Source organism: Cuculus canorus, chromosome 10 (assembly GCF_017976375.1).
Source record: "Cuculus canorus isolate bCucCan1 chromosome 10, bCucCan1.pri, whole genome shotgun sequence".
Classification (NCBI taxonomy): Eukaryota; Metazoa; Chordata; class Aves; order Cuculiformes; family Cuculidae; genus Cuculus; species Cuculus canorus.
In genome coordinates this window covers 1,998,378-2,273,763 of record NC_071410.1, presented here as the reverse complement: position 1 = coordinate 2,273,763, position 275,386 = coordinate 1,998,378, and the positions used below count along the sequence as shown (strand labels likewise).

At 43.9% G+C, this 275,386-nt stretch overlaps 5 protein-coding genes and 2 long non-coding RNA genes across 24 annotated transcripts; 3 read left to right on the top strand and 4 right to left on the bottom strand.

Moving 5' to 3' along the window:
• The first annotated feature begins 81,133 nt into the window (after positions 1-81,133).
• LOC128853181 (uncharacterized) lies at positions 81,134-119,597 on the top strand. The gene is made up of 8 exons (XR_008451515.1): positions 81,134-81,256; positions 111,326-111,543; positions 112,616-112,779; positions 113,124-113,246; positions 114,994-115,104; positions 116,349-116,851; positions 118,716-118,889; positions 119,459-119,597. It is a non-coding gene; the product is annotated as an uncharacterized LOC128853181 (long non-coding RNA).
• Positions 119,598-122,172: 2,575 nt separating this feature from the next.
• Positions 122,173-136,509, top strand: LOC128853180 (uncharacterized). Of its 7 annotated transcripts, none has more exons than XR_008451512.1 (11): positions 122,173-122,368; positions 122,743-122,814; positions 122,931-124,471; positions 125,820-125,919; positions 128,267-128,344; positions 129,283-129,414; positions 129,970-130,130; positions 131,247-131,422; positions 133,077-133,253; positions 133,892-134,086; positions 136,381-136,509. It is a non-coding gene; the product is annotated as an uncharacterized LOC128853180 (long non-coding RNA). The 7 variants fall into 7 exon arrangements; XR_008451514.1 differs by lacking the exon at positions 136,381-136,509 and having other exon boundaries at positions 122,931-123,004; positions 123,797-124,471; positions 133,892-135,752; XR_008451513.1 differs by lacking the exon at positions 136,381-136,509 and adding an exon at positions 132,499-132,661 and having other exon boundaries at positions 133,892-135,752.
• A 1,869-nt stretch (positions 136,510-138,378) lies between these two features.
• Positions 138,379-154,225, bottom strand: LOC104054284 (transmembrane protein 182). The gene is made up of 5 exons (XM_009555260.2): positions 153,974-154,225; positions 151,604-151,721; positions 149,480-149,578; positions 146,784-146,921; positions 138,379-138,765 (listed from the first exon to the last, which is right to left on the bottom strand). Exons 1-5 carry the CDS (start codon positions 154,124-154,126, stop codon positions 138,536-138,538), a joined length of 738 nt encoding a protein of 245 aa, XP_009553555.1. The 5' UTR covers positions 154,127-154,225; the 3' UTR covers positions 138,379-138,535.
• A 7,134-nt stretch (positions 154,226-161,359) lies between these two features.
• On the bottom strand, positions 161,360-192,332 carry LOC104054315 (sodium/hydrogen exchanger 2). Of its 3 annotated transcripts, XM_054076033.1 has the most exons (14): positions 192,197-192,313; positions 192,075-192,098; positions 189,792-191,921; positions 187,898-188,361; positions 187,292-187,542; positions 183,204-183,421; positions 179,140-179,336; positions 174,554-174,643; positions 172,220-172,290; positions 170,791-170,955; positions 169,982-170,093; positions 168,524-168,658; positions 164,037-164,091; positions 161,360-163,145 (listed from the first exon to the last, which is right to left on the bottom strand). In XM_054076033.1, exons 3-14 carry the CDS (start codon positions 190,066-190,068, stop codon positions 163,009-163,011), a joined length of 2,172 nt encoding a protein of 723 aa, XP_053932008.1. In that variant the 5' UTR covers positions 190,069-191,921; positions 192,075-192,098; positions 192,197-192,313; the 3' UTR covers positions 161,360-163,008. The 3 variants fall into 3 exon arrangements, with proteins under 3 accessions (XP_053932008.1, XP_053932006.1, XP_053932007.1); XM_054076031.1 differs by having other exon boundaries at positions 189,792-192,098; positions 192,197-192,332; XM_054076032.1 differs by having other exon boundaries at positions 189,792-192,261.
• Positions 192,333-198,983: 6,651 nt separating this feature from the next.
• Positions 198,984-204,700, bottom strand: LOC104054316 (TLR adapter interacting with SLC15A4 on the lysosome). 9 transcript variants are annotated; one of them, XM_054075590.1, is made up of 6 exons: positions 204,225-204,699; positions 202,929-203,396; positions 202,496-202,599; positions 201,662-201,757; positions 200,968-201,196; positions 198,984-200,642 (listed from the first exon to the last, which is right to left on the bottom strand). In XM_054075590.1, exon 6 carries the CDS (start codon positions 200,593-200,595, stop codon positions 199,672-199,674), a length of 924 nt encoding a protein of 307 aa, XP_053931565.1. In that variant the 5' UTR covers positions 200,596-200,642; positions 200,968-201,196; positions 201,662-201,757; positions 202,496-202,599; positions 202,929-203,396; positions 204,225-204,699; the 3' UTR covers positions 198,984-199,671. The 9 variants fall into 9 exon arrangements, with proteins under 9 accessions (XP_053931565.1, XP_053931568.1, XP_053931561.1 ...); XM_054075593.1 differs by having other exon boundaries at positions 200,968-201,022; positions 202,496-203,396; positions 204,225-204,700; XM_054075586.1 differs by having other exon boundaries at positions 202,496-203,396.
• Positions 204,701-210,250: 5,550 nt separating this feature from the next.
• SH3BGRL (SH3 domain binding glutamate rich protein like) lies at positions 210,251-241,164 on the bottom strand. Of its 2 annotated transcripts, none has more exons than XM_054075728.1 (4): positions 240,979-241,164; positions 218,144-218,329; positions 214,975-215,059; positions 210,251-210,832 (listed from the first exon to the last, which is right to left on the bottom strand). In XM_054075728.1, exons 1-4 carry the CDS (start codon positions 241,021-241,023, stop codon positions 210,804-210,806), a joined length of 345 nt encoding a protein of 114 aa, XP_053931703.1. In that variant the 5' UTR covers positions 241,024-241,164; the 3' UTR covers positions 210,251-210,803. The 2 variants fall into 2 exon arrangements, with proteins under 2 accessions (XP_053931703.1, XP_053931704.1); XM_054075729.1 differs by lacking the exon at positions 240,979-241,164 and adding an exon at positions 240,631-240,654.
• A 12,027-nt stretch (positions 241,165-253,191) lies between these two features.
• Positions 253,192-263,010, top strand: HMGN5 (high mobility group nucleosome binding domain 5). The gene is made up of 6 exons (XM_054075907.1): positions 253,192-253,433; positions 255,069-255,098; positions 255,576-255,605; positions 256,870-256,920; positions 260,892-261,035; positions 262,325-263,010. Exons 1-6 carry the CDS (start codon positions 253,419-253,421, stop codon positions 262,370-262,372), a joined length of 318 nt encoding a protein of 105 aa, XP_053931882.1. The 5' UTR covers positions 253,192-253,418; the 3' UTR covers positions 262,373-263,010.
• Positions 263,011-275,386: the final 12,376 nt, after the last annotated feature.

Below are 275,386 nucleotides of genomic sequence, written 5' to 3'. Positions count from 1 at the left end.
ATAAAACTCCCTGCAGTAAGAAGTGCGTTTACAGGATTTTACATAATTTACTCTTTTTGATGAAAAATAGCATCGAAGTGACACCCGAGGCACCACAATCCATTACCCTTTGATAAGAGATGGAAGTTGATCAGTCCTCTTCTTGTCATTTATTAGTACTGATTCATAGGGTGAAGGACCGGCAGCTCAGATGAGTTACGTACACAGTAACTTCTGGCGTAACTGGTATAAAAGACTCTCTGGTTTCCTTTAGGCTTCCTGCACATCAATACACAACCGTGGTGGGTCTCTTCATAAACTTGCAAGTGAAAACACTTTACTTCTTTTTGGTAGTTTCTTGAATGGTTTTTAAAATTCTTTTTCTTGAAGTAGCTCTTCAGAATGAGTGGTTATTATTAAATGTTTTTATTTGTACATCCGCTTCAAATTTTGGGGATACGTAGCACAATTCACAATAGTTCTTATTGTAGCTTTTAAAGACCTGCAGAATTACTCTTTGCTTTTCCCTCCTCTGGGCATATTATATATCACGCCCCGTTTAACTCCTTCAAGGCGCACGTGAAGAAATGTCACGTATACAGAGGTATTCAGGCTTCCTCCTGTCCTTGAGCCTTGACAGAAAGGATGTATGGGTTGGAATCTTCAGCTGCGTATTATGGAGTTTATTGCCAGTGGAATATGCATAGATCAATATTCAATATAGCTGTAAACATACATCCTTCAGACGCGTGTTAGACTCCTTTTGTTGCATGAGGTCTGGCCTCCAGCTCCCCCATATAGCAGCTTATAGCAGCCCAGCAATAACAACAGCTTTTGGGTTGCCCCAGCCCAGGTTTATCAAAGAAGATGGTCAGAGGTGAGATGTTGCACTTCTGAGCCATGAAGTTCCACTTGCTAATGGATTTTTTTTTTAGGGTAAAATATTTAGGGGAGGAGACGGTCTTTCTCCAACAATTTGTGGAGTTTTTACATCACTGGCATTTGTCAGCAGTTGGTGTTTTGATCTGTTTGCTGGTAGAGGCAGCGCATGGATCACCACCATGCGAGGTCAGCTGGGGGCACAGGCACCATTCTGTTAGATAGCACCTGCTAGGGGAATTAGCAGAAGTCTGAACTTTCTCTTTTAACAAACTACAATTAAATGATGCCAAATCTTTTGGAAAAGTGTTGTCCCAACTAAAAAAAAAAAAAATCTCTTGCCTCTAAGCTGAATCTTACAAATATCTTCCCTATAAAACTGGAGGGGAGGGAAATTGTGGCTGGTTATTAAAATTAAGTTTAAACTGCTGTATATGGGATTTTTTTATGTTGCTGTACGGTCTCTCATTCAGTTTAAGATCGCTTTAGACTGGGCAGGGAGTGTTTGTAGCAGTCTGAGGGCTGTCAGTGCTGTGAATGTTTTTCTTGTTACGGAGAAAAGGCTTTATCCAAGTGCTTATGTGCTCGGAGGGCTGTGTGCTAGAAATAATTGCCAGGGAATAAAACTGCTGGCAGTTCTCATTTAACCCACTTCCATGGCACATACTTCAAGTGCCATACAAGCCTAAACAAGACTCAAAATAAAACGGGGATTTGTTTCCTTCTGTGTGAATTTCCCGGTTTGAGATGTCTTGTCAGGCAGGCAGAAATAATTATTACTGGGAGAAGATGGGAATTCTTTCCTCAAAGATATTCATGCATTCATTCACCAGGAGAACAATTAATGACAACTCACTAATGGCTGCAACATTTTATTTTCTATTTCCAGTGGCATGCGCGGACCCAGGCTCCCGAGAGCTGGGTACTCCCTGCCTGGCCCCAATTACTTTGGCAGGGAGGCACGCTATGCTGCGGGGACCGACGCTTCCCCGGCAAGCTGATTCCCAGCCAAGAATAGGTTTGAGCTCTTGGCATTGGAGGAATGCATATGTGTAGCACTGGGTAGCAGAAATCGCTGATTGTTTCCAGCAAAGGAGTGGCAGTTTTAACTATGTAATTAATTACCACAGATTTGAGGAGGAGATGAGAGGGGAGAGTATTTTGGTTTTGAGGCTGAGCAGAAGTATGGGCAACTTCCTAATCGGGCAAATGTTTTCCTGCAAGATAAAACCGAGATGAAACAGAAGGATCTTAAAAACAAGTCTTCAAGAAAATAAAAATAAAACCTAAATTGCTCCGTCTGGTTTCCTTGCTGAGCCTTTTACCCCGAGCCTGTGGGTAGAACTTTGGCTGTTAGACAGTCAATCTCCCAGTACTTAGTGGTGTTGATTCTGCTTTTCTCCTGCCTCCTGTATTGCCTATACCAGTTTTGAAGTGACTTTACACGCAAGATGTTTGGTCAAGCAAAGGACAAGGAGGCTGTCTGAGGTAGGATGAAACCGGGGTCTACAGCTGTGTGTGTCGTGCCCGTGCAAGGCAAAAATTGCATACGCCATGTCTAGTACTTTAATACATGCCACCAGTCTATAACCTACAGCTGGGAGAGAGCAAGGTCCCTTCGTCTGTTTTACTGACCTGGTGGCCCAAGGAGGCTGCAGATCTGGGTTTGAAAGCAGCCACCTGGTCAGCCTGGAGCCTCATCTCCTGGGGCGTCCACCAACCACACCGCCAGGGAAAGGGGGAATGAGCAACATAACTTTGAGCCTGCTGCTCTGCTGCCGCTGCGGTGCAGCAGTGAGGAACCCAGTGACTCGGCTGGTGACAGCCCTAAATTTGTCCAAAACTTCCTGATCACTGAGCTATTGCAAAAGTGATTAAGAATCATGTCCAAGCTATTTTAAACAAACCCTGTTTAATAAATTCAGTACCTTAATAGGAGACATCAATGAGTGCTGGGAGCTTAAGTCTTTTGTGTCCATTGAAAATATTACTTTTAATGCATCACCTCTTTGGACTTGAAAGGAGAAAAACCCAGCGCTGGCTAAGGATGAAGTGATGAACTGTGACAGTATGCTGTGTATTTTGAAGTGAGCAGTGTAGATGCAGGCAAATGGGGAATTTATATATTAACGTATATACAAGAATGTATTCTATGACATAATGATGGCTTTAGAAACAGCAGCCTGGAGAAGGAACACAACACCCTGATGCTTTTTACCTTTACACAAGGGAACATCTGAATTTGGCTTGTAACCTACATTAATTAATGGCTTTTTTGTAATTCATTTTTTTATCCTGCCTTTTTGATTGTGCTGCTATGGCTGATCTTGGGAAGAGGGGGAAGAGAGTCTGAGTTCAGGAAGGAATTGCTTCTCATCCAAAAAGTGCTGCTGTAGCAGAAACAGCCTTTGATCCCAGAGAGATGGTTGTGAGATTTAGGACTTGCAATGTTCCCATTGCTGAATATGTAATTTAGGTCACTGAACTGTGTTTTAGTGGAAGATACTTATCTATTCCACTTCTTGCTGATGTCATGTGCTGGGAAATCAGATGTTAGAGTGCAAAAATACATGAGAGGCCAGACTTTAATGGCATGAAATATAAATGGCTGGGTGACTGCTTGCAGTTTGAGACAGTGGCTGTAGGATATGAGGGTCACATCACTTTTTCTGTACTTCATTGTCCTGATCTATCCAAATTCTGACAAAAATAAACCCTTCAGCTTATATCTGCCTTTCGATTTAGCATCTGTGTGTGCATAAGGCAAGCAGAGGACCTGGGAGAAATAATGTCTCTGAGTTGCTACATAGAACCCATTTCTGTTGTAACACCCCTTCTCAATTTAGGGAAGCTGAGGAGGTGTTGAATTCGGGTGTTTTCCCAGGTTTCCTACAGAGATGTTCCCTACCAGCGAGAAAGGTAAACTCACCCCAAAATAGTCCTTCTGAAGAGAATAGACTTCTAGATGTATGATAGTGGGACTGGTAAAGAAAGTGTTGGAAGAGCCTGTTGTTGCCCAGGTGGCTGCTTGCACGAGTGAGGTTTCTCTTGCTGCCTGCACACCTTCTTTTGGAAGTCATTTGTTAAATTATTTCATCATTTAATGCAGTCAGCGGCTGTTGGCAAGTGCTCAGCAGCGTGGGGAAGCGCCTCGCCGTACCGGGCTCTGGGTGAGCTCTCCTCTCCCAAGGGTCACCTACAAAGAAACCTGAGGCTGACTGACAACATGCGAGAAAAATCTACTTGGATTTATATAGCTTTCTGTGCTTTTTTCCTTCTCCCCCCTGTGGAACCTGTTCTTACTTAGGGGACATTGTTAACAGGGAGCAAACTTGCAGGAAGATACGTAGGTGCTTATCTTAGTTGCGAAAGCACTCTGAAGTTTGATAATAGCATTGCAAATTTAAATAAGTAATAGAAACCCCCTAACCCTCAGCCTTAGGTAATAAATGGAAAATATGCCTCCTAGATAATTCATCAGACAGCACTCGGAAAACAGCAAGAGAAAAATATTTTCTTTTTTTTCCTGTCTTTCATGCTACAAGGAAAAACCAAGCAGTTTTCCTCTTCTTTCCACAAAACTTTGACAAACAGGGAGCAGCAATGCATCTGCGAGAAACATCAACTGATTTTGCTACCTAGAGTTAGAAACCCCTAATTTACAGCAGCAGCCAATGCCAAGATAGCAATCTGGATTCTGTAAATCAGTCTTAGGGTTTGTGGTTGCTGGGATCTGAAGTACCTGAACTACTAAGCTCACGTTCTCTGGAGGGTTTCTTTTTTATCAGATTCCAACCTAGCTGTATCTATAAAAGCTTTCTAACACTGGCTTTGGATGACATTGGACAATATACTTCTGTATATCTACAAATCAAAAATAGTTCCAGTGAAACCTTGAGATTTTAACGAGATGGGGGCAGGATTTTCCTTCTGTGTGATCTCTGCCCCCCACCCAGAGAAGTACATACTGTAAGAATGTTTGTTTAAATAATATATGTATCTATAATTGTTATATACAGATGCACATATTCATATTTATTATTACTCAAATGTACTTATTTGTACTTCGTAGTCGCTAATTAATGTGGCAAAAGCTCACAAAGCTAATGATGTATATTGTGTTAAATTGCATGCTAAATCAAAGATATCATCCCAGAATTTACTGAGAGATGTTAATTGCTGAGGTTATTGTCAAGTAGAAAGTATATGCAGCTTGGCATAATTTGTCATTTATACAACTCTTCTCCTACTGAAGTTGCAGGATTTACAGATGAGTTGATCCAGATCACCTTTGTGCGGCAGTTAATTATTAGCTCCTGGGCTACCGGCTTTCACTTTAAAATTACCTTCTTGCTCATTCAGTCTTGCTTTTAAAAACATAAGATAATGGAATATATTTGTCACTGGGGCTGCTGCATTTACCTTGGGTATTGGTGGCTCTTAAACTCTAGGCTAAACGCTTTCAACAAACCTCAGAGTGAAGCTGTCGCTCTGAATTTCTCTCTCACGTGAAGTGATTAAAGTGATAATTCTTTAGTAGTTGTGGCATAAGTACTGCTGGTAACCTCCCTAATGGACAAAAGACACAAATAACCGCTGATTTCAAATAAGTTTTGCAGAGTTTCCCTTTTCTTCATTAGCTTGCCATGCTGAAGTAAAAAATCATGTCCAAAATAATTAACAACTGCCAGGAAGACTTCCCACATCCATCAGAGCACTGCAGAATTCAAACAGCAGTTCAAACCTTTCCTGCAACTCGAAACACTCTTCTGGCTGTGTGGAGCCCTTCTGCACAGACACCGGTACAGCAGGGTGGAAAATAAACACTGCAGATAATTCACCATAAAAAAAAATTAATCTCATATTCAATGAAACGAGGGTACAATTTTCCTGCCAGGGGAGAGAGAGCAGGCACATCCAAAGATTTTCTGTTTAGCAGTGCAACTGTATTTCCAGTTTGAACATATATCTCATATCTTGAAAAGAAAATCTATTCCGGAATACTTTATCTCGTGATCGTTTTTTGTTATTTTTCCTGGTTTACAGTAACTTTTTTTTTTTGCCAGTAGTTAGTTGCTTTAACAAGTAAGATATATTGAGACATAATTCAAAACGACAGGAAAGGAGTAACCAATATATGGTGCACAAATGACTCCCTGTTAACATGTCACGTATTACATCCTTTATTAAAACCAGCCCTTGCTCCGTGTCAGCAAACAGTGCTTACAACCATCTCCCTGCCTTGCCTTTATGACTGATTGTCCTAAAGCTTACCAGTGTGAGCAGTAAAATATCGGCATAAATGTACAATAGCGTTTGTTTTATTTTTTTCTTTATTTTGCCTTCATAGGGTTTTATCTTCAAACAATCTTTTTAACCCCAGCTCGTAGTTTTAAACAGGCTTCCCAAGGCAGCCTGGATTCCAAACCGTGGAGGCATTTCAGCATCCAGCCTCTGCAAAATGAATTAATTTGCTGAAGGTTAGGGCATACCTGACAAACCCGCATCTGCCTGCCTGGGGTCTGCCGCTTCCTTCCATTCCTCTGACTCCCCTAAGTTTTTCGTACAGCTTCCCTTGTACCTGTGATAGTAATTTTTAAACTGGTTTTTTTTATTATTCTTTATTATATGTTACTTCTCACTTTTTTTTTAAGCTGTGTAAATCCTGAATTAATAGATAAAGGATTCAGAATTCCCATATGCTCTGCTCAGTTTTACCCTCTGTACCCAACTCTACTTTTCTTTGTGTTGAAACTGGGAAATCCTGACTCTTTATTCCAGGGTTAGTGCAACAGATGCCTCAGAGTCCCATCCTCGGTGAACTTTTCTGAGGCAGCCAGTGAGCAGAGAGTTACTACTCGATAAGGGAGGATTAAGAAATAAACGGATTTTCTAACGTCGTGTATGTATTTCTGGTGTATTCATGCTTACAGAGAGGTGCCAGGAATCGTTTTAAAACTGGCTGCTAGTATACACAAGCAGCTGTGCTATTATTTATTGATAGTGATAATGCTTCTTATGCATCATGAAAGCTTTTAAGCAAAAAATAAAGTTTTGTCGGACGTAATCTTTACAAACATGCAACTCTCAGCCCCCCGGAGGGGTCTGTAAACGTGGGGAAGGGATAGGAGGGAAAGAGCAGACCCAGTGCCGCAGACTGGCCGCGGGCTGGGCTGCTGGCAGCGCCGGCGAGGGACCCCCACCCTTGGGTCTAGGGCTGGCAGGTTTCCATCGCACAGCGATGCCAGCACGCTGAAAAAAAATGCCACGTTCTCTTGGTGAGAAAGGTGATGGTATGTTTATCACACAGAGAAGAAATAAATGGTAGCCATTACAAAGGTGTATAATTCAGCAATTACAGTTATTTGTTTTTCCTGACACCCCCTGCAAACAGTTATCGCTTCAGTCAAACATAATTTGATTATCTTTTTTTTTTTTCCCCCCTTTCCTGGTACTGTATATTAACAGGGCAAATAAAAGGGAAAATAGTGCAGTCCCTTGTAATAAAGAAAACAGCAGCAAACTATTAATGCTCTTTGAAAAGAGTAGTTTTAACAAAGTAAGCAAGAATCATTTTCTTTGGTTGAGTGTTGATTCCCTAGTGTGCTCTCAGTAAGTAATTAGAATGGCCCAGTGAATGTCAGCATCAGCTTGTTTATTCTCATTATTTTATCATTTTAAAAACCCTCTAGGTGATGAGACATGCAGTATAGAACATAATTACCATTATTAGCATACTAATTGGACACAAAAATAGGCCAACTACAAGGTAGCCAACTGAATAATTTCACATTAATCAAACACCATAGTGAATAAGCCTATTGTTAAATTGACAGCCACAATTTTCGCTGCGAAATACAAGAAATTCCTTGTAATATCTCTGCTATGTTATATAATTTAGTAATTTCCCATATTTCCAGACTTAACTTTGTGCACCTAGTTCAAGTTCAAGAAAACATCATGATAAGATTATTAGTCTATTATCAAGTGGATGAAGTATATAAAGACCTGCTTGTTAGCATTGAGGAATAGATTTGTGCGATAAGAAAACAAAAAGGCTACCAATTTAGTTACTTGTTGCTTTACCATTGAATATGTATAAAGGTTCACGATAAGATTTTTTGACTGTATATTGAAGCCCAACTTCAAGAAGGACAGAAAATGGTAAAGATGTAAAAAAAGGAAAAAACCTCAGAGAAAAAAAACAGTGGGAACTGTGAATTTCATCCTTTAGGACAATCTTATGGCTGGGACTAGTTGGGTTTTCAGTTGTGCATTTGTCTGGTGCCGTCCCTGTCTTGTTTAACAGTGTGCTAGAAAGTTGCAAAGCCACCAGCAGAAGTGAGAATTCATGAAATGCTCAATTAATAGCAGGCAGGAAGGGAAAAGCAGCCCTAGCTGTGTTTCGCTTTGAAAACCTTGGGGGAAATAGGACAGGAAAGGAGTGAGTGGAAAGGCGAGGAGAGACAAAGACGGGAAGGTGCAAGCGGGGGGAAAATGAGGGCTGTGGCAGAGGGAAGGAGACTGATAAGGAGACCAGAACCAGATGGTGAAACAAGAGGAGCAGAGCTAGGAGAAGACGAGAAGAAAGAAAAACAGTGAGGAAGAAAGGAAATAGTCATCAAGCGAAGGGAGAAAGAGAAGGTAAGGTGAGAGTCGGGGAAGGGAGAGCAGATTTGGAAGAGTGTGAAACAATATTCTTCTTTTAAGAACTCAAAGGCTAGGGGAAACACAAGTATCTCACTGAAAGAAACGTTTCCTTCCCACTCCCCGGGCTTTCGGAGATGTGGAGACTGTGAGAAGAAAGGCAGAAAGGATTCACTTTTAAGTTTCTGTTTATTTTGATAAGAAAAATATTTCTGAAAATTTCATGTAGGAGCTATATTTCATAAGGTTGCTCATGTGGGCATTGGGCATTTGTTAAGGATGGGGCACGTGGCAAGAGGAATGGTCCTGAGCCCCCCACGTATTTCTGGCTTCTTCAGTGCATTGAGGAAAGCCGAAACCCTGAGGGTAATCCTGACTGATGGCATATAACTTTAAAGAGACGAAAGGCAAAGAGGGTCAGAAAGGCGAATAAAATGTTGTCATAGCTTTTACAAAGTGCCTGGTTTTGCAAAACCGGCTCTGGCACCCACCACGGTCACTGCAAGTCTTTATCGGCACCGGGTCTGGCCTTTCTTGCATCGTTTGGAGAAGGGAGACTGCACGGAGCACAGCCCAGCAACTGCTGAAATATTATTTCCATTAAATAATCAAATTTTTTCAATTTCAGTTGCCAAAGTGGCAATTTTGGTGAGAGGGCTGCAGAGACCCTTTGCTGGGGAGAGGCCAGGAATGGACTTGTAGCACGTACCCAACGAAGTGGTTCTGGTAGGGATGGCTCTTGAGATTCTCTGCTGATTTCATTAAAGGCAGAACTAGTTTTCTGTAAGAGGTGACCTCTAAGTTTATGTTGAAATTTGGCTGCTTTATTTTGACTGAAGCGGTAGGAAAAAACGCACTGCCTTACAGCGACAACAACCTATTTTCCCCAGTTGTTCTTTGCTTATTAATCTGATAATGGGTAATTCTCTGCTAACGATTGAGGATGCCTGCTAATATATCACAGATTGTCTTCAGTCCCAGTTTATTGATTACCTGTTTTATTTCCCTTTGTAGAGCCAGTCTCCTCAGTAGCAAACCCAGGGTAAAAAGTATGTAAGAGTACTTCTGATATGTTTTGGCATAGAGGAGAACAGCCATGAGAAATGTCAGAGGGTACTAAGTCAGCAAATATATGCAGTGTGTGCTCAGACTTTGTCTTAAGCATGAGTGTGCTTTGATTTACTCACCGAACTCGAGAAATACATCTCTGGGCACTCATTGCTGGGAAGCCTCTTGGCTAACTCCGTATCTATAAATGACTGTAGTATCTGGGTGAGGAGATCTTAAAAGATCTCTCAAAGTGTTGTAACCCACTTCTTACAGGGGGAAAACAGCAGGAAAAAGGAGATGTCCTGTGTCAGGTTTATGGCAGAGTTAAGGATAACAGCAAAGGCCATATTTTTACTAATATATTAGGATGGCTCCAAAACCTCTTAGCTTGGAATAAAGCAAACAACAAAACTGAATATACCCTTGACAAGACATCTCTCTTAACGCATTAAGAGGCTGTGCAAACTGCAAAAAAAAAATCCTCAGCAGTTCCTCTCCTTCTGTCATAGAGTCTGTGCTTTGGAGGTTGAAGTTACTCTGTGAAATGCTGTGTGTTAGATTCTATATGAGTAACAGCTCATGGCCAGTGTGTTTAACATACACCGGGTCTCACCTGCTCTTTTATATGCCGGCCACTGAGGGCTCGCAAAATCCCTGAAAACACCTTGGATAACTCATCAACTACTTCTGGGTAGGGTTTTTGCCACGGGCGCTCACATCCATCGCACATCACAAATGCATCTGTTACGAAGACATTACATATCTGATATTTCCTCTTCCCCTAAATGCACCTGGGTGATAAATAAAGCAATTCCTTCACTACCTACTCCCCCCCCAAAAAAAACCCAAACCAAACCCTACAGCTGAAAGCGAAAGAATGATGGTGTGCACATTCAAGCACAATAGACATAGAAGAAAAACAGTGCAAAGGATAGTTGTTGAATACATTTGAATAACAAATACATTTGAGGAAATCCAAGTCCGTTTGGGCACAGAGAAGAGGAAAATAAATTCATCACATTATTCATTGGAAATTATTTGTCCAGGTCTGCTCCTTAGTGTGTCAGCTAAAGATGATTTCGAAAAGTGAAGATTTTCTTTTCTTCCTTAAAATGACTCAAAGAGAAATGAATATTCCAGCCACCAAGTGAGGTTAATATACGAGTTTCATAGCCATTTACTCAATACTGCTGTTCCCTGCAGAGTAATGGCACTGAGATGCATTCTGGGATTGCCAGGGGTGAAACCATAGTAGATGTTCTTGAATAATTTAGCAATGTATGAAAGCTTATTTCATCATCATCAACACAGTAATACCTTGCACCAATGGAGTGCTTTACATTTCTTGTTTCCAAAGCTATGCAAGTATTCTCATTCCCGTTTTTCAGCTGTGGAAACTTGAGAACAGAGAGGCAAAAAAATCATTTTCCAAAACGGGTGAAGGTTGTGGGAGACCTGGGATAAAGATTCAGGACACCAGGAAGAGGCATCTGTGACAGTTGGGTTGAAATCTCTGTGGGTGAAGATGCTGCAGTTTAGACCTGTTTATGTTTGGTGAAAAAAGAGAAAGAGATCTAAAAAGAAGTATTTTCCTCTTCTCTTTCTGGTAAAGGGAGAATTAAATCAAGAATTAAATTTCCAGAGCAAATTAAAATTAAATATACTGTTAATATCAGTGCACTGGTCATCCTAACGTGGTGAAACAGATTCACATCCAGTTCTTGGAATGACAGGAGGCTGCTCTCACATTAGAGTGATTATTATCATTAGGCGAAGGCAGCAGAGAAACTCTTGTGCCTCTTTGGGCTGTTTGTACATGCATGTTGTTGGTAACTTTTTTTTTTTTGTTTAAAGAGTCTAACAACTCATCAATCTTATTCTTCCCTGAATGTAGATTGGTCTTTAATGAGATCAATGAATAGTGCTCGTACTTTGCCAGCCAAAATTGTAAATGTGCTGCTGCATTTCCTATTTACCCTGTAGCAGAGGGATTTCAACGCGTTACTGCTAATGTGTTTTGCATTCTATTGCTCTCCTACAAAATTTATGGCCAGAAAGAGACTGCAGAAATAGTATGGGCAGTCAGAACTAGAATGTATTCTCTGTACTGCACCCAGATATTTTTGAAATACATGGTTTTGAAATAGTTGAAGGAAGGGAAAGGGAAACGGAGAGCAAAGAGGGAGCTGGGAGTGCAAAAGGATTTCAGATTAGTTTCGTACAAACAAAACTTTGGTTTCTGAGACATGTCAGAGATGGGGAAAAAAATGAAGTTTATAACAGCTTAAGAAAAGCGATGCTAGCAGTGAGATGCAACGGCAGTGCCTTTGGTTAGCCCAGACAAAGGGCAGGTGGATAAAAGAGGCTGTTGGGCAGGGGAATTAGCACTGTAACACCACATGTTGCTTATTCTAGCTCTGAAGTAGCCCAAAATGACCAGTGCTCTTCCAGCCCGCTCCCTTCTCTTTGCTGTCCCCGTTAGCCCTGTACCTGGTCCTGTTTGAGCTGTGCATTAATCTCTGTAGCACTCTACATACTGTAGGATTTGTTTCTCTAATGTGGCTCCAATGGCAAGAGCTGTACGTGCGCCCCAGCGGGGTGACCTCGTGAGTTTTCCTTTCTGTGCATGGTGATGCATGATTCTGTACCGGTTGATGTTGAAGATGTGTATCTGATGCTTCAGCAAGTTGTGTATTTTATTTTCTTTTTCCGATGACCTGGCACCCTGGAACGGCTCCCAGGGAAGTTGTATGTCCTAAAGAGATAGACCTAGAAGATTTTGCCGTGCCAAGGAAAGGAGTCGTCATTGGGCATCTTTAAATATTAATATTTATTTTTTTTTAGTGCATGGTGGTCCTAAGCCAGGTAAAAGCTATATTCCAAGGCCTCTACTTGACTCTGTCTTATGTGGGAAATCGGTACAGAGAGTTGAGGCAAGCTTGATAAGCTTCTCTCAGCCCATTCATGTGAAATTTTGCACTGAATCTAAGTTCCTACTGACTGATGGCCTCCCCCCCCCCGGCTGAGTACAGGTGATCAGAAAGAGTAGAATCTGTAAATTATTGAATTCTGATAAATGAGTTGGACTCTTCCAAGGATATCTAAAAGGTCTGAAACAAGTTGTGGATAAGAGCCCCAAAATCCTGAAGGAAGTAGAAGCTATATGTGCACAAAAATCTTAGAAAGATGAGAGGTGTCCAATGGATAAGCAACGTGAATTGCAAGTGTCAAAAGAAGAGTTGGAGAGCTTACATGTAGATGTGTAGGTCAGCACTGCTTGTGCCACTGTGGGGTCTTCTCCTGAGCTTGCTCTTGGGGTGAGTGGTTCACCACCCTGTAGCTCTAGTATTTTCCACCTCTGTGCTGTTTCTAAACATCATTAGTGTCGGTGTTATTGTACTATTTCCAGCAATGCTGCCTGCAAAATAGTACCCAACAGGTGGTAGTGAGGTTGGGTCGGCTGTTTGATGAACCCTGTAAAACAATTTCCTGAGCTCCTGCCTCTCGGATGAAATGCAGGATGGCTCCTCAGGGACCCTGCAAATACCCAGGTGGCAAAGCATGGTATTGCTAACCCCGACCAAACATTGCAGTCCATGGCACGTTGTGTCTATTAAATCTGAAAGACTGTAAGACTTTCTGTCTTTGAAAGGCAGGGAAACGCTCCACCACATAAAAATGAAATTGGGAAATGTTAGAGAATGTTATTGTACATGTTATCTGTCAGAAAAAGTGATATTGTTCTGAAAAGGACAAAACCGCAGAGGAAAAATGACTGCACATCCCGAAGCCTGGACTGATTAGTTACGTGCAGCCACAAAAGTCAAAAAGCCTATTGAAATTGGACAATAGGAAAAATTTCTTCACAGAAGGGTTTCTCAAGCACTGGCAGAGGCTGCCCTGGGAGGTGGTGGAGTCTCCATCCCTGGAGGCGTTTTGAAAGACGGTAGGTGAAGTACTCAGGGATATGATTTAGTAGTTGACAGGTATGGTTGGGCTTGATGATCTCAAAGGTCATTTCAGCCTAGTGATTCTATGAAGTCCTTCATCTGTGCTCAATGATGCCAAGCCTCTATAAAACCAACGGAGCCGATTTTCAGAGAAAGCCCTTAGCAAAGGGGATCTCTCAGTAGCAAAGAGCAGACTGGTAACTGTTCCTGTCTCTGGCAAAGGGGGGGGGGGGATTGGATATAAAGGACAAACTACAGAACTGGAACATCAAATGAGATTCTGCATCCTTCTGCTTACTAAAAATGGTACAATGGCACATAGAGGTTACGTGTGGGAAGAACCAGCTTATGGGAGCTTTGACTTCTTCCCTTTCACCAGGGCCAAACTGTGGCCTAAGGGCAGTATTTCCTTTGCTTGATGCAAATTTGCCAGGTCAGCAAAGTTGTGTTCCAGCCTGTGTATTTTCATGAGTCAAATGGAATAACGTAGATGGTGGTAGAAGGCAGATGAAAATGTGAACAGCTTTTTGGGAGAGGTGACCCAAATCCCGTTCTTGGTTACTGTGTTATAAACATGGACTAACTCCCTCTGGATCAACGCTTTCTTCAGAGTCCACAGGAGTCTTCACTGATTGTAGTATTTAGCATTCACACTCTGAATAGTATGGTTTTCCATGCTCTTCTATGTTAGACCTTTAGGTTATGTCTTATGGTCTTATCCAAGTTCCCAGTGAAAAGAGCGAATTTTCTCTCTCCTTTATCCAGGATTTAAGTGCACTCCTCCCTTTAATTCCACTCGCTTCTTTATTTTTAACAGTCTGTCTTTCCATCCTTAAGTATCACTGAGTTGCCAGATAAAACAGTTATTGTTCCTATTACAAGAAGATTGTAATGGATTTATATAAAACTCAGACAGTGCCATTGTTCTTGAAGTCCATTTTATTGTAATGAAGTTCCACTCTTAATATTCCATGATCTTCAATGTCCTTTACAAGTAACTTTTTATAAATTAATCTATAATAATCTAATTCAAGTCAGTTAAAGTGGATAACTATACTCCAATTACGATATTGGGAAGAGTTTTTACATAATGGGGGCTTTTATATGGATGGTTAACGCTAATACTGTAGTTTACAACATACTGTATGAATCACTAATTAAATGCCTGAGTAGCAATAATGGAAGTGGAACTATCAATACAGAGAAGATATCAATGATGTAAGGCATTAATAAAACTTTATGGAACCATTTAATCTTTTTTTATAGGTACTCCATTATGTCAGTGAAAAGAAAAGGCAGAAAAACAAGAAAGTGAGAAAGAGTGAAACTTAAAGGGATCAAGAAATGGAAACTAAAATGTACTTTCCCTTCTGTCTTCCACAGAAAATTGGCCAGATAGAAGAGTAATGAGAAAACTGCCCAGTAGAAATAAATTTATCATATTTCTAAAAATACGACTGTTCATTGCAGCTAAATGGTTCGAATAACCTATATTCTATGACATAAGTGAAGGGCAGCATGAATAGCATCTTCAAAAGATGAATACAGATTTAGTAACGCGCTGACCGAAAAGGAACAGCGAAACCGTTGTTTTCTTGCTATTGGCCAGCAGAGATGACTAGCAGGGTAAATATATAAACATTTATACTGGAAGGAAAAATGATTAACAAAGGTATTTTATTTTTAAGCCAAAACACAAGCTTGGCTCTCGGTGCTGCCCAAGGACCGTTCGAGGCGGCTGGGCTGCTCTCCTGACAGGACATCTCCTCTGTGTTCCTTGGATGCTGTCCAGTGTCCCCTGCTAGAGAGCAAGCTTCCTATTTGCATATCAAAGCAGAGGAATAAGCCAACCCCAGAAGACCTCTAAGGGGAAGGGAGAGTATATGGGAATTTTTAGTTTTAACAACTCTCAATAAAAAAAAAAAGAAAAAAAAAAGAGACCACCTCAATTCCTGTCATCCAACAGTCACTTCAAATGCTTTTGTAACAAGTATTTAACCCTTCAAATCCCCTTGCAGCTCATTTTGGTCTTGGCTGCGTTTTGACAAATAAAGGGGAGATATTTCTTTTCCTGAAAAATGTGCTTAATCTCAGCCTTACACAGCACTTTGAGAATGATTGCGCTGAGACCTCCTACACACCTTGACATCTATTGGAAGCGTGCAGTAGTCAGGCTAGTGTTTCACGCTTGCTGTTGTTGAGTTGACATGTTTATTTAGTGCAAGATTTCTAGCCCTGTGTGTTTCTTTGCCTCGTAGGAGGCATTTAACAACATCTCTGTGGGGTACAATTGCCGAGTTGTGTCTGAACTGCCTTTCCTGGGTGTCCATCGCTGGGCAAACCAGAGCCAACAACCTGCCGCGCAGCTTCTTATAAAAATAAACCTTTCTGTATTATTTTAAAACTATGACTTCAATATGAGTAGATGAAGATGATGTGAAAATTCTTTGCCAATATCAGTGAAGATTAGATCTGAGAAAGACTGTCTCTGTGATAAGAAATTCATTATTCCCCTTGCCCGTCAAATACGGCTGTTGGCAACCCTCTGCTTTGAGTACACAGGAGCCGAGGACGTCCATAATCCTGCAAATCTGCAAGTGAAACCAAACCTTTGTGCAGGCTCCCCCTTCCTCCTGAGTATTGCTTCGTTTCACAGCCACCACGGCTGCTCTCTTTGAATGCCTTTGAAGAACTGCCACGATTTAACTTAACTATTACGTTTCTGGTGTTTAAAGCTAACCCTGTTTCCAGGGAATGAGGTTTGGTAAATTCGTTGTTCAATAAAATACAGTGGAAATGCATGAACGGATATAGCTTTGTCTATTTGTACTACCAAACAAATCCTAGGCATGTCATTGGTAATATGATCAAACCTAAACAGTAATTAAAAGGTACTTCCAAGAGAATGCAGCGTTTCCCTTAATGGATGCTCTTATAAGCGGTAAACCTTGCCCTGTGTCGCGGTTATCATGTGAGCGGAGCTCATCCGTGGTCACTTGCTTTTTTTTCTGATGCTTATTCTGATTTATCAGCAGTTAGTCTAGAGCAACCACAAACAACACAAAATAAATGTATTGTTTGAGATGTAATTTAAAAGCTTTGGCGTGACTGTAGGTTTTTCTAGACTTAGAGCTGTAAACCACAGGGGGCTGAGATTGTCCTCCTTGTTCAGGAGTTCAAGGAAGGAAGTTCTGCCACAAAGATTCAAGTCTTTCGATATTTTCCAGTCTTTCAATAACTCTTATTTTTTCACAGGTCTCTTGGTAGAACATAAAGAAAAAAGGAGAAAAGATCAATGAAGGTTTGCTGTGGTTTAATAGTTTTAGCTAATCCATGCTCTCTCTTCCTGGTGTTCTTGTCCCCTATGACTGCGCCGTGTAATGTGCCATAAACCCAGGACCCCATCGTAGTTGGTTTCAGAAACCTAGAAATGATGTTAATGGACAATTAAAAAAAGAAATCAATGAGAGGCATGGAGGCTCAGCCACGTCAGCAAGAATGGCTGGAGACCCGGAGCTGAGCGTAGCGTGCCGTGGCAGGTCCTCACCCCACTTTCCTCTGCACGAATTTGTGTAAATAAAATCATGGAGTGCAGGTCCACTGAGGGGAGATGACAGGCAAACTGAGGCTGTGACCTAACTTTTAGCTACAATTTTTGCATGAATTTCTCTTTTGGTATTGTGTGAGAACTGTCATCCTGTCTGGGAAGTTCTGCAGGCTTTACATAGGGTGAAAGTTTTATGAGAAACTGGGGGTTCAGCTGGGTCAGAGACCTTTTTGTTTATTTTTATATTAAAAGATGCTTGGATACACACGGAGGCTATCAGTGCTGCTTGTTATGCTGCATCTCCGTTTCCTTCAAACACACCTACCCATTCATCATCACCTCCATTTGGTTTATTGAGCAATAAGGTGTCAGGTTCAGTTTTATTTATGGACTTAATATTCAAGTTTTTTGCAAGTGATTTTTTCCCAAATGGACCTTTGGAAATATGTTAGGAAAATCATTAAGTACTGCTGTTAAGAGTAATGCATTAATAAACAGATTAACATCCTGCTTATGGGCAAAAATCCAGTGTTAGCAACATGTGAAGGCACTGTCCAAAATGAGCCACAACCAGAGTTCACGGGTTATGGGTGACTGGAACGTTATAATTCTTTGTGTGCTATCCAGTGCAGTGCGCTCTCCTGTTTTGAAATTAAAATATCCTCTTAAATGTATATTGTTGAGTCTCCCTGCCTCTGTTAATAGACTTTTGAGCCAAATTTCTCACCCCACAGAGGTCCTCTGCTCTTCAGGAGCCTCTGTGGTTTAAGAACTCCCTGATTTCGGCCTTGGGGTCGAAGCGGGAGCCTTCTGGGTTTTTGAACAATCCCTTTGCACGAGCACGAATGAGACTTTTCCTGTTAGTGGTATACGTTGCATAATTCATCAACAAGCAAATCTGGCACAAGCACCAAAGGTGATGACAAAAATCAGTTTTCAGTGCTGGTCCCTTCGGTGGCAGCCTGTGCTCTCTCTGCTGGCTGGTAGAGTTGGTGCTGTCCTTGAAGGGTGGTTGTTCAACTTCTCACATCGCTTCTTTGTGGCCGTGCGAGTAGAAAGCATCATTTTTGGAGCACTTTAGGCCTTTCCTAAATGAAACCTGTTGCAAGTTTGAGACTGGGATTGACAGGGTAAGGGCAACAGCTGTGATGTTCCTCTAAAGCTAAATGTTGCCGGTTTTGCATAATCTGCAAAAATATGTTGTTGGGATGAGAGATCCAGCTGGCACGCTGCCACCTTCCCCCTCCACAGCGTGTGCCGCAGGAGCGGGTGGAGCATCTGGGGAGCGGAGGGTTTATCTCTGACACTGAGATGTCAACCTAATACAGGAAAAAAAAAAAGATATATCTATATAGATGTAGGTATATTTTAGTAACTTGTAATTCTTCTTGCTTGCTGGCTGCTAAAAAAGAAACAAAGGGAGATGCAGTTTCCCGTTCTGCGACGCTGCAGGGTTAGATGAAGCCACGACAGGAAAAGAGAGGCTGCCTGCTCGCTGCGTGCCGTGGCGTTAGCATATGCACACCACAATCTTCTTAATACCCATGGTAAATCCCGCTGTCTGTTACAAGCTCTGTTTTGAATGTTAGGCTTGTTTGCCTTCTGTTTTTTAAGCTTATAAACACTTTGGGGCTAAAATTCCCATAGAAGGTAACAAGAGCTGTGTTAACCCTCCGCAATGGTCTGTTTAAATGAGATTATCTTGGGCAAGTGGGGCAAAAACACTGAGCGAGCGGGCAGGCAGCTCAGGAGAGCGCCAGGTTAGGAACTGCAGTTACTCCAGATTCACATTTCCACAGCATTGAATTTGGTGGGGGTTTATGGTAGTGTAGATGACAAGAGTTTTGGGTGATTGGTAGGTTGATATTGCTCATCTGCTTAGACCCAAGGGTCAAGAACTGTTGTTTACACCTCAGCTCTTATTTTAAGTGAGCTGCTTCTACTGCTTGAGGAGGCTGATAAAGGGTTTGATGTGAGTTTTCCAGGGTTATCTTTACCAGTGTCCTTATATAAGTTTTTATGGTGTTATAAAATGCTCTTATGCTCTGTAAAAATAAAATTCCGACGGAATTTGCATCCAAACAGGTGATTTTAAGTGGTTCTCTTTATTCCTGGTGTTGTACCAGAAATATTCTGATTTTGGTGGAATGAATAAGGACTTAAAAAAATCTGATTTCAAACCTTTGCGTCAGCTTTTAAACCGTCTGTGTGACGGTAGCACTTAATTAGCACAGAAAGAAAGATTATGCTAGTGTGTGCATCTAACTTACACCTTAGACCAAAATGATACTGTCTTCCAAAGATGGTAGGCTTAGGGGAGAATTGAGAAGACAGTGAGAGTAGGTATGCTGATCCAGCCGGGCTGGAGAGAAGGCAAATCTGGCTTTTGTTCTGAGATGAATGAAGAATAGTGAATATAAATCCTGTAGGAAAGACTTGGAGGTGGTCAAGCTTAATAAAAAGATTGGTCTAAAATTTCTTTTACCGCTGCAGATCTCTGTTAATAAAAAAAATCCAGAACTGGGTTAGGTTTGTGTGGTGGGTAGAAGCTGTGATTTTCTTTTTCACGTATGCTCATGTGCAAATGCTAGGTTTATGGTTTGAAAAAAGGTGGAGGAGAGTCATAACAGGTTCTTTCCCAGAACATGGCAGGAAAATGCCTCTCCCTGGTCCTTGAACTCCCCAGCAAGGTGTCCCCAGCTCTAAATTATCCCAGTCCATCCCATGGACACTTCCTTGCAGACGAAGCTGGGCTTCGCCTCCCTGCACACGCGCCTGCTCCCAGACCTCACAGCGAGAAAAGATGTTAAGTGCTAAAATACTATGAGACTATGTATGTAAGTACCAAAGAGTGGTGTCACTTTCTGATCTAAAATAATAGCAAATCCCTTCTCTTATTAATAGCTCCTTTTGTATAGAATGTGCACGTATATATCCTGGAGTCTATATAGCCCCATGTTGTGAGCAGACCAATAGCCAAATCACCCCCAAATTTGTGCATTCTTCTTTTGGTGATTCTTGCAGTCAATTTTATTAGCTACCAAAATATACACTTAACCTGATAGAAACCTGCATAGCTTTTTTTTCATCTGACTGATTTTCCTCCTTTGGGTTGTTTATCCTTCAAATGTGTATTGAAGGGATGAGGAAAATATTTACTGAGCTGTTAAAGAATGGGCCGTAATCAGGAAAAAGCAAATTCACCATCCTCCCTCGGCAAGCACATTTCAGTATATCTCCTAATAAATCACCTATATGAATTGAAGGTGTGAATAACACCTGCTTATGTACTACAGGATGATAAGAAAGTAATCCTGCCAGAAGAGGGGGTTGGGAGAACTGAGCTTTCACTTGTGCAGGTAGGGTTTGCAGGGTGATGCTTTATCAAGGTTTTTTCTATCCAGGCTTTTAGCTTGCAGTTATTATATTAATAATCAATTGTATATTTTAATATAATAATATTATATTTTACTTGCAATTATTATAATATTCCACCCAATGTAATAATGCACCAATGATTGTTTTATAGATTATTTTTAAATCCAAGAGCAAATGAGTATCAGAGTTTGAGAGAGAAGCGGATGCCTGAGTTGTATTGGAGGGCAGTCGTTTCCCTTACAGAGAGAAAGAAATAAGTAAAAGAAAGAAAGGTCTTCACACGGCAGCCCTAAATCCGTGCCAATGCCGTGATACAGAAAATAATTTAGAATCTGACTTTATGTAGCTTTTGTCCAAAATTCAGAGCTCAGGTATCTCATGTTTCAAATAGTAGGACTGTGTTTTGTTTTGTTTTGTTTTTTCCTTCCAGTGAGAAATTTAATTACATGCCTATGCTGAGCAATTTCTGTTAGGATTAGCAGTTTCTGTTCTGTCTTCTCTACAGTCTCTGAATGTGAAGATGATGATTCTCATTTGCAAATAATTTCAGTGTTTCTTCCTATCTGCAAGGCTGAGAAGGATGGATCAAAACAAAATGTGCTTTCAAATAGATGCACACAAAACAATCGGCTCGTAAACAAAATGACTCAGAAAATAGTTCTTTAAAACATTCTTGTTATCTGTATTCCTTACTAAATGTTTATTAGAAGCTGATAATGCAACTTTTAAAATGTGAAATACGACAGTATCTCGAAACACTTCTAGAATACCCCCCAATGCTTTAGTGTAATGATCTGAAACAAAAGATTTTACAAACAACCTCCATCATCTCCAAGTAAAACTGTACTTTTTCTGCGTTTTATTGATTCTTCTGCTTACCAAAGACATTGCCCACAAAGTTGTTATTAAATTAAATAATGGAATGAAATACTAGAGGAAGAAAAGTTTAAATCTGCTATTGTTCCCTCCAACGTAGCCAGCTTGGTTAAGAAACTTCTGCCTTTTCACGTATTTAATATCCCTCGGGTTGGTATCAGCCTAAGTCATACGAGCTCACCCCTGCCAACAGCCAAGCTCTGCAGAATTTACTGCAGTAAAATGCAGGCATGCTTCACGTAGCCTTAATTTGTTTTGAGATCCCATCTTTTATCTATGGAAACCTGCTCTCTCAGCAGGATGAACTTCCCTGCGAGAAAGTAAATTGGTTGTAACGTGGCGTGGGTCCCAGCATGCAATGCTGATTACGGCTCTCCCTTCTGATGCTTCGCCGAAACGGGTGGAAGAAAGAGTTAAGTCAGCCTTCAGCATCTCGTATAATTATTCCTGGCCAATTGTCTCCAACTGGAAACTCACAATTTGTTACCACTTAGTTGGTTTCGGTGAATGAAGAGGATTCATTGCTTTTTGCTGGCATTCAGATCTTTTGTTCACAGTTTTGAGAAAATTGCAATCTCTTTTCTTGTTACTGTTCCAGCTTTAGCCATGCTTGGTTAAGTCAACGCTCAGGTTTCTTGGGATTCCTGTGCAATAATCTGGTAGTGTGCAGGGATTTTTTTTTTTCTTTTCACTGCTTTTCCTTGAGGGTTTTGTTTCCCAAACTTCCCACTAGCAGAGCATTTATTTTTACAATCTTAATATTGTTATGGTGACTCTACTTTCTAAAAGTTCCCTGTCTTTATGGGGTGGCCATTTATCAGAATTGTATGTTAATGTTTTCCAAGCTTTGAAAGAGGCTAAATAAACAAAGAATAAACCACTAGTACAGGCAGACGGTAGTAAAATTGATATGGCAACGTTATATAAACCAGAATCTGTGTGCTTGTTTATAGGTTAGTTAACTTTTGTGAGTGGTGTCAGTGGCTCCTGTGGGATACACGTGCGTTGCATCTTCATGGAAAAGACCCCAGCAAAATTAGTAACTGAAGGGTTATTGTTTTAATAAAAAATGAATGAGTTGTAGTACACTGGTTCTGATAAACCAGATGTGACAGATGTGAATTCTTCTCCTTAAATGTGATTTGGAGATATTAAATTCAAGGTGGTTTAAGAACTCTTGAAATACTGTTGTAGCCGAGTTAAATGAAAAAAAAAATAAAACAAAACATGGCAGGGCAGGATACCTTTGAAGTTTGCTTTGTTTGCTCTTGCAGAGGTTTCTCTGAAGAGAAGAAGCTAGCGTCGTCCACAGGTCGTCACGGCGGCATTTCCACTCAAGTGTCAGTTCCAGGGTCTTTTTCAGTGTGCTGTGGTTTTGGCCCAGGATGTTTGTCTAGTCAAGGCAACCCTCTTTTTGCCTAAAGAATTCATTACCATCTTAGGAAATTATGCTATTCAAGATAAATGTTTTGGGGCCTGGGGAGTGAATTATTACATGTTTTGTAGGAGATCGGATAGCTGAGTTCTGCAAAACTCGTGCCATATGTCTTTTGAAGGCCTGTTTGTGGGGCTGGGATCGATACAGGAGGGCTGAGACCTTCCCATTGTAATTCTGAAATCATTGATTTTTATTCAAGATTTAAAGGGATCTCAATTTGCCAAGGCAAAACGAGCTGTGTTCATCTGGTTTTGTACTAACAGTCCGTGAACAGCGATAGATTCTTCCTCATCGAGTTAAATTATCACAAAGTATAAATACGTCACCTCAAAACTAGACTCAATTTCTCTCTAAAATTTGTATCTTGTTGTACTGCCCAATTAGGTGGCTTAAAAAAAGGGCGTGAAACCTCAAACTGAGCGAAGTTTGTTTGTTTTTCATAGTTATATGCTTGCTTGATTTACACGTGAAATCAAATAGCAAACCTCAAGGGCATTTTTGTTGTTAATGTTTCTGGAAATAGCACACAAATGACGTACTTCATAATTCTGATTTTTGAAATCATGAGAAAGCAGTCTGTAAGAGATGCAGCTGTTACCTGAACCTGGCTGGTAGGACGCTATTTCACTGATTGTCCCTAATAGATCAAATACAAGGACTTGCGCCTTAACGTCAAGTCTTGTACAAGGGGACGCATCCCAGTGGGATCCGAGCAGCGCATCCCCCATGCTGGAGCAGAACGAGTTTGAATCTTTGTGTGTATGGCTGTCCTCTAGCTGACGTGGCCGTGCAGAAGGAAGGGAACCAGCTGAAATAGTGTGACACTTGCATTTTTGACGGTCTCCCAGCTTTCTAGGATGGCTCCCTTCACTGTTACTCTTTATGCAGCTGAGCTATTCTAGTACAAACATAAATCTCTTTATTTATAAAACATAGTGTTTCATAGCATTTCAGCTATTTTGTGTTATCTTGGTGTCAGTGGTTTCAACGTGATCTCTGGAAATAGCTTTTGTCAGCTGCAGAGTAACTGTGAATTGGAATGCAGCTCTATTTGTGTGCATACCTTTGTATTTCACTCTATGCAAGCGCGTGCATGTATATTTATACCAGATACTGTTTTCAGTTAAGTTTTAGTCCAATTCTTGCACTGATTCTATTAATCATTAGAAAAATTATGCATTATGCAAAATTATCCGTGGCACAGATTTTCAGGTAATTTTTGGTCTTATTGCTAGCTGTGGAGTTCAAAGCACATGTTGCTTTTCTTGGGCACAAATGATGTGCTCGTTTTTCCTTGTCTAGTTGGATGAGTTTGTTCCTTTGGAGAGGTTTCTAGGGTACATGTTCACAGATATTAGTTGAAAATATTGAATTTCTGTGGGTATTCTGCAATATGCACCCACAATCTGCTGGTCCTTTGAACAATCTTGTCACTACCATCAGCCTTATCTGTAAGGAAAGAATTCTCTTCGTTTTATGATAGTGACTTGTTTCTGTAGGACTTGTGCTTATGCAGCCTTTCAGGATTATCCCAGACTGCCTTTCTTTGGACATACTTGCCTATGATGCCCAGGACTTAACTTGAGAGCAGTGACCCTTCAGCTTCTGCTTTCATAAAAAACATTTAAGAGTTTGAAATCGAACCAACTTGTTTAAAAATACGAAAAGACATTGCCAAGTTTTTGACATGTGTTATTAAATGCTTCTGTTAGCAGTAACGTTTTGTGGTTTGGACAGTACCTGGTAGCCAGGAACCTCAGAGACCCTGGCACGTATTGATTCAACCTCATTGTGTCTCAAAGTAAAAGGTAAAAATTATTGTGCTTGATATTAAAATGGGCAAGTGGAATCCTAGCACATAGTATGGTGTAAAGCTGGGGTGTGACATATACCCCTAGCTGGAGAGCAAGTGCTTAACCACAGATGCATCCGTTCCCTACTGCACCCATATGAGGGGGTTGCAGCATCTCCTGCTCTGCACGTGTTGGTGGAGATGGGGCATGGACCCACCTGCATCCTTCCTCATCTTTGTGTTTTAGGTCCCAGCATCACCTGTCGTGTTCCTCTAGTTTCTTCCTTCTTCCCTTGGCCAACTGCAAGGGCTACTCTGAGTCAAGGAGCCCAGTCCTGGGCTTGGGGGCATCCTCTTTTTGTCCAGCCATGGGTGGTCAACGTGCTCTGTCAGGCTTGAAGCAGTAGGCTCGGTTTGCTGTGTGGTTCAGGGTGGCATCCTGTAACCTAGTAACAGCAAAGCCGGGTGCCTTTCATGATTTTTAATGCTTGCAGAGTGACTTATTAAAATGTATTTTATATATATTCTAACATCTTGTGTGTGTCACAGAAGAGTATTACAACTGTTATCAGGCAAATCAAACAGCCAGTGCTGAGCTAATTTAAAGTAGTACAGCACAATGTAATGGTAGCATTAATGGCAAGTGATAGCATTTGTAGTCTGAGACTTAAATATATGACAATTTTTACAAAATCATTGCGTTCTGCATTTGGAGGTTTTAGGAAGAAATTACAGACTTAAATTAACAGTTGGTCATTATTCTTCTATCATGTGCTGTCATTACACCATGAGGATTAGTGAGATGATGATCATATATCTGTATTCATGTGTGCCAATTCACCATTATCAGTATTTACTCTGATTATCCTGCTGGAGAAGATACTTTACATTATCACAAAATGGTCTTAAGTGGGAAGATTTTTGCAACAAAGCCCAGCAGTGCTAGTCTGATGAGATGATGTGAGGGGTTAATACATTCAATAATCAATATTTAATAACAATTATGGAAATAGCTTTTCTCCGTGAAGGGTATTTAATTGATTGTGGTGGATTTTGATAATTGTTTGCTAAGTGCGTTGGATTATTTGTTTTCTCTTCTTCACTGAATTTGGTTTCCAGGGGAGAGTGAAACCCCTCCAAACCTCAAATCTTGACGAATAGTTCTTCTCTGCACTGAGTTAGCTCTGATAGGCTCTTCAAAAATATTCCCTCTATTCTTTGCACTTTATTTGCTGTAGAGAAAAGATGTTTGAAGTCATGTTTCTCACCTTTAGAGTGGCATTTATTGGTGACAAGTGACTAGAAGAGATGACTGTATAACAAAGTTCAGCTTTATTTGTCTTTTACCTGCAAAGCAAGTGATAAGTGCTACTGAGAGACAGAAAAGTTCATTCTCTTTAGCAAGGTTACTCTTCTTGATGAGCATTAAAAGATAGCTTTAAGCCATTCACAATTATGACCTTGACTAGGAAAATGTAAGTTAATAAGGCTTCAACAAATTATGGTCTTTTTGGTCGATTTGCCTAGTGAACTGTTAATTGTAAAACTGAAAGACATTATGTTCGGCTTTCTCTATCACATCTTTTGTGTTTTAACAGTGACACTTCATTGAGTGCAATTAACAAAGCCTAGGAGATTTATTAACACACTTCTTCATGGCCAATGATCCATTCCACTTAAGACATAACACTGTAAAATGCACATTATCTCCTTTTGGCACTTACAATAATGCTTCATGAACTAGGAAGGCATATGTTAAAGCAGATAAAATAGCATTATTAGCTGACAAATCTTACAATTTATTAGACAGTTAATTTATCAGCTTAAAAGACACTTAAAACAGCTGTGCATTTAATGTCTTTTTAATGTATCCAGTAAAACTTGCATAATTGCCTGTAGTGCAATTTATTTTTAGCTATGTTGCAAAATGTCTGCATTTACTGTTTACATCTTCTTTAATTTTTCCTGCAAGGCTCATCACATCGAGGCACAAGCCCTAACAATGAGGGCAGATAATCAGATAAAAAGGCTCCTTGTACAAATGGCTGCCCATGAATGAACTATTCAAAAGTACACGCTGAGCTGGACCAAAGAGTTCCTGCGTTTTATCTCCACCCCAAGGGCAAGAGGAATAAAAACCGAACCAGGGGTGCCTGGTAGGCAAGCGCGGTCATGGGCTGCTTGGCACGGCGCGGCAGAGCCTGGCGTGTCTGCCTTTACTGGCATTAGCATTTGGAGCCCATTCGGAGCCACATGTCTGGGGTGTAAACTAACAAGGCTCCAAGACTGCATTAGCAGAGGTGTTTCATTTTATAATTAAGGTAACTGCTCCCTGCGGATCAATTGTAGCAGACCTAAGTACTGTCTGTGAAGAAAGTGTTGGAGAGGATACACGTTTAATGACTCCGATGCATAAATTGGCTGTGTTTGTTTATTGCTCTGTAATTTAATGGAACCTTTTGTTAAATCTTTCCGCCTTTTTTTTTTTTTTAACATACTGCTAGTAATGATTTCTGTGGGAACAAAGGGTGTTGCTTATTAAAATAAAAAGTCAAACATTGCCGTTTCCATTAATTAAATGTCAGATTAGCTTAATCTTTTTATAAATATTGGATATAATCTATTTACAGAGTGAAATCAGATCTGCAGATGCCGGAGTAGAATTGTAGCAGTGCAATTCTCTGTGCTTTGCAGGAATGGGGCAGGGTGGGAGCTGAGGAAGGACAGACCTGTGCCTGCGGCTGAGCCAGGGGAAAAAAGCAGGTGGGCAGCTTGCGAAACGCCAGGAGTTACAGGGCTATGGGTAAGGGAGACTCCTCTCTTCTTTGAAATGAGCCAGGTTTCTCTCCACAGTATCTTCTTGTGTAAAGGTGGAACCGTTCCTCCGTAATAGGTGACTCCTGCTAAAGGGGAAATAAAGCACTTTTGGAGAGTTCAAACTCAGGTTTCCAGATTGAGGTGTCTGAGAGCAGCCAGATCTCCTAATGCCCAGAGACCGAAAACGTGTAGAATCCACCAGCACGAGCTATGCACCAAAAAACCCAAAGAGTTCTTGGAAGGGTGAAAGAGGGGAGAGGTGGTATTTTCATCATGGTCATAATGATAGCAGAATCAGAGAAGCCAGGGCTAAGTCCTCCCAAAATCCTTTCATCATGTCAAGGTGCTATTTGTTTCTCCTTCTAATGGTGGTTACCCATTCAGAATTGTTATATTTGATACAGGTCTACAAAAGAGTTGAATATCTGTCGTGACTGTACCACTCCCAGTCAGCCCCTAAATTACCATCAAAACTTTTCCCATAAATGCCTTGCAATAGGGATCTGGCAATATGATAAATTGTCCAAATGAGTAGATGCGAGAAAAATGGATGAATTATTGTAGTCAAGTACAATAGAGGCATATGGATACTTATATTCACTGCAAGAAAATTTTATGTATTACATTTAATTAAACCTAAACATGTAATAGTGCATTATTCATGTAGAGACAGACATCTAATGAGAGCTGCTTCACGGTTTGATTAGTGCAGCGTTGTTGACTATTTTATTGCTAGACAGTAAATTTGTGGAGAGTTGCCGTTGTCCAGATTACTGCTGAATTCTGATGACATCAGGTTTCTGGCGAGGAATTAGCTGATAGGCAGCTGCTCTTTCTTAAGTTAGAGATTTTGAAGGCTACCTTTGCAGAAGCAAGGTGCTCTTCAAGTCCTCCCTCATCTCTGGCTCTTAGTAGGGTATCATCATCCAATCCATAACCTCCCAATTTGTCATTAAAAATTTGATTTCCATTTATTTAAAGGTAAAATATATTGGGCAGGAAACAGAAATATCGGTTTTTATTTAAGCTAACACTAAAGTGGGGCAATGCTGTAGCTGAAGAACAGTTTCTTTTAAAGTAGTATTTTCTTACGAAGAGTAAAATCTAACCTTTGAAATATTGCTTAGGCATAATCCACCTCGTTACAGTAATAATTATTTTAGAGACTAGTGAAGTTACCTCATTTTGTGAGCAGCTTAAAAATAAGCTCATCTGTAACCACAAACACGTGAGAACCTTTTCATATTCCACTTTAGAAAGCTCTCAGACATGGAAAGAGGACGAAATCATTGGAATCATTGCAAAATGATGGGCTGAAAGTACAGTTTTGCTCATCTGGAATGTTTTCTGTTGTTTAGTAAACAGTGTGGTATGTAAAAAAAAAAATTACAAACCCCAGGAATCTAAAGAGGTAATTAATTTGTTGTCAAACCTTCGCTAGCCCTCTTCTCCAGACATTGTGGGTCCTTAGGATGACTGTTAATAAATAAGTCTGGCTGTGAGGTCTTAACTCCCCAGTTTCCCTACACAGAGTGCATGACTTGAGACGTAAACTCTCTTCAGTGCCTTTTTTCTGTCTCATGAACTACAAATATGTGTGGAAAAAAGCACATATTGGCTCTAAAATTCAGTCTTTCTACAGACCTGTGCACCCCCTGTCTTTTCATAGAATCATAGAATGGGTTGTGTTGGAAGGGACCTCAAAGCCCATACAGTTTCATCCCCTGCCATGGGCAGGGACACCTCCCACTGCTGCTCAAAGCCCCATCCAACCTGGCACTGAACACCTCCAGGGATGGGGTATCCATTTGGTTTCACTCTTTTTAATTTCATTTGAGATTACTTATTAGAAAAATACTGTTTAATTTCAAGGCTATTACGCCACTCCTCCCTGTCTTATTAGGTGGGATTTATCTTCCCTGATATGTGAAATACCTCTCCCTGATACTTCTCTCTTAGCAGTAATCTCTATAAAAGTCTGTTTAAAAAAAACCCCCAAACCCTGCACTTGAGCAGGCATTGCTAGTTTAATAAGAATCACATTTGGGGTTGTGGGGAATGGTCTGAGGGAAGTGGGAGTGTGTGTGAATCCCTGTTGGTGCTGGAGCCTTTCTGGGAAGGGATGGTGGGGGACTGGTGATGCTCTGAGCCCATCGCGTGGGATTCTTTAGTTACTTGTACAGCTCTGCTCGCACTTAAGACCTGAGGAAAGAAGAGGCAGCAGCTCTTCCCATGGGTTTCACAGGAAGCAATTAGAAAACCCTATTGAGTGAGCTTCCCTTACAAAAATCACTCAAAGAGTCTTAGACAGAAGAGTTTGTATCCCTTTCCATCCTCTAAAATAGTAAATAAACTTCTGTATTTTTTTTTTCTACTTATGAATTTAACCTGCCCTCATAGAAGATGAACCTGTAGTTAAATCTAATTTTGGATGATGTTGTTTTTCCCCCGAGCATCAGAAGCCAGATGTTTTCAGTGAAAAGGAAATTAATGGACTAAATAATGAATATATTGAAGTACTGTAGCCACAGTCCATCTGCTCCTTTAGGCACTGCTATTAATGACTCAGAATCAGACCCTTTGTAAATTTTTGGAGTATCTTTGTTGTATATTTTATAAGTGTAAATAAAGGAAAGCCTAATCTACTCTGTGGATAGCTGTTAGCTTCCATCTTTAGTAGGAGCAAGGAATGACTGAGGGGGTTGCAGCAGGTGGGAAGAGCTGAAGAAACCACACAAGACCCCAACCCTTGACAGAACCTCCTCAATGTCCTGACCCATCCCCCCAGCTGAGGAGGGGACCCACGGCAGGTCCGTCACCAGACCGTATCTGGCAGCCCATGTTCCAGCAGTGTCCACCCAAAGAACTCTGCGAGCCCTCAAACCTTATTTCTAAGAATGTTGTTTTTGTTATGACCCAACAGGAAGCTGTAATGACCATTTTTGAGCATTCCAACAATAATATTTTATATAGAAAGCTGCGTGGGCAGAGACCTAGGGAGGGAGAGACACTATAATAGAAAATGACCACAGAGTCTTAATTTACTTTCCTGGAAGCCTTTTTTTAAAAAAAGATTTTTTTTTTTTTAATTATTATATCTGCAAATTCCCACAGAAAGGAAGGACCTTTCCAAAGTTCAAAGATGGTGATGCCTTCACAAGTAATGGTCTTTCCATCTGGTCTTGCATTCTGGCATCTTGGGTGGTTCACTGAAGTCTGGTCCTTTCAGCTGTGCTACATCCATGGCTTGATTCAAATACTTTGACCTCACATCCAGTGAAGATTTGCACTTAAACCTTTGTATTCACTTCCTTACAATTCCTCTTCTATTCTTGATTTTCTAGTGCACCCAAATCCCTGCCACCAAAATAGCCGGTCTTGTAGGCTTCTCTCTAGCCACCACCTTTTTATAATATTGGATGTGTGACTTGTCTGGTCTTAGCTAACATCAGCTTAAGTAATGACCAGGTTTTGAGGGCATGCAGCGTGTTACAGGAGTACTTGGTTTCAAAACGAAAAGCCAACCGTGTCTACTGTTTCTTACAGTTATATTGCAGCTTCACTTTGCAATTAAGTTGCTGGAGGACTGACACAAATAGGGAGCTGGGTTCACTTCTCCAGGGGTAGGTTCAGCATCACAAGAGTGAAGGTACACATAGATCAGATTAAGAAGATACGGTATTTTCTGCTCTGAACACTTAATCACAACTGCATTCCAAAAACATGGACCTTCTCCGTCTAATTTGACAAAAGGCAGCAGAGACACTTGTCTAGCGAGGTCACCTTTGAGTTGAGGGTACCCTCTTCCCTACATCTTGCTCCATCACGGCACAAGGTCATTATCACAGACTTTTCGAGTTCGTGTCAGAGAGCTTTCTGAAGCGTCTCTGCTCATCCGATGGTCATTGTCCTTTCCAACCACAGTGACACCAGCCTGTGTGGTTTTGGTGAAGGTGCAACTCGCTGAATACCCTGAGCACAGCATGTTGGAAAAAAGCTTTTATTCAGGATCACTGTAGTCTTTTGCGAGGAATGATTTGCTTGTGCTTTCCAAACTAGTCACCTGCAGTATCTGGGAATCCATTGCAAGTTCTCAATGTAATTCTGTCTAATTTCATCCTTTTATGCTATTTCGTCGATGGCTTAATGCTTTACCATGGTAAACAATATCAAAGCATGGGAAAAAATACTACAGTGAAGGGTGAGGTTTGGACCAAGAAAAACATCTGAATGAAAAAATATCTCCTAAGAAAAACACTCGTTTGAAAATGCAATCTGTGCGGCAGATTATATTTTTGGCATTCGTTTTTGTATAACTTATTTAGCTTTTATATGTTGAGTTGTAAAGATACTTAAGAATATGAAGTTTGCAGCCTGTAGTTGGTGGGGTCAGGATTGATACAAGCGCACATCCCATATGGGATTTTGTGCCATTTAATTCTGACTATCCCGAACTTTCTTGGAAAAAATTAGGAAGAGTGTTTTGGGAAGTAACTAAACTATTTTTAGGATTAAAATAATATTCCTGATGCAGCTATTTGCCTCTGATGATGGATGGACTTGCATTTTGCCTTCTTTTTCAGCATATGTATATGACATCGAGGAAATAGCTTATTACATTGTATTGCGCCATTAATTTTCCCATCGTAATGAAATATCGCATCAAACTTGATGTCGATAGTACAGAATTTTGGACTGTCCACCTCTATACTAGTGTCTTAAATATCTGCATAATGATGTAAATGCCTTTCCAAGTTGCAGTACTGCAACAAAGCAGAGGTCAGAGCAGTCAGAAATTGACTCGCTGTCCTTCTGTGACACACCTAGAAAGGAGCCTTTATTTGCTGCGAGTACTTCACACAGATACAATACTAAAGAAACCACAGAATCAGGGATAAAACCCAATTTTTTGTTCATTTTATTCCTGTGAACTGAAGATTGTTGCTTATGGAGGTTGGCAAAAATAAATACTTTTAGTGGGCTGCCAGAGAAATCTGTAAAAAAAAAGACATAGGTATAAACGTCAATTGAGAATTTAAATGTATATACTGTTTATTTATATTTTGAGAACATTGGGGGTCTGCCTGGGTAAGGAACTGGGTGCTCCAGAGAGTGGGAAAAGATGTACTGTAATTCTTCAAAGTTTTGGTGGTTTGAAAATCGCAGGAAGGGAAGAGGTCTGCCTCCTACGGAGAGAAAATATTTTCTTGCACCAGGTCAGTGATCTTCAAATGAAAAAAAAAATCTTCAAGTAGGTTTAGAAATATTAGAGTACAACATCTCCTAAGAAGTGTTTCAGTGATCTGAGTCAACAACGTGCTTTTATACAGCCGTGGATGCAGCGATGATGCTGGAAGAGCCAGTTTGGATGGCTGGACAAGGCTGCTATCATGGAAATATTCATCCACAGACTTGTAATTTGGAATGGTTGCACAATCTGTAGAATACAGACAGGAAATCAAGGCGATGCACTGACATAAGGCAGCGGTGTGTTATAAAAAGTAGGAATTTAAGCTGGATAATTTAAGCTCTCGTTCATGCTCTTGTACCTTTCCCCTGACCCCAGTTTTGTTCAATTGGTACTAGTGTGTCAGCCTGGATTTTCAGTCCATTTAATCATCTGCGTCTACCTTTCCCCTTGTTTGTTTCTATCTCCACGCTAAAAAGACTGCTTCTAACGTGTTATTGAATAAGGCAGCGCTCTGTATGCTGCAGAGCACTTTCCCTTAGTGGTGATAAAATGGTGATAAAAACGAAAAGTGACACTTCAAACGCCAGGCTGCTTTTGGGCTTCGGTGCATATTGCTTTTTCTCTCCCAAACACAATTCTTTATTTTTTTTCCTCTCAACAACTGATCATTTTGAACAAGAATAAGGATGCACATATGGTACAGCAAGCCTTCCCAATATCTAGCACTTAGATCTGCGAAAATGATGTGACCCTTCAACATATTTGAGCCTATGGTACTGCAGCAGCTACTAATACTTAAAGAGCATTTTCTCTGTTAGAAAGGTTTCCATCTCTGCTGTTTCTGTGGGTTGGACTTGCCGGTATCCTACAGCTGCTTTGTGGGGATGCAGAGAAATGTTAAACTTCTTCAGAGTCGCCTCTTTATTGGATCTGTAGTGGTTTTGCATCACCAAAAGAGCCTGGTTTCAGGTGCATCTGCCCCCACCTCCCCTCCCGCCCTCTCTCTGACAGCCTAAGCCAGAATAAGAGTTGCTATGTTAATTATTCTCTCCTTTTAATTAATAGAGGCTCAGAACGTGGATGTGCTGAAGACTGGCCGCAGGGATGTTTGGGAGAAAAAATAGAGGCTGAGAGCGAGCCAGGGCTCCCCTGGGAGGCTGAGCAGAGCTGCCCTGCTGTAACTGCGCTGGAGCGGGCACAGCGCCGACAGCCCGTGGCTCTTTACACTCACTTTGACTCTGTTTTATGTGCAGAGCTTCTCCAATCCCAGATTTTAACCTCGCTCATCTCCCCTTTCCTTCTCTCTACATATTCAGCTTTTCGGTTATCTAATACTTTGTATTTGAAAGAAGAAAATGGGGTTTTTTTTTGCTGTTCACGCTCTTGCCTTCTGCTCCTAAACCGAAGGGTCTTCATAAAACAGTGGGGGAGCATGGAAAAAGCTCTGTCCCCTGTACCTTATTTTCAAACTATTCCTCTTATTCATTTCCATTTGTGCATAAAACATTTTTTCCAAGGTGCCTCTACTGTTTTTCTGAGGCTGGGGGGCAGGGCGGGCTCTTGGTGCTGCTGCGGGCTTGGCAGCATCCATTTTTAAACACAGTTCTTTAAGGATGCTGTGCAGGAATCACAGCTCTGAAAGAGGACCAAAAACGATGAAAGATTCAGAAACAGTGGGTTGGAGGCAGGGCTGAACGAGCTGGGTTTGTTCGGCAGAAAAGTCAATATCTCTTTCTCTCTGTTGGGCTTAGGAAAAGAAGAAATTACTTTACAGCAAAGGTTTTGGATAAAAAGGGTAGTTAAACATTAAGACAGCCCTGCTAGGAAGGTGAGCGATTCTCTTTTTGGTGAGTTTTTCTGAACAGCCTTGTCAAAGTCCTGCTGGGAATAACATAGGTGAACTCCATCCCCCTCGGAGAGCAGAGAAGTTAACTCAAGTTTCCTACCACCTTCTCTGCTTCTAACGCCTATATCAACACAGGAAGATAAAAATATTGCCTTTTTCCGCACAGGGCTGTGAAAAAAAAAATATGTATGATATGGTTAATATTTTATCACTGCTCTGAGCTATAAAAAAATTGGCACTGCTTCCAAAGTTGTTGCAGAAAGGATGGATAATTTATAAGGAAAATGTAAGGACCGTCCCATCTCCTCTTTTTAAAACCTGGCAGGTTGAAATTATGATACGCAGATAAAAAAATTTCTTTTTTTTATTTACAGAGGGGTAAAGTTGATGAGTACGTTTACAATTGTCACAATAGCCTTGAAGAAAACTTCATTAACGTGGAAATCCCCCAGAAATGTCCAAAGATTTCCTCCTTACGTATTTGTCACTTAATGCGATGGCAGCCCATGGCACGTAGAAATGAAAATAATTCTTTAGAGTGCTAAATGACATTTGCCAAGCATGGTGATCGATACCTAGCTACGTGGAGGTCTTCTGATAAATGCCCAGATGTTCTTTAAAAATTTAATATTTGGAGTGCTGGTTTTGCCATGGTTTATCGTAGTTGGCCTCTGTTCTGCTGGATGCCTCCGTAGGGTCCCCTCCTTGGCCCTGTGCTGCACCAGCCTTCCCCACTGTACCTACCTGAAAATCCCAGCAGCTTGAGGTGAGAAAAGAAGGAGCAATGATTTTTTTTTTGTTTCAGTTCTGTCATAACCTTAATGCAGATTTTTAAACTGAATTTTGCATTTCATGATTTGTTCTTCCCACACACACACGCACGTATTCCCACTCCCCCTCAATGAGGTAATTGCATGACAACTAGATTAATATCTTTTACATACTTATTAAACTCAATAAGTGGTCCTGCGCAAACAATTTATATTTAATTACTGTATTATCATCCTACTAAATTTTAATTACTATTCATTTAAAATACCTCATATGTTATCATTCAAGTTAATGCGGATTTGTTTCTCTGTAAATGTTTCTCTGTAAATCCTAACTTTAAGTTGAACTAACCTGCAAAATAACTGGGATTTTCTCAAGGTAACAGGATTCTTAATGTGTGTCTGAGGCATTGCAACACTCTACAGAAAGGCAAAATGCAACCGCCAGCCAGTGTTGGTCGTACTAAAGAGCATATGGTTTTGAACCAGAGTTCAGAAAAGGTTGAATAACTTACCTTTCAAACCACCTTGCGATGCAGTTTCACCCTAAAACATCTTAAGCCAGGAGAAATTAATATTTAGCAGCTGACAATAAGCCGATTGTTATGAACCAGAACAATACCAAACTTGACGAGGAACATGAAAAATGACTAAAATCACAATCCTACAGTAAACTTGCCTCTTCCACTGATCATTGTTTTTACCTCTGACAAGTATTGATTTTCTAGAACTCATCTATTAGTCACTTAATTATTCCTCAAAGAGAAGAAAACACATAATAATTTTTGTAGTGAAAAAACAACCGCCTCTGATGGGTAAAATCATCACACCTCATCAGCTCCTGCAGCAGGAGGCAGAGATCGGGGTCTCATGATCAGAGTTGATTAGATCTTTGGTTTTGTAATTTATTGATGACAGATATTTTAAATGAAAAGGGATTATTTTCTATATTTCTATTTATAAGTCCTGGTGCGGTTGTTGATGACTCTACCGAGGACGGTCATGTGCTCTGAATCAGAGCACTTTGCTCAGCTCTTTCTCGTTGTTGCGTTCATTGAAATTAAATCTCTTCAGATAGCTCTTCAAATCCATTGTGCTTTTCCTAACCAGGCATGTGAATCTATTAATATCTGTACTCTGGCAGCAAGATTTCCAAAATTTCTGCAGAATCTCTATTTTTCTCCTAATTTTTACAGTTTCTAAAGGCAGTATTTGATCCTATCAACTTCTTTTCATTGTGAAAACCTGAGATGCAGCTCTGTTCTTATTAAAATCATAAATTTACAAGGCCTTTTCCCACCTAAAACATAGATTATAAGAAGGAAGTTCAGTAACAGCTTGGAAAAATCTTCTTCCATGTGGTTTGGTAATTTGAGAAGATTCAGTTTTGTAGGCTTACTTTTGTTGTTTTGCATAGTTATCTTCCAGAAAAGTTCATGGAAAGGATCACTTTTCTTGTAATGATATCCTAAAAATATATTTTATTTACTGCAACCAGGAGATTTTTTTCTTAGGCAATTAATTGTGTGACCTGGTCCCGTAAGCTCCTGTAATGACTTTATAGCCTGTCAGTGATATATAACCTATTGACTTTCTTTTCGTTATAGGACTATTACTTTCCCGATTGATTTAATCATTCCAAGCTAACTTTATCTGTCTCCTTGCTTTTATGACACTATTGACTCGCCAATCTTTTAAGGACTGATCCAAGGGCAAGTGGAATCACAGGGAAGACGTGGTAGCCCTCGGACTTGTCTTTTGGGTCTTATTCCTGCATGAGGTGGACTTTACTCACGAATCAACTCCAGAATAGACCTCTCAGTGTGATAAAATAATAATTATATATGTTCCTTCTGGTATATTTATCATAGCGGAGAACAAGCAATTTTCCCTGTTCACAAAACACCAGAATTGAGTTCCTTTGGGAATTATTGCTTTATTAATTATTTTACTCAGGTAAATAGCCCTGTTCCCTTCAGGTGAGTTTATTTGCATAAATTGTGATGTCTCCAGATTGGCATTGCTGTAAATCAGTGAGAAATACTGAGTTTTTTCTAGCCTGTGTATAATGGGCCTATTAGAGCTCTAATTTTCTTAGAAATATTTAGTATGCAAACACTTTCATGAGCCCAATTTGCTTATTGGAATGAGATTTGTACAATATATTAGAGGTAGGAACTATTGAACTAAAACATTTAAACCAGTGCTGGACTTTAGAGGAAATTAATCATGGGCAATGAAGATATCTGCTGGGCAGAGCTTGGGAGGCGCAGTGAAATCCAAGCTGCGTTGCTGTTGAGTTCGTTTGGTCTGAATGACAGAAAAGACGAATTTACTGACCTGAGCTCCACCGCGCTTAGACCCCACATATTGTAATTTTTATAACGCACATTCGCTATAACACTTTAACTAAGAGAGTTTGTGTATTAAATGATGTTAGATTATGATATTTAATGGCTTATAGGATATAACTGGTACCCGGGAGGCTAATTTGTTTGCATTAGTTGGACGGGTCAACTGCTTCAAACATGCAGATTATAGAACTACTGGTAGATTGCATTACACAATTTAAATAAATAGTAGCAATTTGTCAATGTCATCTTAGCTTCAACATTTTCCTTTTAAACCCCAGGAAATGGTAGTTCCAATTAAATTGACCTTTTCTTTTCTGCATCTTCATGTTATTAGTAGATAATGCTTAGTCTTTTAGTGAGTGGAAAAAAAAAAGGGAAATAAAAATACTTCCAAAGCAATGATGTGCTTGTAGTAAACTTTCTGGACAATATTATCTTCTTTATAAACAAATGAATCAAATTTAGCCATCCGGGAAGTTTTACAAGTCAGATATACATATCAGGAATAGATGAAGACATGAGAATTGCTGTATCTCGGTGATTAGGTCTTTGGTTTCAGGGGACAATAGCAGATTTGTGTCACTGTAAAGCTTTAAGTTGTGCTGTTTGTTTTGGAGACAAAAATACGTGATGGTTGAATCGTTCATACGTGAGCTGCTCTCAGCAAAGCCTGGGCATCTGGAATGCTGACTTGTTTTTGGGAGTCGGGCTTTAGACATTTACTTGCTTAGTCTTGTAGCACTGTGTGAACTGGATTTGAAGCTGTGGCTGTCTTATAGTAGAATGGAAATGATGAAATACTGTAATTTAATTAGCTCCAAGCTTCTCTCATGAAGTAAGACTATGCGATGCATGTTTTCCTATGTTCATATGCAGAGCAAAGTGTTTTACTTCTTTGATGTCCTCTTGGCAAACATCAGCAGTAAGCCTGATAGCATCAGAATCTGAATTTGCTCCAGTTTTGGTAATGCAGATACTTTTGAAGACATGGCAGCTGAGGTTTTGGGGGAAAATTTGGCCAGAGGAAGATACTTAAATCTTTCTCAGTGCCTTAGGCCAAAATACTGGGACAGGAACTTGGCGTAGCTGTGCTCTGGTGTCCTTTAGCTGTGAAAAGGAATAGCTCGCTGTAAGTTAAAGCATCTCCAAACTTCAGATTTGGCTGGAAAGAGTTGGATTTTTTTTTCTTGTTAAGGCTGAAAAGAGTTTTTGAGCTGTTTTTCTTGCACGAGCAGTTTGTGACTAAGCAAGAACAACCAAAATGAGGAATCATAAAAAAAAACACCCAATATTTTTTTAAGGAAGGTGCCAATCATCTCGGATGGAATCCTAAAAAAAAAAAAAAAAAGTAAAACTCAACAAAATCAATCAGAAAAACAGTAACTCAGTGGCACTGTTGTTCACCCGCCAGCTCAATGCTGTGGACAGAGTGACAGTTGTCATAAGAAAGTCCACAGTCAAATTGATCTCAATTATCAATTGCTTTTGCTCATCTGCTTTTTTGGAAAATACATCTATTTTTTAACGCTTTCCTTTTGGGCGCTGTGCAAAGCACCTCTCACTTATTCTGTTGCTTTGCTTCAAGCTGCACGAGCTAACTCTGCATAATCTTAGCGTTTGGGTTGATAGGTTTCCATCCATTTCTCATTCCCCATAACAATAGATCTAGAAGCAGAAACGAGCCAATTTCTCGTGCTACCCTTTCTCACACCTTCTGTTTATGTGATACTTTCATTTCGTCGTGTCAGGAGCAGCCAGCGAAGTTCCTTCTTACCCATCAGCAGCTTTTCAAAGGTTACAATTGCATTGACTTTATATACTCACCTACTAATTAAAAGGACTTTTTTGTCTTCTGAACATGTAGAATTAGCACATTCCGAGGCTGAATGATGCAAATGCAGAGCACAGGATATTTAAAGTTTCACTTTATTTAGTATTCAGTGTATATCATTCAGCAACCACCATTTGAAAAGAGGCCAGAAAGCAATTTTAACAATATCACATGTGAGAAAATGATTCAAAGTTTTGGAGTGAGAGAATTCAGTAATCTCTGTGATCTAAAACTGAACAAAGGATGTGACCCACCGTATTAAATACAAGAAAAAACAATTCCTGTTCCTTTCATTTCCTACTCCTCAGAAAGCAGACACAGTAGGCATGGATCTAAACTTATCCTATTATAACGTCATTAAACTGTTATTCAAATGGACAGCAAGTGGGTGTGAGTAAGGGGGCTGACCTCCCCCTTTCCACTTTTGGCTTGAGGGACACCCCATTTGGCTGATCCCCAAGCAGGAGATAGCAGTGTAAGGACTGTTTAGGGTTCTGGTGTGTTCTCATGGCCCTGAGATATCCAAAGGACAGTTAGATTTTGCTGGGAGAAAAAATGAAGAGAGGTGAAGGACAATCAGATCTGGGTATTTTGCCGTCAAGGCAAATACAGCCAATTAGAAAAGTGCAAATTTGCAGTTTGAGAAGACAACTACTGACAAGTACTTTAAGGTTATTTGGAGAGTTTTGGCTTGCATGTTTTTGATGGTACTATTTAATATTGAAAATGATACTGCACCCCTTCTTAGCATCTTCACATTTTATTTCATTGAGTACATTCTTTTAGTTGAACCCAGATACTAAAATGCAGCAGAAAATAATTTTTTTTTTGTTTGCTTTTGCATTTGCTGTGAATTTCACGAAATTCTCATTTGTCATCAACCCAAGCTTTTTAAATGTCTTTCAGAGTGGTAGTCACATAGTCTTTTCCGGCAGACAAGGAGAGGGTAATAGCTCCTAGGAGGCCAATCCTGGCCGTTTCTGAGTATTGTCAGTCTTTGGCTGTTGAGTGTTTTGTAGGAAGATTCAAGGATCACAAACACAAGATGGCAAAAACATGCCTTGATGAAGAATTTTTATTCTTTTACTTTTTAATATTTTTTTTTTAACTAGTTGGTATGCCTTAAAAGAAAAGCTCATTCATTTCTGCTGTTATTGGAATAAAAGAAGTTGGGAGCTCACATGCTTCCCTGACAGATAATCACTGCCGGGTCCCTCTGAGTGGCTGCGGTGGCTGGTGGGTATCAGCAGCGGATTTTTAGGGTTGACACTTCCTTCATTTACATGTGCAGTGTGTGGACCTCATGAATTCCTAGGTACAACACAGTCTGTGTCGGTGCAAGCTCTGACTTCAGCAGAGACAGATCTGATTTGCAGTGGAATTAGTTAGCAGAGAATCAGGTCCTGCGCACACAGCAGCGGTTTTGTGCCGTGCCACTGCTGTCACTATCCATTGCCAAAGAACTATATCCTTTTATTACCAGCTGGCAACAAAATGAGAGATGCTTCTTACAGAGCAAAATAAGTCAGAACTAATTAACATGTGTATCATTTGCTGTTCTCTAAGAATCGTTTAAGGGTGATTCTGGAAGTACTGTGGTTGCAGGTTATCAGCAGTGCATTCTCCCTTATTAACCATATGCAACTGAGACTGCAGCCAAGACGTAACTGGAATGACATAGCAAATACACAAAGGTTAGTCAGCAAATTAAATAAATGTGTATTAATTACTCATTTTCCTCAAGTGAATCCACTTAGATAAAGAAATTCTCCTCTTCTCCCCATTTCTGTAGTTTCTCAAGGTCCAGATAAGTAGCACGGCATTGTAGTTGGTTACTGAGACCGATTCCACATAATCTGGAGGTTTTGATCTCTCTGACTCTGCTTGGAAGGGAATTACTTTGGTGCTTTTCTGAGTGTGCATGAATGTAAAGATTATAATTTCCTTTTAAAGTTCACCCCAGCTGCCGAATGGAAAGCTTCCCGCTGTAGGGAATGAGTAAACAGTAGCTTTTCGTTGCTACATCATTCCATATAAATGAACTGTTTTAATTGATTCTAAATGCAATTAAATAAAATTATCTATAAATTGGTAGACATATCCATGACTGCAAATAAAAATCGAGCCAGCTTGAGCAGGCTTTCTTCTTTCTGATAAACAACGTGATGTTACAGCCTTCGATTTGTGACTAATGTATGAAGTAATTCCTTCCAGATCAAGACAGATCTTCACTGAGGCACACCAGAGCTTTTTAACCCTCTGTTTCAGTGAACAATAATCACGCTGGAATACACGTAAGGATCTTTATGAAACTGCTATATGTGCATTCCTTAAATACCGTTGAGAAAATGAGTGCATCCACAATAGATCTGTGATATTTAATGGATGTAAAATCTGAATGGAAACGCAGGAAACTTTTTATGGGTTTGGACAAAGGATGGATCAGACAGTGCAGGGAGGGCTTATTGGGGAAAAAAAAAGCAGATTGAGGTAGTGTTTTTACCCAGTACGATCTAGTCAGAGCTCAAGTGAAAATGATCCCAGCCCTCTTGCACGCCTGCTGGGTTGAGTGCTGTATTCATGCGATTCATACTTTCGACATTTTCATGCTGACAGTCGTTGCCGAGGTTTGACTTTGGATCTACTGGTTATGTAGGTTTTTGTTACCGTCCTTGCTCAGTATTAAGCTGCACTGTAGGGATTTTTTTTATTGTTATTATTTAACGTTTTTATTGATTTCTTGAAGAGTGCCTTTAAAAGAATTACTCCTCATCAGCCATGCTGATATAAAAGCATAGTTACTATAATAATGGGCTTTGAATACTGTCCATTAAACTTTGACATTTAAAGTGTTTACTGTGAATACATATTAAGTTTCTCATTAAAGACAAGGTCTGGCTTTCTTGATGTGACTCTTAGATTAAATCAGTCTAATCCAAAATAAATACAAAGATGGAGAATTCATAACAAGCCTCCTTGTAGATTCTCTGTGTGTAAAACACCAACTGCTTTTGTGGCAGAAAGATTTCATTTTAGTGTCTCCTCTTTGGCCCTCAAGAGGGGGAAAAAAATATCTATTCATTGTGTATAAAACCTTTTGCACTTTGACATAAGTCCTTCCAGCAGAATCCCTTTTTTTATTGAAACAAACTTAAACCATATTCCATTTCACAAAAGCAAAATGTGCTGAACATGTGCTTTTTAAAATAGAAGCATGTGCATCTACTCTTCTACAAGAAGATACTTTCTGAGAGCAGTCTCCTGGGAAGGTCTATTACCCAAAGTCCAGCGAGCACAGGAAAAGGGTGAAACAGTATTAGATCAAGCTTTACTAAGCTGGATGGCCCGGGCTGTGGAAGAAGTGATATTTAATATGTGCACTTTGAGGCTCCCGTTGAGTGCCCTGTTTGGTAACCCGGATCAGGATGCTTGTTTAGTGGATAAAAGTGTAACTTTAGAAATTGGCAGGAACTTTCTGTGCTTGGCCACCTGTACTCTCAGCCAGATACGGTGTAAGGAGACTCAGACAAGCACACTTTTCAAAGTTCATTCTGTTTCACTTCCTTACAACTGCCAGGTTCAAAAGAACCATTTATTTTTAAAAAAAGCCAAAAAAAAAAAAAGGAAAACCTCAATCAGTTCAAAGATGCATTTATAAAGCTCGCTAGTCTTTACGATCAAGCTCAAACTTTCTCTTCCATTACTAAAATAATACTTTTATCCTGCCCTCTTTTTTCCCCCATCATCTGTTTTGTTATGAAAACATAAATATAATGAAGATCCGGTGCACTGTATTTTCCAGACGGTAATACTATAACAAATATAAATTGGGGATCGTTTTTTTTTGTGGAGTTTTTGCTGTCAATAATAATAATAGTAGTATCAAAAATAGCATGAACTCCCACTGAAGCCTGCATAGTCAATCAGCAAAATGTATTAGCGCTTCGGGGACACAAAGGCTCTGAGCCTGATAAAAGAGATTGGACTGAGAATTTTGACCTAAGAATATAATAATGTCTTCCAGGATCTCATTATGCCCGTGCCCATTCGAAACCATCTGGGGCCCAGAATAATAAAAGGAGTGGTGTGAATTTATGAACCCATAGATCTAGCCATGCCCCCTTGGATATTTTGTTGGATTAGTAGATTTACTGCTAATCCAAACACTGTGGGCAAAATTATGTCTTTACATCTGCACTGCGGATCGCCGAGAACTGCAGTAAGTTAAATGTTTGAAGGGTTGACAGCAGCTCCCCTGCTTCAGGCACAATCTTCTGGCACCCTGCCACCTTCCCAAAAGTGCAGCTCCTCAGATGCACGTCCTCCACGTCTGCCGTGGCACTTCTCCAAAGGGAGATGCCGCCGAGCAAATGAAAGGGGGCTACTGAGTGAAAAGTCACCGCTTCTGCCTTTAACAGGTGGGAGCAGTGTCAGTTTGGTGCAAAAAAAGGCACAGTTGGCACAGGGAAGATTGATCCGTCTTCTTCAAGTTGCCTCAGGTGCAGAGCCTGAAGAGAAGTCTCTACATTTAATTGGGGGTGTCTTCAGCTAAATAAAATAGTCAGATGCAAATCCTTCTCCTAAGGGGCAGCCATGTGGACTTGTGACCTTTCTTTGAATGGTTTGGAGCTCAGAAATCAATGATTACACTAAATCCATAATTATATTCTTTTCATCTGTGGCAGGGTACTGATAGCCTGACAGATGTGAGACCTTGAAAGCATGGAAACTTCAAAGACCGTTGAGATGTGTTAGACACCATGGACATGTGGAGCAGTAAAAAATAAAATTAAAAATAGAAAAAGACTGCTCTCCCAATGCTTTGGGTGATCTCTCTCCTTCACATGTATATGCCCACGCGTGTAGGTGCACACGCATTTATGCACAACTTGAACCCCCGGAGTCCCCAGGGAAAAGGAGAGGGAGAAAATTCTGTAAATTGGAGAGCTCTGAACAGCTGGAAGAGTTAAATTTTTTTCCTAGTTGACTTGTTTTGGCTCAAGAGGCTTCACAAAGGAAGAAGAGGATGGGCTGGGTCAGCAGACGTGGCTGGAGAGGCTGCTGGGAATTGAGAGGTGAACGTCGGCCGGGTCCCTGGTGCTGCTGCCGGGTGACACAGCGGGGCTGCTTTGGTTTTTTATAAGATGTTTCTCAAAAACATAGTTCTGCCTTAAAAGAAGTAGTGCTATGCATTATGGTTATTTCTGTGTCTTGTAATAAGATGTTACAAGAAGGAATAGCGGTCATTGTGAGCAGGGTTGTTTGCAGTGGGCTGCGAGGGATGCTCAGCATTAACGCTCCGATCCCCAGGCAGAACCATGCAGGGTCTCACCTGGGAAAGGCTGGGAGTCTGAGAGCCCAGAGATGGTCCCCGGAGGAGGCTGATGTGGAAGGTGTAGTTAACCAGAGCTCTGACAGGCTGTCTTCTTTCGTTTCTCTTTTAAAGCATGAGGAAGCCACGAGAGTTCTGGTCTGCTCGGGTACCACAGAGGAGGAGAGGAGGGGGTTAGTGATACACACGAGACAGGGAGGCAAAACAACCTGTGTAGGACCAACTGCTTTAGGCAGCCAGATGATGGGGTCTTCACAGAATCTTCACATCTTCTCAGCAGGCTGCGCTGTAGGCTTCTAGCATGGAAAAAAGCCACCTGGCTGTCAGCACTGCCCTGCCTCATCCTTAACTCCAGCTCGTGGCGCACCACGTTCCTATAGCTGGTGTGATTTTTTTGTGCAAGGAAGTGTTGGCTAGGGAGGATTGTGTGGTTTGCACTGGAAAACAAGAAAAGAACGACACAGATCCTTGGAAAAAAAAGCCTTATACTGTCTTTTCTGTTGTTGCTCGTGGTTTAGGATCCGCTTGAGCAGAAGTGGTGCATGCAGAGCAGTTGGGGAATTTAAGAGCGAGTGATAAGTGATGCAGTGACTATCTGCCAATGTGAGTCTGGTTGCGGTTGGTCCATGGGTCCAGGTGCTTTGTAACTAAGAGGAGGCAAAAGTCACCATAGGAGAAATCTGTGAAAAAGAAATAATGTCTCCCATTTATCCCAAATTCAAAAATTCTTCTTTTTTTTTTTTTAAATTTGCTATAATGCCTCGCAGTTTTTTCAGGTGGAGGACAAATGCTTCAGCTGGGAAAGGGAAATGATGTTCCCAACATTGCTTTGGTACTTGCAGCTGTGAATGTAAATGAGCATCTCTTACTGCTCATCAGACTGGAATAGTTGAGGGGCACAACATGGATATTTTTTATTTATTATAATGTCAATAAATAATAACACTATTTAATATTAATCTGTATTATTTATTAATAATGTTTGCTTCTTCAAAAATTCTATGTGAATTAGAAATTTTGGGAGGAATGTTAGAAATTAATTTGCCTGAACTATGCATGTAATGTGTCAAAATCATACGGTAAATGCAATTATTTATATGTTCATGCCATAATATGTTACACAGATAATTATAACTGTAAATAGTGCATCAGGGAAGGATGGTATGAAGTAGATGGATAAGATAAACTGAAGATCTATGGCGATGTTTACCCCTCGCCTGTACCGCTTATGTATAGCTATTGAAGCTTTCGAAGCCATTCAGATTCAAACACACCAGTGGCTCCATCAGTTTCTCTCTGCTCTCCCTGTACACTCCCTGGTCTGAGACAAGCCTTTCCCATCCTCTTTCTCCTTTGCCATTTTTAATATCCACTTACAATTCATTTTCTTAATGACCTTTCATTAGTTTCTCTCCTTCTTTTCCCCTTTTCTTCGTCTTTCCTCTCCAACAGCACTGCTTATCAGGTGTGTTGGGTGTTTCTTTTCCCGGTCAAAGAAAGAGTATCTTCTGGAAAGCCGCTCACGTAAAGTCAGCCAAATACTTCACGAGAATTTAAAGATACCTGAGCGGCACCAGTTACTTGTGTCCCTGAGGTCTGCTTCTTCCAGGCAGATGAATTGTTGAAGTGATGCACTAGTTGCATTGACATTATGGAGTCATTTTAGCATTTATGTAGACTCCTGTGAAAGGAGTATCATACCCATTCCTCAAAATATTCAAATCTTACCTTTTCTGACTAACACAGGGGGCACCAAGATGAACAAACTAGTTATACATGCATGGAAAGTAGCAAGCTGAAAGTAATTGTATATTCAGTTTTAATGGAGCTGAATCTCCTGCTGAGATTTCAATATCTGACAGCATTGCTTTCATTGCCCCAAATGCCCAACCTTTTTCTAATGTTTGACCTTGGGTATGATTATATTTCTGTATGTATCTCAAACGATGCAAAATCATTTGCCTGTATCAGTCATCTCTTGCTGACAGTCCTGTTCCAGCTCGTGGCAGAAGGGAACAAGCCTGATGGCAGTAACAATAGCTAAAATGAGCTTTGATAGATGTTTCTCTCCTTTCAATAAATACATAAAGCATCTCTATAATGTCATTTTGTTAACTGATAAACAACAAAAGGATGAAGGCATTCACTTTTAACTCTATTGCATGTCATTATTTTCTCACTGCCTTACTTAGTGTATATACATAAGTAATGTGACCTACAGAATAGAGGACAGGACCGTGGCTTTCAGTGTTGATTATTTATTTTATTTTATATCCAGAGGCCCACCTGTTAAATAAGAACTGTGCAGGTATATAACAGGCTTTATCGTGGCAGTTTTGCCCCAATATATTAACCCACAAAGCTGGGTCTGTTCTCGGGGAGCTCTCGGCGGGGTTTCCCCTAACCTGCGGTGGATGCCCATGTTGGCTTTACATCACCCGTGCCGGACGTAAAAGTGCCGCACTGGTTCCTCACAGAAATGCAATTCTTTGTGCTCATCTCTGGGTTTTTTTCTCCAGCCAGTCTAATCCTGTCGCATTATTAGCCTCACACAACTCATTCTAGAGGAGCTCGCCGGCGCTGAGCAGGGCAGAATGGGTGCTGGAGGCGGTGGGTTCAGGCACATCGCGGTGGATGGAGTTTGCGGAGGTGTACAGCAATTTGGGGATGATATAACAGCTAAATTATCGGGGTGAAGGAGAGAAGCTGCATCCCACTCCTTGTATCCCTGTAATTAAGTGGCCATTGGGAGGCAGCAGTGCTGGCAGCCTTGGCGGGTGTGATGAAGAGGGGCTTCCAGATAAATGGAGGCAAAGGGACTGTTTTTTAAGTGCAACTCCAACAGGCAGACTCAGTGTGATTAATGTTCCTGTACTGGTAACAAGAGCGTATCCCTAAAGAGAGAAAATTTGATAGTGGCCTCTTTTTTTTTTAAGGTCTGTGTAAGTTGGGCACTTTATTTTAATGCTACACCATTAAGGTATTTATCTTAATTTAAAAAAATAATATTTCCCTTGTTGTTTGCAATTGCCCACTAGAAATGAAATCCCTTTCCTGACGGAATATCCTTTACAATCCTGTGCCGGCTGTTATTGCAGGTTGCCTCGGGAATACCCGGTTACTGAGTTTCAGACTTTCTTCAGAAATACTGAAGGGAGTTCGACAGCATTTGAAAACACAGATAAAGAAATACACGGACCATGAAAACAAAAAGTAAGTGGGATAAAGAGAGATGTGTTTACTAGAGTGGTGGAGTAAAAAAAAAAGGCCCACAAAGAAGCCTCTTGGTCTGATTGCAAGAAGTGTTAGGGATGCCGAGCACTGACCAAGTTCACTGGAGTTTCAAATCCCATGAGCAGTTTTAGGTTTCTTTCTGTGGAGTCCAGAAAGTGATTTAAGAATTCATTTGAAACCATGAAGAACTTTCTGTTGACTTAGTTTACTCCCTCTTCAAGCAGATTTTTAGTTTTGCTCAGAGATTTTAGCCTTGTATTGAGGAAATACAAATAGATGGAGATCTAAAACCCCAGACTAAACAGAGTTCCGCACACGTCTGGAGGAACGTGGACAATCTGACAATTGGTTTGTCTGAATGGAGAAAGGAAAGAGGGCACGGGCAGGCTTGCTGTTAAATCAGCTATTCCTGTGCTGTGGCCTGCCTTAATGCCGCTTCTCTCCTTCCCAAAATTATTCTGCTCAAAGCACAATTTTAGATGGTTTTCTTCAGGTTTTCTTCCCTCCAGGCTCCGACTCTGGCTTCCAGGGGGCAATCAAGTTACACAGATTTCTGCAAAATAGATTAAGAAGTGAAGCCATTTATCACTATGTCTTGAAAATAACCTTTAAAAGAGAAATAAGTATTTCTCAAAGTGAAGAGCCTTTTGTTTTAGCGACGAAAAAACATGTCTATAGGTATAAATACATTAACATATTCAGTTTATGAGCAGCTGTCTGAAAGTGAAAGACAATTTGTGGTAGTTTCGTTGTTGCATGCCTGTGTGCTTCTTGTGAAAAATGAAAGTTCCTACTCAGAAAGTCAGAACTACGCGTACAAGTAACCCAAATTGGTTTTGATTAACAAGGCTTTCTGCCTGGAAGTCACTTTAACTTCATCCCATTAGCCGAACTCAACAAAACAAATGAATTCGATGCATTAGGCTGAAACACATTCTTCCTGTATGAGGGCAGAGAAAAGTCCTCTCCACAGCCATACAACTGCCTGATATCTGTAATGCAGGATTTCAGCTTGATATTCCCCTTTGAGTTTACACGAAGAGAATGCAAAGTTTTCCACCTCCTTTCACTGTCAGTTCTCATTATGTTCATGTCTGTTCTTCTGAAGTGTGGATCGTGTGATGTTGCGATGAATCGGCTGCTCTGACGTCAGACCGTGAGGACCACCTCTCACCTTGTGTGCTAATCAAAGCAGATCATTCCCTTCCACCTGTTGGTCTGGTTTGCCTCTTGCAATTGCCTGAGAGGAAGTTTGTTTCCTCAAATATTTCAAGTTGGTTACTTAGAAAGTCAGGTTTAATGTAATTCCCGTTGACCATGCAAAAGCATGCATTCTGATACTCCTGTGGTTGTTACTCCAAATATCTAATTTCCAGCTTGATCAATTGTTGTGTTTCCATAACTACTGCAAATAATCTCTTTTCTAGACCATTCATAGGTAGCTGAGATGAGGAAAGAGGGGTCATGTATTACCAGAATGCTTCAAGGCATTTTGCCTTCTAATGCCATTCTATCTTCAATATATCTACTATAGAAAATGTATTTAGATTCAAAGTTATCTTGGGAACTATTAGTGCATGCACTTGAATTCATTTGGTGTTCTGTATAAATAAATATGAATATTCAGGTAGAGACTATGACTGTGTACCCCAAGCAAGATCTATTCTTGACTATATAAATCCTGAAGACAACTGAATTTTATCTTATTTATTTTTTTACTTCTCTGAGCAACGTAATACATAACTTAGTGTTATTCTTAGAAAAACAGTTATTGCTAGAAAATAGCAATTAGAAAGGACTCTTCCAAATTCTACTGAACAAGACGGTGATATCTCTTACCAGGAACAGAAAAATTAAATGTTCAACCGAAGTGCAGCACCATAACTGGAAACCTTGTGGGAGTGCAAGTGCTTCTCCTGGTTCTACTGTAATATATTAACTAAGCCAAAGAACCAAGAGAATAAATTAGCACATGATATATGTTTCCTTAGTGTTCATTATCTTGTTACTTAAAAATTGCCCATGAAAAAGTGAAACACGTTCATAGGAACATGACTAAAATATTCTCAGTACAAAATATATGAAAACAAAACGTTATTCAAATTAAACAAAATATACAATTGCAACTGGCGCTGCTGCGTTCAGCTCCAGTAGGCACGCTGAATTGTCTTTTTTTCCAAATGGATAATTTATTTAATTAACAAAGATGCAATGAATTTTAAATTGTATATTAAAATGGAAAAATTAGGTAGTTAGGAAAAAATATGATGTGGTTTACACTCTTACTCAGTGTCAGGATATTTTTCATTGCATAGTTAAAAATTGCAAACGGCAGTTTACCCTAACCTGAGTTTTGCCTGCAAAGAAGTGTTTTCCTTGACCATGTTGGCCTGATGAGTTTGAATAATTTTTGAATAACTTAAAATTCAAATTAATACACCCATAACAAATTCTTGTTGCTCATGTGTAACTTTTCATGTTGGATAATGAAGCTTTTCCTTTTGGGTCATTGTTTTTCATGTAGGAATACACTTATGCTTAACATCAAGAAACTTAAATGTGTTTTCTGTATATCCAGTCCTTAGAGCCAGTATGTACGAAGTCCTTTTTTCCCCGAGAATTTCATTCAAACTTTATTCTGCGGTTTCTATCAGGAATTGTACTTCATTGCATTACACTGCTTAATCCTCTTTATCTGCATGATTCAAATGCAACCCTGAAGTATCTAAACATAGTGACAGTTTTTAAACACGCTTTCTGATGATCAGCACAAACTATTACTTGGACCCATTCAATAACATAACACTGACAGGCGGAATTCAATGACCCTCAGTAACAACAGATACAATCTTGTTGTATAAAATTATATTGTGACAAGATTGTGTTGTCTTGAGTTATGACTTAGGTTGACTGCAATATGGCTCTTTCTGTAAGCAAAGATGAGACTTATTGACATTGAGATAATGCAGAGACTAAATTGTGCAGGCCAAGTTTCTGTAGCGAAAAAAACCTTACGAAGAGTAAAAAGATGCATGCGTACAACTAGGAGAGAAATGAGTAGTTAAATACTAATGGATTGATAGCAAGGATGTAACTTCTACTCTATGCAGATTTCTTTGACGAGGCAGATTCTCTGGTAGCTCATATTGACATTTGGTGGCTCTGTTTAGTCTCCACTACTGTTCGGAAAAGATCGCGGCAGAGCAGCTCAGCGCTGGAAGTCTTTGTGGGTGGCTGTCAGTAGAGATCTCCTCCCATGGGATCTGGCGGACCAAGTTGATTCCCAGACAAAGACTGCAGCATGTCTTCCAAATGGATGTTTAGTGTTCATAAAAACCCAAACTGCTTTAAGGATGTCAGGTTCCCTTAGCTGTTAGTGGGACTCGTACTGCTAACTAAGATGGTAACTGTTCCTGGCCAGGAAAGCCAATATTCCCACTTTTTGTCCTTCTTCTCTTAATCTGAGCTCCCAACTCCAGAAAAGGTGGAACGTGGCTAATTCGGTGTACTGCAGGGTTGCCTGATGGGGTAAAATTGCTGAAAGGGAGAATGGGACATATCTTTCATGTTTGCCCATCGTCAAAAGCCTTTGGTTAGATTCCAGATAATGTGTGAATGAGCAGAATAAGGCCCAGAAGGGGATCTCTGCGGAGGGGTGTTGGCCAGACCTCTTGGGGTCTTAGAGATTTGAGAGATTTCTGGACAGGCACACAATTCTTGTGTTATCCCCTGGGAAAGAAGCCCCAAAAAAACAACAAACCCCAAACCACACAAAACCAATATATAACAAAATGTTATTTTCTTGCATCTTTGGGAAAGTTATTTTGGTAAATACTGAGAAACTTCCTAACGTGTTCCATCAGGCTGAATGGAGTAAAACACCCATTAAAAACTGTCCAGCAGGGTAATAATCTATCATTTTTCATTTAAAATTAATGGACTTCTGTCAAAAACCCCAACGCTCTTTAACACTGGGATTCGCAGCGCGTTCAGATGTGGAGGGGCTCGTGTTTGTTTGCCCACATCATGCAGTATAACCAATGATTGTATAAAACTTCATTATTACAAGCAGGTTAGAAACACAGAGTTTGTTTATGAATAAATAATTCTGTATCTGTTCTGCAAGGTAGCAAGGACGCTTAGGACATTCAGCATCTCTAAGGATGCCGTGAGAAGGGAGTATATGTGGCAGGAAAACAGATTTATGGTCAGGTAAATATAGGGAGAAAAAGGACATGCACAACATTAGCATTACTCGGGTTTACAAACAAACACAAAACTGTAGTCATTGCATGTATTCACAGGCTAAGATCTGATACGGATGGAGGAGGGCGATATCTTGAGTAGTTTCCATCACTGGTTATATGAAATCAATGCCCAAATGCTTTCTTACTAGCAAAACCCACTGAAAATACCACTCTGCCGTATAATATAAAAATTCAATGCTGTTAATCTGAGAGGATAAAAACCTACGTTATGCCTTTAAATAATTGCTTTTAATTATAAATTGATTTTAAATTGATTTCTTTCTTGGAGAAGTGTAGATTTTGGCTGTGTTTGCTTTGACTGCGTGGAAGAGCCCAATGCGTTTGTTGTGATCCCCCATCCATCCAGGGGCCACCAAGCGATGCTCGGCTCTCTGCCGCCGCCCCGTTAGCAGAGAGGGATTGCTGGGAAGAGGGATGCAAGGTGTTATATTTGAAAATGCTGTGGTCTAGAACCACCTTCCCTAAGCGGTATGGGAATAACCTGATTAACCACCGGCTTTCCAGAGTGGTCGCACCCACCGAGTTCATGCGTACGTGCCCGCCTGTGAAGTGCAGGGATGCTGTTAGAGCCGTGGCTGCCCTGCGCCGCAGCGCTGCGCCGCGGCACTGCCTGGCCAAGGGCGCCTCTGCTTTCGCATAAATAGTCTCTCTCACCTCTGAAGTTTTCCTTCCTCTCCTACAGCAGTGCTAGGGGTCACGCACACAAAGGTGCTGTCCCCTGATTGCAGCAAACACCGCCATGTGTTGTATGTTTGATGAATTAAAAGGATGCTGCCAACTTAATTACACTGTAACCCTTCAATAAAGGAAGGGCAGAGCTGATTAACTAGTGAATAATTGGGGGCTGATTGATGGCTTTCTCCCACACTGCTAAAGGCTGTATATATAATTATTTTGCCTGTGGGCCTAATTTTGCCACTGTTAGCTTCCACTTTTGTCATCAGCTGTAATTTATGGATGGGGCCTGAAGCCTTAAAAAAGGCTGGAAAATGAAATAGCCCCAAATCCCCAGATATGTCACCTGGAAATGGCCAGCAGGCAGCCTTTAACGTCAACATTTGCAGCCATTTAGCAGCATTAACACCTCATGCTTAGCCAGACAATAATATTATCATTTGTCAACAACTATCATAATATAGATTTTTTTCCTGACATGTAATAACGTTGCATCACTCACACCAATGATTTAATGTATGTTTTAAATGCAAGATCAATTTATTGTAACTGAATAGAAAATTGTTCTAGTAATGCACTTAGAGTAAAAAAGAGAACAAGAGAGGGAAGTCCCATGTCCCTTCATTGCATTGGCAGGTTGGTCACAGAATTAGCATGTCAGTCTCTAACAAACTCCAAAATCACTGCAAACTTAAGATGATTTGTGAAACTGAGTTAAAAAACCTCCACCGCCTTTTTTTTCTTTGAATTTTGAAAGATGGAGAAGGAGATTTGAAACAAATGTCGTTAGCAAACTAGTGAACTTCTCTCCTAAAAAGCATTGTGGGACAATTTTCCGTCTGCTGTCAATCAGCAGCCGCTGTAGCAGTGCTGGGCTGTATGGGATGTCGATCTGCCCCTTGGTATTTGAAATGGAAATAAGATTTCTTATTTTTTTTTTTTTTTGGAGAGACGAAAGCTAATCATTAATGGTGCAAAATAACAGTAAGAGCCAAGCTGTTTTGAAGGACCGCGTTGCTTCAGTGGTAAAGAGGAGAGGTGCCCCCAAAAGAAAGCCTATTTTGGGAACATACAGCCTTCTGATTAGGACTGCTCCAGCGGCCGCGTGCGAAGGAGTGCTGCCTGCTTTATATTCCACAAAGATCTTTCTCAATAAAGTAATAACAACGTAGACTCACTTTTTTTTTTTTTGGTAACCCATATTTAAACATTGCAGAGAGGAGGCTTCTAATTTATAAGCCAAGATATACAAACCCTCTCTCTCAAATTTCCTTTGTTGTTTTGTCCTCACGGAGCGCTCCCTTGCCTATGAATCACATAAAGATTTGAAGAACCTTTCAGTCAAAGCTCAGAAGTGTGCCAGTGGGCACTGGCCAGGAGAAAAGGAAAAAAAAAAGATTGATATTTGCCCTCTCTTCTTATCTGCACTTGATTTATAAGTCAGTGCGAGTATGCAAGAGAAATAAAGGCAAAGACCTTGATGCCTCCCTGTGGAGAATATGCACCATTTGGATTGAAGGCATGAAAGAGGAGAAATTAATGGTAAGCTGTTCATCTGTCACTACTGCCAGCCTGATGGTTTTGCAGAGAAGGAGAGGACTAGATGACATGCCCTCCAGTCAAGGGCACGACTGCCCGCTGTTCTCATATTATAAACACAGTGCTTTGGGTTTCCAAGGGATTTAAATTTAAATTATACTGTACTTTGGATAGGCAAATCTTTACACAAGTTTATTTTCTTGAAGTATTAACATGCAGGATTTCACTGGCTTTATGGGGAAGAAAAATAAAAAATTAAGTCCCCCTATTTGATAAAAATGTGTAGCAGACTCTTAAAATGTCTCCGTATTTTTAAAGCAGTGTGTTATAGTGTAATAAGATTTAAATTTATATATGCATTGAAGATTTAGGCACATGCATAAATAGATAAGCTTTAGTTATTCTTTCTGGCACACAGGAAAAGATTTAAAAGTTCAAAATATGAGTTTAATTTTTTTTCTATTAAAATGCTATAATACTAATGGCTGCTATTGATGACAACATTAGGAACGCATCTGGAGGATGAAAACTGACACAAAACTTTCATGTTGGGCTAAACAACAAGAAAAATGTAGTTCTTGCTAACTGACGTATTTTCAGGGCTGAGCATTTGTGTACCCTCTCGCTGCTGTTGAAATATGCTTTTGATCGGCTCCTGAGCACAAAGGATCCCCAGCGTGCTCGAGTCCTCGAGATGCTTCTGCGCTGTGATGAGCCACAAAGGGTGGCAGCACTTATAGGATCAGATTTTGGTGATGTTATGGTTTGGATAAAAGCACAGAGGGTTGAGAACTAATTAGCAGTACGCACCAGTTCAGGGTTCAGATTCTGTGAATTTACTACCACTCACCCAGCAGCTGTTTAAAGCCCTCTTTGCTGAGACCCAGCAGTGGGATGGGAATTTGTTTTCTGCTAAAAAAGAGGGAAAGCAAGTTGCTAGTTGCTGGTTTCAGATGACCTTGGGTTTTATAAACCAGAAGACTTCTGTTAAATTCTCCTGAATTAGGAGAGACTTTCATTATTTCCTGAGGCTTGAGTTGTCATCCCTGAAATCCTGGCTTAGGCAACAGATTTCAATAAAATAATCATGCTTAAGTAAAAGAACATTTGCTCCTGCCTATGGTAAACTCAATGACTTGCATATCACTTTTGAAAGGACTCTAAATCTTCCAGAAATCTGACAAAGATGAATCAGTCGGAGAAGAGGAGATGAAGGTTGGTCAGGTACAAGATGATTCTCTAGGTTCTTCAGGAAGGAAGCATTAGCCTTTCCTCCAACACTGTAGGTATCTCCAAAATACCCTGCCTTGATGTTTTGTCTTTTCCATCTTCCTCCCACGCGGTCACAGGAGGGGTTACCCTGCCTGTCACTCTGCTGTCAGGGCACAGAGGCTTTGCTTTCCTGGGCTCTTTGTTCCCTGGAGCTCATTCACACCATGACTGAGGGCTGCCCGGGGCCGTGGTGGAGTCTCCATACCTGGAGGAGTTAAAAAAATGTGTAGATGTGACCCTTCAGGACTTGGTTTAATAGGCACAGCGGTGCTGGGCTGGCAGTTGGACTTGATGAACTTAGAGGTCTTTTCCAACCGTAATGATTCTATGATTCTCTTTGATTCGCTCTCTCACGTACCATAGTCAACCTTCTCCATCACCTGTTGGGAAAGCCCTCAGCAGGGTCATTTCTAGCACTGAGTGATGGGGACCATGGCACTCAGAGTCCTTATCAAAATTAGCTGGCCGGAGATATTGCACGGTCACCAGGGCCAAAAAAAGCTTCACCTTCAGAAAATATACAGTGACTCTTATCTTTCTGCTCCTGAAGCATCTCCTGTGCGGCGTTTACGGGCTCCGTGCTTCAAACAGCTGCCCAGTGCTCCGCGTTTTAACTCCCTGCTCGAATCCGCCTAGAGTTTTGGCAGACTTCAAGCACTGCAAGTGATATTTTCTGTACCAGCTGTGCATTAAGCATTTTTTTTAGAAGTTTCTGCTAGAACGAATAAGTTCTTTTTTTTCATTATTTTCTTTTTAAGACTTTGTGGGAGAATATGTTCTTTCACAGACTTTAAAATTATAATATTTTTTCTGAGCAGCTCCGCTTCCTGCAGGCTCTGGAGCAGGTAGTGAGTTACACTGGCACTTTCTTTTCTTTTTTTTTTTTTTGTTCTTGTCAAAAAATCCTCCTGTGCCCTAGTTTATACGCATGTTAAAATCTGTTTGCACTTGCTGAGTCCATCTGCACCGAGGCTGAGCCGTCTCCTCACAGTTCCCTGCCGCCCGTGGTGAGGATGCGGCACCCATACAGAACGACTCTTGCGCCGTGCATCCGCCGTGCCGGAGGAGGTGAGGAAGAGAGATTTTCCCCCCTGCCCTCAAGTCACCCCTCGCTGATTCAAAGGCAGTATGAAACCCACCAAACCGAGTATTATTTGCTGTGTGCTAAGTGCTTGTGAAAACACTGAGGAATTGTATGTTTGCCCTGTCTGTAGTGATGGGTGATGCACGAAAGCTTTCTACTCCCGCAGATTATGTTGTAAGCCAGGGAACAGGAGGTGATACAACAAGTCTAGAGGTCTTAGTGGTGCTGTGAAGCGAGGGAAGGTTGTATGGTCCTTTAGGCTAGACACTGTGAAGTCTCAACTGGTCACTTGTCTGGGAAATTACATATAAAAGGTAGGAAAAGAATACAAAGTTAAGCGCTAATGCTAATACAGCCATATTTATAGCTATGTTTATACATATGCGTAATACACACTGGCTTTTGTTACGCGGTGAGCGCTAAAATGTGTTCAGAAGGCTCCTCCTCTGCCCTCAGCAAGTGCACTTTTCTTGCATTTATGGTCTGTTACTTCCTGACCACCTTCCAAACTTTGAGATCTTCCTCATGAGGTTTCCTCTGACGCTCTCATTATGCCTTTTCCCCATTAACTGATCTTTTCTGCCTGTGTGGATGGTGGTAGAGAAGTAGCCTGTTAAGGAGTGGGTTGTCTTTATTTTATACAGAGCAGTCAGGCACTGAGATTAGTGATGCTTCCAAAGCATCACTGAGACATCTGCAGGATGCAGATGCTGAGATACTCCGGGATTGCTCATTCACAGGCGTTATCCCTAATAATTCCTCAGCCAACGGCACTGCTGCCCGGACAGTTTCCTTTCTGTGACTTGTTGGATCTCTGGAGCAAAGCAGCTGTCTTGCCTGGTGGGAAGATGTGGTGCTTTTGTCCTGAAAGCAGCATACGTGTGTGATCATGAGTCGAGCATCCCCTCTACAGATACCTGAAAGGAGGTTGTAGCCAGGTCTCCTATCCTAAGCAACAAGTGACAGGATGAGAGGAAATGGCCTCAAGTTGCGTCCGGAGGAGGTTTATACTGGATATTATTAAAAAAATTCTTTACTGGAAGAGTGGTGAAGCCCTGGCAGAGGCTGCCCAGGGTGTGGAGGAGTCACCACCCCTGCAGGTGTCCAAAAAATGCGTAGACGTGGCACTTCAAGACATGGTTTTGTTGGTATGGTGGATGATCTTAGAGGTCTTTTCCAGCCTTTATAATAGTGTGAGTCTCATCAGCTCCAGCACAGCACCGCGCTGATACAGCAGTGCTGCCCTGGGGACCCCGATGGGCTTGTTCAGCACTAGCAATGGGATTTGCATTTCAGCCCATAAACACAGTCTTAAATGGTGACACAATATTTTATCTTTCTGGCTTCTTGCAGCTCATTCACTGCGTATCCACCAGCTACAGACAGCAGCAAAATAAAAATCCTGATTTATTTCCATGCACAGCCATTCCTGTGCACTTATGAGACTGGATTTCTCCTGAAAAAAAAAGAAAAGAGCCGTCTGTGGGCAAGTAATTAACAACTACATCATAGCGAAGACAGGCAAGGGCCACATTAAAGTTGCAGAGGGACCTTGAATTCCAGCATTTCCTTGCCATTGAGTGCCTCGGTATGCGGTATGAGCAGTCTTTTAGCTTAGATTTTAATGTAAGCATGTCTGAACACGAAGTGAAAGGCTGTGTTTTCCACGTGTGGGCGTTCCACCCTGCAGTCGGAGGGACGGCTGATGTTCCCACCTCGACCCATCAGCTTTGCTGTGGCGGTGGGCGACAGCCGGGGAAGCTCGTGCGCTCCAGGCTGCTTGAGCGATGCCTGCATCCCGAGGACTGGGAAAACACAGGGAAACCACAGAAGGGATCCATCCGCCGTGATGGGGAAACTGGTTCAAATCCAGATTAACTGGGAGTTGGTGTGCAGGTCTGGAGCTGAGCAGCACCGCTGCTGGTGGACCCAAATCCGGGTGGTTTATGGATGGCTCACCGGCGGGCTCATCAGCCTGTTTGCTGGGGGTTGTGCTCTTTTTTTTATTCTCTTTGTTATAGTTCTTCTTATTTTGGATCCAAGTTGCTTAGTGTTATCCTTTATAAAACCCCCCATCAGCAGAAATACAATATCAATACAAAGAACGTTCAAAATGATATTTATTTATTTCCTTTTCAATGCAGGATAGAAATCCATACGTTCCTCCACCTGAGGTGGCCTAGTTAGGAAAACAGTTTAGAACTTTTAGGAAACCGGGATTGTTCCCCTAGAATGAAAGTAGCTTTTGTCAAAATTGGGTTTTTTTTTCATGAGGAAGAAAAGAGTTTAGTAGGAAAATTTTGAGCCAATTTGAACGCTTTGTGGATTTTTTTTCTGACAGTTTTTCCAATGAATTAGTGAAATACTCTCTCAGCTTCGTAAGCAGGGGGTATTCTTATATATAACAGCAAAATGATCCTTTGCTTATCCTCGCGGGAGACCCTCTGTCACCGTCATCACCTTGTCACTTATCAGAATTCAGGGATTTGCTGTTACTCTGTATGGCCACAAAAACACCCCAAACTCATCAGCAGTTTTAACTATAAGCCCACATGAGAGCAAAATTATGCCCCCAAATTCAGTTCTAGATCTGATAACACAGGGGGCCGCAGATATTTTGTCTAAATATTTTGGTGTGTCTGGACTACTTTGATTAGCCTTCAGCTCCTTCAGGATATTTTTTTTTTTCCTGGGCACTTGATTAAAACTTAGGAAATAAATGCATTTTTTATTTTTATTTTTATCTCTGAAATATGATTATAAATGACCTTTGATAAAAAGTTAACAGAGAATATGTCAGGAAACAGCTCAGAAGAAAAAGATTAAAAGCAGACAGTCTAGAGAGGTGTTTAATTTCAATTTTCTTTGTGGTAGAAGAAATCTGTAGATTTTAAAGCCATCGTGCCATAGTTACTTTTATCAGTAGGGCTCTTTTGTTTTGTTCTGCCACCTAATTCTTTTGATGACAATGAGTCTACAGTTTTCCAATGACTGATTTCGATTTGCATGTTATTGTCAGCCTTTTATATTTTATCATATCTCCACTTTGGTTTTTATGCAGATCCTCACATCAGAAGGCAAGGGCAGCCTGAGCTAAACAGCTGGCTGGATTTGCATGAAAATGGACTGCCCTTTTTCATTTGTTTGTTCTTTGGAAATTACAGTAGGTGAGTATCTGACTCAAATTTCCCAAACAAATAAAGATAAAACTTCACAGATATTAAACTGTGGAGCATTAAACTGTATCATTTTACATATAAAAAGAAAAGGATTAAATAGAATTAGTCTGTTGAGCTGACTGAGGAGAAACAATGTGAGTGACGGGCTGAAAGCTGAAGATACAAAAGAACTGTGGTGTCTTCAAGAGATTTTCTCTCCAAACGTTTTCCTTTCCCATGTTTAAAGGATAAACGCTAATATAAATATTTTCCTTATGAATTGGAGATATTTTTGCTAGGGAAAAGAAAGCCGTAATCTGTTTTAAGTCATTATATATTTGATAGTATTCCTGCATTTTGTGTACATATGCACAGCAGTTCACAGAAGCCCCACAGCTGTGGGTATTCTTTACAGCTTGGACTGGCAGTATAAACCAGCCAAGGTGTAAACGCAACCAGGGGCAGAAGCCGTTAAGAATCCCATAGTGATTCCAAGAAGCAAAATCCATAGGGGGAGGTAAGATCTTTTATTAGACTGACTGATAGAGATGGAAAAAATGAACAAGCTTCGGGGTACGCAAGAGCTTGATAGTTGACAGATAAGAGCTTTATAGATTTGAACAGTAAGGCATCAAAATAACACATGGCACGACTTGGAGTTGTCAACAGACTTATAAATTATTTAGAGCATGTGTGCCCTTGTGCACCTGCAAGCTTGTCCGTCTCTTTCCACTTACAAAAGACATAACCACTCCCTGCAAGCCTTACCTCTCTTCTGCCTTTAGACCTTAACAGAAAGAAGAGCACAACTATAACTTTTAGTTTAAACAAAGGTTAGGAAATAGTGGATTTTATGACACCTTGCTGCAGTACGGGATTTAACTCTGCGTAGGCTGTTCTGCTTTCAACTTACAGCAGGAGCTCAGGTGAACAGTAGTGCTATACACTTTCTAGACTTAAACATGTAGGGCAAAGAGCTATCAACTCTGAATTTCCTGGAGAGACTGATAACTGCTAATCTCACATGAGATAATAAAAGTTCATTCTTTTCTCTGATGTTGTTTGAATTAGGTACACAGAGTCATAACCAGGCAGTGCTGGGCAAGCAGCAGTGTCCCCAGGGAGCAGCACAGAGCCAGCTAATAGCCAGGAGTCCAGGCAAAATTTGTAGGGCAAAATATAGTCTTTTAATTATTTTTTTCATTTTATTATTCAGATCTCTTCCATAATTTTTCCTGAATGCACATGGGAAAGTACGGAGAATTCTTTAAATCCTTTGTCTTTTAAACGCGGCAAAATCACTCATAGCTTCCTTTACACCTACGTATTGAAACTTATTAGTGAAAAGTGCTCTAAATAATACATAAGCCTGTTGACATCTCTCGGCTTTGCTTTGTGGTGGTGTGAAACCTCACTTCTCAAATCTACAAAGCCCGTACCTGTCTGCCAGCAGGTGTTGACATGGGCAATGCAAAGCCCTATACGGTCAGTGGAAAAGAGAGTACGTAAGTATTTTTGCTGTTTTGAATGTTGTCTTTCATACGGCTGTAGGGAATGCAGATCTGTCACGAGTGAAGCATATTAGTAGTGCTTTAATCAATAAGATAGACGTGCTGCCGCGGGACGGCGTTGCTGTAGTTCAAGAGGCGGTAGCAGAAGATGAGAGTCCCAGATAACTGCAGGAAGGACCGAAATCCACCTCCTGCAAAGCTGAAATGATCGTTCTGTGAATGCTGGGCCTCAGCAGATGACAGACTTGCAGACAGTTGACAGGAGATCTAGTCCTGCGAGACCGAGGCTCTCCAGGAGCACGATCTGTCAGATGGGGCAGGAGCCTCTCAGGAAGGCGATGGGCTGCTGCCGGCAACCTGGCCATCCAGACGTGTTCGGATTTGGGAAGCTGTGTGTAACAGGAATCGTGCCTGGTGGACTGGGCTTGGCTTCCCTACAGTCCTTTTGCTGTTTTAAACTACTTTCAAAACTCTTATTGCTTAACAAATAACGTTTTGGTTTAGGAAATCCACAAAGGGAATTGCTCCCACTTTGCTCAGTCCCAGTGGAGTGAAGGCACTGTTGTAAGGCTGCACTTGCTGAGGGCTCACCAGGAATGTTTCTAATCTATAATTCAAGACTCTGTCTGAAGGTAAGAAAATTGTGTGGTTATGTTTTGAAGGTGGCAATAGCTTATGGGTTGGGAGCCAGGAAAGGATCTTCTTGGGTAAAACAGATGAACCTTTCACTTGGCGTTTGAGCAAAGACTGTTAAGAGCAAGTGTTTGCTGCTATTTACACTTCACGAACGTTGTATAAAGCATCATAGAGCCATGTGCGTGTTTGTGCCCAGGCACAGAGCTCCCCGCAATACCTGCTGAACTCCTTCAGAAAGCACAAGTACAAAGCCCTGCCTGTCAAACTCACTGAACCCGCAGAAATGCTCCATACACAAAGCAGAAGCTACGCAGAGTCTTATTGCTATTCAATAGTTACAGAAATGTCATGGAATTACAAACAGATTTTTGTTTATTATTTATTTCCTGAAGATTTTATTTTGTTACATTGTGTTTCTGGACTTTTTCCTGAAAATGTTGTGTTTCCAAATTCTTTACTAAATATCACTCAGAGGTATCAGAAGTTGCGTTGGCATTATTGAAAGTTTTCCAAGGTTTTGCTCTTGTTACATTTGCAGAAAGCATAGCTCACGCCTAGCTATGAATGACTTGAATCGCAAGCATCCAGCCTGACAACTACGCAAATTACTTAAATGTTACAATACATCAAAATAATGCAGAAAACAAGATGTTTTGGCTTTGGAACCTGACCTGGAAATGGGATTGCTGGAGGAAATGGAGTATTTGACTTGCTTTTCATTTCCATGAAAAGGAACAACAGCCTCAGATTTGGCTAAGTTTTGTACTTTGATTTTTTTTGTTGGGTTTTAATCAGGGCTCACATGAGATTTCCTTCAGTGCTTGGATCTATTTGAATGAATCCTTCCGGCTGTTGCTGTTTTAATCAAACTGCTCCATCAGGCTATGCAGGGGGAAAGAACTGGTGCGTTGAGAGCCAGCTCATGCTCTCTAGCTATGATTTTTCTCTACACCACTACCTTTTTGCAGATATGGTGGATATGTGTTATGGCTCCAGTGTGATAAAGAGAAATGGTGGGTAAATGTAAAGGGTTAGATCTCATTCTTACACCAAATGGTTGCCTGAACTATGTGAATTTATACTTGCTGAGGGTCAGGTGCGGTATGTGGGTCTATATTTTGCAGAGAATATTCTTGAGGTTCTACTTTAATAGCCCGTTTTTACATTGAGTTTGTAATGTAACTTCTTGGATGAATCCATGGCCATAAATAAGTACCATTGCCATCCTCATTGAGTCTGGTGCAGTTTGGGAAATCAGCAATCTTTTCAGTACAATATCAAGTCAAAACTCTTTGTCCTGCCACCAAAGCACCCATGGTGAGGCCCATGTGCCCACAGCAGTGCCCGCAGCAGCTGCTCTCATTGCAGGAGGTGATGGGGCTCAGCACAAGTCCCCGTTGGTGCAGGACAGTCTCAGTTCAGCATCCTTTTGTCCTTTTTCTTGATGGTTTCTTGGTATGACAGTTATTTCCTGTGGCTCTGTTGACCTGAAGCCAGAGTCAAGAATCCTCTGAGCTTGTCACCTTCAGGCTCTTGATCAAGGAGTGCAGGGATAGTATGAGGGGAAGGGTTTTCAGCTGAAAGAGGGGAAATTTAGATGAGATTTTAGGGAGAAATGTTTCCCTGTGAGGGTGGGGAGGCCCTGGCCCAGGTTGCCCAGAGCAGTGGTGGCTGCCCCATCCCTGGAGGGGTTCCAGGCCAGGTTGGATGGGGCTTGGAGCCCCTGATCCAGTGGGAGGTGTCCCTGCCCATGGCAGGGTGTTGGAGCTGGATAGGCTTTGAGGTCCCTTCCAACCCAAACCATTCTATCTGTGATGGAAAACCGAAGCTCTCCATAACTGTAGGGATTTAAGCAGTTGGATTAATTGCATTTGTTACTGAAACAGTGTTTTCTTTTTAAAGCCTTTCATAATACTGAAAGGACATTGAGAATGTCTTTGCATGTTTCTTAAATTTCAACTAAGAAAAAACAAATGTGGCTCTTTTATGTCAGTATTTTTTGTCTCCGTAGGTTTTGTGTCAGACTCCTGCACAGTTACTCTGTGTTATTGATAATGTGGAACTGGCCTTGGTGGATTTTAATGTCTTTTTTCATGTTTATATGGAACATTTTGAAACAGCAATTAAAATAATTAAGGAGGGTGAAAAAATCTTTAGCACGCAACAAAGATTTCTGCAAAATGTTAATTTCTGTCAAATAAGTGAATATATGCACAGATGCCTCCTGACAGAGGCTGTGATTTCTGAGTGCTTTGCATGCCAAATAACTTGTTTACCCCCTCAATGTTTGCCAAGTTTACTGTCAATTTACAAATAATTTCCATTTTGCTGTTTATTCTGCTGCCTTTTGATGGATATGTCTTCCAGACTTTTATCTTGCATGTAGACAAACTAATTAATATTTTCCCTTCAGGCAAATATTTTTTTCTTAGATCTAAATGTGGGTTAGATTCTTCTTCGTTTCCATATGCTTTGTTCTGTCAATCATTTCTCTTCTATGTTACTAAAAATGTACCTTTGTGGATGTCATTTCTCATGTTTTACAGATTTATTTCGCCTACATCTATATGGGAATGTGTGTATGTAGAGAGACATATTTGTTATATATATGTTCATATATGTTTAAGCAGAGGGAGTGAAAATACTCCATCTTAAGGCTTCGTTTTTAAGACGGAATGAAAATTCATTTTATCGTGCCTGTTGCTGCCGTTTCCCAGGCTTGACCTCATTGTTTGTGGTTACTGCTGCCCATATGGCACAGGCAACACTGAGTACGCCTCTTTTGCAGTGTCAGCCCTGACTCCTGCGCGTCTTTTTGACCTAGTTGAGCCCTACCAGCCACATATAAAATAGTCAATATATCCCATTTCCATCTTCCGACTGTCTTCTCACCCAGACCGCAGTGGCACAGCCCTTCTGAGCCGAGCGGGCTGATGCAGAAGCGGTCCTGAGCCATGGTGGCCCTGTGGAAGGGTGCTTCACCCTGGCCTGGTCTGGCCGCGCTCTGCCAACTCTGGGTGCCAACGAGTCCTCGTAATGCACCAACACTTGTGGGTGGGACACCCCTCCCTCAACGCCTTTCGTCGACATCTAGGTATGTTTAAAGCTCTCTGATAGCTAAATATTGTCATATTGAAGGAATAAGATTTCCACATAGTCTCTGCAGCTTCCATAAAGCTTTTAGGATGTATTGGAAGACACAATGTGGGATTAAAAAAACCCCCATTCTTCTCGGAAGGCTGCATGTTCACCACGTTCTGCTGAGAAAAACACAGGTGGTAACCGAGAGCACAGATATTGCGAACAGATTCTTGCAACTTACCAGTCGTAAAAATATCTCTACAAAAAAATACTCCCAACGACTCTGTTTACAGAATGCCTGGTATTTCCTATATCTGGAAATCTTCTCGTTGTAGCTCCATATGTCGCAGCTAGTCTGACAAGCTTTCTCTTGAACTGTTTGCAGGTTGCAGTCTGGAGGGCTGAGTGCTGATGCCTTCAGGTTTTGAGGCCCTGCATTATGGGCATGATTATCTTGTTCACTTTGCAGGCATAGAAAAATAGAGCTGGGATTTAGCAGGATTTGAAGAAACTTCCTAATTATGCCAAGTAGAGAGCTGCCTGCGTAAAATCTCAGCCAGCAACCCAGGTTTTTTATTACTGGTTCTGTTTTAAGTGTATCTCTATAATTTTCTGTGTTTCTGCTTTTGTTTATATCATCGTAGTCAGCGGGACTGAGAGATTAAAAACCGAAATATGTTATCTTCGCACATCCTCAAAACCTGTCGAGAAAGGAGGAGAAATTAAACAAGGACAAAAACTCACAGTGAAGTGAAGCTGTTTCCTTTGAGCTGCCTTATTAACCAGTCAAGTACTTGACTGCCACTGTCAGCTAGATTTCTTTAGAGAGAGAGTGGCATTTTGAAAAATACAAATTCACCGCCTGCACAAGTTAATGAGGCCCTTCAGCAATGTTCATTGATAGTGTAAATTCATCATAATACAGTGCTACAAACCATAAATGGGGTACGCATACAGGAAATCACTCACTATTAGAAATTTGCCAGACACGAAAAGAAAAAGAAGCCATTGATAAGCAGAAAACTCATCTCAACTGCTCCGTGCTGATGGGTGTGCAGCACATTAGCAATGCCAGATAGTGCCATGATGAGAACTTATTAAGGTGAATTGGGGTAGCTCGCCAAGGATGTTTTGCTCCCCTTTGATCATATTTTATGGACTCTCTCAGCTGTCTCCCTTGCATCTGCCACCCTTGGGTCAGATAAAAATTGCGTTGTAAGTGCTACCATCAACAGAGTGGGACAAATGTCTCCAAGTACACCCCTTTCTGTGCATGTACGAATGTGCTAATGCGTTTAATTGATTTTCAGTTTTATTTGAAAGCAATACCTTTACAGTCACCAAATTAACTTAAGGGATATTTTGTACACCAGGAGCAGACAGTAGTAAAAATTAGCAACATGCCCCCAAAAATATATTGTGGTGACTTCCTGATCTTTTAAATCATCATCAAGCAGTGTAGTTTTGCTCTCCGTATCAATGAATAAGTCTCTCTACCCTGCAGTACATTCAATACTCCGACTGTTATTGAATAACATCAGTTTAAAAATCTCTGGGACCATTAAGGCAATACTTGAGCATGATTTATGTGTTGACCAGTTTCCATCATCCTGCTTGATGGGATTGCTAGAAAAATGGATACCTTGCATCATGGTCATAAAGTGGTCGGCTTCTTGGAGAGAAGCAGTGCACAAAGTTGAAGACCTGACATGCAGGACACCACCAAGTTATATGGACTGGCTCCAGGAAACAAAGCAGATTCGTATGAAAAGACTTTGAAACATCTGCTTTTATCGCCCACAGCCTTGCTTCAAAATATATGCAGATGTGAGGAGAGAGTACATCAGGTTAGTCTCTGAGAAGTGTCTGGAAAAAGAGAATCGCTACCCCACTCCTCATTCTCCTGACCATCACACCCTTGAATGAATGTGCTTGTGTTGCTGAGCCACAGATGACTGGAGACCAACAAAGGACCATCAGCAGAGCAACTTGAGAAGATGCAGAATCTGGTATCCCTCTTCCTGCTATGTCTTTGGTTTCACACATGCAGACAAGGTCAAGGGCATGAACTTTGGTTCATCCTCTCACAGAGGGTGTGCTTTCAGGCACCACTCTGTAGCCTTCCCACGGGGGTCAGTTCAGAACTCATTCAAATCCATGGAAATCCCAAAGCCCAAGTCTGCATCTCCCAGTGTCACCTGTTTCACGTAGCTGTCCTGTTTGTGTCACCAGCTGCACAAGGCATTGGATGGAGCAGCAGAAACCTGAGCAAACGTGTCTTCCGTTTGTAAACAGGAACAATGCTGCTGACTGGAAGACAAGCAGGAATAACTGAGCAGAAACTGCAGGTGTCAATTCTTTCTAATCCCTCCCTATACCTTCCCAACCACGTTGGTAGCTCCTCTGCACTGCTCCTCTCCCCTCTCCCAGAGGCAAAATCCTTATGTGTAATTTTTGTGAGTCCCTCCAGTGTCTTTGTGCCTCTTCCATCTTCCCTGTGTTGCAAACAATTTCAAAGCTGACGGCCAGAGAGATGCTCTTTGGTGAAGTCTGACTTCCTGCGTCCCTCCTCCCCTCTCCTCCACTCCAGCAACCCCTCTTTTCTGTCCCCCTTGGCTCATCTGACTCTACCCCGGCCCTGGTCACCCTGCTGTTCCGAACCAGATTTTCTCTCCGCTCCTGCCAAAGTCCGTATGATGATCTCCAAAGGGATCTCAGAGGGTGGCTTCTGAAAGGGTGGTTTTCAAATAAATTTGGAGTGCACATTGTTCAATGCACTGTGGACTGTACGAGATGAAACAGAGTTAGATGCTTTTGTTCCTTTTGCCTGCTACTCAAATCCCCAGCTGATAATTACGAACAATAGATGAAAACGTGGTTGGTATCTATCATAGGAAGAAATCTTATGGAAACATTAGACGGCCTATTATTGTAAGGCTCTTGTAAATACTGTTTTGTAAGAAGAACCTATCTAAGATGATGTAAAACTTAATATTCCTATTAACAAGATGTACTATACTATTTCCAATTCGTATCAGTGAAAATGCATTTTAAATTATGAAGTACTCGTATTTTATCTGCTCCAGTGTTCTGATTCACATGCCTCCTCTTTAATCCTGTTTTCATTCAAAGTTTCACAATGCACATCTTCTTTTTCCTATTTTTAGCAATATTTTCTGTGTTTTCAAAATGTAATCAAAGCTCGTTAGCTTCTACCCAGCCATGTTTAGTTGAATGGGAATATTAATAATACCAGCTATTGATGTCTTTATGTTAAAATTTGATTTATTGAGCAAGTGGCACATAATCTGTGGGGAAAATACCTAGAGATAACACCTTGAGATGATTAATTGTGTTTACAGTGCATTCCTGTAATAATTGTTTACAAGAAAATTTATGCATGAGTTGCTGCCCCAGTTCAAAAGAATAACTCATCAGATTGTCAAGCTCTCTGCTCTTGAGTATTCTAGCTAATTGCTATCTTTGCTAGTTGAGCATCATAAATCCTTCTTCCACAGAGCTGTGAGCAGGATTTTGTGGATCATGCTTTTTCATACAATGAAAACCTTTTCATCCCTGGGAACATCAGTTTTCTCGTGCAGGAACTATAAGAAATATGTGAAGGCTGATGGCTACAGGAGATTGTGACACGGTGCCCAGTGGCGTTGGGTAGAACTTCTGCAAGAAGCTCGTATAATCGTGTGTTAAAATCTGTGTTGGGTAGATTTGCCAGTAATGTTATTGATAAAGAATAGCATATGAGGCTGTAGACTCAGTCTTCTATCTTTAAAAAACATTAAACTCCGAGTTTAGTGCTGCTCTCTACTTTTATACTTCTGCCTCCTTCACGCCTGCTGCAGGGTAGCGGTGGTAAGATGGGTTGGTCAACGGCTCCTTTGCGGCCATCTGTGCTTATTACTGATCTCCCTATTGGAATTAAATCCATCCTTATAAATTCACAGAGATAAACACACTTTTCTTTTGCACCGCTTCATGCATTTGGTTTTTTTTCTTTTTTTTTTGTTCTATTTCCAACTTTCAGGTTTAATTATTTCATAACTAACTTTACTGTAGTTACAGCGGTATTATCGGAGCAAGACGTTGCCAGGAAGTAGTTGATAATGTTTAATAATTCCTGATTACATTCCTGTTCCAGTCCATGATCATGATTATACAAATGTTTCTGGTGCTATTTTTCAGTACAAATCCTCCTTTTCAGTTTTTTTTCCCTTTCTTGTTGACAGTGTATTGGTCAGGAGACAAGAGAAACCGACCTATTTGCTAGTTTAATTAAAGATGTCAGCGAAATCCTAAAGGTTTGCCTGGGAAGGAGCAGATTTACTTGCTGCTTTTATGCACACTGTGGGATTTAAACATTTTGAGAATTGCTTTGGTGATTTTTCCCAGGAGATAAAGGAATGGATTAAGTGAAGTAGATTCTGACTATAATTGGTCTGGTTTAAACACTTAAAAATAACTTTAAGAAATAAGAAAACACAAAACAGGTTTTCAAGTAGGGATTTAACTTTTTTTTTTTTCCAGCTATGTGTTTATTTCAGCTTTGGCATCTCATTGTGAACTATCAAAGTGTGCTGTACGTACGGTGGTATATGTGTACTTTAGCTGCTCTGAACAGTGGTCCAGGCAGAGGACAGATGTCTGAAGGAGAAGAAACAAAAGGGCTAAATCTGAAGAAACAGCGGGAGAAGAGAAAAAGGAGATGAGAAGGGGGAAAAATAAAAAGGAGGCTTTCAGCCTTTGGATAGGTTATTTGCTCTTTTCAAACAGAGTGGGCTGTGTGTGCTTTAAACTTTCCCGATGTTTCCAGGCAGCCTAGCAAAGCCAGCTCCATCAAAGGAAGGCTCCCACCACCTGTTGCTTAGGTGTTCCTGGCACACCGCGTCTGCGGCTGGCACGCTGCTGCTGCTCCTCGCGGTCGGTAAATTCAATCAGTTATACACACGGGGCATCGCAGAAAAGCTGTTCTGTCTATTTTTCTAGTCAAACACATGGGTTCGTCTTCCTGCCTCCCTTTGTCTCAGGTAGGTGAGCGGCCAACAACAAGGAATTGCTGCCAAACGATTCATGTCGTGGTTGTTTAGGAAGACAGAGGTAGCTTTGGCATAAATCAAAATCTTCAGATGACTAAACCCAAAGCCTAGCACTGTAACCCCCTAATACCATCAGGTCTTATGATCCCAGCTGCTCTGGGTGAAGGCAATAAAATGCGCTGCTGAGCAATTTGAAAGTGTAAATTTAACAGCCAAACTTAGGTTTGTGGTCCAAATAAATATGGATTACTATTGCACATACAGTAACTATAATTCATCAAAAGTTGGCATTAAAGGAAGTTTTAATAGAAGAGTTAAAAAGGAAAAGCAAACCAAATTTTTACAAGCAGGTTTTGATCAAAAGTAGACACAATAACAAAACACGAAGCAGATTCTGTAGGAAATATTAGACTCATCTTACAAAATATTCCAACCATGCCTATCAAGAAACATTAATAACAGTGTTATTGACAGAGTATTCATTTAAAGTCTTTCTGTTGGATACAATTAACATTTAGATGAGAGACAGTTATAGGTACTCAGGAGATATATATGAAATAAACAATGACTCATCTCTCCAACAGTAACGGTGCCAAACCTCCCAGTGGGAAAACTGCATTTCTTTTAGCTTTCAAAAAAAAATTCCATGGACCTTACAGAAAAAAACAGCTTGTTCCTACCAGAAATATATTCAGAGAGGAATTTCTGCATAGTTTGCCAAGTGCTGGGATGAATGCATTGAGAGCGAGAGTAGGTGGTGCAGGAGGAAAGGGCCAAGATGGACAATTTAGCTCTGGGGCCAGGAGAAGGCTGCTGTGCTCTTCTACCAGGTTGTTCTTCTAATCATCTTGAAGATCTTCATGTAATTGGATTAATCTTTGCATCACCTACGTGGCTGAGCGCAAATGATGGAATCTGTGGACATGAAGGGTGAGGAAAGCGATGATATCTGTATCTCCTGTACCTGTATCTGTGCTTAAACTCCTTTCTTGCTAACACTATGTCTCCCTAAAGCCTAGACTATTTAGACCTGGATGAATGGTGAACAGGATGGTAGAAAGATACCTTTAGACTATGGTTTCCTGAGATTCATGATCCAACCAGGTAACAGATAAACCTTGAGGCTTGGATTCATATCACATGCTTTCAATTCTTTAAAAGTTAGTCTAGGTTTGCTCTGAGTTTGATACAGAGAAGTGAGTTTGGTCTGAAAGCCATTCATGCCAGCCAGCTTCAAATTCTTTATTTTTGGAAGGCTGAAGTGGTATCTGCAATAAAACAAAAGCATCGATGGCAGTCACTAGTCCTAAATCTCTTTGAATGTGACCACAGTGAGCTGGCTCAGGAGCCTTGGTATTAGAGAGCCACTTCTTTGCATCTGCCCCTGCCTGAAGCTCCCTCCACCCAACTGGGTTTTGTGCAGTTTTAGGTGATGCCTTATCAGGCAAACTAATGAAAAAAAAAATGAGCGCTATCAACTGAGATTCGAAATATCTAGAACTGTGAGAAAACTTTCCACCTTAAGCACTCTCCACACCAGCAGTCACTGGCTTGGTAGCTAAGAACATCATGATTGGGCTCAGAAAAAGCGGTATGTTAATAACTCATTGAAAAAAAAATGCCTTGTATGCTAAACAAAAATTTTGGATGGAATGATGCCTCAATAAGAAGACTTGTTAGTCTTAAAATGGAGTTACCTCCAACCATGCTGCTTCAAATCTGATCTATAATAGCCTGGTAGTAGTTTATTTATATTAATTCTGTACTGTATATTTTACATTTTGTCGAAATGCCTAGGGCGTGCATGTTAAGGAGTTAAGAAAATTAATCTGCTTGAGCAGCGATAATATTTGCAGAATGAAATCCTCACAATTAGAAAGGCATTTGAAGAAACCATGTTAAAAGGTGCTGAAATGTTCTTGAAGAAATGCCACGTGTTGCTGCGGGCAGTAATGAAACGTTTCCATATAAAGTACTACATAAACACGTATAAAATGTAGACATATGTTAGCAGATTATGGAGTGTGAGAGTGAAACAGTAGTGATGATTATTTGCAAGTGTTAATGTTACCAAAGCTGAAGGTTATCTCCTGGTCTTGGACCCTATGTGTAAATAATTATATCTGAAAATATGCGTCTTTGAAGCTATCAAATGTAATATGTGTTCACTGCTTCTGAAATATTGTTGGATTTATTGATCTGCAGTATATGATAGTAAATTTGAGGTAGATTTATGCTCAAATATTAGTGAACATATGGCTTAAGACATCCAAGTTTGAAATAGTTATTCGTATTACATAGCCTTCCACATGGTTAAGGATTTGCAACTCGGAGAGTAATCAATATGCAAAAGGTGAAGTCAAATATACATTATCTACACAGAGGTACTTTTCTATGCATAGCACATAGCAGTTCTATCAGCAAACCAGAGAATTTTTATCTCTGTATTCATCTATCACGTATTTCCTGTGACTGTGTCCATCTCCTATGTAAATAGATCTGGTTTTCTAAATATCTGTTTGTCTAGGTGAGAATAACCTACAGCTTTCCATAGCTTATTGGACCAAAATAGTATCTTCAAAAAATGAATGTATAGTAAGCTGAGAAACAGCAGTATCGACTGCAGCTTTGGGAATATGATCTTTGGGGGGAGGAGGGGGGTGTGTGTTGCTGCAAACCTATTCCAAACTGTTTAAAACCTCATTTTTTCGTTGATGACGTGTCTTTGTCCTTACATTAAAAATGCTGTGTGTTGCTCGTGCGCCAGCATCTAAAGGCACAACTATGAAATCAAGTAAGTTGGTTCAATATTTCTACTGAGATTCTGAGTGTTGTTTTCCTAACGAGCATTTTTTCACGTACTCTTTTTTTTTTTCCCCCGAAATGTTTGCTTGAATTAGAAAACAATCTCTGTACTCAAAAGTGGCAAATCACTTGAGACTCGTTTCTGAATAGTGCTGAGAAATCCCTCTTTGCATATCTTCAAAGACGTTGCTGCAAGAAAAACAGGAATTTGTAACATTAAAACCTTCATCAGCCCTGTAACTTTGAAATAAATAGTTCTTGAAAGAACTCAGTGCTTACCAGCGTAGGCCTTCCTGTTGGTGTGTGCTGTGAAGCTGTAGAAAAGCAAGCAAAAACAAACTTGATGATCTTAAACTATTTAATAGAAAATCTTGGTCTGCACTATAGAATTACATCACTATTTTCCACTCTATAAAGACCAGGAATAGACAAATCGGAGAAGTTAATGATATCATTGCATTGTAGAAAATCTCATATCCTTTCTAAGGGCTTTTGTCGATGTATATATTTTCATTAAAGACTATGGTTGCACAGTGCATTCGAAATGTAAAATGCTATGTGTTCTGTCAACATTGGTCAAAAAGAGCCCCAGTCATTTCCTTTGGTTCTGGGTCAGACCTGTTCTTGCACAAATAGGAAATCATGCAGACCAGTGCAGGGTATATTAATTACAAATAGGGCGTGATATATGAATTTGCATTCCATAGCTTGGTGCTGTTTAGTTATCATTCAAATGCTTCTACGTTTATTTCTTTTATTACTAATAATACAGCACTTATGTATTGTGTTGAAGGCATGTAGACCTTAAAATGAAAGGGGTATTTCCACTGTAGTGCTATCAGAAACCGCGTCCCGCAAGCTGTTCGCAGAGTTCAGCCTATGTAAACCGTTTGGGGGAAGGGAATGGATGTGGACAGTATTGTTTGATCTAAATTTCAAAGGGAAAATTGAAACCATGGGTAGGGTGCGAAGAGGTTCTGTAAACAGAATAATCCACCGTCCCTCATTCTTTGCCAAACCTGATTCCCGTGTGAGATGATAAGCCCAGCTTGTACATTTAATGACTCAGTAAGCGAGTTATCTCATGTCAGTGGTGCAGAAATTGCTGGAATGGGGTCCTGCTCCCAGGCATCAGCAGGTCTCCAGCACCCACTGCCTTCTTGTTCGCTAGAGCAGTGAGATCGATGCCAGAACCCCATTTGCCAGAGAAAAAGGGGGAGGGGGTATTTATTTTCATTTGATACGTGACTTGCCCATTCGTGCTGATAGCACACCAACAGCATGTTGCACGTTAGAATTTTACTAAATATAGTGAACAGAGGCTCTTTTTCTAAGTGCTGGACATAGTGCATCAACAAACGTCGGAAAGAGGTGCGTTAAGATTTTCAAACAAAGAATAGGATGAGTGTATTTTCTAGGTATGCCTATTTTCAGAAACCCATCTGTCTCCTTTCCAGAAAGGAGTTAATGAGTCTCTCTCCTTTCTTCATTAGCTCTTTATTAGAATTGGGCTAATTGGGTCAGGTAGAATAAAAACTCATCAGAACCATCAGTTAAAGATCAGAGGAAGACATATTTCCTTTTGAAAATTACATTTCCTTTCTTTTCTCTCCCTGATTTTTTTTTTTTAATTTCTGTTCCTCCTGTCATCATACAGGAACAGATGTGAGTGAATTCCCCAAAGAAAATTTGTTCTTGCGGCATTCTGGTTCCATTTCTCTGTCCATACCAAGCCCAAAAGATAGTAAGCAGATTTTATTTATGGGAAGATTGTATGATCCCTTTATTTCAGATCATTTTTGTATTTAGAAAATGTGAAGAATCCTATCCAAGTGATAAGATTGCAGCTAGAGTGCCATTTTAATTATGAGCTATCAGTAAAAGTTGCCCTGCTGGTAGGGAAAAAAATGATTGAACAGTATTGAAAATCATCCTCATAACAACCTAATAGGATAGATAATAGTGGTAGTTATCATAAAAGCTGTTTTAATGAATGTTCTAACAACAAATATAAACCATATATTAGAAGTATGACTGTTTGTCACGCCCACATAGTGTGATCTGGATCCTGTGGTGGTTTAGAACACTGATTTTGAGTTTACTGATTTGGATTCTTGTGGAGGAATGATGGCACACTCTATCCCTGCTCCGTGGTTTAAAGCACTTCAGGGGTAGTAGCTATAGATACCACTTTGGGGCTGGACTATGAGTACCCAAATCGGATGCTTAAAGTCTGTGGGATGTATTTTTAATAGGATATGCATGCATTTAGAGAATTCACTCCATTTTTGGCAGGAAATGACCTACTAGGAGTAAGAAAGGGCTCGGAGCTCTCTGAGTGAATGCCACTTGCTCTTTGGCAGAACATATCTTTGGGCTGAAGTAGTTTATTAACAGGGTCTCATCATACTTGGCAATATTGAAATAGCTAAATCGTAAATTTTTTCAGCTCAAACAGCACGTGAGAAAATATGTGCTTATTTTGTAACAGTCATAGGAAGGTCTGCAGTGAATATCAGTGTTGAATGGGCACGGGATGCTCCTTGTAATGCCAAAAGAGGTACAGGGACCATCCTTGTCATGCTGAAGGGGTATAGGGGTCCATCCTAATCCATCCCAGTCAGCAGATTCTGCCCCTCCCATCGTGCTGATTACTTTGTCCTCCTCTTGGACTGCTGCCTCTTCTCCCTGGGATCCTGCCTTTGGTTAAGATCTGTCTCGTGCTGAAGCAAAAGCAAACTTGCTGTAGATTTGCTCTTGCCCCACCTCATTCAAAGTAGTATCCATTACTGTCTCTGTGCTTCTGTATCCTTTTTCCATCCCACTTTTGTACTGCCTCTCAGTTTTCTTGTTCCTGTTTCCCTCCCCTTATCCATTTTTTTCTTACCTTTATTTTTATTTTTTGTTTTAAATCTTTTTTTCTATTAGAGCACCAACAATTGCTGGTTTAGTGCAATTGCGTACATTTTCCTCCTCGACTAGCCCTGCTGTTTATTAATTATGGTAGCAAGACATGATCCATACCTCAGAGACTCGTTAGCTGAATAAATGTCATATTTGATTTGTCTATATTTTTCCAAATAGTTCATGAACACTTTCATCTCCAGCACCAGTGGACACCCCTACTGCCCTAAGCTGCGGGCGCTCACTGGGGAGGAAGAGGTGCTACGGGCAGAGGCACAAGTGCTGAGGGGCTGCCACCTCTGAAGGAGTTTTCTGGAGGCCTTCGCAGCTCAGATGTGGCTCTGCAGGAGCTCCCGGCACGCATCCAGGCTGCGCCGCACCACTGCACAGCACAGCACGCTCTGCGGAGCTGGTGGGGGTGTCTGGGAGGACCATCTGCGTCAGCGAGGCAGCCAGGGCACGCACGTTTAGCCCTGTATGAAAATGCAGAATAGTGAACAACCCCTCATCCATATTAATTCATTTTAAAACAAGATCAAGTGTAATTACATTTAAAAATTAGGCTGATTTTTTTCCTTATTCTCACAGGGTCTGATGACAGCCAATGCTGTATTCAGACATAGTTTTCAAGAAGTTTTACTTTTTGAACGTTAGGGGAATGTTCTGAGAAAAGCAACAAGTGTGTTTATGTATCCTCTTGCATTCAGCAGGTATTAGCATACAGCAAACCAAAATGTACTGGCAGACCAAGTCAAAGTTAAAGAAGAAACTCTCAGTGGAGGTTAACTTAAATCAACCTTCAGATGTGAGTCAGAGTCTCCAAGCTCTGATTTGAAAAGCCTCAAACATTGGCCTCCGCACCCTTTAAGCAGTCAATTTTAAGAACTATCAATATCTGTACAAGAAAAGAATTTTTAAAAACCTGAATGAGATTTGTTGAAGACCTTACTTGGAACAAAATGTCAGTTTGGGAAGATTCAAAGCAACTTTAACCCTTTAGAGTAGGCAATGGGATGCATTTGTACGAAGGACTCAAACACAAAGAGCACAGCGAAGTCAGAGAAACCCTTTACATTCTCTTTTAAACAGAAAAGGATCTTTATCATTTTTCTTTGTGGGGACTCAGAATCTGAATATTCAAGTTAAAAAGGATACATGTGCTAGCTAACAGTTAGCCCTCTGAGTAATGGATGGCGTGGTTTTCAAGAGATTTCTATGCCCTCACTGGTATTTCATTGTAAAATCTTATTATCAGATTGAAGTAGCAGAACGATAAAACTTAAAGGAGTTCATTATTACGAGATCTCATCTGGTTAACTTAATAACGAACGTGAGTGCTTCTGGAGGGATTTTCCTGACTGAGGATGGAAGGATTGCTGGGTCACAGCCCTGTTATTAGGATTCTGGTAAAATACATGTGTCATCCTTGTCACCAAAAGCAATAGTGAGATGACAATCTTGTAGTTTTGGACTTTATACTTTCCACTTACATAGTTCCTTTTGTTTGTGAGATTACTTAAAGATTGTGTCATCTGTGAAAAATTTAGCTTTGTTTACAACAAGCTTGCCTTCAAAAAACCGGAAAAACAGTATATAAATCAGAGACTTTAAATTAGAGAAAAATAACATCTTCCTTAAATGATAGGGAGGTGGTAGGAAAGAGTTGGAAAAGTTGTACACTCACATTGAACTCAAAGGCTCTGGGGGTACACCCAGAGCCTTGTGCCGTTACTATGTTTTGCTCCAACAGCTAAACCATATAGTGACACTGGTAATGATGGCGGAAATCACCCAAGAGCCATGAATGCACTGAACTGCAAACAACAATCTCTTGACTGGTTCACCTGGTGGCCTAGAAAAGTCTGATTGACAGCAGAATTTCCAGGAAACCCAAGGAAATTGCAGACCAGATCTCAGCTACTTAAAAATTTGCTGAGGTCTTGATGGAGAAGGACTCAAGGAAGTTCAGTGGTCCAAGAACATGACGGATAAGGAGGAAATGACCTGGTCTTATGCTACATCAGAGCAACTTTCAGACTTACTGATCTCGCATCATTCTGGTGAGTAGAAATTGTATCACAAACATTGAACTTTTTGGTTGTTGTGGCATTTCTTGTTTTTAATGTAATTCAGATTGTATCAAAGCAGACAGAAATCTGGATTTAGCTCAACCTGTTTAAAAAGTGTTGGGGCCCAGAGCATATTGTGGTTGCACACGGGCTAGAAAATATGACGACGGGGGTTGTTATCGGCTTTGATGATCAGCTTTCAACATTCATTAAACAATATTTTCAGGTTTCTCAAAGGACAGGTTACATTTCCTGTCTCATAGCAGTGATGTAAATTCACATTTCTTGATGTTTGAAGCATTTCTAGCTCCGTTGTGTAGAAAACAACTTATTGACAAGGTTTGCAGTTCTGCTGCCTCTGCTGTCAAGGAATAACAGAATGGTGCTGTGAGCTTTCTGACTTGAGTTTGTTTTCTCTTAATCATCGTTTCATAAGTTTGCAAATATGAGTACAGACACTGTATATTTGTGCTAATACAGATCCCCGGTTTGATGTTGGTTAGGTTGAACTGAGTTGTGTAAACTAAGCAATTCAGAGCAAACTCTGATGCGCGCATAAAACATTGGCTGCTTCTCCGTGTGCTGATGAGGTGTCCTAACCCTTTATTTTGTGGTTTGCTTGGGGGCCATTTTTGTCTTAACAATGGTACTGTTTCTTAGGGTGGGCTTCACACTGTCCCAAGCAATGCTTCTCTTGACCTACAGGGTAACACAAAATAGAAATGTAAGAATCTATTAGAAAAGGTACAAAGATAAATTTGGGTCATTTCATTGACAATACAGAGCTTTGGGAAATGTCCAATATATTCCTGCAGCAGAATATTCTGTGAGATGTCTCATCAGATTTTTGGAAAGGTCATTATACTCCATCACATAATCTGCAGCAGATCTATGTGACAGGTACATCGGTGTGTTAAAATGAACTGCAGTCACTAAACCATGTAAAAAGGAACAGCATTCAGGAAATGATAGCTTTTCGTTCCTTTTACACCTTGCCTTTGACCAAAATAGCACCTCTGGTCTAGGGTTTGTCTGGTGCAATTTCATTGACTTCAGTAAAGGAGAGACTGCTGTGAGACCTTTGCTTACTTCGGTCTCTCTGTCAGATTCTTCTCTAAGTCTTCAGCCCCCGAGCCAGCAAGCAACATGATTTTAAAACCTACTTATGCCATTTTATAAACATTATTTATCTTTTTCTTCTTCCCACTCTATTAATTATACAGTGCCAGATCTCTTGAAACATAAATACCCCCACTGCCAAAATTAGAGCACAGTAGTGAGAGTGCTCTGGGAGTGCTTTATTGGAAAAGAAATAACAGATTTTTCACAAATGCTTATCGACCTTCTAGAAACTCCATTCTGGTACTTTTCAGCACACTTTGATGTGCAGCAAATGCTTTGGTATTTGGCCGCCTCCTGGTAGGGTTTCTGTCCTCAGCACTTGGTGGAGCAGGAGACCCGATACACAGAGCTGTGTACTCCAGTACATCACTTTAAACCAAGCCTTTACCATCTGTTTCAACCTCTAATTACAAATGCAAAACAACACAATTCACAATTGCATCATAAAAAAGTAAAATATAAGTGATTTAAATGCATGTGTGTGTTCCTTATGCAAGGCAACATTCATCTGTTATGTTTTACCATCTTTTAGAAACAACTCCGGGGTGAAATCCCTCTTTGCAGAGGGAAGAAAATTATTTTTTTGTTAGAAGGCTTTTTTTTTAAGGTACATTTCCTGGTCATTATTGCGCTTTATATATTTCTCTCTCTACAAATTTTCTTTCTTCTGCCAAAATAGCAGTATTTATGTCCTGGCAGGATGGATGGTTTGTCCAGAGCAGTCCTCAAACGCACAGGCTGGGCACTGCTTCAGCTGACTGTGCTCTCTGCTGGCTTCCTAAAACATCAGCCATGGGCTACTGCTACTTCCCCCTCTTATAGATCTATATTCATTTGTATCATTATGTTTCTATCAGCTTTTTGTAACGTATAGATGGAAATACCTACTAGTTCCAGCCAGTTCATCTCCTTCCCAGGGCAAAGGTATCAGTTGTTTTAGAGGCAGCCTTTAGTTATCCCCCACCATGGAACTTTTAGTTAACTTTAGTTAACTGCCACCATGGGAGATGGTGTTACAAACCTGTGGTGGTCTGTACCAGGCTAATTCTAAAAAAATTACATTACTTGGGGTTTTCTTGTTTAAGGTTTTTGTAAAATTCCATTATCACTGTCACACATGCGTGCTTAGTGTTTAATTTCCTTCCGAATTCAACATGTCAGTTCACCAGCCACATTTCTTGGTGTCGAATAAACATCTTGTGATCTATCAAAAACTTTTTCAGCACCGAGATACCCTAATCTAAAGCTGATGCACTCCCTAGACCTCCCACGTCTATCTTTATCTGTCTTGACCAGAGATGACACCACAGCCTGGGAGAATAAGAATCTTAATACTTGTTTGCTGGAGAGAAACAAATGATTCACATTAAACAATTATTGGGGAGCATTGGAGTGGTTTTCTGAGCTCAGGTCTGCAGGTAAGCAACCAGCATTTTAAATGTAGAACCTACTGTGAACATGTGAACGCTGCAACATTTGGAGCCTTTCTGGATAGTAAAATCCGAGCCATGCGATGTATCAAGCCTTATCGCATGGTCTGTACAGCATACATGCTTGCAGCCTACACACAGCACTCTGTCCTGGGCTTTGTCCTCCCCTCTCCTCCTCTCCTCATCAGCATACTTAAAATAAGGGTCCAATATATCAAGGGATTGAACTTCATGGATTTAAAATGAAAGCTGAAGGATTTGTTTTCACTCTAATGTGAAAGGAACAATTAGCGAGGGCGCACACCCCTTCCCATCAATAGGAGACTTTTCAATTACTTTGAAAGGCTTTGGATCAGGATCTAAAAGAGCAAAGACTTACTCTTAACAAAGATCCTTGAATAGGGATGGAAAGCTGTTAATCAGACACTCCCGGCACACTAGATGCTAAAACAAAATGATCAGCTCACTTGGTGCCTTCACTCAAACTACACCAAAGGCACAGTGATGATTTTTAACTCAGGAATCCTGCAGGATAACTACTCGCTATTATAACTTTCACTGCTTATATCTAATGAATGCTAAAAGGTTACAAATGCAGCTTGTTTATTCAGTGTCACGGCAAACAGCTGGGAGAGTCCTTGTTCTAGCTGCCATCAGCTGTGGGAACGGGGAAAGGAAAATGCCTGCTGCTGGGGAGCGTGAGCGGAGGGGTTCAGAGAGCTGTGCTGGCCACAGGCTGGGTGAGTGTGAGGCTGTTGCTCCTGTCCTGTCCTGTCCTGGTCCTCATCCTCGTCCTCACTTGGGGATTAGGGAGGGCAGCAAGGCTGTGGGTACTCAGTGCTACCTAACAGGGGTGTTCCCATCATCCCTGTTCCTCACTTTGGAATTTTCCTTGGTATGAATGGGATTAAAATCCTTATTACAGTATCAGAACACAACTGGGATTTGAATTTGAGGCTGTGAGATACCAACAGGGGGGGAAAGGGTTACTTTTTTGGGAGTGTTTTCCAGATTTTTGTGTTGCCAGCATTTGGCATCCTGGCTAGTCACGACCATTTTGGAATGGCCTCTTTCTGTTTTCCTTTTCTTCCAGTCGGCTGGAGTTTTATTTTTTCTTTTTTTAGTGAGCCATTTTGTACCGTTGCAGCTCTGTGGAGTTTTTTTAGAAGATGTGTAGCTGAATTTTATTTTTTTTCTCCTATATGTAATTTGGTTTTGAAGTTGTCAGGGAACATTTCTGTTAAAGGAAAACCCTAAATCCACATCGCATTATGGATTAGTTTTATTTGAAGAAAATATAGTTCAGATGCACTAAGGTTCAGTTATTTGGCAAGAAGAAGCTTTTGGGTCCATTCCCTCTGGAACTCTATAGTCTTGATGAAACAGTTGCTGAAAGGAATTGTTTTTCTGATGAAACAGTTGCTAAAAGGAATTATTTCTTAAAAAAAACATGACCTGTGCTTAAAAGGAATTGGCCTCAGATAGTCCAGTAAGTTGCTTTTTCCCAGTCTGGCTTTTTCTTTTATTTAAAAGCTCATTTGGAGTAGACCTGTTAACCTGTATAATTAGATATTTGCTAGTTGTGAGGTTGTCCTTTCTTTGGCTTATAAAAGCTTTAGATTGACCTCAAAAAGGAGAGTCATGTATTAGGCAATTTTAAGTTACCTATTTCTGTCATTTTAATATCAGTTTTGTTTGGCTTGTTTGCATTATGCAGTTGGAGCTCTGGTACCAGAGCCTAAAACCCTGATGGGTTCCAGACACCACGGTGCCAAGAGCCCAGTATCCAGCCCAAAAGTATCTCTTGAGGGTGGAGTTTGTCCTTCATCTTTCAATTCCTTTTCTGTTATTCTGGTATGCCTGTGATGGTGTGATCCCCTGCGCGCTGGTGACGCTGCATTATTTGTGCCGCAGACAAACGTCATCAATGTTTTCTTGCTTCTCACCTCACATTTGTGTCCCAAGAGGAGCTGTAATGCTATTGCTTTTTCAGGGCTATAGATTTTCTTCTAAGAAAAGAACAACAAACTAATTGACAATGTCTTTCCATTACAAACATTAGTCTTGAATCTCCAGAAGTGCTGTCCATTATAAATTAAGCTGTAATTTGAACACTCATTGGTTATGTGTCTCTGTATGTGTTTATAGGAAGGTAGTTGGGTATTGTGACTTTGATTTTAATATGCAAAGAAGGTTAAAGTGTGGCTGTTTACTAAGCAGTTTCTATCCAAATACTCTGCACAACTTTGGCTTGGCAAAACCGGCTGAGGCACTTGGGATAATGTCTTGAGAAGGAAAGAATGGATGATTGTGGCATAATTCGAGGCAGATTTTAAACCAGGATTTGGTGTAGTTTCATATTATTTCTGGAGCAGACTACCTTTATAGAAGTTTATCAAATATATTTTTAATAGTTGTGTAGCATTATTTTAATTAATATCACTAAGACACTTTTGTCACATCGCTTCTAAGTGATCAGCTGTGTTACATCGGAAGCAGATGTGCACCTTAGCGTCGCCCTGGGGAGAAGCTGGGTTTTTTGTGAACTTTTAAACTGTTCTGTATACATGAAAGAGACTTAATGGTCAGGGTATGTTCTTGAGATTTGCACTAAGTGTCCTGAGATGTTCTCACTGGTGTGACTTTATGTAAGAAAGAGCATTGTAGTGAAAGCTGGAAGATTATTCACTGGCCCAGGTTGCCCAGGGAAGCTGTGGCTGCCCCATCCCTGGGGGCGTTCAAGGCCAGGTTGGATGGGGCTTGGAGCCCCTGAGCCGGTGGGAGGTGTCCCTGCCCATGGCAGGGAGTTGGAACTGGATGGGCTTTAAGGTCCCTTCCAATGCAAACTATTCTGTGATTCTGTAAACAAGATATCCATACTTTATCACTGAATAGGGGACTATATATGCTATCTCTCAGCAATTCACAGCTGTGTTGTGTTGGATTCGGTGGTTTTGCTATTTTGAGGACATCTGTAGCCGTGATGTGAATCAGGATTGTCCCCCTTTGCATGGGGATAGGGTCTGCCTCGAGCCACAGCCTGGTCCTTTGGCCAACCGGAGCAATGCAGTAACGGTTACTCAACTCAGAGTGCTCGTTTTATGGAACAGTAAGCAGTTACTTCACAATTGCTAATCTGATAAAACAAAATTTTATATTGGTTGCAGACTCCAGCCACCATTTTTTTTTTATTTTAGTCAACAGTAGGGATTTTTTTTTCTGAAATCTGTGTATTTTTGGACCAATTGTTGTTAAATATTTTCTAGCATTATATCTTTTTCTTTTTTCTCTAAAAGGACTGTTTCTGTTGGTTGGAGAATACTGCTGCCTACCAGAATGTGAAAATAGGTTTCATTCAATTAATGAACTGGAAACAGGAAGACATTACATAGTAAATGAGGTTTACATATGATAATGTTGCATTTGTCATGTAAAAGATTGCTTCCTTTCAGCTCCCTGAAAGCACTAAATTTTGCTTTTGTACAGATTATACAATGCTAATAAAAAGAGAAGGCTCTATAGAAAGTATAACAATAAACTAAATCTATAATTCTAATGAGCAGAAAAAAAGACAATATTTTAATACAAACGTAGATCAGAGTTAGGTAGCAGCGTCAAAAGCTAAAGGCTCAATCGCAGCTTTGCAACAGACTCCATCTATAGAGCAGCATCTCCCTCCTACGCCATGAATGATGTACATTGGCTGGGATGGGCGCAGAGGAGGAGCTGAGGCTTCACCCACTCCTTGCCCTTTTGCCCCTATTTCAGTGGGAATGAATGACGTCCAGTGACCAGAAACCAATGAGCCCCCATCCCATGCAGCCTGAAAGCTGCTCTCCCTCGCAGATTGCACCAGGTTGGGCAAGAATGCTGGCTGGTCTAAGGCAAGAAGTGGTGGAGCAGTGTGGGTTTTCTTTATTACGACTTTTTCTTCAGCAATATATTATATCCTTGTTAATCAAGCCAATTCAAACGAACAATAAATCTGCACCAATTAGTTCAATGTCATCACCTGCTAAGATCCTATTGTAAGTCTTCTGTTAGAGTTGATGTCATAAAAGAGGGGATATTACAGAATGTTGGTACTTTTTAATATGGAAAGAGAAGAAATATTCAAATTGTGGTTTGAGGATGAGAAACTCAGGAAGTAGAAGGAAAATGATATCTTAAAAGGAGATCTTAAAAGATGTCATGAGTTTCAGATAAGTCTCATTGTTCTGTATGCCTCAACCCACCCTTTCTAAATGTGTGTTGATAGTATTTCTAGGGGGTTTGAATGTGTGTTCTAGCCAGCATGGCAGCTGGATGAGTTTAGTTTAACATTCATCGCTTGCTCCACTGGGACTATGGTCTTTTTTTGTCTTTATTTGGAGTAATTATCCTTTGGTAGTTCCCATCTCTGAATTTACTGCTTCTCCCACCGACCTGGAGCAAGCAAAGCTCCAGCAGCCCCAGCACCAAGGCTGTGCTGATCCTGCCCTCTTTTCTCTAGAGGGAAAGAGGTTGGTGCAAATAGTCTTTTTCATGTTTTTATGTAAATGAAATTGTCTTCAAACCTTGAAAGAAATGTACTAAACTACTTTGCCAAAAAAATAGAGAGTCTCTGACTTTCCTCCTGGAGGACATTGGAAGGCTACAGTTACAAGCACATATTAACTGCCTGCCCCTGAGCCATACTTCTTCAGCCCTGACCATTTTTGCTGCTCTCAGTTGGACTCTCAAATTCTTTCTAGATTCTTTGCACCTTTTTAAAAATAGGAGCTCAAGGCAGGACACGGTGCTCCAGCCGAGGCCCCCGTTCATGCAAATAATTGCTGCGGTGGTCTCGTGTTAAGATGCTCCTCTTAACAAATCCCTGAGATTACCTTTTCTGGAGCAGTTTCATTGCTTTGATACTAAGCTCATAGCCCACTGTAACTTTGAAACAGCTCCCTTACTGCCAATTTCCCAATTGCTTTTGATTTCTCCTCTCTAAGTGTAACATTTTACGTGTGGCTTTATTCAATTTCATCTTAATTTCAGGCCATCACTCCAAACTGTTAATATCTTCCTGGATTTTGATCCAGACCTCCCAAGGGTTCCCGCCATCCCAGCTCCTCAACATTGCAAATTTTATAAATGTAATCTCTTTTCCTTTTAACTGAGTCATTATGAAAATATTGAACACAGCTGGAGGAAGGACAGATCCCCAAGGAATCTCACCTGAAATTTCCTCCTGGTTTGACAGTGAATCATTGATAGAAACTTCTCAAGAGCAGTTTTTCAGTCGGTTGTTCCCTGCACCTTATGATAACTTTATCTAGTTCTAGACCGTGTTTTCTTAGTTTTATTATAAGCCTGCCACGTGAAAAGCTTACTAATAACAAGAGGTATCACATCGACGGCATCTCTCTTATCCACAAGGCCGGTTATCCCGACAAAGAGGGAAATTAAATTGAAGAGCATAAGACTTTTTAATAAAACCATTTGAGTTATGACCCCTGCAATATTAGATAAGTTTTTCAGAAATAACAAACACGCTGGCTTTTTTCTAGCCCTCCACTGTAGCACAGTTTTCTTGTTGTTTGGGTTACTTTTTTTAAATGAACTGGTGATGCGAGATTAAGAATAATGGTTTAAAAGCCAGAAGCCATTATCTGACTGTTACCAAAGACAAAAATTAGGGTGAGAGCAACAAGCCTTCCTCCATAATAGTGTTTACTCCATTTCAAGCTGAGCTGTAGGAAGTGGATTTAGAAGTGCTTTAAATTATTTCACATCATTTACTGGTAATCTAACCAGCATGTACTGCATGTACCCTAAGTGCTGATTTTTTTAAAAGCATAAGAGGAAGAGCAAAAGAACTTTTTATTCTAAGTCATTCTGTAATTTACACATTTTTGTATCAACCCACTTACTAGTGCCATACATAAGTGTTTCCTCTGAACAGATTTAATTTTTAATTTTCCTGAATCAGTGTTAACCAGGAAAAAGGTAATTGTTGTCAAGAGTATTCAAACTGTCAGAATATCATTCAATCTAAAAGCTGTTAGAATCTGTGCAAAAGTAATTACTGAAACTCTATTCAACTGTAATAATAACCTGCCACTGATGACAGCAATTACTGGGGAAAGTGTAATAGAAATCAAAGGCGCATTTTTCTCTGACAAGTACATTTCTAACTAAGGTTTACATTGGTTGAATAGTGTTGACAATGATGATGTGCTGTATCACTCTTAATCACAGTTGGCATGATGTTACAGTTTGAACTGCTCACTGTTAGAGGAGGACTAATTGCGTGTTTCATTTGACACTGTCCATGCTTTCTGTACGTAGGAATATATATTGTAGATGAGCAGAGTTTAAGTGTTGTGCCTCATCGCCTGACTAGCATCCTTTTTAAGTGTAGGTTATAAGTACTTTTGCATTTAACATAAAGGCTCCAATTAGAACCGTGATGAACCGGTTAGGTCAACTCCTATAACAGTATGTATGAAACACAGAGGGATGGGAAAGAGCAGAGTGGCAAAAGTCAGCCCACCTTCTGCTTCCTGACTAATGAAGGTCGTGCAGAGTCCTGCTCCTGGATTTACCCCTCTAGGAGGCATAGTTGACTGATCAAAAGACTTGAGAAAATGGTACTTTGGTGCTTCAAGTTATTAAGAAGTCACTGAAGCAAGGAGTCTGCCATTGTTGTTATTATTATTATTGGATCGAAGTGTCAGTGCTTCCCTTCAACTAAAAAAAGAAGACCTATGTTGGCACACAAACGGTGCCAGTAGGAATAACTGCCCTTGCCTTGGTGGACTTGCGGTAACAGAAAGTTTAGTTGTCTGTATTATTTGGAGAGGGAGGAAGAAAGGACATAATTCTTGGCAGCATTTATTCCTCTGTTGATGAATTTTGCCCATCTTTTCACCAACACACGAGAAGTTTTCTCTGGGATTTTTCCCTGTTGTGAGAACTCCTTAGGAAGAGCTCAGTGTCAGAATAATCCATCCACAAATCTGTTTCAGCATCCCTCATGTCTGCTTCCCATGACAACCCATGTGTCTGGGAACGAGCTCAGGAGAACTGTCCTTTGGGAGCAATACTGGGGCAGGTTTTCAGAGTGCCAAATGTTTGTCCTGCCCAGTTGTTCTCAAAGCAGTTCCTCAAACACATTAAAGCCTCCCAGAGAGATGATTTTGGCATGGGCATTTTACTGCCTTTGAGTCCATCAGAGTCACTTTAAGGACTGAACATGTGCAGGAGACCATGTACAGGTCTGGTGCAAAGGTAGCGAGAGCACCTTCAGAACATATCAATGGTCAGATTATCATGCAAGAAACTGCGTCCATTGATTTTTACAGAGTGGAAGAAACAAAGATAACTAGGCGACATTGTGCCCTTAATCGCATTTCTCATGGGAGGCCTATTTTGCCCTTCACATGTTTCCACAAATCATAAGCCCACATTCATTAAAAAGGCTGAAATTTGTTATTATTTCATGGCAGAGCCAGATACCTCCACCAAGGAGACTCAGTGGGAAAATGCAGTGGAATTCAGGTGGATAGTAGGGAGACACAGAAGTTAACACTCTTTCCGAGGCCACAAGATAGACTTTATCCGTTAAAGTTAGTCCAAACTGAATGCAAGACTTTTTAAAGCTTCCAGGAGGCTCTCCGAAATGGCTCATTCACATATTTGCACCTGCAAGTCGCACAGATACTTGCTTAATTTCTCCACCTGGACATCTGAAATGGCTTTGAGGTGGTGCCGCAGCGCAACGACCTCATTGACCATCTCTGCAATCCCATTTCCCCAAGATATTTCTGAGCTTTCACAAACCACTTACAGACACATTAACGTGTTAGTGGTTCCAGGAGACTCCTAGGATGATCTTGTGGACTTGAACACGTGCGTTAACTGTTCATCAAGTCAGGGCCTTGCCTGGCTGCAGACAGGGGACTGCCAGGAGGAGTTCGTTGTATCGTTCTACTTAGTGCGCTAATTGCCTGTTTATGTTTTCTGACAGCCAACACTACCCGATAATTTTTATAAACAGAAGCTCTTTCGCAAAATCTACTAAATAAAAGTCACACCTCTTGAAAACAAAAAATATTTTAAAGGAAACTTGATATTTCCCTTCTGATTTTCCTATTGATGTTTAATAGTTGTGTCAGATTGGGTCCCCGGTGTTCTGTTAACATGTGGCTCTCTTTTATTATAACGTAACAATAATGCAATTCAACCGAAAACATGTGTTAAAACAGTCTTAGATTTTATGCACACCTTATTAATTATACTAACTGCAAAATGATGGGGTCTTTGACAATTGTTTATAGAAACTCTTTGGGTTTCTAAAATGATGGACTACCTGAATGAAGGTAGTGCTTTTCTGGTTTATTGAACGGTTGCAGGCAGGCGTTTGTGTAACTAGGCGAGAGGTATATTTATGTACACAGTGCTGATGAGCCTCATTCCTTAGCTGAAATAAACGTGATGGTGACTAAAAACAAAAACAGACCGGGACCTCCTCCCTGGTCTGAGCTTTCTACCTAGGAGAAGAATAATGTGAGTTATATCTAAACTACCCTAAGAAACAGCCCGGGCAAATTCGGTCCTCAGCCTTGCTCTTTGCTAATTAAAGAAGTTGGATTTTTTTCTTGGAGGGCTGCAGCCACAGCAAGGGGGCACAGGGACTCTGCTGCATCCAGGGTTTCCACATGGCTCTTTCCATAGGATGAAAGCAAGTGGGATGGAGCGCTCCTCTGTGACAGTTGCTCTGCTGGTGGCAGTGCTGGAGTGACCATCAGTCACCCTTTTTGCAAGGTAATAGGAGACAACATAGAGTTCGAAAACCTTATTCCTGACAGAGTTCGTGGAACCTCCGTGTTTGTGTGGTTGTGCAGTTTGCATTTCTATGTCCAGGTGGAGAAATTAAGCAAATATCTGTGTGACTTGCAGGTGCAAATATGTGAATGAATTATAGAAAAAGATTGCAACCTCTCCCGCTATACCCGTGTATATTTATTTGGGAATTTGGAGGTGTTATTGCTACTGATGGCTTTTCCTTTACCCATTTGCCTTTCCAATGTTACACTTGCTGACAGCATGTGAGTCCCCATCACTTAGGACTCAGACCTTTTCCATATTTTACATTCTTTTCCTCAAGGTTTTTGTTGTTTGATTTGGGGGGGAGGGTGTGTTGAATATTTATTTCACCTGATGGTTCGTAGGAAGTTTCACTCATGGCTGAATTCATTAACATGGGTTGAAGCCGCACAACTGACTCTTGTTCCAAATGCATCAAATGGACCTGTATTTGCAACTTGCTATGGAAATTTCTCATCTAGGCTGTGGCTCAAAGCTATCAGCTGGTATTTTCCCAATGACATAGAATATTGCTAGTTTACATGAGCTGAAAATCTGCTCAAAATAAGAGGGCAGTGGCAGGGATTTGTTATTGGAAGTAGTTTTCTCCAGAGGTTATTCTCACTACAGAACCAGGCTGAACAGGAATAAAAACCCTAAAAAGAAAAACAATGGAATGGAACGAAAGCATCTATTATGCAATTAGGCTTCTGGAGACTTAAAGCAAACTATATCCAGTGGAAATAAGATGCCCCTTGGCTGCTGATCAGGCTCAGAGCAACAGCCTGTTTCCTCTGAGATAGCCCTGGAGCTGTAGTTTCTCTTTCTGTGGGGACACTCCATCACTGATGGTTTTGCTTTTGTAGCAGACTTACATTTAGTCAAACTGACCTCCTAATAAGCAGTAATACTTGACTTAAAGATGTGTCATTACCGTCTTATCCTGCTGTAAGCACCTGAAATGGACAATCATAGAGAAGATTGTATCCAGGCCGGTGATGAGACTTCAATATGTGGTAGTAAGGACAACATCTGCCTTGCATATCTCTACTTGCCTACATAATCATGCATAGCTTTCTATTGTTCCAGGAGTTACTCAAGCATATAATAGAGTTTCAATGAGTTCAAACCTCCTGTTTCAGAGGGTGTTTTAGTGAGCTGGTTTTCAGCCTCAGCATGAATTAGGTTTGTTTTATTTTTTTACCAGTCCTGTCAGACCCAGGGAAGCGCATGGAGAGAATGGAAAGGAAATCATGGATTGTAATTGCTGACTATACAGCTGTATCACAAATTTTCAAACGCAGGAAACCAAAATATTACCTGCAATATACTTGCAGCACTTGCTCAGTAATGCTCTGTTTGGTGCTGAGAAATAACCCTCTGGCCTCAAACACCTCTGTGCTGTGCACAGATCCTGCATCCAAAGGCACACCTCCAAGTCAATGCAAATGAACTTGCGTGGCAGAGACAGAAATTATTCCAGGGAATGGCAACTCTAGATGGGATTTGTCCCCAGGGGTTTTACCTGGAAATTGGTTCAAGGACTCTGTTCCATTTTACTAGGGTTGCATAACAAGTCCTGGGCAGTGATGCTGGATCTAAGGGATCCTGTCCCCTGCACCGTGTCCCCTGGTTCTTGTGCATTTCCTGTTACAATAATTAATGACGAAAAACTATTGAGAGTAATATATTGAGTGCTTGTTAAGCACACAAATGACTGATTTGTGGAATAGGAATGGGAACATGTAGTGTGTGCCAGTGGAGGTGATACCCGCTCAGGCTGGTGGGTGCCACCCTCCCTGCCAGCGGTTGCCTCTGCCGTTAGCTTGCTGATCAAGTAGTACATGCACATGCTCCTAATTCCTTTCAGCCAGGTTGGTTTAAACTTGTTAACTTGTTTGAATTACTGGTCCCAGCTATCCCAGCTGATTTTTTTTCTCTTTTTTTTTTTTTTTTTTTTTGCCTGAAGAGAATTAAAGCGCTCATTTGAACTGCTTTGCCAACAGATCAGTTCAAAACCTCCAGCAAGCGGGTTTTAATGAGCAGCTGGGGGAGTAACTTCTTCCTGGCACAGGCTGCTCTTAAAGAGGCTGTCTGTGCATATCCTTAAGTCATTTTCAGAGGCTGAACAGTTTTATATCTTTAAATCGTATTAAAAGTGACTTCAGGTGTAGCACTGCTTTAAGTCATTTGATTCCTTAAGACTGCATGGTGCCCACATCTGCCATTAGCGCATCCCTTTAATGATCAAGGCTGGACTGTTCAAATGAGCTTAAACAAGTTAGCGCTCCAATCCCTCGGGTAGCCAGCAGGACAGATTTGAACACATCAGTCCTGCTTCTTAATTAGATCCCAAAATCTCCAAGTAAAAATCAAGTGATGTTTTAAACAATTCTTGTATAATTGCCATCTTAGTTAATTTTTCCTAAGGATTTTCAGCTTTGATTTAGAAGATTACATTGGCTGTGCACTTAACATTAAGCATGTAAATAACCTCATCTCCCCACAGCAATAATTTAAGCAGCCGTTAAGTCATATGAGAACACCTTTGGAAGCTAGGTGAATGCTTAAATGTTTTGCTCAATAGATGTCTAACATTAAACAGGTATTTATGTGCTTTGCTCTGCTAGGGCCTAAAGATATAATTTAAGTAGATGGGTGTCTTCCCCTAATGACTATAATAAAAGATCAGCGAGGGAAGGTGGTGGGAAAGTGTGTCGGATGCAGTGGTGGCTCCGGAGAGTGCAGGAATGGATTAGAAAATTTTCCATCTCTGTTACTTTCATTTTTCAAGCACATAAAAAGGGACTCTCATCCTTTTCTTCAGGTGAGTAAATGAAAGGACTGCGTTCAAAACAGCTGCCTGTAAAATTTCCATTTTTTTTCTGTGCTTTTGGTCACTTGCAGAAGAAGAAAAAAGTCTGTCTGGCAGGCAGATGTGCTTTGAGAGCCTTCCCTGCCCTTTCTCAGAGGGAAGATGTTTGAAAATGAAAATAAACTCGCTAAGGGCAATGTAATGCACGGTGCTTTATTAGCCATTGTTCTGTTATATGACCCGTCATTCTGCCTTAATGCATACAGAGGAGCAAGTACCCCTGTTTTAGGAACCACAAACCCTGGTGTTTTGTCCGGTGGACGGCTTGCTGGTGTTGTCGCACTCTCTGGTCATGTTTAGTGCAAGGAGGATACAAGTCCTTTAAAAAAAAAAAAAGTCACTTCAGTGGTACTCTGTGCATTTTTATTCCTGAATATTAAGTTCCAATTTTTATGGCCTTAGCTCAATCTGTGGCTTCATAAAGCATCATAAATTGGAGCTTAGCTTTAGAGGCAAGCAAGATGATTTGATAAGCATGGGACTGCCCCTTTTACATCAAATAGCGTTTCTTCTCTTAGATCCAGAAGCACTGAGTTATGGCACTGGTTCAGTAGCCAGCCAAGAGACAGGAGCAGCCCTATGCAATTAACTTCTCGCATCTTATGGGGTTTTTTTTCCAAGGGGAAAAAAATGAGAAAAGTCCTTCTTACCAGGTATTTTCTTCCAATTTTACCTCATAGCAGCGTCACCTTAGTGCAACCTCTTGTCAGCGCAATCGTTATCTGTAATTTACATGCAAGAGGCAACAGAAACTTTTAGGATGAAATGAATATAAAACCAGAAACCTCTGGCAGTTCCATCGCCCAGCCTCGCAAGTACAGTGGCTGTGTCAAGGACTGTATTAAGAGCTATTAATATGGCTTTGATGCATTGCTGGGTTTTGGTATGATTTTCTAGGTTTTATTATTCCTCTGACTATCATTTGCTATTTTTAAATGGAATCTACTATTATGGGGTACAAGCAGTCTGTCCTTCAGAGGAGGCTTTGCACCAACAGCCCCTCTGCTCGTCTTCAGCGGCACGTACAGGGGATGTGAACAATCCCCCAGTAGCTCAGTGTCCTAGCCACCATTTATACTATTTATCATCAAAGAAGATTCTGATATTCAAGGTTGTGTACAGGCACAGGAGCTGCATACGTAATGACTCTGCTGTTTGGTGCTGCAGCCTGAAAGCTGTGTGGGTTTAGCTCAGCACAGATCTCCATCAGTGTTTACAATCCACCTTTGGCTCCGCTGCTGTTTGCAATCGGAGTGGCCCAACAGCGGCCTGCTGAAGGAGTCTGTACTGGGCTCCCCAGATTTTTTTCTCTGGTCCAGTCCTATAGACTATATAAAAATCACTTTTCTCCATCCGTGGTCAGGGAGCACTTGCTCAGCAGTGGGGTTTTGGTCATGTTTTTCCACAAAGACCTGCACAGCGTGCTAAGGCTATTTTGGTGCTCAGGTGACACATAGTGGTAAGAAAACAATGAGATTATTGAGGAAAGAATAGCATTAATGAACACTAAAATGTATTATTCCCCTTTTAACAGAGCTGCCTAAAAACTATTGATTTTTCTACCCACAGATTTCTAATAATAAAAAAATGCTAAGCCTTGCTATCATTCCCCCAAGTCAGGTTTATTTCCAGCATGACTGAACTCATAAAGTTGCCAGTTAGAACTATGGGACTCAGATCTTCGAAATTAACAAATTCCTGTTCAAATCTAACAAAATGTGCTGTTCATCTGCACCTGCATCTTGGGAGCCGGCGTTGCTTAGTGAGAAAAACAAACTGAAAAGAGGTTGCCTTGTTTGCTGTTTGGACGCTCTTCTTTTCCCCTCTGGCTCAGACATCTTAATGAACCTCTCCTCATGCATACTTATTTTCATACCTCTATTTCCAAATATTCTCACGTTATATCTCTTTGACCAAAATTAAAGATAACAGGTTGTTTTGTTCTTCCCTGTCACTTTAGTTAACTTCTCATTAAACTTTTTGGGTCCAATCTGGAATGAGAAGACTCTAGCAGCAATATTGTGGTACCTCACCTGGCCCTTGAGCAACTGTTTCATATCTGCATTCATTTTTACTATTCATTTGGCTTTTTTTCCCCCCTTCTTTTCACCACTGATAAGGCACCACGGAGAGCCTTTTGGCCAAGCTTCTGGTTTTCCTTGCGGAGCGGTTATCCAGTGTATTGCTGGCAGTGCCTTTAGGGGGAAATACATAAGTTGGAAATCAAGCTTCCAAAAAAACAAACAGCTCTTCTGATTAGTATCTCATATTGTTATCCTTCCTGCTTCATTTGTTTTCCAGATGGGCGAAATAAAGGTCAACAACCCTAGGGCAACGATCTGATTTGAAAGAAATGTGATTTCTGAAAGGGAAATTTGCAAAAATAGCCATAACCAAGAAATGAGAAACATTTTAAGAAATTGGCGGTTCAGACTAATCTTCCACGTAGTTTATCTTCATGAATTGGTGATATTTTATTGTCCATGCATATACACTGATAATCCAATCCTGTTCTTTTTTTTTTTTATGGACTCTCCAAATAGTTTTTCTTTATTCAAATGTTGATATTCATAGAATCATAGAACAGTTTGGGTTGGAAAGGACCTTAAAGCTCATCCAGTCCCACCGGCTGCCGCGGGCAGGGGCCTCCCCCAGGTCAGGCTGCCCACGGCCCAGCCTGGCCTTGAATGAGGGGGCAAAGGGGACCGGCGTATAGTTAAACAAAAAAAAGAAGGCATTTTGCAGGCTGCTGTAGCCACGGTTTCCCTGGAGGGAGAGGCTGGAGCTGCCACATCCCCAGGTTGGCCAAGGGACCCCTCTTGCTGGCCTCCATCCCCTCCCGTTGCTCCTCCAGGAGGTCACCGAGAAGGCATCCCGAAGGCAGCACTCATGGCGCAGCTGGGACTGGAGCATCCCTCGGGCAGCCCGGACCTCTGCTTGGGCCTCCTCCTAAAATCTGGGTCATGTCTCCCTCTAGGGGCTCGCACGGAGGACGAAACTCCCCTTCCCCTGGCAGAGGAGCCTCGAAATGCGCCGCGCATCTCCTCCTGGCAGCGAGCCTGTGTCGGAGCGGGAAAGAAGTGTTTAAGCTTGTAGAGGATGTAATGTAATAGAGAGCGTGTACCCACGGAGAAGACAGGTTAAAAGTTTTATGTTAATGGAGTTTTCTGGCAGAAATGAAATCCCTGCCTCCGTAGCTGTGCTGTGAGGGGGCTGAGCCATAGGCCGAGGCGGTTTTGCTGTGCCATGAGGTTCCAAGCAGTCTCGGCTCCGCTCTGTGCCATGCCCACGGCTGTTCCTGCATCCTCTGGCAGGGCGGAACGTCCATCCCGCACCCATCGCCCTCCCCTGCGGCAGCTTTAGGGGTTTGGGAGGTGGTTTCTGGGGAAAGATGCTCTTCCGGAGGGGCTGTTTGGTGCTTTGCTGATCACTGACGCGCTCATAGCGCAGGGACAGGAGAGAGGATGGGGACACGGATGTGGTTTCCCAGAGCAGAGGTTGAAGAAGAAAAGTGGGTGAAACACTGGGCTTTTATTCCAGTGTTTTCTTGAAATGGGAAACCAGAAACATCTAATTGGTAAGATATTGAAAGAGGCTCCATCAGGCTGAAATTTGAATTGGCAGTTTAATTTGATACCTTTGTGGATTTTCTGGATAGTTTGTGTTTTCTGGTTTTGCAGTAACAAGAGCGGTGGGAATTTTGCCCTGGTTAGTGGCCAGGCAGCCGTGATAATAGTTCTGTGCCACCGTTGACCTGGTACTGATCTGAAACTCTGTGAAGAAAAGCAGTCTAATAAATAAATATAAATCAATAAATTCAATCAGATATAAAGGGCAGTCTTTCTTGAGGCACAAACGGGAACTACAGTAATGGAAAGGCAGCCCATGCACTTTGAATTACTCTGCTGGTTTTGTGCGAGAAACAGGTCTCAAAGATTTTGCTCTAATTAGGGGACACAGATTCATTTCACCGTCTTTAATCACCTTGCTCAACACTCAGCTGAGAGGTGGGATGAGTCATCTTCTGGAGGAGTGTGTCCATGAGCTGCAGGGCATGGTCATCGGGGCGGCAGGTGCCTAATTTTTAGATGGTCAAAGTTAGGTGCAGTGCATCTCGTCCCTCTTGACGATTGCTTCGTGGGCCTTTACAGCGGCTCCCAGAGCTGGAGCAAAGAATCCCGTTTACCTCAGCAATTATTCACATGGAGATGATATCCCATTACCTGAAAGTAATTTATCTTTTTTTAAATAGCGGTTGTTCAGTCAGCAAAACTGAGGGTCTCTGTAAGGAGGCAGGGGCAGTGCTGCTGATAAATAATCTAACACTTTTGAAGAAGCCAAAAACAATTTGGGTACTATTATTGTTTCATCGACTGCAATGTAAATCAGGAATAGCTCCCGAACACCTAGCATGCATACCAAAGACTTTGTATGCGGCTGCTATAACGCTTAAGAGCCTTTGGGTCTTGCAGGATAACTTCACAGACGCTGTGAAACCAGGATACATCAGAAAGATGCAACCTCTACATAATAATTACTACTTGCTTGTTTATGTTAACCCTAATTGAAGAATACAGTTATGCTCAAAATGAAGCTGAAGGATTTGGCTGATTTGGGGGCCTGAGGATATTATGTACATGTCTGTGCTGCAAAATGAAAGACTTTGCGCTAATATGAGCTCTCGCAGCCTAATGGGAAAGACAGACAACTGACTGTAAAAGCCTTGTGTTGGAGCTAGAATAAGGGGAAAACATTCCACGATTACCAGGAAGTCAGTCCTTATTTGGTGTTTTTGCTGAATGTGTGTTACTGCTATGAAAACAATCTCCCTTTCGCATGAGGCATGCGAGGAGCTCTTACTTTGCCCTGAAGCACCGTGTTTAGGTAATCATTCTTGGGAGGGCACAGGTCCATGGGCAATAGGGCAGGGGATGAAATGCGGGTGCTGGGGGAATCGTCCTTATCTCACCCCTGGTGCCACCTTCAGCAGATCCATGCCTGGGAAGCAAAACTTGGATATAGGAGGTTTTATACCTAGCCACTTGTCTCTCTCTTGCCTGTCCCCGGGGGAAGAGGTAAGGATGGGTTTGACTCTTAAATTTTCCTTCCTTTCATTTTGACTCTCCTGCATGTGGATGTTTCATCTGAGGTTTCCTCTCTGGGGTGGTGGGACCAGCCCTGTCTGCGAGATCTCAGCTTGGGAGTCCTCCACGGTTCCTGGCTGTGCTCTGGCTGTTCAAAGAGAAATATTAGAATGAATTTTACTCTCCTTTATATATATATGTAAAGAAAATATTTGGAGGAGGTGAAAATATTTAAAGATACAGAACCGGAGGCAGGCACTCCATACAGAGAGAAAGCTCTCTGCTCACTGGGTGAGTGACGGCATGCTGCAGGCAGACAAATGTGCCTTGAAACCAACCCTGACAAGCGATGAGTGGTGAGAGGCAATGATCCACCAGTGCATTGGAAATGTGTGGCTCTAGCACTGAGCAGGAAGGAGACAGGCATTCACGTGGCCAGATTTGGGGATGTGTACATAAGAGGTAATAAACATAAGCCAGAGAGAATGATGCTGACATTGCATTAGGGGTGGAAAATTATTTTAATTCTTTTTTAGTTACAAAATTCAGGGCTAAATCTAATAAAAAGCTTGGTATTTAAACTGGGTTTAGCAGCTAAACTGGGCTGACCTGCTCAGTGGTGACATCTGACTTCAGGCCAGGCAAGGACAACACTGGGGCTCAGCAGGGCATCAGGACCCTTGTGGTCCCTCTGACCACGATAAGCCTGCAAATTCAATGGGAGCAGAGACCCCATGACTTGAAGAAGGTGGCCCGAGTCCAAGTGTCTCTGGCAGTGTTTTGTGGCCGCTGTGGGTGCTTTCTCAGATTTTCTGCTGATTATGCTGGAACAATATCGTAAGAAATTTATGCATAATGGACATAAATCTCGCTAGACGAGCCACCAGAGAGGCAAGAAAAATGGTCCTTGTCAAGGATCTACATATAGAAATACATTAAACAACAGCTCTCTGTAGAGCAGGAACTTCAGTTTCGAATATAGGTTTGGGGGAATAATGAAGAGTAAAATTAGTACTTTGGTAATGCATTAAGCCTTTTGGGGGGACGTTCACTGGCAGACTTTTATAGCCTTAAAGGATAAATGGTGGTGATAATAAATTTTTCTAACTTTTAAACCGATCTTCCAAAGGAAGGTGCAGAACGCTTTTCCTGTGCTGTTGTAGAGCTGGAAGAGCGGTTCAGCTGGGATTTCAGAACACTGTCGTAACTTCTAATTAGCAAAACATACATTAAAAGTGGCTGCCTACCAGGATGGGAGGGCTTCTGATGGTCATGATGAATGGCTGTGCGCCCCATGCTATCACTCTCGTTTCTGCACAAGGTCTTAACAGGGCTGCTCGTGAATCATCTGCACGGACTTCATCAGTACCTGGTTGTCCATCAGAGGGGAAATGCCTTTTAGTGTGGGATTGTGTCTGTTAATGACACTGCCTCTTCTCTTCGACCAGGATGGGTGCGATATTTGTTCAGTGACTGAGAGCTGCCAAACAGTGTTGGTGTAGGAAGGGAGTCGAAAAACAAAATCATTAAATGAAAGCGCACTTATTCCTTTCAATGTGTTAGTTATTACAAAGAGAAGCGTGATGTTATTAAAGTACGAGCCTCTCCGCGTCACATTTCTCTGGCTCTGGCTTTGTTATACATATTCTCATAAATTATTTTGTTGCTATAGCAATACTTTTCTGTGGGCCTAATCCTTTCTCATTTACGGTAAAGCCCTTTGCTTTCTCAGTGCAATAGTGCCTTTACTTTGGCAAATTACCTATCAAATTACCTCTTTAGGTTATGTTTGCTCTTGCTTTTCAGTGCTGATCTTGATTAGAGAGTTCTTTATTTGGGTTAAAACGGATTTGGAAATTCTTAGAAATAAGTGCCAAAAGATCATATCTGTAAAACCATGATCTATGTTGTGTGTGTGTGTGTGCGCGTGTCTATGTATGTGTCTGCACCTTTGCAATTAGCATGGATCTCATCTTATAGTGTCGCTCATGTAGAGAGGAAAGTGGTGTGAAAAACAGAAACATGACAGGAAACCCTGTATGTATCCATACTTGCAGGTTTCTGAATTGCATTCTCGCTATAACCCTTCTCAGCATTTAAGGAAGCTCTTAGTCAGAAGAATTTTCCCAGCCACGGGGCAGGAGGAGAAGTGGGGAGGATCATGGGATGGCACAGTGAGCTCTGATGGGTCCCAGTGCTGGTGGCTGCGTTCTCATCTGTATTTTGTCTTATTTTTCCTCTTTTTTTTGCCTCGGTTTTCTTTTTTGTGTATGCATGTATACACGTGCATATGATTTTACAGTGCTGGCACACCAAGTGTCTCCTCTGTCTCGCGCTGGGTCAGAGCAACTCTTAGCAATCTTTTGCTGTGTGGTTTATGGAGCAGCAATGGGGATGACAACGATTAAACACTAAAATAGATACTTACGATTGTATACATGTATGAAAGTCAGGTTCAAGGTGAAAGGATTTACTTGTTTTCTTTGTATTAAGTAATACTTATTAAATAAGGGTCTCTTATATTAATTTTTAAATTGACAAATTTAGGAATGGGACCAGGCTCTGGATGATCTTTCCTTAGTACCCTAGGAGAGTAATTATAATACCAGCTGTGTTGCCACAAGCGTGCAAAAGTAGTACTCATGAGAGGTTAATAAATAGAACTCTAGTTGTTGAGCAGCAAAGAGCTGCTCTTGAGGGGCAACAGCGGGATGGATTCTGATACTATGAGTTCCAATAAAAGCATTTAAAGTCCAGCGCTGAATTCATTGTAGAAGTCTGAAATGCAGCCAGGGGGTCTTGGGTTAGTGGCAAGGGTCCCTGTCAACCACAACTGCCTCGTTCGGCTCCCAGAGACTGGGGTATGTTTGAATTCAATGAATTTATTCATAGTTGCTCCTATAGGCAAATCTATTCAGATGTGTCAACTCTTTCAACTATTCCCATTTGGGTAAAGGCTTCCAGCTCCTCCAGCCTTCCTAGCTGACAGATGTGGGGTTTTTTAGCTTCTGCTGCACTGCTGTAACACCCTCATGTACTCCTTTCTTTATGAATAAGGTCCCTCCTCCAGTGAAATGAAACCCTGATGTTTCCGTGTTTGAATGTTTATGGTGACATTAACATGGGGTAGGATGGAAAAGGTGGGCGCAATACAGATGAGTGAGAGCCATAGGTATAAGGAAGAGTAATGTGTTTCTCAGTTTAAGAAAGAGAAAATACAGAAGGGGGCTATGAGTCACAGATTTTTCCCCCCTGAAGTTATAGAGATGTTCGGTTTTCTATCTCATAGTCATAGAATGGTTTGGGTTGGAAGGGACCTCAAAGCCCATCCAGTCCCACCCCTGCCATGGGCAGGGACACCTCCCACTGGATCAGGGGCTCCAAGCCCCATCCAACCTGGCCTTGAACCCCTCCAGGGATGGGGCAGCCACCACTGCTCTGGGCACCCTGGGCCAGGGCCTCACCACCCTCACAGGAAACAGTTTCTTCCTATTATCGCATCTGAATCTCCCCTCTTTCATGTTAAAACCACCACCCCTCATCTTATCAACATTCTATATAGGATTTAAATATTGTTTTAGTTTGGGAGTGGTAAAAAAGTCTAATTAGGTATATTATTCTGGAGGAATCATTTAATTTGCATTAATTTCTCTCCTTTTTTTAAATTGTGATGGGTTTTCTGGCTTTCTCTTCTCAATGTTATATATACATTCAATGAGGGAGCTGCAGAGACTGAAATGCTTCTGAGACTTGAAGAATAGAAGGCAGGAGGAGGAATCTGTGATACGTGTGTCAGATTGCGGATCTGAAATATCATAATGACCCAAACCGCTTTCTGAGATGGTACAAACAGGTGAAAAAAAAGAGAAGTGTGCAGAGTTCATACCTAAATTCCTTTTGTTAAATTTCTGCTCAGTGTTTGCTCAGGCTCCCGTGATACCTGACCTCATATCCATCTCCATCGAGTACCTTAATAATACCTTAGTAAACTCAGAGCTGTGAATTGTCTTTCTAGAATAAGATTTCCAAATGTACATTTTGGGAGATGTTTTAGCAGTCTTTTTTTTTCATACTGAGTGTTACACCTACTGAATACTAATTTTTGGTGACCAATTAACTTTTATCATGGCCATATAAGCAAACTAAGATAAGCATCATTTTTTATTGTTTATTTCCCAATGCAACAAATCAATTTTACATTTTGAGTAGGAGGAAAACTAGCTGAAGCTAGGAGAAATAGAGATAAATATGTATCTTTGTTAGGCCAGAAAATAAAGAGATCTCACAGCTTTTTAATCATGGATTCTCAAGGTCTACATTTAATATCTGGGATTTAGCATAATTAATTTCATAGCGGAGTTATAAGAAAATTCATTAATTTTTATCAAAATGCAAGTGGAAAATTGTTCTGGATAAATAATCATCCATCTATGCCATTGTTGAGAGCCTAAATTGGGCTTTGGGGCACTGGGAATCTTCCTGCATCCAGATCTGTTCGATAGAGGTGTTGGTACCCAGCAGGCATCCCTGCTGCCACCTTACACAGCTCCGGCTGCTGCAGGTGCAGCTCAGCTCGCACACTGTCGGTCACCACAACATCTTCCAACAAACCAGGGGAAAACCACCCAGCGTGGTTGAACTCATCTCGGAGTGGTATATCTTGATCTGATCTTCTCTTACCTCTGAGCAACAAATACATATGTATGTTGCATTATTTACTCTCTATCAGCAAGATATAGGCCAGCTTTGAAATGCAAATAAGCTTCCTCATCAGCCAAAGCGTGCGGTCGACTAAATGTACCAAAACGTACCGTTATGTTGTTTCATTATCACTGGCAAGCAAAGTCCACCAAAATACAGTGCCTTTCTTCGAGACTTCCAATGGAAAACACTCTCTGCTTTTTATTTGTTCGCCGCCTTCTGAAGTTTCAGGTTTCCTCCAGGTACCCTTTGCTTGTTTCCATTTATCATGAAATCGAAGCACATTTTTGCAGGGCAATCTCAGCCATGTGCTGCATCTGCTCTGTGCAGTCTCGTACACCAACGTGCTCTCCAACACTAACAGTTTGCAGGTGGTGTGCCAATGTGTTCCGCACATGGGCTAAATGGGAGCTTTTCACACAGCCATCACATTTGCTTAGGAAGACAGTTCCTTTCCAGAGCAGAAACACAACATCATTCTTTCTGGGAAGAAAAAACTCTGTAGCAGAGCAAATCTATTGTCCCTCTACATCCAAACAGAATTTCCCACCATATTATATCTGAAAACATGTCTCCTCTAATGACCATCAAATAGTGTCTGACACGTGCAGAAGTAAGTGTTCTTTTGATTCCGTTGTAACTTGAGCAAAGAGTGAAGGAATCAGGCAAAATGAAGAGACGATCTTGCTAAACAACATGAGTATTGGAAAACAGGGAAGATATATCCAGTAAGGCAGATGAAGACAGATTGTGAAAATACCAGCCCTGAATCTGTATGTGCAGCTTTCCAGTCCTGCGGCTCAGAGGTATGAGAAAAAAAAAACAGCTCCTCCCACAAATCTCTTTTTACTCCCCAAAATAACATCATTTTTCAGTATTATCACATAAAAAATAGTTGTGTCACACTCCTCTCCTCAAATGCTTAGCATTGCAGTCCAAATGCTTGGCCACACACTTTTAAATACAGTATAGACAGCCTTATCAAGAAAATCAATTTTTATAGCCCTGTTTCCTTACCATCCTTCATGCTGGGTGGTGTTCGTGGCTGAAATTCCCAAGGAACGTCAGAATTTAATTGTATTTACTTTCGACAGTCCTAATCTTCAATCCATAAGAGTCCGGCTGCAGTGTTGGATGCCTTGCAGGTGCATGCTGCTGGTGGCACAGGCAGGAGGCCATCCAGCCGGGGCCGTGGGGCACAGCACTTGCAAAATGCCAGGAAAAGCAGCCTTTCCTCGCCAGTGATGTGCAGCAAAACTGGGGTGCAGGGAAGCAGGCTGGGTGATGCCACGCTACTGCACCGCACCGCAGCTCAGTACTGGAAATGAAGACTGCTTGGCAGTTAGAGCTGGAGAAGAAATTAAATAATGCAAATTTATTAATCCCAGTTGTTCAAGGCAAATTCCAGCTCAGATAACATCTCTTTTCCCACAAGCTAAGATTTTTATGCTAAAACTCCTCTTTTGGAAGTGTCTGGAATATTTTTTCTGTTACTGAGCTGTTCATGCTGAGCTATTGATTTTTTTTCTTGGCTCTAATCAGGTGTTATTGCTTTCTCTTAATTTAGTTTTATAGCTGTTTAATGAATGCTGTCCTTAAATGGAAGAAAAAAAAATCCAGAGAACTTAAGGAGCTAGAAAAACCCTTGGAATCTGATTTGTGGTGTATTTCAAGTAGGAGGGGTAACTACAAACTGTCTGTCATTGATAAGGCTACACAGCACCCCAGATGAGATCATTTAGGCAGTTAAAAACCATTCTGAAGCAAAAATAACTTCCAGATGTTTCTCTAATGTTGCAGGACGCTGAACTGTGAACAGTCACTAAACTTTATCCCTTTTGCTTCCTGAGTTTTCAGAGAGAGAAACAGGTAAAAGAATCCACATCACTACTGAGTGATAATCGTGAGAGGGATAACTCTGGACTGAGTATGGTTATTGTGGGTATGGCCAAAGAGAGAAGGAGGGAAGGCCTCGACTGCGGTTATGCTGAAGGGCGAGATTAATCACATCTTGCAGAAGCTCAGTGTTGGTAAAGTCAAGTGCTGGAAGCCTCCCTGCAGAGAGAGATTTGTTTAATAGTTATCACTTTCCCTTTAGCTGGCTCTCATTGAGACTGAGATCTGTCAGCAGAAAAGCCTTTTGCTTTAACAATTAATTTTTGCTTGCCAAGGAACGAGCTGCTGAGTTGCAGTCCTTCCTAACCCTGTTTAACTATAGCGAGAATCAAGTGTAGTTTCTTCTAAGATGCTCCTTTCAGAACTATGCATTAAATTCTCCATAAAATTTTGGTAAAGATCTTGTTGTTTCAACTTTAGATAGCATGTACTTATTAAAACTCGTCTTACGAACTCTTTAATATAATATTGACATCCAGTAGTTATTTTATCCGTGATAGCCTTCAATTGTCTTCCACCGATTAGTGCTGCAATATTCACTTGTGCCTGTCATAGAAATAAAGAGAAGATACCATTAGATTTTAATTCTATTATTTTTTATGTGGGTTTCACATTTCTTTCTCATCCATTTAATACTGGAAAATATATTGAGCTGTGTAAATTCACCAGCTGCCCTAACCTATAGCCTGCAATGCCCCTCTTTGTGGAGGAAAAAATCTAGCTGTAATCTACCGAGACGATACTGTCCGTAGATGACCACATGCTTAGTTTGAGTGCCTTCCTGTTGTCATTGCTTTAGTTTATCACATGAATCTTGAATGGAAAACTAAGAGGATTTTTAACATCTTTAATTTGTATTTACCAATTAAGAACCAATAAGATTTGTTTGTGCTGTTACTAGACTTTGGAAAAGACCCAATACAGCTTCTCTCCTATATTTTTCCTTTAAATGGTGTCATTTTACATTAATATCGTCTCTGTTTTTGTTGAAGCGGCTCCTGTGTTTTTTGTTGGTTCTTTGGATTAGACTGGCTGTTATGAATTTGACAACAGTTATCAAATCTCCCCTGCAGCGGACTGACTGTCAAGGATATGATGGTCAAATGTTTCACATATTGCAATCAAACCATTTGTGTTTGGTTTGAAGAATTCCTAAAGAAAGCTGTCAGCTAAGAAATGAAGTCGAAGTAGCCCGAAGCTTTCGGAGCATGTTGATCCAATTATGATGATCCACTCATATCCTTCAGATTTTTTTCAAAATCAATTTTCATTTTAGCTCAGGGGATGGTTTTTTCCGTAATGCAGAGAAACATCTGTAAGGGTATTTCAGATGTGTTGTTTCAGGAAATTTCTTTTTTTGTGCAAGAGAGTGTTGAACTCTTATGTGTATTTTGCAAGTGTCTTTTGTTTCCAGTACACACACACACACATTTATATTATATGTTGTCTGCCCGTACTTATATGTATATACGTGCCAGCAATATATACTAATCTGGATATGAATTTTAAATTCATTTACATGTGTTCAATCTGTTTGTTTGCACCTGAGGGGGAAAAACTACTGCAAACCCCCAAGGGGTTAAATGGCCAGCATGCAGGGATGGATGGAAAGAAACCTGAGCCATGAGTGTTGTGGATTAGATTCTCAGCTGGTGCTTAAGAGCAAAGCTGTTTGTCACCAGCAGGGCTATGTCCTGGAGAGTCACTGCTGCATGTGACATGGTGACATAACAAGGCAGCAGTCAACTATCTCTTTGCATTCCATTAGCTGAAAAATAACATTTGAAAGTGCTCATTATTTGTTATTCTGCTGCCAGGGTGTTGTTGCTGGTGTGTCTTGATCTCTTTGTACCTAGCGTAGACTGAAACTGATGCCATTGTGTACTTGATGTGATGATGAGTACCAAATGCTCATCCACATTGCCTGCCTGCCATGGTATAAGTCAGAACAAAAGAGTTGATCCGAGATTGCTGTGGTATTCTCGTCCTAGATAATGTTTTCATTATGTTGTTTCCATGGTGTGTGGCAAGCTTGTAATACCTGTGGTTAAATAGGAAGATACTCCAAGCCTTTGGCTGTGGTAATAACTGCTGGGTCTGGGTGCTGTCTTTGGGGTGATGGACATTTGGTGAGCTTTCCTGTTAGATCCAGTTGTGCTGATGGTTCCCTACCAGCCCCAGTCATATCCAACCATCATCGCCTGCAACCTGACTCTCTACTTCGGCAGGAGTATAAATTCCTCTTTATAAATTCCTCAAACTGGCAATTATTTCACAAACAATCTATACACCCAGCAAGCTGCGAGCCCGATGACCTTTCAGAGATCCATAAATGCTGTTCAGAAACCACCTGTATAAAATCTCGATCGTTTAGCTCAACAGTAAGAAATATGTAAGTCCTCCAAATCTCCAGGAAGTGAAATTTGACCTTTTCTTTGTGATTCATCTTTGAGCTTCTTTTAGTGATGATTCTGCTCTGAGAATACACCACTGCGAGATAAGGAGAGGGAGCCTGTTTATAACAGCAAGAAATATTTCCAAGTTTAGCATTCGTGTTCCTGCAGAGAGAGCCCGCCACAGATTTGGTGCAGAACTGTTAGGACCAGAGGTTGTTTAATGGAAACAGGTGCTCAACCACCAAGAACACGCTGTGGTCTCTAAAAGCCACAAAAAAACCCTGATACAACTGCTTCAGGGGAAAACAATAAACGTTGCAGTTCTTCCCTCATGCCTAATTCCTTAAGTCATCACACTGCTATGAAAGAAAGTCTTTTATACTCTTTGTCACCGATGCCACAGGGCACCCTTCTCGTTCACTCGGCACAGTGAGCTTTGGACCCATTATACCAGCTCTTTCGGCTCGTGATTTACTGAACATCACAAAAAGCTGTTCAGTATTGTTAGGTTTATTAAGAATTTTAAGATCTTAAATGAGACGTTTATGGAGAAATTAATCTTTCTGATTTTTATGCCAACGTACCTAGAGCTGAAGGGCAAAATTAACCACTCTTTCAGCAGTATTCTTGGTTAAATAAGGATATTAATATCAATTGGAATGCTTATATTTTCTCTGGTATAATGTAAGCCAAGGCATAGCTGATGGCGTTTAAATATCTCTGCACCTTGCAATGCTGAGTTTTAAGAATGATTTTTGACAAATGCTGGCTTTCAGCAGAAACTAGATTTATTTTCGCTCAGTTCTGAAGTCCTGGCATTTTTCAAGGAAATGAAGAGTTTATTTGATAAACCCCAAATACCCAGAAACGGCCTCCAAATGCTGACTTTAACAGAACGATGCTGATTTGCACCAGTTGAGACTTTAAGCTCTTTCTCTCCTACTTCATACACAAAATTCGCAGTAAGGCAGCACCAAATTCCCTTATGACTTCAGTAGGATGTGGATCAGCCCCATGAAAGCAGTTATCTGGAAAGGAACAGACCAACAGGTACTGAATACTTTGCCAACTATTTTTACTGACTGATGATGGAGAGCTACGCTAAGATCAGAGATCACCTTTCAAACCTTTTGGCCTAAATGTACTTTATTTTGGACTTAGAGTCTATCCATCAAACATTGAGGTTAAAAAATGAACCAGCTAGGTTTTTTGGAGTCCTTTCACACTGCACAGTAGCACTGCTGTTCAAAAGAACGATTCAAAAAATCATTTAAGGTTTTATTTAAGTGTAAATATTTATTTTTCATCAAAGGAAGGAAGTCCCAGAGGTGGGTTAGGCATCCCGCTGGCGGGGTTTCAACAGTGTATTAGTTTCTGTACACCCTTTTCCAAGCTGTGCCTGTCAGTAGGTGTTGAAGGCAGGGTCTCCTGCAAAGGCCAGGAGTAAGGGCAAGTTTCTCATAGATAAACACAATAGACAATATTCTACTCTAGAAAGGATTTATCCAAAGGTTTGATTTCATTATGAGGCAAAGCAAAACATTTGTTTCCTGTCAAAGCCAAACAATTTGTATTTGAATATTCCATTATAAAATCTTCCCCTAATTTAAGTAAATTTTAAAAATACTTTCTTTTCCCATGTGATAGGAATGGAAACTAGAGTTTGAGGCTCCTCCGGGAGACTGAAGCTCTGTGCTTGCAAACAGCACTGCACAGATGTTTTAGACAAGAATGGACCTGCATAAACATGGGGGCGGGTAAACAACTGTCCAAACTCTCTAGATACAAAATTGTACAAGGACTAAAGCACGCAAAATTAACATAGCTCATGATACTGAAATAAGGAAAATGCCAATCAAAGTTTCCAATTGCTGATATGAAGTGTCCCAGAAACACGGGATTCAGACTAAAACCTCTGTCAGCAGTTAATGACTCGCTTGCATAGTGGTGTGATCAGTTCTTTTTTAGTATTACAGCATGCGGATGCTCTTCCTATGGTTTGGGACAGAACTGTGTTTGCGCTGCATGACGGCACACTTCGAGATGGGGTGAAACACCCAGATGCAATTAGCACAGTACAAGAAAATACTGAGGAAAATGCTACTTGCCTGCACATCAATGTGACCTGTGTCGATTTTTTCTGTAGCTGTTCCAAGAAAGGAAAATTTTACAGGATGATTTAAAGAAGTCTCCTCACTTGCGTAGGGGTCATTAGGATGAATGACAAAATTGCTTTGTTGAAACTGTTGCCCCCCCCCAACTTTGTAGTGGGCGAGGTGGAAAAATGCAGATCTTGCCTGGACCAGGGTCAGCAACCTGCTCTGACTGGACCTGCTGTGAGCAGAAGCCTGGCTTGGGTGGCTTCTGGAGCTCCATAAGGGTCCTGTCAAGAGATGAAATGCTAATGATTTGCTGTATGGATGAACAGAGAAGGCCACGTATTGGCTGTATCATGCAGGGGAAAAAAAAAAAAATCAAGACTTAAACATAGCCTGGAGGCTTACACACAGGAAGATTTGCAAGTGAATATAAAGTCAGTATTACATAAATACAAGCTAAAGTATCAAAAGGCAGAGAGGATGGCAGTGTTTCCCACAATGGTTAGGTACTCATGTGTCTGATCAGGCTTGAGAAGAAAGATGAATAATTCCGTTTAAATCACATTGAACCTGAATATGTGGCTCAAGATCTCCAGGAGGACTAGAAAGACAAGGAGAGAAGCGAGACAAGCAGAAGGGCAACGTGGGGTTCAGGCAACCCACCTCTTCCACGCCGGCTGAAGCTCAGCCCCCTGAAGCACATGATTTGCACCACGGCTCGGAGTGTCTGAGCAAACATTTTGGGGCTGTTGCCTTGGTGTTATCTCCCTAAAGGGAGGAGGAAGATGCCTAGTGCTTTCTGCATCCTTGACCTGTTGTGGTTTCTGCTTTGGGCATAAACCACTTATCAAATTCATGCATGAATATTGTACAACTTTTAGAGTTGTGTGTAGCTGCTTAAATTTCAAACTCAGTAAATGGAATAATTTTATTTATTTATTTTTCGCTCTGTGCCGCTGCTCAGGGGCAAATACATAAAGATGATGCGTTTCAAAATTGAAGCTTTTGACTGGAAGTTTAGCAGAGTCATTAGTCATGTCACACATGCCAAGTCTGGTGGAATTTGGCGTAGCTGTTTAAACTTTAACAAGGGGTAAATTAAATGAACCTTTACCTAAGATATACTGCTGAGGACAGAACGCCTACGGTTACGATATGGATGCTAATTTATCAAGAACTGTTGAGTACTCAGCTTCCTATTAAAATACCAGTGTCAGGCAGGATCAATCCTTAAAAATCTGCCAAGAAAGATACAATTTGGATCAAACAATAACATTTTTACTCAGGCTGTACAGACACAGTTTGGCTCTGATGTGTTTTCCTGGGTGAATTACAAAAGCAGGATTTGGAGATTCTTCCGTCTTGGGAATTAAATGCTTAGAACTATTGGCTGTCAACTTGAAAAATGTTAGATCTGCATCTCTCCACAATTGTCTTAAGATTCTTGGAACTGAGCCCAGCTATTAGCAGGGGGTAAATAAGACAAAAATTGACAACAATGTGCATTATAGAGTGAAGCACTGAAGGATGAGTTTTAGATATGAACAGTTAATGGATTTCTTAGAACTGTGATGTTTGATTTGAAGCTTACTGTGTTTCTCATGCAAGTTCACCTCTGTTGCTCTCTAAAAATAAAAATTAAAATATGTTTTCCTTTTGAAGTACTGCAAAAATGTGAGGTAGCCTTTATTAAACATGTTATTGAAATGAGCAGCATTATAAGCTTTAGGTCAGCTGGATTTGGTTTAGCTCTTGGTGTAGACCACCCCAGTAAAATGGAAATTGCTCAGTGAAATAAGTGTTAAGTATCTACTATTTCCAAGTTCATCTGAATTATTTCCAAACTCTTCCTTTTGTTTTTATAACACAGTGTGCTCATATGAGTACAAGGTTGGAAGGTCAGGCTGGAGGTGATTCTGCCTTTTGGAGAAATGTTTTTTTTGCTTTATTATTTCTGCTGACTAACGTGGTTGGGCAGTAAGAATCCTTCTCTTTCATGTGACGAGCTGGGCTTTCTGTCCTACATCACCTTTACTAAGGCCGAAAAGACCCAAGAAATAGATGATGATTTTACCACAGAGCAAAGGAGTAAACAGCACAGTTAAAATATGGCAAACTTGTAAAATATCCTATTGCAACAGGTTTATTCTTTTGTATGCAATGAGCACAAATACGAACACCTTCACGCAAGTCCCAAACAGCGTGAACAAACCTAAATACACATTAAAGCTCAGGTTGTCAAGTTAAGGTTAAGGTTGTTTAAACACGCATGTAGTTCTGTTAAAGTCAGTAGCTGTGTTAACACGAATGCACAGCTATGTGGGTACTAAAACACTCTGCCAAGCTGAGGGCTGGCAAGCAAAACCAAGCCTTTATTCCCTTCTTTTAATTTCACTGCTGAAGCAAACGAGCGATTTTTCTGCCTCTCTCTGGGCTTGCTTTCTTAAGGAAATACTTCTGGTGGTATTTTTCTTTAGGCTCTGGATGTGTTTCTGGAGTGGCAGTGAGTTCCTCCGCCCTTCCCTATGGCAGCGCTGCCAGAGCCTCCCTCCAAACAGAGGCTTTCGGTAGAGCCTGGCTGCATTTACACCAATTCTCTCCCAGTGCTAACACTGAGATTCACTTTGGACCTTGAGACAGGTTTCTATGCAGAACTTGGATAATCCTGCAGACAATAATGGGGTATTCAGACACACTAATTCTGAAAAGAGTGTGCACATAATGCCTTTAAATCTTGACTTTACTTAGCTGGGAAACATCACTCGCTGCTCTGTCCAACCTTCAGTAAACTGTTGCTATGTCCCAGTAGTCACATTTTATATCTGGAAGTTTGCTGGGGTTTTCCATATATACAAACAACTCTTGATTTTTCTCAGGGAGGAAAGCAGAATTTTTTTTAAACACTGTGTTTTCATGATTACAGGTACGCATTATGGCATTTGAAAGGAAATGGCTTCCACGTGTCTTTGGTTCAAGGAGAGTATTCAAAGGTCACGATGTGCAGTAGAGGGACTTCCAAACAATTTTTCAAGGCATGACTTCAGTAAGAAATGTAAGCCTGAGCCTGAACACAAGCATTGTGTTGTTGGGTTGTTCCACTTGATGAGCCTTTACAGCCTAGAAGAGATGAGCTGAGTCAGAGTGAGTTCATACCTTCTGGTTTTACCAAAATATCACCCACTTGTGACTAAGATCCTGTAGCAGCATAAACCAGTGGCTTAGATTCAGTAGTTGCACGAGCATTAGTTCACTAGGTTAGAGAAAATGTTAAATGGAAACTATTCAGCAAGTCTCAGCAAAGTACATGAGCGGAAAGATTAGGTGCAGCTTCACCAGGGTTCCCGTAAACGAGGAGTTTACAAGTTCCCATAGATCATTCCTCTTTGCAACCTGTGTATAAAATAACAATTTGAAGTTTCAGGATTGTCATGTCCAGATGATGAGTTCATCAATTTTCCTTTGCTGCAGGTTTCCCTTCAGTGGCTGGAACGTAAATTATGAGAAGCTGAAGGAGAAAGCTGTAAATTATTTGGCTCTGCCAACTTCAATATCCTCAGCCTGAGAGATCCTTGATTTGACAACAATCTGCTTGTCAGTCACTCTTGCAAAATATTAACACGCTCAGTTATCGTATGTGCCAGCCAACTGTTAAATCTAACGGATAGAGCGGTCCGAAGTCCAGACACACAAAGGCTTGGTCAGACTCAGCTTCCGCTCCTGCTGCAAAGCATCTGCTGAAGCTTGGAAGCTGCTTGTTGTTGGCCTGTGACAGCAGAGCTTCTTTAGGGCTTACAGTATTTTGGGGGAAATTCTGTCTCTTTCTATGAGGAAATTGGAAAAAAAGAGCATAAACGTTGTTACCCAATTTCCCTGAGTGCAGTCTGAGTCTCTGCTCATGGTCAATGGGAATGGGATGTACCCAGTGCTCCCCAAAACCAATCTCTCTGAACATACAGAAAACCGATTATGTGCCTAAAGGAAGTCCCCAAGTCCAGGAGGAAGAGGCAGTTTACCTTCGCTGAACAGTATCTTCGAACTAGTAAACTAGGTAGTAAACTGTCTCATTATAGCAGGTGTAAAAAGCTCACCTGCACCTGAAGGGCCCTTTGGGAAAACCGTCCCACTTCACCGTGGTTTTCTCTGTGCTGTATTTTTTCCCATCTGGTCTGTGAGCAGGCACAGCAGAGACGTCTCTTACTGCTTATTTTTACAGCAGCTGACGCCGCGATTCAGCCCTCACCCAGGCTGGAACGCTGCGGGGAGAGGGCAGGAAGACAACCACCAGGTTGCCCCAAAGTTTATATGAGCGGACCAGAAAACTGCGCTCTCTTCAGAAAAGGAGTCAATGGTGCATCCAGGAGAGCTGTGGGAGTACAGGTTAGTGAGAGGGGAAGGAGATGGGTCCACAGGGAAGGGGCCACAAGTTGCTGGTTACGTTCCTCAGAGAAAGGGAAGAGGCACCTGAGGCTGGAGAAAAATCTGCAATGCAGTAGAAGTGGGCTGCCCATTCCCTGCCCCCAAAAGATGAATTTTTAAGACTATTTTGCTGGCGATAGTGGAGGGAATCCCCTCTAGCATTACCACGCAAAACAAAAAAGACGTGGTCACAGCCTCCAGCACCCCGGCTCATGGAGCTGCAGTAGCAAGGTGCCTCGGAAGAACCTGCGAACAGGAGTGCCCATCCTTAATAAGCACTGTTAGTTTAATTGACTTCATTACAGATGTTATCAGCAGCGGGAAGAAGAAAGGAATTGCCTGTCAAGCGGAGTGGGAATGCCAGGACAGTCGGCAATGCAGACTGCTGCGCTCTGCTGCATGCATAATGAAACTGCCAGCCAGCACAAGTAAGGAATTATGCATTTAAGCTGTAAGGCCTCTCTTAAAAATATAATTCAGCTTTTCTGTGAGATATGACTATATATAAGTCCTACTAAAATAAGGCTCCTGCAGAGCTGGTTGAATAAGCACTGACCATTGGTTTGAAAAGCTCCGAGGTGCCTCCCACCAATTCCCATTGTCAGGATTTTTATAGATGAGGCATTGATCAATTATTACATTTAATTGCTTGTGTGGAATTTAAAAAGAAAGTCGTATCTTTAAGCAGACCGGTCTGCCTGGGGAAACGATGATGAGCATTAGTCTGTCTCCTCATGCTGTAAATTATGATGGACCACTGTAGATGCGGGTGTTGTGCTAAACATAAAAAACAGTCACCTGGAAACAAATAAAAATATGAGTAATGACCAAATGCAAATTTATCCCTGATCTGTAATGTGCTGTTAAATGCTGACATTCAAAGAGAGGGAACGTGATGCAGGAGGAGGATGGTGGAGTTTGCAATTGCAGTCCCAATCCGTTCTCAAAAGATTAAAGTTTTACACAGTGGTTGTTCTCTGGAAATTTGCTGAATCCTAATATTTAAGATGAAAGAATAATAAAGGGTGATTTTTTTTTTTTAAAGAATTGTCTGATAGGTTGGATTTGCCAGTTCTCACTGAAGTAAAACTTTCCACTGACTTTAATTACCAGTAAATTATGTTGACCTCAATAAGGGCGTTTGCAGAACTGGACGCGTAGCGTGAATAGGCTGCTCTGTGCAGAAAAGTGACTGCGTGAAAATGACATCCTCTTACTCATCAGTTCTGCTTCCCGAGGGCACACTGAGCTGCTGCATCTGGCTTTAATGACAAAAATTCGGTTTGGCTGCTCTTTCCTCCTGCAAAACCTTCAGAGCTGGTGGAATTGCGCTGTGGGCTCATACAAGAGCAGCTTAGTTTGGGTGAGAACCACCTTGAAGAGCGGTCATGTCTCGCTCTGGAGACTCCCAAGAGCAGAACATCCCTCATCCCCCCAATGCTGGGACAGACACCCCTGGTCCTATATACCCAGAGAGTCACGAGCCCCAAAGTTGTCCCCAAACCCCATTCCCCATATGACAACGAACCAACTGCCGTACTCCCAGTGAGCTACTCCAGTCTGGGAGCTTTAAATGCTCTCTGTTTGACATCCTCCAGATTTATTGCATTTGTAAAGGTGACCTTAGATATTTTAATGGTAATAATTCTTTCAAGGGCTTGAATCAGTAAATGCGCTATGTTCCTATTTTGGCATTATATACTGTAGGCAATTTAATCCATATAAGCAGTTTCAGTGATATTAACACTGTAGGCAAACTGATACTAAAGTTTAAATGTCAGAGAGAGTTTTCATATAACATCTAGTGCAAACAAAGCATTTTTTTCTCCAAGTACTGAGGCATAAAATACCAGGAGATAGTAAAGACAGAGAGTGCCAATGAATCTGAAATAAACAGGCAGTGAAATTTATAGTATTTTCAAATATGCGCCCTGTCCAAGGACTGCTGCAGCTGCACAGATCTATAAAACTAGAGATAAGAGAAAAACCTTGTAGCGCTCCACAATAAATGCACCTCCACCAGGGTATCTATCTGGATTTCTGTAACTCCTCAGAGATTTACTGTTTCATCTTGGATTTATTACCCCACTGCGCATACCATGGATGGCATTTTATATTTCCTTCATCACCCCGCTCATTATTTAATGACAGGTCCCTGTTATAATCATTGTGCAGGGATTTGCCGTCAAGCCATCGCCCACCCCTAGCAGAAGGGTGCAAGCAGAGAAACGCTGGGATGATCCGGCCAGTATCTCTCCAGTGGTGCTGCAGAAGCTGTGGGATCAGGTAGGTCTCCATCGTGTGGCCCCAAAAGCTCTGGGTTCTTTCTCATGTTCAGTGGGTGGCCAAAACTCTTCCTTTACGAGGGGAAAAAAGCATGGACTGGATAAAAGAGACAATCTTTAAGGTTTCCAGCTTGTGGTAAAGTGCTGGGTGCTGCCTGTGCTGGGGTAAGCGATGCCCATGGCTCTGCAGAGCTGCTGGCCCTGGTTAGGTGTGACCCACGGGAACACCTGAGCCGACCAAGCGCTTGGCAGCACCGGCTCATAAAACCTGTGACAAATAGTCAAGAAGTTTATTGCCCGTGTTCTGCTGCTTATGACCCCATAAACCATGGAGGATAATGTGCATGGAAACATGGGCTGTTTGTTAGGATGTTTTCTTGTTAAATAACCTCACCTGCTCTGAAATCTCCCTCTGGCATTCCCATGGCAAAAAAAACCCAAAAAAACCAGGAGTGACTGTAGTGAGCAGCCTTCCAAAAATAAGTAAAGCAGCCTGTGTGCATATTCTATAGGATGCGTAAATAATATACCTTAACCTTTGCCCTTCCTTTTCCTGCAGAATTGTGCATATAAACACAAGGTAAATGGTGACAGACAGGAGAGGAAGCCTATCCTTACAAGAGTGCTAGTGCCAGCATAGTGACCATTTCCTTTGCTCTGCTAACGTAAAGGAGATGGGCTCCTCTGAACCAGATTTCCAGTCAAGGAGGAGAATGCAAGCATGGCAACAACCTCTACTTCTTTAAGCTTAATCATACTTCAATACAATTGGTCGCGGTTTCCAAAACTGTAGTAACAGGAGTCCTTGAACTTGGACAGATGTAGGTTAGGTGGTGTCTGGGTAATGAAGTCATGGTGCTTGGTATCAGTGTTGCTTCGTAACCAGTCTGCATTGTGCAGGGTACATTTTTCCCTTTTCTTCAAGGCTTTCCCAATCACCAGTGTGACAATCAACGCTGTTATTAATCAGATTTTTTCTAAAGGTGGGGTGAAGCTGGCAAGCTGTCTCGCTCAGTGTACAAAATGGTGTGGAGTCTTATTTGGTTTTATGGGAGAACAACTTGAGGACTCAGAAGTGACAATTTCTGAACCATTTTTCCAAGCTACCCTGGTGAACAGTGTGTATGACATCACAGGAATGGGAAGCACAAGTTCCATCACGTGGGAGATCAGAATGGGAGGGGAACAACCAGTGTGAATCAAAATACATAAGCTAATGGTGTTCCTTTCTATCTATCTCGGAAGGTTTAAACCCTCTGAAGGTTTGGCACAGCTGTTGGTAACCGTGGCTACTGGGCACGTTTTTTACGATCTCATCACTCAGCTTGGTGGTACTCCTTTACCACAAAGTATTCTGAAGGTGCCTGGGGTAAATATAGCCCTCTGTACTTAAGGGAGCACCTCCTATCCCAGCTGGGGCAATGAAAAAGGTCCGCAGCCTCCATCCTTCCCTGGCTCCTGGAGCTCCCAAGCTAGGTCCTGTTAGACCCTGCTGAGATGTCCCAGACCAGAAACAAAAGGAGCTCAAGACCCTCAATATCACACAAGTGGGAAGGGTCAGTCTCTGCCAGGAGTGCTTTCTTTCACTTTTCAGAATGCTTAAACGTATATAAGAGCTTTCCAGCACTATAATTGCATCAAGATGAATTTCTTTTTGTTCTAGGCTGAAGGAATCATCTGAAACTTCCCTCAGGAGCCCCCGCGAACAGATACAACCGTAATCTCTTCTGGCCATGGCACTTGTTTGGGTAAGTGACCTGTTCACAACTTGCAGACTGCAAACCCTCTGTAATTGATGAGAAAATGAGTGTGCTCAAAAGCTAGTTACAAATGTCAGTCTTCTGCTGAAACAGAGCCAAGAACTTTAATTAATATTTAGGCCTCTAATCAATATTTCAAGAAAATCAAAATGTAAAGATCAGCCTGTATATTCGTGTTTCTGTCTTCCTGCTGATTGCACTCATTTCCTCAGGGTCACACTGAAGAGCTCAGACTTGTTTAATTTTAAGCTCCAGTGACAGTCAGAGGAACCCAATTTTAGTCACCTCTCTGCAGCATTTTCTTTAGTCAAAAGCAATTTTTTAGTCTTCTTTGGCCTCCTTAACTTGACAAACTGTAAATAAGATGTTATCATGGCTTATTTCTCCTTAGAAGATGCTATCACCATACTTAAAAACATATACAGAATGACTTGTGATAACTGCCACTGTGTCAATAGAAGATAAACCAATAAATTAAAGTAACGGTGCATAAAATGATGAATTCTGATAGACTTAAGGCAGTATAAGATAATTGGAGACTTTATTGCTATTTCCATTTTTAATGGGGTGCTATGGCAGTACATTCTTGCAGTGGGGCTCGAAAGGTAAATTAATCTTTACACATCATCATCAAACAGTCTAAACACGGCCAAACTTAATTACAATATAATAGATTGTTAAGTATCTGCCCCACCGAAGTGTGATTGCTCTCAGGCAAGTGATTGCAGCAGAGATGACTACCAAGAAAGGTCGTCTATAAAGGCTGGTATTAGTTTTTGCATGTCTCTGCCAATAGATCCGATGTGAAAGCCTTGCCAGAGAGCCAGCTTTCTGCAGTCAGAACTGTATTTCAGGGACAAACTCAAATTTGTGGTGGAGCATTAATGAAACGTGGCCTGAAATTGCAGTACTTTTCCTGTAAAAAACTCTCGTTTTGCTGCAAAAACATGATGGGAATTTTCCTGTAGCCCTCAGAGAGCTGCAGCCTGGGAGCAGGATGGAGGTGCTGGGCCCCCCAGCTCATCTCCCCGCACCCAGTCCTGCTGGGAGAGGAGAAGTCATGGAGGGGGTGACTGGACAGACGTACTTCTATTGAAAAAAATGTATTGACATATTGTCTTTTAGAAATTATAGCACATTAAGGAGAGAAATGCAATACAACGTGTATTTGCCACTTCTGTCTCTGATATTGTTTTCTGTCATTAGTAGCTCTGTTCCTGGCACAGATGCATGATGCTATGAACCCGTTATACCATTACCTCTCTTTCCATAGTAGCAGTTTAAGTTACGCTTCCATATATAAGTATATATTTATACTTACCAGACGTACTCCGCAGTGAACTTGCTTCTCTAATGGACTAAGTTCACTTAAAGAACACAATTTACCTTTTAAATGTAGTTAGACAATGAGGCTCATAAATCTCACGTTAGAGGTGAGATTTGAGAGAATTAATTCTGAGAAGAGAATGTGTTTTATTGAACAGTTCCAATCAGTCAAGGTGCTATGTCTGTACAGTGTGGGCAGCAGAAAATTCAGGCCAGAGAATATCTTTTAGTCTGAGTCAAGTTTGAGTTATATCTACTTTAAAACTGACATTGTAGTGTTTGCTTTTCAGCATCGTTGATGCTGACAGTGATGTGAATTGGTCAGATATAACATGGCAGATCTTTTTCACACTGTCGCATACTGAATGGTGTCTTAATAACTGGAAATCCAGCAGAAGCGTGAGCTTCAATTCCTTGATTACTCTGAGCTACTTTTTGGAGTTCCACACGCTTGCATCTGTTTCCTGCTAATTGTACTGAGAGTTTTCTGCTTCTAAATTGCCTTCGGATATGCTTTTGAGAGCAGTGGAAGGAGCCCCCTGCTAGAACACCTCTCCAGAGCAGAAGACATCTCTCATTATGGAGAGTATCATAGATGGTGTGTGAAGAGGGCAAAGAAGATATCATTTTAGCACTATGGCAATGGTTCACTCCAGATCATCAAAGAAGCCATTTGGATCAGAACAAATCGGCACACAAGGTACAAAATGTTAGATCCCAACTTTTTACAGCCACTAATGCACCTTGCAGAGGGATTCTCTGTACTTTAATTTCTGTTTTAATTCTTTAGTTCTCTTTTTAATTCCTTGCTTATTTATGACATCACTTTTTCTTCTTGTTTGCACTACCTAAAACTACACTGTTTGAATACCCACTTGTCTCAAAATCAGACTGCATCCCTGCATCATGCTTTTACATTTCCGTTCTTTGATAACAGCTTTTACTAGCAGCCCAGTTTAAATTCTTAATTTTAGCTAATTCCTCTAAATGCACGATGATTCTTCAACTGGAAAGGAAAGAGAGTAGCTCTGAATGATCCATATGTTGAAGTACTGTATTTTCATCGTTTAAATGATAAACTTCCCATCAAATATCCACAAATGTACATTCATGACTCTCATCCAATGATCTATTGGCCAGAGGCACATACATTGTTTTAATTTATTTTGGAGTAAAGGTGCTTTCCTGCCGAGTTTGAATAAGCTTGCTATGTACCAAACAGATGTTCAATAAAAGAGAGACTTTACTGAATATGACATATAAACACAGGGAAAGAGGATGAAGGAAGGAAAATTACAGGATGTATGGATTCCTGGTTCATCAAACAACAGGCCACAGTTTTAATCAGGGCCCTTTTACGGCTGGAGCAGTAATGAAACAGAAGGACTGGGGATGTCTCAGGAGAAGGTAACGTCTATGCATTGCTTGTGGTGGAATTAACTTCAGTGAACCCACTGTGACAGCACAGTTTCCCCATCCTCTGCAGCAGCACTATGGCTCCTGTGGTTGCTAAACTGTTCCTCCCATCGTGAAGAAAAAAACCCCTAAACTAATTCAATGTCTGGGAGATTGATCTGGGAGAATTAAAGGGTCTGGAGCTGGGCACAAAGGGGGCTTCTTCCCACCATGTAAAATACCCGGTTTTGCTCTTGGCAGGGAAAAATGTTTCTTAAAATGCCCAAGTCTTGCATCTGTTCAGGCTTTTCCTGTTTGGAGAGAGGTGCTATTTAAGGAGGCATTGAGGAGAGCAAAGCCGGCCTGATTCTTTGGGAGATCAAAGAGGGAATGCTGCCTTTGAGATAAAGATGTCTTTGCTTTGAGCGATTTCTCCTTTGTGCGGGAGTGTTTCAGCGGGATGTCCACCCACCAGGGAATGTCTCTCTGGGTGGGACACGTCCTCCTAAGAAAGATACAAAAGTGCCTGTTCTGCCTGCTCCAGGTGAGCTTAACCCTGGGGCAAAGTCGAATTTTTGGTCGTTCTTTCAAAGTGAGACTTTGCGCCTGACCTTCCCCAGATCTGCCCCAGCTTCACGGCCAGATGTGGGCAGCACAGCTGTGCCTCTGATGTGCCTCCACCTTCTTGACAGATAATTAAATTCAAAGCAGCATCATTTAAAACTGGAAAAATTTGAAACTCCACTGAAAAATTCATTTGCAGGCACTTACAGATATGAAACCCAGTGCTTATTTGCTAAGGATGATTTCTTGCCATTTTAAGCCTAGCAGTTTGCCATGCTTGTCCAGGGGCAGTTCGTAAACAGCTTTGCCTCACTCTACCTTCCAGTATTGATGTGTCAAAACAGTGAAAGCTTGAAGTATTTAAATATTTCTGTGGGCATTTTGGTAAAATGTAATGAAACAGAAAGTGAAGTGGCTCCTGCAGATGCTATCATCGGCACTGCCCGCCTGCGTTACTTGGTACTTTCAAAATCCATCCTGATGTTAGTGACAAGGTCCTGGCATGCAGTGTGAGACAACCTGCGTGAGCATTGTCAACCTGCTGAGGCTTCTTGGAGAAGGATAACAGAATCAATTTATACTGGAGACTGGTAAGACTGCGTGTTCTGTCTTCATTTGGATTTGCATGCAAACTCGCTTCAGTATTAGAGTTGGTAAAGGCTGACATAATACTCTGGAAACTGCAGTATCCCTGACACCACGGGCATTGCTGAGAGCGTGGAAGGGGTCCTGCTCTGAAAGCATCCTGGCTTACGGATGCTGGTTGTTGAGGTGGCAGCAGACCATGGGAGTTTTCACTGTGTAATGGACCGGAGAGAAAAAGTAGGCAGCAGCTACTGGTGAAGAGATTTTTATCTTTGAATTGTGTATTCGAAACGGGATTAGTGTTCTCCAAGCCCAGTACTGTGGTCATTCTGGCAATATCTGACTGCTTCGAGCACAGGTGATTGTTTTCTCCCTGGTGCTGTGCTCTGCAATGGGAGCTGAGTGGCACAGGATGGACTCCGGATATTTACAAACAGGAGCAAGAGCTTATTAGGGAGCCAGGGTCCATCAGACTGACTTGTCTGGCTTGAATCAGCAGGTACAGCATCTTGCTTTTTATCTATCTATCCATCCATCCATCTATTTTAAATCACCACATCCATCTGCAGGACTTCAAAACCCTTGGAGTTGCTTGATCCTATGTTTACAGCAACCCTAAGCCAAAAGGGAGCATGGTTAGGTTGTTTTCTTTAATGTAGCGTTTTTGAGAGCCTCATTAGCGAGCTTCAGCTGGAGAATATAGTTGCTGGTGTTTTTTAGTGCACAGACGAACATAACAGTTCACTGAGTGGGAGCGATGTGCAAGTGATGGGGGTTATTTCCATGGGATCTGTCAGTGGCAAAGGAATCACATTTAGGAGCAGAAGATTCCGACAGAAAACTGTAATGATTAAGATAATCAAGCTCATTAAAGCTGTTATTTTATTTCCATCTGACATGACTGTACTTAAAAAGAGCCGAGACAGAGGGACCTCTATGTGATGAAGACTCTTCTGAGAAGCCTTTCAATTCTGAAAGGGAAAAGGGAACTCAGCACTTTCTGAGCATTTCACTGATAATGCTGAAGCTTTGCAGTTGCTGCTTCTTCTTGTCCTTCCCAAAGGTTGGGCTTTGTCCTGACTCAAAGTAAAAACTTTATTATCAATAGTTATTGAAGGTAAATTTCGGTGTATGTTCTTTGGGTGGGCACAAGCAGGCACTTCCAATGATCAAGTTTCTTTCAGCAAATTCTCAGCTTTGCTTAACTCTTCTATACTCACTTTGAGAAGGCCCTACCTTCCCACAACATATAAAAGAGATTCTTTCATTTTGACGTGCAAAATACCTGCACCCCTGAGCTTTTCAGCTGCAGGCACAAAAATCCAGATGCACGGTTTGCAAGGAACAATGAAGCTTAAAAACAAAATACTTCCCTTTTGAGCAAGTCCTAATTGCATTTACTTCTTTTTCCCTTTAACTCACGTGCCACTGCGGGACCAGAAAGCAAAAGAATCTCAGACGAACTGCTGCTGCACGTGAACAAATCAGTCCCAGACAGTGCCATGAGAGGTTGTGAGCCAGGTGATATGGTGAAAAAATGCCTGCTGGTGTAATATTGATGAGTGAAATAATGGAAATGGGCACTACAGATAAACCACAGTGCCACAAAAATGCACAGAAACTGCAAATGGAAAGGTGAGCTTTTTTCATCCTTTGCTGAGCTTATTGGGATGAAAAATGGGAACAATGGTAAAAAACCCCAAAGTTTTAAAAGCCTTTGAGTGAAAATGAGAAGATTGGGGCTGCTGTGTAGGACAAGCAGGGCAATAATTAGTCAAAAATCTCAAAAAAGAAACAATGTCTTTTCAAAAGGTCATGCCTTTACGAGCTGTAAGTGAGGATATTCAAATATTAACACGAAAATAAACATGGAACTGAGAAAAATGAGTAGGGTGTATGGGGAAAGAGGATGGCCAAAATTAAAGGCAAAAGAAGAGCTGAAGGAAATTAAAGGTCTAATTGATAACTGGCATCGGACCTAACTGAACCATTTTTTTTTTTTGAGGAAGCTGCTGAGATGCTGATCTGGAGATTTATAAAGCTCTTCCTGGGCACAACATGCTAGTTACCTTCCAGCTGAGGTGAGAAAGTGGCTGTGATGAGTTTCTCCAAAATACACAGCAAGATTTGTTAATTTACAATGGGGAAGCATTTATTGTCCCTTTAATAATAAATTATTTTATATCTCAATCCTCAGCACGAGCCGCCAGCCCTTCAGAACCTAGCAGGGAATAAATAGGCATTTGCAACGTGAAATACGGTATCTATCATGTAAGTAAAAGCCCATATAAACTTATTGCATCATTACCACGTGCAAGTAGCTACAACCAGGAGCACCGTGTCTCCTGCCTCGGCTGATGCTGAAGTTTCAAAACACTGGAGCCTGGGTAATATTTTTAACGAGACGGAATGACAGTTTTAATAATTCCCAGGTCCCAAACACGTATGAAACGAGCCCTTGATGAGAAAGGTCTGATTACAAATAACCTGCAGAGAGATGAAAGTTCGCTTTTAATATCTGTTTTTTTAAGTCTGATTTAGACTTTCAAGAGGCTTCAAAAGAAGGCAAAGACTAGAAAACAGTTTGATTTTATACTGTTAGATGTGTGAAATAAAATGCTGGACAATAAGAGATGTAAAACAGGCAACAAGTGCAAATGACTTAAATCAAATTAAAGAGCTAATTGAAAATAATGGAATTAAAACCTTTCTTGCTTGTTTTTATTCATCTGTTTTTCATCACTGTTTGCAATAGCACTTTTTTAATCTTTTTTTTTACTTTGAAGAACAAACTTTCTCGGCCATGAAAGTCAATGATTTTAATCGGTATCTGAAATGTCATTCTATGGGGATGTAGATGCTAAATGCCAGTCAGGAAGAGAAGCACCACCAACATTGACCAGCAGGACAGCCAGAGCTCTGCACGGCCTTTGTCTGTAGAGCTTTCCCATACAACATCATGATACTGAGTTACTTTATGTCCCATTATAGTGGTCCTCTCCAACGCACTTTTGCTTTAATTCTCTGTACTCTCTAAAAGTAATAGCCTTTTCTCTATTGTAGCATACACGCTCTTACACCTTCACCTCTGCAAACCTCTGCCTCTGGTGAGTAACCACAAGGTAAGAGCAAGCTGAAATCCCAAATCTGTTCAGCTTGAGAAGAGTTTTTGCTCAGATCACCCCATATGGAGTTACAATATTGATTTTTATTTCAAAAAAGGACTTGTGTGTTTAAACTGAAGAGAAATGAGTGTCACATTAGACTACGTCTGTGTTTTTCTTCTCATAATAGTAAAGGAGTGATTCCTCAGCAGTGGGATTGGTGCGAAGGCAAATTTCCCTGTGCTATAGGGACACACTCCTTTGTGTTCCCACTGCAGTGCCACTGTTGCGTGGGAGAGCAGGCATCCCAGCAGGAGTGCAACTATCCTATGATTCTTCCCTGTTTCACTTTTCTGACCCTCTGCAGTGCCATTGTCCTGCCAGGTTGACACCTCTTTGCTCTTCTGTCTCTGCTCCAGAGCCCGGCACATCTCCTCTGCGTTCCCTCAGCCGCTTTCAATCTCCAGGGCAGGAACCTCTTTGCAAACACGTATTCATCCAAAGCGTCTCTGAAGGCCAGAAGTCTTGGAGTGCTTGGGAAAATGCTTCGACAGTAGGAAAAAAAGGTGATCAGGCACTGGCAGAGGCTGTCCAGGAAGGTGGTTGAGTCACCATCCCGAGAGATATTTAAAAGGTGAGTAGATGAGGTACTTAAGGATGTGGTTTAGCGGCAGATAGGGATGGTTGGACTCGATGATCTCGGAGGTCTTTTCATACCTGGTGATTCCATGATTCTAAACCAGAGTTGAGTAGCACGTGGTTGCGAAGTGGATCTGCGTGGGGATGTTACCTACAGCCTTTGAATGTGGGATCGCTTTGGGGAGCAAAACTGAGCCTGAGCCCACCAACCTGTTAAATGCACCTGGCGCAGAAAACCCCCACCGTGAATCCCTGTTATCAGTGTTCAGAAAGTTTCCTCCTTTTTTCGAATGGAAGCTCACAGAAACAACTTCCCCATGGGTGACCGAGCTGGGTGGCACGGTGTGCCAGGGCCAGGAGGAACCGCTCGGCCGGGGCTGCCTCGCTGGGTTCAGCCACCCCTTGGTTTTAGGGGTTATTTGGGCTTTACTTCATGCTGCGCATGAGCGAACTGTGCTGCCTTTCTCACGGGGAGCTTCCTTTTTAAAACTTTGAGAAGAGGGGGGAAAGCCAACTGAGAAAACAAAAGGACGATTCCCCAGCTTGTGGGAACAGTATTTTTAAATGAAATTATTTCCCCTGTGTGCTGCTACGCTGCCTCTTCATTAGAGAGGAGAAGCGTGTGCAATTGCCCAATGCCGAGTGCTCGCAGTATGCGAGGACTGCATGAAGAAATCATTTCTGGGACTGAAAACCAAACCGTCACTGCTCCTTAAGTTTGGTGAAATAGCCAATCAGTCTCAGTGGGATTTTGCAGGAAAAGGATTAACGTAAAAAAAAAAAAAAGGGAGAGAGAAAACCCAGCAGCCCCAGTGCGTTCCCGTAATGAAGGGTCTAAAAATGCCCCACTCATTGATGCAAAATTACAGTTATTGTTTATCCTCCTTCTACTTCACACGGCTTTGTACAATACGCACGACGAAAAATACAAGCAAACAACCGCCACATTAGTTAAGAGACCTTCCATTTTACTTTGGCAGTTCACGATAATGGAATTTAATTGTGGAAAAAGCTGAATAATTTTAGCTGAATGTCATTTGGTTCATTCAAACTGGGAATCAGGGACATTTTTAACAAAGGTTTTCAAACTTCTTTTGAAATCAGGAAGCTGCTGTGCACAGATAAGGGGAGAGGTTTGAGGATTCTCTATCAGAAATTTCAAGGTTTTTTCCATCTGCTTTTTCACATTAACTGGTAATTATCCAGAAAGGCACATAATAGTGCAGAAATGACAGAAGCTGACAAAGGTTTTCCTAAGATATGTAAATTGTCAGTGATAGGCAAGGTGCAATAGAAAGGCTTTCTACAGCACAATTATTTATGCCAGTTTCATTTGCTTTTAGGTAGCACTGATGGCATACGGCACCGCCGTGCTTATCACAGCCGCTGCACATTCCCCTCACCACCAGCATGCAGGAGAGATGGCAAAAACCGAGCTTGAAGGTTGGTGGTCTCCTCTGACTCCGCTTTTTATATAAAATACATGTGCGCATGTCAGCACGGGTGTGCCTGTGAGTATAGATATTTCTGAGAACTCTCTTGTTTATTATAACGTTCCCCTTCATTTCTCATGCTACATAAATAAATAAATAAGCGGGACACTTCCCGCTGAAACAGCTTTTACATATTGGTTACAGCTGGGCTACGAGTCCACCCTCCTCGCAGCATCCGATGTTTGCATCCGATGTTCGTTAGCTCTTTCCATTGATTGCATATTTTCAGCAAACAGCCTGTTAAAGATGCTCCGATAAACTCCCTCCTCCAGCTGAAGAGCCCAGCTCTCTGCGCGCTGCTCCTCTGCCGGGGGTTGAAAATACAAGTGGTGGGACAGGCACCCCATCTGCTCTTAAAGATGCAGCGCTGGGATGGCCGCATGCGGATACTCTCAGCTTATGCTCCTTGAGGGAAAACAGACCCTCGCTCCCCTCCCAGCCTCAGGAATTATTACATGTAGGAGCACAGAGATGCCACCCCCCGTGCCAGGTCCCTGCCAGTCTCCAGGGTGGGCTCCAGGTTCTGAACAGGGTTTTGCACAGGTATTTTAGGTCTCTGCTACACAAGCAGAGGGATGAAGGGTGAAGGTTTGACTAATGTCCACTTTCCAAAGGAGAGCCTGTGCTTCTGAGTCCTTCTAGGAGGTTAGTTTTTATTTAAATAAAGTGTTAAGGGCTGTGCATGGGAGAAATTCCTGCCTGACCCTGGCTGCATTAGACTCATACCGGAATTACAGGCTTTAATTAACCTTTTCTGGGAATAGGACTTCATATGTAACTACACATGTAATGAGAGGTTATAAGATCTTTAATGGATGAAGGGACTTTACCTATCAGTCCCTGATGTAGTGGTACCAGAAGTATTATGGTGGTATAATTACTTTACATTAGCACGTGAGTGATGTTAAGTTGCACTGATGGGGGGCTGTTTCCATGTCTGTTTGGGGGTGGAATTAATTTCCTTTGTGCTAATATTAACTTAAGTTAATGGGGGCTGAGAGAAAGTAAACAAAGATGCAACACAATAGATTTATATTAAAAAAAAAAAAAGAAGATTGCATTTGAAAGTCAATGCCCTTAGCTATTACCTATAAGGACCTTGTCTCCTGTGTTGAGCTTTGTCTTCCTAAATCCCACATCAAAGGATTTGGGTTGAAGGGGAAGGATTTGACCACCAGAGCTGGTGAGGCTGCAGGCTGCTGCTCCAAGAGGGTCTGTCTGTGCAGGAAACAGTTTAGTCGGTTACATCTTTATTTCTTTAAAGACAGATTTTCTTTCAGGTGTTTTCATGTCATAAAGAATAAACAGAATTTTTCAAAAGGGCTACTTGGTCAGTGTTTATCTCCATCAGGAGGTGTGGGGTCGGGGGCTTTGGATAGAACACCCCAGCTGCTGAGTTACGGGGGGTGCAGCCCCCGATAGTGTCAGAGGGCCAAACCCACCAGTTATGGCAGCTGACAGAGGGCTGCAACTTGAGCACTTGCTCTTACCCAGCAGAGCTTAAATTTTGACCATTAAATAATAGCAGCAAAATATTCAGCATCCATCTCCAGCCAGGGAATTATTTATTAAAGCTGTTCAGCAAATAATTGGGAATAATGAATCCATGAAAAGAAATTGTATACTGAAAAAGAAGTGAAATTCACTGGAGGAATTATTCACTTCAACTTAGTCACTCAGCCCTGCTAGGAGAGATTTGAAATATAAGCTTCAAGGAGCCTGCAGAGGCATGAGGGAATGTGTGGAGTGGAAGGAGAGAAGGGTGAGAAAAAACACTGAGGCTGAAAAAAGCATTGCACCAAAACATACGCATTCCCATGCCTCTTGCTGTCCCCTGATGACCCTCGTGCCGTTCAGCAGCTGCACAGGGGGTGCCAGTCTTCTGCCAAAGCAAGGCGTGGCATTAGGCCCCCAGATCTCTGCTTGACTTCAACCTTGACCATAGTCTGGTGAGGAGGAGAGCGCGGGTCAGAGCCCGAGCCCACAGCGGCTCCCGTGGCTGTGTTACCTGAGAGAGCTCTAATGACAGGGTTTGATTGCCTGCATCAGTTGTCTTTGCGATGAGATGTGAGCATTGGTCAGTCTGGCTGTTATGGGACTTCGCTCTTGCAGGCCTTCAGTTTTATGTCTCTGATGAGCCTCACATTAAAAGAGGATAAGTTTAAAGGGCACAAAAAGCTTTGATTAAGTCATATGCAAGAAAAACATCCCGTGTCTTAAAAACAACATCCCCGTGCCCAAGCACTGTCTCCTATAAAATATCTTGCTTAGTTTTTTTCTGGTTTTGTTTAAATCAGGGACTCTAAATTTCTGGAATGCTTCCGATTTACCTGGTGTGGTGGTGGAAGGTTCAGAGTCAGAAGGGATTTCTGGAGGTGATGTGTTTTGCCTAAGTTGCTTGCTGCAAAATGTTGGACACGCTTTCAGCACGCAGCGCTCTACCTGAGCTGAAAATCATAAAAGAAATGGACACTGGGGATGGCAGGAGCTCCACATCTTTCTAGGTCATAAAAGAATGAAAGAAAGAGCAATGTAGAAAAAAAAATGTGCTTTAAAATATCATGTTTTCATTGACCAAAACCTTCCAGCTTCTGCGATGGCAGAGCCCCTAGACATCGCACCCAGCATTTCGAGGAGAAAGGGGGGGAATTAGAGCAGGGAAATGTGGTGGTTGAAATGCACAGAAATGCAAAGGCCTGAATGCATTGTCCGCATTATTCAGATTTTTTTCTGCAGCCTCTTGTTAGACTTCGAAAGAAAAAAGAGAAAAAAATTTAAACATGTTTCAGAATCATTGAACTGTGCTTACATTAACTTACACTAAAATTATTTTTAATTAAATGAACTTCCCCTTTTTGTAGCTGGAAGGTACTTATGTGAGATAAAAACTCCATTCTAATAACACTGAGACTCACCACCACTTAATTAGCATCACAACTCAAAGCAGACAGAGCAGGAAGGCGAGTGGGGAGGTGGGCTTGTGCTGCTGGGTTGGATTTTGGGGAAAGATGCTTCCTCCTACAGCAGCCCCCATCTCTGAGCCCACCCAGCACCGCGAGGCACACCGGGAGTGGAAATCACACCTAGTATTTGACACAGTTTGTGGCGAAAGCAATTATAATTAACATTATATTAAATATTAAGTCAAGATCATAAAATGTTGATTGGTACTGATTAGCTGTATAATCCATAATTAGAAATCACTGCACCCTTCACCAGGTACTGTAGTGCTTCGCTTATGATTTCACTGCTAAATTAAGCCAGTGATTCAGCTTTTGCCCTGAGTTTTACTTTTGCATTTAATTTCGTTCAGAACCACTTTCAGGTGAAGAAAGGCACAAGACCTGCTCCTGCTGAGGCTGTTCCCGGTCTCTCCATCCCGAAGGCACCTCCCCATCACTACTGAGCCCACAGGAAAGCGATAGCCGAATTCCCACTGCTTCAGGTGTGTGTGCAAGATGCAGGAAGATGAAAGCTCCCTGTGTGTTTACTTACCCTCAGAACAGCAAACACAAAAGGTAGAGCTGAAGCCATTCATGCCCTCCTGGCTGTTCTCAAGCCAAGGCAGATAAGTCAGTGTTTGGCAGCACCAAGATAATGATTTATTGCTAGCATAAATTAGGAGTAGACTGATACCTTAGGAAGGAGGGAGATTGAGAAGATTCTTTAGTTTGATTTGATTTTAGAAGACTGAACCCATCTGTGCCTCACATGGGATGGAAACACCAACCCTTTGTCAAACCACTTGGAGAAGATAGTGGTTCTGGGCTGCAAGCTGTTGTGGGAGGGTGAGTGATTTCAGGTGTTTAGGAAGGCTTGCTGCAGTAGCCCTGCCTCCAAGAACAAGCCCTTTCCCGACTTCATGGGCCCAGTCATCAGGAAGATCCATTTAGAACGGATAAAGTCATCATTGCACCCTAGGAAGCCTTCAGGTTTCATTAAAGTGAAAAAGAAAATCCACTAACCATAAGATTTTATGTCTTTGCTGCTGTTTTTTCAGTGTCTTCCTTGCCTCCAGATCCATCCATGGTTTTCCATAGCATTTCTGGATAAAAATAATTAAATTCAGCAAATAAAATCCCAGACCCATGGCAGCGTGGCCGTCAGGAGGAAACCAGCTGTACCCGCTTGAACTCGGTCAGCCTCCGCGCAGTGCTGCAGGTGAGCTGATCCACAGGGAGCTTCGCAGCCTGAGCTCAGCACCCGCTGGCAAACCCAGGGCTAGAGAGAGAAAATACATAGTAATAATTTTTCTTTTCCAAGGGCGCACTTTGGAGTCCTATGGAAGAAATCTTTTATTCCTTCTGCAACATCCTGTTATCTTTTGCACTGATTAATATTGCCTGGGAGAGGAGATGCTGGGCAGAGCCCGACGCTCTCAGTCAATGAAATCAATGCAGTCGTGACGCTCCACCGATTTTCCCTAACTAAGAGCTTGGCCTGAAAGGCAGCGTACATGGCGTTACAGAGGACATATGGAATCACAGAGAGTGTGGCTGCCGGTCAGGCTGAGAAAAAAAAGAAAGCTGCACTCTGGGTCCTCATTTCCCTGCGATGGGCACTGCGGGATGCAGCCTGGAATGCGTCAGGGAGGAACTGCACCCCATAATGCTCATAGCTTGTTCTTGCACTCTTAACTATACTTATTATGTTACTAGTTGTCCCATTTTTATTTAAATGATGGCTTTAAGCTTGGATAGCCTGTCTTCTTCTTTTAAGAGCTTGGGTTAGTGCAGGGAAACTCCACTGTGGTGTCTTCTCTCAGGGACTGCCCTGGCTGAGCTCCTCCAGCAGCTGTGTGTCCTGAGCAGATCTTGACCTGTCCTCCTACAAATAATCCAAAAAAACAGATTAACTCACCTTCTTCCCCTGAGCATGCGGCAACCTGAAAAAACAAGAGAGAGGACCAAACCTTGTGTATTCTTTGCTGAAATGTTTATTGTGTAGGGGTTACCTCTGGGTCAGCAGCTAAATAGGCAGATAATTGAGAAGATTCCCATGCCATGACCATCCAAAGCAAGATATTTCTACTCTTTTTGCACTTTTATTAGGAAAGAAAAGATGCAATTAAATGCAGAATTTCCTACCTTTGTATCGCCCTTCCCTGGGCAGTAGCGAGTGACTGCTTGGCACAGGGCGCTGTGTTCTGGTGTAAAACTGTGTGGGCACCCACTTTACGGCACTCATCCCCTATCTGTGCTGTACAACAAATCCAACCACCCAACAGACAGCCTGTTGGCTTGTGTAATACTAAAAATGTCTATTTTTCGCCTGCAGAACCAATGCATTACCTCAGAAGGGGCACCAGAACGAAAGCCTGGAGCTGCTGCCAACCCTGGAGCTGAAACGCCGCTCAATTAAGAGTGATGGTATTGCTGCAAAGGAAAGAAAAATCTTCTCTCCAAAATGACTGCAAAGAGCAGGTCTCTGCAATTCCTTCTTTAACACTGAAGGTATTTTCATCCAAAAATATCTACTTAAAGGCAGGTTTAATCTTAAAACAGCATTTTCCAGTAAAAAAAAAAAACAAGCACCTTCAAAAATGTCTCGAGTTATTTCTCCTTCAATTTTTTTTTCCAATTAAATTAATTTAAAATGAGTGAAAAATGTTTCATACCCTAAGATCCTGAAACCTCCGGTGTCAGCTGAAACCGGCACTGCTCTCAGCTTCAGCCCTTGCTGCAGGCACCTCTGCTTTGAAGCCTTTGAAGTGTTTGTGGCACAGGCAGAGCCTCTCCTCAGAGCAAGCCAGGCATTTTTTATATATATATATATATATATATATTTAATGTGTAAAGTGCATGCATGTTTGTGTTAGTGTAACATGGATTTTCACAAAGCAAAGTTGATGATTTCCAGGACAAAATTACAGGAATTATAGCCTTGCTGAGAGCATCCATAGGGTGCTTTTTGCCCAAGCCCCGGTCACTTCAGCATCATCCTGAAGATCCAATTGAAACCATGTTCTGCCCTTCGGAGAGACTGAAACAGTACATTTAGTTGTGCCTACAGGACTCACTCACTCTCCCTGCATCAGGGTTTGCTCTTTTAAAGCTTAGAGGAAATAACGTTGCCAGGAAAGCACCGGGAGCAAAGTGGTTGTGGATGCCCACCCCGGCTGGGAGTTGCAAAGCAGCCAACATCACTGCTCTGCGTTTATTTTGGGGATGTGGTGCAAGAATAATCCAATAAATTTGAGTGATGGTTGGGTTTGGGAGCTAATTATTTGTCTCACAGGGTGATGACCTTGATTCTGGAAACACCGTGCATGGTTTCAGAGGCAGCATCTCTGCCTGTGTAAGAAATGGATCAGATGGGAAGGCTCCAGCTCAGCAACTGATCAGCAGGACTGATTTGGTGGCTGATTTGTCTAGAATGTTAAATTTCCCTATGTTTTAGTCAGGGACAGATTCAAAATTGTTGCCTCTGTTTTGGAAATGAGACGCATTTATTTATCACACATTGCGATTATTCCAGCCTTTAACCCGTGAGATTTAATCAGTGATAAAACCTTCCGACTTTAATGCAGGGAGTTCAACCTGTGTTATTTGCGCGGCGTTTCTGAATGGTTTGGTCAACATCTTCTCCCATGGACTGTTTTTTAAATAGAAAAGTATGGAAGATTTCTAAGAACGTCTAAAAAGGAAAACCAGTTTTGTTCTGTGACTCTACAAAAATCTCTCTGAGGACTGGTAATATATTTTGCCAGGGCAATGTTCCTATTCCAGGGGTGGTTTTTCTCTTCTCAGCATTTGTTGCTTTTCTTTTAATGTAAGCCACACAGGGAAATATTGGCAAATGGAGAAGGAAAATATAATTAACCCTGTGTTTTTCAGACAATTGCCCTTTGGGCCACTTTGTTTTTATTTTTTCTAACTTTATGAAGCCATCATTAATCTAGTCAGCCAAGGTCAGACGAGACTTTTTTCTTCTTTGCAGACCCTAAAGCTTATAAAGCTTCAATCTACCCTTCCATAACCAAATGTTTAGTACCTACCGCTTGGGTTAATTAGAGTGCATTTGTTACTGCTCTGATAATAATCACTACTACGCCATCATTGGCAGTGGCTCGAGGCTATTTTTTCATTTGTTATTTCTTTTTAACAGCAAGCATTTATGCAGTCACAGTACCTAAACCGCTGGTTCTCTTGGGTTCAGCCAAGGGTCCATGCAATGGAATGATACATGGAAATATCAAGTTCCAGAGAATAAGAGCATCACCCATGCTCGTGACAGTTCCCAAACCAAATGCAGCACAGCATCGTGGATATACCTCAAAAACAGGTGACTTTTTTTGTTTGGGTTTTTTTTTAAAGAGGAGGAGAGAATATTCATAGGGGAAATAAAAAGATTGCTCAATGTCCAGCATTGATTTATAAACAAGATTTGCCAAGCAGGGTGAAAAGGAGCCTTCCAGATTCATTCAATTTGCAGTTGTTGGAATTGATAAGAGGGCTTTGGCTCCTGAGAGAGAATATGGGATGAATTAAGAAACAAATACATATCTGTAAATAAAGTTTTTCCTATTCAGAATGTTATTTTGGGAAATTGGGGGGGGGGGGGGGTGGAATCTGCTTCTCAAATGTCAAGTACTTGAAAGACTAAAAATAGATCAGCGGAATAAATAAATTAACCCAGAAGACAGGGCTGATGCTCTGCAGGCATCAGGGATTAAATACATTCGCTAAATTCAAAGTGGTATTCCAGATAAGAGCTCTTTGTGCTGCAGCATGTACAGCTTATTGATTATAGGATTGAGGTGCTGTGCTCTCTTGTAAAATGTACTCTGGCTGATATGACTTAATCCTGCGGTAATGTACAGCCTGGCGCAAAAAGCATGGAGTTAGCTTATATTTTCTTATTTATTTTAATTTTGTTTGTGTCTTAATTTACTGCATCACATCTGTGCCCTCTCCCTCCAGCGCTTCCCCAGGCAGCGTTTGCTCAGGACGAGGAACTTCGGAAGGTGCTGACTCAGCGGGCTGAGGGCGGGGATGCCCGGTGGAGGACTACGTGATAGGGAGCATGGGAATCTTTGTTAGTTTTCTTCCTTTCCATAGGGATGTAAAGCCTTAGCTCCTCCCTTCTCCATTGCATTGTGTGCGCTGGCTGCAAGGGTGAGTGATCCCTGAGTGCCGGTGGTGCTCGATTGATGTAGGGAGCCTTGGAGAACAGCTCAGATGGAGATACTTGTACTTCAAGACTTCTACGTGGTGTTATCTGAGTCCACCGAGGCAGCAGAATTGTGTCTAACAAAGGTGAAAACACCACCTCTCCAGATAAGACAGATTTTTCTGAACAAAAAGAACAAGTGGGAAGTTTAGCGAGTCCGGCTGGGTCGAAGCCAGCAATCCCCAAGGGGCTGTTACACACCTAGCTGGAATGAGTTTTCCTTAAGTTCCAATTAGCCTGTTCTCCATGGCAGAGGGTGCTTTCATCCTCCTAGTTGGATGTTCAACTGCCACGGTCATTTCACCCTAACAGAAAAGGAGATTTCTTTCCTCCTTTGGAAGCTCTCCTGCCTCTGGTGCTTAGCTCAGCTCCTCGCTGCAGGTTGCTCTGGCCAGCAGGCCTCTCCAAACGTGGAATTTTACATATAAATTACCAAGGAAGAACAAAGTCTCCAGGCCTCTGGTGGTGTAAGAATGCAGCTGGGCACAGCAGTGACACTTCCATGGCATGCTGATCTCCTGGTCCTTCTCACCTCGGCATTGCTGCCCAGCACCTTCACCTTTCTGGCCTTAGGCGCTCCTTGGGTGCAAGTTTTCTGAGTCATCAATAAAAACACTTGGTCTGATCAAAGGAAAAACCTTTTATGATTAGTTTTTGCCTCCCTGGTGTGAGGGAACAGCTGATCAAGGAGCTGCAGGGGCTTGATTTTTGGGTAACCTCCCCCAGTATCTCCCACAGGTTTGGCAAATCTCCAAATGCCTTACTTCACCGAATCAAGCCTCTTCATCTTAAGACATATGTAGCCTCTACTATGTAACGCTGCCTCCTGAGCACGATCCACGGGGCCTGTTTTTTTAACACCCAAGATTCATTAATATTTCCTGCAGAGTGTTCAATAAGTAGTGAATAAAGCAGGAAGTGTCCCAGATGTTGGGAAGAAAAAATGGAATTATTCATTGCTTACTAACGTCAAATGCTAATGTGAGAAAAGCATCCTTGAAGAAATCCTTGACTAAAATTCATCAGTGATGTGAAATCACTGTTTTAATTATGCATTTTTGAATGTATTTATTAGTCTCGGTTCTGATCTGACTTACAGATGTTTAACAGTGATAAGGGTCTACTGCAGCCTTTGGAATTACTCATGATTTATAATGACAAAACTTGGATCAGAATTAGGTCCTTGTCACTACTCTATAATATCCTTTCATCAAACTTCTTCACATTCAACAGATGAAAGAGACAGCGGTTTCCGCAATTTCAAACCCTACCGCTGAGTCCCTTAGCTTGGTTTTTTTTTATATTTCTCCTCCAGAAATGATGATTCTCACTCAAAATTTTGTCTGCTTGAGTTATATTTCATTGAATCATAGAATGGTTTGGGTTAGAAGTGACCTCAAAGCCCATCCAGTCCCACCCCCTGCCATGGGCAGGGACACCTCCCACTGGATCAGGGGCTCCAAGCCCCATCCAACCTGGCCTGGAACCCCTCCAGGGATGGGGCAGCCACCACTGCTCTGGGCACCCTGGGCCAGGGCCTCCCCACCCTCATCGTGAATAATTTCCTCCTAATGCCTCCTCTAAATCTTCCCCCTTCCAATTTAAAGCCATTCCTCCTCATCACATCTCTCCATGCCCTGGTAAAATGCCCCTCCCCAGCTTTCCTGTAGCCCCTTCAGGTACTGGAAGGCCGCTACAAGGTCTCCTTGGAGTCTTGCCCTCTCCAGGCTGAACAACCTCAACTCTCTCAGCCTGTCCTCGTGGGACGCGTTCATATTTGCCATAAGAAACTTGAAAGCTAAGAAATTAGACTCTTTAATACACCAAAATTATGTGTTTAGTTTTGCTGGCTACAAATGTACCATTTTAATGGAAAAGGTAATTAATTTATCTATGATAGTCTATATTATCATTCTCTGTCTTCCTGTGGCTGTGCCTATCACAGGACGTTCAACACCAGAGGGGCTTTAAAAAAAAAGTATTCAAAAATGATTCAAAAAGTCATGCAATTTTCAAAAGAATGATGGAGTTTTAAACTATCGCTTGTTCTAGAGCTGATCCAGAATGAACAAGTCTCCAGGGATGGTTTGCTCCCTAAGGCATGAATGCGTGATTAAGCTAAATGTATTCCATAAATGCCTTGATGACATTAAACTAAATTTTTTAAAGAACAGATGGAGAAAGTTAATAAATATTTCATTCTATAATATAAAACTCACTTCTATATTCACAACTTCAGGGATCCTCGGCTTCACAGATATCAATAAGTCTGATGGATTTCTTGCTGCCTTCTCATTCTTCTGCCCCGGTGTCTCTTATGGGATCATCATTTCTGCATGCTTGGGTTGTTTTATGGGATCAGTGAAAGGCAAGTGACTGTAAATCTTGACCTCTTCTGCTCCTGGATTATATACTTTTATTCTTTCTGACCATAAGTGTTCATCTCTACACTGAATAGATAATTAAATGACAAAAATTATTCAAAGGGAATTTATAGGGAGAAATTATCACTTGAAGAACCGATGGGGCACAGACATAACCCAAGGAGAAAGCATGAAAAAACAGTTTAGAATGGCCAAATAAAACATTGAAATACCTGTATATTTGTAAATCTCATGAAACATCTATTCACTGGCAAAACTCCATGATTTTTACTTGGATACACCACTTCAATTTTAAACAAAATTTCTATTAATGGAAAACAGTGTGAATTTTGCTTAAGAACTGTAGACCAAGCCTGTTACTCATATGAAAGAACTAATCTTTATATGTGGGAATTACAATTTCTCACTTATGTATGCCAGGAATCTTGCAAAAGAATAATTAGAACTTGCTCCAAAAGTAAAGAAACGCTAGACTTGAATAATATTTTAGGAAGAGCATTAACAAACATTTTTATACTGCCAACAACCTTCACTCCTTTCTGCAAGAGATTTACATTACATTATTAATTAACTGTACTGAGTCAATAGTATGACACAAAGCTTGGGAGATGTATGTTTAGCACAAGCTGTGACATGCATGAGAAACACGTGCAGTTGGAGGAAGTTTGATTTAAAATTTATGCAAGTGACTTCAGCAAGCAAGGGCCCAACAAACTACTTCAAAGCATCGAGATGCAGCCTGAAAAACACGACAAGATCAAATCTTTGTCGTTTCTCAAGTGTCTTTATAAACTTCTGCATATACAGTATAAATTACTTACCCTCCTCTGCCTCGATAATTTGGTATAAAATTAGCATGCATTAATTTTAGTGGGACCGCTGTAATCTGTCAGACGGAAGCACCTGAGCAATTGCAAGAATTTTAAAGTATCTAAATGATCTATAATTTGTCTTTTTGGAGCAGACTCTTGTGCTGTGTCTGTAGAAGACAACAAGGTCTCATGGTCTACCTTAACAAATAAAATAAAAATTAATTGCTCCCACTCCCTTTCCCCCAGCTCTGACCATCGTTCAGTTTTTACATAGAATCATGGAGTGGTTTGGATTTCAAGGGACCTCAAAGCCCATCTGGTTCCACCCTCACAGCAAAACATTTCTCCAACAGCACCACATCCTTCCCATGCTGAGGAGCCCACAACTGAACACAGGACCCCAGGTGAGATCTCACCAGAGCGGAGCAGAGCGGGAGAACACCCTCCCTCCACCTGCTGGTCACACTTCTTTTTTGGGGGGGTTGAGAATTGCCACAACACAGCATCCGAGGAAAACATTAAATGCAGATTAACGTCCTACTGTAAAGAAATATTAATTAATTCACGTTATGTTTCATGCCACAGAAATTGGTTTATTCACTTATTGAAAGTTAGATTGGGTCCAGGTATCTTCAGAATCAGAGCTTTTAACAAAAAAAAAAGTTTCTCATGTTTCCCGACATCCCATTAAAGTGGTTGTCCTTTGACGTCAGTTAGAGCCGGCTAAAAAAAAAAATCATTCTTAATTGCTTTTCAGAAATAGACATTATAGCATACACCATCACAGCCAAATTCGATTACCTTTTACCAGAACCAGGGGTGCTGGGAACGCTATAAAACTCCAGGTCTGCTGAATATGGATGCGGGGGCTCAGCTGACAGCCGGGAAGCCAGGGGAGCTGCTTTTCACAGCAAAGGCTCTTCCTTGGGCTGCAGAGAGAATGTTTCTGAAAACCGATTTAAAACCCAGAGAAACATCTAAATTTCTCCAAAGAGTAAAAATGCCGCAGCTGGATGTTCAGCTGGGGCTGGTTTTGAGCGTTTGGAGTCTCAGTGCTCCATTCCTGCCTCCACGTGAATGTAATCATGCACTTATGCTGACAGATATATCTACAAAAATGATCTAGTCCTCAAAACTTGCATACGTTTCATTACAAGGATCATCACCAATTGTCTCAAAGGCCTTCTCTGAATTTGTCTCACTCCACAGACTTCATAATGTCTCTGCCGATCAGGAAGAAGAGGAGTCCGGAAAGTAAAACCAGAGGAACTCCCGCTGCAGCGAACATGAATGACCACCCGTAGTACGTGTGCACGGGTACATCATCCATGCACTTCTCACTTCTCTCCAGAAGGATGTACTTCTGAAAATCAGCGGCAAACTCCTTCCATATCACAAAGAGAAATACGAGCAGGAGAAATAAGCCTCCTGGGAAGAGAGAAAAAGGTGAGTTATTCTCTGCATATGAAACACAGAAATAAAATTGAGACGGGATCGCAACAGATTTCCATCTTTTCTTGCAGGTCCATTGCATCAAAGCATAGTGTTGCAGAATTGTTATTCATGACACTGCTCTGCAGACTCCCATGAAAGCCAAGCCCAGGTGACCGCGCCTGCCCAGTACAAGCACCCTGACACCTCCTGCTCTCACCACCGGCGCTACCGAGGGCTCCAGACAGCTGGATACGGCCGCGGAGAAACCATCACAGGCACAGCTGATGTTCACAGCAGGGATCTGCTCAAGGCTGCCTCTGCATTCCCGTCTTAGAGGTGGTGTTTGCCTTTTTTATGTTTAATCTGACCGAGATGATTGAGAAGGAGAGAACAACATTTACTTTTTTTCTTTCTGACATCTCCCCTCGCAAGCAGTGTCAGACCCAATTTTCATCAGAAATGCAAAGACGCGCGGGTCAGTCCCGCCGATGGCAAGCGTTATTCAGTCTCGAAGCAGCCACCCCTGCACTGGGGCGATCACAGCCCACGCAGACGCCCCAGCGGCTGCCGCAGCTCATGGAAGTTCCCCTTCGCATCTTGGGTTACCCTTCCTTAAACTGAGCTTTGCAATTAAGTATATAAGCACATGGTGGAGAAATAGCACCTAATGGAAAAATTAAGATATTAATTTCGGATGGGCTACTAAATAACAGAATAATAAAAAGAAGAATTTATAGAAAAGCTGATACCATGAGGCTAGCGAGACCGCCTTTGCCCTCCCCTGGAGCCAGACAGGAGGAGGGCTGAGGCCACGCTCAAGCCTGAACAGTGACTGCAAGGTTAGCGTCTTTCTTCAAGAGGGTTCACTCTCCCCAGAGCCCCTCAAACCTTGCAGGATGCCCATGACCCAAAGAGCAGATCACTCCTGAGACCTCACGATCCTCGCATTTTCAGATGCATACCCAGAGGAGGTCAGGGTTTGCAGGAAGAGCTCGGTCACATCTGAAAAGCACATGTTGAACAGGCACCTCCTGGATGTGGCGCAGCCCCGGGCAGGTTGGGGGCTTCAGTGCCTTAATAAGAGCGTTTCCCCATAGTCCAAAGCGGTGGTGGTTGGAGGCTGCAGGTCTAGCTCAGCCTTATGGGGCAGATGACAAAAACTAGTGCAGTCCCAGTATTACTGTGTCGTATTAAGAATATACACAGCGCATTTTAAAGTCAACATATATCAAACTAAAAAGTGATAGTGTGATGGCAGATCTGAAAGCACTTCAGTAATATCTGATCTTGCTTCTTCACAGCTAGAAGGCTGCTATTTCTGATGGTGCCATATAACATACAGATATATGCACATACACACGCCTGGATGAAAGAAATGCAATCACAGATTATAGTATTTTTATAGTAGAAGTTAACAGTTCAAAATTCATTTACTTGATAAGTTACCACACAGTTCTGTGGATTCTGCTGGATTTAATTTCTCTTCTTGCAATTTTGAAATCAAAGGTAGTTTGTGTTATATTTAATTATTCTTCCTGGCAGCCTATACCCTACGAAATTCAGCTCGTAGGCTAACCAAAGGAAGCAGGTAGATTGATATATCTGCTTAGCGATGGCACTTACTGAAACCCTGATCAGAGAAAACATCAGTATTTAACTGTGTTTCTGTTTATGCTCGGTCTAAGCACATATGCTGCCGCAAACCTCCGCTTCACGTAGCCAAAAATCAGACCTAAGTGAAGGTATAGAGGGTTCAAAGCCCTCACTATGTATTATATAGAGGCTGAAGCCGCACACCCTAATCTGTCATCTCAATGAAAGTGTCTCTTATGTATAAAACTACAAATTGAATCTTGATAATCAAGAATTGGTGTAACCATATGAATACACTTTACATCACCACACGCTGTTATTTCAAGCCGCTCTCCCTTCCATGGCAAAGTCCTTATGTTTGCTGGAGAGGCAGCTAGGAGTTAAACAGCAGCTGTTGTAACATTTGCATGTTCATTGAGGTTTTGATACCACTTGAAATTAAGTGCAAAAATAAATATTTTACACTTAATATGATAGTTGTATGCTTAAAAATACCAATTATTTTACGATAAGAAAACGATTGCATGTTTAAATAGTCGCATGCCCTTTACAGAATACAATATATTGATAAGAAGGCAATTAAGTCTTTATTACTGATGTAATTTAAAATTAAATTAATTAGATAGGAACTGAACCTTGAAAAGTGCTCTTTTAAAGATCAATTTCTATTTCATTAACTTATAATACCTACCATAAGAGACACAAATGAAAGCGGAGCCCTGGCAGGACAGAGGAGACAGTAGGGTAGCGTACTTTTAATTTTCCTAATTTTCCCTAAATAACCAGAGGGTTTGCATTGAATTATCCCTCTATTTATTATTTATATGTTATTACCTCTCTATTTATTTATTAATTTATTAACCCTCTATATATTTATTATTTATTTAAATTGCCTAAGCCCCATTTATTGAGAAAACCCGACTAAAACTTATCAGTTCTTACCGAAGAGGTTGTGGAGAAGCCCCAAGAGTGGATGGCATAGTCCCCAGGCTCGCCAGAAGCTAAGGATGGAGAAACAGTCCCTCCCCTCACCCCAGGAGAAGCGCCAGGTCTCAGTATGGAAGGATTTATTATTAAACAGGTACTGGAGGTGATGGCATGGCCACGGCATCTAAATTAAGAACATTTTCACACTCTGGGAAAATGACAAGAAAATATCAAGTAAGCAGCCTTCTTCCCTGTAATAATAACAGCCGAGTGGCGAGGAGTCCCTGGGATTTGCACCGTGTCCTCAGCGAGGACAGAAAAGCGAAAGGGCAGGTGCGAGCGAGGAATGACGGTGGGAGCTCACTGAAAACTGTTCAGCAATAAAAATGCTTACTGGAAACAAGAAGAATACATAAAACTGCCTAAAATTTGTCACATTTTTAGACATTAGTAGACTTTTCATAAGGAGAATATCAGGATGTTTCACTTCCATTTACCAAAGGGCTGGAGCACCTCCTGTAGGAGGAGAGGCTGAGAGAGTTGGGGTTGTTCAGCCTGGAGAAGGCTTCAAGGAGACCTTAGAGCAGCTTCAGGGCTGAAAAGGGCTCCAGGAAAGCTGGGGAGGAGCTCTTGATCAGGGATTGCAGGGACAGGACAAAGGATAATGGCTTTAAACAGAAAGAAGGCAAATTTAGAATAGATATAAAGAATAAATTCTTTATAAGGAGGGTGATGAGGCCCTGGCCCAGGTTGCCCAGAGCAGTGGTGGCTGCCCCATCCCTGGAGGGGTTCATGGCCAGGTTGGATGGGGCTTGGAGCCCCTGATCCAGTGGGAGGTGTCCCTGCCCATGGCAGGGGGTTGGAACCGGATAAGCTTTTCCAACCTAAACCATTCTATGATATGATACAATACGATATTACAACTTTGTTTTCTGACAGTCCCAAATGCCCTTCTAGATACAGAGACGGATTTCTTCCTGTCTGGGGTAGCAAAATGAGAAACTGAAAAAACCATGGGTTTCTGCCCAAGAAATGCGCCTGGTGTCAGCACACACATCTGAGATGCAGGATGTGTTGGGTTTGGATAATTGTAAGTGAGGACCTCATCAAATGAGACCATCCCCACTCTCCTCTCAGCATCACTGTTTTCTACCACTGGAAAATTAGCCCAGTGATCTCTTTCTTTCTATCTTTTTCCCTCTTTGCCTCTGCTCATTAGAATGGTATGAAAAAAAAATTAACTGTGAAACTCTATCTCAAGGCTGATGAGGTCAACGGCATCTTCTGGGGAGGGGCTAATTGCAAGAAAATTGAAGTGGGGTATTAAATCTTTCTCCTTCGTGCACTGCTAACTACAGGACGATGAACACCGGAGCTCTATCTCCCCCTCCCAGGAGAGCTGCACCTTCGTTGGGAGGAAATTGGAGTTGGATTTTTTTTCTCTCACTTTCTGTTGTTGTGACACCTTTATAGCTGCTGACTGTAGGGACAGGTGAGTGAACTCAATCTTTAACTCTTATTCTGTGGAAGCTACCGAACTTCTGTGTAATCTGCTAATTACGAGAAAAATGAACTTTGACTCATTCGCCTTTCTCACCAGTTGTCTCGTAAGGATGTTAATAACAAGGAAATGGAGGGGTGACCTTCAGTCACCCTTCTGTAGCTGTGAGCCTCCTCTGCACGCGAGGAGCCTGACACTGCCAAAATGGAGATTTTTGATTTGGGAAAAGGAATCTGAGCACAAAATTTGGCCCTTTTGGCCATAGGACTGGCAAAGTGGCCTTTTTTTAATTCAGTTGCCTCACCTTGAAGAACAGGTTTGTCTGAGCGCACACCACGCTTCTCTCACACGCCCATGACACAGAAGAGGCTTTTGGCTACCTTTGCCCACTGGAAAGAGCCCATGGTGACAGCAATCCAGCAGCTGTGGGATGGTGCGAGCGCACCTGTGTTCACCACACAAGAGGAGATGCTGGAAAAGCAGCACCAGAAATACAGAGGCTGGAAGAAGCGTAAACTGTAGATGGTTCCTAACATATTTGTGCTTTTTAGTGCAAGACAAGCTGATATCGAGCTCCTCTTTAGGTTGCTTAACATTACCTGGGACACGCATCCTGACCTCTTGTTTTGAAAATTCGCTGTACACTCACACTTCAGTTGTGCATTCCCTCCAGAGCCTCCCCACCCCTAAGCAAGACACCGGGTAGAGCTCAGGTCATTTTTTCACTTAAGCCTACAGCTACGCAGCCGGTCCAGTACTGCAAGCTCAGTAACTGCCCGAGGTCTGGATGAAGGATGTGCTCCCTTCTAAACTTGGTCTCCAAAACGCCCAATGTAAAAAGCCAAAGCACAGAAAACTGAGGAGCACAAAGTTGTCTCAGCAACTCAAAACAGTTTCTAGAAGCTGCAGTGCAGCGTTCACTTGGCCCTCTCGGTGACATTGTAATGATAATTAATCATATTGTCATCTGACTATTGAAACAAGAGGACAATTAGTCACCAGGCAGGGGCTGCCCCGACGTTACAGTCACTGAAGCTAAGCCCGAGATGGCAAAATGTTAGAAGGCAAGCAGCGCGCTGGCTATTTGTTCATGCGATTTGGGTGCTTTTGGGAGCAGGCTGGCAAGGATAACGCTCAGCTGGCAAAGTAGATGTGCGAATGCAGGCAGCAGCAAACGTCGGATGCGCTCTGCCTGTATTTCCCAAGTCACCCAGCAGAAGAAATCAAGGGGGATGGCTCCAGTCCTTTGAAAGGGCTTTTAGAACTGCCACCCACTGAGCACTACATTTGTTACGGTAGCTGGCAGACGGTCAGATTTGTCCTCTTGAAAGTACAGTAAATAAAAGGCATCTCAGAGAGGGAACCCAAAGGGATCTAATTGAGCGATAAAAATCTGCACCCTTAGGCATTGAATTCCCTCCAGTGATGGAGGGGCACACGTAACTCCTGGAGGTCGTGTCAGGCTGGTTAACCACAAATGTGCTTGGGAGCCTGCATGCACCAACAATATCTTTAGAGCCTTTTGGTAGCAAACGTTGCATTGTTCTATAATGATTAACCGTGGCTCTGGTTTCATGAGCTCGCCGTGGGCTGCTACCAAAAGGGGCAGAGGGAGGTTACAGACGCATAAAGTTGCATTTAAAGGGTGTCCTGAGAGGCCAGGTCATCTTGCAGCCACGGTGCCCCATCTCACCGTCCGACTGCCAGACCACACATTCCCTCTCTACAAATCGCCAGCGCTTTCACACTTCCTCAAGGAGAGATCATTTCTGTGAGGGAGGTTAATTAACACTGACCCACAGGCCATGATTAGAAGACGAGACGCGCTTTCTCCTGCATCGCCTCTCCACATCCCGCTATCTGGAAGAAAGGGATGGCTGGGGAGTTGAAGCTCTGCTAAATTTATTGTTCCCACTGCTGAGTGCAATTATGCGAAATATTTTTAGCAGGGATGGCAACAATATAAGCATGGAGGGATGCATCCCAAATCCATCAGGAAGCCAGTGTCACTCAGAGGTCCGAGTTGGGGACAGACCACCAAAAAAAGGATCATCTGAAACCCTTAAGCAAACTTTGCTGAAAATGCTGAAACACTATTGCCTTCTCCTAGCTATCATTTAGGTTGAAAACAGAGCAGAAAGGCTCTTCCAGCTGAACTCGTTCCTCCTAATGACAGTTAATAACAATGATTGCTGTTCAGATTGAAACCGCATTAATACAAACTTCAATTTAAACAGCAGCATCCTTGTCTAATGCCAAGAGGTTTATGTGATGCATAATCAGCTCTTCTAAAAAGTGTCACATTCTATGCCCCAGCCTTTTAATCAAGAAGTAGTCAAATACAGTGCAAAAACAATGAAGAAAAAATGGAAGAGAGAGATTCAATATTACTCGGCATCCTTTTCTGTGTGATATTTTGCTTATCTGGCTAGTGTCAGAAGGTGACTGATCTCAGTTTTTCCATTTGGGCTGAAGGCTGAGGGTTTTAAAGTGGAAGAGCTTTAATTGAGGTAACCAGAGTGTCATATCTGAGAGGATTCTCGTATTCAGCTCTAGTCTCACAAGAAGAGATGACCTCGATGCCTCAAGTGGCCAACATTACTCACTAGAAGGCATTGGTACCTGATAGAGATCTTATAACAAGATGTCTTGCATTCCCAAATGGTATCCATGTGAGTAACGCCACATGAAATTTGCCTTTAGAATAATAAAGCCAAATCAAGTATTCATTAAACTATACGAGAGAGGCACAAGTAGAGGCCCACAGGGTCACAGCCCTCACTTCAATAACTGAAGACCTGGAGGCAAATGGAAAATTGGACAAAATACAAAGCAGTAGCAGAGGCAGGTAGGGCCACATTGATTTAGTGCCTTCCAGATTTTTTAGACAAATGAATAGATGTCATCTAGCTTCATTTTACCAAGCAGCTCAGCTGGCGTCACACGGTTAATTAGTAGAACATCTGGAGGAGAAAGTAATTAAGAAAAGAGGTATACAATGGATAGGAAGTGAAGTAATGCTGGTAGGGCATGGGAAGACTGGAAGAAGTTTAGGTGGAGTTCCTCCAAAGGTTGCTGGTGGGATCTCTCTTGTTAAGCTTTTCCATTGACCTTTTTGCCCCAAAAAAATTAAGCGCACTCATAGCCCCAAGAGGGAGTAAAGACACTGGCTCGGGTTGACTCGTGCTGTGTATGAGGAAGCACGACCTGGTGTAGGATCTGTTATTAAACACTTTTTTCAGAGAAAGGCGTGACTTCATTATGAAGTTCTTCGCTTGGCACGGCTCAACTGAGCTCCCACCTTTAGCTGCCTGAGTCACAAAAAAGCTTTTTGCTGAGTTTGAGTCACAATTACAAGCCAAGTACTTCTACTAGTTAAGCCAGTCATTTCTTCTCAGATACAAAAAGAGGAAAAAGCCCGAGTGACAATTCAGCGGAATCATTTGTAATGGCAGTGGGCATAATGAATAAATTACTATTTTAAATTCATTTTCCTGCTGTGCCACCGCTTTATCTTTTCAGGTTTTATTAAGCCAGCCCTCCCATTCTGAATCGCCGGGTACGCCTTTCATCGCTCTGCGGTGGGTTTCCAGCTCTGCCAGATGTTAACAGCAGAGACAGGAGAGGCCCAAACGCAAAGACTGACTAAAAGGGAACAGAGTGTGGCTGATTACTGCCCAGGGTTAACGCTGCTATGGACTCTACTGAAATAAAAGGCTCTGCTCCGCCGTGCTGCATAGAAGAGTAGGAAGAAAAAAACCTTTTTCCCACGCCTCATCCTCCCTAGGACTGAGGACTATCTTGCTAAAGGGGTTTGTTTCCAGTGGGGGAAGAGGGAAATCATTCACTCCGAGTCAGCGCCGTTGCATCAGAGCCCCCTTCTCCCTCCAGCAGCGTCTCCTCCCCGGCTGCCTCCCCTTGCCCTGCGTGCACGAAGCATTTCTGCATTCCTGCGCCAGACATATCCCGTTACCACAGCTTGGCAGCTTACCCGAGACGAGGAGAAATCCACCTCCGACTTTGTAGGCGCGGGGGCTGACGAAGGGCACGCCGCACACCAGTAGGAGCCCTCCCACCAGCCCGGAGGCGACAGCCAGCACCATGAATGCCGTCCAGAAGCCTCTGTACACTGCGTGGTCAAAAAAGAGTAGAGTTAGGGAAAAGGAGAAGAAAAATAGTTTTCAGAAGTCTGTGCTTAACTCCTGCATCGGCAACAGTAAAAGCAACCTGTAAGCTGCTCACGTTAAGCAGAGCTGGAGCTCGCGCTTCGCTGACTCCCTGCTGATCCATGGGTGCAGCGCGCCTGGAGCCGCTGCAGCTCGGGTTGAATGTCATGCCCTAAATAATGGGATTGGAATGAGTACAAGGGGTTCGAAGGGTTTGCCAGGGAAGCATGCCACAAAATGGGGGTGAGAGGAAAGGACACCGTGCTCAGCCGTGCCTGTGGGGGATGGAGGAGCTTGGCAGGAAAGGAAAGAAAACCGCAAAATTTGGAGGGGTGGGATCAGACCACATCTTTGTTCCATTTTAATTAACACTTACAGAAGGTGCCAGGTTCCTGGTTTAAAAATAAAGGCAGTTTTTGTTAGCAGGACTGCAGGGAAAACAGGAGCTTAGGATTTCCTCCATTAATGGCCTTGCTTGACTGCAAGTAAGCGAATGTGGCACAAGAACAGCCGCCTCTTCATCCACTGAATTTCAGGGGTGAGGAGGATTGCTGTGGTTTCGTGCGGCCACAGCCACCAGAGCCAGACACGCATCTGTCGCATCCCATGGGACGGGACGTAGCCCACTAATTACAGTCTCCCAGTAGTCAAGCATCCTCCAGTCACCAACATAAACCTTGGCCAGAGGTGGTGGCCCTCAGGTAGAGACCCTCTGATGCCCTCCTGCCAACGCCCCCCTCTATCGCGTCCCCTCGGACCGCCCCATCTCCCTCTGCCTGTGGTTTCTCAGAAGCACCCGTCAGAGAGGTTTGAGCTGAGCACAAACGAGTGCTGAAATGATTCACACTTGAAAAAAAAAAAATAAATGATATAGAGAAGATGCGTGTTACTCATTTGGAACCACTTTGTCAGGAGAGCCACTTAGGGAGAGATAAGTATCTTGAACTCTCCAAAACCACAGAATTCATTTTCATGTTTAACCTCCTGTCACCCGTTTCTCTCAGGGAGACTAAGAGGATGCAGATAAGGCTGAATTATCTCTGGAGCAGGTAATAGCTGGAGGACCCCTCGTCTTGGACAGCCTCCTGTTTTGTCATCATTTGCATAGGAGGATGGACTGGTTTGAAATAAAATGAGTGTTAAGGACGGAAGCGTTTGCTCTCTGCAAATGCCGCGCAGCAGGGTTGAAGCAGCAGAGGAGCCCGGTGCTCCCACTGCCCTGACTGTGGGTGCTGAGGCATCCTCGTGTCCCCGGGGGCCACCGCGGGGTGGGAGCCTGCAGAGCCGCCGCCAGCCCTGCCCAGAGCCCATCCCCAGCACCAGCGTGGGATCCAACCCAACGGGCGCTTCGGGGAGGCGTGTGAAGAGGGATTCATAGCGAGGGCTGACAGGCAGCGACAGATGCCTGAAGGCCCTTTATTTAGTATGGAAAAAATAGTGTGTTTATCAGCGAGATCATTCAGAAACTGGACGTCACGCCTGCCTCTCCCAAGCAGAAAAAAATCCCACCACTTAACCCGCACGTTTGCTGCACAGAGCCCGCGGTGCGCTCCTCCTTCGGCTGCTACAGGTCCCTTGTATCCATTTTACATTACAGTGCATTCCCCGAGGCAGGAATCCTGCACAGCACAGTGAAAGAAACTAGCGGCTCTGCCTCACATGCTCCTACTGACAAATGTGGGGTTTTTAATTAATTCCTCATAAAAAAAAAAATAAAAATTAAAAAAAAAAAATGGTACTGCTAAAGGCTAAGGAAAAGGTCAAGATGTTTGTTTGTGCAGTATGCCTGCCCTGGATCCCCGGAGGCAATGCAGAGTGATGCACACTATTTAAAGAAATCAATTCATTTCAAAAAAGATCATTGAATTAATTCTAGCTGCTGCCACCAATTTAGCAAATTAAAATTCCTAACAGCAGCTGATTCATTAAAGGACTCTGAAAATATAGAGAAACATAAATAAAAAGGGGACCAGTTGAAAGGAGAGCTCTCCAACTGTGTCGGAGTCGGTGTGTTAGAAATAAGCCAGTCACTCACATGGGCCTTCTCACACTTTGGTCTTGAGCTGATTCTCCGGTGCTTGTGTATTTTGTCTTGCAACAAATCACTGCAACTGTCCCAGGAAGCCACACTTTGGAAACGAGTCAGCACCAGACTGCCACAAGCCCGCAGCCCAGGGGAAACTGTGTTGATTGCCCACAGGGTCTGGATTTGGCCACGATGCAGAAGCCCTTTGCCTCCAGCTCCTCCCAGTGAGCAAGGAGGTGGAAGAGAGCGGATTTAGCATCCTCCCTTGCTCATAGAAGTAAGTTCTGGCTGGTTCTGGAGGTGAGAACATGTGGGAGAACATCTCAATGTGCTCCTGGCGTGGGGCAGTCACCAGGAAAGGCCATTTTTGCTTTCCAAAAGTCTTGGTCACGCTTAGCCACGTGCATTTACAATGGAAGAACTGCAGCATGGACACACATCATAAACCTCTTCCCGATGGCCTGGGAAAGGAGCTGCTGGAGGAAAGAAACTCACCTGCAGTTGTGTCGTAGGAAGGATGGGGGAACGGTCCAAGAGCAATGGGCATAGGAAAGAGGTAGCCGTGCATGCAGAACTTGGGGTGTGCTTGGCTGGCTGGAAAAGAACAACAAAATAAATCCCTGCTTGCTTTTATTTGCTGTAAAATCACAATTATATTATTCAGACAGCAACTATTCTGCAAAATCTACCAAAACTTCAGTGAAATCAGAAGGCTGAGGAGTACAGAAGGACGGTAAATCCTCATTAGAAAGAAAAACGAGAAAGAAAGAGAAGAATGATGAGTGAGGGGAGATATAACAGGATCTGAGGCTGCTACCCGTACATCTTCTCATCTTCATAACCTGAGTCTGTGGTGGACATTAATCATGAAAGATGAAGCAACTGAAATCAGCGTAAATATTCCCGTTGCTGTCTTCCTCCGGAAAATGTGTCAGACTGCCTGGGAGGGGCAAAGGTAGCTGGGTGCCAGAGCTACCTTGCGAGACCTCCAGTTTGTGAGAAGTGAAAGCACAATTAGAATGGAAGTGCCCCATCAATATTAATACCACTGAGGCTTATCATGATTAACGGTAATAGAATGAATGTTAAATGAATTAATTAATGGTTGGCCACTTATTTAAATATGTTCCTCAGCTCAAAGGAACACTTTATAATAGGTGGACATTAGTTCATGCTAAATTGACTATGGAATACCTATTGAATTAATTATTACATCCATGAGAGCAGCAAATTAATTTGCCATGATCAATCCTATTATAATAAATACCTAAAGAAGTAATACAAATTTGCCACTTATCAGAAAGAGTCATTTTACTTCAGGTAACATTATATTATATCGTGTATTTCCATATAAAGTAATTAGATGGCAAACTCCCTCTTTCAAGCCTGTCCCTTTTTATCAAAAAATTCCTGTGTGAAAAAACCTCACACTGTTCAGCTGAATGGTGGCAGTAACTGTTCCTGCAAGACTTTACAAGAAACACAGCTCAAGGACTGGGGGACAGCAAAGTCACCTGAAATTTTAATCATCACAGAGTAACTTTAGTGTGGGAACCTGCATTATCTGCAGCCCAGTGCCCTATGAGGCCATCACGCTGCTCCACGGGCACGGGAGCATCTTGGAGTGGATCAAAGCACCAGCAAGCACAGGGTCAAGGCTTTTGCAGTGTTTAAAACCTTTGCAGAACTTATTTAAAATCTCTTTTTTTTTTTTATTCCCTGGTGCTTCCCTAGACTTGTGGCATCCCAGCACATCCCAGAGCTGGTTGCTGGCTCAGCTGCCAGCAGGGCTGCTGCCAGGGGTGTTGTAGGGTGGTCTCACTCCTTTGCTCTTTCTGGTGAGGACACCTGGGTTCACTGGGCCAAAACCCCACACTCCACAGCACGTGGGCCAACAATCGGCACCAACTGGTGCCTCAGAACAGGTTTCACCTCTTTCAGGTGTGATGTTTGGTTTTTTTTTTCACCTTCAGAGAAAAAGACTTTGCATCTGTCTCCATTCATTCACACGTGTAATTTCAATGACCTTAAAAAGCAAAACAGACAAAATTGTAAAATAAAGGTCTTGTGTGGTTAAGAGCATAAACACACGTGGTTACAGCTCTCTGTGGTCCAGCACTACCCAGTGCTAGAGGTCCTGAGCACCCAGGGACACCCAAGCACGTGCGTGTCCAGCCTTCTCCATGCTGAAATCAGTGAGAGAAGGGAATGTTCAGCACCTTGGTGGCCAAAAAAGCTTACAGAACAACAACGTTTATGGCTAGGAATAGCGTGGACTCAAATTTAGCAGATCTTAGCTGAATACAAACATCAAGAGGTATGGGGGGAAAAGCTGTCCTTGCTGGTGGAAGCCACCATTCCACAAGACTTTGTAGGTAATATATTAAATTGCTTCAAGAGATTCTTACATTTCTGTGAATGACCCTCTGAGAGCAATATCCAAGTCAAAAAAAAAAAAAAACAGCATAGAAAAGGTCAGCCAAGTTTGCTTTGGACAGAAAGACAAAGAGAACAAAAATAGATTAAATAAATACAACCATCTTCTCATCCTTAGGAGCCCTTCTTGCGTTTCTTTGCAATTCAGACTGCGAGCAAACAGTGTGGTGGCACCATACTTACTGTACCAGAAGGTCCAGATGGTCTCCGAGTGTCCCTCGCCAAAGAACCAGCACCTCCAGAAGAAGCCCTCATGATGGAAAGTGAGGATCTCCTTCCTGACCTCTGTTGGTATTTCAACCTGCAGAGAAATGAAAGTTTATACAGTTGGTGCTTTCATTTTTTGTTGGGGTTTTCATTTGTTGTAATTTGAGTTGGTTTTGGAGGGATCGGGTAACAGAGAGGCAAAGGCTGTCCTCAACTTTCTGCCGTATCACAGATACATGATGTTCTGACACCATCCTGCAGACCTTCACAGAACAGCTCTAGCCTAACCCTAGAAGAAAGCCCAACTCTAACACTCCCAGGAAGCCTCTTCCAATCACCAGCCCAAAGGTTTCCTTCATTGTCTCCCTCTACTGAGCCCAGCAAAGCTATGCTAAACTTACGTGAGACAAATTACTCTGCCCACACCAATTTTCTCATAGACCACCACAGGGATGTTGACAATTTTTCCTTTTTGTGAGTCTACCTCATCCCCCAGACCGGACCTGTGAGCACAAGGCTCAGCTCTTTCCAGAAGGGAGAATATTGCAAAGCTGAGTCATGGACAGTTTACCAAAAAAACTACTTAAAGTAGAGCCAAAATCAATTTTATCTGTAGCACATACAGTTTGGTAAAAGAGACCTGACGGCTACAAGATGATGTTTTCCAGAGAACAGAGAAACTCCATACAGGATTGGCCCCTACGAACTGGAGAAAGGAGACGGGACTCAGCAGGGAGTGCTGGAAGATACTTCCCCCACCTCAAGTTGGTTATGCATCAAGTTATGACCGTTCCCATAGTTCTGATTTGATTCTCTTTTTACTTTCAGGATAAAATACCAACTGTGACAATGGTAACATCCAGCCCCCAAACTTCGTCACCGGGACGGCTGCTGACTTTGTGCATCTACCGCACATTTAATCGCCGTTTGGCAGATGCCTGAGACCATCCTTATCTGCAAGGGACAGGATTTGCCAGTTTAAGAAAGGGCAGAGAAGGTAAAACAGACCATTGTACACAACCGGTAACTGAAATAGAAATAATAGTGTCTGAACTAGAAAGAAAATAGCTCAGAGGAAAGAGCAAGAGCAGTTCCTATCTCTGCCCGGCACTTTTGAAGCGGCTCTGCTTTAGTGAGAGGCACGCTAACGCTTGGCCAAGGGCGTACCTTAAACGTCTGAGATGCTTATTCACTGCGTGTGGTGCAACGTCTCCAGTGTCTCCACTTTAAAAGAGAACAGCACAAACAAAAATCCAAAACAATTAACATTATCATTTCCCCAATGAACGAAAACCGAGCGGCACTCTTCTGACCGTGACCCTCTTGCCATCTCTGGGGCTTTACTGTGCTGCTTTAAGCAGAAAAGACAGTGTCTTCTGCCAGGCAGGTTTTCTATCATAATTTTTTTTCAATAGAGAAAGTCGTTTGGAAACATGACTCAAGCGAACAGCATCCTACAATTGATTAAGGCATTCTGAAATGAAAGAAAATATTTCTTGCTGGCATCATGATGCTTACCCAATGTGACTCACCACACCAGAAAAAAATCAAACCTAATTGGATTGAACTTTGAAGTAACAAAAAGTCTGCACACAACAAGGATCTTCCTGTCATTTTGTAATTGAAACCACACACACCGATTGCTGCAAAAACATTTTTGAAGAGTGGGTGGCTCATGGAACTGATCTGGTTGTTATTTCATTGAAGAGTTAGGCAATAGCTAGTTCAGCTACAACCGAGCTTTCAAAAGGATCTATAAACAAGCTGGCAGTTAGCATAAAATACCAAATTGTCCTTTGAAAATTACATTTCCTGCTAAGTGAAGTCCTATATAAATCTTAAGTTTAAAATATATCGTCTTCTTCTTGTTAGATGGGCAGAAACTCGTCTACTCTGTTCTGTGTCTCATGTTTGCTTTTGTTTTCTGTCTTTGCTGTAGTCACATCGCTTCAAGATGTAAACGATTGCCAAGTTCTACACTTTAAAATATGAAATATTTTTAAATGAAGAAACTGCAGAGAGAGAAATCTTTTAATGGCAAATATCAGGAGATATCTTTTGTCTTTCGAGGCAAATGCTGTCAGCAAGTAATGCTCTTACATTTTTACCTTTCATTCCCTAATGTTCGTATCTGCCAGATTACAGAGGGGCTGTCTTCGTGTTTTCTGGATGCACTTTCCTTCGGTCCAAACGCTAGATATCACGAAAACGTTGGTTTGGATTTTAAAGTTAGTTCTAGCCGGTGTTTTACATTAACAGATTGCTTCCCACGAGCATAAATATTATCACATATTTAAAACTTTAAAATTGTAAGTTATTTAAATAAGTTGAGTTTTCAGAGTTTACCTCTCCGCTCTGCAGCGTGCTGTTCCCGCCCTCAAAGACACCGCAGGTCTCCGTAGCAAGAAGCCAATAATCCGTCCCAAAAGCGATGAGAAAGAGCAAGACGCCAGTGCCGCCGAGGAGCCCGGCTACGAGAGCAGCTATTCCAGCCTTCATGGGGCAGCAGGTAGGCAGGAAAATTGGAAATCAGAAAAGCAGGAAACCACTGAAGTTTCCAGGGCCACTGGAAGAGGGAGAAGAGAGAAGTGCTATTTTAGGACATGGATAATAATCTTCTCCTGACTGGTGTGAATTTCATTGGGTGGTGGGAACAGGACTAATAAAAGCCGATGACCTGGCATAACCAAACAGCTGTGGCATTAAGGAACACGACAAATAGCTATTGAGACAGAGCAGGAAGGTTTCCAAATAAACATACGGCTGTTGGTTTCAGAAGAGCACTGCAGAGGGCCCTTAGCCTCGGCTGGTCGGGCAGCCTCTGGGTCACGGATGGTTACAGCGCAGAAATGCTTAGGACATGGGAGAGGTTTTAAAACCCTATTTGTGCACGAGATGAGCAGAAAAGCTGAGAATGGTGTGAGCAGCTCTAAACTCAAAGATCTTCACCATGTCATGGACTCCGCAGTTTCCACAGCCATTGCTGTGAGGTTTAGTCACAACCTCAGTCACAACCTCACAACTGCAGTACAGAAGTGGCGTACCTGGGACATCCGTCTTTGCTTCACCTGCTTCCTCTGAACGGAACACCAATGTAGATTTTACATAAAGCAGCTCCAGAGATCCAGGCAATAACATCAAAATATTGGTGGTATTAAAAACTCATAAAATCTTGCTGCTCTCAGAAGCGATGTAATCAACCCAAAATGTTTAAAATCAGGCAGGTCTAGAGAGACAAAGAACATTAATATCCAGTGTAGATACCAATGCCCCTCGAGCGTCTTTGGACCGCAGTTGCAGAAGGATGTCCTCTCGCCTGCCACAGAGGAGCAGGCTATATAGCATCCGTACCCCTCCCGCCGCCCCAGCTTGCTGTGGAAGATGTGTCTCGTGAGGGCGAGGACATTCCTGCATGGAATTTCACTGCCATTTGGTTCCTAATGGTTTTGTCTTCTGCTGGAGCATCTGCTGTAGATCACTGCCAGGAAGGGGATGCCAGACTAGGAAAATTATGATTTCTGAAGGGCAATAACTGTGTCCCTGTGACATGGCAGGAGGCTGGGGGAGGGAATTTAAACTACAGTGAAAAGTCAAGTTCCGATTTCCTAACCTTAGCCAAGGTCATGACCTGTTCTAAATAGGGGGGAAATAGATGAAATGTTGACTTCCTTACCCTACAGGATTTTGTGTTGCCAAATTAATTTCCAAGTGAATTTAATAGTTAAAGTTAACTGTGAACATATGGGTATCTCAGAGAAACTGTACAATGGTTGGGGAAACTGGAGAGGGTTGGGTAGAATTTTGACTACACTTCTAGCCAACTGTTGAGGCATATGGACTGACGAATCTGCTCGCTTTTCTTCTATGAGCACAATAGACTTTAAATTACAATAATTTATTCTGTCCTCTGCATTTTTCTTTCTTAAATATTGCAGGCTGGGATAGCTTTTAAATAATACATTAGATTTTTTTTCTGTCACAGTGGCAGCGCTGCTGTTTGTTTAATCTGACCGCAAGCACGGGAGGCATCCAAGAGGAGCCAGGAAAGGGGTCTCTGCCCAGAGGAGTCCCCACATGTTAGTGTGGGGAAAGCAAAGGTGGGTCAGGTTGTAGATTTTCTGTCATGCAAGGCTGAAACCAAGCCACAGCCCCCACAGCCCCAGCAGAGCTAGAGAGGGCTGCAGGGGGGGCACAGAAGATGTTGTCACATCTGGCACATAGGTGCTTCCAGCCAACCCTCCCTGCACCTTCACTCATCCCATTCCCACACGTATTAACCCTTTCCCAGCCCATCCTGGGCAGCCCAGTAGCGCCACTTTTTCCATCGTTTTGAACTGTAATACCATTCCTGCCCTGCAGGCATTCGGTTACTTCGCAGGCAACAACTGCTGCAATGAGATCATCTCATTGTATCAAACGTAAGATGTTCGATTACGTACAAAGTGCAACACCGCTATCGCCAGGTTAATCTTCAATAAGTGTGATTTCAGTCAGGTACCATTTCACTAACGTATAATCCTGGTCAAACCTGTCTCCGGTGGCAAGGACGACGGGTGGCTGTCTGTTTGTGCAAGCTATGTCTCAAAGCTGAACACGACCGACAGGGAAGTGTTGGCAAAGCTTGAAGGTGCTTGGTGAAGACAAGGGTTTGCACACCAGAAGTGAAGACTTTTTGCAGATTGCACTGCAATTGTCTGTAATTAAAATGCAAAATTAGCACTCATGTATTTAAAAAAAAAAAAAAAAGGCAATTAATGCACACATCCACATTTACGTGCCTACTTTTTAGACAGCTGTATTTGGCGTTACTGTATTTATGCTAATATGTATTCACAAGTTAGCGCTGTTTGCCATTTGGAAGGGGTCCTCAGCAATTCTCAGTCCCATTGGCAGAAAAAGCCCTGCATGGCTGCAGCAGAGCACTGCTGGTGCCCAGCCTTGGCTCCTCCTGGGCTATTACGAGCCCAGCCAAACAAGTTCTTAGGCTGTGGAACAGGAATTGAGTTTGCAAGGTCAAAACATCTCTCCATGCAATGAGCTGTCCCTCCTCGTTGGCACCCTCCCATGCATGTGCTCATCACCATTAAGGTCTGAAAAATTCCTGGACATAAGGGACAATGAGACCATGTCTGGAGCACCAGCAGCTGCAGGGATGGGGACAGGGCAGCTGCTCCAGTGTCACGTGGTGGGAGCACCCAGGGACACCTAACACGAGAGGGGCTATGGCCCTCTTGAGCTTCCTTCCACTCACCTTAATTTTCTTTTCATTTTTAATTAGACATCGTAGGATAGAATCAAAGAATGCTTTGGGTTGGAACGGACCTTTACAGGTCATCCAGTCCAACCTCGCTGTGGGAACAGGGACATCTTTAATCAGATCTGGTTGCTTGGAGCCCCATCCAGTCTGACCTTGACTGTCTCCAGGGATGGAGCCTCCACTGCCTCCGTGAGCAACCTGTGCCATCGACCCTGTTGTGTCCCCCCTCCTCGTGGGGGCTGCCAGAGGAGCAAAATCCTTCTGCATTCACCTCACCTCCGCAGGCCCCTTGTTCTCTGTTTCAGGGAAAAGGTTAAATTAAATTAAAATCATTATAATAGAAACCTTTTTCGTAAGGCTTTTTAGCCTAAAAAAATAGGCTATAATAGAAAAACTCGTTCTTTACAATTAATAAAGATGTTTTTTCTGAAGAGTAAGACTCAGACCCATTCTGGTCTCAACTTGTAAATGAGTTTTTTTGGTTTTCTTTTGTGCAAGCATTTTGTTCATATAGATTTTACACAATGCAAGAGACAGCCTTGTTAATAGACAGGACACACAATATACTAGAAAAGAAAGGAAAAAAAGAAGAAGAAATAGCAAGAAAGCCACCAATAAATCATTCCAACCCCGTCTCTTCCTCAGCAGTTAGAAAGGGCTGGGGATTTTCTGATGAACTAATCAGAACATGTTGGATTTAAAAACCAAATCATTTTTGAGGAAGGGCTGGGGCGAGCAAGTACCTCTGGAAAATATTTAAGAAAGACGTTTCTTAATTTTGAATGTTTCATTTCAGTGTTTTCAAAGAAAACGTTCCATTCTAGAGGGTAAAACAACTTTCAATATCTAGCAAAGAATGAAATCAATTATTAAATATGTAAACTGCTGTAATTTTTTTAGTGAGGGTTTTTTTTTTTTAATTATTATCAACTCATCCATATTTTTTCATCTTATCAGATCCTGGGCTGCTTTATGATGTTGCCCTTGTCCTGAACTCAGTGTGGAAAATGCGTAGAGTGTTGGGGTCAGTCCTGGTCCTCCCCTCAGCACAAGGTCCAAGAGGCACCTCCAGCAGGTGCCGAAGCTCTTAGTTGGCCTGAATGAACATTATGACCACACTTGTTTGCTCCTACAGAGCAAATCTGCACGTCCAACAGGCTGCCTTCTACGGAGGCGCTGGGCAGACCAAAACCTCCTCTGACTGTTTCCGCAGCCTGAAGGCAGGAGTTTGTATGGGGGAGCATAGAGGGGAGTCATCATCTCAGACTAGTCTACAGCCTCCTTTTATCCTGCCCAGTGCCTGAGTCAAGAGAACATCCCTAGAGCACTATAGCTATAAGTTTAGGACCTCCAGCCTCAAAGAAAACACAAATACACACCCCAAAAGTAATGTCCTACCACACTTTCTAAGCCTATAGAAACTGGCAATGATGTTGGTTGCCCTTTGTAGCTCATGTTGGCATCTCTGGAGCACTACATCAAAGCTAGGGAGGTGCATCACCATACCACCACAGGTGATCTGTGCAACGGTCAGACACAAATACCATTTGATTACCAAAGGAAACAACCCTCCCTTTCCCACCTTACCTTTTATGTGCCATCCGGGAGCTGCCTTCAGGTTCCTTTTATCCAGGGAGGTTGAATGAGGGCGTCACCACAGACGGCGCTGGGACCTAGACATTAGGAAAGGGAAAGCATACCCTGGGTGTTCTATTGACCTTTATTTCCTAATTGACCTTGAGGATTTTTTGCCTTTAAGCTTTTAAACTGAAATCGTGAATCTCCCAAACATAGATAATTCCAGCAAGGAGCTGGGGATAGCCAGCTTGGATTTTTCCTGGAATCAGTGTTTTACCTTTGATTGATCAAAGACTCCATTAGCACAGTTTGATTTGACATTTTTTGTGTTTTGATCCACGCTTGCAGAAAATTATATATTATGTAGATAGATCAACATATTTTTACATTCTTATGCTGAAAGCAGAGATTTTTTTTCCCCGTTTTATAAAGAGCCATGATTTCTGGTCTGCTTTCACTGACTTCCCACAGTCCTTTTGGAGATCTACATACCTTTCTGCATTGGAGCTTACCCTGATGACCTGTCATGCTCTGAAACGTGTTCCATGCAGTGTCTCCTTAGGGAGGTGAATACCTCTCGAGGGTCTCTGCCTTTACTCCTGCTCCCATAAACCTCAGAATGAGAAGAAACCAAGGAGAGTAAAGCCATTCGGATCGTTAGAAGTTCTAACCAAGCACTACCAACTTTGCCTTGGAAATGCCACCAGCATCCCCAGTCGGTTTTGCAAAGAGCAACCCCCCCAGTATAAGCTGCGCGAGGAGGGAGAGGAATAGATACCCATATTGCCATTTGCCCCTTTAATTCTGCATTGAAATTATAAGCACTCGTTCATCTCCATCACATGCTCCTTTTTCATCTCTACCGTCTACACGTCTCTTGGAAGAAGCACATAAGCCTGGGTGGTGAAAGATCCTTAATGTTCCTTAGGAGGTCGGATACGCTCAGCACTTGATGTCAGGAGAGGGAAAAGCTCCATTTGCCTCACCTGCTTCTTAAGTGTTGCCAGTACTTTCCAGGATTAAGCCATTCTAATCTCCTTAAGCGGTTGTGAAATAAAATAAACAGAAACATGATTTTTTTGGTCCAAATAGAAGTTTTAAAAAGCCCACGTGCTGAACACAAATGCTTTTTGGAGTCATGAGTGCAAGAGAGATTTACGGCCAGAGTTGTAAATGCGGTGGATCTACGTGCCCAGACTTTTCTGATGTAGTTTTTGGGCTCTTACTTTGCCATTGAGCTGCTCCCCATCCTTAGCAACTTTTGCCTGTTTGAACCTTAACTTTCAAAAGACTCCTGTAAACTTCCAGAGTAAGCAGAGAGCAATAACTCTCTGAACCGCTAAAGGAATCAAACTGATGCAATTTATTTCCACAGAACCATGCAATATTCAATGATACACTGAATCCGTGTTTTTAACACTCTTTAAAGGACTAAAACCCTGCAAAGAATTAATTAGGCATGCTCTGAAGCCTGAGCATTTAACAGTTTTCCACTCAGTTGTAGAATTTTAAGACCACCAACACTGGATACTGGCGAAGATTATCAAAGGTATTCCAGGCTGAAATACATACTAGTCAGAGGGCTCGGCCACTAAGCAACTGGAAAATACTTCATGAAAGTTTTAGCTCTATATTATGTTTTATAAGGAAAGTTTAAGGAAAAAAAAATCCATAGTGTCTGGAAGGTTACGTTTGGGGCAGAGTGACTCATTGGGAAAGTATGTACTGCACATAATATTGTCTTCTCTACAAATTGCTAATGCGGCAGAGAGGTATTTATGGTCCCAGCACTGCAAAGCAGGGTTGAAAGGGATTAATGGGCTGGGATCCGTGCGGGATCACCCGGGGTGGCTGGAGCTGCCAGCCTGGCAGGAACCTGCCACAGCCTCCACCTTGCCACGAGCTGCCCAGACGCACACCTGAAGCCAAGCAACATCCGGAATTGCTAGAACCTGGGAGATCCTGGCATCAAAATGTCTCTTGTTCTGCTAAAGTGAGATGAAAACATACAATTTTTAAAAAAAAAATGCAATCAAAATGTTGGGGTTTTTTTCTTTTTTTTCCCAAATCAGATAAAATTTCAGTTCTTTTTTTTTTCTGGAAGTGCCCTGATTTTTCCAACCATTTTGGTTGCCTGCTGTAGCATGAAAAAGAAATGTACACATCCCAAACCAGCCACCACTTGACAAGGTCCGTGGTGACTCAGAACAGTTTTGCAGAGAGTTAATTTTACACAATGGGAAACTCAGAAAAAAAAAGACCATTATTTAAGTACCCGTGCCCAGAAGCACAATGGATGCTGTTCAAGACAAAGACAGTGCGGGCATCCAGATATTTCATCTCAGAATCCAAGCAAGCAAGAACTGGCCAAGATATTCACAAAGTTTCTATTCCTGATTAAAACCAAACTTGATTATAAACTCCTTGGCAAGGAACTTGATTTATTTTCCTTTTTGCTTTCCAGCTACAGAATTAAGAGGACCAATCCTAGTAAATCTTCCTATAGCTACTGACTGTGCAGAACTTCAGAAGAAATCTTAAACACTGTGGACATTAAACTGGAGGTAAATAGCAGACACTTCAACCCCAGATAGCTGGGGACTTTCAGATTCGATATTATTTTTCCCTGTTACTCATATGCAATTGCTTACGCCAATAAATAGATTGTTTTCCTGACTCCTTACAATGGCTCGCCTTGCTCACAACCTTGTGATCGCTGCCCGAAGGCTGCGCGTGGCAGAGCTGAATGCAGTGCTGTTCCGAGTGGCTCTGCCGGAGCGGTGTCACCCAGAGAGACAGCCCCGTGTGTCACCAGCTACCGCCGATGTCATCGGGAGCGCGTTGCGGATGCAAGGAGGAAATGACTCTTAGATGACCTCATAACACAGCAGGTTTAATTGAGATAGAAATATAGCGCGTATATATTACAACATCTTTAAAGATGGGCAAATCCAAGCAAGGTGGATTAAAATAAAACAAACCAAAACTTTAATAATGTAACTGAAGACAATAAGGGATTTAAGCTACAATCAATAAATATATACATATATTTACACAGACACATCAATAAGGCTAAAATATCCAATTTTCATTTGTAACGAGGTGAGTTTTCAGTGATGGGGCAGCAACGAGCAGCCTTCAAGCCAAAATTAACTACATTGGCTTATGTCAGGACACTGCAAAGGGGTTTGTTCAAACGAAAATGAGACCCCCCACATCATTTAAAAGTGTACATACACACCATTTTTTGTCTTTAATAGAAAAGAAAAGCCCAGTGTACCTGGCAGCGGTCTTCCAATGGAGTATTTCTGCACACAGGAGAAACGCTCTAGAAAAATATCATGGAGGAGAGTATGCGAATTCCCATAGTTTCTTTTATTTTCATTTCAGAAAGAGCCACTTGTTCAGATTAAATACACTTCCATCCTTTAATGCAGAGCAAATGGAAGTGAAAGGAAAGTCTCAACAACAGCAATGCTAAAACTTACCCTATTGGGTTCAGCTATGGACAAGAATTGAAAGGCTTGAACACTTACCTGGAGTTTCAAAGACAATCACGCAAGTCTGGAGATATCTGCCTTCCTCGCGTGCTATCCCCGGAGTTCACCCACACCCGCTCTGCAAAGGGGGTTGCAGCCTTCCTGGCAGAAGCGCTCCACAGCAGCAAGGTTTCAGGTCGTTCTCTGCATCTTCTAAAGAGATGCACTGAACTCTCACCCTGCAGCTCCCGGCTACGGCAGCAGGGATCGGCTGAGAGTCTTTTCACGCTTGCTGCAAAGCAGCCACAGCGCCAGGCTTGCCCGTCTCTATAAGGGCCGGCACGCTTTTCTCCTGGTATCACCACTGGGTTTGGAGCACCCCATTTTCTTGTTTAAGGTGAACCATTTCTTAAATAAATTTAAAAATAAAGAGCAAGCACATATTTTCCCCTTTTAATGCAGCTGTGAAAAGGTTTCATTAAAAGAACTCGGTCTAGGTGTGGGACAGTCCCTGCGGTAAGACACAACGCCTTATTTAACTCTATGGCTTATCTTTGGACTTCATGTGATTAATGTTCATAGTCAGGATCCCTCAGCTGCCGAGGAGCAGAAAAGATCTTTTACTGTTTCTCCTGTCACGCTCTGTCACCTAATAAAAACTGTCCTTGAGATTATGAAGTTTTCCCTGAATACAATCTAAACGCTCCCTCCTGTTTAGCCTATCCCTGCTGACTAATGAGAAGATCTGATATCTCACCTTATTAAAACATCCTTTCTTGCAGTTACAGGCAGTTTCAGCAGTTTTTGCAGGCTGAACACACTCATTTTCCTGAGCTCCTCTCTCAAGCGTTACCTTGCACTGCTAGTGCTCAGCTTTGCATCTTTTCCCTCAGTTCCCTTTAAAAGCCCAGTGCTGTGCAACGAGAGCACATGTTGTGATGCCCACTGTGTCCTGTCCACCCTGTCCTTTTCAATATTCATCTTATTTACATTATCTACATGTATAGCAGCCATCCATGAACCAGAGTCAGACCCATCACAGGAAGCCGCCGGCATCGCTTTTGCTTTTACATCTCCAAAGTCAGCTCTTTCTCCATTTCTTTCTTCTCCCTCCAGGCCGTGTCACTGGGCTGTGGTGGTGGGATGACGCACACAGACTGCGAGCGGTTCTCTTTCACTCCCTGAAGCTTTTCTGCATTCCCCGCTGCGGGAAGAGAGAAACACCAGCTCGTATGAGAACTGTTCTGCTTTGAGGGTCAACAGGAGTGAAGAAACACCGAGAGCGACCGGGGTGGTGGCCTATTTCTCATTGGGGATGAGCACTTTTCAATGATGAAAACAAAGGTCAGTGCTTCAGTTGAAGAAAAAGGCAAACAAAAAAATTTAAACCCTATTTTGTACGCTAAAATATGCAACGTATCTGGATCAATTCTTTTGTCAGTTCTCATCAGCGATTCCTGCCAAGCATCTTAGTGCTTAATAGAACATGAGGAGTGGTACCAGTTTCGAATGCTTGCCTGGCGGGACACGGGGGATGAGAAAACTCTGTGTCAACTCACACGTCCATTTGCAGCACACAGGTAGTGAGGAGGCCAAACATCTGGACTGGGACACCCTTCTCACTCGCTACAGTTCCCAGTGCCACTGCCTGCCCCCCAGTCGCTGCTTGGAGACCTTCACTGCCCCAGTGCATCCCAGTGCTCGCTGCGTGTCGTCTCAGGTGGGGCTGAGATGGGGCACTGGGGATGGGAAGGCTCTCAGCACTCCTTATCCATAGAATCGCAGAACGCCAGGTTCAAAAGGACCTCAAAGATCATCTGGTCCAACCTTTTTTAGGTGCTTACTGGTGATGCTTCTCTCAGGAGCCCCACTTCGTCCCCCAAGCTGGGGCGATGACCCTGCCACTCTGCCCAGAGCGCAGGAGGGAGGGCAGCAGGCTTTGCTTTGGCCGTCTCCCAAATCCCAGCCCTTCAACGGACGTGCCATGAACCTCAGCACATCCTCCCTTTCACCCACTGGGCCACCCCACGGGGTCAGGGTGAGAAGGGGAGGTAGGGAATGACCACCAGCACCCACCAGGCCGTCCCCAGCTTACCGGAGAGGGAGCGGCATGGCCTGGAGTCACCCGGCATCGAGTAGGAGTCATCCTTCTGTGATTAAGGAAGAAAAGTACTTTGATGCATCTATGGAGGATGGGTAGCAAGTCTGTGAATGACGCTCCTGCTTCAGTAATTAGCCATTCGCAGCCCCCAAGGACTCCATTCCCACTTGTTTTACTTTGGCCAAGAAAAACAAAAAGAACTATTGCTAAAACTAGGTCGAATAGATGGCAGAAAATATTTACAGGTGCCAATTTGTTTCCAGTTAGTGGAGAGGTCTGAGCTCTCCTGGAATGATGCAGTTATGCGATGGGAAGGGGCAGCCCTGGAGCGGGGAGGACGGAGCAGGCGAGTGCAGGAGGCGAAGCCCATCCCTGGGACACAGACGGGTCTCACCTTGGCTGTTCTCCACCTTGGCTGCAGGCCAAGGAGGCAGGTAACGAGCTCGCACTAACGAGCTCCCTGTCCTTTCACTCCAGCGCTAATCTCCACCCTTCAGGAAAAAGAAAAAATATAAATCAGGTAGCACAATGCTGCCTGAATTGTTCGGTGCTTCTGCAAACTGGGAATAAGTCTCTCGCGCAGCTGTGATTTGGCACCTCAGTCCAGAAACCCAGACTGCCAAAATAACTCTGGACACCTCCCAGCCTGGTTTGCTGTTTTGTTTCGGTTCCTTTTTCCTCCCTCCCCTAAGGAGGACCGATGCCCTCCATCCCTTGTTCATGCTTTTATTGACCATTTTAATAACAAAGCCTTTGCGGCTCCAGCAGCAGCGCTGGGCTCCCTGGAAAGCATTCCCAGGGCACTTAACGATTCTCAGAGCATGCTCCATGAAAGGGCTCCGACATAATTACCAAAGGCACTATGTCATTTACACACATGGCTTACAGGCAGCTCCAAATAAGCTCCTTCTCGGGGACCGTACTTGTGTTTTGGCAGAAGAAAAGAGGACGAAGTTGCCTGGCTACAGGTGCAAGGATTTTCTGGGTGCTCGGTGGTAAATAAAAGCTATCCCGGGTCTCCAAAACCGCCCTGCCAGTGTACTCTGTGTTGGATCTTTGCCTACAATAAGGCAAGCCCAAAATCCAGGCAGCGTTCAGAGCCAGCGTGATGCACAGCTCCAGGAAGCAGCAGCCTTCGGAAGGAATTTTGTCCTCGGGCAGAGGAAGGCGAACTTTTTGCTGGAAATAGATAGTCTTGGAGTTAATCCTCTGGGCTACGATTCAGATCTGAAGTCACCTCGTAGTCCTGCCAAGGCTTTTTCTGCCTGGTGTAAATCATTTAACCTGCGCCGTTGGCTCAGGAGGGACGAGGATTGTTCTTTTCTTACTTCTTTTCTCTGCCTTCCCAATTCACTCTGCAACCCCTCCTTGGCAGAGGTTTCTAACGCAGCACTGCTGCAAAAGCAAAGCAAGACTCCCAAAGTGCAGTAGACCCTAAGGCACCCAAAGCCACCCAAGGCTTGGTTCATCCCAGCTGAAGCCACGTGTCGGCCATGGACCAGAGCATGCCCCAACAAGGGCACTGGCTTCTCTGCACTGACCGTGGAAGGAGATAGATTGTCCATCAGGTGAAATGAACTTCTCTCCTGGCTCCTCCCAGTCTGGTACAGCCACTGACCTATAGGAAGACACTCTTCCATGCATTCCTTACCTCGCGGTGACTGATATAGGGGGAAAAGACCAACCAGCACATAATAAATTACAAGATGAATGTAACTGAGCTACAGCAGCTTCATATTTTAACAGCAAAGGAGTAACCAGCTTCAGTAAAAGAGAAAAATAGATATGCAGACAGTCAGCGAGCAGAAAAAGCAGGGTTTCTGCTGAACTAAAAGGATTTTCTAATTATTCACTCATCTCATAACACCTAAGTAACTGCATCACCAAAGCTTTTGTCAAATGGACCAGCAATAAAATACACGCAGGCATTTGACCAGTGAATTTTCAGTGGCTTTGCCTGAAGTTTGTTTCACAGTTCCTTGTTTTCCAGTTGGGTTTGCAAACACAGTTGTAATGCTTCCATCTCGTGGTGAAACGTAGAATAGAAAAAAAACGTGTGGCACGAGAGCATCTAGTTTTTTCTTGCTGACTCAAAACCTGGAAAGCCAAATCCTTCCCCTTGGGACTACAAAAGATGTAGTATCAGACAACTAGGAAAAAACCCTCAAATACTAGCCATATTTTTCATTCATCTCTTTCTAAACAGGAAAATGCCATTCACATGTCAACTTGGCACGAAACAAGATCTGAGTGGCTTAATTTTTTCCACCAAAATTTAAAGTGTTAAGCTGTTTTTAACAGGCTAAAAATCTACTTTTTAGAACAGCGTTCCTCCCTGCTGCTGACAAAGTCTGCAATCTGTCCTCCTACAGCATGAAGTAATAGCATTCACCCACCCTCCCACCTTGTCTTAACATCCCAGGGCTCTTGTAGAACATTATCCCATCACTTTTAGGTACCACCTTATTTCTCTTCGCAGTAAAATGTGGCAGCTATTGTAAAACATTAGCAGATAGGCTGCTGATCACAAAAAGCGTGCCCAATTTTTCCTTTTACGTGCAGAGGTTTGCTTCTATGGCTTAGAGTCACCCTTACAGATATCAGTGGAATCAGCTCTTGGTATTTACATCTGCTTGACTTCAGCACAAAGCAAAGGTGGCTGCTGTAAAGAGGCATAATTGGCACCAACAAATGACTCCTACAAGAGTATATACAGCAGTATTGAGTATATACAGCGATATTAAGCCTGAAACTGGTATTTTGCATAATCCATAGGAGCATTCGCCAACCCCAGAAGGTATTAGCCACCATCCATGAGGCAGCACAGAGTGACTTCTACTGCATTGGCAATTCCCCCAAAATATCCTGTCCTTTCAAAGGCCAGCTGTAAGCATTCCAAGTCACAGGAGAAACGCTCTTCCCAAAGGTGCTAGTTTTCCCACCAAATATTCCCCATAAACCAACGGGAGCAGCAGTGAGGGGGAAAGCAGGAGTGCAAGAGTTAACAATCAAATGTCCTAAAGTACGTAACGTGTGCTCAAAATCAGCCCCAGTTTGATGTTGTTCTTTTGAAGTTTAATTATACCAAATGTTCTACAGGAACATGCCATGTTCTTGCCTATCTATTTTGAATTGTAAGTACCAATCAGCATGTAAATGATCAAATTAAATCTTTTAAGTTGTTTGCAAGAGCTGGAACACCTTTCTGTGAATGAAGGGCTGAGAAGCAGCGGCATTTGATGCGTTACTGCTGTTCTCGGTGGGCTCTTCAATGACTGGCATTTGAACAAAGAAATCAGAGTGGAAGAAAGCCTGCGGCAGTCCTGAGTGCTTGTGCTGTCGTGGAAAATTACTATCTAAATAAAGAAAGATAAATTATTTCTTTTTAAAAGGTCAATCTGTTCTCCTCCTTGATGGAGCCTTGCTGCCCAGATTAGAGACCACAGTTTACACTTGGACAAGCTTGCTTGCTTGCTCTAGCTCAAGTCATCAAAATCTAAGATGAGGAAAAGTGAGTCAAATTCGGGGATGGCTCAGTAATTACTGCTGCAGACCTGAAGTCTGGGAGCAAAATCCAGGTGGAACGGTGTAGTTGCTTTTCCTCCAAAACAAGAGCTACAGATAATGGGAGGAACTGAAAAGACTAAGCCCACTCCATGAGTGCCATCCTTGGACCATTTCATCTTTCCACAGGGAAATGTTTTCCCAGCTTCTCCCACTGACTTCCAAAGAAGTCAGCAAATGCCTTCACCAGCCATAGACATTGTATTTACCTTGCTTCTCCTCTAACTCAGAACATGAACCAACGTGGAGCTGTGCCTGCAGTAAATTTGGACTCAAAGCAGTTCTCCCAGGAACCCAGTATGCAACTCTTCCCTCTATTTTGCTTTCTTCACGCCTGTCCAGAGCCATAGCTACTTCAAAAAAACCTCACCTCCAGAAAAAATGAGAAGGCTCACAAATATGCTTCTGTCCTTTCAAAAGAGTTGGGGGGGGGGAAAGAAACACTGACCAGTTTCAAATATTTACAGTCCATCTGGACCGTTGACAATGGCTGAACCAAATTCCTGCCTTCGATGACATCTCCCAGAAAAGAAAACATGGGAAAAACAGACTTCTGAATCTACAGACTAAGCCCAATTAATAACATTTGCTCAGTAAATAACTTTCCTAGCATGGACGGAAGCCTGTGCTCACAAAACACCGAATGGCACTGCACACAAGATAGCTCATTTGTTTGTCAGGAGTTGGACTGAGTTAGGTTTTTTCCTCCCCCTTGGTATTTGCTACTCACTGGAATGCAATTTAAGATTGAGAAACACTTTTTTTAAAATTTATTTAAGGCAACAGGATTTGTTTTAAAAAGGAAATACCCCCAGCAATAAAGTCTTAATGCACATCCCCAGTGTTTGTTACACCTTCACAGGGAAAGCAGCCTGTGGTGGTCTCTACGTGCCGCAGCCTCCCCCGCTCCCTCTTACCTCCTTCCTGGAGATGATCCCATCACCTCGGCTCACTTCCACCCGCATGCCCTTGTGCCGGAGGATCAGGATCTCCTTGGCGCGTCCCATGGGCTCAGTCTCTCCGGGAAGGGTGTGCCTGTTGTACGCCGGCCCCTGCACATTGCACCAGAGAGATTGCTGTTGGAGATGGGACCATCCCTCTCTCCACAGCAGCATCCCTTCACCAGTGCCTGCATCCTCCAGGGTCCTTCGCTCCCCTGTAACCATCCCACCTAGCTATGAGATAAACCGATGCACCCAAGTAGGAGAGACAGGGACGGAGGGAAAGAACCAAAGAAGGGACTCCAAACTCGGCTGCTTTATGCAAAATCACCCAAGTAATCACTGAATGTCAAGACTAAGATGAGTCTCTATCAGTCCAGGTGACACACAAACTTAGCGCAACTATTGTGTTTGAGGCGTCTTCAGCCTCAGAGAATCTGCCCATCGCTCCAGTATTTTATATCAGCCCCACCTTCACATATAAATCATGCAATCGACAGGAACCATAAATCCTGCTTCAGAAGCCGTGAGCCAACCAAGTTAATTCTCCCACACCAGTAGGAGCTGGGATAACTGTCACTACAAGGGGTGAGGCTGGATTCAGGCAGCAGTAAGTGCAAGCAGAAGCTATGCCTTCATCTTCATTCCATGCTCCGTTTCTATAGGTCCCCACCCAGCCTTATCGCACTGCTTGCCTTGGCTCAGCAAGAGGACAGGAGGGGGCGGTTGATCCCTCAGTGCTGAGCTGCCCACACCAGCAGCATCCCCAAGGACTCAGTATTTCGTGTGTAATCCATAAAACAAAGGCTTAGGTGGATTTTAAGGATAAAGCTCCGTGTATCACCATGTGAACAGCAATTACACCGCACAGTCCTAGGTGCCGTGTGAAACCTCAGGCAGATTATTTATGAGTTGTTCTGTAAACAGCAACTCTTTTCCATGCTATTTATCCGTTGCACCAGTTCCATAGCAAAACCGCTGAGTGGTTTTAAACCCTCTGCAGATTAATTTTCACTCACAGCTCACTGACTGTGCTCTCTTCTATGGGAAAAAAATGCAATGTGAGGATAACCCCATCCCCACTCTGCCCTGGAAGTAACCAGGAGCTGTTGCAACTGCTGGATCGCTAACCTGATGCCTGAAGATCCATGGACTCCTCCTTTCTCCTTTCTGGTTTGGGTACTGATGCCTAAAATACTTCATAAAATTATAGGCTGACTGGGTGAACCTTTCAAAAGCTGTCATGCTGCAAACAGAAATGTGCCACTGACTTGGAAACTGGATCTGGCTTCGCACAGCCAACTATTCTCTGTTCACAAAGAGACATCATTAGTAATTATGTAAATATTCATAACATCTGCTCAAGCTGTTAGGAAAACTGAGATAACTTTTGTTATTGGACATCTAAAATACAGATTGAGGGAAGAGTTATACCGTTCTCCTTATCCGGTACAGGTTCCTTGCCAGTATTTCCTGTATGTTTTCCAGGACATCCAGATTCAGAGTATTCTCCAATTTTTTGTCTGTTATGACAGTCCTGTTGTTGCTGCAAAGAAAGCCAGAACACTTCATTTCAGAAGATGCACAGCAGCACAACCCCTGTACCCACAAAGCCCAGTGTTCAGAGCAGCCCTTTTGGAGCCCACCACCAGCAGAAGTGACCAAGCTCACCACCAAGCGTGACCAAGAGGGAGCTCACTGCAGCAGGGGCATTTGGTATCTGTGTTAGAGCTGTGCCATCCCTGTGCTCCATTTTTAAGCAGATAACAGAGCTGTGGGGTGCTGTGGCAGAGTAGAAACCTCTGTGAAAGGTGAGACGGCCATTCTGACATGCAAACATTTGACCCTGCTCTCTGAGGTGATGTTCATTCTTGCTGTCTGTTCCCTTCAGTATGTGTGATGGGGCAAAGCCATCAAAAACAGTGCAAGTGCCTCTTCCTCAGAGCACAGCTTCTGTGCAACTACAAGAGATACTGCTGTGCCTCCAAGAACAAGACCAGACACTGAGTTCATCAACACCAGCAGATTGCTCATCCATCCAATCATTTTTAATACCCACCTACTAATCTTTAAATAGCGTTTACTTCGCCTTTCTCTAAGCTATGTTGCTCCTTCCCATGGGACAGCCCAGCAGGGAAGAGCAGAGCAGGCAAAGAAGTTTGCAAAAGCTTTTCCTAACCATTCCCTCCAGAGGAAGGGTTGGAGGAGTGATAGGAAGGGAATGACTGTGGAAGAGCACTTACAGCAAGGACGGGTGAGACGGGGCATGACCCAGCTGCCCCGCTTCTGCTAGCTCGATGGCATGCTTGCGCTCCAGCTTCTCGTAGAGAAGCACAATACTTGATTTTGGCTGATCGTATTCTCGAAGAAGGATCTTCTGCAGGTATTTGCTGTTGAAATATTCTAATCTGTTTGAGAACAAAACAAGACAGGCTTAGCCTCCTCCCATGACTCCCCACCAAGCCAGCAGCTTCATAGGCTACGACCGCCCCATTATATTCCATTACCTTCTTTCCAGAAAACAAAGGTCAGTCCCTAATTATTTTTGCACTGCACTACATAAGCTATGACATGAAAACTTGCCAAATACACTAAAAGCTCCCCAAAGTGGCAGATTTATCATGAACTCTACTATAAGTGCTACAAGAACATGCAGTAGCCCCAAAGGATGCAACAGATATAAATGCTTCCAGGTTCCCTCTTGAGCCATTTCCTCTCTCTTTCTGCTCAAAAGGAGCACATCATTTGGGAAAGATCTGTCAAATACTGATGCTGTTAGCTGTACACAGAGCTGCTCCAAAGGAGCCAGGGACCTCCACAGCAGCAACCACTCCCATACCCTCTAGTGGCACTTCCAAGCACTGGCATTCCTAAGAAAATCCCGCATTTCTCAGCGATGGCGAAGTCAGCTGCATCTGTGTCTGTGCCTGCACAGCCAAGGAGTTCATCCTGGCAGACTCCTATTTATATTATATTATATATTATATATTATATATTATATATTATATATTATATATTATATATTATATCTTAATTAAATTATAAAATATATATTATATAAATTTATATATAATATATATTATATTTATATATATTTATATATATATTTTATAAATATTTTTATATATAGACTCCTAGATTTATATTTGTATACAATCTACCAGAACTTAACGAAAATTAAGTACCTCGCAACAAAAAATCCGTACAGATCTTTTATCATTTGTCAGTCCACAACAAGCAGTTGCCCCTCCAAGTGCTGCAAGCTCGTATGTTCAACGTTAATCACGCACACCCTGGCTTGGGGTCCCCAGCTCCCGCTTGGGTGCGGAGGCAGGAGAGCATGGGCAGCACCACTGCCGGCAGGGACGGGCTGAAGCCACACAAGATGTGTGGCCCTCTCATTTCCAGCAGATTCCTTTGCCCAAGAGGGGATAAACACGATAGGAGAGGAGAAAAGAGGGCTTTTAGGGTGAAGTACAATGTGATCTGCAAGCAGGAAAGTGCTTCGAGAACCTGGGCTCAGCTTGGACAAGGAAAATCTGCCCCTCTGTCACCTGCCTTGGGCCACAAGGATGAACACGGCTCAGCTGCCCATAGTGGAAACTTAGGGAATAGAAACCAGCCTCATTTTTTTCTACACATGTACACAGTTGTATTTTGGCAAATCCTTACTTGTCTTTCCAGTAATACTGTCCCCAGTGTCCAGATATATCTTCAATGCCAGCCAGCAAATGATCCAAGAACTAAACAGAAGAGAGGATTTCACTGTACTCCGGTTGAATATATATCGCATACGCGATGAACTCACTCAGCAAACATCAAAAGTCAGCAGACAAATCAGGGGATGCTTTCAGCTCGGTACACAGCACCGGTAAACAAGAAGAGGGGCTGGTGGGCTAATTCCCCATCCAGTCACCCCTGCGTATCCCTTGGCTCTGGAGTACAATAAGTGGTTTGGCTGCTTGCTTTCAGGTCTGTGCAAGCAAAGAATAATCCCTGAGGGACGTGTATCTGCTCTTAATGATACGTCCAGGATGGCTGATGGCTTGCACGCCCGGCAGATTGGGCCTTAATAAGCAGGAAATGCTCATATTGAGGTTTTTGAGGACAATTTGTCTCAGGAGATCAGTATCTTCAGGATATAGATGTAGATAATGTACAAATGATGCTTTGACTTGAATAATAAACACTGCCTTCCCGCAGACACTTCCCATTAAATTAAATCATTGGCTGTATTGTGCCTTATACAAAACCATTATTATTGTTTACTATTATATTAAAAATCCTGGGCAGGTTGATTTTTCCACATAGAAATTAAATCTCTAGAATTTCCCAAATCCTTTTCCCTCCTACTGGCATCTCTGAACCAGGAGAGGTCTCTCCTCTACCATGGGCAATGCTCCACGCCCAGGTACCGATGTTCCTGGATTTTCCTCAGGCTCCAATTTCAAAACAAACCTATTTTTCGGGGGGTCAGAGAAGGAAAAGTTTCTGAGTGGGTTGCTCAGCTCTGCAGCCTGGTACAGGCGTAGGGTCCTCACATCGCCATCACCTGCTGTATGGTCTGAGGACCACAAATGACTCCCCCCACTACCACTGATCATCGCTTTTAAGGGCGAGAATGTCTCAACGTCCAGATGAAGAAATAAATATCAGGAAGGAAGATGCTTCTCCGTGCCTGGTTTCCACTTCCCTACACGTTCAGATTGGACGTTAGGAAAAACACTTCTTCACTGAAAGGGTTCCCGGGCACTGGCAGAGGCTGCCCAGGGCAGTGATCGAGTCCTCATCTCTGGAGGGGTTTAAACAATGGGCAGATGAGGTCCTCAGGGATCTGGGTCAGTAGTGGACAGGTATGGTTGGACTTGATGGTCTCAAAGGTCTTTTCCAGCTTGAGGATTCTATGTTTCTATCATTGTTACCTTCTCTACTTAAGTTAATTGCTACACAGCCATTTTCAGCTCACATTTCCTAATAAACACATTTCCAGAGATGATTTACTACTCATACACCAACAAAAGAAGAACATATTCTCTGTTCACCACAGGAAAAGCCTCCTCAGCTTATTGAGCCATTCTGTTAATCTCAGACAAGGCCTTGTAACACCCCCTAATCGTGAGGATGACAGATAGGTTCTAGAAACCTCCTCAGACCTAATGTCTTTATTTCTAGCTACCCTAAAGAGGACAAAAATATTCCTGAAGGGGCCATACCTACAGAAATGCGGCTGGGAATAAAAAATTAGATTCTGAAACATTATTTTACACTGGATATAGGGTATCACGCATTAAAAATCCCAGTTGGCAACTCCTGACTGGGCTGTAAGCCTCAGACTGAAGACCTGAAGCAAAGCCTCTCTGGTTTGCACCTCAGTGCCCCAACAGCATTGCGGTGGGATCCAGCGAAGCCTCCCTCCAGCAATACAAAGCCTCAGCCAGGTGTGCAGAGCACTTCGCCTTCTCATGAAGTTGACGCCCTCTCTGGAGAAGTCCTCAGTAACTAGAAAGGCTGTTTGGTTGGTGAGCTAAATTCCACCTATGGGCTAATGTGACTTCAGTGGTTCCTTCAGTACAGTGCTTTCTTTAACTCCTCTTTTACCTTTGTTTTTCCAAACCCCTCCACACTGGTGGTGGTGAAGTGACTGAGCAACATAGGGAAGATCCTTACCCTGAGAGCAACCAAGTCTCGTTTTCTTTCTTTCACTTTTTTTCAAAGAAGCTGAAAAGTGGGTGTTCGATGCAAGTATAAACTTTTGGGTGAATATTGCCTTTTTCTGTCATGTTTGTGCACCACCTTATGCAACATCAGCCTGACCGAGTTGGTGGCTGCTATTCCAGTGCACATAATAACCCATAGTTAGGAAGCTGCATAGGACTTCAGACCTGGAAAGGGACTGACCTGCAGAGGGTTCAGGTAGAACTGAAGATCTGTGGGGTCCCTGGAGGAACACCACATTTCAGAAGGACCATAAAGCTCTAGGCATTGGTTGATGGATGCATCGCTTACCCGAATATGGATCTGCTCTCCCACTGTAGGAGCACTTTCTCTTTTCCTCTTGACAGCCAACATGTCAACGAGAGGACGGATGGTCATTCCCTGCAGCACAATCACAAACACAAACAGCAGCCTTTCTTCACATCAAATGTTCTCAGTGTCAATAGAACGAGGGTAGGCAGAGAGGAGAAACGTTCCACGCTCCTCATCTGGCATCTCAAAGACCACAAAAGTCAACCAATAACACCAAGGTCAAGCCCCTGGCTTGCTCTTCCTTGTAGCCTACCAGATGGAAAGGGACTTGAAACATTCAAAGTTCAAATGCCTGAAATGATGATAGTCCTTGAGCCTTCCCAGCATGCAGCCTCCACCAGCATTTGTCTGCTAACTTTCTGGGTATTATGTGTCATAGTTCGTTACTCTAACGATCTTTAATGGCTAGCTGGTGGCTAAGTTTACTAATCAAAGCATCCACCTGGTGCAAAGGGTCAAGGGAAGAGTTTTAATGTTCTTTAAGCCTTGTGGGAGAACTTCTAAAATGCTGCTGTGCTGCATTTCTTAGTCTGGCTTCAGTTTGAAATGCCTTTACTAGGACATGTTTACAGCAAAAATGATGGAGTAGTTGATGTTTATGACTTCTGAATGTCACAGATGCTGGCACGGAGGAGAGCTGAACACATTTTTAATTGCAGAAACAATTAATGTGTCATTTTAATAGCTAATAGCAATAAAAAATGCATCACTATTCAAAGTAAACAACATAAAACTCACAAATTCAGAAATAACAGATATTACAAAAATTAAGCAGAGACCATGCAATTTGGTCTTTTGCCTTCACTGGATAATGAGCTGCATTTGGTTTGATTTTATAGTGGCATTTTGTGGCCAGGACTCCCAGATTTAGAAACACCTGAATTCCTTTGGCCCTTCCTGATCTTGGGAGCATTATGGGAATCCCAGTGTCATTCCCAGGCCACGTATCATTTCACAAAGCCCCGTAGGTGCCCTGGATGCTCCTCCACCCACCAGAGAGAACTCCTCTGAAGTCCATCACCCAATGCTGACAGCTTTATCAAAGGCCACGCCAGCGATCTCGTAGCTGACGGGTCAGTGTGGGCAGTGAACAAACAAACAAAAAGCCTCTTCACAGTTACTATATTTGCTAACGATTTCATGAAAGAGGTCAGAGGCCGGCAGGCTGAGAGTGAACATCAGATGGAGAACATGGCATTTCATTTTCAAACCGCACTTAGAGGCAGAACAATGAGGGCTCTTTTTGACATTCCAGACAAGCCCACAGCTCCTTGGAGGACTTTCTGGTCTATGTGGCGCATATCCAGGCCTGTCTGGAAGCACTGAGGACTTGACAATTGCTCAGTCAACCTTCTCAAAATCATTAACCGGGCTCGTTGTGAGAAGAGTTATGCAACTGAGTAAGAAAGTCCAAAATAGATGAGTTTCCTGGGTTGTATAATGCACTGACAGACCCATGTATGGACAAGCCCAACTGCTCACACGTTGGTCGCTGGTCTGTGTAGCATGAGACTTTTCAGAGAGCACAGTCAGGATTTCCAAGAAAAGGAAGCGGGTTTGTGCTCCGGCAAGGCTCCTGCTTGGCCTTCACCAGCTCAAAAGGGCCCAAATCATCTCTCCCCCAGTTTCTGTCCTGTCTTACCAGAGACATCCCCCGACATCTGTACTGACATCACAGCGAATACAAAGAAAACTTATTGCACAAAACAAGTCCACTATCCACAGGAGCTGTAGGCAATACTTCACTGTCCTTTCCACCCAAAGTGGATGCTGGGACATAAAGGATATTCACTCCTCAGTACTGCATCCATCCCCTGGCAGCAGTGCCATGGGCTTCAGAACCTGTAGGGCTCATTTGCCAATCCAGGTTTCTGAAGGTTCATCTGCACTCCTTCTGTTCCGTTTATCCACGTTTTCCTGTGCTGAGCTAAAGCAGTATCTGTCTGGTTCAGCTTTTAAGCAGTCTACTCCCTCCTCCCACCCCGTGGTGGTCTCCCACACACAGTGCTGCAGGTATCTGGAGCCTGAGCAAGTCTGTCTTTATGGATGCTATGTTCCCGCTGAATGGCAGAAGGTCCAGGGGTCACCCGGCCAACGAGTACCCACGGGGGACCCTGTTTAACTCTCACCCTTTAGCGTGGAGACAACACCAGCAGCTGACCTTTGAGGTTACACAAAAGCCCTTTTCCCAGTCTTGGGAAGGATTTCCTGAAGCCTCGGCAGAGCGGAGCTGCTGCCTTAGAGCAACTTTTGTATGAGACACTGACACCTCTGCGCGAGCGAATGTGCCCAATGACCGGACCTTTTCAATTTCTGACCCACATTTTCATCATAAAACTTACCAACCTCCACCCAGCAACGGTCCATCCCTGGTCCATCCCTGCTCTCTCCTTTCAATCTGAAACCTGCGCCTGGGCCAGCTGCCCCGCGGCTTTCACCTCGGAGCCCATCGCGCTTGCTGGCCATTGCTCCAGCTCATGGCGTATATCAGGGGGACGCGGAGAAACAGAGTAAAACTCAACCTTCTGCATTGTCCAAGCACCCTAAACCCACACCTGAGTGGTTCAGGGAGGCCAAGAAAAAGCAATTTGCTCTTGCAGGGTAATGCTCAGCCGTGGGGCAGCCATCACCGTCACCCACCATCTCCCAAGGCCGCAGCAGCTTCTCCATCCGAGGGCAGCAGATGGGTCTACAGAGTGGATCAGCTCTTGGGGAGCTTTACCACAAAGCATCGCTCCCAGACCCCCACCCCGCTCACTATAGCCCTATGCAGACCCACTCTCAACTTGTTGGGACAAAGCACACCAGGTAGACATCAGCCTTGCTCACTTCGGGACTGGACGACTCCAGTTTTTCCATCACATCCACCCTCGGCTGTGACAGTGTCTGTCCGGTGAACTAAAAGGTGGATTTCAGAGAAACCCTGAAAGGAGCCTTGCCCTTAACACACTCGCTTCTGGGCACAGCAGAGCAGGGAGACACCTCCAAAATCTTCACTCACAGAGGCTGCAGGAATGTTCTTACCACTAGATGTCACAGCAATGCCGAGAGCTGCTCCTCCACTGCCCCTGGAGCAGCTCCTTACAGCCTCTGCCTGTGCCCAAGAGGGGGAAACCCTTCTCCATCACTACCCAGAGGGGTGCGAACCGAGAATCCGTGAAAAATAAAAGCATATTAGCAAGCAGAGCAACACCAGCAGCCAGTTCTGCCCCTGCTCCAGCTGCAGGTTGACCAGCCTGGGTCAGATGTGACACCTCCCGTAATCTCCCCACGAGCAGCTCACGTCACAGATGCTCCTACAGCTTCTCTATAGGATCAGGCTTTGGAAAAACACCCACGGCAGAAAAAGTCTTTAAAAAGAAAAAGAAAGAAATAGTCTTACTACTTTCATGCTTTAAACAATAAACCCAAAATCTCAGAGCAACCAGCGCTGTGAGGGGCCACCTCCCTTCTGCTACCCGAGCAGCAGGGGTTAACTCGCCCGCAGCCACCCCTCGATTCGAGCAGGGTGCACTCACTTGCAGAAGCTTTTCCACTGGGTAGGAAACAACGCAAGAATCCCCAGGGCAGAAAGAGAAAGCAGGTAGCAACAGGGCATAGGGATCGGTTATAAAACGAAAATTACAGGCAAATAAATCAAATGCGTTCTGACTTTATTTGCTTCTGATTTTCATTGCTTTTATAACAAGTAACACACCCAATTTTTTTTTTTTCCAGTGGAAGAGTTAAAGCAACCCCCCCTTCCTGCTGTATCATCACAAAGCAACTGCAGCTGCTTTGCTACGTGAATGTGAAAACACCTCCAACGTACATACAAAATATTTTGATAAACAACTAATGCCTGCTGCTGCCGCTTCAGCTGTTGGATGCCCCAACAGCATGGAACGCATTCTCACAAAGCGTTAGGAAGTCACTCCTTCAAAATCAGCTCCTTTTAAATTGCCCCATCTGTGAGCTACCAAACTGAGACAACCAAACCATAAACTTCTCTTACAAGAAGTCTTGCTGCCCATATTCAGAGGGTTTGGAGTATCTCCAGTATCTTCCACCTTCCTCCTTTGGGATGAGGAAAACTGACCTTCCTTACTCCACAGCTCAGGTAGCATTTCATTTCATGACAAGGCCTATAACAACAAGTGGTTCTTACCTTGCTCAGACAGCAAAGTAGTTGCAGAAGTTGATTTGCGTTGGCCTTGCTCTCACACAAAACACATAAAAGCACCGCTTCAGAGAGGAAACCTACGCCAGCACCATTCTTTCCCATTTTCACCACTGCTGCCCCAGTGTGGATGGAGCAGATCAAAGACGGGACATTTTCTCATGGAAAATGCAACAGCACAGCACGTGTTTTAAGTCAGCAACTGTTGGCCAACCTCACGAACACAGGACACATTCTCACACCTTCTGCCTCTTTCAGTAATAATTGTAATGTTTTTATACGACTCGCTACTCAGGAAATGACTGTAAAGCCTTGTATCCATCTAATGGTTTAGCACTCGTTATTTGTCTGGAAAAAAAACATGTTCACATTTTATATCTGCTGGTGACACCCAGATTGGTTTTACCTGGACAAACACGGTGAAGAGGATGACAACAGTCGTTGCTGCAATGAAGAGCTTCTTTCTGCGGAAGTCAGGAAGCAAGAAAACCAAAGAGAAACAAATGGCTCCTCGGAGCCCCCCGTACGCTATGATGAACTGGTCTTTGCTGGTGACAGTGTTCACGTGAAATCTGTTCACAAAGAAAGTCAGCACAAGGACCCCTGCAAAACAGGAAAGAAATAGGAGCACATCAGACAAAACAAGCAATTGGATTAAAAAAGTCTTACAGTTGGTTTTACAGTAAAACATGGCTGAACTGGGAAACACCAATCACGTGGAACTGGCTGGGGGCCCAGGTAGTTTATTCCCTATAAACCACTGGAGAAGGGCTCTTCTTCCAGCCTGGTCCAACAGGGTTACATTTGACTTGTCCAGAGAAAAATTAGTCCCCAAAATATTTCTGATGTGGGTCATTACAGACACCACGGAGCGGCCACAGTTCTGGGCGCTTGTAGAATCACAGAATGGGTTAGATTGGAAGGGACCATGACGCTCATCTAGCCTGAGCCCTGTGCAGGGAGCACGAGGACTACAAGATTTTGGGTAGCTCATCTCATAGCAAATCATCTCGGTTTTTAACTTAGCCTTGTGCTTATCACAGCCGAGCTGGGAACCAGAGTTTCCTTCAGAAGGACTTGGAACTTTGTAGGACAGTTTTTGAGTCATCTCACTTCCACGGCCACAGATCCCCAGAACATACCAGAACCTGGTGGCTCTATGCGAGCATCAACTGAACACTGAGCAAGCGAGAACCACTGGCAACATAGACATATTAGCACATTTATTTAGTTGGGAGCTAATTAGAGTTTTAAAAGCAATTCTATGGTCACACGCCAGCCAAAACTTTACTTGTATAATGATACAGAGCCAGATTGCAAGAAGTGAACTGAAATATTAATCAATTTATTCTATTTGGTGACAATAAATGATTGAATTGCTTGGATTATAAATGCTCTCAAGATAAACTATCAGCAACAATTTAGCTATGAGTTACCCTCCAGTTTTCAAAAGTTTCCAAGCAGTAGCTGAGATAATTAGCTATATTCTGCCTGGGTTCATGTTGTTTCTCCACAAATCTTTCACTCCAAGATTTATAGTGTAAGAATTTAAGACTACATAAGGTGACAGAGCAATTGCTGTAATTTATAGTTATTTGAAAACACATAAACAGATGCAAAAAGGTACAAAAGCCAGGCCTTAAATCAGGAAGCTGTGATCTTAATACCAATGGACATGATAAACATTTTATTTCCCAAGGATTAATGGCCATTTTGAGAACTGATGGCAGATTGTCACTGGCTTTTGCTAGGAATTAACTGGATCTACATCGCTATTGCTTTTCTAAGGGGCATTTGAGTAAATAAAGTAAACTTCAAAAACAGTGCCCTCATAATGTACAGACCAGACGTCTTCCTGCACACATGCAACTAAAAATACCCCAACTTCGATAGCACATCACATGGATTTAAAGTAGAGAGAAGAGGTGGAGATGTTCAGAAATAGGGAATTAACTGAACCTTAGAATCATAGAATCACCAAGTTGGAAAGGACCCACTGGATCATGGAGTCCAACTGTTCGTATCACTCCCTTAAACTATGTCCCTAAGTACTTCATCAACCCATTCCTTAAACACCTCCAGGGAAGGTGACTTGACCACCTCCCTGGGCAGCAGTCTCCAGAGACCCACGGATCCAGTGCCCACCCCAGCAGATGTGAAATGTTGCAGCGTTGAAGTTCTTTGCGACATAAAAATAATACCTCAAATCACACCTTCTACTGTAAGCTCAGGCGGTGCCACTGATTTAAAGGAATAAAACTTACTTAAGCTGGTATCCTGGCTTTTGTCTTAATTTAATTCTTACTCATAAAACATTAGCATTCCCTAAACTAACTCAGTTTGCTCCAAGATCTGACAAACAACTAATCCTTTGGAGCAGGATGCATTTTCTTCTGGAGAGAGACCTTGCGAAAGAACAGACGGGATATCCCAGTGCTGGAATAACTGGGCGATACCAGTGCTGTTGTGTAATTAGTGCTTTTTGCTTTTTAGGTGCTCTCTCTTACACCACAGTCATTCCTGATCCCAGGCTTCAGCAGAACCGTTTGTTGTTTAAGAGCACCGGGAGGTTTCAATAAAGAACTAGAGTACAGCTCACCCACCAACCCCAGCACCACCAACCCCAGAGCCCCCAGCTCCTGCAAGCAAGCTCTGTGGGAGCCTCTCCCTCTGGATCAGCATCTGCAGTACATCCAGAGCTTCTGGATGGGTCTCAGCCACAGCAGGAATTTCCCAGCCTGGCTTTAGGCCGCACCCTGCCTGCCTCGCATCCTCCCGGCACACCTACGGCTCTCCGGCAAGGCGCTGCAGAGGAGGGACACCCTAGGCAGCAGCACACACGCAAGATGACTTTCAGCTCTGGGTTGTGTGTTCTTATATAATTCAAGGTGGATTTTGAATATCAGGAGGGTTTTCTTTCCTGGCTGCAGCACTAAGTCCTTCTCTAATAACACGCTGTGTAATTTGAGGCTGCAATCAGAGCGGCGTTGAGAGAGCCAGAGGATTTTCGGGGTGTGTGTGTAATGTTACTGCGTCCCTTACATCTTGCAATGGAGAAATTCAAACTAAAAACGTCCAACTTGCTCAGAACTTTTTTATTTGAGCAAATAATTTAACAGAAAACCACTTCACCATAATAAAACATTTGAACGTACGCACAACTGACTAATAAGCACGTTTCCAAGTGCATTTGTGGTGCACGGCTACTAAAACAAACCTTGGCATGAATTAGCAGCTAATAAAACCCATTCTGCTATGTCTCGCTAATCATGGCCTATCCTATTTAAGCAATTTCTTGAAGTGTCTATCAAATTTGAGCTCACTCTGGTTGACTCAGTGGTTTGTAAACATAAATCCAGTTGAATTTCTTAAGCTCTCAAGTTCTTTGCCAAATATGCGTGCTCTGTTATATTTGCAGAACCAGTAGAATTAACTGCACAACGTAAGAGGCAATGGAGAATCGGCCTCTCTGAACACCAAATTAGCTCAAGATAAAACTGAGGACAATGGTGAAACAGCGCATCTATTTTTCAGGTCATCTACAAGGCATGAGAAACCCAGACTATGCTGGGACCTGGACTTGGGTTTTTATTGCAACTGATCTCGTGCTCATCTTCAGCCACAACTATCAGGCAAGCATTTTGATGCACAACCCTCTTTCTTCCTGTAGTCACTAAGTCTTGGTCTCTTTTATTGTGAGGTCAGCCAAATGCTGCAGTAGGTTTCCAAGAGAGGCTGTAGAACCTCCATCCATGGAGATAATCAAAAGACAATTCCCTGATCTGTGCAATTCTGTCATCCTCAGTCTTTAGCTGAAGTTCCTGAGGAGGAGGCAGAAGCATCCTCACGTTTTTGCCCTTTACCTCCATTCTAGCTCCTAATTCCCAACCACCCAGAAGCAAGCTGTGTAGAGCAGAACAGCATCTCCAGGGACAGCCGTGTGAAGGTTCCTCCAGTTTCCCATTTAAGGCTGCTGCCGTATACAAACTTCCTATGAATTAAATCCTCTAAATCTCAGCAATTCAGAATATGCAGAGGCCCCACGGTTTTACACAGCTCTCTGATCCCAGCTACGTACTTACAATCTCTCCCATTCTGCGAATATACCAGTGGACTAGGAGACACCGAAATGGAACAGATCATGGTAATCGAAGGAGGGTCCAAGGCAGAGGCACCAATAAAACAGATGTCACAAAGAACTTCTGCCCGGCAGCAATGCTGTGTATGGCAAATGTACAGACCAGAAAACCATAGTGAGACCCAAGACTTGCTTTGGAGCCCAACACCAGTGATGGAGAGGGAAGCAAAGCATCAGCTGGGGTGTCCCGTTTCAGTCCTTGCATTCCCATCTGATAACCACACATACAGCAGGAGCAGGAAAGGGTGACAGAGGGGGCAGAAGCATTTTCTCACTTAATGGAATCGCACTTTTCACTCCCATAAATAAATAAATCAGAAATTTCATCCTACCTAATGCTCTCCAAATGAGACAGAAAATGACAGTGAAGCAAATGTATGGCCAGTTCCACTCATGATTTTCTCCAATGGTGGAAACTCCAAGAAAGATGAAGATGAGGGTTTCACTAACACTGCTCCACATCTTCATGAAGTATTTGACTGTGGTGTGAGACTTCAGAGATATGTTGGCCTCCACATAGCGTTTCATGCCCATGGCACAAGCAACAATGCTGAGAAATTGAAAATGAAACAAAGCATTTTTCCACTTATACATACAGAATTGACACATCATCATCTATAAAAAATAAATAGGCTTCATCAGGCCTTAGGTATTTGCAGACATCTCACCAGGTAGTGATTCACTTCCTACATCAGTCCAATAACATCAGGATGACCACCGGGACAATAAAATACTACACAGGTTAACCAGACTGTCTGAATCCATTTTTTTAACAAATAAATGCAATAGGTGGCGAGTTATTTATCACAGCCACACAGCAATACTTACAACTAACTACGGTCAGCTCTTGCCATCACAATACACTGTTTTCAGTTCTTTAACTTTACCAAACTCTAACCATCTGGGCTGAAGTTTCAGGCTTAGGAGGCCACAATACGTATTTCGCCAGATTGAAGATATCTGAGGGAACATAGACTTGTTTCTCAGCGAGAAATGAGTAAATAGGACTCCTGTGAGTTCGGTTGATATCTGGTCACTACAACAGATTCTGATCAAACTCAGGACTGGTGCAGTTTAAGAATAGCCCAAACGCTGTATTCCTTCACCCAAGCTAATCTAAACTTGGAGAAACTCAGGGATGTGATGTCTCTTACGCTACATTTCTAGGTCTGACCAGACTTGCGCCGTACGTTCTCTGGGCACTGCTCCCTGTTTGGCCATTGACTCCATGCAACAATAGACAATAAAACGCTCAAGCACACTCATAAGGCTGCACAATGAGCCAAGAAACGCTGCTGCTGTAGTCAGAACATCTGACCCGCGCAGGTATCGCGTATCCAAGGTCACTTCACAAGTGTTCAGCATGATTACCCCTTCTGTCTTGCAATTTTTCATGGATAATTGGTTCTTCAAGTTACAGGGCACATGTGGTTAGCCCAATTCATCAGCTTTTCAAATCAATACATTTTCAGGCCAGCAATCTTAGAAGGTCAAAATAATGGAGCACTCAAAAAGTTAAAGCCCCATTTATTTATATTTATCCTGGACAGAAATATCTTGTTCTAAACATTGTACCAGCAATTTCAAAACAGCTTCACGTTTCCAATATGTGATAACTAGTGGTATTTGGTAAGGCCATCCACATGGAGTTTTACCGCACTAAAAATTCCTTTCTTGGGGAGAAAAAACACCCATAATATTTGAAGGAGAAAGAAACATATGGATTTGTCTGAAATCAAAACTGGGCTCCAGGAAAAGGACCTGTAGCGATGACAGGGTGTGAGAGTCAGACTCAGAAAATTCACGTTATCCATGGGGAAATGAGATCCTGTTTCATCCAGCAGCCTGAGACCAAGATTCACATCTTGAGTTCACATCTTGCATCTCCTAATAAAATGCACCGATACTTAAAAAATGTATTGAAATTGGTCTTTTTTGAATTATCCTTTTTAGACCGACCCTCTTTGCGTCAAGCAAAGAGCAACAGGGATTGAATCAGAAGCTAAAAAAAAATAAATTAAAAATATTCTTCCTTTCCTGTACCTGCCTCAATAAAAGAGCAGATAAAATAGTTCCAACTAGGAAATAAGATCGAACAAGAATGTACAGGATGTGAATTCCAGAGCCAGGATTTGGGAACAATTCTTGGGAAAAGGACACAGGCTCACATCAGATTCTCAGACAGGGAATAAATTTGACCTGCTCGGTCACAGCTTCAGTGATGGGCACAGCCACAGGGGCAGGGAACATAAAATTATTAAACAAAAACATGTAGAATTGATTTTTTTTTTGGCTCAAAAAATTATTTTTTCAAATAAGCAAACTACCAAGATCTGCTGCTTGTACAGCCTTGCCTGGTCACAAGAGAATGAACTGTTTGAAATCAAAGATTTATACAAGAAACATTTATAATGTGGCAACTATAAGATCAGCAGTGCAGGAATCAGCTGCCTTTGCAATTGCTTTGGTTTAGAAATAATGCATTATTCAAAAGAAAACAAAATGGGTTCCATAATGGGTACAGCAGATTGCGATTAATAGAAGGAGACACCATTAGGATCGAATGTTTTCTGCTCCGCAATGATTACGCAGCATATTTATTTCACCATTCTCTCTTACGTGCCTATAAGTCAGCTTTCTCTTACCTATTCCCAGAGCTAGAGTTGTTTTCAGTAATGCTAGAATATCACCCCTATTAACCACTCGAGGAAGCAACCCGCAGGATATAGGAATGGTTTATATCCACAGCAGTATCATCAGTTCTATAAGGGATCTCCGAGAAACTTCCCTGTCTCGCTGGTACCCGACTTAGGTTTTTTTATTTCCTTTTTATCCTCATTATTATCAGGTTTGGAGTTGTTTACACGACAGCTATCAATGCAGTTTAAGTGCACTTTATAGTCTTTAGGGAAATATGAAATGGTTGTGATCCTCAGCACCAGCTGATTTACTTTAGGTAGGAGAACTGAATGCAACAGATATCAGCCCACAGAAACCAGAAACATTGAATCATTCACTGTGATTTTCACCTGTCTCTGCTTCCCAAGGCCAAATTTCTATTAAGATTATTATAGATATGTTTTTCAGCACCTGCTCTGCAAGTGTAGTGACAATGAGGCAAGCCCAAGGCTCAGGTTCCTCTCTTCAAACTGAAGGATCTGGCCCAAAATTATTCTCTGTATTGAAAAACCTACCCGGTAAAAAAGAATTAACTGTATTATCATCTATAAATTTCAACTTGTGAAAGACGGAATTTACAGAAACAAATAGTTTTCCTTTGCTGATCCAAGGAGTTGCATGGGAATACAGGAGATGGCATCTGATACGAGCACAGCTGCAGGACACAGGCAGTCCTTGTCTGCCCCGTATTGCTATAATCTCATCGTACAAAAGCTTCACAGAGTAAACCCCCACAACTCTGAAGTGAGTTTTAGATGGAAAAGAGCACAGGACCGGCTGTGCTGTAGCAAACTGCAGGCAGTTGGGGTTTAGGAACTTCAAAACCTTGATCTCTGACATCTTTGGCTGAAACTGGTCAATAGATTTCAAATGTTACTGGAGGTAGAGATGAGCCCTCCATTCCCAAACAGTAGGGATATTTCCAGGCTTAAGTTCCATAGGGGATACACAACTCCCACCCCACAGAATCAGAGAATGTTTGGGTTGGAAGGGACCTTAAAGCTTAGCCATGGTCAGGGACACCTCCCACTGGATCAGGGGCTCCAAGCCCCATCCAACCTGGCCTTCAACACCTCCAAGGATGGGGCAGCCACGACTTCCTTGGGCAGCCTGGGCCAGGGCCTCCCCACTCTCCCAGGAAAACCTTTGTTCACCCACTTTGTTCTGTCGCAGGGCGGTCTGCCTCAGCACGCCTTTGGGGCCACCCCCCAAAGCTAGCTGGTACGTAGGGCACGCAGATCAGGAGGCTGCTGGAACAGACACGCTGTAAACTGAGACCAGACTTCTCTGAGGAGTTCATCTAATACTCCTCATAGTTTCTCAGATGTTGGTTTTGATTGGGCCACACCAATAAAATGACAAAATATGCCAAGACAGCATCTTCTGGCTCTGCCAAACCCACGAGACATCTCACTGCTTGAGCATTCAGGGTTTCCAAATTAAAAACAAAGAGCTCAAATAAACATAACTCAACTACATAAACCAACTGGCTGTCTGAGGCTTGCCCAGCAACAGCCACCTGGACTGCTTGTGACCTACAGCCATGACCTCTCATGTGCAATTGTGTCATGTGTGAAACGGGGCTGCGCCTCTCAGCTCTTCCACAGGTTTTTATACCTGCTCTTTGCTGCCACACACATTTCTAACTGAGCAAACTTACATTAAAACTTTTTCTGATGCTTAGCAGTAAATATAGCCCAAAAATCTTTAATGGACAGAGGAGACTCTGGGACATACTTACGCCATGATCCCTGAAAGGTGAAACATTTCGGCGGTGAGGTAGGAGAGGTAGCTGTACAGGAAGACGAAGAGCGGTTCAATGACACGGATATCCTTGGTGAATCGCGTGGTAAAGGCGGCGGTCATCCCAAAAGTAAGACCTACTAGAACTCCTCCTAGCCCAACCACAAAGAATTTTCCAACTCCAGCAAAAACATCCACAGTTTTGATGGTTGACATTTCACAGAAAGATCGAAATAGCTTGTATAGCACCTGGGTGAAAAATGAAAGAGAAAAAGAAACGTTAACAAGATGTTCACCAGACGTGGCCATGTGTAGCAATGACATTAAGATATGCTGCTGGGATTTGTGCCAGCGCATGGTCAGCATCCTTCTCTGGAGGTGAAGCACCCAGCAGGGAAGTGCTGTGGCACTCAAACACACAGACAGTCAAGAGTCAGTCACCTGAAATCTTCTCAGGACCTCAGGCCAGAGAAGTGGACCAGAAGTCCTCTGTTAGAAGGAGCTGCTGATGCCTTTTCCCTCTGCAGAACTCTTATCCCACCTCTCAGCACTAGAGCATCCTTCCTATGAACATTAAATACTGAAAATAAAGGCTAGTCCTTACCACCGTGACGGCGTCGTTCAGGAGCGACTCGCCAAAGACCAAAATGTGCAGCTTTTCATTGACGTGTATCTCTTCAAAGACCGCTAACACCGCCACGGGATCCACAGCAGCGATCAGGCTGCCAAACAGGAGGTTGTGGAGCAACGACACGTCCTGAAGGCGAAAAGCTTTCACCTGGCAGATCCCATACAGGGAAAAGCCGATCCCAAACACATTCCATATTGTCCCTACGACCGCGTAGAGGAGGATAGTGCCAATGTTCTCAAAAAAGGGACGGCTAGGCATGAAGTACCCCGCGTCAAGGACGATGGGTGGCAGCAGGTAGAGGAAAAAGATGTCACTGTCCATAACAGGCGGTGACTTGTCATTTAAGCCATAGATGATTCCCCCCATGATGAGTCCTACAAATATCAATAAACAGCTCTCGGGAACAACAGAAGGCAGCTTGTTATATAGATGAAATCCTGGAAGGGGATGGATAGATAAAAAAATGTATTATCTCACCAGCTCAGACTGGCTAAAGAGCACCAACCACCTCCTCGTTGGGGTGAGAGCCTCCTCGTGCTCCCACCTTCAGCAGGCTGTGCTTTGGAGGAGCAGTAATAAATGCACACAACTAAGGTGGAGTCGCTTAATCAGAAATTTGCTAGAAATTCAGAAAAATTACTGAAAATACCAAACTTCATAAAATTACTGTTGGTTCAGATTGAATTTGATTATAGCATAAAGGTTGAAGATATACTTCTAGGTAATAACAAAAAGAAAAACTAAATAATCTGCATAAATTAAAAAGTATTTGGAATTATTTAGGCCATAATGTAGTTAGGAGGATATCTTCAGCACTAACAGAAATAGCAGTTATTAACTTTAAACACAATACTGATTACATTAAAAAGAAATCACAAAAAGCATTCTTATTAATTATAAATGGTGCCACTTTTAGTATTATTTAATCTTTAACACTTAAAGCTAAAGGCAAGATTGAAAAAAGTCCAATCACACCAGCCTTGTGCAACTGCCAGCGTTAGAGAGATATGTTGACAACCATCACAAGTCCTCAAGGTGAGTTATTAAAAGAGATAAATTAATTGAAGGAAACCAAACCGGGAAAGGAATTATAAGGAAAAACAATCTGTGATTGTTGTTATTTCTTCACTCACGTTAACAGAGTTGGGAACTCATGGTGCAATATGAAGAGTAGCAAAAAATGACCACTTCCATCTGAAAGAAATTCTGATCTAAATGAATCTCAGGGACTTCTCCCTTCTGAAGGGAAAAATAAAACAAATGGCAGTATTTAACAGAAGTGACCACAACTCCAGTGGGGGGGGGAAATAAATAAATATATATATATATAAATAAAATTTCCACTTTCCTCTGCCCAGTTTTGCAGGTGGAAAAAGAAAAAAAGATTGTTCCAAGTTACATAAAATATCCTTTCTTACTTATTGTAACACAGACAACCCCCTTGGTGCAAAAAAAAATGTTATTTCAGGCTGTATAAACGCCTGCACATGGGCTGAATTATTCCTTGCAGTTGGCCAGATGCAGCAGCCTTTAAGACCAAGGAGTCTTCATTTGAAGATGGAGAGGTCGGTGCATGCAGCGCAGCTGGCAAGCTGATCGCGGTCACTGCACATCTTGAGGTGTACTGCACTTAAAGTTCCTGCAACACCGGGCACAGGCGTGAGATTCTAGAAGGCAAACTAGCATCCCCACCCAAAAACGCAACTAGGGAGTTGTATTCTATGTGTGCGGTTTGGTTGGTGCAATCTTAGGACTTGGCATGCCACCCCATGCTCCAAGATAGGAGAAGAGATGAAGTAAATGCCACCTCTCCCCACCCCAACCCACAGAGATCCCCGTCCTTCCTCACCCCCTCAAGATGTCTTACCTATTTTGGCCAAGGATGCCAGCATGATCCAAAGTGTGATTTCAAAGGGGACTTGAACATGCTGATAGTCCAGAGAGAAAAATGCGTGCTCTGAAGATTCATTGCCCTGGGCTTCCTCGGCAGCCCAGCTGATGTTCTCCAAGATCACGTCCTCCAGCAGCGGCATCGGTGGAGAGCCCTGCAGGGCTCCGACCCCTGCAGCTTGGAGGCTGGAAGAGAGCAAGGACGCAGCCAGGACAGCAGGTGCAGCTTTTTGTCCTGATCTCTGCCTCTCCATGTGCCCTAGAAGTCATCTGCCATGGGGATTTGCCTGCTGACTGCTCCTGGCCAGCAGCTCCCGCACTGCAGGCAACTGGTTGGGAGCGCTGCTGGACACACTGGAGCTCAGCTCGCCCTCGCTGCATGGGTTGCTGCAACGACAGGAGCAACCGCTCCGCCTCACGCTGACTCTCCTCCCTGGTCCATAAGTTTCCAGCTGGGAGACCCTGCTGGACAATTGCACCCTTTGGCACCACGTGCCCAAATAGGCAGAGGCTCCTCCTGCACCCTTAGACCAACGAGACATCCATGCATGCTTGAGGAGGAGACAAGGTGCATTTCAGTCCTAACTCTCAACATAGTTTGACTTCCAGTCTCTCAGAAACCCTTCTCAGAGGGGAAGAAAAGAATCATCAGTGCTGCTAGGGCAGCCAGGCTCTGATGGAACAGGTCCCACGCGAACCAGACCCGTCTTACAGTGAACTCCACCAGAATTCTCCAGCGCCCGCAGAGAGAACGCATGGCAGCAACATTACTGATAATCTCAATTTCCATTTGGTAAAAGAAGAGAAGCACTCAGCTTTCTTGTGCTACACAGAGAGCTGTGGCGCTGCACTCGATGGGGTCACCTGCGCTGGAAGAGCAAGTTCCAACAACTGCTTAAATCTTCTTCCTGCGATAAGGGCTAACAGGAAAAGTTATCTTCACCTCTTTTCCCTACTTTAAAACAGCACTGAGAACTGAGCTGGCTTGGAAAAGTTGGAGAGACAGAAAAATAAAAAGTTATTTGCAACAGCATTAGATGTATTAATAATACAGAGGGGGAGACAAGAATATGTGGCCAAATTCTTCCATTGTGGAGTTTCATTTAAGTTGATGTTTCAAAAGGGGATAAATTTGGTGCAAAGAACACATATAATTAAAATATGGAGGCCCCAGGCTGTTGCTAGACTGATCGATGGCCTATTTGTTTCTCTTCAGCTGCCTAAATGACACCAAAATTGAGCTGCCAATAACAAGCTGGTGACCCACTTTCCTGCTGTAAAGTCAGAACCCAACGTTAGGCAGACGCAGAGCCCGGGTTTCTCAGTACCACCTGAGCTCCCTGTTTCTGATCCGATTTGTAAAGTGGGAGGAGGACAAGCTTTGGGAGACAGGAGAGACACAGGGATGCACCCTAGGAGTGACTCCTTTCTGCTTTGCCATGGTTCGTTTGAATTCATAGTTGGCCTGTAGCGTGCTTGCTGACTTCAAAGCAAAGCAAGACTCCTCTTTAGAGCAGCCTTCCAGTGAGCTAAGCTTTTGGAACCGGGTGCCACTTCTCCCTTTATATATTTAAAAAATTAACAAAACTGTAGGACGATCACCGGACGGACAGAAATCCCACAAGGTTTTACCCATCTTTGTTCCATGGGTCCATTCCACAGGGATGGGGAGGAGAAAAAGAGGCAAGGCGACAGGATCCGGTGTTGCTCTGAAGGAGGGAGAATTCCGTGCTCTTAACAGCAGTTAAGAAACAATTGAGAAATTACTCAACCAGAGCTAAGAGCAAGGAAGCAGTTCTGAGCCCGGGCTCGCACACCAAGCCATCGCATTTCCTCTTTCTGATGAAATACTTGGTGCTAAACTTAGGAGTTTGAAGACTTGTTCCAGTTTGGTGGCACGAAAAAGGAGCTTTGAGAACCCCCCACTCCTCCCAGCTCAAACAGTCCATTCTAGTTGTTGCTGTTCTCGGAATAAAGGCAAGAAATTTCATCTTTGCTTACGTTTACCTTAAGCCAGAACTGAAATGTTTGCATCTTGGACAGAAGAGAGACCTGCAGAGTGGAGCTCAATAGCTCTGGGAAATGGTTTTGTGCATGGAATCAATACCTATTTGATAATGGAATCAGAACAAAACAGCCGAGTCAGGACAGTATTTGAGGAAGGTCAACAGAGAGGGTAGCATTAAAATATGATATAATACTGCTCATGCATAGAATGAGGACCTTGAGGACAAAAAAATACACATGCGTACTTCTTTACCTTCACTGCTCACCAAACTTCTACCTGAACACAGCAAAACACAAGAAAAAGATAAAGGTCAAGAGAAAGGCCAAGAGCCCGAGGCAGAGCCCTGCACAGGCTTTAGAATGAACCTCTTTCACCTGCTTTCTTCCCTGCTCCTATCTGTGATGATGGTCGCAACCCCGCAACAAGTTCCACGTAGATGGATCAGTGCAGCCTCTCTCCAAACTGTCTTCCATCCTGCAAACCTTCGAGCATCTCCCTAAAAGCTCCATTTTTGTTCTCCCTCCAGTTCCTGGCTTGCTGTACCTAGACCTGTGCAAGGACAACAAAAGACTTTGCAAATATTTTGGCCAGTTATGTCATTCAAGTGAGAACCTAAAATTTGCTCTTCAGGTTTTGAAACTCCTTATTTTTCTGTTTTGCATCATTTTAACCTAAAGTTCTATTCAAATAAGTTTCTCCTTCCCTTAAATTACGATATGTATTCCCTCTCATTCTACATTAGTTATAAATAAACCAAAAGCCAAAATGTTTTTCCAAAGTTCTATGATAACAGAATATGAGTTGTTCCTCTTGTAATGGCTATTGATATTATTGAACCACTTTTTAATGTGAGTACCATTTGATCATATGTTTATTGACATGCTTTCATTTTTTTCCTAATGTAATGTGCTTTCACACATTTTTAAATACATTCTGATCCTCATAATTGTATTGATGGGTACATTGCTCTGGCTGGAACGATGAGGACTACAATAAGAACAGATTATTGTGTGTAATATGGTGCCCAGAATTCCGGCTCCTGAAATGAAACGTTATATTAGATTAATCAGAGACTCATAGACTCACAGAACGGTTTGGGTCAGAAGGGACCTCAAAGCCCATCCACTTCCACCTCCTGCCATGGGCAGGGACATCTCCCACTGGATCAGGGGCTCCAAGCCCCATCCAACCTGGCCTTGAACCCCCCCAGGGATGGGGCAGCCACCGCTGCTCTGGGCAACCTGGGCCAGGGGCTCACCACCCTCATCATGAAGAATTTCTTCCTAATGTCCAACGTAAATCTTCCCCCTTCCAATTTAAAGCCATTCCCCCTCATTCTGTCACTCCATGGCCTTGGAAAAAGTCCCTCCTCAGCTTTCCTGGAGCCCCTTTCAGCACTAGAAGCTGCTTTTAGAAGGTCTCCCCACAGCCTTCTCTTCTCCAGGCTGAACAACCCAAACTCTCTCAGCCTGTCATTGTACGGGAGGTTCTCCAGCCCTCGCATCATCCTTGGAGCCTCCTCTGGACTTGCTCCAACAGCTCCATGTCCTGCCTTTGCTGGGGACTCCAGAACGGGACACAAGATTCCAGGTTGGGTCTCATGAGAGCTGAGCAGAGGGGCAGGATCCCCCCTCTCGCCCTGCTGGTCCCACTGCTCAGGATGACTTTCTGGGCTGTGAGCACACACTGCCTGTAATCAATTGCAACAACTTGTTTTTCTTTACTTAATTTGAGAGTTATTCATACAATCCTAGCAGAATTATTTCTTCTTTCATAGATGAAAATCTTTCTTATTTCATAGAAGGAAAAGCAGAGCTGCACATCCCCAGGAGAGCATCAGCGGCAGGAGCGCCTTCAGCCCCAGCAGAGCTCCCTGTGGCCTCGTGGGCTGCGGCAAGGATAAAGAGATTTTCAAACAAATACTTGTGGTGTTTGCTGATCCCAGAAAGGCTATGGCTTCTTTTTCCATTTCTATGCTATGAAAGTTCAGTGTTTCCAGAAATCACTTAAATGCAGAGATGTGTCAATTCTCAGTATGCTTTTGGTTTCTCTGAAAGGATAATGTATTCTGGTTGTCCAAGCACCCTACATGGGTAACTTGACTTGGGAAAACAGCCCACACTTGTCTCCATTAACTTTCAAACTGTGCAGCCTCTGCAGACACTGCGAATGCTCCTCCACGTTCCTCCCAGCTATTTGCCCATCACCCAAACATCCCACCACCACAGCAAGGATGCTCTCTCCACACCACTAATACCTAAATTGCCCTCTGCACCTTCTTTACAAACATTATTTTGGCTCCGACTGCGTTACCTCTTCTGGAGTCTCAGGACAAGGCAGTCTGGTTCCTTCTCCACCCCTCACACCAAGCGATAATTCAGATCTACACCCTCATTCGAGCTGGTTCTGCACTGTAACAGACACAGCTCTGCAACAAAAGCTGTGGGACAAACACGGAAAAGCTCCCAAGAAGTCACCCAGAAGTTCCATTTGATCGGCTCATTGTGAGAAGATAAAATATAAGTGTTCATGATGTCTAGATTTGTTATGGAAATAGGATTTTTCCCACTAACATCACAACGACCATTTGTTTACCTTCAAAGGAGAAAGCCATTCGCATTTATGAATGTGCAAAGTCTCTTTCCCCCCATCAGAATGGAAACTACTCATATTTTCATATATAATCACCTTATTTTTCAGCTTCTCCTCCTCAGTGCCTACGTTTTCCATTATATTTTAATACACACAGTGAAAACTACACATAAAATACCGATGTTCTTTCTCAGTTAGGACAGAAGAGAACATATTTCCATCCATATGCAAGCCCGCAAGCAAACACAGGGAACACGTAAAGCAGACAGGCAGTTTAGCAAGAAGATTTAATTGAAACTGAAATTAAGACCAAGCCCTTCATCACACTTCCCTTGCTGGTAAAGATCTCGTTCTGGACAGCAGGAATGGAAAATCCCTTAAAATCCAAAGCCACAGCACAAGGTTTTCTCCGTTTATCACAGGCCATGAATATATTGAGGGTCCAGAGCCTCAACATCCTTCTTGGAGAGAGGGGCCCAGAACTGAACACAGGATTCGAGGTGTGGCCTCACCAGTGTCGAGTAGAGGGGCAGAACAACCTCCCCGGACCTTCTGGTCACGCTGTTTCTGATACAAGCCAAGATGCCATTGGCCTTCTTGGCCACCTGTTTCAAGTGGTGGTATGAGATTTCTGCCATTAAATAATACTTCTAATGCTCATTACTGTTTACACCATCAAAGTGAAGTCCTTAAACCTGTGCAAAACATTTCCAGGTCACGGTGCTGTGCAGTGGGTGAGTCTAAGAGACTCAGAGGCTGAGTCCAACCAGAGGAGTCAACCACTGTATGGGAGCTGCTTCTCAGTAATTAGGAGCCCAAACCAATAGGACCCGCAAAGGTCCTTCAAACTCTCCTCAGGAGGGCACAGCTGAAGATTTTTCCTGCTCTGGCCCTAAGAGTTACATAGGACAAGACTGGAAGGTATTTCATGGAGTGAGGAACAAACTCCTGCAGGAACCAGTCCTGGTTGAATGAGCACAGGTCATGCCCATGGATCACATCAAAGTTTCTGCAAACCTCCATCCCTCCTCCAGGTGCCCTCTGCCTGCCAGAAAGGGTGAGGGATAGGGGCTGCTCCCCGTCCCTGCTCTTAGTGTTTTCACTCACACACAGCCTCAGCTGCAGGGGAGGATGGAAGAAGTTCTTCTCATTCACCATTTTCTGCCAGTTTACTCAACTCTTCCCATCCCCTGTCTGAACTGCTAACCACCCTCTGGGAAAACACACAAGCCTGGACAAAACAGATGCTGAATATCACAGCGTGTGGTCACGGCATTTCTGTACTCCCAAAATAAAGCAGAGTCAAAGAGGAAAATGATCCCTGAAAATCAGCATAAGCGATTACAGCAGGCAAAGCACAGCACCACGTGCATTAAACACGACTCTAAGTGTCTTGTAATAAAGTTGTAGTAGATCCAACATACACCGGAACAATATTTCTTCACCTAAGACAGAGGCATGAGCATGTCCTGTCTCCTGAAGGCTGTGTGTTTACTAGTGCTACGGATATTTTAATTCAGGGAATTCAACTCAGTGGGGAGTTTATTGGCTTGCTGAGCTCCATGCTTCTCCGTGGACACCTACACACCGGTTCCACGCACTGCAACATCACCTCCAGGGTAGGCTGGAGAAGCACCATTAGGAGATGTTTGCCTTCTCTGAAGTCATTTATCTGCTGAATGCAGCCTTTGTAGAGTAAACATAAGCAGGAGGCTACTCCCTAGTTTGGATTTGTTAAATAAAAACATTCATATATTCATAAATATTCATATATAATAAATGCAACCAAAAGCCATTTAATGCAATGACTCTGCCTGCGCTCAGCAACCCATGCCTTCCATTTAATAGCTGGATTCCAGCTGTGAGCAGGCAGCAAAGGGAAACAGAGCTGGGCCAGGCTCCTTTCCAAGCATTCAAACACCACCACTGCAAACAGCCATGTGCACCATTTTACAATACAACTTACACAATTCTTGCATATGCAGCATTAAAATTTTCATTTTCTGTTCCAGGAAACGTTTTTTTTTTCTGTAATCCAATATGCAGGAAAGAGGAAGAATGATCAGAATCTGTTGATTTAAAACGTCAAGCCAAGAGTCTTTGGAAATCAGTTTGCAGCAAGGTTCCCTGTTCTACTGAGTTCACAAATGTTATCCATTTGAAATGAGTAATATAGTTGATGGAGACGGAAAGTAAGAATGGGCATGAGTCTGGGTTCTCTCTCATGCTTTGTTAACTTTTGTTACATCTCAGTATGGTAATTAATTACTGAAACAGCAACTCTAAAGGGTTGAGCAATGGTCAGCACCTCTTACAATCTCGCACTGGAAAGTAAAAGTGCCCACTCACTGCAGATAGGCAACAAGACCAGAAAATAGCAACGCAGTGTATTGAGAAATCATATTATTGCACAAAACAAGAAATTTGAGGAGGATTGAGAATCTCTAAACAGTAAATCAGAGCTTACACATCAGCAATATTCTGTGCCTGCAACTCTGTCCCAAGGAACTCCAGGCATCTGCCGGGTCCCAGAGCTTGGGGAACCACCGTGGGGCTTCTCGCAGCCAAGTACGCGGGGACCAGAGAGCCCACGGGGAGTCCTGATACAAAAGCAAGCCTCGATGTAAAGTAAAGAACTTCATCATCGATGAATAAAGCTCCACATCCCCAGCAAAGAGAGAGCTTCCAGTCTCACGTAAACAGCAGAGAGAAATTAAAGCTCGCAGCCTTGTTGGGGTTAATTCAATTGCAGTGATGCCACCAAACGAGAGCCATCAGCCAGCATCGGCCAACGCGCCAGCACCGAAGACAGACAAAGCAAACCAAGATCCACAGCCACATATTTTAACTTTATATAACCAAAGCTATATTTAGGAAAGATGTTTCTACTCACCCTGAAGGAGAAGCAGCATTCATGAGACATGAAAAACCTCTGCCAGCCTCAATGCTTCTTCTGTGGCTGGTTTTAAAGACACAGCTCTTCTGGTCGCCCGCAGTCACCATCCACCAGGTGAGGGCCCTCAGCCCCTTGCTCCTTCAGCACTTCAGCAAACATCAGTAAACGAAGCCCCAGGAAAAGGGGCAAAATGCCAGATTGTTTCAAGAAATGACAATTTAACAGGATTGTAACGGCAGGGTCATACTTTTTCTCCCTGAAAGACAGCCCCAAACAAGCGTCCCAAGCCAAATAAAGCCCAGGTAGACACCGCGCACAGGAAAGCCCCAGCTCCTTTTGTGCAGGTTTCAGTAACGCAGCTCCAACACCACATTCCCTCTAGCTTGCTCCACTGCATCAGATGTTCCTCCAGCCTTTTTTGCCTTCCTAGAGCACAGGATAGAAGAAAAAGGAAGGCCTCCAGCATCTTGGGATTCATAGGTCAATACTAAACACATTTATTTCCACTTAGAGCCCACAGGCAGCCAGGAGGTGGCACACAGCAGAGTTCGTTAGCGGCTGGGCACTCATTTACCCAGTGGCTGCCCCACACCCAGGTGATTTATATTCCCAATTGATCAATAAGGCTATCACAAATAAATTAACTCAAAGGAGATGCAGGCAGGAATTAAGTGGTGAGGTACTTCTGGTAAAGGCAAAAAAAAAGTAAATTAGGCTAATTTAAATCAAATACCTAAATTTTGGAAACCTGTATGTAAAAACAAGCAAAATAGGAAATATAAAATCAGAATTGCAATTTTATATATAAATTAGTGGAGAGAAAGCAGGTTTACCATCTTTCTAGTTTTTAATCCACAGGATGTAAGAACATCAATTGATGGAAGCTGTTACTCCACACAACTGGGCATTGTTTTTGGGGGAAACAATCTTCTCTCCAAAGAGAGGTGGGCTGGGAGATTTATCTGCAAAATGGTTGTAAACCTGTGGAAATCCTGAACTAAAAGGTACTAAAGGAAACCACTGTGAGAGGTGGTGCTTTGGCCACCCATATCTCTCTTCCCACAAGAGCAGATTCTTCTCAGTCCTGTCAGTCACCAACCCAGAGCAATCTCTCTTTTTCATATAGCTATGGTTTGTTGGTAGACTCCAGATTTGGAATTCATAGAATGGTTTGGGTTGGAAGGGACCTTAAAGATCATCCAGTTCCAACCCCTGCAATGGCAAACTCAGAACTGCAGGTGTGCAGTCATGGGGCAGGTGAAGAGGTTTCCTTACAAGAAGAAAACTTCTGCAGACCAGGCAACAGTCTGACTCATTTATCATTTCACAATGGTGACAGAGTGATTCATTTCCAGTTGAAATACTTACAGAGAAGACCTAACAGAAGAGGAAGAAAGCTACGTAAAGTTATGCCTGTATCAAGATCTGCAATTAAATTTCCAAACACAGATGAAGAAAGCTTGCACTGCCTTTTCAGGAACATTACCATCATCTTAGCTTGCTGAGGCTGCAGGCGCTTCACTTCCAAGGAAACAAAGACAGAATCCATTTACTAAAAACACAAATGGAACATATAATAATAATATACTGCCAGGGAGCTGTGCAGATTTCAGAGAAGTAAGGATTTATTTAAAAGAAAAAAACCCGTTTTTTACAGAAAATTAAATGGCTTTACAATCTTGATCAACTCTTTCACCTAGATTTTCATTGTAGCATTTCACCTATGCAGTATGAACACACACCTGCAACAACATCAGCGTCCTGGTTCATGTTTCATGTCAATCCAGTTTCTGTGTATGGTAATATACACCAAACAATCCAGAGTCCACAACAACTCCATCTGCTGACAAGATCTGCAAACCAAAGAAATATTTCTTCCGACAGAGCGATCAAGCTTCGCAAGAGCAAAATCTGAACTTGAAAGTCCAAACCTTAGGCTTCAACTCTGTGGCCTAACCCAAAGTCCAGCAAAGACACCTTGACTCTTTCACCCGGTGGGTGGATCAGTCCCTTAGAGCAAAGTTTTACCAGCACACGTCTTGATTAATTTCTCTTGCAGGAGTGAGCCCGGTGGTACATGAGTACAATTAATCACACAGCCAGAGCCTTGGGAGGAGGACAGTATAAAAGATTATAAAAATATGGTTGACTAGCATTTCAGAGAGAAATTAATTTCCCATTCTGTATAAGAATAAAGAAAACAGTGACCTTTACATCCTCTGCTAAGAACGTATGGTGAAAGTGTTGAAATATTTATTTGGAAAAGTCTGTAGTGTGGAAATGTTTTTATTTCCCAACGTAATCTTCATGGTGAAATACTTGTATCCAAATGGTATTCTTCTCTTCAGCTGAGCAGATCAGTCATGATGTAAACCCCCTTGTGTCGCTCTTTTTCATGCATGCTGAGTTTGAGATTTGTAAGTTTGGGGTGCTAAATTCAGAGCTATTTCTATTGGTAGCGTTACGCAAACTAAACAAAGCTAAAGAGTGCAAGAGCACTTCCGTGGCTTTTGATGTTTCTATATTCTGCTCCCGGGATATCTGAAAGCTTATCTGATTCAGGCTATTCCTTATCAAACTGCACGTGAAGAGGTTTGTTACAGAACCACACCTGGTCAAGTTTTCTTCAAAAAACTGTTTGTAGAGCTCTGCCACTTTTGATTCCATGTACTTGTTGAGTGTGGAGTTTGAAAGAGGCTCCTCACGGAGTACAATGCTCTTCTCTCCAGCTTCATCTCCAGACAGGGACTCCATACTCAGCTTTTTGGGATGCTCACATAGAGGAGATTGACCTAGAGGAATATCTATGGACAGTAAAACAGGGCCGTCAGGAAGTTCATCACATACATGGTCCAAAACACAACCTGAATCACACGTATGGTCCCCCACGCGATCTCCTCCGATGTGTAAGTCAGGATAGTTTTGATAAATGCTGTTGCATGACCAGGATGTATACAAATCCATCTCTTTGGTATTTTGTTCTCTTTTGGGGATACATAAAGCCGGAGATATGGGTGCTTTAACAAGGCTTTTCTGATCTTCTACAGGTACCTCTTTTACAGATCTCCACTGAGGAACACTCCTGTGCTCCATTTTGCTACTTCTAGCAGAGGTCTCATCCTGCTTCTCACGTCCACCAGCAAAGCCTTTAATTTTTGGATCATCTACAAGTTTCTCTCTCCAGATTCCCTCTTTATCCTTCTTGGATGCATAAGATTTGTGAGGCTTATCTTGATGACAGCTTTCTTTATATACGAGTTGAGTTAAGATGCCTTCCGCCAACATGATGACAAGTGTGAGAAGCGGTCTGATCACCAGAGTTCCGTGTAGTCCTGTGAGTGGAGAAAAGACAAGCTGAGTACCTCAAATTCCTTTGGACAAAGAGGGATAATAATAAAAATAATAAACAAAGCATTTTTTTCATAAAGACCGATTTTCCTTTTTCTCTACACTATTTATTTTTAGTAGACAGTAAGCTGCATGCTTTTCTACAATTTTAACCACTATATCCTGTCAACAAAAGTAATTCTGAAGATGCAGGAAGGACATTAAGTGGGTTCTTCATCTGTAATACCATCTGTATCTCTTCTGCATCGTGCCTGGTTGAGGCAAGCCGTACTTATGAACAATAAAACCCAGCAGAATTACTTTACTCACCTAGATCATTACCATCAGCTGCAAATCAACTCTTTCCATCGAAAGACAGCAATTTCTAAAGAAGTAAAGAGGTGGCGTAGGAAGGAAGTCAAGATCGAATTCAGATGTAAGGGTTGATTCTGAATTGGCCTGAGCCCTCCTGTGAGGTGCCAAGGAGCTTCAAAAGATGCTGATAATTATTCAGGATTGCATCCAAAATGCAGGTCACCATACAAATGCTTTTAGAGTCCTTAATGATAATTTTAAAAGATACAAAGTTAATGTCTTCCCCATTAGTGATGAGTAGTACGTTTGTGTATCTATAGGCTCCACAGTTTTATCAAATGCACATAAATAATTAAAAGCCATCCAATATGTCTTGAAACAACCTACTGTGTTTAATGATCCCTTATCATCCCTTTTCAATGCATGTACTGTTAAAATCAAGGGGGATCCTTATGTTTAGATCCAAGTCTGACCTAAACTCCCTGAGCAAAAGATCACCACCACTCCTCTTACAGAGGAATAGGAAAGAGGAACACGAGAAAATCCCTCTGTTCTTCAAGTACCTTCACACACCTCTGGTGTGCGCATGGTTTGAAATAGAGGGGACAGGCAAGGGATGAGGTGGTTCAACTGAAGAGTACATAGTAAAGCTCCCAAAGCCCATGCCATCCTGGTGTGCTGTTTAAAATACACCAAAAACTCTACTTACATCAATTAAGGCTCAGTACTTTTCCCAGTGCTGGCAGTTCACATCAACAGTAATGCCGTGCCAGTCAGCCGGCAGCTCTCCACACAAATGAAACTTCTGCAAATTTAATATGATATTTGATACATAACAGGAAAGATACTCCTCACTCTGTTGCTTCTATCAGCAACCAACCCGTACACTCTGGCTTACTTGTTCTGCAATGAAACGTGATCCACTGGGTCACTGGTTTTAATCCCAGTAGTCCTTACAGGAAGCTGTTCTAAACTCCAGTTACTGGAGGGATGGAAATTTTCAACTTCCCTCCTAAATTTATGCATTGCTACAGTACAACCATTTGCTCTTGTACTTTTCACGATTCTTTTTTTAGCTTAAATTGCGCTGTTCCCCCTCTGAACTGGAATTGTGATACACCTACAAGTGAGACCAGAGCAGAGGAGAAGGGCAGCACACCAGGCTTTCTCCTGGTTACACCAGTGTGACTGCAGAATCCTTTACAGAACAGAGGACAACATTGTCTTAAGCACTTCAGGGACTTAGGAAACCAAGTGTCATTTTTGAAAGAAGCAGGAGTACTCGGCAATCTAAATCTTGCTGAACATCAATGGGAGTTGGCATGCTGCGTGGCTCAGCAGCTTCCAAAACCAGGACACAGGCACCCACACCCTTCCATGGTAAAAAAAAGTTGCTGTATTGCTTTCAAAATGCTCACAGTGATAATGTAAAGCTAAAATATGGTAATCTTACCAAAATCACTCTCTTTTAACTCAAGGAAACGGTGCCTGCATCCTGGGACAAAGCATAAGGAAAAGAAAGGCACAAAAAGCTCAAACTTACCAGCCCCAGTAAGGTAAGACAGGTGGATAATCACGCAGTCCAGAGCTCTCCGATTACAGCTGCTGTCACAGAATAGATTCTTACATACTCTATCTTACTACTGTCTGTGTGGAAAAAAAATGACATACACATGATTTAGTTCCCCATTTTTTTCTTCCCTTTTAAAACAGAAGTGATGCTACTGGAAAAGTGCACGAGTTTTTAATATCAATGGGCAGCAGATCTAGAAGAGGATGTTAAATACATGAATTGAGATGTTTCTGATGGAGGTGCGATGCTGCAGAGCTCCTAACTGCTGTAACACGGCATTTAGAGACAACAAAGGCCACTGAAGGGTCAGAGCTCCTGTACGTCACCAGGCTGTTCAAAACTGAAACCAAATTCCACCAAACACATCCATCTAGGGAAGTTCAGCCTTCTTCCTATCACCCACCTGACTTAGGGAGTTGGTGTTATTTACACCATTTCCCCTTTTGAAACAAACAGCTACATTTGTCTTCTTGTGACTTTCTGGTGGGGAAGAAGGTGACACCCCCGTCTCAACAGATTTTGAAGAAATACCATCTGTCCATAAAGTGCAAACATGTGAAGCTGCCTCTGCAAGCAGCAGTCAGACAGCTGCGGATGGTTTTGTCCACTGATCGGAGCCACAGAAATTTCCTCGTCTCCACGGCTCGGCAGAGGTGCCGCATGGTGGGTTTAGAGTTGCCCTTCCCACGCAGATGGAGATGAGCGCCTTCGCTGAGCCACACCACTGCGCAGCACCAGGTCCAGTCCATCGACAGTTTGAGGAGTTCTCCATTGATGCCTTTCCTAAATCCCCTTTTCCTCAGAAGATTAAGTATCAGAAGCTGAATCTCATCCAAATACTAGACAGAAGCCGTTAAATAGACGCTGCTTACTGTAACGACAGGAGACGCAAATGTAAAACAAAACGAGAGTGTAAAGATAACTTTACAGCAACATATTGATTGCAACCCACCATCCAATGTGTTTGACAATAAAACAATGACACGCCTCAGAAATTAATTCAGTTTTGGGCTCCTCACTGCAGGAAAGACATTGCAGGGCTGGAGAACATTCAGAGAAGGGGAACAGAGCCAGGGAAGGGTCTGGAGCGCGGGGGTTCTGGGAGCGGCTGAGGGACCTGAGGCTGTTTGGTCTGGAGAAGAGGAGGCTGAGGGGAGACCTCATCGCTCTCTGCGGCTCCTGAAAGGAGGTTGTAGTGAGGTGGATGCTGGACTTTTTTCCCCACGTAGCAAGGGATAAGATGACAGGAAATGGCCTCAAGTTGTGCCAGTGGAGGTTTAGATTGGATATTAGGAAAAAATTCATTACTGAAAGAGAGATGAAGCCCTGGCAGAGGCTGCCCATCCTGGAGAGTCTCCACCCCTGGAGGGGTTAAACAGCTGTGCAGCCATGGCACTTTGGAACATGGTTTAGGTAAGCACAGCGAGGTTGGGCTGGACAAAGTTAGAAGTCTTTCCCAACCTTAATCATTCTATGATTACTATTCCATGATTTCTAACAGAAGGACTGAAGTAACTCTGACCATACAGGTCCAGTAGAGTCTCTTTAAATTATTCCTCTTCCCTCCTTATAACCTGTATAGCACAAGAGACTTCAGCTGTTATTGAAGCAGCATGAAGACTATTTTTATTCTCATTGAATTTATAGAAAACTCATTTCATATTTAAATGCTGTTCCAAATTACTTTGTTTTTAATTACCTCACGTGACTGATTTCTGCTGCGGCAGATGTGGTTGGGACTCCAAGCGAGTATTCTGCCCCTAGACTGGGAGGGGAGCAAACCTCACAGGAAATAGGGTGGTTTACATTCCATGTACTTTTAAACCTTGTTTCCTTCACCGGGCTGATAATGAGTGCCAGCTGCAGGCAGATCCTGCGGGCAGCAGCTACAACCAAACACAGAACAGAGAGAGGGAGCAAAGAAGTTAGCTGATAAACACTGAGCCATTAAAACCAGGTCACCTTTCATTTCCATTGTACTCAAGTGTCAAATGCATCAATATTCAGGGAAATTAACAACTTTCTATCATGGTGATGTTACTCAAAAAAACACCCCATATTTACAAAAATCAGATCAGAAGAAGACAAAACCAAAGTTATTCCAGAAGCTGCCAACAGACAGCTGCCAGGCAAGTGTTTCTGAAACCACAGGCTAAACTTAAAGCAGAACGTATAAAGAAAAAATAATTGAGTGTATCATTCATATATGGGAAAAAATTAACAATACAGCATTGTTTACTACAGGAACTACAGCAGCATGTGAACAAAGTCACTTATTTCACCCCAAACTGTGTTTTACTTGCATATAAACATGAAACTGCAGTTGACCAAATTAACTGTTTTTTTTTCAGGTGCAGCTGTTCCATCCTTTGATTTCCATCTACACCGGATGAACCCTTTGATACAACAACCCCTTCTTGCAGAGCAGCTCCCACTACCCCCACCACTGCCCTCCCAGAGGCCACAGAGATGGCCCGAGGGCTGCAGCACCTCCTGCACCAGCACAGGGTGGGAGAGTTGGGGGTGTTCAGCCTGGAGAAGGCTGTGGGGAGACCTCAGAGCAGCTTCCAGTGCTGAAAGGGGCTGCAGGAAAGCTGGGGAGGGGCTCTGGATCAGGGAGTGCAGGGATGGGATGAGGGGAATGGCTTGAAAATCCATCACGATGAATGTGACGCCCCATCCCCACGCTGCCCACAGCAGTGGTGGCAGCCAATGGAAAAAGGAGAGGCGGGGTCGCATTATATAGAGCAGCAGCGCTTGTGGGCGGGGCCTGGCGGTGACTGACAGACGACTCGGCCAATGCGAAACGGGGGGCGGGGTCGCCTGGCGCGGGGCGGTGCTGCCTGTGGGCGGGGCCTGACGCTGACGGACAGGCCGTGTGGCCAATGGGAGAGAGGGGCGGGCTCTCTCGCTGACAGGCCATGTGACCAATGGGGCGGGGCCTCTCGTGACAGACAGGCCGTGCGGCCACTGAGGGGCGGTGCCATTGGGGTCGGTGGGCGCTCCGCCCTGCTCACAGTCGTGGTTGGAGGGTCATGATGGGTTCGATCAGCCTCAAATAACGCCCCCCCGAGGGCGCCTTCACCAGAGAGACCTGTGAGAAGGCCTCGCTGTGCGTAGAATCGCGGAGCGGTTTCAAAGCGCACCCAGTTACACCCCTGCCATGGGCAGGGACACCTCCCACTGGATCAGGGGCTCCAAGCCCCATCCAACCTGGCCTGGAACCCCTCCAGGGATGGGGCAGCCACCACTGCTCTGGGCACCCTGGGCCAGGGCCTCCCCACCCTCAGCGTGAAGAATTTCCTCCAAATGTCTAATCTACAACTTCCCCCTTCCCATTTACAGCCATTCCCCCTCATCCTATCCCTGCCCTCCCTGATCAAGCCCCTCCCCAGCTTTCCCGGAGCCCCTTTCAGCACTGGAAGCTGCTCTAAGGTCTCCCTGGAGCCTTCTCTTCTCCAGGATGAACAACCCCAACTCTCTCAGCCTGTCTTTGTACAGGAGGTGTCCCAGCCCTCAGATCATCTCTGTAGCCTACATCTACACCACCAGTACTTTGTTTGAACATCCCCTGCTTCTCCCAGTTTCCCAACACATTCTTGCACAGCAGGTCCCACTCTACCCAGAGAATATCCCAGAGGATACAGAGATGATCCAAGGGCTGGAGAGCTTCCCATACGAGGACAGGCTGAGAGAGTTGGGGTTGTTCAGAGGCTCCGAGGAGACCTTATAGTGACCTTCCAGTACCTGAAAGGGCTACAGGAAAACTGGGAGGGGACTCCTTACAAAGGCTTGGAGCGATAGGACTAGAGGCAATGGCTATGAACTGGAGAGGGGCAGATTTAGACCAAACATAATTCATAGGAATTTCTTCACTATGAGAGTGGTGAGGCCCTGGCACAGGTTGCCCGGGGAAGTTGTGGAGTTGCCACATCGCTGGAGGTGTTCAAGGCCAGGCTGGATGGGGCTTGGAGCCCCTGATCCAGCAGGAGGTGTCCCTGCCCATAGCAGGGGGGTTGGAACTGGATGATCTAAGGTCCCTTCCAACCCAAACTATTCTATCACTTCACGCCCTCGTATAAAGTCCCTCTCCAGGTGTCCCGTAGGCCCATACAGTGTGTTTCTATTTATATGTAACACAGTCTCTTATCAATAACTGTGCTGTTCCAGAGCCACTGATTTACTCACTCGCTGCATCTGTACCTCGAGTTAACCCACGCCTTTGTGCAGGGAGCCTGAGCCAACTGAAAAAAAAGAGGTCAACGAGAGACCAGCAGGCACCTATTCCCTGGTGTACACCTCGGATTTGTACTGCAAGGCGTTTCTGGTATTTGAAATAGGTGCAATGTAAGCTCATCATCAGGCCACATGGGATTTTCCACAGCATATGGATTAAGAACATTAAACAAGAAATGAATAAATTCCCACAGTAAATGGTAGAAAAGTTTATTATCACAGTGCACCTGAAACAGCAAGTTAAGTAAACATGAGAAGCACGCAAGCAGTTTGGTTTTTAAACAGATTTTTCGACACAATATGTATTGATGAATACATTAATGAGTAACAATTTGGGGTTTTAAGACTTTATAAACAAACAAGAAAACCAGAGGTTTTTGTGGGTTATACAGGTGAAGGTTATATATAGGGAAAGTAATGAATTCACTATAATTAAGAAATGACCTCAAAAGCCTTTTTCCCTGTCTTGCATTAGGGACCATGTTTTAAGACACTGAAGAAGGGCAAGTGAGAAACAAGCAACAAACACCAACAGAACAGACCTCAACAGAACTGGGGGTTCTGGTTGTGCTATAGTTGTTTAGGCAGATAAAAAGCTGATCCTATAAATGGCCAGCAAGCAGCCTTCGCACATGTAAAGAAAAGTTATTGTTTCCTTTGGAGCATGTGAACTGTCACCTGAAATTTGGGTAAATCCTCATGCATTTCAGGGGCAGAGAACACATCTGGAGCTCTGCTGGAGATCCTCAAGGTGGTGCAAAACTTTGGCATATAAAACTTAAAAGAACACACCTGCTGGATCTACCAGGCCAATGGGGATGCAGGAAGTGAACAGTTTTAGTTTAAAAATTGATCCTACACCGCCCTCTGGCAACATGCTTTAAAGAACACAGTTCCCCTGCTGTCAGCAGTGCACAGCTCATTAATTACGCATTGCAAAAAGAGCAACCAGGACTACTGGGCAAAGCTCCACCACCACAGGTGGAGCTGCTCTGCCTTCTCCCCCTTCCCCATGGAACTGCCCAGGGGAGAGAGCAGGAAAGACGGTTAATTGGGAAGTATAGTCAGCACTCTCCTAAACCCCCAAACCTCCCAAGACACATTCCGTGTAGGTGTTTCCTAAGTAATTAAAACCCACTGGTTTTACCAGGTGAGAGATCCAACCCAACACAGTCCACACACAGCAGCAGCAGGTGTGTTCTCTTCACGTTGCTGTACAGATCTTTGTAAAACACAGCAGCATTTTCATCTGGAAACTTCATACCATGAACAAAGCATGCAAACAAGTCCGTTGTGTGGGAAGCAATCTAAACCAACTTTATTGGAATGATACAGGAATGGTTAATGTACAAGATTAGTCCTCAATGCCTGCCTAGGAAAAAAATAAAGAACAGATTCAGCTCTTGTGCCCATCATGAACCTAATATGGGTATGGGAAACAGAAAAGCACATTGGCCACACACCCCTAACCCTCCTCCTAACGGCATGCAAAGTACCTGAATCCAAACGAATGCAAGTGTTCCACGCAGTCCCACAACAAAGAAATACGTCTGGAATTTTTCAGTTTGTGTTGGTGCCTTGTCCCCTGGACAAAGAAGTGATTCAGTCTGTCCCAACTGAGCCCCCTTAGGAATGTTGATATTGTGTGAACGCTAACATATGGCGAGGGTTGGGGACCAGGGGAGGGAAGTGACTTTGCTTTCTTCAACTTAGCAATTTTCTTGACCATCATAAACAGAGATTGACCTAATTTCAGTGCATTTTGGGTCACTGAACTGACAGAATTTGGCAGCGACTTTCAATTACAGCTTCCTCAAACTAATGACTGTAATTCACAAAACTTGCACCGTACTTTCCTTACACAGGAAGCAGTAAATTGGCAAGAGTATAGTGACTCGAGTGTCAAATTCCACTTTCTTCACAAGAGTTCGCTTAGCTCGCACACGTACTTTCTCAAAAACCTGGCCACCAGTTCAGACACAGCAAAAGATCATACTGATATTAAGAAAGAAAAATCACCTGGGTTCAGGAAGAGACGATTATAGCAAACAACAGAAATCTGACACCAGGGTTAAATCGCAACCTAACTTCCAACCCCCCAAGACCTTACAAATAGATGTCACCCAAGTGCAGTAATTACTCATAAAGCTTGTTAATGCAAAACCACAAATGTGTGTGTAAATCTTGCAGCTAAGGCAGCATTAATCTGTCCCCACACCTTTTGATACTGTGCCTGCTTTTCTAGGTATGAGGTTCAAACTGGCTCCCAAGCTCCAAAATCAGAGAAGGTAAGATAGAAATTAAATGCCACTTTAACTAATGTGGCTCCACACTAGATCCTGCTCTCGGATTCCTGTGGGAGCTCACCACGAGCTCTCTGGAGGCAGAGCTCCTCCAACCAAAGTAGCAGCTGCATCTCACTTTGAGCAGAGACTGACAAAATCACAGGACAAGCACCCCAAAGAAATGTTGGCGAGGGAAGTATTTACTGCACTTTAGAACATCTTTATAACCCCAAGTTTTTACTTTTACTCTCTTCCTAATTTCAGACTTCAGAACTATGAACTGTGAAACTTTGTTTCAGAGAGGATTTAAACAACACTGCAGCTGCAGTACAGCATCGGTGTAAAATAATGGCATGGCGATGATACGGCGCAGCCTCTGGCCGGCCTGCCCTGCCTGTTCCTCTGCCTCCAGAGAGCAAAGAAACCACACTGTGCGTGTGCAGAGCCGCTGGGCTGAGCCTCTAACTACAGCAAGGACTGATTAGCATTCTGCCTTTTCGTGCTTTTGGGGAGTAAGTCCATTATGTGGTGTAAAATGCATTTTCAATTCCCCATACGCTTTTTAAACCTTTCTTATCCTTCAGGGCACTTGTAATTATTTGTATTTTTGCAGAGTACGGCCAAGAAATACAGACTCTTTCATGAGCACTGGGAGAACAGACAGGTTAATATTGCACATGGTGAATTCCCCAACACAAGACACTTCAATTTGCAATTCCTGCAATAGCTTCGTGATATGGCAATAACGATGGGAAAAAAGGTTTTAAACCGTAAAAAAAAAAAGTCTTGCTTAATTACAATGGCTCTTGCTATTCCAACATTTATTTCTTCACTTTAAAAAATAGGATATGACTCTAACAACTATGTGAACATGCAGCAAAATGCCTAATGCTAAAAGCAGAGTGAACTGGTTATTTTCGTAGAGAAATACATTAAAGGCTTTTACCCTTACAGAGGTAAGGAAAGGCCATTGCTGGCTGGTTTGGCTTCTTTGCAATGTTGCCTGGGACTAAGCGTGTACTTCACTGAGGTGCCCTGGATGCTGCACACGGGCGTGTAACCAATTGTGCTTAGGCAGCTGTGTCTGGACTTGCCAGTGGAAAGGCTGTTCAATGCCCAAAATCCCTGTTTCTTTGCCCAAAGAGCCCACACGGATGACTTCAAGGTGGTTTGTTTTTAGCATCTGTACAGTGTGACAATACAAATCTTAAATACCCACTCTACAAATGTAACTCCCAAAGTGACTACAATGGCTGCACTACACGATACCACCTACAATTCCACCTGAAACCAGGAAAGACACTGAAAAAGCACTGTGTAATTCAGTAATGTTTTTGAAGCAACTCAGGCACTGCAGTTAGTATCTGACATGGGTGTGGGTGCTGTTGCTTGTTTTCCGTATTTAACTAGTCAGATCTCTAGGTATAACCCCATCTGCATTATTAGTACTAAAATAGTTCCTCAGAGTTTACACAAAACAGACAGATTGCCAGGACAGTTTAAACTACGTGAAAATCATTCATGTCTAATTGTTTCAGCTTCCTATACTTCCAACTTTGTAACAATATGCTCAATGCTCTCTACCTTTATGTTCACATTTTCATCTCGTGGTCGAATTTGTATTGTGTACGGTAAATGCTGCAAGCACCAATCACATGTTAGGAATCACATCTGCACTTCTTGAAGCGGAGACAATTGTATTATTTTATAAAAAGCTGTGGAAATTCCCTTTACAGAACGGTTAAGGCAGTTGAAATTCACGCTTGCTGCTTTGCCAGTGCCTCGGCTTCCTGGAAAAGCAGAACAGAATTACACGTTAGTACTTTGGGAAGGTGACAGCTCACCACACCTGTGTGAGCGTGTTGCCATCACCAAACCTGCAGCAGGATGTGGTTAAGCAGTGAGCAGCACTGAACCCAGCTCAAGAAGAGACCCCGCTGCCCACAATGCTATAACAAACCGAGTCCGATAGGCTGCTGGCTCCAGCTCTGATTCTGAACTAGCCCAAGCAGAACTGGCAGGAAGAGCCCAACCTGTGCCCACGGCCAGTTTTGACCATAAAAGGTTAAAAAAAAGAAGATCAGCTATAATGAGTTACCCCTCATTTCACGTTAGGACACAGGAACTGTTTAGAGATCAAATATTATTTGAAGAAATATGGTTAAATGCTCAGCAGAAGACCCACAGGTGAGCTCCATCCTGGGGCTGGCAGCAGCTCCGTGCTGGCACAGGCGCTGCCAAGCAATCCCAGCTTCCCACCTCAGAAGGGAACTATGGTGAAGGTAACTGGAGTTGATTTTCTTAATTTGTTGAAGAAAAAGAGTTACAAGCACAGTCTCTCAGGGGAGAGGGAGGTTGTGTTGGACCTCGTACTTTTGTCTGAAGATTAATTTAATTACCTGTGAGCAGCAACACGGCCTACAAAAAGATGAACAGTGACAGTGCTCTCCCTGCAGCACTTCAGAGTGCATGGCACAGTTTCTTTTGAAGTTTGACATCTGCTAAACTCAACTTCTATGTAAGGGAGTTGTTTGCTTTGGTGACTGTAGGAATACTGAAGGTAGCAGACTCAACAACACAGAGTCGTAGAATCATGGAATGGTTTGGGTTGGAAGGGACTTTAAAGATCATGCAGTTCCACCCCCTGCCATGGGCAGGGACACCTCCCACTGAATCAGAGGCTCCATGCCCCACCCAGCCTGGCCTTGAACACCTCCAGGGATGGGGCGGCCACAGTTCTCTGTCAACCTGGGCCAAGGCCTCCCCACTCTCATGGTGAAGAATTTCTTCCTAATGTCTAATATAAATCTTCCCCCTTGTCCCATCACTCCATGCCCTTGTAAAAAGCCCCTCCCCAGCTTTCCTGTAGCCCTCTTCAGGTACTGGAAGGCTTCATCATTGCTAACAGGAGGCAGCGTGCTAAACGAATAAACAAGAGGAAGAAGGACTAAGTGGGGAGTTTCCAAGAAGCCTGTGAGACTGAGGAGTGCGGATGCAGGGGATGACCCCAGCCTTCAGGGCAGGAAGTATCACGTGTATCTCCGTTACAGAAGATGTGGTGGGTCGCTCTGGTTTTCCTGGCTACCTGCCCAAGTGCATCACACTGTGCTGTCTTTTAACTCGGGGGCATGGGAACAGCCCTGCTCAGACAGCTGGTGCAGGTCTGCACGATCCCGGACTGCGCTCTGCTCTGCTGGCCACACATCGTGGGTCAAAGAGTGGAGCCAGAACATCAATGTGCTGCCCTACTGCTCATGCAAGGGCATCCTATCAGTTCACAGCAGAAAAGGCAGGTGAAGGATGAAGGAAGGATTAAAAAGGACTACAAAGCCTGGAACAAACCAGGATGTTTGACATTCTCTAAGAGACAAGTGGTTCTTTGAGTGGTAACAAAGAGAAGGTGGTTCCCTTGGCTTTGTAACAACTCCGTAGCCACTGCAGAAGTGAAATCTGGCTATGGAGCTGCGGGGGAGTCGTGGAAAGTCCAGCAAAAAGTACTTCTGTTCAAAACCGGCAGCGGTGAGCTGGAGAGGTGTTCCCCTCACCTTCGGGAAAGGGGTACAAATAACACAGAGGATTTGCTAACCTGTTCTCTCGAAGGTCCAACTCCATTTGCTCGGGTGTGCTCCTGCACATTACCTGGCCCTGCTTTTCAGATGTGATACTATCCCTCTTCTACACTTTTCCTTATGTTTTCCTCAAGGCCTCTCACTAACCATGCTCTCAGTCCTCGATAATTAATCACAGCCTTTAACTCACAAAATCCTCTCCCTCCAATCACAGGATCACAGAGCCATCTAGGTTGGAAAATTCCTTTAAGATCATCAGGTCCAACCGCAAACCCAACACTACCACTAAACCCTGTCTCTAAGCATATCTACACAGCTTTTAAATACCTCCAAGGGTGGTGACTCCACCACTAGCCTGAACCCACTCAGACTGCTCGAAGCAGGGCTATTTTTAAGATAAACTGAATGCCAGCCTTTCTCGGGTTTTGATGGAACATTTGTATCTCAGTGCCCAAAGCCACCAGGGCTCCGTGCAGTTACTTGTGTTTCCCCTGCTCACTTCTGAGCCCTTTGGCAGTAACACTGGACCTTTGCGTTCAGAGTCAAACAACATTTCAACCTCTCATAATGACATTTAACAGGGGTTTGCTGTCAAGGTCCTCTTTTGCAACAGCACACGGGCTGATCCCAGACTCCTTTATTTTATGTAGCAACACAAGAAGATGCAATGACATTAATATAGTAACCCAAGCCACGTGCAGCTCTACTATAAAGACCAATTTCAGCATCTACAGATCTGTTTCTCCTTCTCAGCAGCAGGCAATCAGCTCCATTTGACATCAAGAAATTGTGGGACGGATATAATAGTCAGACCAGCACAGAATGCTTTGGGTACAAGGTCCCTTACGCAAAGGTTATCCTGATCAGCTCAAACGCACCTCCTCGTGCTTAGCAAGCTACATGAAAATGCAGCAGAGTACAAATGCGCTATATTTCTCCCTCTTGAATCTCACCTCTTCTTTAAAAGCCACCCCTTAGGACATAATCGGAGCAACTAATAGCAATACAGACTGCTTCTGCAATCTGGCAGGTTAAGTAAGCAGTGATATTCATTAATGTTATAGAGGCAGATGACGTGATTCACTATGGCAGCAGCAACTGCTCTCCGGTACATCTGCACTCCTCTTGGCCATGAGGGGAAATACACGGGCTTCCCTGTGCCCCATGGTCTCAGGGCTGCTCGCTCACTGCTTGGCTCCATCCTGCACACACTTATATGCAGCGCTGTGCAGAAGTTCCATGAAACTTAAAGATTACATGACTATCGTACCACATGCAGGCGGCCACCTGATGCCAGGGACGTGGGATGCTGGAGCACGGCTCATAGGTTTTGCTCTCTGCAGCTCTCAGTGCAAGGCAGTTCTTCCTCACTACATCACTCGCATCAGTGAACGTGTTTTTCACTACTGCTAGAAATGAGCTGGGCTCCAAAACTGCTTCAGTCTGACCCACAGATTGTAATGCTTAATCCTGACAGATTGTCATCCACCTTTAAAATTAGGTCTCTGAGCAATGTGCACAGCGTGACCTTCAACTCTCGCTGAATAAAGTTGAAAGGGAACGGTGTGTTTATCCATTGGAACAAGAAAGCTGGAAGTGACCTGGAGGATCCTGCTGCTGTCAAGTGAAATGTACAAAGCAGGCTTGTCCTATCCTATCAAAATCAAAAGGAGAATTCCAGCCCATTGCATCTGCAAGCGGCAATCCAGTTCGTAATTGGCAAAGGAAAACAAGGCTTCAGATAACAAGCTGGAGGAAACAATTACTCTGAAGCGAGACCACATTATTTCAAAAACAGCAACTTGGGTTTCAGGGTATTTTCTAGGACAAAAATCTCATCAAAACATCACATGAATTAAGTTCTTTCATTGAATTGAAATAATTGTTTGGGTTTGTGACAATTGCTTTCATCTAGATTTCTTGTGCATTCTGCAGTATGAAGATTAGTGACTTGTTCACTCAGCCCCAGAGTGTACAGTAAGAAAAACCCCAGTGTAAGACAATTTTCCTAGTGAAGAACTTCTTCCCAAAGCAGGAAAATCTCTTCCATTAACTGAAAAACGAGCAGTGGCTCTGCAGCAAGAGACCAAAAGAGCATCTGTACTGAGCAAAGAGTTTTTCTGATGGAAGGAGAGGGAGGAAGGTGCTTCCAGGGAACACAGTATCCACCACATAAACCAGCATGTAACAAGAACATGTTGCTGGGAGGTTCGGGCCTGAAAGACAGTCTTTGAAGACCAAGTGTCAGACAAGCAGGTAGATTGACTGGAGCAACCACGGAACAGGGAAAATACCCTACTATGAGCAGAGGAGAACAAGGTGTAAAACAGAGGTTGTTTACTGTGAGAAATATACACACTTGCCTTGGAACCAGGTGGCGCGGTCAAGCCTAAGAACGCGTATACCGCATTGTTCTCTCGAGCTTCAAAGAAAGCTTCGTAGTCCTTCAGGAAGGGAGTCGGGAGAAGGGAACAAAAGACAGAAGTACAGATGGTCAGAAACAATTACAGCTCCATTTGGTGTTACCCAGCCCGCACCGAGCAAACTGTTTCCTCTGGCCAAACCCAAAACGGTGAGCATCACATCAGGTATTCATCATTAGTGCTGATACCACAGAAATCCTACTGCCCAGAAAGTGGCAAGCTGGGAATTTCACTATCTGTGAGGTGCTTCTGCCTTTCCTAGAGGGAGAGCCTCTATAGCTAGGTAGTTGTCACCAGTCTGCTTGGAGGTCCCTCCTCCAGGAGCAGTCTGAGCCTGGGCCTTGTCCTCAGAGACAATGATGTCCCCAGCTGTCACTGCTAATTCCTGATTAGGGATGGCAACTGGGCAACCCTGGACATTAACTCTTAAACCTGTTAAGAGTTCATTTTAAACCTGCAAATGGAGGTTTAAATGGAGGTTTCCCATCATGTTTCCCATTAATGATGAGTCTATGCAAATGAAGGAAATGAGGTGGCACTGTTGGTTCTACTCATAGCACACTAGAGCCGCTCTGAACACACACACACACACACACACACAGTCACTTCTCAGGAAAATGAAGGCAAACCCAATGGAATAGTACAAGGAATACCAACACTTCCTTCTCCCTGTTTTATGTTTGAGGCAAAATGCAGTGCTCCATGCGGTACAAACAACACAACTTAGTTGTCTGCCAAGTTAGGGAAGAGTAGGCAAAAAGCCCACAGGTTTGTGCAAGTGAGAAGGTTTGTGCAAGTCCACCGTTGTCTGAGTTACCAGATACTTCCCTCCCTACGACCTCGACACTACACAAATCTGTCCTGTGACTTTCCTTCTCTCCCCTTTTAACTGAAGCAGCAGTGCCAGCTTCCTTCAGCTTTCCCAGGGAATGAGAGCTGCCATTAAGGGCACGCCGCTTTGCATGCTTGGCTGGTTGGTGGGCAAAAGCCTAAGAAACAGCAAATGCTGTTTGAAAACAGCTGTGTTCGGAGCAGGGGCAGCTCTCTGAAGAGGCTGTTGCAGCTGGAATAGAAGGGAGTACTGGAAAAGAGGAGCGGAAGAGCTGAGAGATCAAGGATGTCAATTACTGTACATGTAGCATTCGGGTGCTAGTTTGATAAAAACACATATGATTATGTTACATCCTCCCTGAAGCCCTTCTGTTGACAGCACTGGGGCTGCTCGATAACAAAGGGGGTGTTTATCTTGCTCGTGCATAGCCTGGCAGTCTGCTTCCTGGCATCTACCAGGAAAGGAATGCCTGTGACTAACGAGCAGGTTCATGCCAACTCGCACAGTGTCTGCAGTTACAGCCTTTCCTGCCACGCACAGGTCAATAAAAGTCAATTTGCCAGTTCAGCTACATCAGATGATACAAAAAGGGAAGTTCATGCTTGAGATGAACCAGATAAGGGCACACAGAGGTTCAAGTGCATGTAAGCAGAATTCACTTTTACCTTCCTGAAAGCTAAACTATAGTAACCTGAACCCAGCTACACAAATTGACCAAACTTCAGAGGTTCAAATTGACATCAACCAAAAACTGGGGGACAAAATATACCCAGAGCAAGAACGGTTCTGAAGCATCTACACCCCTCCCCCCAGAATCACTGCATTCAGAACTGCAGCTGGGGGTACATGAGAGGCATCTGTGATGAGCAGACATCCAAATCCAGGCACATACAGCTTTCTCTCTTCCTGTCCCACAACGCTGCATAGCGAAGTCCTGTTCTGCTGTGCTGCTACAGCAATGCAGCAGGAACTTGGCAACACTTCACTGATAAAGGAGAGCTGCACAGTGCTCTGCCTGCATCTCTAAAGCTCTGGTACAGCATCGGAGAAAGGTGATACCATTGCAGCTGGAGCTCCTACTGGTACAGAAATGTTTGCCTATGGTTTTGGTTTGTAAGAGAGGTAACTGAGCAGAGATTTTCAACAATTTGTGACTACCTCCTTCTCAGCTTTCAGCCACAGACAACTATTGATCATTACATTCGATGCTCCAAACCAACTTTTTCCCATGTCACAACCACAGTCAAAAATTTGAGAGCCTACTGGAACCTTAGCTCACAGGGAATATGGTTTCAAGCTCTGCTTTCACTATAAGTGAGAAACATTCCTGGCAAACTGAGAATAACTTCTTTCAGTAGCCACAAAATCGCATCACAAAGGTCCAAACCTGGCAGGTTCCAACTTACAGACTTTGCAGGTCAGGACCAGACTGCAAACAACGTAGAAACTAACTCCTGGAATCAGAGGAAGGCACACTGCAAGCTCTCTTCAGAAGATGTTCCGTTTTAACAATAAAATTAACAGTTAATCTAATAATCATTTGAGCATGGTCTGATGAGTAGAAGTGCTGCAGGGCAACTTACTTTGGATCAAGCATTAAAGCAATTTCAAGTAGGGGTTGTATTTGCAACTTGAGTTTTAATCCGTTTAAGGCAAGTGGACTGCAGTGACCTTCATTTGCCAGCAGTACTCCAAAACTGATCCCAGGAAGGACCAGAAAATTGATCTATGATTATGGCAGACATCACTTCGTACGGGCACTTATTTGAGAAGATGAGTGGACCACGGGGCGATCTGGGATCCACACATACTGGCAAACCCCATGCAGAGATCTCTGAATTTGCTACAGAACATAAGGTTGGGGCAACAGTGGCAGATTTCCGTCAAGTGTCAGTTCACGATTGTAGTGAACAGTGGAATTAAAGAACCCCGCAAACTTTGAGAGCCATAAGAGGGGAAAAAACTCACAGGGAAAACAGAACATATACACACTGCAAGGTGGTGGGAGGCTCAGTCCAGTAAGGAGCACAATGATCTCAGAATCGGGAGGGCCAAATTTTAATCTCCCCTCTATGGTGGAACTGGAATATTCGTGAATCAATTATTGTTACAAGCTCCAGAAGAGAGGAGAATGTCTAACACCTTCCACACCCTTCACAGCTTGCACACGTAGCCAGGTTCTTCCCTGCTGACCACAACAGTGATTCACAGCCTACGGCAGTGAGTAAGAGGACTGGGATGAGAGGAGATGGACACCTGGAGCCACCCCTTACCCCGAGGTACCGGCTGTCGTTAAAGAGCCGGGGCGGCAGGGGGTTCCCGCTTGCTGGCCGGCTGTCCTCAGGGACGTTCTCACGCATCCATTTCCGATTCTCCTCATTGGCAGCGATATCCTTTTCCTCAAATTCAATTTTGTTGGCTTCCAAGAAACCTAACACATCTTGTTGCTGCTTTTTAATCTGTCACAAAAGAGGGAGGGAGAAAAAGAAAGCAAAATCAGTCAAACCATTTTCTCTGCTGTTGTTTGTGCAATTCCAGAGTTCAATGGGGAAACAAAGGGATGCAAAACAGGTTGAAAATGGAGAACCATCCCCATCCTTGTCCATCTCAAGGAGAAGTCTCAGGGCTGACAGGACAGGCTGGATGAGATCCCACACCCAATGCAGCCCATCCTCCACGTACTCACACAGCACCGAAGTGAAAAGCAGGATCTCTGCGGCAAAGACTGTGCCACTTTTTTACAGGAAAGGTGGTTTTTATTACTGACATAGATGAATTATTGACTTCTCAATACCAAGATGGTTCTGCTTATGCTGTTTTTCCTCTGTGTGACTTTACCACTCTAAAGGAAATTATAACCATGTGCATCCTGGCAAACAATAGAAAATGACATTTAATGGGAAATTTGTTCTCTTCAAATTATTCCTTCACTAGAAAACCAGTCCAAGGCCTGGCTTTAACCTAATTAGCTCAGCACAACAAAAGCTGGGCTTCATACAGATGTTGCGCTGCTGCTAATTCAGGTCAGGCACCAGCGTCCCCGAGCAGCCTCTCCATATACGGCGAAGGGAAGCCAGGCGGCTGCCGGCGAGCCGCGCCGAGGTCAGGGCACCGCCAGCCCAGAGCCAAATATGGTGCCTGCGCTCCCGCATGCACAGCCCTGCACCCACGGGACACGGCTGGACCGGCAGCTGGAGGGAGGGTGGCAGGTTTCAGCGCAGGACAAGCGCTGCCCTGGAAGGAAGAGTAGCTCAGTGTCTCCAAAGCATCCATCGACTCATTTGTCAGCAGCTCCTTTGGAGCCATCGCTGCCGGCTGCGCGACAGTCCATGGTAGGGAATCAGTCCAGGTTAAATCAAACCTTGGGTGGGGTGGTTTGTTTTTTAAACACCCAGACAGAGAGATTCCCTTCTGCATCCAGCTCGGTGTTAGTGCAAAGGGACCAACCCTGCTTTCCCAACAGAGGAAAAAACATGCTCCCAACGCCAGGGGCAAAGCTGCCTGCCCAGGGCTGCCAGAGCCAGCCTAATTCCTCCTCGCCTGTCAGCAGAGGAGTGGGTGAACTCAATCAGCGAGTACCCTTGTACCCATAAATAGAGGAATATTACAAAACAGGAATATTGTGGGGCATTTGCTAATTTTCATCATGGCTGAATACGAATAAAAATGGACAAGTTAACTCCACCCCGAGGAAATAATCCATCCTACACGCTGTGTAGAAAAACATTCTTCAGCAGACTCGAATCTACTGGAAAGAGGTTTCTGCGCTTGCCTTTAGTAATGGGGGTCACAGCGGGAGGGAGCAGGCAGGGGAAGTTTTCCTCCATCGTGCCATTCAGCTCAAAGAAAAGGAAAAGTGAGCACTTCCTTCATGAATGATTCTGTAGGAGGAACTATGGGAAACGTTTCTGTAAGTGTAACCTCCTCTGCCAGTGAGCAGTACCTGAGGCAACAAACCAACTCAGAAATACAGGAACATTTTTTTCCCCAAATTAGTTACATTTATTTAAGGCTTTCACACCATTCGTAAATTACTGAGCCCATTTTCATTAGTCTCAGGTCCTTAACTTGTACCAGAATCTGCTGCTTAGTGAGAACACACTTTGAGACATCCCACAATTTTTAAGGGAAAACAAGAAAACTGAGTTTTTACCCAATTTGGTAAAAGATACCAGATTTTTACTATACACTCTGTCACCTAAAACAAGAGCTCTAAGTTTGAGGGTGATTAGCACTCTGCTCTCCCGAGAACTCTATTTTTTCAACCATTTTTACTATTCCCGGCCACACACACATCCTCACACTCCTCACAGCGTCTCAGCCGGGTCTCACAGCGCCGTCTCTTCCCTGGCAGGCTCTGCACATCCCAACCTTTCAGGCAGCACCCAGTCTGACGGGGCTGGACTGCCTCAGCCACCAAGATGCTTCTTCAAAGTGACGAAAACACCTCTGGCTGCCTCGTGTTGCCATCATCTCATATGATGAACTTAAATACAGCTTTCCTCCCACACGTATGTATGCAGAACGTCTCGCTGCACACTGCACATCGCCTGTTCTGCCTTGCTCTGGCTCCTTTTCTCAGCTTATTGAAGCAAGGACAGTCTCTGGGTTGATTTTTCAGCAACAGGTATCACGACCCGACTCCAGGTTCACGACCAGAGCTCTGAGGGGCTATCGCAGCAGATAACCCCCTCTGCTTGTGTCTGAGGAGCCAGCAGAGCTGCACACGTGTTTGTTCTGCTAGACAAGGCACCGTGTGGAAGGCCGGTACGGCAGCTTGGCCTTTGTGCTGCTCTTAAGTCTCTGTGGTCAAAGGAAAGGAATCGCTGAAGAACTGTAAAGAAAAGCAAGGAGCTGGTGTTGATGTGCAAGACCTTAGTTTGAAACCCTTACTGTCTGGCCAAAGGGAAAAACAAGCTGGATGATTAAACACTGATCTCTCCCTCCTCGCTCCCCAGGAAAATCTTCCAATCACAGTGACAAGCACTTAGACAAGAGCATTTGATGCTCCAGAGAACCATGGCACCAACTGCCGGGCAAAACGGACACGGAGCTGCCAGACCACGTTATTTGATGGGATTTTATTTAGAAAATTTCTATTAATTTCCATGCTGGAATACCACAGGAAGTGCCTAAAATAGAGCAAGAGACGCCTGCCGCCGCTTCAGGGTGTTTTGTCTTACTCAAAAGGGCATACGTTCTCCTCAGGACAAGAGCCTGGAAGATAGTTCCTGCTGTCCATGTTTGGGAAGGAGCAAGGAGCGTTTCTTCAGGATGCGCCTGTCAACACACAGCGCTCGCTTCCAGAAAAAGCCTCTCCCAGTTGCCTCACCGGGCATGGACACCAGCCAGTGCCTCTCCAGATCCCGCACTTCATCCTGTGCAGACAACTGTCACATCTAAAGCTATTTTGGCCAGTTAGCTGCAGCAAACCACAGTCTGCAAACATGAAAATCCTTGTTTATACTGAGTGCTCCTGACATGTTTTGCAGGACAGAGAGCGCCAGTGGAGAGCTGGGAATGTGCAAACAGCACAGGAGCTGGGAAGCTGAGCAGAACACTGGGGTGGCACGGTCCTGAGGCTGGGCAGGCACAAAAGCACAACACAGAAATCAAGGACAGGGATAGGGAGATAAATGCAAGGAAGGAAAGAGGCTGCGGGCAGGAGGGGATGGGAATGAGCAGAATGGATGGATGAATGGATTTGGGCTTTCACTGTCTGTTTCAGAGACAGAAACAGCTTCATGGCAAGACACCAGTGGTTAAGTGAAGTTTCACCACCAAGATGTAATCTTCTGCATATAAATTCACACCAGCAACATGAGAAGCTGGTGCTTCCAGTAGACTTTTTTGTTCCAGATGTCCTTGTGTACTAGGTTGCTCTTCCTTTCCCCTTACACAACAGTCGTTAAATATCCAGCTTTCGACAGAGCACATGCACAGAAAAACACTATGACAAAGATTAGTCTAGGAATTTGAACAAGTATTGTCCCTCACCTGAACAAACACCAGCAGTATAAATTTACTGTTCTCAGGTCTAACTCGCATCAGTCAATGACGTCAGTAATGCAAGAGAAATGACACCAGAGCTGCCAAGAGTAGAGACGGGTGACGTTTCCCAACAAATCACAGTCCATCAAATTGGAGCTTTAACCCCAAAGTGGAGTTAAAACCTTCGTGATAGAAACCTCTCCAGAAAATGCTGCAACATTTCAGATTCACTATTTTTTTTTCTCCTTCAAATGTTTACCCACTGAAGGGAAAAAAAAAAAAACAAACAACAGAAACCCTCAACAGAAAGATTATCATCAGGAAGGAGGCAGGGGCGATGCTGGAGGACTTTGGTCCAGCAAGCAGGCGGTACTGCATCCCCAACGCGGGGCAGGACTGTGAACTGGCTGTCCAACAGCTCGGAGCACCACCCCGCTGCAAGGAAACAGTTGTTTTAAACACTTTATTGAAATGAATTTCAAACAAGTGTCTCTTCTTTGGTACACACAGGCATACACATACACAATGGTCCAGATTGTGCTCCTGGCCAAGAGGGGGTTGGGGTTCGTTCAAGTCCTGTTATTTTTTTCAGTTTATAAATAAATTCCCTGTTGGACAATAGACGCATTTTGGAAACCTATTTATAGACCACTGGAACCCAAAGTAAGTTTACAGTGTGAGCGCTGCTCTTCTGATCACACAACACTGCTGTTCTGGCACTCAACATGGGTATTGTCCATCATTTTTCTGGGTCCTGTGTCCTGCCCTCCATGCACAGAAAAAACATCTCCCCCCCAAGATGTGATTAAATGGCTCAAATATTACTGTGAGGATTTAAAAGAACTTTAAACAGATTTCCTATCAAGTTCCCAGACATGGTTATATCATCGCTTACAGCATATGCGTGGCCTGAGCTGCTTCACCAGCCTCCCAGCAGCGAGGCAGCACCAGGACAGCAGGGAAGCAGCACCTCGCAGCGGGCCTGGACCTTGCATGCTTCTCTTTTTGTCTTAAATACAAAACCAGCTTTATAAGGTTTTTACCATTTCCAATTCCAGCCTTCTACATTCTAGATAAGGAAAAACAACTACACCTTGCAAGCTGTTGCATTTTAAGCCACTGATGATTTTCAACAAGCTGGGTCATCATTAGGGGGCAATTCCTTAAATCCCAGGGCATATCTGCTTTGTGCAGAGAGGTGAGAAAGTTCAGATGCACAGACAACGCAACCTTTTGTAGCCAGACTTGTCACCAGCAGTTCTTCAAATGGTTCAGTACATCTTGATGATGGATAAGCTCAAATTTAAACAGCGAACGGGAAAAGCACAATGTAAGAAATCTTCAGGTGGCAGCCGGCAGCGCCATCCTTTCGCTCACTGCAGCTAAGGCAGAAATACCCTGAACGTAGTTTTCTTTGGAGGGACAGGGCAGCATGAGGAACACCGTGCCGCTGCCAAGGCAAACGAGCTTGCTGCGGGGCGTCCTGTGGGTCAAGCTGCACACCAGCCCCAGCCCGCTCCCACTGTGCCTCGCGAGCTGCCGCCAGGAAGCCAACTGGCCGTCCAGGAACACCAGTGGGGTTTCAGCCCTGCCTCCGGGGGCGTGCAGGGCAGCGCCCCGCAGTCAGCTGGGAGGCAAAGGAGTAAAGTTAGGTACGCCCAGCAGCAGCGGTGGGACTGCTGTGTTCCAGGGTCAGCGCCTTTAGGGTTTGACCACCTCACTGCGGCAGCTGGCTACCGCTACACCAATCCAGAGCCACTCTGTGGAATTAAATAAATGTTGGGTTGGGGTTTTTTTTATATTTCCCATCTAATTTCTGAAATGATAATGCTTTCCTCTCTTGAGTTGCTAATGCAGAAGAAGCAAATCAGCTGCAAAACGCTTGTAATTTTGCCTCCCGGTACAACACAATTTGTAGAAGCTGAACAGCACAGCAGCTCAGCTACGCATCTAAATATCATAGATTCCTGATGGCGCCCCTAAGCTTCTTCTCCACCCTCAGGACAAGACAGCAGGACAGAGACAAAACACCTCCGAGCAGGCTTGCTCCTGGCCTCCATCAGTTTTTACCATACTATGCGAGGAGCCTTTTTTTTTTTTTTTTTTAGAGTGTTTTTGTTCTTTTTACTCAGATGAACAAGCCAGAGTTTTTTTCCCCTCCCCAATTACTTTAAGATTCAGAGGTGCCAGTCCTGGTGGTGCTGGTGGCCACCACTGGCTGTGAGTGGTGGTCAAAGGGTGACAAACTTGTCGGCACCTACAGCGACGCCCAGCTTGACCAGAGTGCTGCAGACTGTCTCTAAGGTGTCTCCCAGTGACGTGCATCTCCCTCTTACTTCTCTCTCCCTGGTAGAACATCTACCTATTTTTAGGTCTGGGTAATTATCATTACAGAACTCAAATCACTTCTTTGTTCCAGCTATTTTAAGCCCAGCGTTACACACAGTAACATCATCATCATCATTCTCTTTCCCAATGCTTGGTTTCTGGTCTGTAAGGAATGAGACCGAAGATAAATACAGCAAAACCACCAGCAACTTATGCAACCTAAATCAAACACAGGAGGCTGAAAAACCTCACGCTGTATTTGTGCTGCTTTTTGTGCAGAAATGAGGCAACGTTCAGATGGGATCCAGATGTTCTTACTCTCTCCTTCCAGGGCCCTTTGGGAAAGCCCGTGGCATTACCAACATGTATCCTGCGTAGCTGCTACAGCAGCTCTCTCTGGATGTGGTTTGCCCCCAGGAGCTTAGAAGTTGTTTATTTGGACCACGTGCCAGCCTGAGGCCCAGGGCAGGAGAGAATGGGCTACCGATGCCCACTGCTCAGGTGTGGTTCTGGAAGACACTTCTTAAAAGCAGGAAAAAGGCTTGGGGTGAAAGGATGCAAAACCATCGCTCAGAGCAAGTTTTGTGGGGGAAATGCAGGATAGGGAAAGCTTTTTGCAACCTAACCTGGAGGTTACATCACGCCTGGAAGCACGAGGTCTGCCTACAGTGGGTATTATCCAGGCATAAGGTACCACACAGCAGAGCAGATTTTGCAGCACAAGCCAAGAACATAACTAGAATAAAGGACAAAGTCTGTACTTCACAAAACAAGACCACAACCTGCTCCAGAAATTGTAGGAAGTTATGTAAATAGAAAAGCTGATTCACGAGAACAAAAATAAAAGCATCTCTTATGGATTGTAATGCCACTGTAAGTGCACTCATTCAGTAACCCATGGCCTAACGATCTGTCAAATCCCACACCAAGAAAACCCAAGACAAAAGATCCAAGCACATTCAACAAGTTTTTTTCCTACCAGAAGAACCCAACACAGAAGTTAACATCACCTCTGGGTAAAGTCCTGGGGATGGCAATTCTCAATGGAGCCCAAGTCACTTACAGACCCAACTCCCATTCACTTCTTTACTCCCTGACACAGACTGCAAAGTGAATAAAACCCCCTGTGGGATTTTGGCTTTCAGGCCCCTTATCCTGCTTTGAAAAGCTCAGCCAGTAACACGGGCTGGGGACAGCACAGCAAAGCCACCTGCTGAGCAGGATCCTCATCGCTCTGTCGGAATTGGTAGGATAAGAAACCTTTCCTCTATTGCTCCAAAAGGAAAGACTCAAGCAGTATCACCACCATTTGGAAAATGTGTATTTAGAAAATCCATCTCAGCCTAATTCTGTGCTGAAGCAGAGACCACCAAATTGAGGGTCTTAGGCAGTGACCAATGCTGTGAGGCAGCACTGATTGCTGAGGGAACCCAAGCAGGCTCCCTGTTGCCAAAAGGCTCCGAGCTGCCTGCTTGGCTCAGCCAGTGCTCAGCACCCAGCTGGATGGAGCCTCTGCACATACAGGATGGCACACGCTGCGTAAGCTCAGGGCAAGCACTTCCGCAGCTCGTAAAGCCTGATACAGGTTTAGGAAACGTAACGGGGGAAATATATGCACTCCAGACAGCATTGCTTCCCATCCAGGGGAGATCCAGGTGAGAGCTCAGCGTCACACCATCCCTGGTGGAGGGGTAAATACAGTGCGTGAACAGCGTGTGCATGGCAACCAGATGCTCAGAAACAGGTTCCAAAGGCTCTTTGCAGTTACGCTACATGCTACGTGGGGATTCAAGGTGTGTGGCACTTGGAACCTACAAAAGTAGGTATCTGCTAGCAAAATTTGGGGCTGAAGGACATTAAGCAACGCCTTAATCATGCTGTGGGCATAATTACAGGGGCAACTGACAGAAGCAAATCTATAAGAAATTCACCTTTTGTAGTGTTACTTGACATGAACAGTCACAAATACTCAAATGGGATTGACTCTCGAATTTCAGTGTACACAGGATTCCAGCTCAATGCCGCAGCAGGATTTGAGAGTGTCGCTAGCTTTTTGTTTGACACACACTACAGCCAATCCTACCAAAGCTCCATTACAGCTGAATACTAATAAGAAAATACTAATAAGAAAAATACTAAAAGGCCATAAATAGGTCAGAACCAACTGCTGCATTGCATCGAAGGTCTGCTCAGCTACTCTCTTCCAGCAGTGGCTAAAAGCAGATTCCTTTACCCATTAGTCAAGGACGAGGACAAGTAACATTTCCTTATTTATATCTTCTCAGCTTCTGGCAAGCAGCAGTAGCAGCTCTGCGTAATGAAGGCTTGATTGCTTTTTAATGTGTTTTAAGTTTACTTTCTCAGAAGGCACCTTAAGGATCAGCATATTATCACAGCCTAAATCAAATTCTGCTTTTAACAAACAATATCCAAGCATTGGGGAGTTGGGGGATGAATCCGTTCATCCTTTTATATCTGCTTGTCAAGGACTATTGTGGTGCTACACTTTATCAGTGGCCGTCCACCTCACAGTCCTTGACAATCTGGATTTACTGTACCCTATGTGATAAAGCTCTCCAGCTGCAGGTAGGTAAGTAGCAGAAAGGTTTCTACGTGGCTAACAACTGATCTTAGTAACTAAAGTGCCACAAACAAAAAGCCTTGGCTGTGCCACACATCCAACAGCTCCCACTCCACCACGCGACTCAGACAAAGATGTACACACAATACCAACAGCTAACACATAGTACCCGGATTTTTAAACTGTGGTGCTCTTGGCATGCCAGTAGCTCTGAGCCCACTGCTGCACTGGCTGACGGAGAGTGCCCGTGCGGACCGGTCACCTCTTCAAACATAAGATGCCTCTGTACATCAGGAGATTTGCCTTTGATCTGTTTGGGGTTTTCCTTTCTTTTTTTTAAAAAAAAAGTTACGTGTCAAGTGACAACAATGCCCAACAGGATTATTTGTCTGGATTTCAAAAGCAAACAATCTGCACGCCACCAAAACTTCAATTTTCAGAGATTTTAAAGCAAGATTTTAACACGTAAAATCTCTTTTCATCATCTAAAAGAGACGTTTGCTTATGGGGTGGCAGCGAGCCTTTCTACACTCTGCACTTCTGTGCACATGAAACACAAGATCCCCAGCAGCTGGGCAAGGGAGGAGCCGAAACCCAAGAAGTCGCAAGAAGTGGCTGCCAGTACCAGAGCTGCTACTACAGAGGAACCAAACCTTCCTACGTGATGCTTTTTGTAGACAACTCAACAGCCTAAACAACGGAAAACATTGAATGCAAATGAAACTGCCAACTGCTGAACACAGAGTGAAGTGTTTCAGACCTGGGGAGGCGTCAGACTTACACCTGCACTTGATTTCAATCAGGGGAGATGCCTGAGCACTTAACCACACTCACACCGTGCTTCAGGCCCCTGCGGCCCCGGGAGGAGCGACAGCAGCAGGATTCTCCCCACCCTCTGTAAGGTTTCTGCTAACAGCCCAACCAGGAGCCTTGTTTGATAACGGATGGTTGGACTTTGCACATGAAGCACCCTCACGTCTCCAGATACTGGCTGAACCAAGCATCGGAAACCTGCCCATCCTTGCGTGGCGGCTCAGCCTAGACCGCTCCCAGACCTCACCTCCAGCGCCAGGCCTGGGGACAGTGATTTGGGAAGGACTGCTGGGAAAGCATGGCTTGTTGCCTGGTTCCATATACATTCAACCCGCGTAAATCAGGGTTACGGAATGAGATCGTCTCCTTGAACTCCAAAGGCCTGTCTCTGAACACATATTCACCCCTTCCTGCATCAGCGTCTGCCCTGGCGTGGCTCCGGGCAGGTCTGAGCCAGAGAAACCCTCCCAGCGGCACAGCAGCATTGTTTTGGAGAGCTCAACCCAACTCACCGTGTAGACAGCTGTGCCCTCACAAGGAAAGGCACGGGGCAGGGGAGGAAAGGAGCCAGGGGATGCAGCACTGCCTCTCCCAGCAGCAACATCACCCCAAAGCACATATCAAACCATGGCCTCGGGCCACTCCTGTCTGTGGCCTTTCCTCCATTCAGTAAAATGAAGTATTTGCAACTGCAAATATCCTCTAATCAGAATTTTTTTTTATAGCTTCTTTTGCTACCAGACTGCTGAAGTTAGCCAAGAAAAACATATCTCACAAAATCATGCTTCCAGACCAAAGCCTCTCCTTATCTTGCTTTAGATGAGAACATAAAGAAACACTGATGCAGTGCAAAGCCATAGGTTCAACCACGTGCACTGACAGTCTACAAACCATGGCAGCACACGGAATTATCATTATCAAAAGGAAAACACCACCATTACAATAAAACATAAATTGACCCTCGGCAATTTTCTAAGTCAATTTTGTGGCATTTGACTTTCATAAGCCTGAAAACTGCTCATCTGGTCCAAAACCAACAGAAAGGCAGCTTCCTACTATGGGAATACAGGCTCCATTATCTCAGTTATCCGTTAACAAAGCATAAGCAGCAGCAGAATATGAAGTCCTCATTTATTACGCACAGTTGCTTTCTGCAGCAGCCTTGGAGCTTGGCAGGCTGTATTTCCTGGGATGTGTAACGTGCGGGTAGTCACAGCATCCAAACTCCACATAGGACTAAATAAAAACCAACAAATACGCTCCTCCCAGAAACCAGTATAAACCTAACATAGCTCCTCAATACCAGAACCATGAGAGCAGCAGGAAAGGCAGACAAAGGAACCAAACACACGCTGTGTTATCCTGCATACAGCACCAGGCTTCCAAGACTACCCAGGAGAAGGACGCGCAAACCACAGAACCTGCTTAACAAAAACTGGCCTTGGCTCTCGAATGAACTCAGAGTTTATCAACCAGAGTATCTCCAGCAATTCCACTTATCTGACCAAGGTTTGAGTCTAGCAGGAAGGCAGAAATCTACCAACAAATCTGTTGTCACAGCTTCTGACTTTTCCCTCATTCATCATCGCTGACGTTCACAGAGTTGTTTGTCTGGCACAACGTGGGCAGAACAGCAGAGAACTGCAAGCTCCAAGAAGCCTCCAGTAATGTTCACCAACAGAGCCGTTGGGGTTAGCGCCAGCCATCCCTCCCCGCAGGGAGCAGATGCCGGCGTCCCACCACAACTGGACACAGGAGCCGCCGCCCAGCCACCCACTCCCCTCCCATCCTGGGCTCTGTCACAGCTTCACAACCCATCTCCCAGGTTTAGCCATGACTGAAGCTGATGATGTTTGAATCGCCCCCTCCTTTAGCCCAAGGATGCTCAGCGGGCAACTGGAAGAGGACCAGGGCAGAGGGCAGCCTCCAGCTACAGCCTTTTCTGCTGGCACAACTGTTCAGTGCATTGCTAGTGTCTCTACAGCCCCAGCATCTCGCCTTAGTCTCTCGGCTGTGCTCACTTATCTCAGGCACAGAACAGTCTCAGGAAATTGAAGCTTTTCTACGTAGAAGAAATAGAGATCTTAAGCCTAAGCTACCCCTGCTGCAGACTCTGAGCGATTCCCAAGGCACCCTTTTCTTCTCAGACCTTCCTTTCCTAAGGTGTTAGTTGGCAGGAATAATTATTTTCTTCAAATCACTGCTTATTTACTTTGTTATTTGGGTTAGTGATCATTTCTGGCTGTTTCCACAAAAAAGGATCAAATAAACCACAGCCCAGTCTTATAAACAGGCTTTACACAGTCTGTAACACATAGCATTTATCTCCAACAAGATCATCAGGCTCAGTATCACATGAGGCACAGAAAACCCTCTGGAATGCGACATATTCCTGATATTCAAAAGGTTGCAATGTGGCTGAGAAAAGCGGGAAAAAAGACACAGAGTGTGCCACTGAAAACCTGATTACTTGCCCTAGAAGCTTTAGAAAGGGCTTTAGTCCTGCAAGCCTGGACCTCACCACCACTGTCAGGTTCTGAGTCTATTTTTTTCAGCCAGTCTCCCTCTTAAAGCCAGATGAACTATTTCTCCTTTATCTTCATTACCACAAAGAGCTCTGGGACCAGTTTCAGTCCATGCAATATCAGCAGCGTCTACACCCTGGGAAAAGTGGTGGCTGTCGTGTTATGTCAGCTAAAACGAAACAGCCCAGGTCCTACCTTGTTCCACCCTGAAACTCCGGCCTCCACACTCTGCACAGCACTTGGCTAATCTCTACCGGGAGCAGCCTGAGCAGACACCCCTCCACCAACACCCACCAGAGAGAGGCGAGGGCTGCGGTGTGGGCATGTACTAAAACGGCTGCTACTGTCATTTTCCAGAGCCTGTGGATTTATGCGGGCGGTGAGCAGCCCTGGATGGCAAAGAGAGCAGAGGGGAAAACCATTATTTTGTTTTGTTTGTCTGCTGAGCGCTGAACTCTGGTTGGGAAAGGAGTTAAATGCGCAGACAAGTGTTGCACGAGGCCCCTGTGGTCTGCGATAAAAAGAAGTTTCATTTCCCGTATGGTTTAGCACACAGAAAGACTGAATTAACTGACAAGACTAAAAGTTAACAGCATTAATTGTTGTTTCACTGCCTTTGTACTGCCAGGCATTTATTATCTTTAAATAAAAAACTACTTGAAGAAGAAATATAATATGACCTCGGGGATCCTACACTAAATCCCTGTGTTTCTGTTCCACGTTATTTTATTGTTGAAGAACTCGTGGAACAGAGACGTTATTTAGCAAAAGCATCTTTTTGATGACTATTCTAAAACTTTAAATAAATAAATTCTTCAAGAAAAGAAAGCACTTTTATCCTCATCTAAAATACTTAAATATCACAATACAAAGGAAGAGGGGATTCAGAGGAAAGCTATGGGTCAAAATACCACATTTTCTCCTCTTTCCAAAGACAGTCAGGCTGTACCGAGGTGGAAGAGCAGCTCAGCACAGCCACAGCAAAGCCTCCGGACTGGAGAGATGCAGCAAAGGGCAGCCTGCACTGGCACCGGCTCTGGGACCATCCACTGCTCTGGGTAACTCCGCCAGTGCTATCGGCCTGGGGGGACACACCCCCTCCTTATTTTAGTGCACACTTGGACAAAACACTAACTTCAGAAACTGTGTTGTTAAACACTGAGAGAGAGGGAGGTAAACAGAAAGCTCACAAGAATCGGCCACATTTCCGCAGCTGAAGCAACACAGGAGTTGGCCAATTTCTGCCCGCAGCAGCCAGGAAGGCCTGTGCCAGGGGTTTGCACTCAAGAGGACTTCTAAGGAGCCAGCCTGCAGTCACCCTGTGCAGGAATTAAAAACGGAGCATTTTCCAGCACAGTAAGGTCCTTCCCATCAAGAAGCTACTCCCACCCACTACACTGCTGCAGCCCGAAGGGAAGTGCCAGCTTCCACCCCGCACCAAGGGCACTAATCCGGATGCTGCCCACACCTCGGTGACAGTCACAACCTGGAGGCCACTTTGCAACCCCCCCACGGTTATCTCCAAGTATTTCAGATTGCTCTTGTCACCATGGTATCTGCTTCATTTTTTTTTGTTCAAGCCTCAAGCTTCCTTCTCGCTTTGAGCAAGCCAGTATCTGCATACCACAACCAGAAACTAAGACAAATACATGCTGCATTTTATTTTTTAAAATATGAAGCCCCCCAGCTGTTTATTTGCTGTAGGATGGAGTCCTCCAGGGCTGGGCAAGCAGCCCAAATAGCTTCATTCCTCTGATGTGGTTCAGTCGCAGCTCGACGGCTGGCAGTGTGAGGTGATGGCTATCCTAACGCCTTCCAAGCTGCTAATTTTGGTCCCAAATCATTATAGGGAAGATACAGCAGTCTGTCCAGCTGCTCTTCAGTTTATACAGGTGTAAATTCCTGGAAGGAACACTCCCCGAGACAGCTCTATGGACCTACTTTCATCTCTTTCACAGCATGCACAACTCAAACCTCGGTCCTCTGCAGGGGAAACAGAGGCTTTTATGGCTCCCTCCTCATACATTTTAATGTGATGAAAGGATAAGAAATTTAGAAAAAGACTGCTCAAGTACAAAGGTTTCGTGGACTTTGCTACCAAAACCATGAGACTTGCTTATCTGCATTACAGGGTGGAAAGGAATTTCCAGTTCTTAATCAGGATTACCAGGTGACTGACAAGTGAGTTTGCAAACCTGCCCCTTTTTATCTTTTAATTTCTACTCACACATTTTGTATTTCCTGCCTACGGGAAAAAAAATCCTACACTGATTATCCATAAACCAACCTCTCTTGAATTTAATTTCTCTCCATGTCCACCAAGAAAACTTCAGGATATATTTTTAATACCTTCACTGAGTTATTCTGCTACTCTTCCACTCTGCCAGTTGCTCTGCAGCTGCCGCTCTGGCCGAGTACACGTGCACAGGAATGATCCTGGACCAGCAGTGTGAAGTATTTCCTGAGGAGTCAAGTCTCGTCCTGCTGTAGACCACAACAAAACTCCCAGTGACATTAGCACAGCCAAAGGTGCATCCCATGAGGTGAACACAGATGTGCTGTTTAAACATGTCAGGGAACTACCACTCTCATAAAAATGTAGTTTTGTGTGAAATCTGTTACTATTTTCCCTAGAGGCTGCCTACTTTCTATTTACATTGGGCTTTGCCAGTTTATTTTGACCTCTGCCTAAGGCAGCAGGCGTTTCTGATACACCTACCTCATTACCTAGGTCTAAACACTATGTATGTCAGCATCTGCTTTCCACGCTGCAAAATCCCACTGGTTTTAGAGTCACCTGCTGCCCGTATCACCAAATGCTGGCGCTTTGTACGTAAGAAATGCTGAGATTGTGATCAGCGATGAAGAACAGCCACATTCACTCCCACAAGCTCCCATTCATACCTCCCTGTCTGTCCAAGAGCCCAGGAAAACAGTGATGTTCCAGCTTTGACTAATGAAAACCTTTCCCAAGCCACACCCGAGCACAACACCCAGCTGACACCTTGGGCAGAGGCCGTGCATCACTTGGCAGGACTTGCTTCGTGCCGACTTCCCCAGTTACCAACACCCCAATGCCTATCTGGATCCCACAGCACATTTCATTACATGTAAAATAGGAGATCTCGCTCCAAGTCGTCCCTATGCAAAGTCTTACTCAACATCCAAACGTTGAGATGTCAGTGTTTCTCTCTCAACAGAAAGTTCTGAGCCTGCCAGTAGCCACTGCGTTAACAAATGCCTTCACACAGCAGTTTGTACAGCCTTGTCTCCGGCTCCTGCACTCAACTGCAGTTGTTCAGAATGAAACCAAGAGGAGAATTATTATTAACACCTACTTCCTCCCACTCTGGTTTTGAAGATACAAGGGACAAATATAATTAAAGGTTTCTTTCATACCTACATCCTCTCACAGCATCTCAAGAGTGTGCAAAGCAGAGAGAGGTAAGGCTTCAGGCGCGTTAGGATGTCTGAACATAAGCCAGATACAGAACCTGCTTACAGTTCAGAGGAAATTCCTGGTTACACCTAAACGTCCAGGACCTCCTAATGCTTCTAAAATCACAAGCGTTTGTAATAGCAACCAAATTAAAAACAAACCAGCACATCCTAAACACACACATATATGCTTTTCCATCAAACATTTTGGGAGCACAGCCAAATTCATCCAAGAACAGAAGAACAGCTTTCTTCAGTTAGATCCAACAGTTGTCTACCCCAATATCCTGTCTCTGCCGGCCACAGATCCCAGGGAAGAGCTCGCCAACAAATTGAGCAGAGAGGGCTACACCACATGATACTTTCCCAGATGCCAATAATCTGCAGTTTTCCATCAGAGGTGCAGTAATTATGTTTAATAACCCTTAATACGCTTTCTCCCTTAATTTGTCTCACTGCTTCCTGAGCCCATGCAATTTTTGCCATACATGCCATTCTCTGGCAGCGAGTTTCTATGTTAAACCACATGTTGTCAAACAAAGAATTCCATTTCTCCTGAACCTGCCACCTCCTAAGTCTCCCTTGCTCTCCTCCAGTTGTTGAGTTATGAAAAGCTATGAATGATCACTTCCTACTTGTTCTCTCATGCCTGACATCATTTTATCATTTTTCATATTTTTTCAGCTCTTTCCTTCTCATCTGCAGAATTCTACCTTATTTGGTTGTTCCTTTTACAGTGATCACCACACTGTACTAAATTATATAAAAAAGTGAGAAAAGCTGTTAAAAGACAACAAATCCAGTCTATAAAAGATACAGACTCATCACAAACTGATATGGCAGTAGCATTTTTTTTTCCCTTTGCTCTCTCCCACCCTAAAAATTCCCACTATTTTGTTTGCTTTTTGTGACCACTAACATGATATTTCCATAGAATTGCCCTCTCTGCTAAACAGTACTGGTTAGTTTACACGTCACTCTTGCACAGGACGCCGATTGTTTCTTCCCACTTTCCCACCTGGAATTGCTCTTAACACTGTGCAACCTCATTCCATCAACTGCCTTTTCCCCTCACTCCTCCTCCGGATTGCTCAGCGTACAGCTCTGTAGATCTCCTCCCAACTTCTACGTATTGCAAAAGCTGCCTACACGTTCCAATAGCTCAATCATTATCACGTTTACATAAATGCACATAATCAATTATCTAAGCCAAGAAAAAGGAACATAATCCTTCCCTCTCATGACGCCACAGCTTTGTTTGTTTACAAAAAAAAAAGATATTTTTAACCTGGCCAATGTTTGTCTAAAACCTTCTGGAAGTCCCAGGATTCCTTATTAAGGGATTGCCCTCATTAGGCTGGGAGGCACAGCTTTCTCCTCCAACACTGCTTCAATTCTTACCCCCCCCCTCTGTCTCTGTCCACGTGTCCGCTGGGAAAGAATCTAACAAAGAACAACATCCCGCACAGGAAGATAGCCTGTGGCTTCCAGATTTCCCCGAGATCTGTTTTTAAACCACTGCTGCCTTTGACCGCTTTCTTCACTCCGACACCACAGCAATTCTAACAATAAGCCCCTCAACAGACAATAGTTAAAATACTGTCCTACCTGCACAGACAATTCACAGATATTCTCAGCAAGAAGCCTTTCCCAGCCTTAGCTGTGGAGGGTACTCTCCCATCTTTCTAAGGCCATCAGAGTACTGTTTTCATTACAGCACAGTAGAATGTTTTTAATTTTGATATATTAAAACTATTGCAACAACTGCAGTCAATTTAATCTCTGGCTCGATTAAAAAATTGAATGTAATATTTTAAGAAAAACATTTGACTTATCTTGAGTTTGGAACACTGGCTTTAAAATAACACAACCCAAAAGGCAGATGGAACACATCCTAGCTAACAGCCTTGCTAGATTCATGTTAGGTATTTTGTCTTCCACCCTGAAAGCTCTAATTCAGAACATGTCATACCATTTTATTTAGAGAGATTAAATTTGGTTAACACTGGGTATCCAAAAAAGTACTTTGTGCATTTTATGTTTACACAAGAGAGGGGTTTAAAAACCAATACCAAGCCTGCTCACAAGTCAGCTCTCACCCACGGGGTATAAACTCTACGAGCCACGCACCACAAAAATGTATCTACACTTGTGAGATTGTTTTTAAAACTACAGACGCAGCTTATTTTCACTATAATACATGGTTTTACTGAAATTTGTTTCATATAATACCAGACTATTGATAAAGGATTCATGCCATTGTTTTTTTCCCATACTAACTGCACTGACGGACAGTGCCATTCGGAGCGAGAGATGTTCATTAGCAGCTCCGGAGCATCTGCTGCTACTGCTCAAGGCTTCCTGGATGACAAATGTGACCACACACATCCAGGCTTTGACAACACATTTGCAACCTTAAATGCAACAGCTGAACAAGGCACACTTATTGCACACACCGATAAAGCGCTGGGTGCGAAGCAGCCTGCTGTAGCCACGTTTGCCCTCGGGAAGGCTCAACACGGAGCCACCTCCTGCCACGGCCTGGCATCGTTGGGGTACTCACACAGCCGGGTGCAGCCACGCGGCACCCTCAGAGTAGCCCACACAGCAGAGGAACCGCGCGCAGACTGCACTCATTTTACCTTAGGATGGCAAAATTTGCATTTGTTCTGTTAAGCAAAGGGAAAAGTCCCTAGAGGGATTTAAATGCACAATACCATGGTTTTGGTACAATCTCCATCTCTCCGCATATTACTTCACTGGGATTGCTTCAAAAGGATAAAGAGGCTTCACTCCAAAAGCCTTGAGCTGCAGACAGGGACAAGAGCTGACGGTTACAGACATCTCTGCTCATTTCCAGCCACTCTTATCCAAAGCTATCCTACCCCAATTGCAGCCTGTAATCCTCCAGAAAGTGCTTGCCTCTGGCTGTATATCCACAGCAGCGCTAGAAAGCACTCCTGTGCCTTACTGGGTTGTCCAGGGGAACAAAGTAGGGGTAATTGCAAGCAAATGTTTGTTCTCCAGACCATAAACCACTTTCCTCTTCATTTCCTGGTAGGTGGGGAGGAGAAGACACAGATCTTTTCCCAAGAAAGAAAACAAGACAGGAAAAACATGAAAAATCCACATCTTTAATCTTCTGAATGAAAAAAATGAACTCAGATTTCCTTTCCTCTCTAAAACCATCCCCAAACAGTGATGACCTTATGGCTAACATAGGACTTTGACACCAATTCTGGAGATCACCTCTTATTTTTGCCATGTCTGCAGTTGCTGTAGGAGGCAAGGAAGGAAAACCACCCATGCAGTCATCAAAACAAGCCGGGGGGAGAGCTTTCAGAGATGGAAGCACGAGCTGTAGACCACAAACATGACATTCCTGACTCAAAGGAGTAGTCTGGACACCAGGCGTTTGATGCAGCAGTTCCCACAGCCCACAGCGCTGGCAGCACCACATGGGAGAGCTCAGCCCACCCTCTCCAATGTGGGCACTTTGCATCCATAGCCAGAGACTCCTGGAGTGTGCATGGGAAAGCTGGATTACCGAACACAATTCTCTCGGACAAAGTCCATAGTGAAGGCCAATGCAGTTGTTGGCAACAAATGCACACTCATAAGACAGAGAAGAATTTAAACAGCTGGCTCCCTTCCACATGAGATCAATAAAGCTGGTAAGCCAGCTGCCGTCAGGAAGGCGCCCAAAGTGCTTCTGGTGCCGCAGGAAAACCACGCAATCTCTTACCCAAAACCAAGAGAATACTTAAACACTCATGAAGGAAATCACTGACTGGACTCGTGCAACTTAGCTGCTTCTTTCCTTGTATCCTTTTTCTTCCAGGGAAAAGAATCTAATTACCTTTTGGCCTCTCCTCCTTCCATCTCCTTAAGGATTTGAATAGAAGTCTACAATAAAATCACTCTCTCTGCCTGCACAGTCCCAGCTCAAGTCAACGCTTGGGTGCTTTTGAATGTGACATTTGCGCATCTCATTTTAGGTTTGTAGCCTCCAACACTGTCTCACACCAAGTAACTCTGTTTACTTCAACTGCGTGCTGTGCAGAAAGGCTCCTGGACAGAAGCTGTGCATGCATATTCCCACCTTTGGTGTCTACAGCTCATCTTCATAATTACAATCCCCCCGTGCGTCCTTGCCCCAGCCCACAACTCGCCAATACAATGTTCACAGTGAGAAAGATTAAAGAGAAGGGCCACCTTTCTGCACAAGACTTCCAAATACAGCAGCAACCAGTACTGTAGCTACTACATAATCATTTCCAGGGTGAAAGTTAAATAGGAGGCCAGACCAAGACTGCAATCATCATATTTTGGCTGAGACCCCAATTATAAACTTGCAGTGCATTTGGTTATCTCTGCCTAGGAGAGCCTTGGTAACGAACCACCCCAAACCAAAGTCACCTTTACCATACAGAGCACAAAGCAAACCCTTGCATACAAACACGGGACTTTGCAGCCCGTAGAACGCGCCAAAGATAACGCTGAGCGCAACTCCCAGTGCAGCAAAACCCAACAGTGGGCAGCTTGGCAGCTTCCCGCTGCAATGCCCATGCCCAGACGCTGAATGACACATGGACACGGGAATTAAGTGAACTTCACCAGCAATCCCGTGTAAAACTATTTTGCTTAGACATGAACTTCATTATTTCCTCACAGATAGGTACTACTGAATATAAACCTCATGGAGAACAGTGCCTTGGGGATACACTTTAGATACTATGATGTGGCAAATTATACTGTGTAACAAAATACAACTTTGCCAATAAAAGACCACAAAATTTGGGCACCCTCCAAGACTTACAGCCCCAGGCTAGGAGGTGTGAAGCAATCTCAGACCCTTTTCCTTTCACTGGGAGACGAAGCTTTCCAGAGTCTCATAAAAGCTTCACGAACTTAAAGGGACGGGGCAGCTGTTTTCTAGAAAGGAGGAGGTTTTCTACTTATTTCTCTTTTGCTTCTAGCCAAGCAAATTAGCCTTGTAAAAACCAAAATAACAGAGTGCCAGGCGTCACTGACAGTACAAAGCCGACTCAGCCAGACTGAGAGCCCTTACAGGGCTGATGTTAGCCAGTTCAGTTACTTTGCTGGAAAAACCTTTGACTCTGTTCCATCTCTCTGTAGCAACCTCCTCTGATGTGAATTTTCCATTCCTTGAGTGGGTTATTTCAAATTCAGCACGCAGAAAGGCTCCTCTGGTCCTCCAAGCCTGTCTCAACGACAGGTTAAACCCTACGAAAATAACTCGTTCCCATCGAGCACATTTTCCCTCAGATAGGTGCCTCTATGTCTTATTTTAGGTTGAAATATTGATTAAAATTCTTATACTGGAAAGAAAACAGTCATTCAGTGAGGTACTCAGCTGATCCCTGCCAACAGAAACACCCTTGGTGTACTCAGTAAACTGAGAACGTGCAAGTCCTGCTCATTACCACAACATGACTCGAGCTGTGCTAGCTTTAGACACAGGCATGAGTGTGCGTGCATGTATATGTGTGTCATAAAACTGGCAATTATGTACACGTTAAGCTCAAATGCCACAAAAAAACCCCAGCCTACGCCAATGCTACATTCAAATTCCACAGTCAAGGATGCACAAAGGAGCCTAAAAGGCAGCAGTAAGTCAGAATCAAGCCTTGTAGCGTCTACAATCCACAAAAGGACGAGACAGCATTGCAGAAACCACTAAGCTAATAATTAAGAAGCTAATTTAAAACCAGGAAAACATAGTCAGGATTGAGATCAGCGGTTGCACCCCTGGAGCTTAGTATCACCAGGCAGACAGAAATCAATAACTGCCATTACGAGGCCACTGATAAAAATCTATAGCAACTGAATCAGTCAACTTGAAACCTATTAACAGCTGTATTAGAAAGTAAGAATTACTTTTTCAATTTGCTAATGACCACTTCTTTCCTTCCAGACGATGATTTTGTATAAACCCTGCAGAAATCCCTTCAGACACCCCCTTAAGAATTAACTGCTCAGGATTTCAAGACGCTCTCCAGATCAGCATCAGAAAACCATCTGCTTTTCACCATGAGCATCAGTACATCGATGTCGGCATTGACAGCAAGATTAACAAAAATGGCACAGGAAGAAAGCAGTAGCAGGGATACCCAAGGTCCACATTCCTGTGCCATCTGCACTTGGCCACTACAGGGCTCATTAGAGCTAAACGAGGGGTTACAGCCATGAACAGCAATGCTTACCAACCTGGCATTTTATCTGCTGAAGATCAGAGACCAATGAGTGCACTTGGCTGGAGAAGGAGAATTCAGTGAGGGTTTTTATCTTCGGTACATCACTGTCCTCTGAAAGTTTAGGAACCTGTGCCTGAAGTGCACAGCCTAACAGGAACAGGAAAGCTCATTGCACAGCCGCAGCACAGTCTCTTTATCAACTTGCAGTAAAAATCACCTATCATTGGCTGCAATGGCATTTTCTAAGTCTCCAGCACATCCATACTAAGGGTGCCAAAATCCCCTGGATTTTAGCCTCATGGCACCTCTCACATTGATCAAACAGAAATCAGATGATCCTAAGGATAGAATGCTCTGAGCCACATCTGAACCCAGGCACAACCCCTCAGTTTTTTTGACTATTTTCCTTTAGGAAAATACAATCTTCTGCCCAAGCTCTACAACGCGCAGGGGCCACGCGAAGCGAAACCCTGTATTCCCACACGGCAAGAAACTGCAGCCACCCAGGCGGTATCCACACATGCCTACTACTGACTGTATCACAGAATAGCTTGGTTGGAAAAGACCTTTGAGATCATCGAGTCCAACCATTCCTGTCCACTACCAAACCATCCCTGAGCACCTCATCTGCCTGTCTTTCAAACCCTCCAGGGATGGAGGCTCCAGCACCTCCCTGGGCAGCTGGTTCCAGGGCTTGAAAACCCATTCGGTGAAAAACCAACCCATCAAACCCAAACACTGAGACGAAGGGTGACACCGTTTAGAAATAAACTTTAGGAATAACGACAAAAAGCCCACGCAGTGTTGGTTTTGCCATCACAGCACAGGACGACGGGTGCGAACGCCCACGACCCGCCGGGACCCACCAAAGCCATCCGGGCGAGCTGGAAAGGACCCCCACGGATCCCATCTCTGCACAGGACAACGCAAAAACTGACACCATTCCGAGCGCGGTGCCCAAAGGCTTCTTGAGTATTGTGAGGCGTAGCGCCACGACCGCTTCCCCGGGGAGCCGTTCCAGCGCTCCGCCACCCTCTGGGGGAAGAACCTCTTCCTAACGCCCACCCCGACCCTCCCCCGGCATCTTCCTGCCACGGAATTTAACGGCATTCGGTGTCATTTCGTGCGCGGCGCCCCCCGGGCGAGCCCGGCCGCTGCCCCCGGCGAAGGGAACCCTCTCCCGGCTCGGCACAACTTTGCCGGGAGCCGCTTACCGCCGTGGAGCCCGAGGAGGAGGCGATGTAGACCTTGATGACCATGCTGGGCGGCGGCGGCGGCGGGTGCGGGATGCGGTGCGGGATGGGCGGAGGGCGCAGGGCTCGCCCCGCCCCGCTGGCAGGCACAGCCCGGCCCGGAAGAGGGGAGAACGGTGGAAAAAAAAACAAAAAAGGAGGAAGAAAGAAAGGGGCGAGACTTCCCGAGGAGCCACGCGAGACGGGGAGGGGGACCCGCGGGGCAGCGCCCCCCCACGGCCGCCCCTCCCTCAGTGCCTGCCGGTTATGGCCCCCTATAGCCGACCCTCCCTCAGTGCCAGCCCGTTATGTCCCCCCACGGCCGCCCCCTCCCTCAATGCCACCCCGTTATGTCCCCCCCATGGCTGTCACACCCCCCCGGCCACCCCCTCCCCTTAATTCCACCCCCTTATGCCCCCCCAGGCGCACCCCCTCCCCTGAATTCCACCCCGTTCTGTCCCCCCATGGCTGTCAGCCCCCCCCCGATGGCAACCCCCTCCCCTTAATTCCACCCTCTCCCCTTAATTCCACCCTCTCCCCTTAATTCCACCCTTTTATGTCTCCCCATGGCAACTCCCTCCCCTTAATTCCACCCCCTTATGCTCCCCCAATGGCCGCCCCCTCCCCTTAATTCCACCCCCTTTTGCGCCCCATGGACGCTCTCCCCCTTCAGTCCCCCCATGGCTGTCACCCCCCCCACACACACTTCGACCTCTTTTCCCCTTCAGGTCCCCCCCTTACCACTCCCCTGCCCATGGCCATCACCCCTACTTCCCTCTCACCCTCTCGCCCCCTTCTTTTCAGGTCCCCCCAACGCCCCCGCCATGGCTGTCACCCCCTCATGGTCTCCCCCCCCTACTACCTTCTACCTCCCTTTTCCCCCTCCCCTGGATGTCTCCTGCTCCCCCCCTGCCCTTTATGTCCCCCTTCTTATGACCCCCCCCCCATGGCTTATCCCCTACTGTTCTCTCTCCCTCCCTTCCCTCCCCCTTCCCTTCAGGTTTCCCCCCATCACACCCCCCCCACAGTCATCTCCCTTTCAGGTCACCCCCCCACTCCACCTTCTCCCCTCACCATCACCCCCTCCACGTCAAGTCTCCCCCCCGTCATCCTCCCATGGCCATTATCCCGTTCTCCACTCCCCATTCCTTCACACCCCTCCTCTCCTCTTCCCCTTCCCTCCTGTTCTTCAGGGTCTACCACCACCACCACAGCCACCTCCTTGACTTCAGGTCACCCCTCACTTCACAAGCGCACCCTCCCCTTCAGATTCCACCCTCATGGCCCCCCAACCCTTCATGGTCTCCCCATCCCTTCAAGTACCCCCCCCCCCCTCCACAAGCACCCCTTCGCCTTGAAGTCCCCCCACTCCCTCCTTTCCTCACGCCCCCTCTTCAGGTGTGTCCCCCTCAGGTGCCCCACTCTCTTCACACACCCCCTTCTGCTCACACCCTCCCATCCCCTTCAGGTTCCCCCCTTCACCCCACCTCTTCCTTCACAGTCACCCCACACACGCAGCCCCCAGCCCAGCCCCCAGCCCCTCACACCCTGATATTCAGAATTAAGAATCTCCTTTCCAAATCTCTTCCAGCACAGAAGTTGCTGTCCGAGTGCCGCGTGTGCCCCCGCTACAGGATGGATGCGTGGGCATCCAGCTGAATCCATCGCCTTCCACGGCCCCTGGAATGGGTCTCCTACACTAATGCATCATAAACCCACCGCCGAGGCTCTGCCGCGCTCCTAAGCTGCTCCAGGGTGGCTGCCAAGAAAACGGAGACTCCCTGTTTACAAGGAGTCACATGGAAAAGACAAGGGGGCATGAGGATAAGTTGCTTCTGGGGAGATTATGATTGGATTCCAGAAGAAAAGTTTTCCCCATGAGAACAGTGACACATTGGAATTATCTCTCAGGGCACTGGTGGATCCCTCTGCACTGGGCACTTTTAAGTCTCAGCTTCACAGGATGCTGGGCCGTCTCATTTAAACTACAGATCACCTAAAAGGTTGGACCAGGTGATCTTTGAGGTCCTTCCAACCTGACATCCTATGATTCTATGATTCCCTCACCTATGCCACGCGGCTCAGATGACGTGGATAGCGGGGCTGTGTGGAAGGGCCACCACGCGCTGCAACTCCACGGCACACTGCGCCATTGGGCGTATTAATTAGGACCACGGGATGAGACCACAAAGAGTTCTTAATTGTTGCAGTCATGGTGACACGCTATTTAGAGAAATTTATATTCAGCACCTGTCTACTGCTCGCCTCTGGTTCTCCGAGTGTAACCTTACATGCATTTCACTCTACGCTCCGATAGCAACCGCACAGCAAATGGAAAATAATTACCATGAGAAACACAGCAAGCTGAAATTTTAACATCTACCAGCTAAGAAGAAAGGAAGGTATTTGTTCTGCTCTTGGCAAAAAACAGGGAGGTATTGCCAAAATGGTTTTTCCAAACCTTTCCAAGCTTTTCCGATTCAAATTATCAAGTGGTTTTTCTAACCACAGGCAAGAGGTCTCAGGGATGGTTTAGCAGTGCACAGGTACGGTTGGACTCAATGATCTCAAAGGTCTTTTCCAACCAAATGATTCTATGATTTTTAAAAAACCCTGTTGAATTTAAAAGTCTATTGAACTAAGTCACCTATATTTGTTTTATTAATTTGCCAATAGGAGAGGAAAGAGAACTATTTTGAGGATGACCTGCCTAATTCTGGTATTACTTGCGATACTTACTTAAATCTTTGTGGCTGTCATGAGATTTATAGACCTTTTGAAAAAGCAATAACCCAAAATTTATTTAGGATGATGGCATACAATAAAAATTCCCTGGTTCAGAGAATATCAATACTAAAAAAAAAAGGTGTACTTTTTAATCTCTTTAAAACAAACCAAGTCCAAGGGATTAAAACTCTTGGAGGAATGTTTCTTCAAATGTGTTTGTACAGCCCCTTCGTAGCTGCTTGAGAAAGGTGCTGCTAATTCCCATTTATCCGAAGCACTGCATTATGTGCCAGCTGGTAATGGGACACCAGAGGCAGAAACCACAGCTTACCAGAAAGAAGATAAAAGTACAGATGGAGAGGAGTTTGTTTCAACTTTGGGCTCACTTGTCTTTCTGCTGGCTGGTGCTCCTCTCCTTCTCCTGATGCGCTTCAGCTGCTCGGAGCTGAAATTCTTCTGAAGTGAGCTCCACCTTGTCTTTCTGCCTACTAAAAACCTGCTGGAATCATGACTCTCAGAAGTGCACTTTAGGAGGCATTTTATCTTCATGAAAGAAGATTTATTAAGTTAAGAGCAATACATGAACTGGGTATTACTGAAACAACTGCGTTTTCTTGACTCATAATAGTAAATTTCCTACCCTATTGGCAGAAAAGCACATTGTTTTCTATTCCCAGACTACTCATGTGAAATCCAAGGTATTATTTTTGTTTTCACTATTAAACAGTTGTGAAGCATTTAATTTTCCTTCTCAAGGTAGACCAAAACTTCAAACAAATGAGTAAATTGTTATTACGCCTCTCCTGTTCTCGCGCAACAAGGAAAACTGTGTATACAATACTGAGCAAAGACTGTTGTCTCCTCAATTCCTTTGCATGTTTGCTGTAGCGCATGTTTATACAAGGCCATCTTGCCAGGCTGCATCTTTTATTTCTCGCTCGCTCGCTAGAAGGATAACAAAACCATTGAAGTTTGGTTTATATTGGTTTATGTACTATGAAGCAGCAATACTGAGTCAGTGACAGCTCTGGCGTTGACTTCAGAGGCAGCAGGAGTGTGCAAGCTCCTTGGGGAGCCCCAGGGCTTTCCGACCCTGGGATCACTTCTGGTCACGGTTTAGTAGGCACAATGGTGTTGGACTGGATGATCTTTGAGGTCTTTTCCAAACTCAATGATTCCATGACTTCTATGCCTATAACAGCAAAGATCTGCTTGCTTTTTTCTCAAACCACAGGCAAGGGTGGGAGCTGCTGAATACAGGCAAATTCAGCTAATTTAAAAAAACAAATGTGCTAGAACCTCACAATGAAAGATATTACAATAATCGACTGCAAAATTTCTCTTGTACAAAAGGTCAGGAAGCACATATGCTCCAAATGCTCTGCAGTGTCTTTGTAACCACGGAGAGAAATGCAACTGCAAATATTTGGCTGGTAACGTGTGAATGCGCCAGGTCTTGTTCCCCGACTGTGCCTGTACTCCCAGTAGGGATGATGATGTGGGTCCATCTGAACTCCCAGAATGGAGAACATCTGATTGGTACGAAACAGCAGCTCAGCGCTCTCCATAGGAAATAAACCTAATCTTTGTTTCCAATCCCAGCCCACTAAACTTGCCCATAACAGGAACCCACTGGAAAATGGTGACTCTGAGCATGTCTTCTACCTGCGCCCGTGCTCTGTCAGAGCCGTGTCCACAGCCAAGGCCAGCCTACTGCTGATTCACAACAGGTGGAAATTCCACTCCCCTGCTCCAACACGCTCATGGGGGATGCCAAGAGATCTGCATCTCCTCCTCATGTGGTAACACAGCAAGGCCAGGTTTCCTTGTTTTGGGATCTTGTTGTGCAAGATGCAGGGGGAAGCAAATCCCACCACACGGAGCATGGCACTGCGTGTTACAGCTTGTTGTCTGTTTGCCACCTGTACAGTGCAGCTAATGGAGCTCTGCCAAAATGCCTGATGGTGTAGAGGTGTGGGACTCTTCTGGTTTGATGTAAAGTAGAATCAGTTTTCTTAACTTCAGCTAAGTCTCATCTAAGTAACTTCATTTACTGCAAGTTTTTCAGGCATGGTTTCCTGGTAGAAGTGATAACATGGGGTACTGGGATGCAGAGAGTCCATCGCTTACACTTATTCCTATAGAAACCAAGGCCATCCTCGAGGTACTGGAGTGCCACAAGTCAAAGATGAAATGGTCACACCTGCAGGGAGGGGTGGACAGGAGAGGTGACCTAAACTGACCAACAGAGCGCTCATAGAATCATAGAATCATGGAACAGTTTGGGTTGGAAGGGACCTCAAAGCCCATCCAGTCCCACCCCTGCCATGGGCAGGGACACCTCCCACTGGATCCGGTTGTTCCAAGCCCCATCCAACCTGGCCTGGAACCCCTCCAGGGATGGGGCAGCCACCACTGCTCTGGGCAACCTGGGCCAGGGCCTCCCCACCCTTAGTGTGAAGCATTTATTCCTAATGTCTAATCTAAACCTTCCAATTTAAAGCCATTCCCCCTCGTCCCATCACTCCATGCCCTTGTAAAAAGCCCCTCCTCACATTCCCTGTAACCCCTTTCAGTGCTGGAAGCTGCTCTGAGGTCTCTTTGGAGCCTTCTCTTCTCCAGGCTTAACAACCTCAACTCAGCCTGTCCTCCTTGCAGAGGTGCTCCAGCCCATATACATCCTACTGCGTATAAACTTCAGAGATCATAAGGGTGTAACTCTCTTCTTCGACAGCTGATGTCCAGTAAGGACCCTGTCTGTTTGCCCCTGACCCCAGACCCATGTGTTCCTGATTCCAACCCCCCTCCAGCCACTCACCACGCCTGTTCTACAGCATCTGTGGGGACGTACATGGGTGGGGATGAAGTGCAATTTCATATAATTGTATATATTTTATTTTTAATACTATTATTATTATTATTATTATTATTATTATTATTATTATTATTATTATTATTATTGTCAGTGGTGGTATTATCTTATAAGAAGCGGCTGAGGGAGCTGAGGTTGTTTAGCCTGAAGAAGAAGAGGCTGAGGGGAGACCTTATGGCTCTCTACAACCACCTAAAAGAAGGGTGGAGTGAGGTGGGTGCTGGTCTCTTCTCCCAAGTGACAAGCAATAGGACAAGAAAAACGGCCTCAAGCTGTTCCAGGGACGTTCAGATTGGACATTAGGGAAAAAAATCTTCACCAAAAGGGTTCTGGGGCCCCGGCAGAGGCTGCCCAGGGCAGTGGTGGAGTCTCTGTCCCTCGAGGGGTTTACAAGACGGGTCGATGGTGCTCAGGGATGGTTTAGTAGTGCACACGTACGATTGGACTCGATGATCTCAAAGGTCTTTTGTGACTATTATTATTTTCATTAAAGCCGTGTTAGTTCAGTTTCCAACCCTCAAGTCTTTCCCCCTCACCCTGGGAGCGGTGGGGAAGGGATTTGGTTGCCCAATGCCCGGTTTTACCCGCCCAAATCTCCCCGGCGGGGCTGAAGCGGGCCCCCCCCCCCCCCTCCGGCGGGCTCCCCGGGGGCTGCGGCAGGGTGGAACCGCGCGCCCCCTGCCGGTGAGGGGGGGCAGCGAGCCGGGATCCCGGCACGGGCTGGGATCGCGGGATCGTGGCATCCTTCGGTTGGAAAAGTCCTTTGAGATCGCGTCCAACCGCACCTCTCCGCCACTAAACCCTATCCCTAAGCGCCGCATCCACGTGGCTTCTAAATGCCTCCAGGGACGGGGCCTCCACCGCCCCCCCAGGGCAGCCCTTCCAGCGCCCGAGAACCCTTTCCGTGAAGAAATTTTTCCTAATGCCTAATCTAAACCTGCCCTGGTGCAACTTGAGGACGTTTCCTGTCATCCTACCACCTGTCACTTGGGAGAAGAGACCAACACCCACCTCTCCACAACCTCCTTTCCAGGAGCTCCAGAGAGTGATGAGAACCATTGAATCGCTGGGTTGGAAAAGACCTTTGAGCACCAATTCCAGCCATACCTGTCCTCTCCCAAACCATCCCTGAGCACATCATCGTCTCATCTTCTAAACCCCTCCAGGGATGGAGACTCCACCACCCCCCTGGGCAGCCTCCACCACTGCCTGAGAACTCTTTCGGTGAAGAAATTTCTCCTAATGTCTAATCTGAACCTGCTCTGGTATAGCTTAAGGCCATAATGAGGGATCCCCTCAGCCTCCTCATCTCCAGACCAAACAGCCCCAAGTCCCTCAGCCGCTCCCAGAACCCCTGAGCTCCAGCCCCTTCCATGAGCCGCGTGGTCATCCACCTTTCTCATTCCAGAGGTAGAACTGCTGAAGAATGGCTTAATCTCTGTACCTTTGGTAAGACCAAGTCTTTAGGCAACAGAGAGAAGTGAATCAGGGAATAAAACACCTGAACAGCATGACAGAGAGACAGTGAGAGCTGCAAGACTACTGGGATTCCAGAGTGGAAAAGAATCTCCTAATGTTCAAAACTCAAATGAAATTTAATGAAAAAAAAAAAAAGAAGAGAGAAAGCAACACCTATCTAACAGGCTGTTTGGGGAAGGCCAGAAGTCCATCACCCAGGAGTGACTTTGGTGTATTTTGCCTTTATTCTTGATCTGCTTCAGTTCTAGTAAAAGATCTAGGAGAACATGCATTAAGTGCTATGGGTCTTCTCTGATATCAGGAACAGGCTCTCCTCCTCTGCAAGACATTCCTGCCTTGGACAACAGTAGGAAAATCTACATGAGATTTTGCAAACCAGCAAACATCTTGACATTCAACATTCACAAGGTGGATAACAGCACCTTGGAGGATGTTGGAGAGATGACTGACAGAGCAACAGGAGTCAGACTGCTGGGCTATCAAAATTGAGTTGTCTGAGCCCTGCCCTGTCTTGCAAAGATTAGGGAGCAAAAACCAAACATAGTTGGGATAAGTTTCACCCTGAAAGCATGTTCTTGCACTTTGGTTTTATACAATTTCCCAGTCGTCTGAAATTTTCTCAGCATCTGAGCATTGCTCTGTGGGTTCAGCGTGGGCTGTTCAAACTGCCTGGAGTGCTGGCTGTGTGGTTAGTTTTGTTTTGACATAGTTATACGTTTCTGGATGTTTTTACCTCTGGAGTTAATAACCGAACTAGAAAAGCAGAATTTAAATTCTAGCATGAAGTTTGCTCATGGAAACAGTAGCACAAAAAAAAGATTAATTTCTGGTTTGTTGCTTTGATTTACTCTTGACATAGTCCAACAACGTAGTATCATGAATTCAGGTGTAGGCTCCACAGAGTATATGTTTAGCCCCAACCCCAGCCTGATCAGCACCTAAATGGAAGTAGTCAGGATTGCAGTTCCTCCTTGGCCTCAGGGGAAAGGGAAATGAGAGAGACTTGCGGGCTGGAAACTAAAACACCTTTAATGAAACAATAATAATAAAAGGAAAATAATACTGATAAGAATAATAAAATACATACAAATATACAAAATCGCTCCCCTTTGATGACTGTGTCCCAATTGATGGTACAGAGCAGGCATGGGGAAAGGTCCTGGGCTGGACTCAGGGCAGAGATTCAGGAATACACAGATCTGGAATCAGGGGTAAAAGCACAGACGAGGTCAGTTTTACACACTGGCCATTGAAAAGAAGCACCCGACGCTCATGATCCCTCAGCTTTATCCTGAGTATGACATATAAGGGATGGGATACTCTTGCTGGTCAGCTTGGGTCACCTGTCCTGTCGTCCCTTGCAGGGACAAGTCTTTTTCACTCCTTGTGAAAACTCCACCAGCTCCAGGATGGCCTTTGTCTCTGCAGGGAGAGATGTCAGCGGTGGTCTCACTGCATGCCAATGCACTGTTACTTGGGTGATTATCATAAATTTCAAGTGTCATCACTTTTAGAGACAGACACTGTCTGAAAACACGCAGTCAACGTTCAGAAAATGAAGTTACTTAGACAAGGTTTAGCTGAAAGGCAGAAAGGCAATTCTGCTTTAGCTCAAACCAGAAGAGTAAAAAGTGCCAGTTTTCACAATAAGGTCACATGGTACAAACTAATGATCCGGGATAAACTTCGTCTCCTAGGCCTAATTTACCAAGAAGGTTTAACTGGTTAGCTTTGTACTGGTGGTTAGGTGTATCAATCCATGCCACCTTAAAGTGTCATCAAATCCTTTTTGTCTCTCCACACCCAGTCACAAAGCCACCGTAAGCTCCACACGGTGTGCAGTGACGAATGCCAAAGCAAGCAGTTTCCCTGTCTGGATCAGGTTTGTGCTACTGTATTAAAGACCATGGAACCACGGTCTCCTTCGCTTTAACACCTAGGGTGAACAGCAAGGTTGGAAGGGCTTCGTGTGTCAGCACTTCTTTTATCTGCTGCTTGGGTTTGGCCACAAACAAACATGCAGCAACTTCTGTGATTTAGAAGAAAATCTCCCCACTGACTTGCTGGTGACTGCCTACTCCCTCCAGTTACTATTGCATTAAGGAATATTTAATTGCTCCTTCCACTTGGCCTTAAGGAAGGGGATTTTGAACATCCACAGGCTACAACCAGCCTGTAATTTTCTGTAGGCCTGCACAGTAATGGCCTTTTACACTTCCAGTGTAACAGCACCTCGCAGCATTTTATGCCATCTGCTTAGAGGGAAGCGATCTCCTAATCCACGAATGTGAAGGTTACTTTGTGGTTTAATGCACATTTTTAGAAAAGTCAAAATAGTTAAAAAAATATGAAGGTGAAAAAGAAGGCATAACCAATATAATGTAGGAAATTAGTTGTGCATTTTAAACCTGTATTTAATTTCCAGTGTACGTGATCCCAGCTTTTGACCAAATTGCTTGTCCTACAAGTTGTTCAGGAGAAAGCGTTGATAGACTCTTCAACCAATTGCTGCTCCTCTTCCAGAGAGATACAGACTTCTCAGAACATAGAAAAAGTGAAACGATACCTGCAGGGAGAAGGGTGCACAATCCTTGTTGGTAACAGGGAACTTCTGCTGACACAGGCTCTTGAAAGACAACTAAGAGCTCCTAAAATGTGTTTCAGACAATTTTTAGTTCAGAAGACAGAGAAACTATTGGAAATGCTATATAAAATCTCAATTAATACAGGAAAAGGTGAAGGCTGCACGATTGACAGGCAATGAAAGAGAAAGAAAATATGTTTAGGAAACAGGGCCTGTGAGATCATGAGAATCTGTTTATTCTAGGAAAATGAAGTTTAGGGGAGAACTGTGACACTATTGTGTGAAATGATAGAGTACTTTAAATATTAATGTAAATTGATGCTTATTAATCATTCTTTGCATCTGTTAAAAACCAGGCAAAGAAACTTAACTTCACAACCAAAGCACAGCTCAGGTGCTGGGGACAACTTTGTGGGTTTAAGGACACTTGTACGGTCAGACAGGCTATCCAGGAAGACTGCGGAATCTCCTTCACTGGAGGTTTTTCAGCAGAGATTACGCTGCCTTTTGGCAAGAACAGTCATGCCTCTGAGCACCAGCTCCTGCTCCAAGTCTTACTTGCAGTCTTTCGTTCCTAAAGCTGGTATTAATACCCGCTCTGTGCTTTCCCTGAAGAAATACACAAACCAGATGACAGTAACCCTGACAGGAATTGCAGCCATGATTAAAAAGGGAGATTTTCCTGAATCCATGCAGAAGGCAGAGACCTTCCCTTACTATCTACCTCAAGCTGGCAGGCCCGGCTCCAGGGAGGATCTCACTCCCTTCAGCTGAGATCTAACACAGCTCATGAGGCTAAACAAGGGGAAGTGCAAGGTTCTACACCTGGGTAGGGCAATCTGTGGTTTCAATACAAGTTGGGGGACAATGTGAGGGAGAGGAGCCCTGCAGAGAAGGACTTGGGGTGCTGCTTGATGAGAGCTTGATGTGAGCTGGCAACGCACACTCACAGATCAGAAAGCCAACCGTATCCTGGGCTGCATCCAAAGCAGCGTGGCCAGCAGGGCAAGGGAGGGGATTCTGTGCCTCTACTCCGCTCTCATGAGACCCCCCTGGAGTCCTGTGTCCCGTTCTGGAATCCCCAACATAAGCAGGACAAGGAACTGTTGGAACAGGTCCAGAGGAGGCTACAAAGATAATCCGAGGGCTGGAGCACCTCTGCTATGAGGACAGGCTGGGAGAGTTGGGTTTGTTCAGCCTGGAGAAGGCTGTGGGGAGACCTTAGAGCAGCTTCCAGTGCTGAAAGGGGCTCCGGGAAAGTTGGGGAGAGGCTTTTGATCAGGGGGTGTGGGGACAGAACAAGGGGGAATGGATTTAAATTGGAAGGGGGAAGATTTAGATTAGACATTATGAAGAAATTCTTTCCTGTGAGGTTGGTGAGACACTAGCCCAGGTTGCCCAGAGCAGTGGTGGCTGCCCCATCCCTGGAGGGGTTCAAGGCCAGGCTGGATGGGGCTTGGAGCCCCTGATCCAGTGGGAGGTGTCCCTGCCCATGGCAGGGGTGGAACTGGATGGGCTTTGAGGTCCCTTCCAACCCAAACCATTCTGTGATCCTATGGAAAGGCAGCCTGGAGCGCTGGGCTGCCCCGGCCCAGCCGCCCCACCACCCGCTGCGGGGGGACAAAGGCCGGGCCCTTCCCGCCGCCCCGCCATGGCGGCCCCGCGCCCGCCGCCATGTTGTGGGACCGCGGCCTGCAACAACTTTCGGGGAAGTTTCTTTCCCGTCCTCTGGGGGGGAACGCGGGGCAGGAGGCGGCGGGGCAGGAGGCGGCGGGCCTGGAGCAGCCTTTGGCCCCGCGTCGCTTCCCGCCCCGTCCGCCGAGGCCCGCGCGGGGCTGCCGGCCGCACCGTCTGCGCCGCGCGCTTCGGGCCGGCGCCGCTGCGCAGACAGCGTAAGGGCCCGTCGTATTCCCCGCGCGGCGCCGCTGCGCATACAGCGTAGAGGCGGCCGTATCCAGCGCGCGGCACCGCCGCGCACACAGAGTAAGAGCCCGCCGTATCCCCCGCGCGGCGCGGCTCTGCAGACAGCGTAGGCCCCGCCGCGCGCTTTAGGCCGGCGCCACTGCGCACATAGCGTAGGAGCCCGCCGTATCCACCACGCGGCGCCGCTGCGCACACAGCGTAAGGGCCCGCGGTATGCACCGCGCGGCGCCGCTGCGCACACAGCGTGGGGGTCGCCGCGCGCTTTAGGCCGGCGTATGTGTGCAGACAGCGTAACGGCCCTCCGTAGCGTCCGCGCGGCTCCACTGCTCATACAGCGTAGGGGCCCACGGCGCTCTTTAGGCCGGCGGCGCTGCGCAGACGGCGTAAGGGCCCTCCGTACCCCCCGCGCTGCGCACACAGCGTAGGGGCCCACCGCGCGCCTTAAGCCGGCGGCGCTGCGCAGACGGCGTAAGGGCCGTGGTCCCTCCGCCCGGCGGCCGCCCCGCCCCGCGCCGCCCCCGGGCCGCTCGCCGCGCTCCCATTGGCGGCGGCGGCCATCGCTCCGCGGTTGGGCCCATCTCGCGCTCCCCATTCATGCAGTTTGGCTGCGTGTTGGTGTATTTGACTGTTTGCAATAAAGAGGGGGGGATTTTTTTTTTGTTCAGTTTCTGCTGCAATTAACTCTTGGTCCCTTATACATCTTCCTTTTTTTTTTTCCTCTTTTTTTTTTTTTTGTTTTTTTCCAATTTCGCACAACGGTTGAGGCAGTTTTTCGGGGGTTACATTTATTTTTTATCCCTCTCTCTCTATTTTGCAATCAACTATTAAGGTGCAACTATGCCCAAAAGAAAGGTAAGTAGAAAAAAACCAAAAAAAAAGCAAAAAAAAAAAAAAAAAGCAAACGAGGGGAGACAAAACGGGGAGCGAAGGGGAAAAAAAATCGCTGTAAATTTTGCGCGCGCGCGGATGTGGAGTTTTTTGGGGTTTGGGTTTGTGTGTGTGTGGTTTGGTTTTTTTTTTTTTCTCTTTTTTTTTAATGATTTTGTGGCTTGTCCTAAAGCGGAGCCGGGACGGGAGGGAGAGGGTTTGCGGGTGAGGGGTTGGCTGGGGGGAGGCAGGGGAGGCTGCGAGTTCACTCCGGGCCGTTTTGTTTGGGAAGGAGAAGGCTCGCAGCCGTGTCTCCATGCTGGATTACCAACAGCCATAGTGCTGCTGCTGCCCCCGTGGAGACAACACAGCGCCCAGGGCTCTGCCCAGCGCCCAAAACCCCACCGCCAACCGGCCCCAAGCCCTTCCAAGGGCCTTTTAAGGCTGATGGAGCCATTCCTGGGTAGGATATGAAGCCAAACGGTGCCTCTTTCTCCTGCGTTTGCCTTTGTTCTCCTTTTTTTTTTTTTTTTTTCCTCCTCTCTCTCTCCTTCCTCCTCCTCTCCCACTTCTTGTCATACCAGATGGTTGTGCAATGGTAATTCGGAGCCATTAGGCGGCGCAGAATTTAAAAAAAAAAAAACACAACCTAAAAACTGGGCCCTACGAGACAAAAAGGGAGGAAAAAAGCGGGGAAAAAGGGATTCACCAAAGCACGAGGAACTTTGGCGCGGGATAAAGCGTAACCCCCCCCATCACCCCTCTCTCCGCCTCTATCAGCACGTCCCGCGGGCGACGAAGCTGCTTGGGCCGGGGCTTCACCCTGACCCGTCGACCTCCCCCCCCACCCCCGGACCCGCCGAACGGCGGGTCCGGGGGTGGGGGGGGAGGTCGACGGGTCCGCGCTTGGCCCCGCGGGCGCTCTTGGTGGTCGCCATCATCGCCCTTGCGCGGGGTTTCGCGATTTGGCGGGAACTTTTTGAACGCGGCGACGTCGTGCGTGATGGCGTAGCGCCGCTGGCGCGGGGGATTGTGGGAGTTGTAGTCCGTTAAGGTGGGGGGTGCGCCGCCATAGCTGTCTGCTCCCTGTCCTAGAATGGGTTCTTCTCTAAGGGCTGAACGGTGCTGAGTGTAAATATAGGCTGGGAGCCACCCTGGCTTGTGGTGCTGGGGGAGAGTTGGGGTTGTTCAGCCTGGAGAAGGCTCCAAGGAGACCTCAGAGCAGCTTCCAGTGCTGAAATGGGCTCCAGGAAAGACAGGAAGGGACTTTTTACAAGGGCATGGAGTAATAGGACGAGGGAGAATGGCTTTAAATTGGAAGTGGGAAGGTTTAGACTAGGCATTAAGAGGAAATTCTTCATAATGAGGGTGGAGAGGCCCTGGCCCAGGTTGCCCAGAGCAGTAGTGGCTGCCCCGTCCCTGGAGGTGCACAAGGCCAGGTTGGATGGGGCTTGGAGCCCCTGATCCAGTGGGAGGTGTCCCTGCCCATGGCAGGGGGTGGAATTGGAGGGGCTTTGAGGTCCAACGCAAACCATTCTATGATTCCTTACCTGCTGGCCTCCAGCTGGTGTCCAGGAACTGACCCTGCCTTCTCACCTCAGTCTGTCTTTTTTCTTGCAGGCTCCAGCTGAAGGCGAGGCAAAGGAAGAGGTAGGAGCTGCTGCCCCAAGAACTTCAGTGGTGTTCCATGTTTCATGTAAATTATGAGGTCCCTGCGTCTCAAACGGGGTCTACAGGTGCAGGTGCACCTCTTTGGGTACCCAGGCCCATCCCTGTCACCCGAGGTGGGCGCTGGGTGTCACAGCCACTGAGGCCACTGGTTCCGAAGGTTCCCTGCCTCCTGTATCCTTACAAATGATTTGGTGGCAGAGCCTTCATGGCGCAACTCCTGGAAATAAAGAAATGTCATCGCTCATCACCTCAGCAGGGTGAAAGCGTGGCAGCATAGAGTAGGAACTGTTGAACAAAGCTGTGCTTTTGAGAATTCATGGACATAATGCCCATAATTCCATAAATCCTAGAGTTCGTTTGGAGCTTCATGTTGTAGCAGACGTGCCATGTTAGTTTGGATTGCAGTGCGCTGCTTTATATGTTCTGAATTGTAATGACGCCTCTTTCTTTACGCAGCCAAAGAGAAGGTCAGCCAGACTATCCGCTGTGAGTATCTTCACTTACTCTTTTAACATTACATCACGTGGATGCTAACTTCTAGGCTACGGTTGTAGAAGGTTTTCGGTGTCAAGGTTTCTAATTCATGAAAAATAAGTTAATGTTTCCAGACTGTGGAGCTTGGAAGTGTTCAGCATAGCCACTGAAGGGATCTGGAGCTGCAGTACTTTCTTATTGACATATCAGGATGAGGGAGGCAGCTTGGAAATGGTTTAGATTGATTCCACATTCCATTATTCATAACATTCAGCCCATTAGTAATGTATATAAGGAATTTACTATCTAAAATACTGCATGATATTTATGTGGTAAAAAATAGTCCTGTTTTACAGAAATTTAAATGTAATTATTTACAGAAATACAGAGAATACAGTAGGAAATCTTTGTTCAGGGCAGAAATTAAATGTTAAAAGGCTTGGTAAGAAAACCTTGTCTTTTCTATGTTGAGATATTATTGTGAAAGACATGGTTAGGGTATTGCAATATATAAGGTAAAATTCCTGTTCTGTGTTTCCAATCCATGAGTATCGTTACAGTCTTACTTTTAGACATTTCATGTGAGCTACAACGTCTGTGTTAGTTAACATTCAGCATGGACACATGAGTCCAGAGTCAAGAAATAGTGATTTCAAGATGCATTTGTTCTCTGTAGGTCATCTCCATACAGGTTCCTACTCTCTCCTGACACTTGTAATTTGCCCATTGATTTTGCGGGGCCACCTGTTGGATAAACTGAGACCTAAAGGGTGTAAGTTTGTGTTGTGAAGTAGGATTCAGCCCAAAGTCACGGCCTTAAACAGGCTCTTGGCATCCTTTTTTTACAGATGCTTGGTGCACCCAGCCCTTTTTTAAGCCATCTTGGAAATGCCAAGTGTATAACGGTTGCTGTTTAAAAAAGAAAGTACTTAATTTTAGGGAAAGCTAAGATATGTATCCATACATAGAGTTATGTCAAATGTTAATACCTTTTGATATTTTTGACGGCCGCTTGCCCTCACGGCAGACGGTGACACCCAGACACAGGAATGATCCACTTGCTATCGGCATCTGTACAGTAACTACTGTAACATACATGAGGAAACTGGGTTTGGATAACAAAGGATAAGGTTCTGTCTCTGACATCTAGTCCTTTATACTACAGAATGAAACAGACAGCTAGCTCTAAACTACGTGTTTTTCAGAAGTTGCTAACGTTTTGGTGAAACATATACTTATAGCATTCATCTAACTCTGCCTCTTATCTCCTGTACAGAAACCTGCTCCGCCTAAACCGGAGCCGAAGCCCAAGAAGGCAGCACCTAAGGTAAGTGTTCAACATCTCTCAAACTGAAATTATACTTTTCTTTCTTATGGGGGGGAGAAAAACATCCACAATTAACCTTTTTGGGTTTTCGTCGTTGTCTTTAAAGATTTCAGATTGAATTATGTGAGTTAAAAGAAAGTCAAAGATGTGAAGATAATTTTATCCAATTCCTAGTGGAGGAATGTGGTAAACGAAGCAGACTTTCAATCAGTTGTGGTGAAGCTTTGCTGCTTGCCATGCAAGGCTGTTCTGAAGTTTCACATAATGCATTGTTGGGAAAATGATGCTTTGAATAGAGATCAGAGGCTCAGTTAGAGCAGGCATTGAAAATCATGCTTTTAATTACAGTTTCTGAGTGTGTTTTTCATTCAAAAGCACTCTTTTCAATTAGTTATCAGTTTATCAAATTCTAATCACTCGAGATTATGTTCTACATTCACTGTTTTTTAAGCTGGATATTTGGGGAAATGTCAAAAATATCAGCATATCTGACAGTGTAGTATGAAACTATTTAAAGCTCCTTTGTGCTTCAGAGCAACAGTTTGAAATTTAAAAGGGGACAGTTCTGCAGTCCATGAGGTTTTTCTTTAGACGCCAACTCTGTCACAAACTTCCTCAGCGGTCGCAGTTTGCAGTGGTTTTTATAGGGCTGCCTTTAAATATCCAGATTATATCAGTATTTTGCTGCTCTGGGGAAAAAAAATCAATAAAACTTCAGTCTTTTTTTTAACCTGTTCCCATCATCCATTTTTCTGCTGTGGTTTTGGATGGTGGTATGGGCAAAGCGTGCGTGCAAGGGGTGTTCTAGTTACGGAAGGAGGTGATGGGGTGGGAACCAGGCACTCTTTTCTGTGCATTGAAGAGGCCTTGCAATTGCATATGGCACAGAAGACTTCCAGAAGATTAAAACTACTCTGCCTCCAGCCCAGCTCCTGCTGGAGGGTGCAGTGGAGATGTCACAAGACACGGGCAAGAGAAATCCTGCTTGTTGTTTTGGGGACCCTGCATCTCAGCTCTCTAATCCCAGTGATGTGCAGAGCAAATCTTTCACATCTGCGTCTTGGTCGCCCAGCCAGATTTCTAGATCCCATTCCAGAGCAGCAGGGGAACCGAGGAACCCTGCTGCCCCACATTCCTGTGGTGCGAGCAGCTGGCACACTCTGGATTGCAGTTCCCTCTAGTGGCTGCTCCCTTGAGAAGAGGAGAGCCGGTTGCTGGTGGTGGCTTTTCCAGCCCACGCAAGAGAGAGAGGGCTTGGGGATCTGAGAGGCCCAAGTTCAGCCTCTGCTGATGGCCCTTGCAGAGATCAGTGCAGGTGCATATGATGCACATTGTTGGTATTTTGTTTTATTCAAGTTCGCTCTTTATTTTTGTGGAAACATCTCAGGTCTTATGCACAAAAGCTGTGTTAACAGACTCTTTAAAGTTGCGAAAACGAGCGTTCAAAAGTTAAGGGCTGTAAATGACTCCAAACTTAGCTTGGTCCCTCACTGCACAAGTTGTGTGGTGTGGTCTCCCTCTGGGATCGTATACGGTTTAGTTCTGGCAGGAATGGTGCCTTGATCATTGCCCCACACATTGCCCCCCATTTGGTCTTGGAAGGCATTGGTCTTCTTAGTTCTAAGGTGTTGGTTTGAATCCAGTGTACTTGAGTCGCACTTTTGGCTCTCTAGAGCTCCTGTCTGATACTGGATTGGTGTCTGTGCAAGGGAGGGATATAACAGGAATTGTGTGAGCAACTTTAATTGTTTTTCCCTCCAGGTGCTTAACTTTGCAGCCTTCAGGTTCATCTAATGTGGTTTTGCGTGTCAGAATAAATTTCAGCTTTTAAACTTTGCCATATTGGAAAATACAGAGCTGGGAAAAGTTTCTGTCACTTTACAAAACTCATGACCTGGTTCTGAATCAATGTTTCCATCTGCAGAGAAAAATTCTTCAGCGAAGTTAATAGAATGATATTGGGTCAGAACTAGCTGAGAGGATGGAAGAAGCTTGGAAATTGAAAAGAGCATTATCTCCTTGGGTATTTTTTTCCTGGACTCGCTGGGTTGTGGAAGGGGGCTTGATCCCTTACAGAACAGCTGTTAACGTGGCCCCAGAAGCCACGGATCTTGCAGAGCAGAGATCCCAGGATCCTCGCTTACCAGCGTGTGCTGCAAGACACTTTCTCTCCAGTTGGAGTTCAGCCCTGGAAGCCAGTTTCTGTGCATTCTCCTCAAATACTTTCTCCAGAGGGCCTTTACCAGCAAAGAGCGGGCTGCAGAAAATGAGATGTTTAGCTCTGTTAATGCTTTGTTGTTTGTTTTCTAATGGAGTAAGGGAAAAGTTACTCTCCTTCAAACAACCCCAAGTCTTTAGAAGTCTTTTCTGGCTTACATTGGAAGAGTGAGGGACCAACACCTGTGCTCGTGAGTTTGGAGTGTGCTGGTGCTGCTGGAGGAACCCGCCTTAGGGGATGTCCAAAGGTCTGAGGAGATCCGCTCAAGTGACAGAGAGCAAACCGGTACCACGTTGGTACTGCAATTCTGAATCTTAGTGCCAAGCAATACCAGAATGCTTGGGTGCTGATATTACTGTGATCTTACTGTCGTCTGCCTCTCTTGAAAGTTGGGGGACTGTTCAGTCAACGAAAGGGAAAAAGAGTGAGTGGAGGCATGCTCTTCTCTTTCCTTCTCTGGTGACTCTCTTCCTTCTCTGGGAAAGAGCCATTGCTTATGTCTGATGAGTCCCCGGAGAGAAGGAGAGGCTTGTTGAGAGTGGGCACAGCCGAGGGCAAGGGAACTCATTGCACCAGTTTGGAGTAGAGTTTTCCTGGGTGGGTCAAAATCCCTCAGCGACGTTAGACTGGAGAGTGGGAGGCTGGAGAGCAAAGAGATTCTCAGCTACATGAGTGGTACTAGCCTCCTGTCTTAATTTTCTGCATTATTAGAGGATTTGGTGTTAATTTTGGTGAATTTTTAAATGTCAGTATCACTGAAGAACGGGTGACTCTGCTCTTTGTACTCTATGTCCGAGTTTACCCTTAGCACATCTTTTTAATGGCAATTAGTTTTGTACATTAGTAAGCGAGGTGTTGAAATAAGCAAGAACAGTTTTCTAGCTTCTGGTCGCTGAGACACCTCCATCTTCTGAGTGTATATATTTATATTTTCAGTAATTATCTCTTTATCTTCACTTTCCTGTGGGTAATGGTTTGCAGACATTATGGGTCCTTTTCTGGAACCAGGTTAATCAAGCAAGGAATGAATCTGGTTTGCTTGCTGGCAGCCAGAGACAAATCCTTGGAAGTGAAACTAAGGAGAATTGTGCTTGTTACTGTGTGTGGGGGTCAGGATCTGACCTTGCGATACGGAAAACAATTATTATGGGAGTTGTAGCATCAAGTTTTGTTTTGGTTTCGCCTGATCCGCATATAAGAAGCTGCGCTTAAATAATAAATGCAAAGTTCTCATCATTATTGAAGTGATGCTGTCGAGCCCCCAACTTGTCTGTCACACAAATGGTTTATTATAGTAAGGAATATTTCTGGCAGGGAAGGGGGGAAAAGTCCTTTGAGTACAACTTTGTTACAGTTTTCTAAATAGGCATTAGTAGCACATCTGAAGGGTTCTGGTGTTTCCACTGGTCATACATGTTCTTTTTGTGCTTTGGTATGCCTTTCAGCAGTGCAGCAGAAACGCGGGCCAGTTCAACTCCAACATTTTTTAGCTAATTTAATTGAATGCCTATTTAGAACAGGAATTCTTTTAACCCCAGCCATGGCTGTTTTTTTATTATGCTCTTCCCAGTAGCGCATTCAGGACAGAATAGAAGGAAAACACTTCTCCTTAGAAACTTCCATCTCGTCTTTGTCCATGGAAGTCCAGCATAGAGGAAGGTTGTGTAGGCAGTTTTAGAGTTGAGAATGCACGTATGCAGATGTGTGAGGTGGAAATGGGCGTTTACCACATCACGGTCTGTTTTCTTAACAGAAAGAAAAGGCGGCAAATGATAAAAAGGAGGACAAAAAGGCAGCAACAAAAGGGAAGAAAGGAGCCAAAGGCAAAGATGAAACTAAACAAGAGGATGCTAAAGAAGAAAACCACTCTGAAAATGGAGATACCAAAACTAATGAGGTACTGTAGCTGCAGTAAAGATGGGAATAAACACAGATGTGTTGGTAACACATCTGCAGGAGTGAACGGTTGGGCCTCCTTGTCAGAAGGTGGTGTGTTTCGCTGCCATCCCGTAGAGCCAGACCAGCTGCAGGATCTGCGCAGGGCGACTCCCAAGGAGAACCTGAAAAATAGCATTCTCCCTCAAATTCGTTCCTGCTGTGTGATAGAGCCCTTCCGCAGGTGGTCTGTGCTATCGTAGTGCCCCTCACAGGGTTGGCCCAAGAGCAATGCAGAATATTTGGGGAACAATAGAGCTCAGTGAGATTGCTATCCAACCCGGAGCTGACTTTGCGTGTCCTTTCTGGGCTGCTGGATCGCCTCTTCTGCTCAGCATGGGTTGGTACTTTGCCAGAAATCTGGTTTTAAGTTCTACACAATTCTTTAAAACAATTCTTTGCCTCCGAACAATTCGACAAGAGATTTGCAAAGTGTACTTGGTCTTGTCTCTTGATCTGCAAGCCTCTTTCGTACAGGTTTTTACTATATCGTGTACTTGCCAAGGAGCTGCCAATTGCTAGGACAGCTTCAGTCAGCTCCTGATGGCCTTGTCCTAGCAGATTGCTTGCTGATAGAAGCCCAGCATTTGCACTGGGCTCTCTTTGCCCCTGTGGGCACTGACAGGCCTCTTGTGTTCTCTGTGGCTTTCAAGTAACCCTTGCCACTTGTTGAGTATCATTATCTAGTTAATGGATCATTTATTCCTTCATTTTTGAAACTAATGCAGGAGCTTCTTTGCTAAAAACTTCATATGGGGCTAATGTACTTCAAGGGATCTTTGACAGGGGCTTTGTGGTTTTGATATGTTGACTTAAAAAGTAAGAGCAAACACTTTTGTAGAAAACAGGTAAGAACCAATTTCCCCGAAGCCTGGACAATAGATAAATATTGTGGGGTTTTGTGTCATTCTTGAACTTCTCTGCAAATTATGGAGATGAGGACTTGAACTTTCCATAGCATATGATTGATCCTAATCTAAAGTACTTAAAGAACTTCAGCCTCTTTAGGCACTCAGCATTCCAAAATCAACTTGATAATTAATTAATACTCATCTGTGTTTCAATTTTTAGAATTATCAGCCGACATGATGTTGTGTTGGTATTTTCCGTAGTAGCTGTGCATTTTTGTCTATCTACACGAAATGTTGTCCGTGTGTGTGCTACCAAACTAGTCTCTCTTTGATGCTTGTTAGGATGGAATCCAATTAGCGTTACCAATAATATTTCTATTCTTCCCAAACACTTTTATAGGCACCAGCTGCTGAAGCATCTGATGATAAGGAAGCCAAGTCCGAGTAATGTTAACCCTGCCCTATATCTCCATCATTTGGTATCCGTACCTCCATGCTGTATTGTTAACAGAGAGGAATATTTTTATCAACTATTTTATAAATGCAGGTTTTTTTAGCATGAATTTAATTATGGAACATCTTCATCTCGGTTACTTGGGAATTAAATCCCTAACAAACAAAACAAAACAAAAAAAAAATCATCGTTTTTAAATTTTGTGATTGTAATAGTTTGTATGGTACATGGAAAGAATAAGTGGTGGTAGCTTTTGACTTCTGTCAGTGTGTCCCTTTTTGTGTAAGTCATGCTTACAGACTTCAGATTTTAATTTTACCCTTCTATGTGTTGTACGGTTTCTTAAAGTGGGGAGGTCTCAAAACAAATAACTGTGTTAAACATTCCAGTGGTTCTGTGGGTTGCTTTTATAAAGAAGGTGAGCTATTTTCATGATAAAACCTAAGAGCTGGAAATCTGTTGTTTCCCAAATGTAATTTTATTTTGTCAGTTTTGAAAAAAAAAAATAATAAATAAATAAATAAAAGTGTAATCATGTTTTTAAATGAAATACAAACATTTCTTTTAAAAGGGCAGGTTGGTTGTATGTACCCACTGTTAGGAATTTTGCTGGATTTATCTTAATAAAAAAGACTCCTCAAAAGCTGATTGTGGTTTGTTGCTTGTGCTGCAAACATCCTTCCAGAAGAGTTGCAGTAGTGCAAGGCTTCAGGCTGAGAGAACCCATGCAGCCAGAAGGCTCCAGGCCATAGTGTGGGTAGGGCTTGGGGCCGCGGGTTCTTCAGTTGTGTCCACAGAAATGACTTTATGGGCCAGGCTCTTGAGACGGGAGTAGGTGGTTTCAGAGGAAATGTGCTGGCTTAGGCCAGCTGGGATCTTCAGCCAGCGCTTTCGGAGGAACGCTGACCTTGTAAACTCCGTACTCGGGCAAAGGCAGGTTGCTCAGTGTTGGCCAGTGCGCCTTACGCGTTGTAGATGTTGTTATACTTTCTGACAGGCATCGTCTGCTTTTATGTGCCTCTTAATTGACTGTAATTCAGAAGGGGTTTCTTTCCTCTTAGAAATACAGGAGAAGCTTAGAGGCTGCCATGTTCATGTCAGACCCTTAGTAGTATAAAATAGTTCTCTGTTGGTACAGGAATGTTCATAGTCCTGGTTGAACTTCCATAACTGTTTGTGGTTTTCTTCTTTAAACATGTATTACAAAATGTTTTCTTGGACTCACTTAGGTTCTCCCTGTGTGATAACTCGTATGTGTGCAGAGCTGCTTTCCATTAATGCACACTTTGTTATTCTGGGCACTGACAGCTGGACCAGACAGCGGTTAAATGAGCATTGAGTGTTGGTTTTACCTAACCTCGCCTGTGTAACCACAGCTATTCTATGCAACTCTATCAAGGACACTTCAGATTTTCCTCTTAAAGCCTGCTTTTGTATAAAGCCTCTTCCCATTGATGACCAAGTCCATTACATATTTAATAAGAAGAAAAATGTCTGCAATGCAGAAACCTTATCTTTTGCATTAAATTGTTTCACAGCCCGGAAATGTGAAATTCCAAGACCTTGCATATTTTATCTCCTATCCAAAACCTAACTCAGCATCTCAGCACACAGCATCTTGGATTAAATGTGTATTTCGGATCAGCACCCCAGGGCACTGGCTACTAGATGACGTTTAATGTGGATCTGATTTTCAAGGCCTAAAGCACTGGAGATTTTTATTCCTGCTGCACCATCTTTCATTCTGTAGAGCTGCTCTATGAAAGCATCGGGATTAACTGAGCTGCATCTTGTTCAGCAGTAGAGGTGAGAGAGTATTGAGGGGCCTTTTCATTCACAGAACATCCCCGTAAACCAGGTACAGGGACTTTCAGGCACAGTCTATAGCTCTCCTGCAGTGAAAAGTGATAGAGAGAAGGAGCTGGATTCCCCTGCCTGCTGGAAGGGTAGTGAGATGTGGGTGGTTTATGTGCTGCTGGGATTCTTCATGTATGTCGTGGACATCTTTCTGTGGGCTTTTGCCACAAATATGATAAGAACAGGGCTGAGTTGCATATTGGCATTTTTGCCTCCCAGGCTTGTTTTTGATAGGATGTGCAGATGGTTGCCTGAACAAAATAGAGTAACTTAGTAAAACCAGGGAAGTTCTGGATGTCCCAATTTGAGGAGGATCCAACAATAGTTCAAATATCATCCTGAGATTTTACATCAAAAAATTATTTACTGAATTCAGCCTGATTTTGAATTATAAAAGATCTCTAACGAGCACAGCAGTGTGCTTTGGACATAGTACAGTCATATTCAGGGTCTGGCGAATGCTGTTTGAGGCTGACGAGAGATACCAGTGGGCCTGTGCTGCTTCAGAGAGAAAATGCGTATTGGAATGAAATGTTTTATACTTGTGTATTCTCCCCTACTCCCAGAGGTTTCTCTAGAAGAGCTTAAAATAGAAAATCCGGTTCTGCGAGGACGGTGAGCTCCTCCAAACCTTGGTACTGTTGAACCATATCCCTTTGGCTTCAGCCTCTTGTCACTGAGCATCTAAAGCATTGTTATTTAAATAACAGCAGACACTGTGAATATGGTTGACATTTTCTTCCTAGCAAAGGGCTTATCCACATGCCAAGGTGTAATCAGCCTGTCATACACTAATTGAGGTCATTCTAGGTGTCAAGTCCTGTTGCTCCATTTTAACACAGAGTTGTTACACAGAAACAGCATTGAGGGTTTGGTTTTGTTTATTTCTTCCTCTTTGAGTGCCAGGGCAAGAGTTGTTCTTAATTCTATAACTATTGTTATAATCGGAGTCCCATTTCAAATAAGTACAGAAAATTGCTTAAGAACTTCTCAGACAAACCTCCTTGCTCAAACTCATAACTTCTCTGAGCAGTGGGGTACTGAGCGAGTTGCACAACTAAATAGTTGCCTGCCTTCTGCCAGATCCTCCTCATCTGCTGGCCCCAGAGTCTAGACACAGAGCCAAAGGCCAGCTCCACGTCCGCTCACAAGTTCAGCTTATGGTTGACTGAAAAGCAGAAGTTTTCAACCTTTTTGGGAGCCAGTCAGTTGAGCGTATGGGCTTTCAGGGCTAGCCGGAGCATGTGGAGAAACTGCCTTCACCGAGATCCGGTGTCCTGGGTCTGAGGAGTGTGTTTGTCTATTCTGATGTTGGTTATAAAAGAGTCACAGAACTACTAGGCAGGAAAATCGGCTGCAGGAGTTTGGTTATCATCATTGACAACAATTGCAGGCCTTAGAGATGCAGTGTGGCCAACAGAACCATGAGTCCAAAGACGGTGATGGTCCTGAGGTGGCACAATGACACTTCTAGCTAGGGGAAGACATTGGAAGTGAGGTTGGCAACAATGTGCAAAGGTGAGATGCCCGTATAGCTTGTTAGTTATTGGAGAGCTACATATACAACTCTTGACTTGGGTTTTGCAGTGAAACCTGCTGCTCATAATGTTTTAGGTGCTTATTGTCGTTTGGGGTAGTTTGACCTTATGTCCTGTTTAACCAGCAGAGGTGCTGTCACCTGCTAAGCAGGAACCCTACAAATCAGTAAGTCTTACACACGGAGAAAGCCTGTGAGTGCAGTTTGTGGGTACGTTCTGCTCCGATAAATAGCGTGGGGCATTTGAGTGAGCCGGTGGTGTGATGTCAAGAGGACAGCAGAGCGGTTTGGGTGGCAATCGCTGTCGGGTTGCCCAGGGAGGTTGTGGCTGCCCCATCCCTGGAAGTCCTTGCCCATGGCAAGGGGGGTGGAATTAGGTCTAAGGTCCCTTCCAACTCAAACCATTCTATTATCCTGTCTAAGCAGAAACACAGGAGGTGCACAGCTATAGAGTCAAGGTTTGTATAGCGAGATGACAGTGAACAGCAACCCAGTTTTAGTGCAACACTAGAGGGATCACGTTAATGCTTCAGACCCATGTTACTGTGGAGGAGGTTCATCATAATGCTTTTATTCAGTAGCAATTCTTGGACAAAACAAGGCTCTTCATTAGGAGTTTTGTTTTGTCATTCTTGCCAGGATTAGTGCATTAATATCGCCCAGGAGGAAAGTTTTGGTGCAGAGACTGAGGTAACTTCAGGATGCTTTTAAGGTCTGAGAGGAAGTATTGTGACTTCCCCTTCCTCGCAGTAATGCACATTCTTACAGGATCTCCAGCAGAACTTGGGCAAGAATTTGATAACTGCTTTGTCAGAGCAATGAAAGGCTTAGGAAAACACTGCTCACTGTCCCAAACAGTGGGGTCTGAGAGGGAAGGAAGCACCTATAGACCCCTTCCCAGTGTACATCATCAGCAGTGTTCTGGAGCAGCACTGGGGAAGACGGGAGAGAAAAAGCGAGGCTGCCGTCAGCAAGCAGAAAATGAAAACCACAGTGAGATCCTCAGGGGTTAAAAAGGAGAGGGTAACTGGGGGAAAGAAAGCAACCCCCAACCCTGCCAAACCACACAGAAGGAAGGCTTTTGTTGGTACATCCTACATCCACCTTCGCTCCTTTGGATGAAGTGACTGCCTGCAAAAGCCAGGAAATCCGACGGGCCTGATTTTCCGATCAAGAGCAACTCCCTGGTAGTTAATGGAGTTACACTGGTGTTAATCTGATGAAGTCAAAAGAAAATTGAATCCCCTGAACAGAAACGTATGGCTGTTGTTTCTAATTGTCCCAGTGGTGATGTTCCTTCCCTGTGCAGCTGGCGCGGGAGCCCCTGCTCTGAAACCTGATGCCCTGGACAGGTTCCAGAGAGCCGAGAACACCCCTCGGGCCCGCTGCTGCCTGGCTTTCGAAGAGCCTCTCTCATTTTGAGAGAACAATGTTAACGTGGCTTCTGGCCAGAGACCGTCCCGGTGCCCTAAGGAGAGGAGAACTGGTCACAAGTGAGCATGGAGATGGGTGACAGGAGTCGTTGATGTCTCATTTGGCTGCCATCCGCTGCTTCTGCCAGAGTGTCATTAGGATTGGGCTCAGGGCGACACAAGGAGGGTAGGGGAGAGGAGCAGTGTGCTGCTCCCACACCCTCCATCTCCCCAGTCTAGCTCCCTTCTGCTGGAAGAGGACAGCGGGGGGCCGACGGGGTCAGACCTTGGAGGACCGAAACGCTGCCTTTCTCCTGTGGCGCCAGCAAGGGAATTGTTCAGAAGGTGTCAAACAAATACATAAGTGATGTCCAAGTGCGTCGACGTGAACTTCGGATTGACCTAACACCTGAAAGCAGTGAAATGGAGGAGGTGCTTATGGGAAGTAAAATTGCAAATTAGAAAGCTCTGTTTCTAAAAGAGCAGAAGTCAAATTGACACCATACAGCTCTCAAAGGCACGTTAATACAATTGGACACGTCCTAAACACTTCCAGACGTTCTTAAAAAAAGGGGGGGAAGCATAAATAACACAGGCAAAAGTGCTGTGTGGAAACCTAAAAATAGAGTGGTCAAGATTTAAACCAGGTTCATCTCACTGGAAACAGGGAATTTGTCTCTCCCTAGGAGAGCCCAGCTTCCTTTTGCTGCTCCAAGGAGAACTTATAATGACCTTCCAGTACCTGAAGGGGCTACAAGAAAGCTGGAGAGGGGCTGTTTACAAGGGCACGGAGTGATAGGACAAGGGGGAAGGGCTTTAAATTGAAAGGGAGAGGATTTAGATTAGATATTAGGAGGAAGTCCTTCACACTGAGGGTGGGGAGGCCCTGGCCCAGGGTGCCCAGAGCAGTGGTGGCTGCCCCATCCCTGGAGGTGTTCAGGGTCAGGTTGGATGGGGCTTGGAGCCCCTGATCCAGCGGGAGGTGTCCCTGCCCATGGCAGGGGGATGGAATTAGATGATCTTTATGGTCCCTTCCAACTCAAACCACTCTATGATTCTATGAATTGTCCCAAACAGGAAATTCTTCCAGATGTCAAGGCACAAAGTGCTTCTCCCTCCCAGTGTTGGAGTCCCCACGTGCAGCCGGTGGGTGCCAGTGCCCGCATGCAGTCTCAGGGCATGGCTTTTTGGCCTGCCTCCCTCCTGGCCAAGCGAGGTGTGTTGCTTTCATCAGGCATGAAGGGCAGTGCGAGCCTTGAATTCGCGGTCAAAGCTGCCTGGAAGTTATCCGAGAGCTGGAATCCAGAAAAACCACCGCGGTTTTGTTTGTTTAACATTAACAATTCGGGGAGGGGGTGGGAGAACATTTCTTGGAGCTAAAACCAGATGCGAGACCTCTCGGCCACAAAGCTTTCTGCTTCTCTTCTGTTTGTGTTCCCTCCGGTAAGATAAAAGAAACTGCAGCGAAGGTTTAGGTTGCGGCAACTCTCAGATTTCATCCTGGCCATGGGGGTGTTGGCAGATGCTGCTCTGTGAGACCACAAATGATCTTTTTTTTGTTCTACTGATTTGGGGGCCGCTGTTCCCCAGGGCACACGTAGTTCGGGGGAGGCTGTCGCTGAGCCCTGGGCTGAGCCGCGGCTTCCAGCTGGGCTGCAGGTTCGGTTCGTTTGATTTCTACCTTCACAGAACCGTCTCTGCCTTCGCAGAGGTTCCGGCCGTAACGGCGTGGCCAAGTCGCCGTGCATTTTGCAATGAAGGCATTGTCTCTGCTAAGGAAGGAGAGGCTGGAGTCGCTGCTCCAAGCCTCCACCACTGTCTCCAAGGGAATTCCTGCAGGATCTGCTTTCCCCTGTGGCCACCTCCTATAAATCTTCCCATGCTGCAACCAGAAACTTGCAGAGGAAGGCCAAGCTTTCCCTGCTCTGGTTTCACCCGTGCCGTTACAGACCAGTTATATCCACATAGCTCTTTGGAGTAAACATGGAGTTTTCTATTCCGTGTTTATGCCTACGTAGCCCTGTGGGGTTCTCCCTCTGTACCTGGACCATTACCTGGGGAGTAATTAAAATAATTAACAAGCATAATTAACTGTTGGAGGGTAAAGGAGAGTTTTAGCACATTATATCAGCAACAATTAAATAAATTACCCCTTTTTGTCTTGCAAGGAATTGACAGACAGGGGGAGAGAAAGAGGAGGGAGATGTATAGACTCATGCGGTGGCACGGAGAAAGTGAATGGGGGTCGACGGCTCTTGTGTTGGAAGACAAAAGCGAACAAAGAGGCACCAAATGAAATTACCAAGTGGCAGATGCAAAACGAACATATTCCACACAATGTGTAATTAAGCCGCGGAACTCATTGCCCAAATGGATCCCAAAAATCGCAATGGTTTAGCAAGTGATTAGACAAATTCTTGGAAGACAACCCGGTGGGGCTGTGGAACACAAAAGCACAGCTCCAGTGCAGGAGGAGCTGAAGCTGCAGGCTGTGGAAGGCAGGGAGAGGACCTGGGGGAGCCACCTGGCTCTGCCCTTCCCCACCCGTCCCCTGGCTCTGCCCTTCCCCGTCGCCTCTGGCTGGAGCTGGAGGCACCGGGATGCAGGCTTGAGCCCCGCTGGCTGAGCTCCTGGCACCTCGGGGAAAAACTCACCCGCTATCAAACTGCACACGTCTCTGCCCGTTGGTGGGGGCAGATGCGCAGCGGTGCCATCAGCATGGAGGTACCCCAGGTGGCGTGGACCGGCGAGCTGCTGTGTGTCCCTGCCGAGCTCGCTGCTGCTGGACCTTCTCCCGGGCAAGCCTGTGCCCAGGAGTCTGATTCTCTGTCAGAACGGAATCACGGGCTCCTCCTTACCCACCCTTGTGGGGGAGGATGCACAGGAGGAACAGGGCACTTCTTCTGCCCTTTGCAAAATTCCTTCCCTAAATGCCTCGCTCCGGGCTGGCACGTTTGCTTCGTGCTGCCGTAGGCTGAGGTTGAGGTGAGGGCCACCAGTGGGCCTGGGGAAGGCAGTCCGGGTACCCCACTCTCGTTGTTGCTCTGTTTGGGCTCAGGGAATATTTCTCACCCCCTTTTTTGGCCCATCTTGACTGTGTCTTTCTAGCTTCATTTAGTGCTCTAGCCTCTAGGTGGTGGTCATGTCTGAATATTCTTGTCTAACTGCACTGCAAACATAAATCAATAATCGGGAGGGCCTGAAAGTTTGAGGTCCATCAGCTGGTGGGGGGAAATAATGGCACCGTGAGCAGGACAAGTACCACAGCTCCTCTAGGGTGACGGGTGCTCCTTCTCACAGCCTCTGTGGCGCGGAAACTTGGGGTCTGCGTGCCCCCACCTGCCGGTTGTGCAGGAGCGTCGATCTGCTGGAGAACGGGAAGGCCCTGCAGAGGGACCTGGGCAGGCTGGATCGATGGGCTGAGAGGATCAGGACGGGGTTCAACGAGGCTCAGTGCTGTTTCCTGCAGATGGGCCACAAGAACCCCATGCAACGCTCCAGGCTTGGAGTGAATGGCTGGAAATCTGGACCTGGGGTGCTGGTCAACAGTGGCTCAGGTGTCCAAGGCGGCCAGTGGCATCCTGGCTTGGATCAGCCCTGGTGTGGCCAGCAGAAGCAGGGACGGGATTGTCCCCCTGGACTTGAATCCTGGGTTCAGCACCTGGAATCCTGGGTTCAGTTTTGGGTCCCCCACTGCAAGAAGGACATTGAGGGGCTGGAGCGTGTCCAGAGAAAGGGAACAGAGCTGGAGAAGGGTCTGGAGCCCAGGGATTGTGGGAGCGGCTGAGGGAATTGGGGCTGTTCAGCCTGGAGAAGAGGAGGCTGAGGGGAGACCTCATCACTCTCTGCAGCTGCTGAGAGGAGGTTGTGGTGAGGAGGGTGCTGGGCTCTGCTCCCAAGTGACAGGCAATATGTCGAGAGGGAATGGCCTCAAGTTGTGCCAGGGGAGGTTTAGACTGGATATAAGGAAAAATTCCTTCACGGAAAGGGTTGTCTAGCACTGGAGTAGGCTGCCCAGGGCAGAGCTGGGATCACCATCCCTGGAGGGATTTAAAAGTTGTGTGAGCGTGGCACTTAGGGATGGGGTTCAGTGGTGGACTTTGGAGTGTTAGGTTATTGCTGGATGATCTTAAAGGTCTTTTCCAACCTAAATGGTTCTCTGATCCCGTGGTGTCCCAGCACCTGGCTGCCCTCGGTGGGTGCCCCCGCAGCCGCTGCTTCCTTCGCCTCTCCCTTGTGCGGGTTCTCCTCTCCCTCGGCGAGGCCTGCGGATGTCAAACTGCCTGGTTCAAGCGCTCCGCTCTCCAGCTTGCTTCAATCAAGATCTGCATGACAAAACCACCGGCCTGAGCTCATTTTGGTGATCGCTTGCACCAGGAACCTTAGGAGTTTCATCAAAAGCTTGGATGATTTTAGGGTCTACGTTTTTATTCATTACAGCATTGGCTGACAAAGCCCATTACATCATCCAGTTGGAAGAGAAATTCTCTGCAGCTGCTTCTGTGGCACGGGCAGGGTTTGTTTAAAAAATAAGACAGATTTTTGTTTCTTTCTTTCAGGGCAATTTTCCTCCCAATTGCTGGAAAACTGCATGCTAAAAGGCTTAAAAAGTGGAAAGGAAAAGGGCAGCGCGCAGCAGTTTGAACCATTCATCTATTTTTTTTTTATTATTTCTTTTCCAAAGACCAAAGGAAGGGGGGTGTGGGGGGGAAATAGCCCCATTACCCCACGCATCCAGCGCGCCCGGCCAGGCGTGAAAAGCAAAGCCAGCGTCATGGCAATGGCAGATGGCACGAAGCGGGAGGGAGGGCTCCATCCCCGACCTCCGGACGGACCATGCTCCTAATTAGCTCTGGAGCAGAGTAATTAAACCTGGACTTAAGGCAAGTGATTACTTTTCCTCAGAGGGCGCTTGCAGGGATGGGCTGTGGGAGCGGGGCTGCCCCCGAGCCAGAGCTGGACCCGGGTTAGGGCTGGGGACTGATTTCCCTCCCAGCTCAGCCCTCCTGCGCTGACGGGGAGCGGGGAACGTGCTCCTCCTTGTTCTCCAAATGACCGTAGCCTGCATAATATGAAGTAAAACGTGGCGTTGAAGGAAATACCGATGGAAAGGAGAGAGGCAGCATCCAGACTCCATGCTGATGACATTAAAATGTGCCATACTCAATTATTTAGCATTGCTACAGCTCCTAACTATTCTTGACCCAACCTGATGGCAGGTTTTATCCTCCTCAGTTGTTTTGGAGTATTTTGCTGTGCTGGATAACCTCATTTCTTTCAATCCACTTTCCTTGGTTTGCTGTGAAAGCAGCAGCTGGAAGTAAATTATTTTTGTTGCTGCCGAAATGAGTGCAAAGCTCTCACAAAGCAAGATTTATAGGGTAAAACGCACACAGAGTACTATGAAAAAATATTTAAGCTCTTCATTCACTGTAATCAAAAGAGTACTCAGGGAAAAATCCATAACCTGATGTAATATTTTCTCCAGTGCCACCACCCTTGGGAACAGCCCGAGCTGCAGCTGCGCCGTCCCGGATGGAGCAGAGGCTCCGAGTGGCCCCGGGCCAGGTGAGGACAGTGGCCTTGGGGCAGGCGGCAGTGGGAAAGGATGCTTCTCCTCAGGATGGGGTGTTCATGCCAAAAAGGGGCCTGGATGCGAGCTCCCTCGCTGCCCGGGTCGGTACCGCCTGCCAAAGCCCACGGGGACTCTTGCTTAAGGATTTCTGCTTCCATTTGGAAAAGAGGTGACTTTGGTCCTCTTGCTTTTGGGAAAGGCAACGGTGTAGACCCAAAACCCAGAAAGCAAATAAAAGAAGGAATCTGACACTTTAGTAGTGAAGCCCTGGCAGAGGAGACCCCAGCCCTGGAGGGGTTCAAACACCGCGTGGCTGTGGCACGTTGGGACGTGGCGCAGTGGGGTTGGGCTGGAGGTTGGACTGGATGAGCTTAGACATCTTTTCCAACCTTAATGATTCCATGATTCTATGACGTTTATATTTTTTTTCCCCACAGTACGGCTTAAAATCCATGATTGGAAGGATCTCGTGGTTCGGGTGCGAAGGTGGGGGCCGGTCTGCTGGAGAGGCAATGCCCACGCGGGGCTGCCCGCAGCTCTGGCATCGATCCCGCACGGATCCTGCTGGGCTGCCCTCCCTGTGCATCCCCGCTCGGGGGAAAAGAAGGCTTTTCTAAGCAAATTATCTCTGTGCTCTGAAAGTGGGGTGGGTGCTGGGAATACAGATATTTGTATTCCAGAATAAAAGTGGGAATTGTGGCAAAGGAGTCAAAGGGGAAGAGTTTCTCTGCAGCCCCAGCACCCCAAGCCCTGCCTTCAGACACAGCTCTTCCCAAGCAATCAAACAATTTCATTTGGAAAAATCTCTTTCCAAAACCACCTGGAGCACCTGGATCCTCTACCATCGCAGCCCAATTTTGGGAGATGCGGGGCTGCTCCTGGAAAAGGAAACCTGTTGGAAAGAGCCAGGTGTTCTGTGTGATGGGACGCATCCTGCACCCACCCAGCCGTGCTCGCGCCTGGGGAGCTGCAAGGAGTGAGTCCAGTGAGGCAGGAGGGGAGAACAGTGGAGGGGCTGCAACAAAGGGGAAAGTCTGCAAAAGGAGTTGGGTTTGCCCTTTGAGAGGGATAGGAAAGCAGGGAAGAGGTATGGGGAATGGGGGGGATGATGGTAGGAGTCTCCTTATTCTCCCCTTGGAGGTCCCCAAAGCACTTTGTTATTTTATTTCTTTTCTCAGCAGCTCCTCACTGCACAAACTGGGAGCCCAGAGCCCCTCATGCAGCTGCAGCTCCCGAGGATTCCTGCTGGGGTTTCCTTGGGTTTGATGAACGGGCTGAACTTTCCCAAACGAATGGGAAAAATCATGGCTCCGTGGAGCCCTCGGCATTATTTCCACAGTCAGAGCCAGATGTTCGGTCCCCAGCACAGAGCGGCTGGGTTTTGCATAATGCCGGCTGGCTTTTCCCTTGGCTTAAAATAGCTCCGGCTCTGGCTCTCCCATCACCCGCTGCAGCACCAGGTACATCTCGCCATCGGAATCATTATCCAAGTCCCTGAGGATAAGGATACTTTGCAGAATAACATCTACCTCTTGCAGCGTATTGTCCGGATGATCTCAAAGTCAAATGTCACCGCATCTCTGCTTCCTCACTGAAATGCCAGACAATTCCCATTTCTTTATCATTCTGGATTAGCCACGGCTTTACCGCTGGGCAGGAACAGGGGTGCTCTGCGCCCCCGGTGCCTTGTGTTTGATGCCGTAATGGCTCTTCGCTCAACCTCCCCTCTTTCAGTTTAAAACCGTTCCCCTCCTCCTGTCCCTGCACCCCCCGATGGAGAGCCCCTCCCCAGGTTTCCTGCAGGGAAAACAAACCCGGCTGCAGGGAACAAACATGGGAATGGTGTTTGGGACTGTTTGAAACAGGTGAATGTTACACCCATGAAAGATATTTAGCAATAATTATTCCCCTCTCATCAGCTTGAGCTTCAGATACCAATACCCTGGACCTCACACCCATCGGATATTCTGTTAACTTCTGGCCACCAGCACTCCAGGGTGTTCCTGCTCCTCAGCAAATTCATACTCACTGCTGGTTTTAATGGTGATTTTTGACGAGAAGAGGATGAAGGCAGAGCTGATGGGCAGCGGCGCAGCAGATGGGGGAGCCAGCGGCAGCTCCTCGCCATCCCCAAAGCCGCCCCTGGCTGCTCCTAATGATGGCTTTAATAGCCCGATTTATTTCAGTTACCAGAGCCGGGCGTCTTAGTGCTTTATTTCAGATGAGCGGGCTCTTTCTTTTCCTGAAAAATAAAACCCCCCAAAAGGAGGGGGGCGGGCGGGCTGATTGGCACCCCCACACTAAGCCTATTTACTGTACAAAGGGGATTTAAGTCCGAATTTCAAGCGCAATTTAAGGCTAATGCTAAACATTAAAACGGTGCTAACATCTCACTATTAAGAAATGGGTATAAAATGCATTCGGAGTCTAAGTCACTGATTTCTTTTCCCTCCTTACATTGAACAAACTGCCTTGTAACTCTAATGTGCACTAGGTTATGTTTTAAAATTCCAAACAAATAGGAAAAGAGCCAGAAAACTGAGGCTGAGCTTCCAGCCTTGCCCTCGGAGTCAGATCGGATGCGCTCGACGACGACCATGGGCAGCACCTGCCATAGAAACAGAAAT

What these genes read in the sequence shown, in the direction of transcription:
- LOC104054284 (XM_009555260.2), bottom strand. Translation starts at nt 154,126, where the DNA reads ATGAAGGCTGGAATAGCTGCTCTCGTAGCCGGGCTCCTCGGCGGCACT. An exon ending in GCACGCTGCAGAGCGGAGAG is followed by an intron (nt 151,722 to 153,973) that starts GTAAACTCTGAA and finishes ATTTCTCTGCAG; the next exon opens with GTTGAAATACCAACAGAGGT. An exon ending in CATCTGGACCTTCTGGTACA is followed by an intron (nt 149,579 to 151,603) that starts GTAAGTATGGTG and finishes GTTCTTTTCCAG; the next exon opens with CCAGCCAAGCACACCCCAAG.
- LOC104054315 (XM_054076031.1), bottom strand. Translation starts at nt 190,068, where the DNA reads ATGGAGAGGCAGAGATCAGGACAAAAAGCTGCACCTGCTGTCCTGGCT. An exon ending in TCTCATTTGGAGAGCATTAG is followed by an intron (nt 179,337 to 183,203) that starts GTAGGATGAAAT and finishes CCTGTTTTGCAG; the next exon opens with GGGTCCTTGTGCTGACTTTC. An exon ending in TCTTCACCGTGTTTGTCCAG is followed by an intron (nt 174,644 to 179,139) that starts GTAAAACCAATC and finishes ATTGTGCTGCAG; the next exon opens with GGAATGACCATCCGTCCTCT.
- LOC104054316 (XM_054075592.1), bottom strand. Translation starts at nt 200,595, where the DNA reads ATGTTGGCGGAAGGCATCTTAACTCAACTCGTATATAAAGAAAGCTGT.
- SH3BGRL (XM_054075728.1), bottom strand. Translation starts at nt 241,023, where the DNA reads ATGGTCATCAAGGTCTACATCGCCTCCTCCTCGGGCTCCACGGCG. An exon ending in ACGACAGCCGGTACCTCGGG is followed by an intron (nt 215,060 to 218,143) that starts GTAAGGGGTGGC and finishes CCCTTCCTGAAG; the next exon opens with GACTACGAAGCTTTCTTTGA. An exon ending in GCCACCTGGTTCCAAGGCAA is followed by an intron (nt 210,833 to 214,974) that starts GTGTGTATATTT and finishes TTTTCCAGGAAG; the next exon opens with CCGAGGCACTGGCAAAGCAG.
- HMGN5 (XM_054075907.1), top strand. An exon ending in CCAAGAAGGCAGCACCTAAG is followed by an intron (nt 256,921 to 260,891) that starts GTAAGTGTTCAA and finishes TTTTCTTAACAG; the next exon opens with AAAGAAAAGGCGGCAAATGA. An exon ending in GAGATACCAAAACTAATGAG is followed by an intron (nt 261,036 to 262,324) that starts GTACTGTAGCTG and finishes ACACTTTTATAG; the next exon opens with GCACCAGCTGCTGAAGCATC.